Source organism: Panthera pardus, unplaced genomic scaffold, assembly GCF_024362965.1.
Source record: "Panthera pardus isolate Hobbes unplaced genomic scaffold, ASM2436296v1 HiC_scaffold_18, whole genome shotgun sequence".
In the NCBI taxonomy this organism is placed as follows: domain Eukaryota; kingdom Metazoa; phylum Chordata; class Mammalia; order Carnivora; family Felidae; genus Panthera; species Panthera pardus.
In genome coordinates, this window is record NW_026526743.1 from 7,891,038 (window position 1) to 8,179,395 (window position 288,358).

At 39.8% G+C, this 288,358-nt stretch overlaps 4 protein-coding genes across 5 annotated transcripts; 2 read left to right on the forward strand and 2 right to left on the reverse strand.

Moving 5' to 3' along the window:
- Positions 1-69,396: 69,396 nt before the first annotated feature.
- On the forward strand, positions 69,397-172,677 carry LOC109259248 (zinc finger protein 345-like). Of its 2 annotated transcripts, XM_053905809.1 has the most exons (4): positions 69,397-70,971; positions 75,348-75,474; positions 154,264-154,359; positions 168,850-172,677. In XM_053905809.1, exons 1-4 carry the CDS (start codon positions 70,945-70,947, stop codon positions 171,147-171,149), a joined length of 2,550 nt encoding a protein of 849 aa, XP_053761784.1. In that variant the 5' UTR covers positions 69,397-70,944; the 3' UTR covers positions 171,150-172,677. The 2 variants fall into 2 exon arrangements, with proteins under 2 accessions (XP_053761784.1, XP_019292251.2); XM_019436706.2 differs by lacking the exons at positions 154,264-154,359; positions 168,850-172,677 and adding an exon at positions 83,163-86,807 and having other exon boundaries at positions 69,406-70,971.
- A 22,132-nt stretch (positions 172,678-194,809) lies between these two features.
- LOC109259246 (zinc finger protein 678-like) lies at positions 194,810-283,169 on the reverse strand. The gene is given in 5 exon segments (XM_053905807.1): positions 194,810-196,214; positions 196,216-198,586; positions 217,132-217,224; positions 217,725-217,851; positions 282,082-283,169. Coding segments are annotated over 5 exon segments (2,820 nt in total). The 5' UTR covers positions 282,097-283,169; the 3' UTR covers positions 194,810-196,000.
- On the forward strand, positions 230,193-231,454 carry LOC109259288 (phospholipid scramblase 1-like). The gene is given in 2 exon segments (XM_019436803.2): positions 230,193-230,356; positions 230,359-231,454. Coding segments are annotated over 2 exon segments (963 nt in total). The 5' UTR covers positions 230,193-230,232; the 3' UTR covers positions 231,198-231,454.
- Positions 278,234-279,027, reverse strand: LOC128778082 (KRAB domain-containing protein 5-like; the record flags this gene model as incomplete). Its single annotated transcript, XM_053906446.1, has 2 exons — positions 278,234-278,395; positions 278,895-279,027. Coding segments are annotated over 2 exons (243 nt in total), but the record flags the coding sequence as incomplete, so codon positions are not given.
- Positions 283,170-288,358: the final 5,189 nt, after the last annotated feature.

Consider the following 288,358-nt stretch of genomic DNA (forward strand, 5'->3'; position numbering starts at 1 on the left):
GAAAACTCAGTTTTTCCCCATTGAGGATGATATTAGCTGTGGGCCTTTCATGTATGGCTTTTATGATGTTAAGGTATGTTCCTTCTATCCTGACTTTCTTGAGGATCTTTATTTAGAAAGGTTGCTGTATTTTGTCAAATGCTTTTTCTGCATCTATTGACAGGATTATGTGGTTCTTACTCCTTTCTTTTATTAATGTGATGTATCCCGTTGATTGATTTATAAATATTGAGCCAGCCCTGCAGTCTAGGAATGAATCCCTATTGTTGACCTGAAGCCTTACCTAGAACATTGCCAGTGAATCATCGCATTCTTTTCTTTGTTGTCTGTATTATAAATGGTATTGTTATAATTAAGTAAGCTTGAGAAAACAAAAGATTAAGGAACCTATAATGAAAACATATTTACAGTAGTTCATTGGATTTATATTTAAAATAATCTCTGTATAAATGGATGCACACTGTTTAAACCCATGTTCTTGAATGATCAGCTATATTTTGGAGATGCCTGAAAGGATCAAGGGGTAATGGATATCTGGAGAAGGATAATTATTCTTTTCTTCTATCGACCATATCTGAGGGGGTTTTTTTTGCATGGCATATTTTATTATTAAAAAAAATTTTTTTAATGTTTAGTTACTTTTGAGACAGAGACAGAGCGAGAGCAGGGGAGGGACAGAGAGAGAGGGAGACACAGAATTGGAAGCAGGCTCCAGGCTCTGAGCTGTCAGCACAGAGCCAGATGTGGGGCTCCAACTGACAAATGGCAAGATCATGACCTAGGCCAAAGTCGGACGCTCAACCGACTGAGCCACCGAGGCGCCCCTGCATGGCATATTTTATTAGTTTTATTCATAGATCCTCTCATGCTATGGCTTTATTGCTTATGTCATGCAAAATGATTTGACTGTTGTCTCACAGACACAAGGGGCTCTTTTATGATGGGAAATGCATGCTTAGCTACTTTGACTTGGAAGATTAAGGACACTGTTAGGTACTACATGTGAAGGAAGTCTACATGGGGATGCTTTTTGTGATTGATATATAACAATGATATCAGTCACCAAGAAGTATTCAGGGTATCATTCTTTGCATGCAAGTGAGACAGAAACATTCTGAATTTAAATGTTTTTCCAGGGGCGCCTGGGTGGCTCAGTCGGTTGAGCGTCTGACTTCAGCTCAGGTCCCGATCTCGCAGTCCGTGAGTTCGAGCCCCACGTCGGGCTCTGGGCTGATGGCTTGGAGCCTGGAGCCTGCTTCCGATTCTGTGTCTCCCTCTCTCTCTGCCCCTCCCCCATTCATGCTCTGTCTCTCTCTGTCTCAAAAATAAATAAACATTAAAAAAATTAAAAAAAAATAAATGTTTTTCCAGTTAGTGTATAGAAAAAATACAGTAGCAGCTCATAAAGATCTGAGCATATCTTCATAATAGCATTTATTACAAGTGAAGAATATTAGTTATGTAGTTGGAATAAAGAGATTTTCACAGATATCTGAGGAAAGTATAGCTAAGTCTTCTGTAAAGGGGTGAAAGATGATTATCAATCTACTTTTACTCAATAATTAGCCTTAATTCGAACATCATGGAAAGTACAACTCACAAATCAATACATATGGGGAAAAAGAATGGTTCTTGAAAAACTTTATGTGCATTTTGACCAAGGATCATACAGTGATTTTGCAGTGGTTTCTTAAGAGTACATTTGAAATGAATATATGCTCATTAATGAGCCGGAATGGATTTTAATATGTTAACTCTGATTTATAATGAAAGAAGTGGTGTCCTACTGCAACCTTAGCCTGCCCCATCTTCATCAAGGTTGCAGGTAAACAGGAACACAAAGTACACTTGACCCTTGTACAACATGGGTTTGAACTGTGTGAGTCCAACTTACAGGAAGATTTATTTATAGTACAGTAGTATAAATGTATGTACTTTTCCTTTTGATTTCCCTAATATTTTCTTTTGATGAGTTTCCTTGATGGTAGGAAAACCATAATGAACACCTATAAAATGTGAAGTACATTTTAATTGACTACTTTTCTTCTCAGTAGTAGGCTATTAAATTGATGTGTTGAGGAGTCAAACTTGTACATGGATTTTCAACTGCGCGGGTGGTGGGTACACTGAACCCCTGCGTTATTCAAGAGTCACCGTTGTTTAAGCTGTGGGATGCTATCACGAATGATCTCTTTGCCCAGTGGCCTTAAACCTCAAATTATTTGAACTTAATTTTCCCAAAGTTTACATATTATATCTTCCTTTTTGTAAGTGATGGGGCATTAGGAGCTTTTAATAAGGATGATATAGGAGTATTATTGAGAATGTAGCTGAACAATTTCCTGATACTTCTGCCTTGCAATCCATTTTGTATAAACAGGCTGGCTGCAGGGGGTTTGAACTGACTCTAGCTCCACCCAATAGCAAACTCACTAGATAACAGCCCCACAGTCACAAGCAAACAGAAGCTCCTGATAGGAATTCTCTAATCATCATTTGTATAAGAGTGCCCACTCTCAGTCTTTACCTTGTACATCCTTTAGAGAGGACCTCTGCAGAGAGCATCTGCCATTCTCCACTGATTTGGAGGTCAACTGTACATTCTAGACTTAGCCCAGGAGCTCCACAGCCCTCCAACCATGCACCCCCAAAAAGGCATCTGCCCACTTCCTGACATTCTTTCTCCCTGCACTCAACCTTAACCTCTACATCTTGCCCCTCATGACATATTGTACACATCCTCCATGGCCTATGAGTAGTAAATTGTTTCTTTTTTGTTTATTGATCATTGGCTCACAAAATAATGCACAGCGGTTCTACTTAACAACTGCTAATTAACTACAAATTCACTACAAATCTAAGACCTCTATACAGATTCTTAGTCACTATTTGAAGTCTTAACCTATGTGTTTTGTTCTGTTTTTTTTTTTTGTTTTTGTTTTTTTTTTTTTTAGTGTAGTTTTTGTGAGCATATGGAACCCAGATTTTCAGTTTTGAAATGCACAGAATGCAATATATTATGTTAAGCTAAAAATGGATTTTGGAATAACAATACTAATAAGGAAGAAGAATGCATGTGTATGCAAACCAAGATCTTTAGAGGGAATGGGAATATTTGTTGAAATGAGGATATTTTAAATCTCAAAACTGATAATTTCCTGACAACCAAAAGTGTTATGGGTTTATAAAAACAGGAATACTTCTCTACATTGTTTGTATTGAATTTATGTCTCCTAAATCTCTGCGTATCTTGGTTTGAGAATCTCCCCGTGCAAATCCTGTCTTGTCTACCTGGTTAATATTCTTGTAGAATCTATTCTATTTCCACATTCCATGAACTTTTGCTTCTATGAGTGGCGCAGGGATTTTAAGATTCTCTTGCATGAAATGACATGGTGTTCAAATATTTGAACATGGGAGTAATTCTATAGGGAGCATATTAAATTCCATGTAATTTATTTGATACATTTCCTTCCTACTCAATTGGAGAAGAACACTGAATAAGATTTCTTTAGTTACTATTCCTTTCCCTTCTTGGGAGTGACCTCATCCAAGATATTCACTTCAGTGAAAAAATTTGATGAGGTGAAAACTTGGAGATTCATGAATCATGGGTTGTGTTTACCTTTATTTGAAGGAAACAAACATGCACAGTGCTGAGGGCTTAGTAGATGTTCTAAATGTAGGAAGAAAACAGTATTCTGTTAAGAGTGATGATGCAGCCCAAGATAAGAAATTTAATAAACATCTAGGCTGAAGCATTGGCATAAATTCTTCTTATGGGGAAGGACATCTGACCTAGGCTGCACAAGTGACTCTGAATTACAGAAGGATAAATTTTTCTCATTTTCTTGCCAAATGCTCTCCAGTTCGTCTGTCTCCTCATCTCCATTCCAATGATGTAGCCATCACAGTGTTCTTTCCTGTGTTACATTGACTTACCCCCCTGCCATGAAAACTATGCAGGCTCTTCTTGTTTCTTAGTAGCTTATAGTTTTCAAAAATTTTTAAGTTTATTTCATCATCTTAGGGAGACAAAAAGAGAGAATGGAGAAGGGACAGAGTAGGGAAAGAGAGAGAACCCCAAGCAGGATTTGCACTGTCAGCACAGAACCTGATGCAGGGCTCAAACTCACAAACCATGAGATCATGACCTGAGCTGAAGTCAGGTGCTAAACTGACTGAACCACCCAGGCACCTCTAGAATTTTTTTTTTTTTTAAAATTTTTTTTTTTCAACATTTATTTATTTTTGGGACAGAGAGAGACAGAGCATGAACGGGGGAGGGGCAGAGAGAGAGGGAGACACAGAATCGGAAGCAGGCTCCAGGCTCTGAGCCATCAGCCCAGAGCCTGACGCGGGGCTCGAACTCACGGACTGCGAGATCGTGACCTGGCTGAAGTCGGACGCCCAACCGACTGCGCCACCCAGGCGCCCCTAGAATTTTTTAATATAAAGGGAAATCGTTGCTAATTGGATCAATTGAGCCATCTTTAATATTTCAGTACAGTCTTATCACCACTTAAATGGAAGGAACAGGAAAAAACAGGATTACTTCAGGCAACTGGTATGGAGAGAGTTATGAGGACAGGTAAAACATGAGGATAGTATACTTTGAGAGGAAGATAGATCCTACAAAAACAAATATGGAAAGCTCCTGAAATGTGATGAAAGCTCTGACAAGAAGCTCTCTTTGATCACTGCAAGATCATAGGACAATTCTTGTGATGAACAAATGTGACCTAGATGGGAACTTGGGAACCAACGTGGTGGTTTTCTGGGATCGAGGGATGTCAGATCCTTTTCTCATGATTAAACAATTTTCTAGTGGTACTGTGGAGCAGATGCTGTTGGGTGCCATAGATAACTGCACTTTCCCAGGCCCAGTTTTGTGGAGGTTGATGGAGTGGGGAACATTGTGGGCATAGCTTGAAGATGTCACATGACAGAATTGGTGTTAAAGATGCAAAAGGCTAATGGACACTAATAGAACCAGCAAGGCATGTGGGTAGTTCCTCAAAGCACTGGCATCCCAGGTATATAAGCCCAACATAGGTCTCATCCATTGTTGATGGGTGACCTTCCAAGGATCCTGACCCACAGCTGGCAGAGACCTCCCTCACATCGACTTAGCCCTGTGTTAAGTCTAGTCTGTGCTCCAAACTGTGTGCAGAGCACTGATTCCTTGGGAAGCTGGTTACCAGTCACTGGCACTGAGCATATTTCTGCTCTAAACAGCCTACCCAGGTTTTAGGCTAGATGTCCCTATGTTGTTTCATGGCCTAGGCTGACCCATTTGGACCTGAGTGGAAAGAGGATTTTTATCAGTTGTAGAACCCAATAAAATAAAGTAGGGTAGCATGCTCTACACACATTTCACATTGGTTCAATGGAAGGACAAGAATTCCTTTTCAATACCTGTTATTTTGGGGTATTGAGATTTCCCCAGTGATGTCTAATGTGAATAGTTGCCAGTTGAGCTTACTCTGAGAAGTACTTACTCTGAGAAGTATCTACATTGTTACAAACGGTAAGAAAGGACAACAAAAGCAGAAACATCTGGTTACCATGGTGGAAGAGGGAGGGAGGGAGAATGGGCAAAATTAGTAAATGCGATAGGGAAGGACAGGCTTCCAGTTAGGGAATTATATCACCATGACTTATTAAGACACAACACAGGGAATACATTCGATGGTATTATAACAGCACTGTATGGTGACATATGGTAGCTCACTTGTGGTGAGCCTAATTAACCCTGTAGGGTTGTCAAATGACACAGTTGTACATCGAACTGATGTAACATTGTGTGTCAAGTATACTTGAAGAGAAAACAGAGAAAACTAGATACCAATCCACATGTACATGTATAGGTTAAACATTTTGTTAAGAAGTTGCCTGTAACGAAAGCTAGCCTACTCTCTAAATCATGCTCATCCTAGGTGTTCATAGTAAGATGCAGACTTAGGAAAGCTAATTTATCTTTATCAAAATGGAGATAAAGGTAAATTGCTGGAGGACAGGTAGGACATGGGAGAGAGGAGAGTGTGCGCAGCTGAGTGGAAGGGTGAATAGGACCATCTAGAGGAGTCTGGAGTCCTCACTGGCTGATCAGCCCAGGAGATACATGAAGAACAGTCATTTCTGTGAGAGCTTCTCAAACTGCTTGCCCTGACGTGGGCTCTGTCTCATCTCTGCTCTCCTAAAGTGCCTGTAATAATGGGTACATGTCTTCTGAAGGCTTTTCTGTATAAGTGGGTCCTTTTGGGAAAATGCCAAAGAGCAACTAAACTTCATGTCTATGCTCATTTTAGTCAAAGTTAGATTTTGGGAAGAAACCTGAGTTGAAAACACAAGACATCCTGTAGCATGAAGCTGTGGGAGTTACTAAAAGGACAGAGAAAACTTGATATTTTTAAAGGCTATGGAATCGATGGGCTCCAAGCTAAGAAATGCAACATTGCAATCAGAAGCTGTTGTACCTGCACTGCTAGGTACAAGAGGCAACTATTCCCAAGAATATGTTTGGCATGTTGATTAGAAGGAGGAGAAATAAAAGTGGTTGACCAAGTTCTCCATGCAAGGATGGAGGCAGCTTGAATGAAAAGAGGAGAGAGAAGGGCCTTAGGCTCACCTATTTTGTCCTCTTCCCCATGTTTTTTTTTTTTTTTTAACATTTTTATTTATTTTTGAGACAGGGAGAGACAGAGCATGAACAGGGGAGGGTCAGAGAGAGGGAGACACAGAATCCGAAACAGGCTCCAGGCTCTGAGCTGTCAGCACAGAGCCCGACGTGGGGCTCGAACTCACAGACTGTGAGATCGTGACCTGAGCCGAAGTCGGCCGCTTAACCGACTGAGCCACCCAGGCGCCCCCTCTTCCCCATGTTTAAGCATCCTTTGAAACTGTTCATTTCCTGTGATGCAGGCCTGGAATTTTATCTGGGGCTTACGTTCTACAGCCTAGAAGGGGCAGTGTGCTTCTGATTATAGAAGTATTGTGTGGTTTTGTTTCATTTTGTAAACACACTTAGTGCCCATGAATGAACTCAAGCTGGATTTCGTGGACACTTGATTCAACCTGTTGGTTCCCACTTGAGGTGTGCCTCTTCCCTCTCTTTTTCTACCACCTCGAAAGGATTCACGTTTTTATCGTTCTTTGGTTAAACCTGAGAGACAAATGAGGTAAGGGAGCCATAGATTCAGTTGGCATTAAATAAACTCTGCCTTTCCTCTTCTATCTGAGTGGATGAATAACATTTGTATGGAGAGGTATCTTGCTCTGGGCACACTGAGGAAAGAATACAAGAACATCCTGAGATGAAAAAAACATCTCATCCTGAGAGAAAAACATTAGACATCAGTCAGCAGGAGAACTGGCACTCCTGTCAACATGTTTGCATATTCACTTTTAGATTGTGATTGACTTACTTGCTGCTCTGGACATGTGTTTTCCAGCAGTTATTATATGCCCTTTCAAGAATGCTAGGCACCTGACACCTTTGTGAATCATCACGGGTCTCTGCACTTCATTTTCTCTCTGCTCTCAGCAAGATCCCTCCATGATAGGTTAATATTTTTTTCCTATGTAACGTTAAATTCCTTGGGAGGATTTACTGAAAGATGTGCATAAATCACCTCATTGAAGCTGGAAATTCGCTTCTGTGAGTCATGTTGTTTTTAGTCTCTCTAGAAAATGAAGGCTCTCTCTTATGTTTGCTGGAGATACTAGTGTAGGAAGTGGAATTTGTAAATCAGTCAGGCCTTGTTGCTGAAAGTTTCCGTTGGATTCTATACTCATGTCACAGATGGACTGTTCCTTATCACTTCGCTGTTGCTCTAGAAAAAAAAATATGCATCATATATACACAACTGTCTTAAATATGTAAAATATAATTCAGCAGAAAAGATCAATGAGACAGAACTTTGAAAACCCTAGGGAATTCACAAATAATAGCTATGTCCGTTATATCAATGTGAGTGTTGGCCTCTGTGGTGTGTTGGGGGGACACAAAAAGCTTCCACCACAAATAGATCTGTACGTTTTAAGCCCCTGAAAACATTTTTTGGTTTCAGTGACCAAAACAGTTTAATTATATCACATTTTTTTTTATTTGATTTGTAATTTTCGTATTTTGTGTTGTATCCTTGCTCTGCTCTTTTGGTTGATGAGGTCTGTGGTTCAGTCGTGTTTGTGTTACCTCTTTCACTTTGAAACCTACTCTGAACCTTCTTTTAGGGTTTCCTCTGTATAGTGGTCTGTGTGTTCCATTAGACAAATTCAAAGTCAGACATTCTGAGCTAAAACTCAAGCTCCACTAGGACTACAGTTTTTCCAACATATTCTTGTGAAAGATGAAAATCACATCAGATGTTCTCATCGGTCACCATGGATTCCTGGGGGAATTTATGAAAAAGTGTTAGAATGGTTTGTACTGTGTAGGAAATGTTCAAGGAAAATTGTTACTGTTCTTGAGGTTACAATTTGTACTTTCCACAATAATTTTTAATTTCAAAGTCATCATGACGTGTTCCTTTTTTTTTTCCTTTTTTGTTTTCTTTTGGAATTAAAATCATGTCTCTTGAAATGACTGTGTAGCGTCACTCGCAATTTGAGAGAAATATGGAAATTCACACCCCAGTCAGAAATCCAAGTCACAATATGAATTTAATGAGGTCTTCAGTTCATTGTCATAAACATTAACGTGGAGAAGTCAGGTCTAGCTCATCATCACTTGTCCATTATTCTATGCCTGTCATTGTGTCTGAAGGATGTTATGTTGATAACTATGGCTTTGTAATATGGTTTATTTTTTTAATTTTTATTTTTTAGAAGACAGATCCTTTTATTATTTTATTTTTAAATATTAAATCTACTGTCAAACTGGTTTCCATACAACACCCAGTGCTCATCCCAAGTGGCCTCCTCAATGCCCATCACCCACCCTCCCACTTCCATCAACCCTCAGTTTCTCAGTTTTTAAGAGCCTCTTATGGTTTGGCACCCTCCCTCTCTAACTTTTTTTTCTTCCCCTCCCCCATGGTCTTAAGTTTCTCAGGATTCACATAGGAGTGAAAACATATGGAATCTGTCCTTTTCTGTATGACTTATTTCACTTAGCATAACACTCTCCAGTTCCATCCACGTTGCTACAAAAGGCCATATTTCATTCTTTCTCATTGCCAAGTAGCATTCCTTTGTGTATATAAACCACAATTTCTTTATCCATTCATCAGCTGATGGACATTTAGGCTCTTTCCATAATTTAGCTATTGTTTAAAGTGCTGCTATAAACATTGGGGTACAAGTGCCCCTGTGCATCAGCACTCCTGTATCCCTTGGGTGCTATTGCTGGGTCATAGGTAGATCTATTTTTAATTTTTTGAGGAACCTCTACACTGTTTTCCAGAGCGACTGCACCAGTTTGCATTCCCACCAACAGTGCAAGAGGGTTCCCGTTTGTACACATCCTCGCCAGCATCTATAGTCTCCTGATTTGTTCATTTTAGCCACTCTGACTGGCGTGAGGTGGTATCTCAGTGTGGTTTTGATTTGTATTTCCCTGATGAGGAGCAATATTGAGCATCTTTTCATGTGTCTGTTGGCCATCTGGATGTCATCTTTAGAGAAGTGTCTATTCATGTTTTCTGCCCATTTCTTCACTGGATTTTTTGTTTTTCGGGTGTGGAGTGTGGTGAGTTCTTTATAGATTTTGGATACTAGCCCTTTGTCCTATATGTCATTTGCAAATATCTTTTGCCATTCCGTTGGTTGCCTTTTAGTTTTGTTTGTTGTTTCCTTTGCAGTGCAGAAGCTTTTTATCTTGATGATGTACCAATAGTTCATTTTTGTTTTTAATTCCCTTGCCTTTGGGGAGGTGTCAAGTTAAGAAATTGCTGTGGCTGAGGTCAGAGACATTTTTCCCTGCTTTCTCCTCTAGGGTTTTGATGGTTTCCTGTCTCACATTCAGGTCCTTTATCCATTTTTTAGTTTATTTTTGTGAATGGTGTAAGAAAGTGGTCTAGTTTCATTCTTCTGCATGTTGCTATCCAGCAGCAGGTTGCTCTCCCAGCACCATTTGTTAAAGAGACTGTCTTTTTTCCATTGGATATTCTTTCCTGCTTTGTCAAAGATGAGTTGGCCATACATTTGCGGGTCTAGTTCTGGGGTTTCTATTCTATTCCATTGGTCTATGGGTCTGTTTTTGTGACAATATCATGCTGTCTTGATGATTACAACTTTGTATAGAGGCTAAAGTCGCCTCCCGCTTTGGTCATCTTCTTCAAAATTACTTTGGCTATTCAGGGCCTTTTGTGGTTCCATACAAATTTTAGGATTGCTTGTTCTAGCTTGGAGAAGAATGCTGGTGCAATTTTGATTGGGATTGCATTGAATGTGTAGATAGCTCTGGTTAGTATTGACAATTTAACAATATTTTTCCAATCCATGAGCCTGGAATGTTTTCCATTTCTTTATATCTTCTTCAGTTTCCTTCATAAGCTTTCTATAGTTTTCAGCATACAGGTATTTTACATCTTTGGTTAGGTTTATTCCTAGGTATTTTATGCTTATTGGTGCAATTGTGAATGGGTTCAGTTTCTTTGTCTTTCTGTTGCCTCATTATTAGTGTATAAGAATGCAACTGATTTCTGTACATTAATTTTGTATCCTGCGACTGCTGAATTCATGTATCAGTTCTAGCAGACTTTTGGAGTGTATTGGGTTTTCCATGTATAATATCATGTCATTTGCAAAAAGCGAAAGCTTGACTTCATCTTTGCCAATTTTGATGCCTTTGATTTCCTTTTGTTGTCTGATTGCTGATGCTAGCACTTCCAACACTATGTCAAACAAGAGCGGTGAGAGTGGACATCCCTGTCGCGTTCCTGATCTCAGGGGGAAAGCTCTCAGTTTTTCCCCATTGAGGATGATATTAGCTGTGGGATTTTCATAAATGGCTTTTATGATGTTTAAGTATGTTCCTTCTATCCCGACTTTCTCGAGGGTTTTTATTAAGAAACGATGCTGAATTTTGTCAAATGCTTTTTCTGCATCGATTGACAGGATCATATGGTTCTTTTCTTTTATTAATGTGATGTATCACATCGATTGATTTGCAAATGTTGAACGAGGCCTGCAGCCCAGGAATGAATCCCATTTGATCATGGTGAATAATTCTTTTTATATGCTGTTGAATTCGATTTGCTAGTATCTTGTTGAGAATTTTTGCATCCATATTCATCAGGGATATTGGCCTGTAGTTCTCTTTTTTTTACTGCATCTCTGTCTGGTTTGGGAATCACAGTAATGCTGGCTTCATAGAATAAGTCTGGAAGTTTTCTTTCCCTATTTTTTGGAATAGCTTGAGAAGGATAGGTATTACCTCTGCTTTAAATGCCTGGTTGAATTCCCCAGGGGAGCCATCTAGTCCTGGACTCTTATTTGTTGGGAGACTTTTGATAACTGATGGACTTTTTTCGCTGGTTATGGGTCTGTTCAAGTTTTCTGTTTCTTCCTGTTTGAGTTTTGGAAGTGTGTGTGTGCTTAAGAATTTGTCCATTTCTTCCAGGTTGTCTAGTTTGTTGGCATATAACTTTTCATAGTTTTCCCTGATAATTGCTTGTATTTCTGAGGGATTGACTGTAATAATTCCATTTTCATTCATGATTTTATCTGTTTGGGTCTTCCCCCATTTCTTTTTGAGAAGCCTGGCTAGAGGTTTATCAAATTTGTTTATTTTTTCAAAAAACCAACTCTTGGATTCATTGATCTGCTCTGTAGTTTTTTTTAGATTCTATATTGTTTATTTCTGCTCTAATCTTTATTATTTTTCTTTTTCTGGGTTGGGGTGTCTTTACTGTTCTGCTTCTAGTTCCTTTAGGTGTGCTGTTAGATTTTGTATTTGGGATTTTTCTTGTTTCTTGAGATAGGCCTGGATTGCAATGTATTTTCCTCTCAGGACTGCCTTTGCTGCATGCCCAAGCATTTGGATTGTTGTATTTTCATTTTCATTTGTTTCCATATATTTTTTGATTTCTTCTCTAATTGCCTGGTTGACCCATTCATTCTTTAGTAGGGTGTTTTTTAACCTCCATGCTTTTGGAGGTTTTGCAGACTTTTTCCTGTGGTTGATTTCAAGTTTCATAGCATTGTGGTCTGAAAGTTTGCATGGTATGATCTCCATTCTTGTATACTTATGAAGAGCTGTTTTGTGACCCAGTATGTGATCTGTCTTGGAGAATGTTCCATATGCACTCGAGAAGAAAGTATATTCTGTTGCTTTGGGATGCAGAGTTCTAAATATATCTGTCAAGTCCATTTGATCCAATGTATCATTTTGGGCCCTTGTTTCTTTATCGATCCTGTGTCTAGATGATCTATACATTGTTGTAAGTGAGTATTAAAGTCCCCTGCAATGACCACATTCTTATCAACAAGGTTGCTTATGTTTGTGCTTGTTTTATATATTTGGGGGCTCCCGTATTTGGCGCATAGACATTTATAATTGTTAGGTCTTCCTGATGGATAGACCCTGTAATTATTATATAATGCCCTTGTTCATCTCTTATTACAGCATTTAAAGTCTAGTTTGTCTAGATAAAAGCATAGCTATTCCAGCTTTCTTTTGACTTCCAGTAGCATGACAGATAGTTCTCCATCCCCTCACTTTCAATCTGAAGGTGTCCTCAGGTCTAAAATGAGTCTTGTAGACAGCAAATAGATTTTTTTTTTAATCCATTCTGATACCCTATGTCTTTTGGTTGGAGCATTTAGTCCATTTACATTCAGTGTTATTATAGAAAGACATGGGTTTAGAGTCATTGTGATGTCTGTAGGTTTCATGCTTGTAGTGATGTCTCTGGTCCTTTGTGGTCCTTGCAACATTTCACTCACAGAATCCCCCTTAGGATCTCTTGTAGGGCTGGTTTAGTGGTGATGAATTCCTTCAGGTTTTGTTTGGGAAAACCTTTCTTTCTCCTTCTATTCTGAATGACAGGATTGCTGGATGAAGGATTCTTGGCTGCATATTTTTCCTGTTTATCACATTGAAGATTCCCTGCCATTCCCCTCTGGCTTGCCAGGGGACAGTAGATAGGTCTGCTACTACCCCTATGTGTCAACCTTTTTATGTTAAGGCCTGTTTATCCCTAGCTGCTTTCAGAATTCTCTATTTATCCTTGTATTTTGCCAGTTTCACTATGATATGTTGTGCAGAAGATCAAGTTACTTCTGAAAGGAGTTCTCTGTGTCTCCTGGATTTCAATGTCTATTTCCTTCCCCAGACTGGGGAAGTTCTCAGCTATGATTTGTTCAAGTACACCTGTGGCCCCTTTCTCTCTTCTTCTGGAACTCCCGTGATAGGAATTTTGTTCCATTTCATTGAGTCACTTAGTTCTCTAATTCTCTCCTCATGATCCAGAATTTTTTGGTCTTTTTTTTTCTTGGCTTCATCCTTTCCCATAACTTTATCTCTATTTCACCTGTTCTCCCCTCTGCCTCTTCAAGCCATGCTGTGACCACCTCCATTTTATTTTGTACCTTATTTATAGCATTTTTAATTAATCATTACTATTTTTTAATTCCTTGATCTCTGCAGCAATAGATTCTCTGTCTTTTTTCAAGCCCAGCGTTTAATCTTATGACTATTATTCTAAATTCCTGTTCAGTTATATTGCTTATATCTGTTTTAAGCAATTCTTTTGCTGTCATTTCTTCCTGGAGTTTCTTTTGAGGAGGATTCTTCTGTTTCATCACTTTGGGTAGTTTTGTCTCCTTTATGTATTTAAAACCTTGTTATGTGCTCTGCATCTGTGAGCACTGCCCTATTAAAGGGGGGGGGGGCGGTTATACACTGTCCAGGGCCTGGCCCTTTAGGAGCTGTTTTTTGGAGAGTGTTAATTGCTCTCTGTTGTTGTGACTTTGGTTATTTTATTTCCTGACTCGTAGTGATGATTTGGACCCTCCACCAGGTGTGCTTTGATTTGTTCCTTGACGTAGCCCTGGAAAGGAAAACAGACAGCAAACAAAAACACACAAATAATACAAAGGAAGAAGAAAACCCAAAGCAAAAAACCAGAAACACCAGCTACAAGCAAAGAACAGGGTGGTGGTGGTGGTGATGGAAGAGCACATACAAAGAGAGAAGTGACGGGGGCAGGGAGAAATGATGGTTGACATGATGGAATCTTTGCAGGTATCAGAAGGAGAATAGCTAACTCCTTCCTAAAATGACATGCCATTGTATTTTCACTTTCAAGGCCTTTAAGAGTTTTAGTATGCAACATAAGCTGTTGACAACTTAAAACAGGCTCTTGTAAGATGTCTTCATAGAGCCTCATTATAACCACAAAGCAAAAACCTGTAGTAGACACACAAAAGAGAAAAGAACTGGGGCGCCTGGGTGGCTCAGTCGGTTAGGCGGCCGACTTCGGCTCAGGTCACAATCTCGCGGTCTGTGAGTTCGAACCCCGCGTGGGGCTCTGTGCTGACTGCTCAGAGCCTGGAGCCTGCTTCGGATTCTGTGTCTCTCTCTCTCTCTGACCCTCCCCTGTTCATGCTCTGTCTCTCTCTGTCTCAAAAATGAATAAACGTTAAAAAAAATTTTTTTTTTAAAAAAGAAAAGAACTGAGGTTTACCATTCTAGAAAATCATCAAATTACAAAGGTAAAGAGCAAATGAGGAAGAAAGGGGCCAATGATTCTAGAACAGCTGGAAAACAAGGAGGAGAATGACAACAGTAACTCCATACCTGTATCAATACTTAAATGTAAAGGGACTAAATTCTCCAATCAGAAGATATACATTGGCTGGATGGAAAGAAATACAAGACCCAACTGTATGCCTCCTTCAAGAGACTCTAGATTTGGAAACACACTCAGATGTAAGTCTAGGTGGGGAAAAAGATATTTCATACAAATGGAAACCACAAGAAAGTGGGGGTAGCTATGCTTACATCGGACAAAATAGATTTTAAGATTGCTCTAAGACACAGTGAATGTCAGTATAAAATAAAGGGATCACTTTCTGAACATTTTTAGTTATGTGGTTGACAGAATGGCAATAAAGTTTTCCCCAATTTTGGTTTTGAAGGGCACAAATATGTGTGTGTATAACTATATACATGAGTACATATATCTCATGTAGTCTTACCACTTTTAAAACCAACACCTTTTCACATAAATGGTGATGTTTGTCCAGCTACCTCAATTGCAGCTTGTATAATTTTTAAAAATGTTTACTTATTTTTGAGAGAGAGGGAGACAGGATTGAAAGCAGGCTCTCTGCTCACAGCAGAGAGCCTAATGCTGATCTTGACCTAATGAACCATGAGACACGACCTGAGCCAAAGTTGGACACTTAGCTGACTGAGCCACCCAGGCACCCTAGCTTGTGTAGTGTTTATGAACATCTCTATCTTCTGTCTCCCTTGAATGGTTAGTTGAGATTCAAAACCTATTTCTGTGTTTAGAGAGTTGGGGACAAAAAAGAACACTGGATGACAATTTGAGAAAAACGTATTGCTTCCAGAATTTGATGGGTGTGGGGAAATACTGTTGGAAAGAAAATCTTGGTAATTTACTCTACCAAGCAGGCAATTGATCAAAACCAACTTGCACAGGTTAATCTTTTTCACAGTATTTTTTTCTAACATCTTGCTATTATACATTGCATATTTTTTCATATTATTTAATTTACATTGTTATCTGCTTTTGAAAGTTGCCAATAGATTATTTGTCCTTTCAGATAGGTTAGTATAATACCCCCTCAGTAAGATTTCTGATATTAATTTCTGGGAAGTTTGTATACAGGGTCATCTTTGCAATATGGATTTATTTCAGGTTGGGTTCTTTCTGAAATGTAAGGCTTTCTTATGAGAAGATATACATCCTACTTAGTTCACACTTTTTAGACTACATTATATGGAAAAAATGTTTTATACATCATATACATATTCACTAAATATAAAACATTTATTCCTTTAATGTTGGAGAAAGATAGCAACAAACATATACAAACCTACAGCTTTAATGTAACAGAAATGAGAAGTACAATTGTTAGCTTTTTGGTCCTTGAAGTAGATAATAATCTCTTTGTGCATTGGAATATTGTTGCTTTGACCAAAATTTGGATACATGAGTCACTTACTTTTAAAAAAGTAATTTTGTTTGAAGATATATTTATTTGCGCAACAATAAAAGATGACTATATAACTTGCTTTCCCTAATAAAAAGAAAATTAAAAAAATAAAGGAGTCTATAAAGGAGTCCATTCAATAAAAGCATATAAATACTTATGCACCGTTGATAAAATCACCTAAATACATAAAGCAACTATTAGCAGACAAGAAGAAGTGGACAGTAATACAATAGCAGGGGCCTTTGATACTGCACCTTGAATAATGGGTAGATTATTCAGACAGAAAATCCATAAGGAAACATCAGACTTCAGTGACATTAAGCAGATGGAGTTACAAATATCCATCCAATAGCAAAAAACAAACAAAAAAAAACCCCAAACAAACGAAAAAACATTCTCACGTGTATGTGTAACATTATCTGGTACAGATTATATGTTGGTCCACGAAAACAGTTTTTAAGACTGAAATCATGTCAACCATCTTTCCTGACTACAATAGCATGAAATGAAGTCAGTATTCACTAATGTAAAAAATAACATGCAACATTATTCATAACAGCCAAGACATGGAAATAACATGTCCATTGTCAGAGGAGTAATGTGGTATATATATACAATATATGTTGGCTATGATGAACAAGACTGTATTGCCTATTTGAAAATTGGTATAATGGGAAGCGTTAAAAAATTTTTATCACAAAAAATTTATAGTTGTGATGTGAATGGAAAACATTTTAACATAATGTTAAATGTCAATATCTCACTGAAAAAAAGTTAAACAGATGAGTGGTCACTTAGTCATAAGGATAAGAGGGTGGTGATAGCTGAAGAGTATGAGGTTTCTTTAGGAGGTGATGAAATGTCCTAAAATTAACAATGGCTTGCTTGCTTCTACATATGAATATGAATTGGTTAAAAACCCATCAATTGTACACATTAAGTAGGTAAATTATTCAACATGTAAATTATATCCTAATCTGTATAAAAAGAACCTCAAATTTCTGCACAAGACCACCTGGTATTAAGGACAAATATCGAAGACTACATAAATTCAAATATTCATTAAACACATAAGTGTAAAATTTCAAATGGAGTTTAGGATTTAACTTCTGTTTTCATTTTTGTGCTAATACTATGTTTATTTTTGAGAGGGAGGGAGAGTGCGTGCAAACAAGTGTGGGGAGGGGCAGAGTGAGAGAGGAACAGTGGATCCAAAGGAGGCTCTGCACTGACAGCAGGGTGCTTGATGTGAGGCAAACTCCTGAACCATGAGATCATGACCTGATCCGAAGTCAGACACTCAACCAACTGAGCCACTCAGGTGCCCCACAAAAATAATTTTGAAAAGCACATGGGAAGGAAGGTTTTTCAAATTAGACATGACATGTATAATTATTTGCATGAGTCAAGTTCAACAGTTAGATTTTGGATGAAGGAAATGTACATATGCTAAAATCCGTATTAGTTTTCTCCAAAGAAATAATCAATAGAATGGATATCTATATATGTATTTTTGTATCTATATTTCTATAGATCTATATAGAAGTATGGCTTATCATATATAGAAATAGGTATCTATCTGTCATTATATGTCTGCATATATAGAGAAGAGGGGAAGACTTCTTTAATGAATTGGCTAACATGGTTGTGAGAGCTGGAAATTCTAAAGTCTGTAAAGACCAGTAGGCTGGAGACCCAGCAAAGAGCTAATGTTGAAGTTTGAGAATATGGAGACAGTCTGGACACAGACATAGGTGAGTAGCAAAAAGCACCTCTGAAATTTACAGGTAATTACTATGTTCTCTAGAATGGACCATCTAGCAAGTGGTATGTGCTTATTTGGTAAATATAATCTTATAAATTAGAATATTGTGACTGTATGAGAATACACAGCATTTTCAAGTATGCACTAGTGTATATCTTCCACTAAAGACAAAAATCAGGATTATGGTATGATGTATATATTTAACAATATAATCCAGGATGATACAACGTGTGCCCCTGGAAGTAAGCAGCACTGCCACCTTAGGTGGAGATGTGTGGCATGAAAATGAGGAGTGATACAGTGGGGGTAAGAAAGAGGGCACAGAGATAAATGGAGTTGCAAAGACCCTGGATGCTTGGGGTAATAGAGCCACAGGGAAAGAGAAGACGGGACCTGTGTTAGTTTCCTAGGGCTCCTGTCACACAGTACCACAAGTCAGTGTCTAAACACACTGAGAAATTACTCTCTCACAGTTCTGGAGGTTCTTAGAAGTTTGAACTGTTGGCAGGACCATACTTTATCTCAAGAATTGGGTCTTTCTTCTAACTTCTGGGGACTGTCAGCTCTCCTTGGCCTAGCCTGGACAGTAGATGGATCACTCAGTCCCTGCCTTCATCATCACACATCTTTCAGAGTGTCTCTAAATTTTCCTCATAAGGATACCAGTTATTGGGTTAGAGTTGACCTGATTCTAGTATGACCTCATTTTACTTGATTACATCTGCAAAGATCTATTGCCCAATAAGTTTACATTTACAGGAACTTGAGGGTTAGGACTTAAGCATATATATTTGAGGCACACTATGTAATCCATAACAGGGCTAAAAGGGACTAGTTAAATGTTATCAAAGGTTAAAGTGCACTACAGGATTTAAGGTTGGAGGTGGAGTGTATACAGGGACATTAAGTATATGATTGATATGTTTGGAGAGGGAATAAGAGGGTGAAGGAAATCCTAGGAAAGGGATCATGGATGAGGAAAAAATTGGGTCAAAGGCACACAAACCTTTCTGCCTATGAAGGGTTGAAGAACAAGGGGGTAGAAGGAAAATAGTTGCTTGTGAATGGAGTCTTGGGGGTATTCAGTGCTCCAAACCGAGATAAAGGGTGGGAAGGAAAGATGATGTGTGGAGAACATAATGGGCACCATCAGAGTTTGTCCAACAGTGGGCATCAGTAGGCTGAAGGGCCCATGAGAAAGTATCAGGGAGTATAGGGTTGTTGGTATTAGGTGCAGGTTCATGAAGAAACTAAGGACTCCTGATAAGTGATGCCTGGGACATTGAGGGCAGTGGACATAAAAAATGGTCTGAAGTCATTGGAATGGGAGGGAAGATAAATGGCAATGGAAAAAGGAGGATGTTTGGGCTGAGGGTGCTAGGATCAGGCAAATCAGGTTTTACTGGTCTAGAGGTCTAAAATGCACCTATAAATAAGTAAAATTCACCTTATAGATGAACAGTGAAGAAGACTAGGAGGGTCATTTGCAGGGAAAAATTTAGGTTTCATGGAAATCTAATGGTCCCAGGGATGGAGAGATTGAGGTCACAAGAAGGGTAGAGAGGAGGCAGGAGAAGGAGAGATCTGGGGTGATGAAATTTGCAGGTGTTCATGTGGAGGGCACAAATTCATCCTACTCATTAATTCTCTGATTTACATATGACACAATTTATAATTTCAGCACATAAGGCAATAACTTACTTCTATAAAATACCCAGTAATCTTTTCAATTGAATGGACAGTAAAGGACCACAGGCAAAATTTGAGTAAACAGTGAGACTCAACATTTTCGCTTCTTTGAGGATACCATGCGCAAGGTTTGACCATGGAAGAGATTATGTGGAAACCATGAGAAGAAAATGGATTCTGCCAACAATCTCAAAGGTCCTGGGAGTGACTGGTGACCTAAAGGCTCCTGAGAAGATCCAGTACCTCATGAAACTTTGATTTTTAACCATATAGGGCCCTAAACAGAAAGCCCAGCCAAGTCCACTGAAATTCAGACTTGTTAACAACAGAATTACTTTTTTATTACTTCCTACCTATTTGCAACTGGATATGATAGTGATAGAAAACAACTCCACACAGGCATATCATTAACTGTAAAATGAAAATTATAAACTTCAGATCTTGAGACATAACCATTGGTGAGATTGAGTTAAATCATCCCTCTTATGCAATTTCATATATACTCTGAAATTGCATAACAGACACTAAAATATTTTGTACCTGGTTCAATGTTACATAAATATTGTCATATGAAACTTACTGTGGATCAAATTGTTTACCTTAATGCTACACGAAGGGGTCTTTTTCACACTACTAGAAATGGATTTATTGCAACACAAAAACACATCATACCTCACGGTAATTGTAAAGGAGACCTTGTTTCAACATTCATGTTTATGGAATTGTGCAATTGAATATTACCCTTGCAAACTGATATTAAAAAAAAAAACCTATAATATACTACCAACTACATGTCCTCTGTTAAACAGGGAAGCCATTAGAATCAGGTGGCTCAACTGTTTCAGATTCTGTGTCTCTGTCTATGCCCCTCCCCCACTCATGCTCTGTCTCCCTCTGTCTCAAAATAAACATTAAAAAAAAAGAATCAGGTGGCTCAAATGCCTCAGCAGCTTCTGTAGGCAAACCATAACTTAATTTACTGTCAATGCTCTGGTTAGAAGAAAAGAACAATCACAGTCAACAAGGCCTTCCAAAAATAAGGCAACTGCTTAAGGTATATCCAATCAAACACTATCCTTCCTGTTTTCCACAGCCTCTCTATAAAAACCTCACTGCTGGCTTTTGCAGGTGGAGCATGCCTCAACACTTGAATAGACAAATAACTCGTCAAAATAACTCTTGAAAATTTGAATATACATCAGTTCATCTTTTAATACACACAGTATCACCTCATTTTGAGCACTTTCTCATGAGGCATAAACCTCCACCCCACGTTGTAAACGGGCAGCTGACGCAGTGTGACATCTTTCCCTCCCCGCCCACTTTTGCACATGCACATTAGCTACCAATGCGACTCTCCCTTCACTTGCCCAGACTTCACCTTTGTTAATGGCTTCCAACAGTGCCTGCGCAGATAGTTTCCCACCAAGTGCTATACATGCACAGAGAGGACTTCTGGCACACACAGCCCCACTCAGGACCAAAACCTGCAGTCATGTGCTCCTCCCTTCATCAGGCCACGTATCCAGAACCCCAGCATTGAATCCCAACTCAACCGTGCACACACCTGAGTTCACAGTTCAGATGAACTGGGACCAGCATGTATGAACAGACTAGTTCTCCCTCTGATCAGTGTTGTTATTACACGTAGTTTTTGATACCCTGTCCTGCTTCTATCTTTCCTAGTGCCAAAATGCCACATGTGCACAATAAGAATGCAGGTGAGCCCCTCAAAGACCTGAGTCCAGCACCTGCCATAATGCAGAAGACCCCATAAAAATGATGTATCTAAATTGTAGAATACAGCACATAAAATAGAGAAGTTGGGATAAGGGTGACAAAGTGGGTACAGAGGTGGAAGTGACAGGTAGTAGAGTTTTGTAGGCTATTACCAATATCAGGTTAAAATGGTTTGTTACAGCTTTGAGAGATTTTATGTATTCCCATGATCAACAAACAAAGAACAAACTTACAGAACTCATAAAAAGGAAATAAGAATGATATTAAAGAATGTCATTACAAACATAAACAATGGGACACAGTAAGAGGAAAAGTGGGATAAAATAGCCACACGAATTACAGAAAACTGAAACAGCAGCAGCAGTCCTTCCCTCTCAGTAATTATTTTGACTCTAAGTAAATTAAACTCCCTTCATTAAAAGACACAAATTGGCTGAGTGAATAAAACACAATATCCAACAACCTCCTGTCTAAAAGAGAGTCACATTAAATCTAATGGCACACATAAGATGCAAGGAAAAGTATGTAAAAGGATCTCATGCAAATGGAAACCAAAAGAGGGCATGAGTGACCATGCTAATATCAGACAAATACAAATTAAGTTGGAGAGTCAGAAAGGAAAAAAAGGACTTTGTTTTGAAATGAATGAAATTGCCCAGATACTATAACAATTAAAGTGCATCTAATATCGAAGATCCCAAAAATGTGATGCACACAAGATAGAATTGAACCAAGAAATAAACAGCATCATAAAAATAGAGGTTAATACCTCACTTTAACTGGATACAAAGACCACACTCAAGTTCAATAAGGACAGCACTTGAACAATATTACAGGCTAGTTGCATATAATGGACATATACAGACCACTCCACCAAACAAGAGCAGAAATCACACATGGAACATTCTCTACTAGAGACAACCTGTTAGTCTACAAAACAGTTCATAAGAAATTTAAGATTAAAATCATACAGTATCTTTTTGACCACAATGGAATGGAACTAGGAATGAATAGCAGATGGAAAATTGGAAATTCCGCCAATATTTGGAAATTGAACAACATACTCTTGAACAGTGGGTGAAAATGAAATTAAAAAATAACCAGTAATTATGTTGAAACTAATGAAATAAAACACAAAATATTGAAGCATATAGCATTCAGAGAAAATTATTCTAAAGAAACATTCAGTGATAAAAAGTCAACCTGTGTAATAAAAGGACATTTTTTTTGCAAAGCCTCTAGAGCAAAAGGAATTAATATCTATAATATAGAAAGCACTCATGCAACAACAACCATAAAGTAACTAGCATGACAAAGGATTTAATGGATATAATCCAAGGAAAATAGACAAATGGATAGACATATGAAAGATGCTCAAAATCACCATTCATTAAAGAAATACAAATCAAACAGTGAGTTATTACCTCATGCCTCTTTGGATCCCACCGTTAATCAAGAACAACAACAAAAACTACATGTGTAGGAAAGGACGAGGAGAAAATGGAACTTTTTTTTTTTTAATTTTTTTTTTTAACGTTTATTTATTTTTGAGACAGAGAGAGACAGAGTACGAACAGGGGAGGGTCAGAGAGAGAGGGAGACACAGAATCTGAAACAGACTCCAGGCTCTGAGCTGTCAGCACAGAGCCCGACGCGGGGCTCGAACTCACAGACTGTGAGATCATGACCTGAGCCAAAGTCGGACGCTTAACCGACTGAGCCACCCAGGTGCCCCAGAAAATGGAACTCTTATGCACTGCTAGAAGAAATACAAATGGCTCAACCATTATGGAAAACAGAATGGAGGTTTGTTGAAAAATTTCAAATTGTATTATTATATGATCTAGCCATCCCACTTGAAAATATATAACCAAAAGAATTCAAAGTAAGATGTGCAAGACATATTTGCACAGGTAGATTCATAGCAGCATTATTTAGAAAAGCCAATGATAAATGTAAGTGACAGAAATGTGCAAGAATGGATAAAGAAAATGTAGAGTATACATACACTGGAATAATATTAGGCTTTGAAAAAAAGACACATATTCTCACATTATACAACATGGTTAAAGCATGATGATATTATGTTAAGTGAAATAAACAACTCAGAGAAATACACCATGATTTCAGTTAAATGACTAATGTCCCGAACCTGATAAAAAAGGAAGGATGGAAGGAAGGAAGGAAAGGAGATGACAGACTGAAAGAAAGATTGATTGCCAGGGACTTAGAATAGAGACAAATATATAACTTGTTGTTTAACAGGTATTAAGTTTCAGTTTTGCAAGATGAGAACATTTCAGAGATTGGTTTTGCAGTAATGTAAGTACACTTAACACTACAGTTAAAAAAAGGTTGAAATGGTAAATTCTATGGCATATGTTTTTGACTAAAATTATGGATAAATCATGATACCTAAAATTGATAGTGATGAGTTAAGAAAAGTTACCTTCAATTCCAAAACGTGCTTGCTTCACAAAGAGGATATAAATTCATCCACTAATAGATGATGATGATAATGCCATATGACAGCTTATCCAGGATAAAACAGCCATTGACAACTAAGAAAAAAGAAAAGTCATGAACCAACAATGTATGGGTAATATTTACACATACAAATACACATATAAATTTATTGGCAATTGACAGTGGCTGATTCCTATTTGAAGTAAAACCTACACTGTCCAAATGTACTCAACTGAAAATTGTTATCCAAAAATATAAAACATACATTTAAGAAAACAATTACTATTGTGGCAACTATCATTAAAAAGGAAGATTTGTAGAAAGGATAAGGACAATATGATCCTCCCAAGAGATGGAGAAAAAGCATATGAAAAAATACAGGATCCTTTCTTGATAAAAATTCTCAAGAAAGTAGGAATAGGGGCGCCTGGGTGGCTCAGTTAGTTGAGCATCTGAGTGTTGATTTTGGCTCAGGTCATGATACGAGGGTTGTGGGATCAAGCCCTGAATTAGGCGCTATGCTGATAGCACAGAGCCTGCTTGGAATTCTCTCCCCCCACCCCTGCTCTCTGCCCCTCCCCTGCTCATGCTCTTTCTCTCCTGCTCTCTCAAAATAAATAAATAAACTTGAAAAGTTATATACAAATATAAAAAGTAGGGATGCAAGTATACCTCAACAGCATAGAAGTCATATACAGAAGATTCACAACTATCATCCTCAATGGGGGAAAACTGCGATCTTTTCCCTTAAGGTCAGGAACACAACAGGGATGTCCACTCCCACCACAGTTGTTCAACATAGTACTGGAAGTCCTAGCCTCAACAATCAGACAACAAAGAGAAAAGGCATCCAAATTACCAAGGAAGATGTCCAACTTTCACTCTTCGCAGATAACATGATACTCTATGTAGAAAACCTGAAAGACTCCACCAAGACATTGCTAGAAGTGATACATGAATTGACAAAAGTTGCAGAATATAAAATCAACACACAGAAATCTGTTGCATTTCTAGAGGCACCTGTGTGGCTCAGTTGGTTGAGTATCCAACCCTTCATTTGGGTTAGGTCATGATCTCATGGTTCCTGAGTTCGAGCCCTGCATCAGGCTCTGTGCTGTCAGTGTGGAGCCAGCTTAATATTCTCTCTTTCTCTCTCTCTGCCTCTCCCCCTTGCATGCATGTTCTTTCTCTCCCTTAAAATAAACATGAAAAGAAAAGAAAAATCGGTGCATTTCTATACACCAGTAATGAAGCAGCAAAAAGAGGAAGCAAGGAATTGATCCCAGTTGCAATTGCACCAAAAAACATAAGGTGCCTAGGAATAAACCTAACCAAAGTTTGCATTCTGAAAACTGTAGAACACTTATTAATGTAATTGAAAAACACTCAAAGAAATGGAAAAGCATCCCATGCTCATGGTTTACAAGAATAAATGCTGTTAAAATGTCTGTACTATCCAAACAGCCTTATCCCTAATCCCATTCAATGCAATCCCTAACAAAATAATACCAACAAATTTTTCACAGAGCTAGAACAAACCATTCTATATTTGTATGGAACAAGGAAGGACCCCAAATAGTCAAAGTAATGCTGAAAAAGAAAAGTAAAGCGAGAGACATCACAATTTTGAACTTTGGGCTGTATTACAAAGCTGTAATCATCAAGACAGTATGGTACTGCCACAAAAACAGACACGTAAATGGAAGAGAGAAAACACAGAAATTGACCCACAACTATAAAGCCAACTAATCTTTGACAAAGTAGGAATGAATATCCAGTGGAAAAAAGTCTCTTCAATAAATGGTGTTGGGAAAACTGGACAGAGACATGCAGAAGAATGAACCTGGACCACTTTCTGACACCATACACGAAATAAATTCAAAATGGATGAAAGACGGGGCACCTGGGTGGCTCAGTCGGTTAAGCATATGACCTCAGCTCAGGTCATGATCTCAAGGTTCGTGAGTTCAAGCCCCGCATGGAGCTCTGTGCTGAGAGCTCAGAGCCTGGAGCCTGCTTCACATTCTGTGTCTCCTTCTCTCTGCCCCTCCCCAGCTTGAACTGTCTCTCTCTCAAAAATAAATAAACATTAAATAATTTTTAAAAAATGGATGAAAGACCTAAATGTGAGACAGGAAACCATCAAAATCCCACAGGAGAACATAGGTAGCAACTTCTTTGACATGGTCTGCAGCAACTTCTTACTGGACATATTGCCAAAAGCAAGAGAAACAAAAGCAAAAATGAACTACTGGGACCTCATCAGGATAAAAAGCTTCTGCACAGCAAAAGAGATGATCAACAAAACAAAAAGACAACCTACTAAAGAGAAGAAGATATTTGCAAATGACAGAAAACTAGTAATCAAAATATATTTAAAAACTTATCAATCTCAACACCCCCAAAAATAAATAACCCAGTTAAGAAATGGGTAGGAGACATGAACAGACATTTTTCAAAGACATCCAGATAGCCAACAGACATATGAAAAGGTGTTCAACATCGCTCATCATCAGGGAAATACAAATCAAAACCACAATGAGATACCTACCACCTCATGCCTGTCAGAATGGCTAAAATTAACAAGTCAGGAAACAACAGATGTTGGTGAGGAGGCAGAAAAGGGGAACTCTCCTGCACTGTTGGTGGGAATGCAAACTGGTGCAGCAGCTCTGGAAAACAGTATGGAGTTTCCTCAAAAAGTTAAAATTAGATTCAGCAATTGCACTGCTAGGTATGTATCCAAAGGATACAACAATGCTTATTTGAAGGGGCACATGCACCTTAATATATGTAGCAGCACTATCAACAATAACCAAACTATGGAGAGAGCCCAAATGTCCATTGACTGATGAATGGATAAAGAAGACATGGTATGCATACATGGTGGAATATTACTCAGCCATCAAAAAGGATGCAATCTTGCTATTTCCAAGGATGTGGATGGAACTAGAGTGTATCATGCTAGGTGATATAAGTCAGTCAGAGAAAGACAAATACCATATGAATTGCCTCATATGTGGAATTTAAGAAGCAAAACAGATCAATGTGCCAGAAGGGAAGGAAAAATAAACTGAGTTGAAAATAAATAGGTGAATCATAAGAGTCTTTTAACTACAGAGAACAAACTGAGGGTTGGTGGAGGGGAGGGAGTGCAGGGATGGGCTAAATGGATGCTGGGCATAAGGAGGGGACTTGTTGTAATGAGCACTAGGTGTCATATGTAAGTGATGAGTCACTGAATACCACTCCTGAAAACCAATGCTACACTATATGTTAACTAACTTGAATTTATAATTTTTTTTTTTTCAACGTTTTTTATTTATTTTTGGGACAGAGAGAGACAGAGCATGAACGGGGGAGGGGCAGAGAGAGAGGGAGACACAGAATCAGAAACAGGCTCCAGGCTCCGAGCCATCAGCCCAGAGCCCGACGCGGGGCTCGAACTCACAGACCGCGAGATCGTGACCTGGCTGAAGTCGGACGCTCAACCGACTGCGCCACCCAGGCGCCCCAACTAACTTGAATTTAAATAAAACCTTGGAAGAAAAAAAAAAGATGATAATTTAAAATAAAGCTATTTTTGTTTTACAAAAAAAGGAAGTTTGTTATTGAACTGGAATTCAAGAATAAGGGAAATTGTAACCAAAAAACTTCTGAATAAAAGATATTCTATTATAAGAGGATCCTTCCTAATAACTATAATTTTAAACTGACACTATGCACTCAAGAAAAACAAGCATTTGAAGCACTACATGTGTTATGACATAAATTGCCCAGAATGGGGCACCTCGTGGCTCAATCAGTTAGTTTGGCTCAGGACATGATCTCACAGTTTGTGGGATCCAGCTTTGCCTTGGGCTCCTCACTGAGATCAGAGAGCCTCCTTGGGATTCTCTCTGTCTCTGCCTCTCCCCCACTCATATGCATGCATGTGCTCACTCTTTTTCTCAAAATAAATAAACATTAAAAAAATAAATCTCTCAGAAAATTCATTACAGCTAATCATAAAATGCTGTAATAAAATTTTTATAAGCATTTAAATGACAATAAATGATTAAGAGATAATCTCATTTTTACACAGAATGTCAAGGATATTTTTCATCCATTGGAAGCAACAACAAGAAGAAGACGACATTTTTGAATAAGAAATACCATGAGTGTGTAAACTATGCTGAACATCACTGCTATGTATGTGTATATATGTGTATGTATGTACATGTATATATAAACCTTTGGGTATTATACCACCGTTAGGATACATTTTGAGAAAAGTGGATGAAAATGTTGATGATTAATATTTGCCTCAAGGGAAGTGTATATTTATGAACAAACATTGTAATAAATATAAGGTTTTTAGTAATTATTGAGCTCACTTCTTATAAAACATATACACATTCAAGCATGTTAGGATCTAAAATCACAGTTGATAGACAATCTGGAAGAAATGGACAAATTCCTAAACACCCACACACTTCCAAAACTCAAACAGGAAGAAATAGAAAGCTTGAACAGACCCATAACCAGTGAAGAAATTGAATCAGTTATCAAAAATCTCCCAATAAATAAGAGTTCAGGACCAGATGGCTTCCCAGGGGAATTCTACCAGACATTTAAAACAGAGATAATACCTATCCTTCTCAAGCTATTCCAAAAAATAGAAAGGGATGGAAAACTTCCAGACTCATTCTATGAAGCCAGTATTACTTTGATTCCTAAACCAGACACCCCGTAAAAAAAAGAGAACTACAGGCCAATATCCCTGATGAATATGGATGCAAAAATTCTCAATAAGATACTAGCAAATCGAATTCAACAGCATATAAAAAGAATTATTCACCATGATCAAGTGGGATTCATCCCTTGGCTACAGGCCTGGTTCAACATTTGCAAATCAATCAATCAATGTGATACATCACATTAATAAGAGATAAGAGCCATATGATCCTGTCAATCGATGCAGAAAAAGCATTTGACAAAATTCAGCATCGTTTCTTAATAAAAACCCTCGAGAAAGTTGGGATAGAAGGAACATACTTAAACATCATAGAAGCCACTTGTGAAAAGCTAACAGCTAATATCATCCTCAATGGGGAAAAACTGAGAGCTTTCTCCCTGAGATCAGGAACACGACAGGGATGTCCACTCTCACCACTGTTGTTTAACATAGTGTTGGAAGTGCTAGCATCAGCAATCAGACAACAAAAGGAAATCAAGGGCATCAAAATTGGCAAAGATGAAGTCAAGCTTTCACTTTTTGCAGATGACATGATACTATACATGGAAAATCCGATAGACTCCACCAAAAGTCTGCTAGAACTGATACATGAATTCAGCAAAGTTGCAGGATACAAAATCAATGTACAGAAATCAGTTGCATTCTTATACACTAACAATAAAACAACAGAAAGACAAGCCGATCCCATTCACAATTGCACCAAGAAGCATAAAACACCTAGGAATAAACCTAACGAAAGATGTAAAAGATCTGTATGCTGAAAACTGTAGAAAGCTTATGAAGGAAATTGAAGAAGATATAAAGAAATGGAAAAACATTCCATGCTCATGGATTGGAAGAATAAATATTGTTAAAATGTCAATACTACCCAAAGCTAACTACACATTCAATGCAATCCCAATCAAAATTGCACCAGCATTCTTCTCCAAGCTAGAACAAGCAATCCTAAAATTTGTATGGAACCACAAAAGGCCCTGAATAGCCAAAGTAATTTTGAAAAAGACAACCAAAGTAGGAGGCATCACAATCCCAGACTTTAGCCTCTACTACAAAGCTGTAATCATTAAGACAGCATGGTATTGGCACAAAAACAGACACATAGGCCAATGGAATAGAATAGAAACCCCAGAACTAGACCCACAAACGTATGGCCAACTAATCTTTGACAAAGCAGGAAAGAATATCCAATGGAAAAAAGACAGTCTCTTTAACAAATGGTGCTGGGAGAACTGGACAGCAACATGCAGAAGGTTGAAACTAGACCACTTTCTGACACCATTCACAAAAATAAACTCAAAATGGATAAAGGACCTAAATGTGAGACAGGCAACCATCAAAACCCTAAAGGAGAAAGCAGGAAAAGACCTCTCTGACCTCAGCCACAGCAATTTCTTACTTGACACCTCTCCAAAGGCAAGGGAATTAAAAACAAAAATGAACTATTGGGACCTCCTGAAGATAAAAAGCTGCACAGCAAAGGAAACAATCAACAAAACTAAAAGGCAACCAACGGAATGGTAAAAGATATTTGCAAATGACATATCGGACAAAGGGCTAGTATCCAAAATCTATAAAGAGCTCACCAAACTCCACACCCGAAAAACAAATAATCCAGTGAAGAAATGGGCAGAAAACATAAATAGACACTTCTCTAAAGAAGACATCCGGATGGCCAACAGGCACATGAAAAGATGCTCAACGTCGCTCCTCATCAGGGAAATACAAATCAAAACCACACTCAGATATCACCTCACACCAGTCAGAGTGGCTAAAATGAACAAATCAGGAAACTATAGATGCTGGAGAGGATGTGGAGAAACGGGAACCCTCTTGCACTGTTGGTGGGAATGCAAACTGGTGCAACTGCTCTGGAAAACAGTGTGGAGGTTCCTCAAAAAATTAAAAATAGACCTCCCCTATGACCCAGCAATAGCACTGCTAGGAATTTACCCAAGGGATACAGGAGTACTGATGCATAGGGGCACTTGTGCCCCAATGTTCATAGCAGCACTCTCAACAATAGCTAAATTATGGAAAGAGCCTAAATGTCCATCAGCTAATGAATGGATAAAGAAATTATGGTTTATATACACAATGGAATACTACGTGGCAATGACAAAGAATGAAATATGGCCTTTTGTAACAGCATGGATGGAACTGGAGAGTGTTATGCTAAGTGAAGTAAGTCATACAGAGGAAGACAGATACCATATGTTTTCACTCCTATGTGGATCCTGAGAAACTTAACAGAAGACCATGGGGGAATGGAAGGAGAAAAAAATGGTTAGAGAGGGAGGGAGCAAAAACGTAAGAGACTCTTAAAAAGTGAGAACAAACTGAGGGTTTATGGGGGGTGGAAAGGAGGGGTGGCTGGGTGATGGGTATTGAGGAGGCACCTGTTCGGATGAGCACTGGGTGTTGTATGGAAACCAATTTGACAATAACTTTCATTAAAAAAATAAAATCTCAGTTGAATTTCAGAAAACACTAATTAAAAAATGAAAACATAGAGAACACAGTCACAGGATCTTCATATATAAGCAAGACAAAATTAGAAAATCATTCTTATTAAGAAACATAACAATCAACTTCTGTCATGAAGGAAAAATGGAACTTAAAAAATGGCTTAGCATAGAGTTCCTGAGAAAATTGTACAGATTTCCCGAGACCTGCAAAAGCCATAGAAGAGCAGACAGATCATGGAGGCCCTCACAGGTTATGGCAAGTTCTTTGCCCCTCACTGTGAATATGATGGAAGACCAAGGGAGAAGAAGAGAATTTTAGAGGATGTAAAAGCTTGGCGCAAATTAGATAGGATTGTATATCGGTTACAGCAAGATTAATGAACTGAAGCTTCTCAAAAGTTATTTCCATTGGAGCCACATTATAAGGTGTGGTCTCCTCCTTCACCTTTGGACCTGTGTCATCTGCTTAATTTATTCCCACCTAACTGTATGTAAAGCTACTTTCTCTTCACATCCCAGGGCTTCTTCTTTGCTCCAAAAAGGTGACCATGTCTGGCATAAGATATAGCAAGACCCATTTATTTTAAAAATAGGAATATGAGTTTTGTTGGTAATCCTCTAATTTTCAATCCAGTTTGTCCATAGTAGAGAAGACGATGTAGAATTCTAGAAAATTATTTCCCAAAACACTGTTATTTCTTGAGTTTGAATGGAATGATTTTCATGGCAATTGTAAGGTCTACTGGAATACAAAATATGACAACAACATTCATTTTTAAACATTAGTCATTAGATAGCATTATAACAATTTTTATAAGTTAATACAAAGAAAGAGACACCAAAAAATTTGAGACCAACATATTTTTTTTCTCTTTTATGACAGCTAAACAACCAATAAGTGGAAGAAAATAGCTGTTAACCAAGGTTATCTTAGAGTTTATCTAACATGACACACAGCTCTATATGCAAAGACTACGGTAAAGCAATGTTCTGTAGGGGCCAAGGGCAGGCTGTCCCAAGAAGGGACACTTTGGCATGAAAATTTTTTTGGGTTAAAGCAATTGACATACTGTAGGCCCAAGAGAATAAAAAAAAATCTTTTTTATTTACATTTATTTATTTTTTCAGAAACAGAGTGAGACAAAGCATGACCTGGGGAGGGACAGAGAGAGAAGGAGACACAGAATCTGAAGCACGCTTCAGGCTGTGAGCAAGCCGTCAGCCCAGAGCCTGATGTGGGGCTCAGAGCCTGATGCAGGGCTTGAACCCATGAATTGTGAAGATCATGACCTGAGCCAAAGTGGGACGCTCAACCGACTGAGCCACCCAGGCGCCCCAAGAGAATTTTTAAAAAGTAGGTTACATGCTCAGTGTGGAGCCAAATGTGGGGCTTGAACTCAAGACCAGGAGATCAAGACCTGAGCAGAGATCAAGAGTCAGATGTTCAACTGACTGAGCCACCCAGATGCCCCCCACCGCACCCCAAAGAAACTTCTGCCTCTCTCTTAACTATACAGAAGAATAAAACTTGGGGTCGTTCACAGAGTATTACCAGAGACAAATTTTATCTGAGTCACCCATTTGTGTGAAAAGACAAACATCTGATTACCAAAAATCTGCTCTTCTTATTGCCCTGTGAAGGGCATTTCTCCACCTCAAAGCCCCAGACCCTCCTCCTTACTTCAGGATGACATATATACCTCAATTTGCTTGACTCTTTTTGGGATTTCCATGTCTGTGAGGGTTTCTTGTACTTATAAAACTTAATTTGCCCTCCTCCTGTTAATCTGTCTCATTTCAATTGGATTCTTAGTCTAGCTGGAAGGTCCTTGAAGGGGATAGAAATTTGTGCTCCCCAACAGTATTAACACCAAATTGATCTAATGAAGCCAGCATTGATCTTGTCAGTTCAGATGAAAGAATGCACACTTCACGTCATATTGCAGGGCCATACCAGACGAGGAACATGTAGCCCAGACTCAAGATATAGGAAGGTAACCCCACTAGTTTACAAATAGTTATTCAATACAGCACTATAACTACCACATGTACCTAATTAAACCTCTAATATAAAGAAGAAAGATATTTTTCTGACTCAAAGGCTTTTGAGATGGAATACATCTGTGGGGTATCAGGTAAAGTGGCAGCAGAAGTTATCAAGTAACGTATGCTAACATGGCCTCATGGATCTCCAATCAACGACATCCACCTTCTCAGTGATATTGAACCAAACCATGCCCTTGAGCTTTCTAAGCAATAGAAATGGATAATAAACTAAATTAGAGTTTCAGGCAAGGTTTCTTTGGGGATTATGCTTGAGAAAAAGGGAGAAAGCACAAAGGAAATTGTCCTCAGTCAGACTCCCCAAGTAGAGGTCAGGGAGAGTCCATCATGGCAGACCCTGGTTTGGTCCAGTCTTTGCCAGTGTTCATAGTAAGCATCCTCCGAATTACTGCAACACAAACTATTCAATAGGCAGAGAATTTTAGCTTGCTTTCTTTTCTTTTCTTTTATTTTGGCAGCCAAAGAGTGCTGGATTTCGTGGTCAGTGTTGAGGCATGAGTCTAATCTCTGCTGTATCTCGTCAGAAGAAGGCTTGAAGTCAGCTTTCCCCTTATAAACTTTCACTTGCAAGCCACTGGGGACTTTAGGACTTTTGAACATTAATTTCTCCTTCTCCTGGGTGGGGCCACACAAGTAGCTTAAATTGGTTCCCTGCAAGAGCTCAGTGTATGATTTTATTGGCACACTGTGCATGGTGCACAAACTCTCATTTGCTTTGGGTACTATTTTGGTGTGCATAAAGGGAACCCAGTCCCATGTAGATGTTCTGCCCATGATTGTTTGACCCCTGGACAGTGGGAGCATCTCAAGGTCCCATCCAGCAGCTGACCAGATCTTGTTGGCCTATGGCACTTTAATTTTTTTATTTTTGAGAGATCCACTATAATTATCCTTTTTTCTTTTTCCCAGTTTCATCTTAGAAGTGTATGCAATTTCTATTATCTGTAATGAGCTAAGGACAATACATGTGTTCAAATTCACCTTGTTTGAAAAGGCACTGAAGGATGATGGAAGGCTGAATTCTAACTGTAGATATTTTTGTTTTTTATAACATAGCATTTTCTAATCTGCTTAAATCCAGAGAGATTTTTATTACACAATCTTATTTGCATCTCAATAAAATATATATATATAACAATACAGGTGAAGAAACAAGAGCTTAGTACGTAATGGGATAAATATTAGATACACAAAGCACATATAGTGAAAAACGGGTCACAATAAAGTGGATACGTTATTTTGCTCAGCCATTAAAGAAAGCCCTTGACATGTCTAATTTCACACAATCAAAATTTTCAATCTTGCTGATTTAAGCAAAACACAAAACAAGTAAAGATCACAGGGCTGACTTTCAGAGGTACCAGCATAACTTATTACAGCGATCAATTTGGAAAACAGTAGGGACCAGCAAATCACTGCATGAAAGAGTGAATGAAGTCCTTTTTCCTTAGTGTCAGCAGGTAGTTTTATTATGTTTCTTAGATTTTCTTCAAAGGACTTCTCATTTTCTCAGATATTCAAGAGAAATATATTGCACCTCTGAGCCCTGCACAAGGATGTATGTGTTTTGCTCTTGAATATAGAAGACTGATGAGTATCAGAAATTTATTTTATAGGCTTTTACAGTCTGGATAGTATTGGCCTGAAGTGTATAACTGCCCAGCCTGTATAATGCTGGATATTAAAAATGGATTCAAGAGAAACTACTAGAAAATGCTGACATATTATAAATACAGTTGTTATTTTAATATATCCCAGAACCAGAAGTAATGCATTTATAAAGCAAGGAGTTTTTTAGGACTCTAGTATTTGTGACCCTTTTCTGATATTAGACACATCACAAATGTCACCTGCCCAAGACTCTGCATTTGGTTTCAAACAACAAAGCTATACATAAGCAAATATAAGTTGAAAGCAACTGTTACATTTTAGGCACAGAATAACACTTAGAATTAAGCTATCATGAACACACACAACACACACACACAAGAGGAGTTTAAAAATATTGAGCATATCAAAAAGTTAGCTGTAAGACGACTATGACGGAAAATGCGAAATGACTCAAGTATGGTTCTTTCATTTTGCAGTGAGAGAAATTAAGCCTCTTGCTGGGAAAACCTTTCTTGGTAAATAACTTAGGATACACCAGAGAAATTTCTTATTACTTGGCTGCAGTTTCATCATAAACTCATTTTGGTGAGGACTAGTCCTTTTCTGGTTATAAAAGTTTACAGAATCTGAGAGGTCTTATGGTTCTGGATCTGTGATTATATTAAATTTTTTTGTTTTTTGTCTTTTTGTTTTTTTCTGTTTGTTTTGGCTAGCAATGGGAAATGAAATTTCTGATCTAGCTCTCCATGTGTAGTCCATTAGTCTGTATGTTACACAATAAGCTGGTGTTCAGTTAGGACTCTAATAAAGGATGATCATTTTCCTTCGGAATACTGCATGGCCACAATACACTTTAGAGTCAGGAAAGCACAGATTATTAGTCTGTGGCAGAGATGACTTTTCTTCTTAGAATTTAAAAATTCTTCACAGTGTTGTCAATGTAAATGCTTGCTGCATTCTGTACATGAGATTCTGAATGAATCCCAAGACAAAGGACATTAGCTCTTCTCATTAGACAGGGGCAGAGTCAACAGCACCCAGCAGCCATCCCCCAGGGATTCCCATTCACCACACAAATAATTTAGTTGCTCTCTCAGGGAAAGCATCAAAGAATCAGCCACTTAACATGCTGAGCACTTTGAATTTAGGCAGGCTAAGTCCAGAGAAATATACAAAATACACAAAATATAATCAACCAACTCCAGGGCGACATCTGCAGGAGGAAGGTCACTCTAGCAATTCATTCACAGCTGAGACCCCTTAGATTGTGCTGAGCATTTAAACCCACTAGGATGGTGGCACAAAAACAGACACATAGACCAATGGAATAGAATAGAAACCCCAGAACTAGACCCACAAACGTATGCCCAACTCATCTTTGACAAAGCAGGAAAGAACATCCAATGGAAAAAAGACAGTCTCTTTAACAAATGGTGCTGGGAGAACTGGACAGCAACATGCAGAAGGTTGAAACTAGACCACTCTCTCACACCATTCACAAAAATAAACTCAAAATGGATAAAGGACCTAAATGTGAGACAGGAAACCATCAAAACCCTAGAGGAGAAAGCAGGAAAAGACCTCTCTGACCTCAGCCGAAGCAATCTCTTACTCGACACATCCCCAAAGGCAAGGGAATTAAAAGCAAAAATGAATTACTGGGACCTTATGAAGATAAAAAGCTTCTGCACAGCAAAGGAAACAACCAACAAAACTAAAAGGCAACCAACGGAATGGGAAAAGATATTTTCAAATGACATTTCGGACAAAGGGCTAGTATCCAAAATCTATAAAGTGCTCACCAAACTCCACACCCGAAAAACAAAGAACCCAGTGAAGAAATGGGCAGAAATCATGAATTGACACTTCTCTAAAGAAGACATCGGATGGCCAACAGGCACATGAAAAGATGCTCAATGTCGCTCCTCATCAGGGAAATACAAATCAAAACCACACTCAGATATCACCTCACGCCAGTCAGAGTGGCCAAAATGAACAAATCAGGAGACCATAGATGCTGGAGAGGATGTGGAGAAATGGAAACCCTCTTGCACTGTTGGTGGGAATGCAAACTGGTGCAGCCACTCTGGAAAACAGTATGGAGGTTCCTCAAAAAATTAAAAATAGACCTACCCAATGACCCAGCAATAGCACTGCTAGGAATTTACCCAAGGGATACAGGAGTACTGATGCATAGGAGCACTTGTACCCCAATGTTTATAGCAGCACTCTCAACAATAGCCAAATTGTAGAAAGAGCCTAAATGTCCATCAACTGATGAATGGATAAAGAAATTGTGGTTTATATACACAATGGAGTACTACGTGGCAATGAGAAGGAACGAAATATGGCCTTTTGTAGCAACGTGGATGGAACTGGAGAGGGTGATGCTAAGTGAAATAAGCCATACAGAGAAAGACAGATACCATATGTTTTCACTCTTATGTGGATCCTGAGAAACTTAACAGAAACCCATGGGGGAGGGGAAGAAAAAAAAAAAAGAGGTTAGAGTGGGAGAGAGCCAAAGCATAAGAGACTCTTAAAAACTGAGAACAAACTGAGGGTTGATGGGGGGGTGGGAGGGAGGGGAGGGTGGGTGATGGGTATTGAGGAGGGCACCTTTTGGGATGAGCACTGGGTGTTGTATGGAACCCAATTTGACAATAAATTTCATATATTGGATAAAAAAAACCCCACTAGGATGGAAAATAAACCATCACAATGGGGAAAAATGATGGACAACCACTTTCCAACAATCTGGTGGGATCATTTAACACACATGGATGACATATTTGCAAATACCTAAATAAATAGAAAATTATACTAAAGATAATTTTTAAACGTTTCTTTGAAATGTTTTTTGAGTGAGAGAGACAGAGACAGAGGTAGAGAGAGAATCCCAAGTAGGCTCCACACTCAGCACGAAGTGCAACCTAGGCCTTAATTTCTCGCTCATGACATCATGACCTGAACCAAAATCAAGAGTTGGACGCTTAACCGATTGAGCCACCCAGGCACCCCTACACTAAGGATGATTTGAATGGTCAAAGAGAACCCTTGAAATACATAATTTGTGTATTTATACATCCACTTCCAGAGAGCCATCTACTCAACTAAACAAATCGAGTGAGATACATATTTTGATTGCTACTTAGAAGCTTTTAAAGAAAACACTGACAAGATAGTATCCACACAGGAAAAAAATAAGGAACCTTCTGAAATAGTGACAAAAACTGAGCTCAAAAATATCAACTCCTCTAGAAGTATTTCCTACTCGTCCACCATGTTTTTATACTTTTTATACTTGAAATGGGATGCCAGGAATGAGGTATTAAAGTCAAATCCCCTGTCAAGAACAAGGATTCTTGTCACCTCAAAGATCCTTCTAGCTGGACCTGGAATCAAATTGATGTGGCACAGATTGACAGGAGAAAATCAAATTTAATAGGTGTATATACAGGGAATCCACATAAACATGGAAATTCCAAAGTCTGTCAGGCAAGATGAGGTACATATATCAGCCTGAACTAAATAAAAAGGGGTAGAGGCCTGGAGCTTCCTGGAAAGAAATGCATTTCACAGGATGATAAGAAGAGCACAAATTTCATAATTAGATGATTGTCCTACCTCACAGAGGTAGGTCACTGAGATAAACTTTGGCTCTGTTAGTAACTCTTACTCTGGGAAATATACCTCAATTTAGATTCTTCTGTATGGTCAAGGAAGGGATAGTAAGGTTCTCTTGACCCTGCAGGTTCTCAAGTACCTTCATCTCAAATTATCCACAGGACACTGTGGCATATTGTGTCAGTAGGAGGTGGAAAGGCTGTCCTAAACAGCCCTTCCATTCCCCCCATATGGAATTTCCTTGGGAGTTTCATGTAGTAAAAGTTGATGTGATAGATTCTTTCATGTCAATGATCTAGCATTTTAATCATGACAATAGATACGTTAGTCAAACTCATTTTAGGAGGCAACGAGATAGGTATATTTTCCAAGTTAGCCCTGTGGTTCAAGTAATTTTAATAAATGATGCATTTATATGAAAACAAACCAAGAACATTAGATCAACAGTTAACCCAGTTTCTGACTTCTAAGGGTAAGCAATAGAGCAGATATCTAGATGTCAGACCTGAACCATCTTCAGATACAGTGAAGGCAGGCAGGGGCAACCTGACAAATCTTCCTGGTATAGTTCAAATGTCTCTGGCAATATAGACTAAAACTGTCTATATTTGAGCTATTACAGCAATTTCTTTAAAAAATTTTACATGTTTTTGGTTTTTTTTTGTTTTTTGTTTTTGTTTTTTGTTTTTTTTTTGAGAGAGTGAGAGCAAGCCAGGAAGGGCAGAGAGAGGAGGAAACACAGAATCTGAAAAAGGCTTCAGGCTCCAAGCTGTCAGCACAGAGCCCGATGCAGGACTTGAAATCACAAACCATGAGATATGACCTGAGATGAAGTCAGACGCTTAATTGACTGAGCTACCCAGGTGACCCCGTGACAATTTCTTTACATAAAATTACATATATTAAAGTTTTCAGAGCTTCAGGAAAAAAGTTTTAGTTCTCAAATGATTCCAAGTCAGAAAGGTAGGAGACAGGGGTGCCTGGGGGGCTCAGTTGGTTAAGCATCCGACTTTGGCTCAGGTCATGATCTCGTAGTTAGTGAGTTTGAGCCCTGTGTTGGGCTCTGTGCTGACAGCTCAGAGCCTAGAGCCTGCTTCTAATTCTGTCTCTATCTCTCTGCTCCTCCCCTGCTCACACTCTGTCTCTCTCTTAAAAATAAACATTAAAAAAATTAAAAAAAAAAAACACAGGAGACAAATCAAATGTTACTTTGGGGGGTTCCACATGGGTGGCTCAGTTCATTAAGCATCTGACTCTTGTCTTTGGTTCTTGACTTTGGTTCAGGTCATCATCTCACTCTTCCTGGGATGGAGCCCTGCTTTGGGTTCTGTGCTGACAGTGGAGAGCTTGCATGGTAACCCCTCTCTCCCTCTCTCTCTGTCCCTCCCTCACTCCTGTACTCCCTCGAAATAAATAACCAAATATACTTTTTTAAATGTTACTTGGGGATTTGTAGCCAGGCATTGGAGGACACTAGAAGAAATCGGGATCTCATCCAGTTTATGATAAATAGTATTGAAATTATTATCTACAGAGAGGTGTTATTGAAACATTTTTCTGGGTAACAACCCCTATTCTTAACAAACATAGTCAAATAAACAGTAATTTGATTGCAAACTAAATTTAAGAAACAACAACAACAACAACATAGCCTGCTTATTTACGTAAGTGCAGCAGAAACAGATGTTTGACCTATAGAGATTCTTTAAAACCAGCTTTATGGGAACTTTTCATAAGGAATCACTAGGTTGAATTTTTTTTTTAAGTTTGTTTATTTGAGAGAGACAGAGACAGCATGAGTGGGGGAGGGGCAGAGAGAGAGAGAGAGAGAGAGAAAGAGAGAGAGAATCCCAATCAAGCTCAGTGCTGACAGTACAGAGCCTGATGCGGGACTTGAACTGAGGAAACCATGAGATCATGACCTGAGTGAAAACCAAGAGTGCGATGTTTTACTGACTGAGCTACCCAGGTGCCCCTAGACTGAACTTATAATAGCCTCTCAAGGGCAGAAGTCCAGCCAAACACTTGCCATCAGACTTTGCCTGCAACACCTATAGATTTGGGTGAATTCCTGTATTCTTGAGGTTCCAAAATAGCCCAAAGTTAGTGAACCTACTAGGAAATGATGTTCTCGATTCACCTGGTAAGGCTACTGGGAATTCTGTATCATTCTCTGTATCATGAGCAATGTATCATGCTCATACTTCCAAGGGGGCTTTATTAGGTCCATGAAGTCAATCAGAGATCCTTATAGCTGTCTCCTCATAATCTGAGTCTATTCAGGTCTTTCTCAGCTATGATATTCTAGTCAAAGTCTTGGTTACCTAACAGTGTTTCCAACTGCATCTTGTCATAATGAGAACAGATTCATATTGAAATATGGAAATATATATATTGGCATAAAAGTATAAGACTAGTCACTGAGAGGTTTTGAATTCTGGAAGAACCAGGTAGGGAGGAAAGATGAATTTTTCAATTTGTTTACCAAGGTATATTTTTTTCAATTGCAAGTCAGAAAGATACCTTAATCTGTAAAAAACAGAACATTTTAAGGTTCTTATTTAAATTCCAGCTAACATACACTGTTAGTTTCAGGTGTACAGTATAGTGATTCAATATTCCATGGAACACTGAGTGCTCAACAGAAGGGCATCCTGATTCCCCATCACTTATTTAACCCATCTGCATACCCATCTCCACCCTGGTAACCATCACTTTGTTCTCTATAATTAAGCATCTGTGTCTCCGTTTGCCTCTTTTTTCTTTCCCGTTGCTCATTTGTTTTGTTTCTTGAATTCCACATATGAGTGAAATCATAGGTTGTCTTTGTCAGATTTATTTAGCATAACGCTCTGTAGCGCCATCCATTCATTGCACGTGAAAGATTTCATTCCTTTTTTATAGCCTATTAACGTTCCATTATATACACACCAAATTGTCTTTATTAATTCAGAAGTCAAGGAACACTTGTTTGAATCAGAAGGGCTCACTGCCTCTCACCGTGAAACTGCTGCTCCAACAAATCTGAGCCATGGACAGAGCAAGAGTCCAGGACTATACTCATCGTGGAGCTGACTGGTGACAGGAAGGTCCCTCACAGCAATGAATTATCATTCCTGAAAGGTCACCCATCTACCCTGGATCTAACCTTAATTGAGGTTATATGCCAGGGACATTAGTGCTTGGGTACAACCACAGCACAGGTCCTACTAATCCTGCCTATGACAGTGTCCAGAAGTCTTCTTCATCTCCAAAATCTACTCCACCATGTGACATTTTAGAGCTATGCCCAAAACGTTTGCATCATCTAATACCCCTCCTCCATCCACTGCCACTGACCTAGCCTGGGAAAACCAGTAATCCTTGTCATCTGACAGCTTCTGGGCCTCAGTAAGACAAAGGAATTCAGTGCAATCATGAAGATAAAGGAGGACACCCCCAATCTTCAGAAACCCACCACATTTGCCAATTCCCTATCTCCATGACATTTATGCATCCAGTGGCCCAGTGACACCACCAACAGCTGCCTAAGACTTTGGGTGACTAAAGAGAGCCACCTCCAGTTACCTCCCTGCCTTGGAAAGAGTTCTTCATGTTTTCTTTTAAGAGGTCTTGTCTTTCTAAGGATGATGACATCATCACGTTTTACTTATATTCCCATTCCCACATCCCAGTGTTACGTGTCTAAATTCTATTGGCTTTACATCTCTAATCTCAATTAAGCAGTTATTGAGGATGCAGAAGAATGTTTGTGATATCTATGTAGCTGGAACCAAAAGTGAAGAAAAACAGAACTGGAGATCTGGAGATAATTAGGAAATAAAGCAAATAGAAATTATGTTTCGAAATCCAGAGAGTCAGTTGTGCAACCCCAGACAGGTGTCCTCCTCCATATGAAGCATTCATTATGCTAATTCTTCACCTTGTATAGTTTCTATGTCTTACCTGGGCTACAATACAACTACTTCTGGAATATGTTTCTCCTACTGATGGTGTATCTGTTACCCAGCATTGTCAAAACTACAGGCTATACAAAGTAGTTGCCCGATAGAAGTATCAGAGTACTTTAGCTAAAAGGTCAACAGTATCCCCTATATAATCTGTAATGTATCCATAATAATATCACAGTATTCACAAAGAGGAGAAAGTGGTACATAGATAAAACAAAGGGAAAATAATGACACATTATTTGAACCTTAAGGCCCCAGAGAAAATGGGTTACTAGGTATGTTATGCCGTTGCGATACCAAATAAGTAATAGATTCCATCAGTTACTTACAACCTTAAGTAAAAGGAGACAGGTTGACATTAGTGGTGCAATCACACTTCGTTCATTACACATCCATGTTTAACACGTTAAAAACCATTACATTTTATTAATGAAAATTTATTAAGTTCACACATAGACTACTTTATGCATCTCAAATCCACTCTACTGAACAAATTCTTGTTCAACACACAGAATAAAAACATTAAAAAAGCATTCATGTGCTGACATAATGACAAGGGAGTAGTGATTTCCATAAGTGTCAGGCTGGAGGTAATTGTTGAGAGATGTGGATGTACAATTTATGCCATTTGGGGGAAGAGTTAGCTAGGCTCTGGCTGCCATCTGTGAAGATTTCATCATTGCAGACACATCAACTCATGTACTCTATTGCTGTTATAAAGATCTATCAGTTCACTTGACTACCACCTCTTTTGCCTTTAAAACCATTTAGTAAAACATTTTATTTCAATCTTCAGGCAGTTATTTAGTATCAATAAACGGAGAAGAATGGTATTCTGAACACCTATTTCATGATAACTTACATCAATGTTAAAACCAGAAGAGCATCTCCATTTAGGTTTTTTTTTCATAGCTTGTATATCATACTATCCTTTATCCATGGCAAATTAAATATGCATGAGTCCCACCTAATGAAGAAGGGCATCTCACATCTTCTGATGCAGCAACAATCAGCCACAGAGTTTCACACACCCACTAGGAATAAATGAGTATTCTGAGGTGATTTGAGAGTAGATTTGAGAGGTGATTTGAGAGGTGATTTGAGAGTAGAAATACATTAATATTTGCTAGTCACAAATTCCAAATAGGGTTAATGAAAAAAAAGCACTTAGAGAAATTAATTATACCTATGCAAAAATCCATCCACTAAATCTTTTGAAACATTAGAGCATATCTGTTTTCTACGTATTTAACTTTGTGTTATTCAATGTAAGTATTTTGATGTAATGTCTGAATAGAGTGATTAATGTCCTACTTTCTACTTGATCTCTGTCACATTTACTGACATTTGATGCTCCATTAAATACTTTTCTAGATCTATCTTTCCAGTTACTTCCTTTTATGCACTGTCCGGTGTTGCTAAATTGTATATTTAAAATGAGGGTCTTTCCTCATTCGTTACATTTCTAGGGTTTGCATCTAGTGTGCATTTTGGGATATTGAGTAAACACTGAATTCCAGTTAAAGGCGTGGCCACTTTCTTTCCATTTCACAGTTTTGCTCCTGTGTGATAAGTAGAATGTGGAGTTAGTTGTGACTTGCAGGGAGAGCTTGCACATTCTTTGCATTTGTACGGTTACTCTCCAATAGGAATTCTTCGATGTCTGGTAAGGGCTGAGCACAACTTAAAGGCATTGACACATTCGTTTTACAGTTTTAAGGTTTCTCACCTGTATGAATTCTGTGATGTTTAGTAAGGTGTGAGTGCTGGCTAGAGGCCTTGCCACATTCTTTACATTTGTAAGTTTTCTGTCCAGTATGAATTCTGTGATGGCCAATAGGGATTGAGTGCCTGGTAAAGCCTTTGCCACATTCCTTACATTTGTAAGGTTTCTCTGCAGAATGAATTCTGAGATGTAGAGTAAGGTTTGAGTGCCTGGTAAAGGCCTTACCACAATCTTTATATTTGTAAGGTTTCTCTCCAGTGTGAATCCTGTGATGTCGAGTAAGGTTTGAGTGCTGTCTAAAGGCCTTACCGATTCTTTACATTGGTAAGATTTCTCTCCACTGTGAATTCTATGATATTGGGTAAGGTCTGAGTGCCCTTTAAAGGCCTTGCCACATTCCTTATATTGGTAACGTGTCTCTCCAGTGTGGATACTGTGATGTCTAGGAAGGTAGGAGTGCCTGCTAAAGGCTTTGCCACAATGCTGACATTTGTCAAATCTCTAATATGGATTTTCCCATGTCTATTTAGTAATGAGCAGTCCTTAAACGTTTTACCAAATTCTTCACATTTGTATGATTTCTCTCCAGCATGCATTCGCTGATGTTGACATAGTGCTGAGTGCCAAAGAAAGACTATGTCACAGTCCTTGCAAGTGTACCTTTTCTCTCCAGGACCGATTGTCTTATGTATATTTAATCTTGGTGACTGACAAAACATTTGCCCAGGTTTATTACATGAGTATGCATTTTTTCCCTCACAAATCGTCTGATGATCACCAACACTGGAGGACTGCTTCAGATCTTTCCCACATGCATTATATTTATAAGGATTTTCTCTCATATGCGTACTCTTCTGTATAATACGTTTAGATCTTTGAGACAAAACTTCCTCACCTTTATCACATTCAAAATGGTTGTCTGGCAAGTGAGTTAACATTTGTTAACATTTGAGCCCTGGTTAAATTTTTTCTCAGATTCACTGCAAGGGGCAATTCTATGTCCATTGAAAATATTCACGTAGGTTTGTAGGGTTGACTTCTTTGTGATGTGCCCCTCAAATTGACACCCCTTAACACTTTGTTCTTCATTTTTAAATCTATGATTTCCAGAAACAGTTGACTGAAAGGTGAATCCAATCCTATTTTCAAATTGATGCAAATACTTATTTTCCACCTGAATGAGGTAACTTTCCAGATTTTCCAAATTTGCTTTCGACAAATATTTATATGAGTTTTTGGTTACTGAAACACACTGCTTTGTAGAAGTAGCTAACTTAAAGAGGGAGGTTTTGCAAAATGCTTTATACCCTTCACCATATGGGGAAGTGAGATTCTCCTTATGGGCAGTTGTCTCCATTTGGATATGTCCATCAAGGTATGTTTGATGCCCTTCACTCTCCCCATCGTTGTCCCAGTCTATCATTAAGTGTAAACTCTCACGGGTACTATGTTCACCCATTGACACTTTTTGAAGAGAAGGTTCTAAACATGGCTTTAGCCTGAAACTCTGGGTGCATTGTGAAGATACAGCTGAAATATACTAAATAACAGAAAAGTAAAATCATCCTACTTACTACTCTCAGATGAATATACTGAATATTTCTATTATACAACCTTAAAATCAATCAGAAAACGTCAGCCAAATGTTTGAGAAGGAATCATCAGGACTTCATTCCTCCATGGACACATAAACTTGCACACAACACACTGACCATATAGCCTAATCGATAATTCTGTAGTATTGTCAGGCTATAGTGCAAATCATTCTCCTATACCTCAAATAATCAGGAAAAGTACCACATGAGTCCCAAAATTACCACAGAAGGAAAGTTAAACATCAAACTGAAATCAACAAAATAGAATACAGTAAAACTAAGACCCTATCAACCATAGAAAGTGTTGGCTTCGGAAAAGATAAAAAAAAAAAATTGATAGTCCTTTCAATCAAGTAAGAATGAAAGAGAAAAGACCAACTAAAGTCGGAAGTGAAGTGAAAGCAGACACATTATAACTGATACCGTTGAAATAAAAATAAGCATGAGAGGCAAAAATGGATAACTATATGCCCACAAACTGATACCAATAGATGAGAATGAATGCGCAAAAAGGTATAACCACCTACACTCCATCATGAAAAAAATGTAAAAAAATCACTCCTGCCTACGACTAAGTCTACTGAAAAATTAAAAACAAACAAGCAAAAAAAAAAAAAAAAAAAAAAAAGAACTCTAAACAAGGAAAAGTGCTATGTCCAATAAATTCAGTGGATCATTCAAACAAGCATTTCATGAGAAAGTATTTTAAATCTCAAGTATTTCCAAGGAGTGAAGATAAGGGAAAATATGAAAATACTCTCTGTGGTACCAGCATTACCAGGTTACCAAATGAAAGGAATAACTACTATAGAGAAGGCTACAAACTCCTAAAAAAAGTTATCTCTGTTCACAGATGACACGATCTATAGAAAACCCTAAAGGATCCTTATTTTTATTTTGTATCATTTTGGTCATCGCTTGAGTTATTTCTGCTAAGTTTTCTACTGCTTTCGAGTTTTCTATTTTTTAATGCCATAAATACTTCAGTTAAGAAAAACATTGAAATTAACAACATTACACAAAAGGAACTAGAAAAGGAAGACTTAGCTGAAATTTAGTAGAGGAAGAAATTACAAAGCAAAATCTGAAATTATTTTATTTAGAAGGAAAAATCAGAAGAATATAGAGACCAGAATAAAAAATAACATAGCATTCAAAGTAATGCCCAGTTTAATGAGAAAATAACAAAATTTTTAATGCTTCAACTACATGTACAATTATATCCTAACAAATTAAATAACTTAGAAAAGAAATCCACTGGTGTGCCTGGGTGCCTCAGTCACTTAAGCGTCTGACTTTGTCTCAGGTCTTAATCTCAGGGAGAGTGAGTTGGAGCCCTGTGTCTGGCTCTGTGCTAACAGCTCAGAGCCTGGAGCCTGCTGCCAATTCTGTGTCTCCCTCTGTCTCTGCCCCTCCCAGGCTCATGCTCTGTCTGTCTGTCTGTCTGTCTGTCTCTCTCTCTCAGAAATAAACATTGGGGCACCTGGGTGGCTCAGTTGGTTGGACGTCTGACTTCAGCTCAGTTCATGATCTCACGGTTCATGAGTTCAAGCCCTGTGTCAGGCTCTGGGGTGACCGTTCAGAGCCTGGAGCCTGCTTCAGATTCTGTCTCCCTCTCTCTCTGTTCCTCCCCCACTCACACTCTCTCTCTTTCTCAAAAATAAATAAAGATTAAAAGATTAAAAAAAAGGAATAAACATTAAAAATATTTCCACTTAATTGCTAAAAATGCACAAGTTACTAAGATTGAAATAACACCCTTACACCCAAGAATTCAGAAAACTTCTTATACCCAAAGAAGAACGAAGTTGAATTCAAAATCATAAAACTCTCACCACAGAAAAGCGCAAGATCACATGCATTCATTGGTCAATTCTAACTAACATTTAAAAAATAATAAAGATAATCTTTTCAAAATCCTACAAAGGGTGGAAGAGCAGGAACACATTCAAAACTATCCTGTGAGGCCAGCACTACTCTGACACCAAGCAGGTTAAACACAGTAGAAGAACAAAAATGTCTGGTTTGTCTGATACAAGTATTGCCACTCTCACTTACTTTTGACATCTAGTTGTATGGTATGTGTTTCTGCATTTCCCCATTGTCATCCGGCAGGTGTCTTTATGTCTATGAGTCCTTAGAGGTGCATACAGTTTTTTGGTTTTTTGTTTTTGTCTATTTTGATACTCCTGGATCTGGAGGTCTGTTTCCTTCCAGGATTATGGAAGATTTCTGCTAATATTTCTTGAAATAACGGTTCTTCCCTCTTTTCTCTCCCTTTTGCTTCTGAGACTCCTATCATGCAAATATTATTACATTTGATGGAGTCTCTGAGTTCCCCAAGTCAATACTGTTGCCTGATTCTTTTCCTGTCTTTTGCTTAGATTCATTATTTTTCTTTATTATTTTTCTTCTAGGTGACAAAGTCATTCCTCTGGTACTTCCAGCCTGCTCTTCACTGCTAAGTCTGTTTCCAATCTTTTTTTTCTTTATGTAAAACAAAAAACAAAAAACAATTTATTTTCTTAGATACAGAGAGTGAAAGCAGAAGAGAGACAGAGAGAGAGGGACAGAAAATCCCTATCAGGCTCCATGCAGTCACTGCAGAGAACAAGTTGGCACTCTATCTCCCAAACCTGACTTCATGACCTAAGCCAAAATCCAGAGTTGGATGCTTAATCGACTGACCCACCCAGGTGTCCCTCGATCCCCTTCATTGCTTTGTTCATCTCTGTTTGATTCTTTTTTAACTTCGTCAGCTCTCTGGTAAGGTTCTCACTATTCTTTTCTCAACCCAGAGAGTATCCTTATGAATGTTGCCTTCAATTCTCCATCAAGCATGTTACTTATAACCATTTCACTTCAATCTCTCTTCAGGGCCATATCTTGTTGTTTAACTTTGGGTAAGTTCTTTCCTCTTGGCATTTTGTCTAAGACTCTGCCTTCCTCTTTATGTTAGAAAAGACAGTTATGTCTCCTGTAGATCATTTAGGCCAGTGGCCTGCAGATGTTCTCCTTGACTGTTATGCAGTGTAGGGTCCCTAGTCTGAACATGGTAAGCTATAGCTAGGTGTGCTGTGAACTGAGACCTGACATCAACTCCACCAGAACTGAGGCCCTGCAGAACTGTCTGGTCAGCAAATGTGGTGTGGGCAGCAGCTTGTGCAGGTCTCTTGGGGCAGGGGCAGACCTTGCAGGGAATGAGGCAAGCTTGACAGAGAAGGACAGTCCCAACAGAGCATAGGGAGGTGGGAGCTTGGAGTAAGCAAGGCAACATCCAGGGTCTCTACTGAGCTACTTCCCACAGGTGGCTCTGTGTTTATGCTGAGGGGCAGGGGAGAGAAGGGGCTCCAGCTAGGTCTTTAGTTCCTCTACAGGCATCTCAGTGAGCATTGCCTGTCAGGGCACTGCTTCTAGTATAGTGAATAGTCTCCCGCCTTATGTGCTCCAGGCATTCTTAAGATGGCTTTGCCACATTGACTGACCTCAGGTTGTTTGCCTGTCTTGTGTCAAGAAGCAGCACACTACATTCTTGACACTATCCTGGCCAAGTCTGATGATCTTTAAAACTCCAGGCTTTATGACAGGCTAGTTGCCAGAACTCACGAAATTCAGTCCTTCTCATTTTCCCAGCCAGTGGCTTTGGGGAAACTTTCACCATATGCATTCTCATGTGTGCTCCTGTCTCACATGACCTTCTCCTTGACCACTGCTCCCTGTCTTCTGCAGCACTGCAATCCTTCTCTCCTTAAACCATGTCTCTAAACTTTCTACCATTTTCAGTGTGGCCTCTTCTCACCCTTAAATTGGGGATTTTGTTCTGTCAGTGTTCAGGCTCATTTCTGGGATTTTTAGAATGATTTGTCAGTTACCTAGTCGTATTCATGAGATATGAGGAGCCTAGGGTCCTGCTACTCCACTGCCATTTTTCTCCTCTCTGAAGAATGCCTATTATAAAACACACACAGTTCACAAATTTGGAGAATACAAACACAAAACATAAAAACTAGCTGTGTTTCTCTACAAAAAAAATGCTTACAATTCAACATAATGATCGAAGTCAAAACTAGTTTGATTAACACTATGAGATATTGTGCAGGAATTGAAGGAAGAAACAAATGGAGGCTTGTGGACTGGAATACTTATTATTATTGAGTTGTCAATAGTACTCAAAGTGCTCTACTCATTTAATGCACTATCAAAATCCCAATGTCATTTTTGGCAGATATATCAAAATCCATCCACACATTCACATGGATGACACAGGGTAACATATACCCTGAATAATCCCAGAAGGGCACCTTGGTGGCAAACACTTCCTAATTTAAGCATACTACAAATCCATAATTATAAAAATAACATCCTACAGATATAAAGACAGGCATAGAATAATGGACAAGTGATGCTGAGCTAGATGTGTACTTCACCAATGTTAATGTGTAGGACAATGAACTGAAGATCTCATTAAATTCATATTCTGACTTGGATTTCAGGCTGAGGTCTGAGTTTCCACATTTCTCTCAAGTTGCAAGTGATGCTAATACATTTATTTCAAAGACATGCTTTTAAATTCTAAAACAAAACAAAACAAAAGAAACAAACAATAAAAAACAAACAAAAGAAAGAAAACAGAGAAATCATGATGACTTTGAACTTAAAGATTGCTGGGGAAATTACAATTTGTAACCTCAACAACAGTAACAACAAGTGTTCTTGAACATTTACTACACACTACAAACCATTGTAACACTTTTTCATAAATTCCCCAATGAATCCACGGTGACTAATGAGAACGTTAGATGTGATTTTCATCTTTCCCAAGAATGTCTTGGAAAAACTGTAGTCATAGTGGAGCTTGAGTTTTAGCTCAGATTTTCTGACTTTGCATTTGTCTAATGGAACACACTGACCACTATACAGATGAAACCCTAAAAGAAGGTTCAGAGCAGGTCTCAAAGTGAAAAAGGTAATAGAAACACGACCAAATCACACAACTCATCAACTAAAAGAGGGGAGTAAGGAAACACAAAATATGAAAATTACAAATCTAATAAAAAAACAAATGTGATAGAATTAAACTGTTTTGGTCATTGAAACCAAGAAATGTTTTCAGGGGCTTAAAATGTACAGATCTATTTGTGGTGGAAGCTTTTTGTGTTCCCCAAACACACCACAGAGAACAACACTCACATTGATATAACCCACATAGCTATTATTTGTGAATTCCCTAGGGTTTTCAAAGTTCTCGCCCCATTGATCTTTTCTGCTGAATTATATTTTACATATTTAAGACAGTTGCGTATATATGATGCATTTTTTTTCTAGAGCAACAGAGAACTGATAAGGAACAATATATCTGTGACATGAGTATAGAATCAAATGGAAGCTTTCAGCAGCAAGGCCTGATTTACAATTTCCACTTCAAACACTAGTATCTCCATCAAACATAAGAGAGAGCCTTCATTTTCTAAAGAGACTAAAAACAATATGACACATAGAAGCAAATTTCCAGATTAAATGGGGTGATTTATGCACATCTTTCAGTAAATCCTCCCAAGGAATTTAATGTTGTATGGGAAAAAAATATTAACCTATTGTGGAGGGATCTTGCAGATAGCACAGAGAAAATGAAGTGCAGGGACCCGTGATGATTCACAAAGGTGTCAGATGCCTAGCATTCTTGAAAGGACATATAATAACTGCTGGGAAATACATGTCCAGAGCCGCAAGTAAGTAAATCACAATCTAAAAGGAAACATGAAAACATGTTGACAGGAGCCCTAGTCCTCCTGCTGACTGATGTCCTAACTTTTTTTCTTTCAAGGATGATGTTCTTGTATTCCTTCCTGAGAGTGCCCAGAGCAAGGTACCTCTCCATACAAACGTTATTCATCCAGTAAGGTAGAAGAGGGACAGGCAGAGTCCCCTACCCCATTTATCTCTAGGAAAGAATGATAAAAATGTGAATCCTTTCGAGGTGGTAGAAAAAGAGAGGGAAGAGGAGGCACACCTCAAGTGGGAACCAACAGGTTGAATCAAGTGTCCACAAAATCCAGCTTGAGTTCAGTCAGAGGCACTAAGTGTATTTACAAAATGAAACAAAACCACACAATACTTCTATAATCGAAAGCACACTGACCCTTCTAGGCTGTAGAACGTATGCCCCAGGTAAAATTCCAGGCCTGCATCACAGGAAATGAACAGTTTCAAAGGATGCTTAAACACAGGGAAGAGGACAAAATAGGTGAGCCTAAGGCCCTTCTCTCTCCTCTTTTCATTCAAGCTGCCTCCACCCTTGCATGGAGAACTTGGTCAACCACTTTTATTTCTCCTTCTTCTAGTCACCATTCCAAACATATTCTTGGGAATAGTTGCCTCTTTTACCCGTAATGCAGGTACAACTGCTTCTGATTGCAAAGTTGCATTTCTTAGCTCGGCACCCATCGATTCCATAGCCTTTAAAAATATCAAGTTTTCTCTGTCCTTTTAGTAACTCCCACAGCTTCATGCTACAGGATGTCTTGTGTTTTCAACTCAGGTTTCTTCCCAAAATCTGACTTTGACTAAAATGAGCATAGACATGAAGTTTAGTTGCTCTTTGGCATTTTCCCAAAAGGACCCACTTATACAGAAAAGCCTTCAGAAGACATGTACCCATTATTACAGGCACTTTAGGAGAGTAGAGATGAGACAGAGCACACGTCAGGGCAAGCAGTTTGAGAAGCTCTCACAGAAATGACTGTTCTTCATGTATCTCCTGGGCTGATCAGCCAGTGAGGACTCCAGACTCCTCTAGATGGTCCTATTCACCCTTCCACTCAGCTGCGCACACTCTCCTCTCTCCCATGTCCTACCTTTCCTCCAGCAATTTACCTTTATCTCCATTTTGATAAAGATAAATTTGCCTTCCTAAGTCTGCATCTTACTATAAACACCTAGGATGAGCATGATTTGGAGAGGTCAGCTTTCGTTACAGGCAACTTCTTAACAAAATAGTTTAACCTGTACATGTACATGTGGATTGGTATCTAGTTTTTCTCTGTTTTCTCTTCAAGTATACTTGACTCACAATGTTACATCAGTTCAATATACAACTTTGTCATTTGACAGCTCTACAGGGTTAATTATGCTCACCACAAGCGAGCTGCCATCTGTCACCATACACTGCTGTTATAATACCACTGAATGTATTCCCTGTGTTGTATCTTATATCACCATGACTTATTAATTCCCTAACTGGAAACCTGTCCTTCACTGTCCCATTAACCCATTTTGCCCACTCTCCCTCCCTGTTCCACCATGGTAACCAGATGTTTCTGCTTTTGTTGTTCTTTCTTGCTTTTGTAACAATGTAGATAGACTTAGAATGTATTATGCTATGTGACATAAGTCAAAGAATGATAGTATGTGATATCACATAAATGTACTAATAAATAACAAAACAAATGCACAAATAAAAGGAGAAGCCAACCCATGAATATCTACTTTATTTTGATAAAGTCCATGGATACTCTCAAGACCTATAAAAATTGTATGATTCTGCACATTCCATTATGTAACAAGTTGGTGTGTAACATTTTTCCAATCTTGGCTGAAGATAGGAGACTCCTAGATCAATATCCAATGATCTTATGGTTCATGACACGGCAAGTACCAAAACTTCTTGATCACTCTAATATCACTTGTCAGCCCCCATCCCCAACTCCTACAGGTAGATGCTGCACATACAGTGAATTTGTGAGACCCTGGACATAGGAAACCCCAGTATGTTCAAGGAATATCTAGCATATCTGCTCAAACCTTTGCCGACAAAGGAGACACGTGTTTTTGTGTCCAAGAAACCAATCTGTCCTGTAAAAGCAAGATACTATCACTATATTCCAAAGCTTTTTTTATACACAAATATAAGTGGAATGGCATAGAATAAGAACTTTCAATGCTTGTATCCATGACATATGAAAAAACTTAAACCCATAGAGAATCATCTAACAATATTTTCAGCCAATTTGACCCTGGTTTGGCTCCTGCCTAATTTTCCCTTGTGTCCACCACCTCGTCAAAAGCTCATGAATCAGACACAGAAAATGGAATAAAATCAATTCATGTCAGGAAGTATTTCTAAGGCTATGATTGGCATGATTCAATGCAGAAAAATCAGGTGACCTGTAGCATTCACTTCTGCAATGTCCCTGGGGGGGGGGGGGTCTTACACTCAACTGGGTAAAGAAATCCTAATACCCATGATGGTCTACCTTAAATTTTTATAGTGAACTTTCTAAGGGAGATGGGTGAAGACACACCTAAACTGTGCAAAAGCGTATGATATACATGTATTGGAGAGGATTGTGTACTCCCTACCCAGGCAAAGCAGGTCCTGGATGCCATGAAATCACAGCTCATTGTAATGAAAGAGCTGCTAATTGAGAAATGGGTAGGAATTAGCAGGTATTCCAAACCATCAACAAGGCATATTTAAAAGGGCAACCCAGAGATAATAGATGGAGGAGAGTATATAAAATGAAACAGAGGGGTGATCACAAGGACAAAAGTACTTTGGATGGCTCTGAACTTAAGTGAAGGTATGGAGGAAACATTGATCTTATGAATGCATGTGACACACTGCTTGGGCCTGTACTTGATGAAAATCACAGAAATTCTGGTCCAGATCATAAGCTGACACAGTGATCTCAAGAAATAGTAACAATGCTGTGTAAAGCAAATGTATGATTTCGTTTGGATATCCAGAACAGTACCCAAAATATGTGTGCCTTCATGACGTTTTGCTGCTCATTTAGCAATGACATACAGAGGAAAATTAAAAAATGTATCTAGAAGCTTTTAGTTTAAGCTCCTTCCATACAGGGTCCATGGGGCTAATATGAATGGTCTGGAAGTCACCAAAGATGCACATTGTACCACAATGGATATACCCCTGACCATTCTACAAAGAACCCAAAATTTGTGTATCTAAAGTCGTGGCAGAAATCTTTTTACCTAAAAGCTATCACTGTGATGAGACTCCTTTAGAGACAATGACCAGTTAGTTGGCTATACTCATGTGTTTGGCAAAAAAATAAATAAATAAATAAAAAATCTGTAGAACTTAACCTACACTCAGTAAAGTAAAGAGAGAGATAATGGGAAACAGCTATCAGCTTGCCAATATTCTACATATCCTACAGTCTGTAACATGAAATTATTGCTATTGCCAAGACCCTGCAGGCCTTTTTGCTATAGAAATAGAGGAATAAGCATTCATCTGAGCACAGAGGCACCTTGAAGGTTTTTGATATCAAAACTGACATTGAGGGTGTAGTCTTGTGAGATTTCTCAACATCACTAGAGGCAGAAAAAGAGAACTGACATAAGTCTGTTCCAAGATAACAATGAGGTTAATCCATGTGAAGAAATGACTTGTTCAAGCAAATGAAAAGAAAGCATGCTAAAACATTTTCAGAATACACTGCAATTTGTTAGCCATGTTGGGAGAAAGATAAAGAATAGAAATCTCTGTACAGAAACCACACTAGGCAGATTTTTTAAATACATTTCTGATTGGAATTGTAAAGATAATAATATGTTTTGAAAAGAAAAAGTTTTGTGCCTGTGGTCTCAATATAAGAGAAGATTTCTAAAACAGCCATGAAAAGGTAGTATAGAGGACCAGCATTTGTGTTTCGTGATCTCAATGGCTTACCGAGATGTGATCAATTTGTGAAATTCCATTGAGATGTTCCCTTATGACCTGCACATGTGACTTCACTAAACAGAACGAAGTCCTCATAAAAAAAAAACAGCAGTAAATAAGTATCTATGTACATATAGTGACAAATGGAAATTAAATGTAGAAAGTAATGTCATGCCATGACTAGATTTTAAAAGCATGCTTCAAAAAAAAGTATGTTTTAATTTCTACCTAAAGAAATATGTTACTGAGTACACAATGTCCACAGAAATAGAAAGAAATGTACAACTTCTGAATATGAAGACGGAAAAACACAAGAAACAAATAAAAAATAGGTAAGGCATAAGGAAAAAACAAACATGGTAAATCCAAACCCCAATAACTTCATTAGAATATTAAACATAAAGAAAAATTATGTTCCTGGTAACACGAAACTTTGCTTGAAGATAATACTTTGGAATTTTTCTAGAACTCTACCTAAAAGAGGGTGACAAAACTGGAAAAACAAAAAAACAAACAAACACCATGTAGTCATAACCAACCAAGCAAACAGCATGGCAATATATCATATAGAATAATCCTTAAAAGGAAGGACTTAATGTTATTTTTTTCAATATCCAGTTACATTATTTGAAAATTCTACTCCATGGATAACAATTTTACTGTGTGTGAATATTTATACACACACATATATTTGTATATAAGTACCCAAATATAAATACATGTATATAGGGAAAACTTTCTTTTTTAGCTCGTGAGACATAAAAACATTCATCATGGAGGATTGACAGATTGGTATCATAAAGATCAGAACAGAGGTAGTTCCCACTTGGTACTTCAGAGTAAGCTCAACTGGCAACTATTCATATTAGACATCACTGGGCAAATCTCAATACCCCAAAATAACAAGTACTGAAAATGAATTCTTCTCCTTCCATTGAACCAATGTAAAATGTGAGTAGATCATGCCACCCTACTTTATCTTATTGGGTTCTACAACTGATAGAAATCCTCTTCCCACTCAGGTCCAAATGGGTTGAAGGACAGCCTAGGCCATGAAACAACATCGGGACATCTAGCCTAAAAACTGGGCAGGCTGTTTTGAGCAGAAATATGCTCAGGGCCCATGACTGGTGACCAGATTCCCAAGGAATCAGTGCTGTGCACACAGTTCAGAGCAGAGGACTAGACTTATCATAGGGCTGTGTGGATGTGAGGGAGGTCTCTGCCAGCTGTGGAAGGTCACCCATCAATACTGGACCAGACCTATGTTGGGCTTATATTCCTCTGATGCCAGTGCTTTGAGGAACTTCCCATACACCCTGCTCATTCTATCAGTGTCCAACAGCCTTCTTCACCTTCAACCCCAACTCTGTCATGTGACGCCTTCAAACAATGCCCACAATATTCCCCTCCCCATCAACTTCCACAAAACTGGTCCTGGGAAAGTACAGATATCTATGGCATCCAACAGCATCTGGTCCACAGTATCACTAGGGAATTTAATAAATCATGAGAAAAGGATCTGACTTCCCTCGATCCCAGAAAACCACCAGGTTGGTTCCCAAGTCCCCATCTCTGTCACATTTGTTTATCACAAGAAGTTTTCAAAGACCTTGCAGTGACCAAAGGGAGCTTCTTGTCAGAGCTTTCATCACATTTCAGGAGTGTCCCATATTTGCTTTCAGTAAGACCTATCTTCCTCTCAAAGTGAATTATTGGCATGTCTTCACTGACAGTAAAACAGGAAAGTATTCATTAAAATCATCCATAAAAGTGGGAATGCAAGCTGGTGCAGCCACTCTGGAAAATAGTATGGAGGTTCCTCAAAAAACTAAAAAACACTACCCTACAACGTACTAATTACACTACTAGGCATTTATCCAAAGGGTACAGGTGTGCTGTTTTGAAGGGACACATGCACCCCCATGTTTATAGCAGCACTATCAATAATACCCCAAGTATGGAAAGAGCCCAAATGTCCATCTATGGATGAATTGATAAAGAAGATGTGGTGTATATATACAATGGAGTATTACTTTGTAATCAAAAAGAATGAAATCTTGCCATTTGCAGCTACATGGATGGAACTGGAGGGTATTATGCTAAGTGAAATTAGAGAAAGACAAAAGTCCTATGACTTCCTCATAGGAGGACTTTAAGAGAAAACAGATGAACATAGAGAAGGGAAAAAAAATAATATAAAAACAGGGAGGGGGACAAAATATAAGAGATTCAAATAGGGAGAACAGAGCATTACCAGAGGGTTTGTGTGTGTGTGTGGGGATGGGCTAAATAGGTAAGGGGCACTAAGGAATCTACTCCTGAAATCATTGTTGCACTATATGGTAACTAATTTGGATGTAAATTTAAAGAAAATTAATAATACAATTTTAAAAATGTAAAAAAAAAATTAACCATACAAGGCTTTAATGAAAAATTTTACAATAAGCACTTAAAAGATATTAAAAATATATTATTTTCTTAATATATTCCTCCTCTTACACAGAGTGTAAGGGTATAATCCATTCTTTAGAACCAAGCTAACAAAAAGCTTTCCTTTCTGAATAAAAAAACAGTGCCAAAGTAAAATATACTGACAATCACTTTATAAACAAATAAATACTTGGGATGAAATTCAGATACGTTCTAAGGAAAGTAGAATGATCTTATGATTAATTTTTTTCCTGAAGTAAAATTACATTTATGAACAATCCCTTATTATATATATGGAATTTTACTAATTATCTACATTACTTCCTTCTTTTAAAATGTTTATTTATTATTGAGAGCAAGAGAGCACATGGGCAGAGGAAGGACAAAGAGAGGGGACAGATGATCTAAAGCATGGTTCCACCTGACAGCAGAGAGCACTATACTAGGCTCAGATTCACCAACTGTGAGGTCATGAACTGAGCCAGTCCAATGCTCAATTGACCGAGCCACTCAGGTGCCCCTATACCTCATTTCTTATAGGGCACATACACATGTCATATAGAAGTTTTGATTCAAAACAGAGATGCATCTCCTATACAATTAATAGAGAGTGAAACACATATGAAAAAATCACAGGAACTTCCTACAAGATAAAGTTACAAAATGATGCAATTACTAGGAAATAAAGGTAATGATGGAGACTTTATTATAGGTTGTGAAATCTAACTTCTAAAGGTTCTAGCTCCCTTATGGCATTAATATGTAGGAATGCTAGGATACACATAGATACATTAAATTATTTCACCATTGAGCAATGGAACACACGGAGTGGAATTTTCAAATTTTAGTTAATACAAAGACAAATTAACTTTTGATGTGAAAAAAAAAGGATTATATTTTCTCATTTGAGGGACATGTTCTGTGATCTTATGAGATTACTGAGCCTCAATTGTGCACAATTCATATAAAATCCTCTGGAACTTTGGAAATCCTAAACCAGAAAACATGCGATCTCTGTCTCCAGTGTTCCCAGGACTTCTGCATCAAACCCCAATGTGCCCACCACTACCTTGACACAATTGTCACAAGAAGCAAAACGGAATTTAGAAATGACTTAGCATAGAATTCCTCAGAACTACAGAGAGATCCTCTAGGGCTCTCACAGCAATGGAGAAGCTCTCAGATTATGGAGGTCCTCACCGTGGATATGGCGGACCTTCCCTGGAGCTGAGGGAGAATCCTTGAAGAATCAAAAAGCATGATGTGTTAGTTAGCAGATGTCCCTCTGTGAGAGGGAAAGACATAAAACTCGGCTTCACAAATGAATTTCTATTCAAGGAGAGCTACATGAACAACATTTTAAGATCTACCTTCCTCCTTCACATTTGGACCTCACCTGTGTCATGTGCTTCACTTCCACCTACCTGAGTGTGAGGCTACTGTCTCCTTTCTCTTCACACCCCACAGCTCCTTCTCTTGCTCCAAAACGATGACCAGGTCTGGTTTTGATACAATGAGACCTGTTTATCAGAAGAAAGGAATAGAAATACTGCTGGAGAGTCTACCTTTCAACTCAGTATTGTACTCAGCAGACAAGAGAGGACAATGAAGAATTCTAAAAAATGATTTCCCAAACACTGTTGCCCAAGAAAGAGCCCCTTTAGAACATGCAGGAGGAGCTTTAAATATTCACATCGTGACCTGCCTTCCAAGTGCTACCAACAAAATAAGCAGTAAAAGTTGGAGTTTAAGATGTGGGCCATACTGTCTTCTGCCACTCAATGTTTAGAATTGCCATCAATCTATAGAAATGGTGATGGCATCTTAAAAAAGGGAGGCTGAAGCTGAAAAGGAAACATCCTGAAGATATTTCTCTACATCTACAAATCCCTATTTCTCTCCCTTATTACAGGTATATAAATACCAGTCATACAAAGAGGAAGCTTCCAAGAGAGACTCTTCAAGGGAAGGAACAAAACCTGAGCAGGGTTTGGGAAATGTAGAAGGAGATATCCTCACCCACGAAGAGGAGGTGTCCATAGGTCTCTAATATCACATCCCTGAACAGTTCCCTCTGACTGTGATTCAGGCATCCCCACTCCTCCTGAGAGAATTCGATGGCCACGTCCCTGAAGGTCAGCAGTGTCTGCAATAAAAACCACAGTTATGAAGTGGCCATTGGCAGAGTTCATAATGGCACCTAAGAGGCAAGAGGGAGTTAATGTCACCAGCTAGACTCCAAGAGTTGTTCTTCACCGCTTACCTACTTGTACCCACGGACCATACTCCATCATTTTACTTCACCTCTTTTTTCTACCTTATCTTTTACTTCTGGCAAAACACCCTATGGGCACAGTCTCCTGTCATGGAAACAGAAAACATACAACAAAATGTAACGACCGCCCTAAGGAAGAGCTTGGGCAGGCCAACTTTGCGTGTAACCCCCGACTCATACCTATGCAGATGGATGACTGGGTTAACTCATGGAGTGAGGACTGTTACCTTGACCCCCGTGTAATACCAAAATCTACACCCAAGGGGGAGCACAAACCTCATTTACATAACACACAGCCTATGTACGGAAGTGTTTTCTTAAGGCACGTGTGCCACCTTATGCCCAGTTCAGAGAAAATGACATGGCTCCACTTCCTAATTGTCCACCCAAATCTTAAATAAAAGGAAATTATCACGCCCCTCCCTCTTGCTCTGTGCATCTCTCCTTTGGAAGTTATTCCCTCTGATCTGCTTATTGGCTGCAAATCAAGGTTCCTGTATGTGACAACCTCAGGTGCTGCACTTTCTATCTACGACTCTATTATCTTTGAGGATTTTAACACACAAACATGTCAAGTATGTGAATCTTGTTTTCATTTTCTGAAAATATAAAGCAGTAAATAGAAGGGTATTTCTGTGACCAAAGTGTGGAGGTAAATACAAACTTCCTTGGGCTTTCTTTCATTTTTTGTCATTTTATCATGTTTTGCTGTTTTCTCCTTTTTTTCTCCACCTGGTGATGAGACCCTTTCAGTGGCAGAACTTCAAGGGGACAGATGACTCTTTCTAATCACAGAAACTCCCACATGTCATCAACTCTAAAGACAACTGCCTTGCCTTTCCAACTCCTACTAAATTCTCAACTGGCCAACCTTCACTCATCGGTAGGAACCAATTCAGCAGGAAGAAACTACTGAAGAGGAGACCCTCCATCTTTAACAACCTTAAAGATGTAAGGGTGTAATTTGTTCAAGCGGGAAATGTAGCGTCAATTAAATTTCCTTACACCTTGCAGCCAATGATAGGCACCTGAGACATGCAGAATATGCCCTTCCTCAAGGAAATAACTGCATTCATGCCTCAAAGTTTACTTTTTATTAAATACTTGAGACATGCAGAATATGACATTCTTTCATCAATGGGCATCAAGGTAGGTGTAAGGATATTTAATTGATGCTACATTTGTTTTGGCTTTGTTCTCCTCACCAGAAACTACAAGCAAAGAGAAACCCAGAAGAATGAAGTTTCCAGCTAAAATGTGATGGCTTCTGCACATTGCTCAGTAAATCTAAGATCCTTAGCAAAGATAGGGGGGAAAAGGATGAACGTTATAAGGGAGAGATCTGGCAGAGAGAACCAGGCCAGTTAAAGAAGTGAACACGAAGTATAAGGAAACAAAATGCTATCAGTGCCTAAGACACACCAAAGGACACATGATCCCTGGTGTGTTCTGTTGGCCCCCAAACAGTGAATCTGATTGTCAGTCTAATTATGAGAGAATACAGTGGATTTATACAAACTTCAATCACATATACTTTCAGTAGAGGCTGCTTTGAGGCAAACAGGCTTGAGCACCAGGTAGTAGAGGAGTCCACAGGGCCCACCTGGCTGAAGAGAGGCAGGCCCAACAGGTGACCTGCCTTAAAATATCTATAGGCCCTAACGAACTAACAAATGGGTACTTACAACCAGGCAGCATTATCACATGAGGGCAAATTCCAAAAGTCACCATACAAACTCATCTTCCCCCAGCAAAATCAGCCCCAAGTCACTGCCTCAAGGCAGGAGCCTCTCCTCTGCTGTGCTTCCCACCACTCCCTTGAGGTGTATTCATAAATCTAATGTCTTATTCTGCTAGAGGTGAATTCTTTTCACCACTCATGCCCTCAGCTTCCACAGGACCAGTGACCCATATTTGGAAGCCCCCATCTGAATGGGAGAAGCACCACATTTAGACGGCTGTTTCCCTGTCCTGTATGTCTAGTATATTTTAAACAGAGTATCTTTTTCACATTTTACAAACCATACTGCTCCCCCCCATCCTTTTTTAAGTTTCCAAGTTATTCAGGCCTCATATCCATTCTCTGTTTTTTTTGCATTTAGTATTTGGTCCAAAAAGGTAGTTTTATTATAACACAAAGAGAGGACATGTGGGCACCAAGATCCACAGTGGGGTTGTGAAGAGTGACACTGCAGCCAGGGGAGGGAAAGGCAAAAGGAAGGTCTCCAGAAGGATTCCCATATGCTTAAGAGGACTCCTAAGATACTGGGGGCCTTGTATTTTTCATTTTCTTAATCCTGCTCTACAGACAGGTACTAAATGGGGAACTAAAGGGGAACGGTTCTCCTTGAATGAAATCCCACCACCAGACCCCATCAGCAACTGGAATCTTGGACTCAACACCTTCCCCTTTGGATCTGTCCTAAAGGGAATGTTTGCAATACTTGCAGGACTTTACCTCAAAGTGACAAGTGTTGATGTCCTAGTGAAAGCCTGGTTGGAGAATGTAGAGAAGACTCCTGGTTATAGGGGAGAAGAGTTCTAAAGACCTAACCTTGAGTATCGTTCCTGAGAACGTTTTAAAGCTTTGGTGAAAACATAAAGCAGAAACACCAAACACATAAATCAACATTTGCGGTTTCTAAATGCATGGAATTTTAGGGGGAAAAGATGACACGGCCTATGACCTGGAACACCAGGCTTACCTGAGAGCTGGCCATTTCTACTTCTTTCCCCTAGTCCTCTAGACTTCTTTCTCAGAAGGTATCGGTGGAGAAATCACAGCTGCATCAGGAGAAAATGCCCTTAAAGGCACCAACAGAACGTCTTCACCAGAAAAGTGCTCACTGGTAGGCGGGACTTTGAAATGCAGGAGGACCAAACTTCCTAGTTTTTTGTGTCAGGAGTTTTTCAGAAACGGAGACTACGTACTTGGAGCCCAACCTCTGAGTTTTCCTTCTATAGTTTCAGTGGCTTCTACTCCCACAGACACCTACAAATTCTGCTACAGCAGAACTGTAGGAAACTATAGGAACAGTGTGCTGGGTGGACCTAATCCTCCCACACTCATGTAGAGGAGACCTTGTTACCTCTCCTTGAGCAAAAGCCTGCACTCAAATCTCATAAATTAATGGGAAGCCTTGCCGACTGACTCTGGCCTCATGGAGAATCACCTGGAGCACTGAATTAAGTCGACACTGTTGTTTCAATCCACACCAATTGACAGAATCTGAGGAGGGGGGCAACAGCATGGGTGGGTTTTGAAACTCCACACGGAATCCCTTTGGGAACCATTTGGGGAAGTAAGGAAGGCTATGGTTATTATCCAGGTTTAAACCTATTTCTTCTCCAGTGATCAGAGTTTCTGGACCTTGGAAAAAAGAGACTTACAAATTTAAGAGCCAAACACACCTTCAGCTCTTTAGCCAGCCTTTTCCATGTCTTCCTAATTCCCAATGACAGAGCTCCAAGGAACCACAGGCATCTTCCTAGTCCCCCCTGTCAATTGGCTTGGAGAAACTACTCTGTGCCTTGGGCATAAACCTGTCTTTGTCCTTATTGACATTTGGGCTACACTCTTAGTGCTCAAACCCAGTGCTACCAGCAGCCCCTGCCTCAGAGAACTAAAACAGTTAAAAAAAAAACCATGGGTCTCCCATAAATAGCAATGGGTCCCAGTCTATGAACTTATTTTTTGTATCTAGGCCTGTTGAGCATTACACACCCATTTATCCTTAGTTCACTTGCCCCAATTCATTTACTAGACTGAGATTTCTTTGGAAAATGTCATGCCAGAAGTTCTTTTTGCCACCAAGGGAAAATATCTAGAATTTGACAGTAGTAACCATATTTGAAAAGAAGGGGAAATAAATGACATTTCAACATGTTTTCTAAGCTCTGTCTCTGATGGCACTTTAGCTGAGATTAGTGGAACTGATCATTTAGTCCTATTGGATGAGCTACCAACCTTCTTGTGAGGAAGATGTTCAACTGATATTGGCACAATCCACAGTGCATCACTCATCAAGTTTCAAATTGGTCCTTCAAAATCTCTGCCCCGAATTACTCCATGAATATGGAAACCCAACAGGACATCAAGCACATAAGAGAGGAATACAAGGCTTAGGCCCTAGATCAATGGTCACACTCAAGCCATCTTGGGCCAGAGCTGCATCGAAGGCCAGGACTTTGGACCATGGCAGCCATGGGGGGCAGGGGCTGGAGAGCACAGGGTGGAGGTCCTGGGGGATAGGAGGTTCCTGGGAAGGAAAGTCCTGGCAAGGGAAGGGGATACCAGTCCCTGTATGACCCCTATTGTACCTGTGAGAAAACCCAAAGGCTGAGGATGGAAGTTTGATTAGGACCCTTGAGCAATAAATAACATTGATATCTATCTATATCTTTTGTTCCCAACATTCATGCACTAGTGATGTCTATTCCCATTGAAAACCGATTTTTCCTTGAAACACCCATGCAGTCCTTTTCAATATAGTCCATTTGATAAGGAGAGCCAGTATCTTTTTACCTTCTCTTGGGAGGAAAGGCAATACACCTGGTCAGTAATCCTCAGGGTTCCACAGAGGGTCCATCCTGTATGTGACAACCTTAAAGACTATATTGGATGATAGGAAGTTTTCTGCAGTGTCTCCCATGTTATAGTATGTACATAATTTCATTCTCTGCTCCCCTTCTGAAGGTTCTTTGCATGACACCAGTATACACCGGTGAAAACGTGTGGCTTTAAAGAGACATAAAGTGCCCAAAGAAAAATTGCAGTTTGCTCAAAACCAGCCTAGATATTCAAGGCATCTGCTGTCAGAACAAGGACTACATTTCAAGACATCCTGAAAATCAAAAACCTAAAACTAAGTACCAATTTTGAGACTCTCTGGGACTGTTTGGTCATTTCTGAAGTTTGATTCCAAAATTCTCTCATATAGTTGAAAGTGCATATGCTTTATTTAAACAGGACAAACCTTACCCTATTATTTGAAAAGAGGGATGACAGAGTAATTGAGACTTGAATGCAAAGTCTAAATCTATATAAGCTTCTCAAAGTCAACACCCATAAATCAAATAACACAGTTAACAAATGGGCAAAAGACATGAATAGACCGTTTTTGAGAGAAGATAGCCAGAATGCTAACAGATGCATGTAAAGATGATCAACATCTCTCATCATCACAGCAACACAAATCAAAACACTGATGAGGTATCACTTCCCACCTGTCAGAATGGGTAAAATTAACAACACGAGAAACCACAGGTGTTGGTGAGGATGAAGAGAAGGGAAATCCTGTTGCACTGTAGGTGGGAAAGCAAAGTGGTGCATCAGCCATTCAGGAGAACAGTATGAGGTTTTAAAATAACTAAAAATGGAATTAGAGGTGCTTGGGTGCCTCAGTTGGTGGAGGGTCTAACTCTTGATTTTGCTCAGGTCTTGATCTCAGAGGCATGGGTCAAGCCCCACATGGGGCTCCAAAGTGAGTATGGAGCCTCTCTTCCTCTCTCTGCTACTCCCACACTCACACTTGCTCAAAATATCCCTCAAAAAAATAAACATTAAAAACAAAGAAAAACTTTGTGTCAGTCCATGGTGGCCAAAATAGGAAACTTGTATGATTTAACTCTTCCTAAATTTCTTAAGACGTTTTTTTGCAGACTCGGCACATCATCTATACTGAATGATGATCCTTATACGTCAGATGTTTTGCGTTTAGCACTCATTGATGGTTTCAGCTGTGCATGCACAAGCTGAGGGACCAAGCTACTGATAGGAAAAGTATCACAAGTAGATAGTCTCCTGAAATAGCTACCAAACATCCTTGTCCTAGGGAGTGTCCTTTATACCCGGTAACTTTTTATACCCTGTATTCCATCATTACAATTTTTCTCTTTTTCAGTAGGGCACCTGGAAGCAAGTAAACAACTGGGGCTTAATCAAGGCATTTCCCCCAACTGTCAGGACATTTATCTTGAGAGACAATCACTATGTGTTCAGGCTCTTCTCTGTAGCCTGGAGAAATTACAAAACCTCCCCATCTCATGAGGAAAATATAGTCTGTTGTTCTTCCTGTCAGTGATTTATATATTCATGCCTCCAAGAGTGTTATGTTCAATTACACATCAGTGACCTTGTAAGTAATACTGTGAATAAAGTAATCTATTCTAGGGATGCCTGGGTGGCACAAGTCAGTTAAGCCTCAGAGTCTTGATCTTGGCTAAGGTCCTGTTTTCATGGTTTAAGTTCCAGCCCCACATCAGGCTATGTGCTGATGGTGTGGAGCCTGCTTGGGATTCTGTCTTCCCTTCCCTGTCTCCTCCCCCTCTTTGCGCTCTCTCTCTCTCTCTCTCTCTCTCTCTCTCTCACACACACACACTGAATAAATTAATTAAAATAAACAAAAATGTAATCTATTCTAGTAATAAATAATAAATTACAGGCATAAAATAAAACCTTTTATAATTATCCTATAAACAGCTGTTCAATTATGTTGTTAATGGTCCCAGAAATAAGGCCAGAATCTCATCAGTAATATAACAGTTTGTCCTGTAATATTGAAGAAATACTTTAAATTATCTTTGAATGCATAACTTTCAATATGAGAGATTATAGTTGCCCAGCATTTATCTGGGCATGGGGTTTGAAGACTGTTGCACAAAGACACTTTAAGTGTCCTTCAAGAAATACGGTTAAGGGAAACTGTTTCTGAATTTTAATGTGACTGACCACAGGTGAAGGTGTAGGGAAAGCTGGGTTTTAGGGAATGCAGGCATTCAAGACCAAGTGTTGAACATTGTGCCTTGTGTCCTAGGAGAAATGTTGACATCTTGACAGAAGAAATACTTAAGGAAATCCATTAGCATGATTAAGTGTTTTCAGTTATAATTGTAATAGTGAGCTGCCTAGGACAGAAGAAAATGCAGGTGATGTGTCAGCTGATACATATAAAAAGAATGGTGGTAGGTAGTCAGTAATGAATAGACATTTCCAGTCTGAGGAACTGAAATGGATAGATGTGCTGAAGTTCACTTGGTCTGTATTGAGCTTTGATGTCAATTGACTCTTTTGAAAATAAACAGGTTACAAGGATTGTGTTTGCCAGTCTCAGTTTTATTAAAAATGTTCACTTACTTGAGAGAGAGAGAGAAAGAGAGGAAGAGAGAGGGAGCGAGAGAGAGAGAGAGAGAGAGAGAGAGAGAGCAAGTGAGAACCAGGGAGGGGCAGAGAGAGAGGGACAAAGAGAATCCCAAACAGGCTCTGTGCTGTCAGAGCAGAGCCTGATGTGGGACTTGATCTCACAATCCCTGATCTCACAAACAAAATCAAGAGATGCTCAACCAACTGAGCCACCCAGTCTCATGTCAATTTCTTAGTTCAGCCTGAACAACCGGAAAGGGACAGGAATTCTGACACCCCCAAAAGGGGATAGGACATTCTTGCTCCATGGGAGTTTCAGGAGCCAACCCATTCATCACCCTGCTTTCCATTTCTGAACATCTAGAAGTCAGTCAAGTTTTGAAAAGTATAGTATATGTATAGTTATACATAGACTTTGTGAAATGGAAAGAGGACCCAGCAGTGCCTTCAACTGTCTCTCTTTTGACCTTCGTCTGTACTTTCTAGCTGATTCCATTCTTCTTTCTAGGTCAGCATTTAGCTCAGGAAGAAGCCCCAGCAGGTAAAGCATCCCAGGATGGGAAAGGAAACTACCCCCTCCAGCACCAGGCACTGCCCTGAGCCAGCAGGACCCCACATGCCTCACAGCAATGCAGTGATTGGCCTGACCTTCATCACCTGCATGTACCACCACCCATCCTCCTACATTTTCTTTATATAAACCTGGAAGGATTTTCAGCAGGTTGGGGACAGTGTTTGAGATGTTAGTTACCTGTCTTCTCAGTGTTGGCCTCCGTGAAGAAAATCTCGTTTTATCACCATTCATCTTGCCGGTGTTCTTGCTGGCTCCGGGGGTCCCACACAGACCAGGTTTGGCCACTTGCCACTGACGAAATCCAAAGGCAGAGAGATGAGAGGTGGCGAAACACGAGAGGAAGTTATTTCAGGGAGGCTGACACTGCAAAGATGGCTGAATAATATCTCAAGGCCTGTCTCCAAAGTGCTGGATACACTTCCAGGTTTATGGAAGGGAAAAGGGGAGAGGTGGGTGGAGGGGCAAAAGGAGTCAGTATCAGCAGGTAGACAGTGAAGTCTGTCATTGTCCTGGAGTCAATCCAGGGTGGGGTCTTTCTGGCTCAGGGCAGTCCTTGAGGCTTAAGGGGTAGTTCCAGTTCCCCTGAGGGATACTTTGTCCTCAGGGTCTTCCTCCTGGGCCAGGAGACAAGCTGGAAGGAACCCAGTGAGGAAGTTTGAGGTCAAAATTGAGGCAGCAAAAGTCCTCTGTCTTGCCCTTGGATTTGGTCAGCCATGAGTGGCAGAACTGGGTCTGTCTGGGGCCACTGGAACCAGGTGCTCCTGCACCCTTGGGTCTTGCTTACAAAGTCATTACCACAATCTATCCAATAAACATATCCCTCATCTCTCATAGTTAAGATTGTGTGTGTACGTGTCTGTGCCGAGAACACTTACAATAGCCTCTCTTAGCAAATCTTAAGGGTATAATACACTAGTATTAACCATACTCACTGAGCTGTAAACATTCACTGCTTACACATCCTGCATTATTAGTGCTTTTTGCCACTTGACCAACATCTAAACATTTCCCCCATTCTCAGCCCCTGGCAACAAACATGCTAATCTTAATAAATAATTTGCCTTTTTAAAGATTTGCATGTATGTGATTTCATACAGTATATATTTTTGTGTGTGGCTTATTTAACTTAACAAAATATCTTCTAGCAACCTCTAAGTTGCTGGAAATGGAAAAATGTCCTTCTTTTCTGAGGCTGATACATATACCAAGAATAAATTAGATGAGGGACCTCTACTAGGAAGGAGTTAATAGCAGAGACAAACCTTTAATTTTTATTTATTGTAAGTTTTATTGATTTATTTTGAGAGAGAGAGAGAGAGAGAGAGAGAGAGAGAGAGAGAGAGAGAACGAGCAGGGTTGGAGCAGATAGGGAGACAGGGGATCTGAAGTGCGCCCTGTGCTGACAGCAGAGAGCCTGATGTGGGGCTCAAACAAACCAACTGTGAGTTCATGACCGAAGCCAAGGAGGGACACTTAACTGACTGAGCCATTCAGGTGACCCCAGCGATGAACATTTTATAGAGTTATCTGCCTGGCAGGGCAAACATATGTTTGATAAACATTTGCTCTTTCCTTTTTCTTTGAATGCACTTCCTACTTTTTGAGATGTAAATCCCTATCCCCTCCTCCTTAATTCAAAATGGTATATAAGTATCAACTGCCTGACTTTGAGTCTCATCATCTTTAAGTTTCTCATAACTAAGAAATTATTTTTTTTTTTTTGTCTTGTGACCATACCTTATATCAGTTTAATTGATAGGCTGGCCAAAGAATAGAGAACAGATGAAGGAAAATGTTTTATTCTTGTACACATTCATTCTGCTGTTAAAAACGACCTCTGTTCTTCAGAGCTAAAATATAATGGGAAGACAGAGTTTGGGCAAAAGAGGAATAATAGCTTTATTGTTTTGTCAGGCAGAAGAGGCTGAAGTAGGTTAAAGCCTTCAACCTTGCAAGCCCACCCAGAAGAGGCTGGGGTGGGGGGCGTTTATAGGAAAATACACGATCCATAGATTTTGACAGGAATTGTGTTTGTGTTGCCAGCCTTTGTCATCATATTTCCAGTGTGGGCCTTGGTTCCTTAAAGAAAAAAAAAAGGGGGCGGGGCGTAAGAAGGGATAAGGAGGGGTTTCTACAAGAGAAAAAAAAACCCAACAGCAAGGCTTGCTGTTGGTTTCATGCCACCATTTTGTTCAACTTGATGTTTCTAAGGGGCTTCAGTTTCAGGCAACAGGACAAACGAAGTTAGACCACTTTATATTTTACTATGACAAACCAGTCAATATTTTCTAGGATGGCTACAATAAAGACAACAGGATAACACCAAATTTCAGTGAAAATAATGAAAAATTAGAAATCTCATATATTGCTGTAAGGAGTTTGAAAATACATTCACTTGGGAAAACTGTTTGGCAGCGACTTGCAAAAATAAGCTTTGCTACTGAAGGGGAGGGTTTTATCCTTCCAAAATGTGTCTTTTTGGCCTAAGGATTACTTTAAAGGAACAGACAAAGGAAAAGCTGTGGACCCAGTAGAGGTTTGCTTTTGAAAGAGCCATTTGCTTTTATAAAGAAAAGCTTCATTTGTGAGGGTGCCTCCCTCTTTTGCAGGGGAAAGAGGAAGAATGTGTAAATCTCCAGAAACTCTGGTCAGTGGAGAAGGCATGGATTTAAATCTGGAAAACGACCATAGCCATGATACTCTGTCTGGTCACCTCCCCCAAACCTTCCCAATAGGATCACTTGTGGAATTTCAAAAAATGATCAGATCTGGTGCCCTCCCCCTCAGATTCTGTCAATTGGGGTTTGTTGAAACGGTGATGTTTTAGTTAAGTGCTCCAGATGATTCTAAGTGAAGCCAGGAAGAAGCACGAAGATTTCCCATTAATTTAAGAGAGGTGAGTGCACGCTTTGACTCTAGGAGAGGTACCAGAGTCTGCTCTATGGGAGCTGCAGAGGATCAGGTCCATGTAACAAACTGTGCCAATGCTGTAGCAGCATTTGTGGGGGTCTGTGGGAGGAGAAGTCCTGTGACAACAAGGAAGGAAAATTCAGAGATTATTCTCCAAATTGGAGCTCAAAGGTTTTGAATAGCTCCTGATACAAAGAACTAGGAGGTTGGGCCTTTTCTGCATTACAAAGTGCTGCCTGCAGGCGATCAGTTTACAGGTGGAGAGGCTGTGTTCCTGGCTTGGAAGACATTTTCTCCTGATACAGCTGTGAGATCTCCAGCAAAATCTTCGGAGGAGAAATCTAGGGGACCAGATGAAAGAAGAAATGGCCAGTTCACAGGTAAACTGTGCGTCCGAGGTCAGAGCCCGTGCCCTCTTTTTCTCTTGAAAGTCCATGCTAACTGAAATTGCAAGTGTTGGTTTTTCTAGTTCTGAGATTTCTGATCTATTTTTTCACCTAATTTTTAATCTTTTCCGATGATACTCAAGATGAGGTTTGTAGAACACTCTTCCATTGCATCGCTGAGCCTTCTCCCCCTTCTCCAACTCCAAATTAAAGTTATGCAAGTATTGAAAATATTCCCTTTGTGAACCAACTACAGGGGAAGGCGTTGAGTCCAAGATTCCTATTGCTGATGGGTCTGGTCCTGGGTTAGCACTCAAGGAGAATAATTCCCATTAGGTCAGATCTGGATGCTTTATCACCTCTCTGGAGACCAGGAGGAAGAAAGTGCACAAATACACAGGATGGATATGAGGCCCAGATTAACTCCAAAATTGTCTGATAAAAAGAAGACTTTTGCTCTTTAGAATGTAAAAAAGATACCCCATTTTCAGCTTATTTCGTTACAATTGATTTCATTACTGCTGATATGAAATGCTTTAACTTGGCTTTGTGCTCTCTGCTAGATTTCTCCTCTATAACGTTCACATTTCCCTTCTCATTTGTAAGGGTTTTAGGTATATTTCCTGAGTGATGTGCAGAAACCATCCCATTTCAACTGAAAACCTCTTCTGAGTTTCTCTTTGCCTGTAGTTATTGATGAAAGGAACAGAGGCAAAAGAAATACCGATAGGATTAAATTTTCTTACAGCTTGCCACCCATTGATAAACACTAGATATATGCAGAGTATGACATTGCTCAAGGAATTCACAATTGCCTTCATGTGAATGCTTTGCTAGAGGCAGAAGGGAAGCTTAGCTTGAGGAGAGTCAGACTGGCAGTATTCTGTCTTCTTGACTATCTGGAAATGCTTTAGAAACTTCTTTTATCTCTATGCCTCCAACTTAAAGCATATCATCAGTGTCTCCTCACAATCCTACTGCAGCCCTTGGTGCCACAATTCCTCTCCCTGTGCTTTCATGAAAACAGCTTTTTTGACCAAAGAGGGCTCCAGAATCCTTTCTTGACCCTTTCTCCCAACCCACATCCCAGCAGTTTCCACTGGACAATGAAGGCCCTCACCTTTGTGTAATAGAGATATTGACTTCTGGGAATGGAGGTTCTAAATCACTCAGACCTCCATCCTGTAGATTGTTAGTTTACTCCACGCTCTTGATGCAAATCTATTCATCTATTTACTTTGTATTTTCAGAACAAGGAAAGAAGAATCCCATAGTTTACATGCTTGCACCTTAGAATACTGAAGTAGAATAGAACAGAAATGAGGATTGAAACAAAAGCTTTTAGTGAAACAGCATATGGTGAGATCATCAAGCACAATGGTCAAGAAACTATTCAGATGTTGGATGATGCAAGACAGTTTATTGGAGTAGCACAGAGTCTGGACCTGTGGGCAGAGAGAGCTATACTGTGGCTTCATGAAACTTATATGTCCTGGGGAGGAGGGTACATGCACGCAGTATGAGATCACAAATATTCCTTTGAATTTTTTTTAAGTTTATTTACTTATTTTGAGAAGGAGATAGTGCACATGAGGGGGGAATAGGGAAAAATGGGGAGAGAAAGAGAATCCCAAGCAGACTCCACACTGTAGCAGCACGGAGCCCTATTCAGGGTTCGACTCAAACTATGAGATCATGACCTGAGCCAGAACCAAGAGCTGGAGGCTTAACCCATTGAACCACTCAGGTCCCCTTTCCTTTGAATTTCTAACTGTAACACTGTTTCTGGAGGATTTCTCTGGTGATTACCGTTCACTTCAATGTTAGTTATTGAGACGTGTATAGGCAGTCAGGAGACCCCTTCAGAATGTAGCAAGCAGCAGTTACTGGATGCTTATTAAAACCATGCAGGCTGTAGGTCAATCTTCTGGGCTAAAGGTGAACATTTTTCTGTTTGTATCCCTCATCATACTAGACTCAAATAATAGCTGTTTTATGTATATCATTCAACGTGTTGGTGTGAATAAAAGACCTAAGCATCAGTATCCAAAACTAGATTTATGAGTTTAATGTCACTGAAAATGTTTCTTAGTTACCATGACCATTTTCTACTCTTCATTTTTTTTGTTTTGTTTATTTATTTTGTGTATGAGTGAGAGTGAGATCGAGAGAACACAAATGGATAAGGGGAGAGAGAGAGAGAGAGAGAGAGAGAGAGAGAGAGAGAGAGAGAGAGAGACAGACACAATTCAAGCTCCCTGTTATCATTGCCAAGTCCAATGTAGGGCTCAAACTCAGGAGACTTGAGATTACAACCTGAGCCAAAATCGAGAGTCATATGATTAACTACCTGAGCCACCCAGGTGGCCGTCCACTCTATCACTTTTATTGTGTATGTAACTACTTTCTAAATGTATGGATATGTGCATGAAGTGTAAAAAGATCAACTTTGTGGGGACACATTCTTGTTTCCATCATTCTTTTCAGCTTTGACACCTGGTATGAACATTGCTTTAGGATCCCATCTGGATATCAGCCAGTGTGCCATTTTAGATCAACTCTAGGTCAGAGAACCTGGGTTAAAACCTAGTCTCTTCCATGTACTGGATGCTTGACACAATACTCAGAGAAATAGAAGAATAACGTGTTTGCTCTCATAGGTGATAATTCTTTATAATTATCATTTATTTTCCATTAATATATGAAAAATGGGTAGGTGCCTTCTACTAAGTAGGAAATGCTCAGAAAGGCTTGTTGTTGCCTATTTTGCTATTCTAGTAGAACCTGTGTTTGTTATAAAACCCATTTAGTTCCAAGTATTCCAAGAGTTCTTGCCTTTGAGTTCTTGCTCTTTGTTATTTAAAGATCTATTCCCTGGCCAATAGGCTAATACCTTGTTAGAAATGCAGAATCTAGGGACACTTGGATGCCTCAGTCAGTTAAGCATCTGACTCTTGATTTCAGCTCAGGTCATTAGCTCATGATTCCTGAGATGCACCTCCAAGTCAGACTCTGCACTGACAGTGGGGACCCTGCTTGGGATTCTCTCTCTCCCACTCTGTTGACCATCTCCCCTCTCTGTCTGTCTGTCTTTCAAAATAAGTATATAAACTTAAAAAATAAAAAGCTTTCCAATACACCGTTGTGAAATTGTAATTCATATTAGAATATGCTACGTACATTGTAACACACCTTGACTTTCCATCTAAGAAAGAGACACCAGGTATACTATGTGATGTGAATATAGTATTTAAAAACGTGGATGCCTTTGTTGATGCCTTCATTTTATGAATTCGCTTGAATAAACACAATATTCATACTGGTTCTTACCTCAAAGTTAGAAAATATATGAAAGCATATTATTGTGTTGAAAAAGATCTTTCTGCAGAAAGCAGGAAACCCCTCTAAGTCAGAACCAGTTTTCCTAAAGTACCTGAAGAAACAGGAATTCACTTCTTGGTGAGTCACAGATAGATTCTATACCAGCTGGGGTTGTCACACAAAGGAAATGTGAATTTTAACAATTAAGGAGATCACAGGGAATCACTTCCAAAGCAGAGACCCCGGGAAGGGAATGGTTTCATATATAGTCAGGGTGGAGAATTAAAGGGAGAGCCCATCATCTTATGTAAAGGTGGGGATAAGGTTGCACTTGGGCCTGAAGAAAACAGTTGTATACAGGGGCGCCTGGGTGGCTCAGTTGGCTGAGCATCTGACTTCAGCTCAGGTCATGATCTTGCAGGCTGTGTGCTCGAAATCTTGCGGTTTGTGAGTGCGATCCCTGCATTGGGCTTTGTGCTGACAACTCAAAAGCCTGGAGCCTGCTTCTGATTCTGTGTCTCCCTCTCTGTCCCTCCCATGCTCATGCTCTGCCTGTCTCTCTCTCAAAAATAAATACACATTCGAATTTTTTCTTTTTTAAAGCAAACACTTCTTTACATACTCTGAATGTTACATAGTAAATGAGGTTTGTGCTTACCCTTGGGTGGAGAGTTTAGTATTATAATGAGGTCATGGTAACAATCCTATTCCCTTGGTTGACACCACTGTCTACCTGCTTAGGAGTGAGTCAGGGGATGAGCTCAGACAGGGTGGGTATAAGCTCTTTCTCAGAGGACATTACCTTTTGTTGTATACCTTCTGTTTCCATCACAGGAGACGATAGCCCTGGGGTGTTGTTGCCTGAAGTAACAGATAAGGTTGAAAGAAGAAGTGAAATAAAATGAGGGCCTAAGGGCAGTGGGTATCAACAAGTAAGCAGTGAAGGTTAGGTCTTAGGGTCCAGCTGGTGACATTAACTCCCTCTTGCATCTTAGGTACCATTATAAATGCTGCCTATGGCTACTTGGTAACTGTGGCATTTGTTGCAGGGACTGCTGACCTTCAGGGATGTGGCCATAGAATTCTCCCAGGACGAGTGGGGATGCCTGAACCAGAGTCAGCGAGAACTGTACAGGGATGTGATGTTAGAGACCTGTGGACACCTCCTCTTCTTGGGTGAGGATAACTCCTTCCAGACTTCCCAAACCACACTCGCGGGTTTGTTCCTTCCTTTGAAGACTGTCTCTTGGAAACATCCTCTTTGCATGACTGGGATTCAGATCCCGGCAGTCAGGGAAAGAAGTAAGGGTTTGTAGATACAGAGAAATATCTTCATGAGGTGTCCTTTTCAGCTGTAGATTCCCCTTCTTTAAGGTTAGGTAAGAGCATCATCATCTATAGATGAGTGGTAATTGTAAACATTGAGTGGCGTAAATTGGTACTGCCCACGTATGCTCCCAACTGCTACTCATTCCTGTAGTGGTAGTACTTGAAAGTGAGGTCATGATGTGAACACTGGAAATTCCTGTTGAGTGTACTAAAGGGGCTGTTGGGCCACAGCATTTGGGAAATCATTTTCTAGAATTCTGCACTGTCCTCTCTTGTGTACTGAGCACAATATTGGGTTGAAAGGTAGAATCTGAGAAATAGTTACATTCCTTTTTTTTCTGATAACCAAGTGTCACTGTGTCAAATCCAGACCTGGTCATTTTTTTGGAACAAAAGAGGGAGCTCTGGGATGTGAAGAGAAAGAAGACTGTAGCCTCACCCCTAGGTTGCTGGGCATGAATGAAAAAGATGACAAAGGTGAAATGTAAACAGGGTGAAGCTAGACCTTAAAATGTGGTTGGAGTAGCTCTCCTTGAATGGAAATTAGTTTGAGAAGCCTAGTATTATGTCTGTCCCTCTCATGGCAGGACATCAGCTATCCAACACATCATGCTCTTACATTCTCTAAGGATTCTTTCTTCAGTTCCAGTGATGGTCCATCATCTCCACAGTGAGTGCCAGGAGACTCGCCTTGGAGCTTGAGGGTCTCCAAAGTCTGAGAGCTTCACCATTGCGTTGAAGAGCCTGGGGAATTCTCCATATTTCTGAGACATTCTATCCTAAACCATTGCCAATTTCTGTTTTGCCTCCTGTGAGACGGGTGTCAGGGTAGTGGTGGACATACTGTGTTTGGTGCCCACATCGCAGGAACACTGGGGACAGGGATCACGTGATTTCTGGTTTATGCTTTCCAATGCTACTGGGGCTTTAATTCTTTTCTTAAATTTTTATGTTAGTTTATTTTTGAGCGAGAGAGAGAGAGAGAGAGAGGGAGGCAGAGCCATTGTGGGGGAGGGGCAGAGAGAGAGGGGCACAGAATCAGAAGCAGGCTCCAGGCTCTGAGTTGTCACCACAGAGCCTGACGTGGGGTTCAAACTCACAGATCATGAGATCATGACCTGAGCTGAAGTCAGATGCTCAACCAACTGAGCCAGCCAGGCGCCCCACTGAGGCTTTCATCTTCATCGTACAACACTGAGATTGAGTACTTTCATCAGATAAAAAAGCACTTTCTAAAATGAGAAAATCTCATCCTCTGTTTCACTTCAGAAGTTCATTTTTCTTATGAACGATAAGAAATTTCCACTCTATGTGTTCCATTCCTCAATGGTGAACTAGTCTATGTGTATTCTCGCATTCCTACCAACATTAATGCCACAGGGGAACTAGAACATTGAGAACTTAGAACTCACAATCTGTAATGAAGTCTCAATGGTTACATTATTTCTTAGTAACTTCATCATTTCCAACTTTTTTTCTTGTATAATAGCAAATTCCTGTGTCTTTGTCATAAACGTTTTTACTTTCTGAGGGTTCTTCATGAGATTCATTTCTGATTCATTAGATCGAAATTCTGACATGGCATGCACCTCATGAGGTATGAGGTAGATCATTTGGGTTGACCTGTTGGTCGTGCAGAGTTTTCCTGATATCATTTAGTTACGTGTTCCCTCTTCTTCCTCCAGGAGTCTCTCTAAGATGATCATTTGAATTGTTTGCCATGCTTTATTGGCTTGATATTTGAATAAAATGGATATTTTCATGTTGGCATGTAGACACTGATTACATATTTGTTCTGGACGTTTATTTCACAGCTGTCATATGTGGCCTTTGAAGAATGTTAGGCACTTGATCCCAATGTGACCCATTACAGGTTCCTTATTTCCTGTGTGCTCTATGCTGGATCCCTCCACTAGAAGGTGGATATATTTTCTCTGTTATCATTAAGTATCTTTACAGGAAGATGTACATAATCATCTCATTTATTCTGGAAGCTTCCTCCTTCATTTCTCTTTGTTTCTTGTCTGCTTTGGAATGAAGGATTTCTCCTATGTGTGCTGTAGGAATTGCTGTTTGAAGTAGAGATTGTGAATCAGGGCTCAGTCCTGTAAATTTCCATTGTATTCTGCCGGTGTGACCCATATATACTCTTCCTTATCTCTTTTCTGTTGCTCCAGAAAAAGAAAATATGCATCATATATGTTCAAATGCCTTCAAATTGTAAAATGTAATCCAGCACAAAAGAGAATTGAGACCTAGACTTTCAATGCTATAAAAGACTCAAAAACAATACCTATTTCTATTTGTGAGTGTGTATATTTGTGGTGTTAGCAAGTCACCAAACCCTTCTCCACCAATAGATATATAAGCTTTATGTCATTGAAAACATTTCTTAGTTTTAAGGAGAGTAAACATTTTATTCTATCACTTTTATTCTTTTGTATTCAATTTGTAATATTCGTATTTTATGTGGTATCCTCACTTTTCGCTTTATGTTACTTAGTTTGGTGGTTTTATCGTATTTGCATTACCATTGTCATGTTGAAACTTTCTGTGAACCTTCTTATAGGATTATCTCTTTATAATGGTTGGTGTGTTTCTCTTAGATGAATTAAGTCAGATAATCTGGATAAAGACACATACTATACTATTACTGCAATATTGCCACATATTCTTTTGAAAGATGAAAAACAATACTATTGTTCTCATAAGTTACTGGGATCGGTGGGTGAATTTATGCAAAACTGTTAGAATGGTCTGTACTGTGTAGTAAGTGTTCAAGGAGAATGGTTGTTTCTGTTCCATGATATGAGTAGTAATTTGCTCATTATTCTTCAAGTTCAAAGTCCTCCATGATTTCTTCTTCTTTTTTTTTTTTTTTTTTTGTTTCTTCTTGGAATATAGAAGTGTGGCTCTTGAAGTGAGGATGTTGGCATGAGTTTTAGGCTTGTGAGAAATGTAGAAACTCAGGCCCCACCTAAAAATCCAAATCAGAATGTGAGTTTTAAGAAGATGCTCTGTTTGTTTTCATACACATTGACATTGAAGTGCACGTGTAGGTCACCATCACTTTTTCCGTATTCTATGTCTCTGTTTTCTTCTGTAGTACATTATTTTGATAAGTGATTTTATAGTATGTTGTAAATCAGGAAGTGTTGTGCCACCAGAGTACTCTATGTTTCAAGATTATTGTGGGTATATATTATCCTGCAATACCCATGTGAATGTTCCATTTGGTTGTGATCTTTCTGCCAAAAATGTCATTGGGAATTTGATGGAGGTCGCAAGAAATCAGTAGATCACTTAGAGTGTACTGACAGTTGAATAATTTTAAGTATTCCCATGTAAGAACATGGATGTGTTTTCACTTCTTTCGATTCTTCACAATATTTTATAGTTTTCATTTCACTAGTTTTGACCTCTAGCATTATTATAAGTCTTAAGAAGTTTATTCTTTGTGAAAATAATGTAACTGTAATTGTATTTTTGGGGGAATTGTTCTTTGTTGTGTATAAGGAATGAATTTTTGTGTGTTGGGTTTGTAATCTCCAATTTTATAAAATTTGTGTGAGTTTGAATAAGTTTTTCAAAATGAGGAATCTTCAGGGGCACCTGGGTGACTCCATTGGTGGAGTTTCTGACTGCTGATTTTGGCTCAGGTCATGATCCCAAGGTCATGGGATCAAGCCCTGCCTCAGACTTCACACCGCATGGAGCTTGCTTGAGAGTCTTGGCCTCCTTGTGCCCCTCTCCGTAGTTGCACAAACTCTCTTTCTCCAATAAAATAATTAAAAATAAAAAAAAAATAGGGATTCTTCAGAGAAAAAGAAGATAGTATCGTGACAACTAGGAGTACCCTACCCTCATCACATCCCACACACACATCTAGATAACCACCAAGGCATCCTAAGTATCCCAAAAAGCAACCTTAAGACTGAAAGAGGAACTACTCAGCTAATGAGAGATAAGAGGCACATCGAAGATTGTAGGAAGTATAGAGATTTGGTTGGGGGAGCAACAGATTATAGTGCTCCTGAAAGCAGGAGCTGTGGTCCTGGAGTAAGGTAGGAGAGTGGAGCCCAAAGGAGAATGCACAAGGAGAACATTTCCCTAGTGTCATTGTCTTGGAAAATGAGAAGGCCTGCATTTTTTGTGTTCTTGCAAGCAGTGTGGCTTCAAGCCTCGAGTTTTCAAGATCAGCAAGCTTGGCTGAGAAAGATCCTAGAGGGCACTGCACTGCTCCTGAACAGAAGGTAGGCCCACAACCTGAGGGTAGACAGCATGGAAACAGCAATGTGAAGAGCACTTGGGGCACACATGAGTGAGATTATCTGATATCCTAGGGGCCCTTCAATGAGGTGCATGATGGGAACAAATGAGCTGGCTGGTTCTATTTCCTTCCCATTCTCCTCAGCAGGAACACAGAGCACCCTGAGAGAAAGGGCACAGTGGGGACACTGGCTGTCTGCCTTGCTTACAACAAGCCCCAAGCCCCTATCCTCTGGTGGGACTGCCCTTCTCAGTCAAGCCTGACTCAATCCCAGCAAGGCTGTCCCCTCCCCAAGAGATTTGCTTAAGCTGTTTCCCACACCTCATGTGACCACACAGTTCTGTAGAGCCTCAGTTCTGGTGGAGGTGATGTCAGGTCTCATCTCACAAGCAGCCCATAGCATAACTAGTTAAAATTCAATCCATTGAGGACAGGGTCCAAACCCTGGAAAGGAGAGCCTCGGCAGACCACTGGCCAGAACGATAGAGCAGGAGACATAACTGGATGTTTTAACATACAGAGGGTGCCAGAGACTTAGACAAAATGCCAAGATGGAAGATTTTATCCATAATGAAAGAAGAAGTTATGGCCACAGCCAGAGTTCTAAGTGAAACCTTTGTCAGTAACATTCTCAATAGTAAACTGAAGGAACTACATTATGGATGCTCACTGGGCTTGTAAAAGACAACAGCAGTGAGGCTCTTAACACAGAGACAAGAGGCTCAACAAAGGATGAGAGATGCAGAATGCAATAAATGAGATTAGAAACACATTGATTCAATGAACAGCAGGTTGGGGGAATTAGAGCAGCAAATTAGTGACCTTGAAAACAAAATAATGGAAAATAGTGAAGCTTAAGGTGGATAGAGTGACAGACAGACAGAGAGAGGAGACTTAGGCACATGTAATAGACTTAGGAAATCGGGCTCCATCAAAAGTGATAACATTTATATTACAGGGGTCACAGAAGACGATGAGAAAGGGGGTTAGAGAAGTTATTTAAGGGAATAATAGCAGAAAGCATCCCTAATCAGTTGAAGGAAACAGACCTGCAGACTCAGGAGGCACAGAACTCCATTGAAATCACCAAAAGGAGGCCAGCACCAAGACATCTTGGAATCAAGTTTGCAAACGATGAGAATGACAAAATCTTAAAAGCAGCAACGTGGATGAAGTATTTCACCTACCATGAACAAACCATAAGGTCAGCTCAAGATTTCTCAATAGAAACTTGGCAAGCCTGATGGGGGGACAAGGTAGATTCAAAATGCTGAATGGGGAAAATATGCAGCTAGGAATACTGTATCCCGGAAGACTATCATCCAGACTAAAGGGGAGAGAAAGCGATTTCTAGTCAAACAGAAACTAAAGGAGTTTGTGGCCACTGGAAAAGCCCTCCAAAACATGTTCAAGGATAGTCTTGAAATGCAGAGGAGTCAAAGGGGCTCAGACTCACAAAGTGTCAGATCAGGAGCCACTTGAAAACCAAGAGTCAGACAATTAACCGACTGAGCCAACCAAGCGCCCCCAATTTGGTCTCCTTTTATGTATTTTTTCTTGCCTAATTGTGAAGAGTCCCAGTACTGTGTGGAATGAAAGTGGGAGAGTGACTTCATTACCTTGTTTCTGATCCTATAGGAGGAGCTTTTGGTCTCTGCATTGAGTATGTTAGATTTCAGCTTTTCACACATACATGATCTCTATTAGGTTGAGTAAGTTTCCTTTGATTTCTCCTTTATTGAGTATCTTTAATCGTGAAGTGGTGTCCAATATGCTCACTTCCTATCCTGTATCAATTGAGATTATCCTCTCTTTGTGATCTTTAGTCTGTAATGTGCAGTCCCAACTCAATAGTTTGCCATATGGTGAAACGTCCTTGAATTTCAGGAAGAATTCCCACTTGATTATGTTGTAAAATGGTAAAATGTGATTTTGATTCAGTTTGTTTTTTGTTTATTTGTTTTGAGAGGGAGAAGGAGGAAGAGGAGAATGGGAGGGGCAGAGAGTGAGGAGGAAAGAGGATCCCAAACAGGTTTCACAGTCTGCAATGAGCTGGACATGGGGCCTGATCTCCCAACTGAGATCATGACGTGAGCTGAGGTCAAGAGTTGGGTGCTTAACTGACTTAGGCACCTAGGCTCCCCTATTTGCTTATTTTTATGGTGGACTTTGCATGAATATTCCCCACAGATAGTAATTCATATTCTTGTATACTTGTCACATCTTCCTTTGGCTTTGATAACCTGTTAATGCTCATATGATCAAGTGGTTTCATAATCTCCCTTCTCTTCCCTCCCTGGAAATGTTTGGGGAGATTTCTAGTACGTTGTCATGTGTGTCTATGAATGATCCTGTGATCATTCATGTGGCACAGGACTTCCTTGTTGGGAGTTTATTTATTACAGTTTTAATCTACTTAGTAGTTGTAGATCTGTTGACTTTATTCTTTTTTTCTTTTTTTTGAGTGTGAGAGAGTCAGTGAGTGGGGGAGCATCAGAGGGAGAGAGAGAGAGAATCTTAAGCAGACTTCTTGCTTAGGGCAGAGCCTGATATGGGGGTCCATCACATGACCCTAAGATCATGACCTGAGTCAAAATCAAGAGTTGGACACTCAACCAATTAAGCCAACCAGGTTTCCCTTTCATCATGTTTTTTAATCCATGATGATGTCACGTAGGTTATACCTTTTTTGAAATAGGTACTTTTATATATTTTTTGGATACATATTTTTTAGCATGTTATTATCCTTTTTCCCAATTATAATTACTTTTATTTTGTGATATCACATGTACTGTGTCTTGTTTTACTTCTTCACTTCTGATTTTAGGTGAACTTCAATTTTTCATCCTTAGTTGATGGTGGTATAGGTCTGTAAAATTTTTGGGTTATTTGTAAAAACAAACTCGTCCTGTTGTTTTATTCCTACTTTTTCTATATCGTATTTTCATCATTTCTGTTTGAGTTTTAAATTAAATGTCCTTCTAAATTTTGGATCATAAAGTACTTTCCTGATTCTTGTGGCATAGGAATGTGATTTGTGCTACACCATTAAACAACTACAGAAGGATCTATTAGGCTATGTCTTCAGCATGTTGTGTGTAAGTTTCTGTGTCAAGGAAGAATGAAGTCCTGATGAATCCTTCTCAACCATCTTCCTGACATTCTCTGACTGATTTGAAGGTTGTATATTAGAAGTTGTCAGTACATTCATGTGAGAGTAGTAATTGGAATGATGTTCCTTTTTTTGTTATTTGCTATCTTTCAGCTATATCTTCACATGGCACCCAGAACCTCCTGCCAAAACCATGCATAGAAACCTCTTCACAAAATATGTCACTGGGTACAGGGAAACATCATGCCTTTGAGAATTTACACTTAATGATAAACTGGGACAGTAGTAGAAAGAATGAAGTGCATCAGAAATTTCATGAAGGACGTGGTCCAATTGAGAGGACTGCCCATAACAAGAACTTCACGGCCACAATCAGTGAAGGACATAAAACATCTTGGAAAACCGCCCTTTTTACATCCACTATTTGTGCAAAGCAGTGTGCATCTGTAAGCAGAAGTTCCAATCAAACATGCAAACATACATATTTGTGCAACGAAAATTTGGAACATTTGGAAAGTTACCTTGTCCACGCTGAAAACAATGCTTTGAACCATTGTGAAAGTGGGATTGGATTGACCTTTCAGTCAAATAGTTCTAAAACTCAAAGATTCAAAAATGAAGATGAAAGGCCTAGGACGTCTCAATTTGGGAGGTGCTTCACAGAGGAGGTGACCCTACAACATTACCAGTGCGTTTTCATTGGAGATACACTGGCTCAATACAGTGGATCTGAGACACAGTCTAACCAGGGATCCCATGTTATCAAATGTCTGAGGACTCCTCTGCAAGAAAACCATTTTGAATCTAATAAAGATGAGGAAGTCTTTTACCCAAACTCCAAATGTACCAATAGTAATAGTACACAGAGGGGAGAAATTACTTCTAAATATGATGAATGTGGGAAAGCACTGAAGCAGTCCTTCAGTATTGCTGATCATCAAAGGATTCATGTGGGGGAGAACCCATACACAGGTAACGAATCTGGAAACATGTTTAGTCAATCATTAAGTCTAAATACCTGTAAGACAAGTGGTACTGGAGAGAAAAGGTACATTTGCAAGGAATGTGGCAAAACCTTTGACAGGCACTCAACACTATCTCAACATCAGCAAACACATACTGCAAAGAAAATTGACAAATGTGAAGAAGGTGGTCAAACCATTAAGGATGGGTCATCACTTCACGCACACAGTCAAATCCATACTGCACAGAAACCTTACAAATGTCAAGAATGTGGCAAGGCCTTTAACCAGCAATCATCCCTTACTCAGCATCACAGAATCCACACTGGAGAGAAACCTCACAAATGTCAAGAATGTGGCAAGGTCTTTAGCCAGCAATCATCCCTTAGTCAACATCACAGAACGCATACTGGAAAGAAACCTCACAAATGTCAAGAATGTGGTAAGTCCTTTAAATGGCACTCATACCTTAATCAACATCACAGAATTCATACTGGAGAGAAACCTTACCAATGTCAAGAATGTGGCAAGGCCTTTAGCCAGCAATCATCCCTTACTCAGCATCACAGAATGCATACTGGAGAGAAACCTTACAAATGTCAAGAATGTGGCAAGGCCTTTAGCCGGCAGTCATCCCTGAGTAAGCATCATAGAGTGCATACTGGAGAGAAACCTTACCAATGTCAAGAATGTGGCAAGGTCTTTAGCCAGCAATCGTGCCTTAGACAGCATCACAGAATGCATACTGGAGAGAAACCTCACAAATGTCAAGAGTGTGGCAAGGCCTTTAGCCAGCAATCATCCCTTATTCAACATCATAGAATGCATACTGGACAGAAACCTTACCAATGTCAAGAATGTGGAAAAGCCTTTACCCGTTCCTCACTACTCACTCAACATCACAGAATTCATACCGGAGAGAAACCTCACAAATGTCAAGACTGTGGCAAGGCCTTTAGTGAATACTCAACCCTGACTCGGCATCACAGAATCCATACCGGGGAGAAACCTTACCAATGTCAAGAATGTGGCAAGTCCTTTATCCAAAACTCACACCTTAGTAAACATCACAGAACTCATACTGGAGAAAAACCTTACAAATGTCAAATGTGGCTAGGCCTTTAAGGTGTATTCACAGTTTACTTGACATGAGAGAATTCATGCCAGAGAGAAACCATACAAATGTCAAGAATGTGGCAAGGCCTTGAGTGAATACTCAATAATTACTCGACATCACAGAATTCATACCAGACAGAAATCTTACCAATGTAACAAATGCAGCAAAACCTTGTTTTCTGTTCTAGCCTTATTCTGCATCACAGAATCCATACCTGAGGGAAACCTTACAAATGTCAATAATGTGGCAAGGCCTTTAGGTTGCAGTCACCCTTATTGACCATCACAGAATTCATACTGGAGAGAAAGCTTACCATATAAGGCATGTGGCAAGGCCTTTACCAAACACTCAAAACTTACTCGACATGACAAAATTCATACTTGAGAGATCCTTACCAATGCAACAAATGTGCAAAAGGTTTTAATCACCAATCACCCTTTATTCAATATCACACAAATCATCTTGGAGCAAACGTTTAAGACAGAGTTTAAGACTGTGAGAGAACTTCTTTTTATTTTTAAAAAAAAATTTTCTTAGAATGAGTAGGAGGGAGCAGAGAGAGAGACACACAGTATCAAAAGTAGGTTCCAGGCTTCGAGCTGTCGGCACAGATAGCTTGGAGCCTGAGGCAGTGTTCGAACCCACAAGTCGCGATATCATGACCTGAGGTGAAGTTGGATGCTTCACCGACTGAGCTACCCAGGAGCCCCAAGACTGTGAGAGAACTTTTAAGGACTGCTCAATGCTACTCCACATCACAGAATCCACATTGAAGATTAACGATTCACAAGTAAACTATGTGGCAAGAGTTTAACCAATGCTGATCCCTGATTTCTTGTCAGAGAATGTGTTATAGAGGCGATTTTACACATAGAATCTGGGAAGCCCTTTAATGGTGCTTAAGCCTCATTGCACACCACCAACTTCATACTTGAGAGAAACTTTAGAATTGTAGAGAATGTGGTGAAACGTTTCACATGGCTCAAGCCTTACTCACCATCACATTGTTCATACATAGGAGGAACATTGCAAATGTGATGAATGTGGCAAACCCCTAGGTGGAAGTCCTAGCTTATTCAACATCATAGTTCCCATATCAGAGGGAATCTCTAAAATGTAAAGAGAATGACAAAGCTTTCATCTGGAATTCAAATGTTTAGTCAATATCTCCAAATGCATGTTGAGTTGAAACCATACAAACCTAATGCATGAGGAAAGCCCTGCTTCATAAATACGCCATTTGGAAAACAGCAGAGAGTACCAAAAGGAAAGTAAGTTGAAAGAAGTATTTAAAAATATATTTAACTGAACATAACATGTCAACACGTGTTACCGGATTCACAGCAGAAAGCAATAAGTCAGTGTGCTCAGACATTATATCAAAATACTTATTATGAGGAATAATACAAAGTTAAACATTTAGATAATGTATACGCTATTATGCTTTAAATGATAAAAGGGATGGAGTTTTGCATAGGTATAATCTCAATGTTTTTACATTAACCTTTTTAAGATTTGTGACTAGTAAACATCAATATACTTCTTATTCTCAAATCACTTCAGGAAATTCATTTATTCCTAGTGGGTGTTTGAATGTATGTGGCTGAGTGTTGCTACATCAGTGATATGAGTTCCCTTCTTTCTTAGGTGGGACTCATACATATGTAATTTTCCATGGAAGGTGAAGGAGAAGAGTTGAATAAAATCTAAATGGAGATACTTTCTGTGCCTCTAACCTTGCTGTAATTATCATGAAAGAGGTGTTCAGGACACCATTGTCCATTTATTTCAACTAAAAGTGTGTATTACAAATAACATGTTGTACTAATTGGTCTTTAAGGAAAAAGAGGGTCAGTCCACTCAAAAACGTGAAGCAGCTTCATGATAGCAATAGCTACAAGTACAGAATATCGACTGATATGATTGAAAGGAAGAAATCTTCACAGATATAAGAAAGAGAATAGCAAAACCTTCCTAAAATGGCTAGGATTCTACATTCACATTTTTGAAGAGTCAACTCAGGCCTGGAATAAGTTCAGTAGGCAAAATTACGCTGTACATAACTTAAAATAGACTGTCATGTCTTCTGAATCCTCATGGTAACCACTGAGCAAAACTGGTAATTGATACCCAAAAGATAAAGAGGAAAGAATCAGGGTTTACTATTCTTGAAACTCATCAGATCACAAAGGTAAAGAGAAAATGGATAAGGATGGGAGGAAGAATTCTAAAGTAGCAAGAAAACCATGAAAAGAATGACAACAGAAACTCCTTGCCTGTATCAATACTTCCTTTAAATATAAAGGGATTAAATTCCCCAATCAAAAGATAGACATTGGCTGAATGGAAAGGAATCCAAGATTCAGTGCTATGCTGCCTTCATGAGACTCACATCAGCTCTCAGAACGCACTCAGCCTGAAAGGGCAGATATTCAAAACGATATTGCATACAATCGGAAACCAAACAAAATGGGGTACCTATGCTTCAGACAAAATAGACTTGAGTGCAAGGACTATAATAAGACATGGCAAGGGTCAGTATTAAACAAAGGGGTCAGTTTGTGCAGGGTTTTTAGTTAATGTTTGGCATTTAGTTTTGTTTGGCAGAAGGCAATAAAGTTTGCTCCCGTTTTGGTTTTGGAGGGCAATAATAGTATGGTTTTTTAACTCATGTACTGACCACATTGAAAAGAAACACCTTTTCCCATAAGTGTTGGTGATGTTTGTGCAGATGCCTGAATTGTAGTTGGTGTAATGTTTCTGAACATCTGTATCTTATGACTCCTTGAAATGGCTACTTGTTTTTCAAAAACCGATTGCTCTGTTTAGAGGGTTGTGGAAAAAAAAAAAAAGAAGGCTAAATGACAAGTTGGAAAGGCTAATACTTCAAGATTTTGATGTGTGTGGGAAAATACTGTTGCAATGAAAATCTTGGTAATTTACTGCAAAAGCAGCCAATAGTTGATCGAAACCAACTTGTACAGGCTAATACATCCTTCCCAGAGTATTCACTTTTTGAACATTGTATTATTATACCTTGCAATTATTTTCACTCACATATTATTTAATTTTCGTTGTTATCTGCTCTTTTAGGCCATCAAGCAAGTTATTTTTTGTTTCAGGCAGGGTACCATAATACCTCACAGTAAGATTTCAGATATTTCTGGGCAGTTGTTTGTGTACATTTGCAATGATGGGTTTTTTATGGATCACTGTGTCAATATAGTGGATTTATTTAAGTTGAGTTCTTTCTGAAATGTGCATCTTCCCATAAGGTAACCTTGCATTTAATTCACTTTGTTCACACTTGGTTCACACTTTTTAGACTACCCTATATGTGACTAAAGTTTTTATACATTCTATGTCTATTTACTACATAGAAGACATTCAGTCCTTTAATGTAGGAGAAAGGTAGCTATCCCATGTACTTAGGATTTGTTTGTGTTGCATTACAGCTGTAGGTTTGTATATGTGTGTAGAATTTGTATTGACAAAACATTTAGTTGTGTGTTGCTTTTTGTTCCACGAGTTACATAATACTCTTATTGTGCAGTGAATTGTTGTGTTGATTTGGTCACATTTGGATACATACGCATCACTTTTTAAAATCATTTTCTTTTATAGAGATATAGTAAACGTTTATAGTTTTTTGAAATAAATATAAGCTGCTTTTGCTAAGAACAAAACTGAAAAAATAAAGGAGTCAATTCCACCAAAGGAAAGAACTTGTATAAATATTTATCCTCCCCCCCCCCCCCCCCATAAAAGCAGCTATGTATGTATACAGCATGTATTAAGATGTGCAGGACTTCAGCACTGCACTTTCAATAATGGATTGAGTATTCAGACACAACATCAATATAGAAACATCAGACTTCAAGGACATTCAGCAGACGGACTTACAACGTTGCATCCAACAGCAGCAGAAAACACATTCTTCACACATGCACATGGAACATTCTCCAGTATAGATTATATGTTGGCACACAAAACAAGTCTTAATAAATTTATGAGTGAAATCCTATCAAGCATCTTTTCAACCACAATGGCATGAAACTAGAGGTCAGGTAACAGGACAAAACTAGAAAATTCACAAATATGCAAAAACTAAGCAACATACCCCATTATTCATAATAACTAAGACATGAAAATAACTTGTGTCCATAGTTGCGTAGATAATATGCTGTATATATACAATATAGACTGGCTAAAATGAGCAATGCTGCAGTGGTCTCTTATTCTAAGCACACTGAGGAATTACTGTCTCACAGTTCTGGAGGTTCTTAGAAGTCTGAAGGGAGCTGTTGGCAGCTCAAGAATTGAGTCTTTGTTCTTTCTAACTCCCGGGGACTGTCAGCTGTCCTTGGCCTGGCTTGGCTTGTCGATGTATCTCCATCATTGCCTTCATCATCACACCTTGTTCTGCGTGTGTCTTCATTTTTCTTTTCTTATAAGGATACCAGTCATTGGAGTAAAATTGACCCATATCTAGCATGACCTCATTTTAAGGTAAAGACATCTGCCAAGAGCTTACTGCCAATAAGGGTACAATTACAGGTACTGAGGGTTAGCACTCAGGCATATTTATTTGACGCACACTATGTAACCCACACTAAGGCTAAAAGGCACTAAGTTGTGAAATGTGACTGAGGGGTTAAGGTGCACTACTGGTTTTAGGTTGGGAGTGGAGTGTAGGCAGGGAGAGTAAGGCTGGGCTATATGTGTTGCAAGAATAAGATGGTAAAAGAAGTCCTAGGAAGGAGGGGAATAATGGATGACAAATTAATGGGCAAATGGAGTGAAGTGACAAGGTTGGGTAGAGAGCATAGAAACTTTTTGCCAATGAAGGATTAAAGAAGATAGGGATGGAAGGGAGATAGTTGCCTGTGACTGGAGTACTGGGAGTATTCAGTGCTCCAACCAGAGAGAAAGAGTGGAAAGAAAAGATGATGCCTAGGAAACATCATGGGCACAGGGAGTTAGCATGGGTGGGTGGGGACCTTGAGAGCTGGGAGAACGGTGGGCATCAGGAGGCTAGAGGGCTCACGAGAAAGAGTCAGGAAGTGTAGAGTTGGGGATAATAAGTGCAGGGTCATGAGGAAACTAAGGACTCCTGATAAATGTTGGCTGGCATACGAGAGCAGTGGACATAAAAGACACAAGAAGTGGGCTGACGTATTGGAATGGGGAAGGAAGAAAGAATGGAGAATATAGTATTTAGGGGCAGTGGAAGGGGAGGAAATTCGGGATGAGGGCTCTGGGATCACGTGAAACGTGCTTTGTTGGTATAGAGGTCTAAATACACCTGATGGCATAGGGCTCCCTGCTGTCATGCAGAGCCAGCTTCGGATCCCCTGCCACTCTCTCCTTTTGCCTCTCCCTTGCTCATGCTCTCCCAAAAGCAAACAAACATGCTATTTTATTTTTTAAAAGAGAAAGAAATACATGTGTCGGGGTTCCTCAGTAGGTGGAGTGTCCAATATCGACACAGGTTTTGATCTAATGGTTGACGGGTTTGAACCCCACATCAGGCTTGCTGCTGTCATGCTGAACCCACTTTAGATCCTCTGTCCCTCTCGCTTTCTTCCCCTCCTCTGCTCACACTTTCTCAAAATTAAATAAACATATACCAATTAAAAGAAATTTCACCTGGAGGTCTGAGAATAGCAATGAAGAAGACTAGAAGTGTCATTTGCAGGGAAAGAGTCAGGTTACATGGATATCTAGACACTCCAGGAGTGGAGAGATTGAGGTCACAATGTGGGACACAGAGGAGAAGAGGGGTGGAGCTGGGGGAGATGACAATTGCAGGGTCCCTTTGTACATCATGGATTCATTCTCATTAAGTCTGATTTGCACTTGATTCACAATTGTGAACGGTTTCTAAGTTCAGCCCATGAGACAAAAACCTTACTTCTATAAAACACCCAGTAATCCTTTCAACTGAATAGACAGTAAAGGACCACAGTTGAAATCTTGAGTAAACAGTGAGACTCAACACTTTTTCTCTTCTTCGGACATAATACGCATAAGGTGTGGCCATGGAGATCATGTGGAAACCATGGTAACAAAATGGATTCTGCCAACAACCTGAATGGTCTTGGAAGTGACTGCGCTTGTAGAGGTTCCCAAATAGATCCAATGCCTCATGAACCTTGATTTTATTTTGTATATTTTTATTTTTATTTTTTTAATATATGAGATTTATTGTCAAACTGGTTTCCATACAACACCCAGTGCTCATCCTAAAAGATGCCCTCTTCAGTACCCATCACCCACCCTCTCCTCCCTCCCACCCCCCATCAACCCTCAGTTTTGAACCTTGATTTTAACATCAGAGTGCCCTCCACAGAAAGGTGAGCCAAGTCCACTGAATTTCAGACTTATTAACGACAGAATTATGTTTTTATAGTCCCTAAATGCATGCAATTGATTGTGGTAGTGGTAGAACACAACTACACCTAGGCATGCCATTAATTGTAAAATGAAAATGATAAAATCATAAAATATTTAAATCAAGTAAAAATCTCCATTAATTACCTACATCAATAATAGATCGATCTTCAAACATAACAATTTCAGGTTGAGGTGGATCCTGCCTACTATGCAGTTTCACAGTGTATGTAAATTGCATTTGCAATTGTATAACACAAAGACACTAAAATAGTTTGCACGTGGTTCAATGTTTACATAAGTATTGTCACATCGACTTAATCCAATGCTTTCCTTAACCATGCTACATGAAGGTGACATTTTCACACAGGTAAAAATGGATCTACTGCAACACAGAAACACCTCATATCCCAAGGTAATTGTAAAGACAACCTCCATGTGGAAACATTCTTTTTTATACAACTGCATGGTTGAATGTATCTGTCTTCTGTTATCACACACATCTTGAAATGTGGATGTTTGGTTTGTATATATGTGAATTAATTGGGTGGTTCTGGGACATGGGATTGTTGTACCATAAGAACCATTCTTATAATGGGTGGACAATTGCTAAATCACACTGGCAAATGGATTTAAAAACAAACAAACAAACAAACAAACAAACAAGGTGCCCTAGTGTTTCAGTCAGATGAAAAACTCATTGGAATTTGGAGCCCAGCTCATATTCCCAGGGTTGTGGGATCCAGCCGTGTGTTGGGCCCCACTCTGAGCATGGTGCCTGTTAAGACTTTCTCTATCCTCTACCACTCTTCCACTGCTTGCACTATCTCTCTCAAAAAACAAAAACAAAAACAAAAAAAAAAAAAACGAAAAAAGAAAAAAGAACAAAAAGAAAAGAAAAACAAAAACCACAATGACAGCAACAACAAAAAACATAAATCTGGTAGTATCCTACCAAATGTGTTTCCACTGTGAAGTAAATTACATAGGGAGGCCATAACCTGAGGAGGCTCTAATGCCATGGCAGCCTCTGTAATGAAACCACAACTTAATTCTCAGTTATTGCACTTGAATGGAAAAAAAAATATGAGCAAATAATTGCAGTCAGTTAGGACTCCCAAAAAGAAGGGAAATGCCTAAGATATATCCAATCAACCACTGCCCTTGCTTTGTTTCCACATGGTCTCTGTAAAAACCTTACTACCATTTCCTACAGATGGAGCATGTCTATTTGCATACAAATAAGAAAGACAAATTAAATGGTCAAATTAAGTCTTGAAAATTGGAATGTACATCAGTTCATCTTTTAACCCTACACAATACCCCTTTTCATTTTGATCGCTTTCCCCACATGGCTTGAACACCTTGCCCCCTTGCAACTTGGGCAGAAGACTCAGCATGACACCTTTCCTAGCCTCTCACCATCGTCTTTGCACGTGCACCTAGGACACCAGTGTGACTCTGCCCTCCCTTGCCCAGATTTCACCCTTGGGTACCTCCTGCACAGACACAGTTTCCCCAACAAATGATGCACACGCGCACAGAGGATGGTTGGCACCAATAGATCCTCCAGGGCCAAAACCTGCATTCATGTGCTCCTTTTCCCACCATCCCAGGTCTCCAGGCACTAGCCTTGAATCCCATCTCAACCAAGCCCACACACCTGAGTTCACATTTTTGATAAACTGACACCAGAGTCTGTCCAGACCAGTCCTCCCTCTGAACAATGTTGTAACCACATCCAGATTTTTTCTTTTTCTTCTTTTTAATGTTTATTTATTTTAGAGACAGACAAAGACAGAGTGCACGTGGGTTAGGGGCAGAGAGACAAGGAGACACAGAATCTGAATCAGGCTCCAGACTCTGAGCTGTCAGCACAGAGCCCCAAGCAGCGCCCAAAGCCACAAACTGCTAAATCATGACTTGAGTCAAAGACGGATACTCAACTGACTGAGTCACCCAGACCCCCTTATCACACCAAGAGTTTTTGATGCCCTCTCCCAATTCTGTCTTTCCTGTTGCCAAAACTTCCCACATGTTCACAGAGAGAATGCAGGTGAAGCCCTCCAGGACCCGGATGAGGCCCTTCCCGCAATGCACAGGACCACAGAGAAGGATGGGGAGTGGAATCTGGTTACCCAGGACCACATTGTGTAGTAGAAACTCATGAGCCAACCGTCAGTCCCACCTCTCCAGTGGAACTTCTCACGTCCCCAGTTGCCGGTTTCATACTTCAGGCTTAATGTTGTGGGTACACAGCTCAGCTGCCCCAGATTATGAATTGGGAATAGTACCTCTGCCTACATGGGGCCTGAAGACCCTAACAGAGACTTGTCCCTTCAGATTCTGTCAAAAATTACCTCTTACGCCACAAAATTGTTCTCCACAGCTCCACTGCTAGTCTCTGATCCTCCCTTTTGAGAACAGAGTTCCTGACTTTTCTACCTGCTGGGCCGCCCAAGTTGGCATTCATACTTTCCTGACATTCAGACTCACATAGAGGAGAGAAAGGACTTACAGTTTGGGGAGTCAGTTTCACCTTTCTGGTTCAAACTGTGCCTCCAAGGTAATATGTCACATCTCATCTTCCAGTTCTGGGATGTGCATTGACAGTCACACATTCAAATTGACCAAATACACAAATGCAAATGATTGACCCATCAGATTTTCCTCAGAGCCTCTATTTCAGCCTTCTTTACTATCTCCCACTCTGCTGTGTATACTTGTGCCCTCACCTCCAATATTATTCTTAATATTATTTTTAAGATAATGCAAAAGAAGAGAAACAATCTCTACTCCCAGGAAGGCTCACCCAGCAACCAAACCCTCCTCGATAAATGAACATACCATACTCATTTCCCAGGGTTTTAGAAGGAAGAACTCACATAAAATACGATTACCAACCCAAGGTAAAAAAAATTACCTTAAATTCAAAAACCTGTTTGCTTCTCAAAGAGAATATAAACTCACCCACAAATAGGTAAAGACAAGAATACCATATGACAGCCTACCCAGGATGAAACAACCTTTGACAAATTACCATGAAAAGAAACAAACAGGGTATGTCATATACCAAAAATGTACATTTAATATTGACACAACAAATACACATATAATGTTATTGACAATTGAAATCTGACTGATTCCTATTTGGATTAAAACTGATACAGTCTTCTGGGTGCCTGGGTGACTCAGTTGGTTAAGCATCCCAAGTCAGCTCAGGTCATGATCTTAGAGTGTGTGCGTTTCAGATCCACACCTGCATGCGTGCTGAGAGCTCAGAGCCTGGATCCTGCTTTGGATTCTGTGTCTCCCTCTCTCTCTCAAAAGTAAATAAACAACAACAGAAAAAAACCCTACAGTTTCTTCAAAAGCACTTAGTTGGAAATTGTTATCCAAAAGCATAAAAAATAGTTGAAATCTAAAAATACAATTAATTAGTGTAGTGGCTACTATCATTAAAAAGGAAGGTTTATAGAGAGCATTTGACAAATATAGCATCCTTTCTTGATAAAAACCTTCAAGAAAGTAGGGATAAAAGGAACATACTTTAACAATCAGAGAGGCCATATATGAAAGGCCCGCAGATAACATCATCCTTACTGCAGAAAATCTGAGAGCTCTCCCCCTAAGGTCAGGAACACAACAGGGATGTCCACTCTCACCACTTGTTCAACATAGTACTGGAAGTCCTAGCCTCAGAAATCAGACCACAAAAAGAAATACAAGCCATCCAAATTGGCATGAAAGAAGTACAACTATCACTCTTCACAGAAGACATGATATTCTATGTAGAAACCCCAAAGACTCCACCAAAAAACTGCTAGAACAGATACATGAATTCATCAAAGTTGTAAGATATAAAGTCAAAACACAGAAATCATTTGCATGACTATACACCAGTAATGAAGCAGCAGAAGGAGAAACCGAGAAATCGATTCTAGAGCCCAAATGTCCATTGATGGATGAATGGATAAAGAAGATGTGAGGTGTGTACACACACACACACACACACACACACACACACAGTGATGTATTACTCGTCAATCAAAAAGAATGAAATCTTGCCATCTGCAACTACATGGATGGAACTAGAGGGTATTATGCTCAGCGAAATTAGCCAGTCCGAGAAAGGCAAATATCATATGACTTCACTCATATGAGGCATTTAAGATACGAAACAGATGAGCTTAAGGGAAGGGAAGCAAAAATAATATCAAAACAAGGAGGGGGAAAACTTAAGAGACTCTTAAATGCAGAGAACAAACTGAGGATTACTGGAGGGGTCGGGTGGGGGCATGGGCTAAAATGGGTAATGTGCATTAGGAAGGACAATTGTTGGGATGAGAACTGGGTTTATCATAGAGTATGAATCACTTGAATCTATTCCTGAAATCATTAGAGCACTATGTGCTAAACTGGATGTAAAATAAAAAATGAACTTAAAAATAAAGAGATAAATTCTATTTAGAAGTACACCAAAAACCGCAATAAACCTAGGAATACACTTAACCAAAGAGGTAAAATATTTGTACTCTAAAACTATAGAAAACTTCTGAATGAATCTGAAAATGACACAAAGAAATGGAAAAGCATTCCATGCTCATAGCTTGGAAGAAAAACTATTCTTCAAATGTCTATACTCTGCAAAGCAATCTACGCATTCAATGCAATCCCGAACATAACCACACTGATATTTTTTTCAGAGCTGAAAGAAACCATTCTAAATGTGTATGGAACCAGAAGAAAACATAAATAGCCAAAGTGTTGTTGAAAAAGTAAAGGAAAGCAGGAAGCACCACAATTCTGGACTTCAAGCTATGTTATAAAGCTGTAATCAGCAAGACAGTATGGTATTGGCACAGAAACAGACAAGTAGATGAATGGAACAGAATAGAAAACCCAGAAGGGGACCCACAGCTATATGGTCAACAAATCTTTGACAATGCAGGAAAGAATACTCAAGGCAACAAGACAGTCTCTTCAATAAATGGTGTTGGGAAAACTGGAGAGTGACATGCAGAGAAATGAAAGTAGACCATCTTCTGGGGTACCTGGGTGGCTCTGTTGGTTGGGCATCTGAGTCTGGATTTCAGCTCAGGTCATGATCTCGTCTTTCACGGGTTGTAGCCTGGTAGCCCTGTGTCAGGCTCTGTGATGTTGGCGTGGATGATTCGTTTGGAATCCTGTCTCTCTCCTTCTCACTTTCTTTCCCTCTCACTGCTTCCCCGCTCATGCTCCCTCTCGCTCAAAGTAAATAAATAAACTTAAAGACTGGACCCCTTTCTTATACCATACACAAAGATAAATTCAATACAGAAGAAAGACCTAAATGTGACACAGGAAATAATCAAAGTCCTACAGGAGAACACAGGCAGCAACCTCTTTGACCTCAGCCACAAAACTTACTAGACATGCTGGCAAAGGGAAGGAAGACAAAAGCAAAAATGAAGTATTATGACCTCATCAAGATAAAAAGCTTCTGCACAGTGAAGGAAACAATCAGCAAAACTGAAAGACAACCTAGAGATTAGAAGAAGATACTTGGAAACGACAGCTCAGATAGTGGGCTAGTAACCCAAACCTATACACGTTATCAAAACCAACACTCCAAAAATAAATAACCCAGATAAGAAATGAGAAGACACGAACAGACATTTTTCCAAAGAACCCATCCATAAGGCCAGCAGACAAATGAAAAGATGCTCAACATCACTCATCATCAAGGAAATACAAGTCAAAACCACAGTGAGTTGCCACCTCACACCTGTCAGAATGGCTAAAGTTAACAATTCAGGAAACAACAGATGATGGTGAAGATGCTAAGAAAGGGGAACCCTCTTTCACTGTTGGTATGAATGCATTTGGTGCAGCCAGTTTGGAAACAATATGGAGTTTCCTCAAAAAGGGGAAAATAGAACCCCCCTATGACCCAGCCATTACACTGCTAGGATATACCCAAAGAATACAAAAATAGAGATTCGAAGGAGCACATGCACCCCCATATTTATAGCAGCACTATCAACAATAGCCAAATTATAGAAAGAGCCCAAATATCCATGGAGGGTTGAATGGGTAAACCAGATGTAGTATATATACATAGTGGAATATTACACAGCCATCCAAAAGAAGGACATCTTGCCATCTGCAATGTTGTGCATGGAACTAGAATTAATTAGGATAAGTGAATTCGGTCAGCCAGAGAAAGACAAATGAATTCCCTCATATGTGGAATTTAAGAAACAAAACAGATGAACATAGAGGAAGGAAAAGAAAAGTAAAATACAGTAAGAGCAGAAAAAGAGGCAAATCTTAAAAGGTTCTTAAGTATAGAGAACTGAGAGGTGCTGGGAGGTGGTAGCGGGCTGGGCCAAATGGATAATGGCATTAAGGAAAGGACCTGTAATGAGCACTGGGTGTTGTATGTAAGTGAGGAACCACTGAATCCAACTCCTGAAACCAATACTATACTATATGTTATGTAACTTGAATTTAAATAAAAACATGGAGTAAAAAAAAGATATTTTAAAATAAAGCTATTTTCCATTCCCAAAAAAGGAAGCTTTCTTATTGAATCACAAAGCAAGAATAAGGGGAATTGTAACAAAAAATCTGAATAAAACATATACTATTTTAAAAGTATCCTTTCATATAAGTATAGACTGAGACTGTACACTCAAAAAACCCATGCATTTGAGGCACTAGCATATGTTATATGACACGAATTGCTCAGAATGGGGCGCCTGTGTGGCTCATTAGGTAAAGTGTCCAACTCTTGATTTCTGCTCAGGACATGACCTTGTGGTTCTGGGGATTAAGCCCCACAGCAGGCTCCTCACTGAGAGGCTGGAGTCTTCTTGGGATTCTCTCTCCAACACCCTCTCTACCCCTCCCTGCCCTCTCTCTTAAAACAAAGAAACAATAAAGAAATAAATTTCTCAGACAATCCATTATTACTGAGCAATGGGTTGTAATAACTGAGACTGAAATTGGAAGTAAAGAAATGGGTGGTAAGAAAATTTTTATGATAAGCCTTTAAATGACATTAGAGAATTTTTTATTAAGAGATAATCTCACTGTTACACAAAATGCCAAGTGTGTTATTCATACTTTGCAAGCAACAGCAACAACAGTAAGAAATTTCTGCATAAAGAAACACTATGATTGTTGTTAAATATGCTGAGTAATATATATAGAAGACAGTCACAGGAACTTCACGAAATAAAACTAGAATATACTACTTGTTAAGAAATACGGTAAAGAGCAACTTCTGTCGCTTTTGCTGAGGGCAAAATGGAACTTAGAAAATGGCTAGTGTAGAGTTCCTCAGAAAATTGCACAAATTTCCCCAGACCCCCAAGAGCCATAGAAAAGTAGACAGATCCTGCCAGAGGCCCTCACTGGTTGTGGAAAGTTCTTTGCCCCTCACTTTGAATATGATGGAAAAGCAGGGGAGAAGAACGAGAATCTCATAGGATGTAAAAGCTAGGTGAGTGTTAGGATTGTCTGTTGGTGACAGAAAGATCAATGAACTGAAGCTTCTTGAAAATCATTTCCATTCAAACCACATGGCAAGGTGCAGTCTCCTCCTTTGGACTGAACCTGTGTCATCTGCTGATTCATTCCCACCAATCTGGATGTAAAACACTTTGTCTTTACATCCCAGGGCTCCATCTTTGCTCCAAAATGGTGACCAAGTATGGTTTAGATAGAACAAAATCCATTTATTTTAAAAATAGGAATATGAGTTGTGTTGGAGAATCTTAAATTTCCAGCCCAGCATTACCCTCGGTAGATAGAGGAGAGAGGGCAATGTAGAATTCTGGAAAATTATTTCCTAAAAAAACTATTACTTGAAGAATTTGAATTGAATGCTTTCATGGCAAGTGCAAGTTCTACTGGTATCTGAATTATGACAACAATCCATTTTAAACATTAAGTAGTCACTAGACAGCCTTGTAATAATTCTTTATAAGTTAATGCAAAACAATAAATACGAAAATAATTTGAGACCAAATATATAATTCCTTTGGCTTTTATGACAGTATTTTGCCAAACAACCAACAAATGGAAAACAAGCATTTACCAAGGTTATCTGACCTAGAGTTTATTTAACATGATACACAGCTCTGTATGCAGAGAATACCTTAAAGCAATGTTCCCTAGGGGCCGAGGATAGGTTGCCCCAAGATGAGTAACTTTGGCATAAAGGTTTTTTGGGCCAAAGACAACTGATACACTGTAGGCCCAAGAGAATTTTTTTTTTTTTTTTTTGGTGTTTAAGTAGATGCCCAATGTGTGGCTTGAACTCACCACCCAGAGACCAGGACCGGAGCAGAGAATGCACACTACAGGTCATATGTGGCCCCAGTCCCAGCTGTGTCAGCCAAAGAATATGCAGCTGAAGCTCAAGAGATAGCAATGTAACCCCACTAGCTTACAAGCAGTTAATCAGCACTACCCTACAGATTGAGCTACCAGATGCACCTAATAAGTCCTTAAAGAAAAAGAAGAGAGATAGGTTTGTAATTCAAAGTCTTTTGAGATGGAATACACCTCTGGGGTATCAGGTAAAGTGGCAGCAGAAGTTATCAAGTAACATCTGCTAACATGGCCTCACGGGTCTCCAATCAAGGACATCCAGTTTCTCAGTGATCCTCAACCAAACCATACCCTTGAGCCCTCTAAGCAACAGAAATTACTAAGAAACAAAATCAAAGTTTCAGGCAGGTTTTTTTTCCTTAGTGTCAGCAGGCTAGGATTATTCTGTTTCTTAGATGTTCTTGAAAAGACTTCATGTTTTCCCAAATATTCAAGAGAAATGTATTGCACCTCTGAGCTCTACACAAGCATGTATGTGCTTTGCTCTTGAATGAAGAATGGTCAGAGTTGAAGATTTATTTTACATATTTATGCCATCTGGACAGCAATGGCCTGAAGAGAAGTCACCAACCTAAACAATATTTGGTATTAAAAATGGACTCAACAAAATTTACTAGGAAATGCTGACATGCTTTATATATACAGATTGTTTTTTAAATATATCCCATTATATAGAGAACCAGAAATAATGCATTTATAATGCAAGGAGTTTTTAGGACCCTAATAATTGTGACTCTTTTACATTTGTTGTGATATAGACACATCACAAATGTCACCTGTCAAAAACTTTACGCATCTGGTTTCAACCTACAAATATATATGTCAGGAAAATTGATGTGAAAACAATTGTTCTATATTAAAGGCACACAAAAAAATTTAGAATTAGGTTGTTATGAACACACACAAGGGTAGTTTATTTTTATTTTTATAATTTTTCTAAGTTTGTTTCTTTATTTTGAGAGAGACAAACAGTGCAAGATGGGGAGGGTTTGAGAGGGAGAGAGAGAATCCTAAGCAGGCTCTGTGCTGCCAGTGCCAAGCCCAACTGGGGCTCAAATGCATGAAACTGTGAGTACACGACCAGAAATGAAACCAAGACTCAGACTCTTAACTGACTGAGCCACCCAGCTGCCCCACAAAAGGTTAGCTTAAAATGACAGAACCTATCAAAAAGTTACCTTTGAGAAGACTATGAAGGAAAATGTGAAATGTGTCTTGACTATGGTGCTTTCATTTTGGAGTGAGAGAAATAAGGAATCTGGCTGGAAGGACTGTCTTGGTAAAGAACTTTTTTAATTACTTGGTTGTTGTTTCATCATCAACTCATTTTCCTGAGGACTAGTCCTCTTCTGTTTATAGCAGGTTTAAGAATCTGAGATGTTTTCTCCTTCTGGTTCTCTCTGTGTGATGTTTCAGTTGCTTCTTGGCTAGCAATGGGGAAGTGTTGCTGATCTAGCTCTCCTTGTGCAGCCTGTGAGGCTGCATATTACACAATTGACTGGTGTTCAATTAAGACCCTACTAAAAGAAAGATGATTTTCCTTTGTAATAGTCCATGGCCACAATACACTTTACAATCAGGAAAAGCAAAGATTGCAGGTCTGTGGCAGAAATGACTTTTCCTCCTAGAAACTTAACATTCTTCACAGTGTTTCCAACATAAATGCTTGATGCATTCTGTAGATGAGATTCTGACTGAATCCAAAGACAAAGGGCATTAGCTCCATCATTAGACGGGGGCAGAGTCAACACTACCCAATAGCCATCCCACAAGAATTCCCATTCACAACACAAATAATTTAGTTGCACTCTCACAGGAAGGAGAGACGAAAGAGCCCTTTAACATACATAACACTGTGAATTTAGGCTGGCTAAGTCCAGAGAAAACCAAGACACAAAATACAATCAACCGACTCCAGAAAGATACCTGAGGGAACAAGATAATTCACAGGTGAAAATCCTTAAGTAGTGCTGAACATCTAATTGCACTAGGATTCAAAATAAACCATCACAATGGGGAAAAAGGATGGGGAACCACCTTCCAACAATCTGGTGGGACTCGTGTTTAACACACACCGAGGACATGTTTGCAAAAACTAAATAAATAGAAAAGGATCCTAAGGATGATTTCAATGCTCAAGTGGCCTAAGTGAGGTCCCTTGAAATACTTAATCTGTGTACTTATGCAACCCACCTTCAGAGAGCCATCTAATCAGCTAGACAAATGGAGCCGGATACATATTTTGAGTGCTCCTTAGAAGCTTTTAAGGAAAACACTGACAAGATAGTATCCACACAGGTATTAAATAAGGAATCTGCTGAAATAGTGACAAAAACTTTCCTCAAAAATATCAACCCCTGTGGAAGTACTTTCTACTGCCCCAGCATCTTTTTATATGTGAAATGGAATGACAGGAAATGAGGCACTAACGTCAAACCCTGTGTCAGAGAACAAGCATTCTTGTCTCCCCAAAGGTCCTTCTAGCTGGATGAGAAATCAAATGGACATGAGACAGATTGACAGGAGAAAATCAAATTTAATACACATATGTACAGGAAATCCACACAAACATGGAAATTCCAAAGACTGTCTAGCAACATGAGGTCCAAATATCATGGGGAACTAAGGAAAAAGGGGTGGGGGCCTGAGGCTTCAGAGGAAAGCAGTGCACTTCACGGGGCGATCAGAAGAGCACATACTGGGTAATTAGATGTTTGTCCCACCTTACAGATGGGTCACTGAGGTAACTTTGGCTCTGTTAATAACTCTTTTTCTGGGAAGACTCCCCAATTTAGACTCTTCTGGGTGGTTAAGGGGGAAAAGCTTCTCCTGAACCAGCAGGCTCTCAAGTACCTTCATGTCAAAGTATCTGCATGACAAAGTGGCCATCCTGGGGGTGAGGGGACTGGAAAGGCTGTCCTAAACCCCTTCCATTCCCCCATATGAAACTTCCCTGGAAGCTGCACATATTAAAATTGGCCTACATTGTTTCACGTCACTCATCTAGCATTTTAGTCCTGACGATGGATCTGTTTAGTCAAACTCGTTTTAGGAAGCCACGATGAAGGTGCCTTTTCAAAGTCAGCCCTGTGGTTCATGTAATGTTATTCAATGAGCCATTTCTATGAAAACCAAAGAAGACAACCATGCTTCATGATGAGATCAACTCTTAAGCCAGTTTCTGACTTCTCAGAGTAGCCAGAGGCACAGATGTCTAGATGTCAGACTTGAATCATCTTCAGATACAGTGAGGGCAAGTAGGAGCAACCCGAAGGATCTTCCTGGTTTATAGTTCGAATGCCTCTGGTAATCTTTTCAGTGGCTCATACAGCCACAGCACAAAGATTCTCTATACATGAGCTATTATGACGATTTCTTTCCATCAAGTACTTATCTGAAGTTTCCAGAGCTTCAGGACAGAAGGCAGTTTTGTCCTCAAATGATTCCAAGACAGAAAGGTAGGAGAAAATAAAAATGTTACTTTAGGGGGTGGCGGGCGCATGGGTGGCCAAGTCCATTAAGTGCCCGAATCTTGATTTTGACTTGGGTCATCACTGCACAGTTGCAGGGATTGAGCCAGCTTTGGGCTTTGCCCTGACTGACAGCAGGGAGACTGCTTGGGATTCTCCCTCTCGCTCTCTCTCTGCCCCTCCCTCACTTGTGCACCCTAACTCTCTCTCTCTCTCTCTAATTCAACACAGATTTAATAAAACGTTCTTCTCAGTATTTGTAGCCAGGCATTGGAGGACACAAGAAGAAGTCTGGATCTGGTACAATTTATGATGAATACTATTAAAGTCTAAATCTACAAAGATGTGTTATTGAAACATTTTTGTCTATAATCATTCTCAGTTTACCAAGTAGAGCCAAATTAACAGTAATGGGATTGCAAACTCAGTGTATTTGGAGAAAAAAACTTGACCTCCTTATTTATATAAGTGCAGCCACAATAGAGGTTTGACCGATAGATTCTTTAAAACCAGCTTTCCTGGAATTTTTCATAGGAAGTCACTACATTAAACTTTTAATAGCCTCTCAAGGGCAGAAACGAAGCCAAATACTTGCCATCGGTTTTGCCTGCAACACTTATAGATTTGGGTGACTACTATATTCTTGAGGTCTCCAAAACATCCCAAGACGATTGAACCTATTAGGGAATAAAGTTCTTGATTCACCTGGGAAGGCTTCCAGGGATTCTGTAAGCAAGGAATCATGCTCATACTTCCAAGGGGGCTTGATTGGGTCCATGGAGTCCATCAGAGATCCTTATAGCCATCTCCTCATTTCTGAATCGATTTCGGATTTTCTCAGCTATGACATTCTAGTCAAAGTCTTGGTTACCTAACAGTGTTTCCAACTGCGTCTTGTCATACGTAGAAAAAGATACTTATTGAAATTACGCAAACACATGTATTGGAATAAACATATAAGAATAGGCACCGAGAGTTTCTGAGATCTGAAAGAACCAGGTAGGGAGAAAAGATTAATGTTTCCATTTGTTTACCAAGTCATATTCTGTGCACTTGCTGAAGTCAGTTAACCTAAGAGGAAAAGTTTCCTCAATCAATAAACAACAAAACACTTCCCAGAGGTTTTTCTTTAACTTCCAGGTAGTTAACATAGAGTGTAACATTAGCTTCATGTGGACTATATACTGACTCAACAATTCCATAGAACACCCAGGTCTCAACTCACAAAGGACCTCATTATTCCCCATCGCTTATTTAACCCATCTGCCTACCCATCTCCACTCTGGTAACCATCAGTTTCCTGTCTATAGTTAAGTGTCTTTTTCTTGGTCTGTCTCTCCCTTTTGTTATTTTTCTTTCCCATTGCTCACTTGTTTTGTTTCTTGATTTCCACATGTGAGTGAAATCATATAGGATTTGTCTTTCTCTGACTCTTTTCAATTAGCATAACACTCTGTAACACCACCCACTCATACAAAAGGCAAGATTTCTGGGGTGCCTGGGTGGCTCAGTTGGCTGAGCTTCAGACTTCAGCTCGGGTCATGGTTTTGCACTTCATGAGTTCATGCCCCGTGTTGGGCTCTGTGCTAACAAACAGCTCAGAGCCTGGAACTTGCTTCAGATTCTTTCTCTCTCTCTCTCTCCCCCTCCCCTACTCATGTTCTCTCAAAAATAAACAAATGTTAAAAAATGTCAAGGTTTCATACCTTTTTATGCCTACTAACATTCACATACACACTAAACATTTATTCATTTAGTCAGTGAACAGTTGTGCTAGACTGTTGGAATCAGAAAAGCTCACTGCCTGTCACTGTTGAACTGCTGCTCCAACAAATCTGGGCCATGGACAGAGCAAGAGTACAGGACTATACTCATCATGGGGCTGACTGATGACAGGAAGGTCCCTCACAACAATGAATCGTCTTTCTTGAAAGGTCACCCATCTACACTGGATCTCACTTTCATTGGAGTTATATCCTGGGATATTAGTGCTTGAACAACCACAGCACACGTCCCACTGATCCCATTACAGCATCTAGAAATCTTCTTCATCTCCAAAATCTACTGTGCCATGTGACATTTTAAAGCTACGCCCCCCCAAAAAAAAATAAAATAAAATAAAAAAAAAATAAAGCTACGCTCAAAACGTTTGCATCATCTAATACCCCTCCTCCATCCACTGCCTCTGATCTAGGCCTGGGCAAACCAGTAATCATTGTCATCTGACAGCTTCTGGGCCTCAGTAAGACAAAGGAATTCAGAGCAATCATGGAGATAAAGGAGGACATCCCCAGTCTTCAGAAATCTACCACTTTTGCCAATTCCTTATCTCTGTGACACTTATTCATCCAATGACACCAGCAAGAGCTTCCTGGGACCCTGGGTGACTAAAGGGAAACACCTCCAGGTACTTCCCTGCATTGGAAAGAGTCCTTCACATTTTCTTTTCATAGGTCTTATCTTTCTCTCTGAGGATGATGGCTTCATCATGTTTTACTTCTATTCCCATCCCACATTCCAGCGCTACAGGTCTGAATATCCACAGCCTTACATCTCTCTCATCTCAACTAAGCAGCTAGTGAGGACACTCTCACCACAACACAGGCACAGAAGAATGTTTGTGATGTCTACAAATCTGGCACCAAAAATGAACAAACATAGCACAGGAGATATGGAGACAACTGGAAAATAAAACAAGTAGAAATTATGTTTCTATATGCATTCTCAGTTGTGCAACCTGGGACAGGTGTTTCCACCACACGCAGAATCCACTATGCTAACTCTTTACCTTGTATATTTTCTATGTCTCATCTGGGGCTACATTATCACTACTATTGGAATTTGTTTCTCCTACTTATGGGGTATCTATTACACACCCAGTACTAGCATATGTGCATGTTTGCTTCATATGTACGTCAAAACAACACCCCCCCCCCCCATGACGGGGGCACATAGCTGTCTTAGCTGTCACGGAGGCATGCTTTAGACCCCCTCCCTAAGCCCAGATTTCACCATTCAGACTAAAACAGGTTTAAGCAACCTCTGTGCCTTCTGTAGGGGACACAGAGGGGAAAGCACTGGAAGAAATTAGACCCGGTTGCTCACAAAGGCAGATTAAAAACATCTTATCAAAAGTTACATTATCTTGTGAGTCTGTAGGGTGTTGTCTAGGGAATGTACTAGTGAGAGGGGCTGGTGTCAGTCAAGGCCCTGTAAAACTCCTGGCTAGGGGCACCTGGCTGGCTCAGTAGGTTAAGCATGTGGCTCTTGATTCCATAGTTAATGGGTCTGAAGCCTGTGTCTGCCCGTGGGCTGACAGCACAGCCTGCTTGGGATTCCCTCCCTACTACATTGCCCCTCCCATGCTTATACTCTCTGTCTTTCGGAATAAATAAATAAACTTAAAAACATATGTACTGGCTGTGCAAAATGAATGCCAAATAGGGTTTCATGGAGTACCTTGAGTAAAACGTCAACAGTAACCCTGTAGAATCTATGATATATCCATAATAATATCACAATATTCACAAAGAGGAGTAATACTCAAAGATGAGTATCATGGATAAACGAGGGGAAAAATAATGACACATTATGTAAATCCTAAGGCCGCGGAGAAAACGGATTACTGGGTATGTTATGCCGTTGTGTTAGGAAATGAGTTATAGATTCTATCAGTTACCTACAAGCTCAAATACAAGAGGATGGGCTAACATTGCTGGGGAGATCCCAGTTCATTCACTACACATCCATGTTAACACATTAAAAACCATTATGTTTTATTAATTAAAATATATTAAGTTCACACAGACCAATTTATGCATTTCAAATCCACTCAACAAATCGTTGTTCAAAATATAGAATACAAGTGCTAAAAAAGCATTCATTTGTTGACGTAATGACATGGAAATAGTGATTTCCATAAGTGTCAGGCCAGAGACAAGTGTTGAGAGATGTGGATGTACAATTTATGCCATTTGGGGGAAGAGTTAGCTAGGCTCTGGCTGCCATCTATGAAGATGTCTTCATTGCAGCCACATCAACTCATGTGCTCTAACTATTGCTGTTATAAAGATCTATCAGTTCACTGGACTGCCACCTCTTTTGCCTTTAAGACCTTATCGTAAAACATTTTCTTTCTAATATTCAGGAAGATTTTAGAGTTAATAAATGGACAATGGTGTTCTCAACACCTGTCTCATGACAACTTACATCAGTGGTATAACCACAAACAGCATCTCCATTTAGATTTGTTTCAGATGTGCATCATACTGTCCTTTATCACTGTGGAAAATTAGACATGCCCGCGTCCCGTCTAATGAAGAAGGGCATCTCATACCTTTGATGCGACAACAGTCAGCCACATGGTTTCACACACCCACTAGGAATAAATGAATATTCTGAAGTGATTTGAGAGTAGGAATACATTAATACTTGCTACTTACAAATCCCAAATAGGGTCAATGTAAAAAAAACCCACACATTTTGAAATTAAGTATACCTATGCAAAAACCTATCCCCTAGATCTTTTGAACCAGAATAGCATATATGTTTTCCAAGTGTCTAACTCTGTATTATTCCTTAAGTATTTTGAAGCAATGTCTGAATAGAGTGACTGGTGTACTCCTTTCTACTTGATTTCTGTGACATTGACATTTGATGTTCAATGAAATAGTTTTGTAAATCTACCTTTCCAGTGACTTTCTTATATGCATCTCTTGTGTTTCCTAAAGTGTATATTTAAAGTGAGGGTCTTTGTTCATTCATTAAATTTCTAGGGTTTGCATCTAGGGTGCCTTTTGTGATATGGAGCACAGATTGAATTCCAGGTAAAGGCATGGCCACTTTCCATTTCACACTTTGGCTCCTATGTGATAACTAGAATGTGGAGTAAGTTGTGACTTGCAGGGAGAGCTTGCACATTCTTTACATTTGCATGGCTACTCTCCAATAGGAATTCTCTGATGTCCTGTAAGGTCTGGGCACCACTTATAGGCACTGATTTACATTCTTTTTACATTATCAGGTTTCTCTCCAGTGTGAATTCTGTGATGTTGAGTAAGGATTTAGGGCTGGGTAAAGGCCTTGCCACATTCCTTACATTGGTAAGGTTTCTCTCCAGTATGAATTCTGAGATGGAGAGTAAGGATTGAGTGCCTGGTAAAGACCTTGCCACATTCCTTACATTGGTAAGGTTTCTCTCCAGTATGAATTCTGAGATGGCGAATTAGAATTGAATGCCTGGTAAAGACCTTGCCACATTGTTGACATTTATCAAGTCTTTCTCTAATATGGATTTGCCCAGGTCTATGTAGCGATGAGCAGTCCTCAAAGGCTTTACCACATTCTTTACATTTGTATGATTTTTTTCCAGCATGCATTTGTTGATGTTGAGTTGGTGTTGACTGCCAATGAAAGACTATGCCACAGTCCTTACAAGTGTACGCTTTCTCTCCAGTACCAATTGTCTCATGTGTATTTAGTCTTGGTGACTGACTAAACACACTTCCAGATTTATAACATGTGTATGGGTTTTTCTCCTCACAAATCATCTGATGATCACCATCAGAGGACTGCTTGAGATCTTTCCCACATTCATTATATTTATAAGGATTTCCTCTCATATGTGTACTCTTCTGTATAATACGTTTATCTCTTTGAGAAAGACTTCCTTACCTCTATTACATTCAAAATGGTTGTCTGGCAAATGAGTACGCAGACATTTGTTAACATTTGAGCCCTGGTTAAATGTTTTCTCAGATTCACTGCAAGGAGCAATTCTATGTCCATTGAAAATACTCTCATAGTTTTGTAGGGTTGTTTTCTTTGTGACGTGCCCCTCAAATTGACACCCCTTAACACTTTCTTCTTTATCTTTAAATCTATGGTTTTCAGAAACAGTTGACTGAAAGGTCATTCCAATCCTATTTTCAAATTGGTTCAAATACTTATTTTCTACCTGAATGAGGTAACTTTCCAGATTTTCCAAATTTTCTATCAACAAATATTTATGTTTGAATTTTTGACTTGAGTGTTTGGTTACTGAAACACACTGCTTTGTAGAAGTAGCTAACTTACAAGGGGAGGTTTTGCAAAATGTTTTATATCCTTCACCATATGGGGCAGTGAGATTCTTCTCATGGGCAGATGTCTCCATTTGGAAATGCCCGTCATGATATGTTTGATGCCCTTCATTCTCCCCATCGTTGTCCCAGTCTATCATTAAGTGTAAATTCTCATAGGTACTATGTTCACCCACTGACACTTTTTGGAGAAAAGGTTCTAAGCATGGCTTTGGCAGGAAATTCTGGGTGCATTGTGAAGATACAGCTGAAAGATATCAAATAACAGAAGAGTAAAATCATCCCACTTACTACTCTTAGATGAATATACTGAGGACTTCTATTATGCAACCTTAGAATCAATCAGAAAACGTCAGCCAAATGTTTGAGAATGAATCATCAGGACTTCATTCCTCCATGGACACATAAACTTGCACACAAGACACTGACCATATAGCCTAATAGATAATTCTGTAGTATTGTCATGCTATCGTGCAAATCATTTTCCTATACCTCGAATAATCAAGAAAAGTACCACATGAGCCCAAAATCACCACAGAAGGAAACTTAAACATAAAACTGAAATCCTTAAGACAGGATACAGTAAAACTAAGACCATATCAACCATAGGAAGTGTTGGCATTCAGAAAAGATGAACAAAATTGATAGACCTTTCAATCAAGTCAGAATGAAAGAGAAAAGACTAACTAAAGGCAGCAGTGAAGTGAAAGCAGACACATTATAACTGATACGACTGAAATAGAAATAATTATGAGTGGCAATAGAGGATACTTATATGCCCACAAATATATACCAAGAGATGAATAAATTTTTGAATAAATTCACAAAATGGTAGAAGTACCTGTACTCCATCCTGAAAAAAAAAAATCACTACTGCTGACAACTATGTAGACTTAAAGAGTAATAAAAAACATGCAAAGCAAATGAAAAACAAAAAAATCAAACTAACTCCAAATAAGGAAAAGTCCTATGTCCGATGAATTCATTGGAGAATTCAAACAAACAGCTCATGAGAAAGTACTTTAAATCTCTTCAAGTATTTCCAAGGAGTGAAAAGAGAAAATATGAAAATACTCTGTGGTACCAGCATTGCCAGGTTACCGAATCAAAGGAATACACTACTGTAAAGAAGGCTACAAACTCCTAAGGAAAAAAATAATCTCTGTTCACAGATGATATGATCTTTAGAAAACTCTAAAGAATCCTTATTTTTATTTTATATTATTTTGGTCATTGCTTGTTTTATTTCTGGTAAGTTTTTCACTACTTTTGATTTTCCTATTTTTTAAAGTTTTAAATTTTAAAAATTTATTTTTTAAATAAATGCTTCAAATAATGAAAACATTGAAGTCAACAACATTACACCAAAAGGATCGAGAAAAGGAAGACTCTTAGCTGAAATTTAGTAGGAGAAGAAATAACAAATGGAAATCTGAAATCATTTTATTCAGAAAGATAAATCAGAACTAAATAAAATAGAGACCAGAATAAAAAAAAAAAAAACATAACCTTGAAAGTAATGTCCAGTTTAACCAGAAAAATAACAAATTGATAATGCTTCAACTATATAAGCAATTGTATCCTAACAAGTAACTTAGAAAAGAAATCCTCTGGGGCTCTTGGGTGACTCAGTCAGTTGGGCATCCAACTTCTGCTCCGGTCCTGATCACAGGGTTAGTGAGTTTGACCCATGGGTCAGGCACTGTGTTCAGAGCTCAGAGTCTAGAGCCTGCTTCTGATTCTGTGTCTCCCTCTTTCTCTGCACCTTCTCTGCTTTCTCTACTCTCTCTTTCTCTCAGAAATAAATGAACATTAAAAAAAAATCCACTTAATTCCTAAAAATGTTACTAAGATTAAATTGTGAACCTTAAACCCACAAATTTAGAAATCTTCTTATAGGTAAAAGAAGAATGAAAGTTGAATTCAGAATCAAAAATCTCTCAGCATGGAAAAGCCCAAGATCACATGCATTCCATGGTTGATTCTAACTGACATTTAAAAAAATAATAACTAAAGGTAATCTTTTCAAAATCCTATAAAGCATGGAAGATCAGGAACACATTCAAAACTATCCTGTGAGGCCAGCATTACTATGACACCAAGCAGGATAAACACAATAGAAGAACAAAAAAGTCTTGTTTGTCTGATAGAAGTATTGCCACTCTGACTTTCTTTTGACATCCGTTGCATGCTATGTGTTTCTTCATTTCCTCATTGTCAATCTGCAGGTTAGTTATGTCTGAATGAGTCTCCTAGAGGAAGCATATATTTTTTTGTTTTTATCCATTTTGCTACTCCTGGATCTGGAAGTCTGTTTCCTTCCAGGATTACCAAGATTTCTGCTATTATTTCTAGAAAGTAAGATTCTTCCCCCTTTTCTCTTTTTCTTCTGACTGCCATAATACAAATATCATAACATTTGATGGTGTCTCTGAGTTCCCCAAGTCAATACTGTTGCATGATTCTTCTCCTGTCTTTTGCTTAGAGTCATTATTTTTCTTTATTATTTTTCTTCTAGGTGACATAGTCATCCCTCTGTTACTTCTAGCCTGCTGCTCACTGCTAAGCCTGTTTCCAGTCCTTTTTTTTTACTGAAAAAAAAAAAAACCTGTTTATTTTTTTGAGAAAGATACAGAGAATGAGAGCAAAGAGAGGGAGGGAGAGAGGGAGAGAAAAATCCCTCTCAGCCTCCATGCAGTCAATGCAGAGAACAGGTTGGGGATCTGTCTCCCAAACCGTGACCTCATGACCTAAGCCAAAATCAAGATTTGGATGCTTAATTGAATGACCCACCCAAGTGTCCCTCAATCTTATTCATTGCACTGTTCTTCTCTGATTCTTTTTTAGTTGTTTTAGCTCCCTGGTAAGGTTCTCACTATTCTTTTTTCAACCCAGAGAGTATCCTTATGAATTTGCCTTCAATTCTCCATCAAGCATGTTACTTATAACTGTCTCACTTAAGTCTCTCTTCACGGCCATATCTTATTCTTTGACTTTGGACAAATTCTTCCATCTTGGCATTTTGTCTAAGGCTCTGCCTTCCTCTGTATGTTAGAAAAGACAGTTAAGTCTCCCATAGATCATTTAGGCCAGTGGCCTGCAGATGCTCTTCTTGACTGCTATGGACAGTGTAGGGTCCCTGGCCTGAACATGGTAAGTCATAGCTAGATGCGCTGTGGTCTTCTTGTGAATTGAGACCTGACATCAACTTCACCAGAACTGAGGCCCTGCAGAACTGTTTGGTCAGGAAATGTGGTGTGGGCAGCAACTTGTGCAGGTCTCTTGGAGCAGGGACTGACCTCACTGAGAATGAAGCAAGCTTGGCAGAGAAGGGCAGTCCCACCAGAGCATAGGGAGGTGGGGGCTTAGTGTAAGGAAGGCAGACATTCAGTGTCCCTAATGAGCAACTTCCTACAGGTTGCTCTGTGTTTATGCTGAGGGGTAGGGGAGAGAAGGAGCTCCAGCTAGGTCTTTAGTTCCTCTACAGATATCTCAGTGAATGTTGTGTGTCCAGGAAGTGCTTCTAGTGCAGTGAATAATCTCCCGCCCTGTGGGCTCCAGGCATTCTTCAGATGGTTTTGCAACATTGATTGATCCCAAGATGTTTGCCTGCCTTCTTTCCAGAAAAATAACAATACCCTCTAGGCTCTATCCCAGCCAAGCTGATGATCTTTAAAACTCCAGACTTTAAGACAGTTAGCTGCCAGAGCTCATGAAATTCAGCCCTTCTCATTTTCCCAGCCAATGGTTCTGTGGAAATGTTCTCCTTACGCTTTCACGTGTGTGTTTCTGTCTCACATGACCTCCTTGACCATGGCTCCCTGCTCTGTGCAGCACTGCAATCTTATTCCCCCTAAACCATGCCTTTAAACTTTCTACTGTCTTCAATGTGGCCTCTTCTCTCCCTTAAGTTGGGGGCTTTGTTCTGTCAGTGTTCAGACACACATCTGGGAATTCTGGAATCATTTGTCAGTTATCTAGTCATGTTCATGATATGTGAAGAGCCTAGGGTCCTGCTACTCCGCTGCCATTTTTCTCCACTCTGAACAATCCCTATATATGAAATTCATACACCGTTTACAAATTTGGAGAAGACAAACACAAACATAAAACATAGTTGTGTTTCTACACAACAAAGAACAATCCCTAAAATATGGATATAATACATTTATAGTAGCATCGCCAAATATAAAATGCTTACAATTTGACATAATGAAAGAAGTCAAACCTAGTTTACACTATAAAATATTGTGTAGGAATAGAAACAACAAATGGAATCACATCCATGTTCTTGGACTGGAATACTTAATGTTATTGAGTTGTCAATAGTACTCAAAGTGCTCTACTCATTTAATGCAATCTCTATCAAAATCCCAAAGTCATTCTTGGCATATCTATTAAAATCCACCCAAACATTCATATGGATATCACAGTGTAATATTTACCCAGAATAAACCCAGAAATGAAAGGCACCTTGGTGGCAAATGCTTCCTAATTTAAACCATATTATGGAAGATGGGGACATAGGAGGGCACTGGGCTCACCTCATCCCACTGATCACTTAGATTCCACCCACACCTGCCTAAATAACCCAGAAAGCCACCAGAAGACTAGCAGAATGGCCTCTCCAGAGCCAAGCATAGACAAGAGGCCCAAAGAAGAGGAGAAGAAGGGTGGAGAGGCGGTGCACATTACACGGACTGGCAAGAGGGAGCCTGGGCAGTCAAGGGGCAGCCCACCGGACAAGGCAGAGCCCCCAAAGTCTGGCTTGCAAAAGCAGAGGGGCTGGACTCCATGAGTTCTGACAGCCAATGGGACTTAACATCTGGAATGTTAAAAGTCAACAGCTCTGCTCTCGGCGAGCAGTAGGGCGAGAGGACACCGGAAAGGAGTGTTGTTGAGCCCCAGAAGACAGAGCTCAGCTCGGCAGGGGAACAAAGGCACTGGCAAGAGCCATCTCCCTCTCCCATCCCACAGTAAAATTCCAAAAGGAACCACTTCCCCTCACAGAACTTGCTTGCACTGTGCAAACACCCAATGCTGTGCTTGTGTGGGTCCATGCTCCTAGGGTCCTGCCTCCCTCTGGTGCTTCAGGACCCCTCCCGCAGGGGACCACCCAAGGCAAAGTGAGCTAAGCCTGCCCCTCCCGCCCCTGTGCACCTTGCAGATCCACCCCAGCTAATATGCCAGATCCCATCAAAGCAGCACCACAAGCCTGACAGTGTGCAAGTAGCCCAGACAGGGTCACACCACTCCACAGTGAGTCCTACCCCTGGGAGAGGGGAAGATAAGGTACACACCAGTCTGACTGTGGCCCCAGCAGTGGGCTGGGGACACACATCATGTCTGATTATGGCCCTGCCCACCAACACAAGTTACTCTGGACAGCACAGGGGAAGTGCCCTGCAGTTTGGAGCTACCACACGGACTACCCAAAATGATGAAACGAAAGAATTCCCCTCAAAAGAAACTCCAGGAAGTAGCGACAGGTAACGAATTGATCAAACACTAAGCAATATGATGGAACAAGAATTTAGAATAATAGTCATAAAATTAATCACTGGACTTGAAAAAAGCATAGAAGACAGCAAGAATCTATTGCTACAGAGATCAAGGGACTAAGAAATAGTCATGAGGAGCTAAAAAATGCTATAAATGAGGTGCAAAAGAAAATGGAGGTGGCCGTAGCACAGATTGAAGAGGCAGAGGAGAGAACAGGTGAATTAGAAGACAAAATTATGGGAAAAGAGGAAACTGAGAAAAAGAGAGAGAGAGAGAGAGCACGAGCAATTTCTTACTTGAGGAAGCTGAGAAAAAGACAGAGAGGGAGACAGGGAGAGAGAGGGAGAGGGAGAGAGAGAGAGAGAGCGAGCACAATTTCTTACTTAACACATCCCCAAAGGCAAGGGAATTAAAAGCAAAAATGAACTATTGGGACCTCATGAAGATAAAAAGCTTCTGCACCGCAAAGGAAACAATCAACAAAACTAAAAGGCAACCAACGGAATGGGAAAAGATATTTGCAAATGACATAATCAGACAAAGGCTAGTATCCAAAATCTATAAAGAACTCACCAAGCTCCATGCCTGAAAAACAAAAAAAAAATCCACTGAAGAAATGGGCAGAAAACATGAATAGATAGTTCTCTAAAGAAGACATCCAGATGGCCAACAGGCACATGAAAAGATGCTCAATGTCGTTCCTCATCAGGGAAATACAAATCAAAACCACACTCAGATATCACCTCACACCAGTCAGAGTGGCCAAAATGAACAAATCAGGAGACTATAGATGCTGGAGAGGATGTGGAGAAACGGGAACCCTCTTGCACTGTTGGTGGGAATGCAAACTGGTGCATCCGCTCTGGAATACAGTGTGGAGGTTCCTTAAAAAATTAAAAATAGCGCTACCCTATGACCCAGCAATAGAACTGCCTGGAATTTACCCAAGGGATACAGGAGTGCTGATGCATAGGGGCACTTGCACCCCAATGTTTATAGCAGCACTTTCAACAATGGCCAAATTATGGAAAGAGCCTAAATGTCCATCAACTGATGAATGGATAAAGAAATTGGGGTATATATAAACAATGGAATACTATGTGGCAATGAGAAAGAATGAAATCTGGCCTTTTGTAGCAACGTGGATGGAACTGGAGAGTGTTATGCTATGTGAAATAAGTCATACGGAGAAAGACAGATACCATATGTTTTCACTCTTATGTGGATCCTGAGAAAATTAACAGAAGTCCATGGGGGAGGGGAAGAAAAAAAAAAGAGGTTAGAGAGGGAGACAGCCAAGGTATAAGAGACTGTTAAAAACTGAGAACAAACTGAGAGTTGAGGGGTGGTGGGTATTGAGGAGGCACCTTTTGGGACGAGCACTGAGTGTTGTATGGAAACGAATTTGACAATAAATTTAATAATAAAAAATAAAATAATAAAAGGATCGGTCTTCTAAAAAATAAAAATTAAAAAAATAAACCATATTACGAAGCCATAGTTATCAACATAACATCCTTCAGACATAATGACAGGCATAGAATAACGGACAAGGGTTGGTGAGCTAGACCTGACTTCTCCAATGTTAATGTTTATGACAATGAACTGAAGATCTCATTAAATTCATATTGTGACTTGGATTTCTGGCTGAGGTGTGAGTTTCCATATTTCACTCAAATTGCGAGTGACGCTAACATAGTCATTTCAAGAGACATGATTTTAATTCCAAAAGAAAACAAAAAGGGAAAAAAGAAAAAAAAAAAAGGAACAAATCATGATGACTTTGAAATTTAAGATTATTGTGCAAAGTACAAATTGTAACCTTGGGAACAATAACCACAATTTTTCTTGGACATTTCTTACATAGTACAAACCATTCTAACACTTTTTCATAAATTCCCCCATGAATCCACGGTGACCGATGAGAACATTAGATGTGATTTTCATCTTTCACAAGAATATGTTGGAAAAACTGTAGTCCTAGTGGAGCTTGAGTTTTAGCTCAGAATGTCTGACTTTGAATTTGTCTAATGGAACACACAGACCACTATACAGAGGAAACCCTAAAAGAAGGTTCAGAGTAGGTTCCAAAGTGAAAGAGGTAACACAAACACGACTGAACCACAGACCTCATCAACCACAAGAGCAGAGTAAGGATACAACACAAAATATGAAAATTACAAATCAAATTAAAAAAAAAACAAATTTGATAGAATTAAACTGTTTTGGTCACTGAAACCAAAAAATGTTTTCAGGGGCTTAAAACGTACAGATCTATTTGTGGTGGAAGCTTTTTGTGTTCCCCCAACACACCACAGAGACCAACACTCACATTGATATAACCCACAGTTATTGTTTGTGAATTCCCTAGGGTTTTCAAAGTTCTTGCCCCATTGATCTTTTCTGCTGAATCATATTTTACATATTTAAGACAGTTGCGTATATATGATGCATATTTTTTTTTCTAGAGCAACAGAAAGGTGATAAGGAGCAGTCCATCTGTGACATGAGTATAGAATCCAATGGAAAGTTTCAGCAGCAAGGCCTGACTGATTTACAATTTCCACTTCCTACACTAGTATCTCCAGCAAACATAAGAGCCTTCATTTTCTAAAGAGACTAAAAACAACATGACTCACAGAAGCGAATTTCCAGCTTCAATGAGGTAATTTATGCACATCTTTCAGTAAATCCTCCCAAGGAATTTAACGTTACATGGGAAAAAAATATTAACCTATCATGGAGGGATCTTGCAGAGAGCACAGAGAAAATGAAATACAGAGACCCATAATGATTCACAGTTGTGTCAGGTACCTAGCATTCTTGAAAGGACATATAATAACTGCTGGAAAACACATGTCCAGAGCAGCAAGTAAGTAAATCACAATCTAAAAGGAAACATGAAAACATGTTGACAGGAACCCCAGTCCTCCTGCTGACTGACGTCCTAACTTTTTTTCTTTCAAGGATGATGTTCTTGTATTCCTTCCCGAGAGTACCCAGAGCAAGGTACCTCTCCATACAAACGTTATTCATCCAGTAAGGTAGAAGAGGAACAGGCAGAGCCCCCTACCTCATTTATCTCTAGGAAAGAACAATAAAAACGTGAATCCTTTCGAGGTGGTAGAAAAAGAGAGGGAAGAGGCACACCTCAAGTGGGAACCAACAGGTTGAATCAAGTGTCCACGAAATCCAGCTTGAGTTCATTCATGGGCACTAAGTGTGTTTACAAAATGAAACAAAACCACACAGTACTTCTATAATCAGAAGCACACTGCCCCTTCTAGGCTGTAGAACATAAGCCCCAGATAAAATTCCAGGCCTGCATCACAGGAAATGAACAGTTTCAAAGGATGCTTAAACATGGGGAAGAGGGGGCGCCTGGGTGGCTCAGTCGGTTAAGCAGCCGACTTCGGCTCAGGTCATGATCTCACGGTCTGTGAGTTCGAGCCCCGCGTCGGGCTCTGTGCTGACGGCTCAGAGCCTGGAGCCTGTTTCGGATTCTGTGTCTCCCTCTCTCTGACCCTCCCCTGTTCATGCTCTGTCTCTCCCTGTCTCAAAAATAAATAAAAATGTTAAAAAAAAATTTAAAAAAAAAAACACGGGGAAGAGGACAAAATAGGTGAGCCTAAGGCTCTTCTCTCTCTTCTCTTTTCATTCAAGCTGCCTCCACCCTTGCATGGAGAATTTGGTCATCCACTTTTATTTCTCCTCCTTCTAGTCACCATGCCAAACATATTCTTGGAAATAGTTGCCTCTTTTACCTAGCAGTGCAGGTACAACAGCTTCTGATTGCAATGTTGCATTTCTTAGCTTGGAGCCCATCGATTCCATAACTTTTAAAAATATCAAGTTTTCCCTGTCCTTTTAATAATTCCCACAGCTTCATGCTACAGGATGTCTTGTGTTTTCAACTCAGGTTTCTTCCCAAAATCTGACTAAAACGAGCTTGGACATAAAGTTTAGTTGCATTTTGGTATTTTCCCAAAAGAATTCACTTATACAGAACAGCCTTCAGAAGACATGTGCCCATTATTACAGGCACTTTAGGAGAGGAGAGATGAGACAGAGCACATGTCAGGGCAAGCAGTTTGAGAAGCTCTCACAGAAATTACTGTTCTTCATTTATCTCCTGGGATGCTCAGTCAGTGAGGACTCCAGACTCCTCTAGATGCTCATATTCACTTTTCCACTCAGCTACGCACACTCTCCTCTCTCCCATGTCCTACCTGTCCTCCAGCAATTTACCTTTATCTCCATTTTGATAAAGAGAAATTAGTCTTCCTAAGTCTGCATGAACACCTAGGAGGAGCATGATTTGGAGAGTAAGTTAGCTTTCATTATAGACAACTTCTTAACAAAATGGTTTAACCTATACATGTACATGTGGATTGGTATCTACTTTTTCTCTCTTTTTCTCTTCAAGTATACTTGACGCACAATGTTACATCAGTTCGATGTACAACTGTGTCATTTGACAACTCTACAGGGTTAATTATGCTCACCACAAGCGAGCTACCATCTGTCACCATACACTGCCGTTATAATACCACTGAATGTATCCCCTGTGTTGTATCTGTTATCACCACGACTTATTGATTCCCTAACTGGAAGCCTATCCTTCGCTATCCCATTTACCCATTTTGCCCATTCTCCCTCCCTGTTCCACCATGGTAACGAGATGTTTCTGCTTTTGTTGTCCTTTCTTGCCATTTGTAACAATGTACATAGACCTAGAATGTATTCTGCTATGAAACATAAGTCAAAGAATGAATAGTATGTGATATCACATAAATGTACTAATAAATAACAAAACAAATGCACAAACAAGAGGAGAAGCCAACACACGAATATCTACTTTGTTTGATAAAGACCATGGATACTCTCAAGACCTATAAAAATTGCATGATTCCACACATTCCATAAGGTAACAAGCTGGTCTGTAACTATTTTCCAATCCTGGCTGAAGATAGGAGACTCCTAGATCAAGATCTAAGAATTGTATGGCTCATGACAGCAAACACCATAAACATCTTGATCACTCTAATATCACCTGTCAGCCCCCCACCCCCAACTCCTACAGGTAGATGCTGCACATACCATGGGTTTGTGAGACCCTGGGCATAGGAAAACCCGGTATCTTCAAGGAATATCTAGCTCCTTCTAACCAGGTACCATAGAGCTAATCTGAATGATCTGGAAATCACCCAAAATGCACATTGTAGCACAAGGGATACACTCCTAACCACTCTATAAACATACCAAAATTTGTGCATCCAAAATCATGGCAGACATCTTTTTATCCAAAAGCTATCACTGTGGTTTAGATTCCTTTAGAGACAGTGATGAATTAGTTGTCTATACTCGTGTTTGGCACTAAAGTCTGTAGAACTTAACCTACACTCAGTAAAGAGAGAGATAATGGGAAACAGCTATCAGCTTGCCAACATTTTACATATGCTATATTCTGTAACATGAAATTATTGCTATTGCCAAGACCCTGCAGGCCATTCTGCTATGGAAATAGAGAAATAAGCATTCATGTCAGCAAGGAGGCACCTTGTACGTTTTTGAGTTCAAAACTGATATTGAGAATGTAGTCTCGTGAGATTTGTAATCACTACTAGAGGCAGAAAAAGATAGAGAACTAACAGAAGTCTCTTCCAAGACGACACTGATGTTAATCCATGTAAAGAAACGACTTGTTCAAGCAAATGAAGACAGCACGCTAGAATATTTTCAGAATACACTGCAATTTGTTAGCCACGTTGGAGGAAAAACAAAATAAAGATAGAAAATCTCTGTCCGTACACAAACCACCTAACACGGTTATTTTGAATACATTTCTGATTGAAATTGGAAAGATAATGATATGCTTTGAAAAAGAAAAATATTTGTGCCTGTGGTCTCTACATGAGAGGATTTCTAAAAAAGATTTAAAAAAACCCACTAGCCATCAAAAGGAATTATAGAGGACCAACATTTATGTTTCTTGATCTCAGTGGCTTACAGATATGTGATCAGTTTGTGAAATTCCATTGAGATGTTCCTTTATGATCTGCACATGTGACTTCATTGAAAACAACAAACTCCTCATCAAAAAATAGAAGTCAATAGATAAGTATCAATGTACACACAGTGACACATTGAAATTAAATGTAGAAAGTAATGTCACACCGTGATTAGATTTTAAAAGCTTGCTTCAAAAAAGGGATGTTTTTATTTCTACCTAAAGCAATATGTTGCTGAGTATACCATGCCCACAGAAATAGAATGATACGTAGATCTATTTTCTGAATATGAATACAGGAAAACACAACAAATAATAAGAAGTAGATAAGGTGTAAGGAAAAAACAAACATGGTAAATCCAAACCCCAATATCTTCAGTAGAATATGAAAGATAAATAAACAATATGTTCCTGGTAACACAAAACTTTGCTTGAAGATACTACATTGAAAATTTCCTAGAACTATACCTAAAAGAGGATGATAAAATTGGAAAAATAAACAAAAAACAAAACAAAACATGTAGTCATAACCAATCAAACAAGCAGCAAGGCAATATATCATATAGAATAATCTTTAAAAGGAAGGAGTTTGTCCCTGTAGTATTACTGTTATTTTTCAATATCAAGTTACACTCTTTCAATATTCTATTACATGGATAACAAACAATTTTCGTGTATGTGTGCATATTTATACACACACATACATTTGCATTAAGCATACAAATATAAATACATGTATATAGGGAAACCTTTCTTTTCTTAGCTCATAAGACATAAAAACATTCATCACAAAGGAGTGACATCACAAAAACGGTGACAGAGCTAGTTCCCACTCAGTACCTCTCAGAGTAAGTTCAGCTGCCAACTATTCACATTAGACATCACTGGGGAAATCTCAATACCCCAAAATAACAGGTGTTGAAAAGGAATTCTTGTCCTTCCATTGAACCAATGCGAAATGTGAGTAGAACATGCTACCCTACTTTATTTTATTGGTTTCTACAACTGATAGATATCCTCTTCCTACTCAGGTCCAAATGGGTGTAAGGACAGCCCAGGCTGTGAAACATCATAGGGACATCGAGCCTAAAAACTGGGTAGGCTGTTTAGAGCAGAAATATGCTCAGTGCCGGTGACTGGTAACCAGCTTCCCTAGGAATCAGTGCTCTGAACATGGTTCGGAGCATAGACTAGACTCAACACAGGGCTGAGTGGATGTGAGGAAGGTCTCTGCCAGCTGTGGGTCAGGATCCTTGGAAGGTCACCCATCAACAATGGATGAGACCTATGTTGGGCTTATATACCTCGGATGCCCGTGCTTTGAGGAACTACCCACATGCCTTGCTGGTTCTGACTATTAGTGTCCAGTAGCCTTTGCATCTTTAACACCAACTCTGTCATGTGACATCTTCAAGCAATGCCCACAATGTTCCCCTCTCCATCAACCTCCACAAAACTGGGCCTGGGAAAGTGCAGTTATCTATGGCATCCAACAGCATCTGCTCCACAGTACCACTAGAAAATTGTTTAATCATGAGTAAAGAACCTGACATCCCTCAATCCCAGAAAACCACCAGGCTGGTTCCCAAGTTCCCTTCTAGGTCACATTTGTTCATCACAAGAATTGTCCTATGATCTTGCAGTGATCAAAGGGAGCTTCTTGTCAGAGCTTTCATCACATTTCAGGGGTTTTCCATATTTGTTTTTGTAGGATCTATCTTCCTCTCAAAGCATACTATCCTAATGTTTAATCTGTCCTCATAACTCTCTCCATACCAATTGCCTGAAGAAATCCTGTAGACAATTGATTGTTTTCCTGTTCCTTCCATTTAAGTGGTGATAAGATTGTACTGAAATATTAGAGATGGGTCAACTGATCCAATTAGCAACCATTTCCCATTATATTAAAAAATTCTAGAGGTGCCTGGGTGGTTCAGTCAGTTTAGCACCTGACTTCAGCTCAGGTCATGATCTCATGGTTTGTGAGTTTGAGCCCTGCATCAGGTTCTGTGCTGACAGTGAAAATCCTGCTTAGGGTTCTCTCTCTTTCCCTACTCTGTCCCTTCTCCATTCTCTCTTTTTGTCTCCCTAAGATGACGAAATAAACTTAAATTTTTTTGAAAACTATAAGCTACTAAGAAACAAGAAGAGCCTGCATGGATTTCATGTCAGGGAGAGAATCTATCTAACACAGGAAAGAAAAGTTGTGATGGCTACATCATTGGAATGGAGACGAGGAGACAGACAAACCAGAGCAGATTTGGAAAGAAAATGAGTAAAATTTATCCTTCTATAATTCAGAGTCACTTGTGCAGCCTAGGTTAGATGTCCTTCCCCATAAGAAGAATTTATGCCAATGCTTCAGCCTAGATGTTTTTTTTAACCTCTTATCTTGGGCTGCATCATCACTCTTAACAGAATACTGTTTTCTTCCTATATTTAGAACATCTACTAAGCCCTCAGCACTGTGCATATTTGTTTCCTTCAAATAAAGGTGAACACAATCCATGACTCATGAATCTCCAAGTTTTCACCTCATCAAATTTTTTCACAAAAGTGAATATCTTGGATGAGGTCACTCCCAAGAAGGGAAAGGAATAGTAACTAAAGAAATCTTATTCAGTGTTCCTCTCCCATTGAGTAGGAAGGAAATGTATCAAATAAATTACATGGAATTTAATATACTCCCTGTAGAATTACTCCATATTCAAGTTAACATTTGAACACCACGTCATTTCATGCAAGAGAATCTTAAAATCCCTGAGCTACTCATAGAAGCAAAAGTTCATGAACATTGGAACGTGGAAATAGAATACATTCTACAAGAATATTAACCAGGTAGACAAGAGAGGATTTGCATGGGGAGATTCTCAAACCAAGATATGCAGAGATTTAGGAGACATAAATTCATCACCAAAAATGTAGAGAAGTATTCCTGTTTTTATAAATCCATAACATTTTTGGTTGTCAGGAAATTATCAGTTTTGAGATTTAAATAATCCTCATTTCAACAAATATTCCCATTCCTTCTGAAGATCTTGGTTTGCATACATACACATTCTTCTTCCTTATTAGTACTGTTATTCCAAAATCCATCTTTAGCTTAACATAATATATTGCATTCTGTGCATTTCAAAACTGTGAAAATCTGGGTTCAATATGCTCACAAAAACTACACTGAAAAAAAAAAAAACAAAACAGAACAAAACACATAGGTTAAGACTTCAAATAGTGACTAAGAATCTGTAGAGAGGTCTTAGATTTGTAGTGAATTTGTTTAATCAGCAGTTGTTAAGTAGAACCGCTGAGCATTATTTTGTGAGCCAAGGATCAATAAACAAAAAAGAAACAATTTACTACTCATAGGCCATGGTGAATGTGTACAATGTCATGAGGGGCAAGATGTAGAGGTTAAGGTTGAGTGCAGGCAGAGAGAATGTCAGGAACTGGGCAGATGCCTTTTTGGGGGTGCATGGTTGGAGGACAGTGGAGCTCCTGGGCTAAGTCTAGAATGTACAGTTAACCTCAAAATCAGTGGAGAATGGCAGATGCTTTCTGCAGGGGTCCTCTCCAAAGGATGTGCAAGGTGAATGAATATACTCAGAGTGGACACTCATACAAATGATTAGAGAATTCCTATCAGGAGCTTCTGTTTGCTTGTGACTGTGGGGCTCTTATCTAGTGAGTTTGCTACTGGGTGGAGCTAGAGTCAGTTCAAACCCATCTCCTGCAGCCAGCCTGTTTATACAAAATGGATTGCAAGGCAGAAGTATCAGGAAATTGTTCAGCTACATTCTCAATAATACTCTTATATGATCGTTATTAAAAGCTCCTAATGCCCCATCACTTACAAAAAGGAAGGTAGAATATGTAAACTTTGGGAAAATTAAGTTCAAATAACTTGAGGTTTAAGGCCACTGGGCAAAGAGATCATTCGTGATAGCATCCCACTGCTTAAACAAGTACCAGTGACTCTTGAATAATGCAGGGGTTCAGTGTACCCACCACCCATGCAGTTGAAAATCCGTGTACAAGTTTGACTCCCCAACACATCAATTTTAATAGCTTACTACTGAGAAGAAAAGTAGTCAATTAAAATATACTTCACATTTTATAGGTGTTCATTATGGTATTCCTACCATCAAGGAAACTCATCAAAAGAAAATATTAAGGAAATCAAAAGGAAGAGTACATACATTTACACTACTGTACTATAAATAAATCTTCCTGTAAGTTGGACTCACACAGTTCAGACCCATGTTGTACAAGGGTCAAGTGTACTTTGTGTTCCTGTTTACCTGCAACCTTGATGAAGATGGGGCAGGCTAAGGTTGCAGCAGGACACCACTTCTTTCATTATAAATCAGAGTTAACATATTAAAATCCATTCTGGCTTATTAATGAACAGATATTAATTTCAAATGTACTCTTAAGAAACCACTGCAAAATCACTGTATGATCCTTGGTCAAAATGCACATTAAAGTCTTTCAAGAACCATTCTTTTTCCCCATATGTATTGATTTGTGAGTTGTACTTTCCATGATGTTCGAATTAAGGCTAATTATTGAGTAAAAGTAGATTGATAATCATCTTTCATCCCTTTACAGAAGACTTAGCTATACTTTCCTCAGATATCTGAAAATCTCTTTATTTGAACTACATAACTAATATTCTTCATTTATAATAAACGCTATTATGAAGATACACTCAGATATTTATGAGCTGCTACTGTATTTTTTCTATACACTGACTGGCAAAACATTTAAATTCAGAATGTTTCTGTCTCACTTGAATGTAAAGAACAATGCCCTGAACACTTCTTGGTGACTGATATCATTGTTATATATCAATCCCAAAAAGCATCCCCATGTAGACATCCTTCACATGTAGTACCTAACAGTGTTCTTTTTCTTTTATTTTTTTTCTTTTGTTACCATTTGCTTCAGGTACCTTTTTTTTAAAATAAAGTTTATTGTCAAATTGGTTTCCATACAACACCCAGTGCTCATTCCAAAAGATGCCTTCCTCAATACCCATCACCCACCCTACCACTCCCCATCAACCCTCAGTTTGTTCTCAGTTTTTAAGAGTCTCTTATGCTTTGGCTCTCTCCCACTCTAATCTCTTTTTTTTTTCCTTCCCATCCCCCATGGACTTCTGTTAAGTTTCTCAGGATCCACATAAGAGTGAAACCATATGGTATCTGTCTTTCTCTGTATGGCTTATTTCACTTAGCATCACCCTCTCCAGTTCCATCCACGTTGCTACAAAAGGCCATATTTCATTCTTTCTCACTGCCACGTAGTACTCCATTGTGTATATAAACCATAATTTCTTTATCCATTCATCAGTTGATGGACATTTAGGCTCTTTCCATAATTTGGCTATTGTTGAGAGTGCTGCTATAAACATTGGGGTACAAGTGCCCCTATGCATCAGTACTCCTGTATCCCTTGGGTAAATTCCAGGCAGTGCTATTGCTGGGTTATAGGGTAGGTCTATTTATAATTTTTTTAGGAAACTCCACACTGTATTCCAGTGTGGCTGCACCAATTTGCATTCCCACCAACAGTGCAAGAGGGTTTCCATTTCTCCACATCCTCTCCAGCATCTATAGTCTCCTGATTTGTTCATTTTGGCCACTCTGACTGGTGTGAGGTGATATCTCTGTGTGGTTTTGATTTGTATTTCCCTGATGAGGAGCGACGTTGAGCATCTTTTCATGTGCCTGTTGGCCATCCGGATGTCTTCTTTAGAGAAGTGTCTATTCATGTTTTCTGCCCATTTACTCACTGGATTATTTGTTTTTTGGGTGTGGAGTTTGGTGAGCACTTTATAGATTTTGGATACTAGCCCTTTGTGCGATATGTCATTTGTAAATATCTTTTCCCATTCTGTTGGTTGCCTTTTAGTTTTGTTGGTTGTTTCCTTTGCTATGCAGAAGCTTCTTATCTTCATAAGGTCCCAGTAGTTCATTTTAGCTTTTAATTCCCTTGCCTTTGGGGATGTGTCAAGTAAGTAATTGCTACAGCTGAGGTCAGAGAGGTCTTTTCCTGCTTTCTCCTCTAGGGTTTTGATGGTTGCCTGTCTCACATTCAGGTCCTTTATCCATTTTGAGTTTATTTTTGTGAATGGTGTGAGAAAGTGGTCTAGTTTCAATCTTCTGCATGTTGTTGTCCAGTTCTCCCAGCACCATTTGTTAAAGAGACTGTCTTTTTTCCATTGGATATTCTTTCCTGCTTTGTCAAAGATGAGTTGGCCATACGTTTGTGGGTCTAGTTCTGGGGTTTCTATTCTATTCCATTGGTCTATGTGTCTGTTTTTGTGCCAATACCATGCTGTCTTGATGATGACAGCTTTGTAGTAGAGGCTAAAGTCTGGGATTGTGATGCCTCCTGCTTTGGTCTTCTTCTTCAAAATTACTTTGGCTATTTGGGGCCTTTTGTGGTTCCATATGAATTTTAGGATTGCTTGTTCTAGCTTCGAGAAGAATGCTGGTGCAATTTTGATTGGGAGTGCATTGAATGTGTAGATAGCTTTGGGTAGTATTGACATTTTGACAATATTTATTCTTCCAATCCATGAGCAGGGAATGTCTTTCCATTTCTTTATATCTTCTTCAATTACCTTCATAAGCTTTCTATAGTTTTCAGCATACAGATCTTTTACATCTTTGGTTAGATTTATTCCTAGGTATTTTATGCTTCTTGGTGCAATTGTGAATGGGATCAGTTTCTTTATTTGTCTTTCTGTTGCTTCATTGTTAGTGTATAAGAATGCAACTGATTTCTGTACATTGATTTTGTATCCTGCAACTTTGCTAAATTCATGGAGTCTATCGGATTTTCCATGTATACTATCATGTCATCTGCAAAAAGTGAAAGGTTAACTTCATCTTTGCCAATTTTGATGCCTTTGATTTCCTTTTGTTGTCTGATTGCTGATGCTAGAACTTCCAACACTATGTTAAACAACAGCGGTGAGAGTGGACATCCCTGTCGTGTTCCTGATCTCAGGGGGAAAGCTCTCAGTTTTTCCCCATTGAGGATGATGTTAGCTGTGGGCTTTTCATAAATGGCTTTTATGATTTTAAGTATGTTCCTTCTATCCCGACTTTCTTGAGGGTTTTTATTAAGAAAGGGTGCTAAATTTTGTCAAAGGCCTTTTCTTCATCTATTGACAGGAACATATGGTTCTTTTCTTTTATTAATGTGATGTATCATGTTTATTGATTTGTGAATGTTGAACCAGCCCTGCAGCCCAGGAATGAATTCGGCTTGACCATGGTGAATAATTCTTTTTATATGCTGTTGAATTCGATTTGCTAGTATCTTATTGAGAATTTTTGCATCCATATTCATCAGGGATATTGGCCTGTAGTTCTCTTTTTTTACTGGGTCTCTGTCTGGTTTAGGAATCAAAGTAACACTGGCTTCATAGAATGAGTCTGGAAGTTTTCCTTCCCTTTCTATTTTTTGGAATAGCTGAGAAGGATAGGTATTATCTCTGCTTTAAACCTCTGGTAGAACTCCCCTGGGAAGCCATCTGGTCCTGGACTCTTACTTGTTGGGAGATTTTGGTGACTGATTCAATTTCTTTGCTGGTTATGGGTCTGTTCAAGCTTTCTATTTCTTCCTGTTTGAGTTTTGGAAGTGTGTGGGTGCTTAGGAATTTGTCCATTTCTTCCAGGTTGTCCAGTTTGTTGGCATATAATTTTTCATAGTATTCCCTGATAATTGTTTGTATCTCTGAGGGGTTGGTTGTAATAATTCCATTTTCATTCATGATTTTATCTATTTGGGTCATCTCCCTTTTCTTTTTGAGAAGCCTGGCTAGAGGTTTATCAATTTTGTTTATTTTTTCAAAAAACCAATTCTTGGATTCATTGATCTGCTCTACAGTTTTTTTAGATTCTATATTGTTTATTTCTGCTCTGATCTTGAATATTTCTCTTCTTCTGCTGGATTTAGGCTGTCTTTGCTGTTCTCCTTCTATTTCCTTTAGGTGTGCTGTTAGATTTTGTATTTGGGATTTTTCTTGTTTCTTGAGATAGGCCTGGATTGCAATGTATTTTCCTCTCAGGACTGCCTTCGCTGCATCCCAAAGCATTTGGATTGTTGTAGTTTCATTCTCATGTATTTGTTTCATGTTCACATATGTTTCCATATATTTTTAAATTTCTTCTCTAATTTCCTGGTTGACCCATTCATTCTTTAGTAGGGTGTTCTTTAAAATCCATGCTTTTGGAGGTTTTCCAGACTTTTTCCTGTGGTTGATTTCAAGCTTCATAGCATTGGGGTCTGAGAGTATGCATGGTATGATTTCAATTCTTGTATACTTATGAAGGGCTGTTTTGTGACCCAGTATGTGATCTATCTTGGAGAATGTTCCATGTGCACTCGAGAAAAAAGTATATTCTGTTGCTTTGGGATGCAGAGTTCTAAATATATCTGTCAAGTCCCTCTGATCCTATGTATCATTCAGGGCCCTTGTTTCTTTATTGACTATGTGTCTAGATGATCTATTCATTTCTGTAAGTGGAGTGTTAAAGTCCCCTACAATTACCACATTCTTATCAATAAGGTTGCTTATGTTTGTAATTGTTTTCTATATACGGGGGCTCCTGTATTCGGCGCTTAGACATTTATAATTGTTAGCTCTTCCTGATGGGTAGACCCTGTGATTATTATATAATGCCCTTCTTCATCTCTTGTTACAGCCTTTAACTTAATGTCTAGTTTGTCTGATATAAGTATGGCTAGTGGCATGATAAATAGTTCTCCATCCCCTCACTCTCAATCTAAAGGTGTCCTCAGGTCTAAAATGAGTCTCTTGTAGACAGCAAATAGATGGGTCTTGTTTTTTTATCCATTCTGATATCCTATGTCTTTTGGTTGGCACATTTAGTCCATTTACATTCAGTGTTATTATAGAAAGATATGGGTTTAGAGTCATTGTGATGTCCATAGGTTTCATGCTTGTAGCAATGTCTCTGGTACTTTGTCTCACAGGATCCCCCTTAGGATCTCTTGTAGGGCTGGTTTAGTGGTGACGAATTCCTTCAGTTTTTGTTTGTTTGGTAAGACCTTTATCTCTCCTATTCTCAATGACAGACTTGCCGGATAAAGGATTCTCGGCTGCATATTTTTTTCTGTTCATCACATTGAAGATTTCCTGCCATTCCTTTCTGGCCTGCCAAGTTTCAGTAGAGAGATCAGTCACGAGTCTTATAGGTCTCCCTTTATATGTTAGAGCACGTTTATCCCTAGCTGCTTTCAGAATTTTCTCTTTAACCTTGTATTTTGCCAGTTTCACTATGATATGTAGTGCAGAAGATCGATTCAAGTTACGTCTAAAGGGAGTTCTCTGTTCCTCTTGGATTTCAATGCCTTTTTCCTTCCCAAGATCAGGGAAGTTCTCAGCTATTATTTCTTCAAGTACACCTTCAGCACCTTTCCCTCTCTCTTCCTCCTCTGGAATACCAATTATGCATATATTATTTCTCTTTAGTGCATCACTTAGTTCTCTGATTTTCCCCTCATACTCCTGGATTTTCATCTCTCTTTTTCTCAGCTTCTTCTTTTTCCATAATTTTATCTTCTAGTTCACCTGTTCTCTCCTCTGCCTCTTCAATCTGAGCCGTAGTTGTCTCCGTTTTATTTTGCAGCTCATTGATAGCATTTTTTAGCTCCTCCTGGCTGTTCCTTAGTACCTAGATCTCTGTAGCAATAGATTCTCTGCTGTCCTTTATACTGTTTTCAAGCCCAGTGATTAATTTTATGACTATTATTCTAGATTCACTTTGTTATATTGTTTAAATCATTTTTGATCAGTTCGTTAGCTGTTGTTATTTCCTGGACGTTTTTCTGAGGGGAATTCTTCCATTTCGTCATTTTGGATAGTCCCTGTAGTGGTGCAGGACTGCAGGGCACTTCCCCTGTGCTGTCTTGAATAACTTGCATTGGTGGGCGGGGCCGCAGTCATACCTGATGTCTGCCCCCAGCCCACCACTGGGGCCACAGTCAGACTGGTGTGTGCCTTCTCTTCCCCTCTCCTAGGGGTGGGATTCACTGTGGGGTGGCATGGCCCGTCTGGGCTACTTGTACGCACATTGCCAGGCTTGTGGTGCTGGGGATCTGGCGTGTTAACTGGGGTGGATCGGCAAGGTGCACAGGGGCGGGAGGGGCAGGCTCAGCTCGCTTTTCCTTCGGAGTTCTGCTTCGGGAGGGGTCCTGTGGCACCGGGAGGGAGTCAGACCCGCTGGAGGGATGGATCTGCAGAAGCACAGCATTGGGTGTTTGCGAGGTGTAAGCAAGTTCCCTGGCAGGAACTGGTTCCCTTGGGGATTTTGGCTGGGGGATGGGCGAGGGAGATGGTGCTGGCGAGCGCCTTTGTTCCCCACCAAGCTGAGCTCTGTCATCTGGGGCTCAACAACTCTCCCTCCCGTTGTCCTCCAGCCCTCCCGTTCTCTCAGCAGAGCTGTTAGCTTATAACCTTCCAGATGTCAAGTCCCGCTTGCTGTCAGAACACACTCCGTCCAGCCCCTCCGCTTTTGCAAGCCAGACTTGGGGGCTCTGCTTGGCCGGTGGGCCGCCCCTCCGCCCCGGCTCCGTTCTGATAGTCTGTGGAGCGCGCACTGCCTTTCCGCCCTTCCTACCCTCTTCCCTCGGCCTCTTGTCTGCGCTTGGCTCCGGAGACTCCATTCTGCTAGTTTTCTGGCAGTTTTCTGGTTATTTAGGCAGGTGTAGGTGGAATCTAAGTGATCAGCAGGACGCGCGGTGAGCCCAGCATCCTCCTACGCTGCCATCTTCTCGGGTCCCTAACAGTGTTCTTAATCTTCCAAGTAAGTATAGGTCAGCATGAATTTCCCATCATAAAAGAGCCCCTCGTGTCTGTGAGACAACAGTCAAATCAGTTTGCATGACATAAACAATAAAGCCATAGCATGAGATGATCTATGAGTAAAACTAATAAAATATGCCATGCAGGGGCGCCTGGGTGGCTCAGTCAGTTGAGCCTCCGACTTCGGCCTCGGTCATGATCTTGCCATTTGTGAGTTCAAGCCCTGCATCTGGCTCTGTGCTGACAGCTCCGAGCCTGGAGCCTGCTTCAGATTCTGTGCCTCCCTTTCTCTCTCTGCCCCTCCCCTGCTCACGCTCTGTTTCTCTCTGTCTCAAAAGTAAATAAACATTAAAAAATTTTTTTAAAAAATTAATAAAATATGACATGCAAAAAAAAAAAAAAAAACACCTCAGATATGGTCAATAGAAAAAAAGAGAATAATTATCCTTCTCCAGATATCCATTACCCCTTGATCCTTTCAGGCATCTTCAAAATATAGCTGAACATTCAAGAACATGGGTCTAAACAGTGTGCATCCGTTTAGACAGAGATTATTTTAAATATAAATCCAATGAACTACTGTAAATATGTTTTCATTATAGGTTCCTTAATCTTTTGTTTTCTCAAGCTTACTTAATTATAACAATACCATTTATAATATGGACAACAAAGAAATGAATGGGATGATTCACTGGCAATGTTCTAGCTATTTTCATGGAAAAGTAGGTATGGTTTTAAGCTCTGGAGACTCAAGAGGTACCCACAGATTTTCCATCGCGGGGCGGGGGGGGGGGGTTGGTTAGGGCCCCATACGCTCACACTGATGTAAGTGTTCTTGGTGTTTAAACTTTGGGTTTTCCTCTAAATAAACACTCTGATTTAGGATCATGTGTGAAAAGTAGTATTGACTTATTGCTTCCTGCTGTGAATTCTGACTTTCTTAGATTTGCCTTTTCATTCCATAGTTTGCCAAACGTCTACATCTGTAAAGTGTTTACGCTTTATAAAGACACTGGTATTTACTGAAGTGTATGTTAAAACCAAACATCCTTCCTCATTCATTACATTTCTAGGGTTCCCGTCCAGTATATTTTCTCTGATGTTAAGTAAGGGTTCAATTCAGGTCAAGACTGCCAATATTCTTGACATTTGTAAGTCATCTCCCCAGGACGTATTATCTCATGTTGAATAGTTTTGCTTACAAACTAAACGCTTCACCACATCCTTTGTATTTGTAGGGTTTCATTCAGTGTGCTCTCCCTGAGGTTCAGAAAGTTTGTAGTTGGGCTTAACAATTTTGCTCATATTTAAATATTTTTATTTAGCCTTCTCCCCAATATGTATCTCCTTAGGTTGTAAGTTTTGAGTGGTAAGGACTTTGCCTCATTGTATAAATTTGTTAGATTTCTTCCCATTATGAAATCTCTGCTGTTGAGTGAGTTTTGAAGACTAGATAAAAGCGGTCCCAGAGTTACTACATTTTTAAAAATTCTTTTTGCAGTGTTTTAATCCATGTAGGCATGCAACTATCATAATTTAAAGGATACTGCTTAGTGCTTAGTAATTAATTAGACTGTAAGAAAAAACTCTACCACAAAATTACATCTCTAAGTGATCAGGGTCCTCAGGATCTCTACATTTTTAAGTCTTCTCTCTAGTCCGGATACAATGATGTACAAGAAGATTCGAGCTTACATAGAAGACTTTCTCACATTTCTTACTTTTATACTGGTTCTCTGGAGATGGAGTTCTCTCATGCTTATTAGCATTTCACCCTCAATTCATGTTTTCCCCCACTCTTTGCTTTTGTAACTTCTGTCTCCACTATAAACACCTCAGTAATTACGGAAGCTAGAGTCCTCAACAAAAGGCCTTTGTAACAACACACACATAAATAGTTGCTCCAAATCAAGTGTTGTATTATAACTATTGAACAGTGATGTTTGGATAAAACCCTCCTGTGTTTATCAAAATCAGAGCCTTGGGAACAGCGGGATTACGTGTTGGTGGAAAAATAATGAGACCTCCAAGCAGGACTTCTCAAATCAATCACATTTAGAATTTTTATCTCCCTTTTCAAATGTCTAACTCACAGAATTGTTTCAGTGAGTGGTTAATCCAATATTATATTTGGAATACTTTCAGTATGGGCTAGGTGACTTTTCAGAATTTCCAAATGTCCTTCCAGACAATATGTATCTTTAAAAACTGGATTTTTACTTTTGCTCCAAAGACATTGTTCTCCAAATATAATGAGTTAAGGTGAGGTTTTCCCCAGAAGGTTTTTTATCCTTGATCTCTTCTACCAGTAGCATTTCATTACCAGTAATTGTGCCCGTTTGGTTATATCCATCATAGTAAACATTCTGCATTTCCCTACACCCCATCACCTTCCCCATCATCCCTTAAGTTTAAATACTCAGGGCCACAGTGTCTACTTTTTCCCATATCACTGTACCAAAGGACTCTTCTTGGTTGTTGGCCAACAAGCCTAGGGTGTTACGGGAAGACACAACTAAAAGATACAAAAGAAGTCATCACACTTACTACATTGCATATATGTAAGTATGCTAATGTGCAAAAGTAATATCCATGATAGGACATCAGTAGAATGAAGAAATAGGAAGCACCAGAACTTTGCTCCTTCTTGGAGACACAAATAGACCAAAGGAATTTTTCAGGACTCCAGAAGCACATCAGGAGAATACAGCACACCCAGGCAAGTACAAAGGAAGAAGAGTCACAGTGAAAAGACAAAGAACGTTTAGGACACTTGCCTACAACAGATGCCCACTCTCCCTGACACTCCATGGCAACACAGTGACAAAAGTCTTCCCTCTGTCGAGGAGAGAAACAAATGTATGTTCAACGATCTGGTTTCTTTGCTGTCTTGAGGGACTTGTTTCTGTCATGCACGGCATGGGAAGCAGAAGGAATGAGAGCACCTCTGGATACACTATGGTGGGTGCTCAGACAAAAGGTGAGCATTTGTTCAAACACTGGAGAGACTACAGAGCTGAAGAACAAGAGGGGAAGGCATCACGGTCTCCAAAGAGTAACTACACTTTTTAACTTTAGCAGTTACAGAAATTCAGACATGACAAATGCCAAGAACATGTGTCACTGTACCTAGAATTACTGTATTTTTGTGTTCCTCTGTACAAACCAAGTCCATAATCCTGGGCCCAGAGGCTGTTATTTTCACTTTTGGGTTTTGTTTCCATTGTTTTTTCGGGTTTTTGTTTCTTTGCTTTTTAATTCCCAAATGTCAACCAAAGGTATAAAAGGATACAAAGAAATAGGATTTTGTGTTCCAATTGGAGGAACAAAATACATCTCCAAAAGTGGCCCTAAATTAATCAAGCACTATTAATTGACTGACAAGGAATTCAAAATAACCATCATAAAGATGCTCATGGAGGAAGAAGAAAAATAGGTAGGTATCTAAATGATAGCAGGAAAACTATTCATGACCAAAATGTAAAGCCAAGGAAACAGAACATATCACCAACAATGAACAAGAAATTGGGAGATAAAGAGTACAATTCCTGTATTTAAAAATACACTAAGGGGCCAACAACAGACTTGATCAAGTAGAAGAAAGAATCAGACAACCTAAAGTACTCTTGTGTTCAATTACCTGCTAAGAATCAAAGGACAGGGTCTAGGGCCTCATGGGACACCAACAAGCGATCCAATATGTATATTAAGGGAACCCCTGAGGAGAGGGGAGGGAAAGGGGGCAGAGCATCGATATGAAGAGCTCAAGTCTTATACGTGGAAAGAAGAGACAAATGTAAGAAGCACAGTAAATTCATAGCAGGATAAATGTCAAGACATGAACAGGGTGACACCTTATAATTAACCCATCAAAACTCACAGGCAAGAAGAGAAATTTGAACCAGCATGGCAGAAGCCACTCATCTCTTCCAAGAGAGCTCCTGTAAGCTTAGTGGAATGATTAGTAGATCTTATAGGAAGAAGCGCACAGGCCCATGTATTCAGGTATTGAAAGTTCAAAACATATTCACTAAGAATACCCTACCTGGCCAAACTGTTTTTCATGAATGTAGAAATGGAGACTTTCCCAAGTAAGAACCCCTCTACGTTTCCAAGTAGACCTCTCCTACAAGAAACATTAAAGGAGGTCCTTCTGGTTGAAATAATAGGATTCTAAACAATAACTGAAACCACATGAGAACAAAAAGCCCTCTGCTTAATGTAAAAATTTATACAATTGGGGAGCCTGGGCGACTCAGTTGGTTAAGTGACTGACTTTGGCTCAGGTCAGGATCTCAAGGTCCATGAGTTTACCCCCACATTGGGTTCTGTGCTGACATTCAGAGCCTGCAGTCTGCTTCAGATTCTGTGTCTCTGTGTCTCTACCTCTCCCCCATTTGCAATCTCTGTCTTTGTCTCAAAAATAAAAACTCATTAAAAATTTATAAAAAATACACAAATCTGTCATGTTGTAATGAGGTAGCACAAGTCACTTTAGTTTCTGCTACAGTATCTTTTTCAATGAGAGTATAAAAAAATCAGCCCTACCTGGGTGGTTCAGTATGGTAAGCAACAGACTTCAGCTCAGGTCATAATCTCACAGGTTATGAGTTTGAGCCCACATCAGGTTCTGTTTTGTCAGGACAGAGCCTACTTCTGATCCTCTATCCCCACCTCTCTCTGCCCCTTCCCTGCCGATTGTCTCTAAATAAACAAATTAAAAAAAAAAGAGTACAATAATCATAAATCGAGGTAAGTACATATTCAAAGACAGAAATTGTATTATCAGTAATTTAAGGTGGGTGCAGGGGTGGAGGTGATATGTAGAATAATTTTGTATGCAATTGAAAATATCAGTTTAAAATGTGTTTGTATACCTTTAAGATGTTTTATGTAATCTCTATGTAAACCACAGAGAAAACACTGCAGAAGATGGAAAAGTTGAAGAGAAAGGTACCAAAGCATGTCATGGGTATAAGACCACAAATAAGGATTAAAAAAAAAATCTAAATTTGATACTGAGGTACAGAATATGTGTGTGTGTAAATATACACACATACATACATGAGAGAGAGGGAGAGCAGGGGAAGAGCAGGAGAGAGAGAGGGAGGGAGGGAGGAAGGGAGGAAGCGTGCGCGCGCGCCCGAGAGAATCCCAAGGACGTTCCATTCTCAGCTCATAGCCTAACATGGGGCTCAATCTCATGACCCTGAGTTCATGACCTAAGCCAAAATCAAGACTCAGATCCTTAACAGATTGAGTCACCCAGGCACCCTGCAGGTATAGAATGTTGAAAAATGACTTTCAATGCACAAAAGTAATCCTCTCACACAAGAAGAATATAAGGTCACCAATAAATACATGATGAAATTATTTATCTGTTATGATGACTCACCAAGACATTAGTTGTCTATTATTATGACAATTCACCTAGACATGATAAAACATTTACTGACCACTAACCAAGGAAGGAAAGAAGATGAGTCCCAAAGTATGTATGGGTCATATTTATACCAAGAAATACATACATAAATTTATTGGTAAGGGGCCTGGTTGATTCATAATTGACTTAAACTCACATTGTCTTAAAATGCACTAGATGAACATTGTCATCCTGTAACAAGATACACAGGTAAATGAAACCACAACCACCTCGTGGGGAAAGTCCCATACAAAAGAAAGTACATTATTATAGAATGCAAAACCAGAATAAGACAAAATTTAACCACAGTCTACATAAAAAAAAAAAAAATAGATTAAGCCTTTCAAAGGAAACCTACCATATAACTATAATTTTAAACTGCGACTATGTACCCATGAAAAAGGAGCATTTGGATTGTTGGCATGTCTTCATTGACAGTAAAACAGGAAAGGTATTTTTTTTTTATATCAAGCATAAAATGCTCTAATGAAAAATTTTACAAATAAGCACTTAAAACATATTAAAAATGTATTATTTTCTTAATATATTCCTCCTCTTACACAGAGTGTAAGGGTATAATCCATTGTTTAGAACCAAGCTGACTAGCACAAAACTTTCCTTTCTAAATCAACAAACACTGCCAAAGTTGGAAAATATCCTGACAATCACTTTATAAACAAATAAATATTTGGGATGAAATTCAGATACATTCTGAGAAAGTAGAAGAATAATCTTGTGATTAATTTTTTCTGAAGTAAAATAACATTTATGAACAATCCTTTTTTTGTGAACAATCCTTTTTTTATATGGAATTTCTTCTTTAAATGTTTATTTATTATTGAGAGAGAGAGCGAGAGCACACGGGCAAAGGAGGGGCAAAGGGAGAAGGGACAGGTGATCTAGAGCAGCCTCACACGGACAGCAGACAGCCCCATGCTAGGCTCTAATTCCCCAACTGTGAGATCATGAACTGAGCCAAAGTCCAATGCTCAATCGACTGAGCCATTCAGGCACCCACTAACTCATTTCTTATATGGCACATATCCATATCATATAGAACATTTTTTTTTTTTAATTTTTTTTCAACGTTTTTTATTTATTTTTGGGACAGAGAGAGACAGAGCATGAACGGGGGAGGGGCAGAGAGAGAGGGAGACACAGAATCGGAAACAGGCTCCAGGCTCCGAGCCATCAGCCCAGAGCCTGACGCGGGGCTCGAACTCACGGACCGCGAGATCGTGACCTGGCTGAAGCCGGACGCTTAACCGACTGCGCCACCCAGGCGCCCCTCATATAGAACTTTTGATTCAAAAAATTTCGAGATGTGTCTCATATACAAATTATTTGAAAGTACAAACACCTATGAAAAAGTCACAGGAACTTCCTGCTAAAAGTATAAAATGATGCAATTACTAGGAAATAAGGTAACCATTGAGACTTTATTATAGGCTGCGAGAAACAAACCTTATGTAACACGCAGCGTATGTATGGAAGTGTCCTCTCAAGGCACGTGTGCCACCTTATGCCCAGTTCAGGTAATATGACAAGGCTCCTCTTCCTAATTGTCCACCCGAATCTTAAATAAAAGGAAATCATCGCCCCACCCCCCTTACTCTGTGAGTCTCTCCTTTGGAGGTTATTCCCTCTGATCTCCTTATTGGCTGAAATCAAGCTTCCTGTGTGTGACAACCCCAGCTGCTGCACTATGACTCTATTATATTTGAGGATCAAGACACACAAATATGTCAACTTTTGTGTTATTGTTTTCATTTTCTGAAAATATAAGGCAGTAATTAAAAGGGTATTTCTGTGACAAGACTGTGGAGGAAAATAAAAATTTATTTTGGCATTTTTTTTCTTTTTGTACTTTATCATGTTTTGCTATTTTCTTTTCCTCTCCACCTGGTGATGAGACTCTTTCAGTGACACAACTTCAAGGGGACAGATGATTCATTCTCCTCAAGGAAACTCCCACATTTTATCAAGTCTAAAGACAGCTGCCTTAACCTTCCTAACTCCTACTAAATTCCCAACTGACTAATCTTCACTCATAGGTAGGAACCGATTCATCAGGAAGAAGTTACAGAAGCGGAGACCTTCCACTTTAACAACCTTAAAGATGTAAGGGTCTACGTTGTTCAAGGGGGGCAATGATGAGGGACACAAAGTCAAGAGTCGTGTAGCTTCAATTAAATTTCTTTATACTTTGCAACTCAATGACAGGATATGCCCTTCCTCAAGTAAATCATAGCTGCTATCATACCTTAATGTTTAATTTTTATTAAATACTTGAGACAGGCAGAGTATGACATTCCTTTATCAATGGGCTCCAAAGTGTAAGGAAATTTAATTGAAGCTACACTTCTTTTGCCTTAGTTCTCCCCACCAGAAACTACAAGCAAAGAGAAACTCAGAAGAAAGAAGTTTCCAGCTGAAATGTGATGGCTTCTGCACATCGCTCAGTAAATCTAAGATCCTTAGCAAAGATGGGGGAGGGGGGAGGATGAACGTTATAAGGGAGAGATCTGGCAGAGAGAACCAGGCCAGTTAAAGAAGTGAACACGAAGTGTAAGGAAACAAATTTCTATCAGTGCCTAAGACACACCAAAGGACACACGATCCCTGGTGTGTTCTGTTGGCCCCCAAACAGTGAATCTGATAGTCTAATTATGAGAGAATACAGTGGATTTATACAAACTTCAATCACATATACTTTTAGTAGAGCCTGCTTTGAGGCAGTTTCAAGCAACGGATTGTAGAGGAGTCCACAGGGCCCACCTGGCTGAAGAGAGGCAGGTCCAGCAGGTGACCTGCCTCAAAATATCTATAGGCCCTAACTAACTAACAAATGGGTACTTACAACCAGGCAGAATTACCACATGAGGGCAAATTCCATAAGTCACCATACATACTCATCTTCCTCCAGCAAAACCAGCCCCAAGTCACTGCCTCAAGGCAGGAGCCTCTCCTCTGCTGTGCTTCCCACCACTCCCTTGAGGTATATTCATAAATCTAATGTCTTATTCTGCTAGAGGTGAGTTCTTTTCACCACTCATGCCCTCGGCTTCCACAGGATCAGTGACCCATATTTGGGAGCCCCCATCTGAATGGGAGAAGCACCACATTTAGACGGCTGTTTCCCTGTCCTGTATGTCTAGTATATTTTAAACAGAGTATCTTTTTCACATTTTACAAACCATACTGCTCCCCCCCATCCTTTTTTAAGTTTCCAAGTTATTCAGGCCTCATATCCATTCTCTGTTTTTTTTGCATTTAGTATTTGGTCCAAAAAGGTAGTTTTATTATAACACAAAGAGAGGACATGTGGGCACCAAGATCCACAGTGGGGTTGTGAAGAGTGACACTGCAGCCAGGGGAGGGAAAGGCAAAAGGAAGGTCTCCAGAAGGATTCCCATATGCTTAAGAGGACTCCTAAGATACTGGGGGCCTTGTATTTTTCATTTTCTTAATCCTGCTCTACAGACAGGTACTAAACAGGGAACTAAGGGGGAACGGTTCTCCTTGACTGAAATCCCACCACCAGACCCCATCAGCAACTGGAATCTTGGACTCAACACCTTCCCCTTTGGATCTGTCCTAAAGGGAATGTTTGCAATACTTGCAGGACTTTACCTCAAAGTGACAAGTGTTGATGTCCTAGTGAAAGCCTGGTTGGAGAATGTAGAGAAGACTCCCGGTTATAGGGGAGAAGAGTTCTAAAGACCTAACCTTGAGTATTGTTCCTGAGAAGGTTGTAAAGCTTTAGTGAAAACATAAGGCAGAAACACCAAACACAGAGAAATCAACATTTGCGGTTTCTAAATGCATGGAATTTTAGGGGGGAAAAGATGACAGCCTCCGACCTGAAACACCAGGCTTACCTGAGAGCTGGCCATTTCTTCTTCTTTCCCCTCATCCTCTAGATTTCTTTTTCAGAAGGTATTTCTGGAGAAATCACATCTGAATCAGGAGAAAATGTCCTCAAAGGCACCAACAGAACATCTTCACCAGAAAAGTGCTCACTGGCAGGCGGAACTTTGAAATGCAGGAGGACCAAACTTGCTAGTTTTTTGTGTCAGAACTTTTCAGAAACGGAGACTACGTACTTGGAGCCCAACCTCTGAGTTTTCCTTGTATAGTTTCAGTGGCTCACTCCCACAGACACCCATAAATTCTTCTACAGCATAGGAACAGTGTGCTGCGCAGACCTAATCCTCCCACACTCATGTAGACGAGACTACATTACCTCTTCTTGAGCAAAAGCCTGCACTCAAATCTCATAAATTAATGGGAAGCCTTGCCGACTGACTCTGGCCTCAGGGAGAATCACCTGGAGCACTTAATTAATTCGACACTGTTGTTTCCAACCACAACAATTGACAGAACCTGAGGAGGGGGGCAACAGCAAGGGTCGGTTTTGAAACTCCACACGGGATGCCTTTGGGAACCATTTAGACCAGTAAGGAAGGCTTTGGTTATTATCCAGGTTTAAACCCATTTCTTCCCCAGTGATCAGAGTTTCTGGACATTGGAAAAAAGAGAGTTACAAATTTAAGAGCCAAACACACCTTCAGCTCTTTAGCCAACCTTTTCCATGTCTTCCTACTTCCCAAACACAGGGCTCCAAGGAACCACAGGTGTCTTCCTAGTCCTCCCTGTCAATTGGCTTGGAGAAACTACTCTGTGCCTTGGGGATAAATCTCCCTTTGTCCTTATTGATACCTGAGCTACACTCTTAGTGCTCAAACCCAGTGCTACCAGCAGCCCCTGCCTCAGAGACCTTAAATCAGTTAAAAAAACACGGGTCTCCCATAAATAGCAACGGGTCCCAGTCTATGAACTTATTCCTTTGTATCTAGGCCTTTTGAGCATTACACACCCATTTCTCCTTAGTTTACCTGCCCCAATTCATTTACTGGACTGAGATTTCTTTGAAAAATGTCATGCCAGAATTTCTTTTTCCCAAAAAGGGGGAAGGAAAATCTAGATTTGACAGCAGTAACCACATTTGGAAACAAGGGGAGATAAATGACATTTCAACGTGTTGTCTATGCTCTGTCTCTGATGGCACTTTAGCTGAGGTTAGTGGTACTGATCAAATGATCAGTCCTATTCAATGAGCTACCAATGTTCTTGTGAGGAAAATGTTCAACTGATACTGGCACACTCCACAGTGCATCACTCATCAAGCTTCAAATAGATCCGTCAAAATCTCTGCCCTGAATTAATCATTGCCCCATAAATAAGGAAACCCAACAGTGCAGCAAGCACATAATAGAGGAATACAAGGCTTAGGCCGTAGATCAATGGTCATGCTCAAGCCATCTTGGGCCACAGCTGCATCGAAGGCCAGGACTTCAGCCCATGGCAGCCATGGGGGGCAGGGCCTGGAGAGCATGGGGTGGAGGTTCCAGGGGATAGGAGGTTCCTGGGAAGGAGAGTCCTGGCAAGGGAAGCAGATACTAGTCCCTGTATGACCCCTATTGTACCTGAGAGAAGACCCAAAGGCTGAGGATGGAAGTTTGATTAGGACCCCTGAGCAAAAAATAACATTGCTATCTGTCTTTATCTTTTGTTCCCAACGTTCATCCACTAGTGATGTCGATTCCCACTGAAAACTGATTGTTCTCTGAAACACCCATGCAGTCCTTTTCAAAATAGTCCAGTTGATAAGGATAGCCAGTACTTTTTACCTTCAGTTGGGAGGAATGGCAATACACCTGTTGAGTAACGCCTCAGGGTTCCACAGAGGGTCCATTCTATATGTGACAACCTTAAATGTTATACTACATGACAGTAAGTTTTCTGCAGGCTCTCCTTTGTTATAGTATGACATAATTTCATTCTCTGCTCCCCTTCTCAAGGTTCTTTGCATGACACCAGCATACACCTGTGAAAACTTGTGGCTTTAAAGAGACATCAGGTGCCCAAAGAAAAATTGCAGTTTGCTCAAAACCAGCTTAGATATTTAAGTCACCTGCTGTGAGAACAAGGACTAGATTTCAAGACATCCTGGGAATCAAAAACCTGAAACTAAGTACCAATTCTGAAACTCTCTGGGACTGTTTGTTCATTTCTGAAGTTTGATTCCAAACTTCTCTCTTACAGTTGAAAGTGCATATGCTTTACTAAAACAGGACAAACCTTACCCAATTATTTGAAAAGAGGGGGATGACACAGTAATTGAGACTTGAATGAAAAGTCTAAATCTATACAAGCTTCTCAAAGTCAACACCCACAAATCAAGCAACCCAGATAAGAAATGGGCAAAAGACATGAATAGACACTTTTTGAGAGAAGATAGCCAGAATGCTAACAGACACATGTAAAGATGATCAACATCCCTCATCATCATGGCAACACAAATCAAAACACGGATGAGATACCACTTCCCACCTGCCAAAATGGGTAAAATTAACAACACAAGAAACCATGGGTGTTGGTGAGGATGAAGAGAAGGGGAACCCTGTTGCACTGTAGGTGGGAAAACAATGTGGTGCAGCAGCCATTCAGGAGAACAGTATGAGGTTTTAAAATAACTAAAAAGGGAATTAGAGGTGCTTGGGTGCCTCAGTTGGTGGAGGGTCTAACTCTTGATTTTTCTCAGGTCTTGATCTCATGGGCATGGGTCAAGCCCCACATGGGGCTCCAAAGTGAGCATGGAGCCTCTCTTCCTTTCTCTGCTACTCCCCCATTCACACTTGCTCACAATCTCCCTCAAATAAATAAACATTAAAAGGAACAACTTAGTTTCAATCCATGGTGGCCAAAGTAAGATATTTGTATGATTTAACTCTTCCTACATTTCTTAAGACTTTTTTTTTTTTTTTTTTTTTTTTTTGCAGGCTTGCACATCATCTATACTGGATGATGATCCTTATACCTCATATATTTTGTGTTTAGGACTCATTTATGGTTTTCATGCTTTGTTCATGCACAAGCTGAGGGGCCAACCTATTGATAGGAAGTAATCACAAGTAGATAGTGTCCTGAGATAACAGCTACCCCAAACATCCTTGTCCTAGGGAGCATCTTTGCAACTTTTTATACCCTGTCTTCCATCATTACAATTTTTCTCTTTTTCAGTAGGCCACCTGGAAGCAAGTAAACAACTGGGGCTTAATAAAGGCATTTTTCCCCACTGTCAGGACATTTATCCTGAGTGACAATCACTACGTGTTCACGCTCTTCTCTGTAGCCTGGAGAAATTACAAAACCTCCCCATCTCATAAGAAATATGTAGTCTGTTGTTCTTCCTGTCAACCATTTATATATTTATGCCTCCAAGAGTGTTATGTTCAATTATGCATCAGTGACCTTGTAAGTAAAATTGTGACTAAAGTAATCTATTCTAGGGATGCTTGGGTGGCACAAGTCAGTTCAGCCTCAGAGTCTTGATCTTGGCTAAGGTCCTGTTTTCATGGTTTGAGTTCCAGCCCCACATCAGGCTCTGTGCTAAAGGCATGGGATTCTGTCTGCACTTCCCTGCCTCCTCCCCTTTTTGTGCTCTCTCTTTCACATACACACACACAAAATAAATTAATAAACTAACCAAAATATAAGTATTCTAGTAATAAATAATAAATTACAGGCATAAAATGGACCCTTTTATAATTATCATATAAATAGCTGTTCGAATATGTTAACGGCCCCAGCAATAAGGCCAGAATCTTATCAGTAATATAACAGTTTGTCCTGTAATATTGAAGAAATACTTTAAATTATCTTTGAATGTGTATCTTTCAATATGAGAGATTATAGTTGTCCAATATTCATCTGGGCATGGGGTTTGAAGACTGTTGCACAAAGATAGTTCAAAGTTCCTTCAAGAAATACGGGTAAGGGCAATTGTTTCTGAATTTTAATGTGACTGACCACAGTTGAAGGTGTAGGGAAAGCTATGTTTTAGGGAATGCAGGCATTCGAGACCAAGTGTTGAACATTGTGCCTTGTGTCCTAGGAGAAATGTTGACGTCTTGATATATGAAATGCTCAAGGAAATCCATTAGCATATTTAAGTGTTTTCAGTCATAAGTGTAATAGTGAACTGCCTGGGACAGAAGAAAATGCAGGCGGATGTGTCAGCTGATACATATAAAAAGAAAGCTGGTGGTAGTCAATAATGAATAGACATTTCCAGGCTGAGGACCTGAAGTGGATAGGTGTGCTGAAGTTCACTTGGTCTATATTGAGCTTTAATGTCAATTGACTCTTTTGAAAAGAAACAGGTTACAAGGATAGTCTTTGCTAGTCTCAATTTTCTTAAAAACGTTAGTTTATTGATTTTGAGAGAGAGAGAATGGGAGACTGAGAGAGAGAGAGAGAGAGCAAGTGAGAACCAGGGAGGGGCAGAGAGAGAGGGACAAAGAGAATCCCAAACAGGCTCTGCGCTGTCAGAGCAGAGCCTGATGTGGGGCTTGATCTCACAATCCCTGATCTCACAAACAAAATCAAGAGACCCTTAACCAACTGAAGTCACCCAGTCTCATGTCAATTTCTTAGTTCAGCCTGAACAACTGGAAAGGGACAGGAATTCTGACACCCCCAAAAGGGGATAGGACATTCTTGCTCCATGGGAGTTTCAGGAGCCAACCCATTCATCACCCTGTTTCCCATTTCTGAACATCTAGAGGTCAGTCAAGTGTTAAAAAGTAAATATACATAGATTTTATGAAATGGAAAGAGGACCCAGCAGTGCCTTCAACTGTCTCTCTTTAGACCTTTGTCTGTACTTTCCAACTGATTCCATTCTTTTTCCAGATCAGCATTTAGCTCAGGAAGAAGTCCCAGCAGGCAAAGCATCCCAGGATGGGGAAGGAAACTACCCCCTCCAGCAATAGGGACTGCCCTGAGCCAGCAGGACCCTACCTGCCTGATAGCAATGCAATGATTGGCCTGGCCTTCACCACCTGCATGTACCACCACCCTTCATCCTACATTTTCTTTATATAAACCTGGAAGGATTTTCAGCAGGCTGGGCACAGTGTTTGAGTTGTTGGTCACCTCTCTTCTCAGTGTTGGCCTCCGTGAAAAAAATCTCCTTCTTGTTTTATCACCAATCATCCCACTGTTGTTCTTGCCTTCTCTGGGGGACCCACACAGACCAGGTTTGGCCACTTACCACAGACAAAATCCAAAGGCAGAGAGATGAGAGGTGGCAAAACACGAGAGGAAGTTATTTCAGGGAGGCTGACACTGCAAAGATGGCTGAATAATGTCTCAAGGACTGTCTCCAAAGTGCTGGATACACTTCCAGGTGTATGGAAGGGAAAAGGGGAGAGGTGGGTGGAGGGGCAAAAGGAGTCAGGACCTGCAGGTAGACAGTGAAGTCTGTCATTGTCCTGGAGTCAATCCAGGGTGGGGTCTTTCTGCTCAGGGCAGTCCTTGAGGCTTGAGGGGTAGTTCCAGTTCCCCTGAGGGATACTTTGTCCTCAGGGTCTTCCTCCTGAGCCAGAAGACAAGCTGGAAGGAACCTAGTGAGGAAGTCTGAGGTCAAAATTCAGGCAGCAAAAGTCCTCTGTCTTGCCCTTGGATTTGGTCAGCCATGAGTGGCAGAACTGGGTCTGTCTGGGGCCACTGGAACCAGGTGCTCCTGTACCCTTGGGTCCTGCTTACAAAGTCATTACCACAATCTATCCAATAAACATATCCCTCATCTCCCATTGTTAATACATGTGTGTGTGTACGTGTGTGTGTTGAGAACACTTCCGATAGCCTCTCTTAGCAAATCTCAAGGGTGCAATACACTAGTACTAACTATACACACTGAGGTGTAACATTCACTGCTCACACATCCCTCATTAGTAGTGCTTTTTGCCACTTGACCAACATCTAAACATTTCTCCCATCCTCAGCCCCTGGCAACAAACATGCTGATCTTTAATAATTTTGTCGTTTTTAAGATTTGCATGTATGTGATTTCATACAGTATATATTTTTCTGTATGTGGTTTATTTAACTTAACAAAATATCCTCTAGCAACCTCTAAGTTGCTGGCAATGGAAAAATGTCCTTTTCTGAGGCTGATACATATACCAAGAATAAATTAGATGAGGGACCTCTACTAGGAAAGAGTTAATAGCAGAGATGAACATTTAATTTTTATTTTATTTTTTTATAGTTTATTGATTTATTCTAGAGAGAGACAGAGAGAGAACGAGCAGGGTTGGAGCAGATAGGGAGACAGAGGATCTGAAGCAGGCTCTGTGCTGAGAGCAGAGAGCCCGATGTGGGACTCAAACTAACCAACTGCTAGCTCATGACCTAAGCCAAGGAGCGACACTTAACTGAGCCATTCAGGTGGCCCCAGCGATGAACCATTTATAAAGAGTTATCTGCGCGGCAGTGCAAATATGTTTTATAAACATTTGTCTTTCCTTGCTCATTGAATGTAGATGTTGTTCCTCCTTCTTGAGATGTAGATCCCTACCCCCTTCTCCTTCATTCCAAATGGCATATGAGCATCAATTGCCTGTCTTTGAGCCTCATATCTTTGAGGTTGCCATAATTAAGAAATTATTTTTTTTCTCTTTTGAAACTGCCTGATGTCAGTTTAATTGTTAGACTGGCCAAAGAATAGAGAACAGATGAAGGAAAATGTTTTCTTCTCGTACACATTCATTCTGTGGTTAAAAACTGACCTCTGTTCTTCAGAGCTAAAATATAATGTGAAGACAGAGTTTGGTCAAAAGAGGAATAAGAGCTTTATTGTTTTCCCAGGCAGAAGAGGCTGAAGCAGGTTAAGACCTTCAAAACTGCAAGCCCACCCAGAGGAAGGGGCTGGGGGTTTTTATAGGGAAAAACAGGATCCATCCTGTTTCAACAGGAAATGTGTTTGTGTTGCCAGCCTTTGTCATCATATTTCCAGTGTGGTACTTGGTTAAAAAAAAAAGGGGGGGGGTTAAGAAGGAATAATGGGAGGTTGCCCCAGGAGAAAAAAAGTTACTAAGTTCAATAGCCAGCCTTGTTGATGTTTTAATGCCTCCATTTTCAATTGTTCAATTTTATGCTTTTAAGTGGTTTCAGTTTCAGGCAGCAGCACAACTGTCTTAGATCACTCCATGTTTTACTGTGAGAAACCACTCAATATTTTCTAGAATGGCTACAATAAGGAAAAGATGATAACACCAAATTTCAGTGAAAATAATGAGGAATTAGAAATGTCAAATGAATTAAAGAATGCATTCAGTTGGGAAAACTGTTTAGTGGTGACTTAGGAAAAACTTTGCTACTGAAGGGGAGCATTTTACCATTCTAAAATGTGTGTCTTTGGCACAAGGATTACTTTAAAGGAGCAGACAAAGGAAAAGCTCTGAAACCCTTTGAAAGAGGCATTTGCATGTACAAGGGAAAGCTCCCTGTGGAAGGGTGTCTACCACTGCAAAGAAGAAAGAGGGGGGGGGGGGTGTAAATCTCCAGAAACTCTGATCAGTGGAGAAGGCATGGATTTAAATCTGGACAATAACCATAGCTATGATGGTGCTTTTTGCATGGTCACCTTCCCAAATGCTTCCCAACAGGATCACTTGTGGAATTTCAAAAAATGATCATATCGCCCCCCCCCCCCATATTCTGTCAATCAATGTTTGTTGAAACAATGGTGTTGTTTTAATTAAGTGCTCCATGTGATTCTAAGGGAATCCAGGATGAAGCACAAAGGTTTCCCAATAATTTAGGAGAGGTGAGTGCAGGCTTTGGCTCTAGGAGAGGTACCAGGTTCTCCTCTACAGGAGTTGGAGAGGATCAGGGCCGTGTAACAAAGTGTGCCTATGATGTAGTAGCATTTGTGGGGGTAGTGGCATCTGTGGGCAGAGAAGCCTCCAGAAGCCAGAGGATGAAAACTCATAAGTTGGCATCCAGTTAGGAGCTCAAAAGGTTCTGAATAGCTTTTTACGCAAAGGAGTAGGAAGTTGGGTCTTTTCTACTTTTCAAAGTCTGGCCTGCAGGTGATCAGTTTACAGTGGAAGAGGCTGTGTTAGTGGCTTGGAAGATAGTTTTTCCTTCTGCAGCTGTGATATCTCTAGCAAAATCTTTGGAGAAGAAATCTAGCGGACCAGGTGAAAGAAGGAATGGCCAGTTCTCAGGTAAGCTGTGCTTTCGAGGGCAGAGCCCATTCCCTCTTTTTCTCTTGACAGTCCATGCTAACTGAAATTACAAGTGTTGGTTTTTCTAGTTCTGAGATTTCTGATCTATTTTTTCACCTAATTTTTAACCTTTTCCGATGATACTCAAGATTAGGTTTGTAGAACACTCTTGCATTGTATCGCTGAGCCTTCTCCCCCTTCTCCAACTCCAAATTAAAGTTATGCAAGTATTGAAAATATTCCCTTTGTGAACGATCCACAGGGGAAGGCGTTGAGTCCAAGATTCCTATTGCTGATTGGGGTCTGGTACTGGGATAGCACTCAAGGAAAACCGTTCCCATTTAGGTCAGATCTGGATGCTTAATCTCCTCTTTAGAGACCAGGAGGAAGAAAGTGCACAAATACACAGGATGGATAATGAGGCCCGGATTAACTCCAAAGTTGTCTGATAAAAAGAAGACTTTTGCTCTTTAGAATGTAAAAAAGATACCCCATTTTCAGCTTATTTCATTACAATTGATTTCATTACTGCTGATATGAAATGCTTTAACTTGGCTTTGTGCTCTCTGCTAGATTTCTCCTCTATAACGTTCACATTTCCCTTCTCATTTGTAAGGGTTTTAGGTATATTTCCTGAGTGATGTGCAGAAACCATCCCATTTCAACTGAAAACCTCTTCTGAGTTTCTCTTTGCCTGTAGTTATTGATGAAAGGAACAGAGGCAAAAGAAATACCGATAGGATTAAATTTTCTTACAGCTTGCCACCCATTGATAAACACTAGATATATGCAGAGTATGACATTGCTCAAGGAATTCACAATTGCCTTCATGTGAATGCTTTGCTAGAGGCAGAAGGGAAGCTTAGCATGATGAGAGTCAGACTGCCAGTATTCTGTGTCTTCTTGACTATCTGGAAATGCTTTAGAAACTTCTTTTATCTCTATGCCTCCAACTTAAAGCATATCATCAGTGTCTCCTCACAATCCTACTGCAGCCCTTGGTGCCACAATTCCTCTCCCTGTGCTTTCATGAAAACAGCTTTTTTGACCAAAGAGGGCTCCAGAATCCTTTCTTGACCCTTTCTCCCAACCCACATCCCAGCAGTTTCCACTGGACAATGAAGGCCCTCACCTTTGTGTAATAGAGATATTGACTTCTGGGAATGGAGATTCTAAATCACTCAGACCTCCATCCTGTAGATTGCTAGTTTACTCCACACTCTTGATGCAAATCTATTCATCTATTTACTTTGTCTTTTCAGAACAAGAAAAGAAGAATCCCATAGTTTACATGCTTGCACCTTAGAATCCTGAAATAGAATAGAGTAGAAATGAGGATTGAAACAAAAGCTTTCAATGCAACAGTATATGGTGGGATCATCAAGCACAATGGTCGAGAAGCTATTCTTGAGATGTTGGATGATGCAAGATAGTTTATTGGAGTAGCACAGAGACTGGACCTGTGGTCAGAGCGATACTGTGGCTTCACGAAGCTTATATGTCCTGGGGGGGAGGAGAGTTGCACACAGTATAAGATCACAAATGTTCCTTTTATTTTTTTTTTTAAGTTTATTTACTTATTTTGAGAAGGAGACAGAGCACGTGTGGGGGGAACGGGGAAAAATGGGGAGAGAAAGAGAATCGCAAGCAGGCTCCACATACTTGGCAGCATGGAGCCCTACTGGGGGCTCAAACTCATGAACTGTGAGATCATGACCTAAACTGCAACCAAGAGACAGAGGCTTAACCCACTGAGCAACTCAGGAGCCCCTTCGTTTGAATTTCTGAGTGTAAAACTGCTTCTGCAGGATTTCTCTGGTGATTACCATTCAGTTCAACATTACTTATTGAGACATGTATAGGCAGTCAGGAGACCCCTTAAGAATGTAGCAACCAGCACTTACTTGATGCTTCTTAAAACTCTGCAGGCTCTAGGTCAGCCTTCTCTGGTGAAGGTGCACATTTTCCTGTTTGTATCCCCCATCATACTAGATTCAGAAATAATAGCTGGTTTATGTATATCTTTCAATGTGTTTGTGTTGACAGTGTGAATAAAAGACCTAAGCATCATTATCTAAACCTAGATTTATGAGTGTAACGTCATTGAGGATGTTTCTTAGTTTCCACGACCATTTCCTGCTCTTCACTTGTTTCCTGTAGTTTGTGTGAGAGACGGGAATATCGAGAGAACAAGTGGAGAAGGGGTAGAGAGAGAGAGGAAGAGAAAGACAGTTTAAAAACAGGCTCCCTGTTATCATCGTAGAGCCCAACGTAGGGCGCAAACTCAGGAGCCTTGAGATCACAATCTCAGTCAATATCAAAAGTCAGATGCTTAACCAACTGAGCCACCCAGGTGGCCTTCCACTCTATCACTTTTAATATGTATATAACTGCTTTCTAAATGTATGGATGTGTGCATGAAGTGTAAAACAGGAGATCAATTTTGTGTGGACACTTTCTTCTTTCCATCATTCTTTTTAGCTTTCACACGTGTTACGAACATTGCTTTAGGGTCCCGTCTGGATATTGACCACTGTGACATTTTAGATCAACTCTAGGTCACATAACCTGGGTTAAAACGGAATCTCTTCCATGTACTGGATGCTTGACAAGATATTGACAGAGAAACAGAAGAATAACCTGTTTGCTCTCATAGATGATAATTGTTTATAATTATGATTATTCATTTTCCATTAATTTATGAAAAATGAGTAGATGCTATGTACTAAGTAGGAAATGCTCAGAAGTCTCCTTGTTGCCTTTTTTGCTATTCTAATAGAACCTGTGGTTGTTATAAAACCCATTTAGTTCCAAGTACTCCATGAGTTCCTGCCTTTGAATTCTTGCTCTTTGTTATTCAAATATCTATTCCCTGGCCAATAGGCTAATGTCTTGTCAGCAATGCAGAATCTGGGGGCACTTGGGTGGCTCAGTCAGTTAAGCATCTGACTCTTGATTTCAGCTTAGGTCAGTAGCTCATGGTTCCTGAGATGGAGCCCCAAGTCAGGCTCTGCACTGTCAGTGGGGAGCCTCCTTGGGATTCTCTCTCTCTCCCTCTCTCCCCTCCCCCACTTGCTCTCTCTCTCACTCTCTCAAAATAAGCATATAAACTTAAAAAAAATAAAGCTCTTCAATGCACCATTGTGAAATTGTAATTCATATTAGAATATGCTATGTACATTGTAACACACCCAGACTTTCTATCCAAGAAAGAGACACCAGGTATACTATGTGATGTGAATATAGTATTTAAAAACGTGGATGTCTTTGTTGATGCCTTCATTTTATAAATTCACTTGAATAAACACAATATTTACACTAGTTCTTACCTCAAAGTTAGAAAATACATGAAAGCATATTACTGTGTTGAAAAAGGTCTTCCTGCAGAAAGCAGGAACCTCCTCTACGTCAGAACCAGTTTTCCTAATGTACCTGAACAAACAAACAAATTCACTTCTTGGTGAGTCACAGATAGAATCTATACCAGCTGGGGTTGTCACACAAGGAAAATGTGAATTTCAACAATTAAGGAGATCACAGGGAATCATTTCCAAAGCAGAAACCCCGGGAAGGGAATGGTTTCATATATAGTCAGGGTGGAGAATTAGAGGGAGAGCCCATCATCTTATGTGAAGGTAGGGATAAGGTTGCACTTGGGCCTGAAGAAAACAGTTGTATACAGGAGGGGCCTGGGTGGCTCAGTTGGCTGAGCATCCAACTTCAGCTCAGGTCATGATCATGCAGTCTGTGTGCTCGAGATCTTGTGCTCGATCCCCGCATTTGGCTCTGTGCTGGCAGCTCAGAGCCTGGAGCCTGCTTCCAATTCTGTGTCTCCATCTCTGTCCTTCCCCTGCTCCTGCTCTGTCTCTCTCTCAAAAATAAATACACATTAGAATGTTTACTTTTTGAAAGCAACTTCCATACCTACTATGGATGTTACATAGTAAATGAGGTTTGTGCTCGCTCTTAGGTGGAGAGTTTAGCATTATAATGAGGTCATGGTAACAATCCTTTTCCGGTGGTTGGCACCCCTGTTCACCTGCTTAGGAGTGAGTCAGGGGATAAGCTCAGACTGGGTGGGTATAAACTCTTTCTCAGATGACATACCTTTTGTTGTATACGTTCTGTTTCCATCACAAGGGACTATGGCCCTGGGGTGTTGTTGCCTGAAGTAACAGATAAGGTTGAAAGAAGAATTAAAATAAAATGAGGGACTGAGGGCAGTGGGTATCAACAAGTAAGCAGTGAAGATCAGGTCTTGGGGTCCAGCTGGTGACATTAACTCCCTCTTGCATCTTAGGTACCATTATGAATGCTGCCTATGGCTACTTGGTAACTGTGGCATCTGTTGCAGGGACTGCTGACCTTCAGGGATGTGGCCATAGAATTCTCTCAGGAGGAATGGGGATGCCTGAACCAGAGTCAGCGAGAACTGTACAGGGATGTGATGTTAGAGACCTATGGACACCTCCTCTTCTTGGGTGAGGATAACTCCTTCCAGACTTCCCAAACCACACTCGCGGGTTTGTTCCTTCCTTGGAAGACTGTCTCTTGGAAGCTTCCTCTTGCATGACTGGGATTCAGATCCCTGCAGTCAGAGAAAGAAGTCGAGTTTGTAGATATAGAGAAATATCTTCATGAGGTTTCCTTTCCAGCTGTAGATTCCCCTTCTTTACGGTGAGGTAAGAGCATCATCATCTGTAGATAAGTGGTAATTGTAAACATTGAGTGGCATAAAATGGTACTGCCCACTTAAGCTCCCAACTGCTACTCATTCCTGTCGTGGTAGTACTTGGACGTGAGGTCACGATGTGAACGTTGGAAATTCCTGTCAAGTATACTAAAGGGGCTTGTGGGCAACAATATTCAGAAATCATTTTCTGGAATTCTACAATGTCCTCCCTCGTGTACTGAGCACAGTATTGGGGTGAAAGAATCTGAGAAACAGGCATGTTCTTTTTTTTTTTTTTTTTTTTTTTCTGATAATCAGGCCTCATTGTGTCAAAACCTCACCTGGTCATTTTTTTGGAAAAAAAGAGGGAGCTCTGGGATGTGAAGAGAAAGAAGACGGTAGCCTCACCAGCAGGTAGGTGGGCATGAACAAAACAGATGACAGTGGTGATATGCAAATATTTAAAGTATGGCTCAAGTAGCTCTCCTTGAATGGAAATTAGTTTGGAAGCCCAGTTTTATGTCTGTCCCACTCATAGCGGGACATCAGCTTTCCAACCCGTCATACTCTTACATTCTCGAAGGATTCTTTGTTCTGCTCCAGTGATGGTCCATCACATCCACAGTGAGTGCCAGGAGACTCCCCTTGTGCTTTGAGTATCTCCAAAGTCTGAAAGCTTCTCCTTTGCTTTGAAGGCCCTGGAGAATTCTCCATATTCTGAGAAACTCTATTGTAGGTCATTCCCAGTTTCTGTTTTCGTGAGAAATGTGTCATAGTAGTGGTGGACAGAGTGGGTTTTGGTGTCCAAATCCCAGGAGCACTGGAGACAGGGATCACGTGATTTCCGGTTTATGCTTTCCATTGTTCCTGAGGCTATAATCTTTGTTTTTATTTCAATGTTTGTTTTTGAGAGAGAGACAGAGAGAGGCAGACAGACAGAGCAATTGTGGGGGAGGGGCAGAGAGAGACAGAGACATAGAATTTGAAGGAGCCTCAGGCTTTGAGCAGTCAGCACAGAGCTTGATGTGGGGTTCGAACTCACAGACCACAAGATCATGACCTGAGCTGAAGTTGGATGGTCAACCAACTGAGCCACCCAGGCGCCCCACTGATGCTTGAGGCTTAATCATACAACACTGAGATTCAGTAATTCCCTCAGATAAAAAAGCATTTTCTAAAATGAGAAAATCTCATGCTCTATTTCACTTCAGAAGCTTATTTTTCTTATGAATGATAATAAGAAATTTCCAATTTATGTCTTCCATTCCTCAATGGTGAAATAATTTGTCCATGTGTATTCTAATATTCCTACCAACATTAATGCCACAGGGGAACTAGAACACTGAGAACTTAGAACTCACGGCCTGCCATAAAGACTCAATGGGTACGTTATTTCTCAGTAACATCATAATTTTCATCTTTTTTCTTGTATAATAGAAACTTCCTGTGCCTTTGTCATAAATGTTTTCACTTTCTGTGTGGCTCTTTATGAGATTCATTTCTGATTTATTAGATCAAAATTCTGACATGGCATGTGCATCATGAGGTATGAGGTAGATCATTTGGGTTGACCTGTTGGTCTTGCAGAGTTTTCCTGATATCATTTAGTTACCTGTTCTCTCTTCTTCCTCCATGAGTCTCTCTAAGATGACCATTTGAATTGTTTACCATGGAATAGTGGCTTGATATTTGAATAAAATGGTTATTTTCCTTTTGGCTGTTAGACCGTGATTTACATATTTGTCCTGGACATTTATTTCACAGCTGTCGTTCTGTGTCCTTTAAGAACATTAGCCACCTGATCCCAGTGTCACCCATTACAGGTTCCTTACTTCCTGTGTGCTCTCTGCTGGATCCCTCCACTAGAAGGTTGATATTTTTTCTCTGTTATCATTAAGTATCTTTATGGGAAGATGTGCACTAATCATCTCATTTATTCTGGAAGCTTCCTCCTTCATTTCACCTTGTTTGTTGTCTGCTTTGGAAAATGAAGGATTCCTCCTATGATTGCTGTAGGAATTGGCTGTTGAAAGTAGAGATTGTGAATGAGAGCTCTGTCCTGTAAACTTCCATTTTATTCTGCCCTCATGTCCCATAGATACTCTTCCTTATCTCTTTTCTGTTGCTGCAAATAAAGAAAATGTGTATCACATTAGTTCAAATGCCTTAAAATTGTGAATGTAATCCAGCACAAAACATAAAGGAGACCTAGACTTTTAATGCTATAGAAGACTCAAAAACAATACCTATTGGTATTTCTTTTTTTTTTAATATGAAATTTATTGTCAAATTGGTTTCCATATAACACCGAGTGCTCATCCCAACAGGGGCCCTCCTCAATACCCATCGCCCACCCTCCCCTCCCTCCCAACACCCATCAACCCTCACTTTGTCCTCAGATTTAAGAGTCTCTTATGGTTTGCCTCCCTCCTTCTCTAACCTGTTTTTTATTTTCTTTCCCTCCCCCATGGTCCTGAGTTTCTCAGGATCCACATAAGAGTGAAAATACATGGTATCTGTCTTTCTCTGTATGACTTATTTCACTTAGCATAACACTCTCCAGTTCCATCCACGTTGCAACAAAAGGCCATATTTCATTCTTTCTCATTGCCAAGTAGTATTCCATTGTGTATATAAGCCACAATTTCTTTATCCATTCGTCAGTTGATGGACATTTAGGCTCTTTCCATAATTTGGCTATTGTTGAGAGTGCTGCTATAAACATTGGGGTACAAGTGCCCCTATGCATCAGCACTCCTGCATCCCTTGGGTAAATTCCTAACAGTGCTATTGCTGGGTCATAGGGTAGCGCTATTTTTAATTTTATCAGGAATTTCCACACTGTTTTCCAGAGAGACTGCACCAGTTTGCATTCCCACCAACAGTGCAAGAGGGTTCCCGTTTCTCCACATCCTCGCCAGCATCTATAGTCTCCTGATTTGTTCATTTTAGCCACTATGACTGGCGTGCAGTGGTATCTGAGTGTGGTTTTGATTTGTATTTCCCTGATGAGGAGCGACGTTGAGCATCTTTCAAGTGCCTGTTGGCCATCTGGATGTCTTCTTTAGAGAAGAGTCTATTCATGTTTTCTGTCCATTTCTTCACTGGATTTTTTGTTTTTCAGGTGTGGAGTTTGGGGTGTTCTTTATAGATTTTGGATACTAGCCCTTTGTCCGATATGTCATTTGCAAATATCTTTTGCCATTCCGTTGGTTGCCTTTTCGTTTTGTTGATTGTTTCCTTTGCTGTGCAGAAGCTTTTTATCTTCATGAGGTCCCAATATTTCATTTTTGCTTTTAATTCCCTGGCCTTTGGGGATGTGTCAAGTAAGAAATTGCTGCGGCTGAGGTCAGAGAGGTTTTTCCCTGCTTTCTCCTGTAGGGTTTTGATGGTTTCCTGTCTCACGTTCAGGTCCTTTATCCATTTTGAGTTTATTTTTGTGAATGGTGTAAGAGAGTGGTCTAGTTTCAACCTTCTGCATGTTGCTGTCCAGTTCTCCCAGCACCATTTGTTAAAGAGACTGTCTTTTTTTCCATTGGATGTTCTTTCCTGCTTTGTCAAAGATGAGTTGGCCATACGTTTGTGGGTCTAGTTCTGGGGTTTCTATTCTATTCCATTGGTCTATGTGTCTGTTTTTGTGCCAATACCATGCTGTCTTGATGATGACAGCTTTGTAGTAGAAGCTAAAGTCTGGGATTGTGATGCCTCCCGCTTTGGTCTTCTTCTTCATTACTTTGGCTATTCGGGGCCTTTTGTGGTTCCATACAAATGTTAGGATTGCTTGTTCTAGTTTCGAGAAGAATGTTGGTGCAATTTTGATTGGGATTGCATTGAATGTGTAGATAGCTTTGGGTAGTATTGACATTTTGACAATATTTATTCTTCCAATCCATGAGCACAGAATGTTTTTCCATTTCTTTATATCTTCTTCAATTTCCTTCATAAGCTTTTTATAGTTTTCAGCATACAGGTATTTTACATCTTTGGTTAGGTTTATTCCTAGGTATTTTATGCCTCTTGGTGCAATTGTGAATGGGATCAGTTTCTTTATTTGTCTTTCTGTTGCTTCAATATTAGTGTATAAGAATGCAACTGATTTCTGTACATTGATTTTGTATCCTGCGAGTTTGCTAAATTCACGTATCAGGTCTAGCGGACTTTTGGTGGAGTGTATCACGGGTTTTCCATGTTTGGTATCATGACATCTGCAAAAAGTGAAAGCTTAACTTCATCTTTGCCAACTCTGATGCCTTTGATTTCCTTTTGTTGTCTGATTGCTGATGCTACCACTTCCAACACTATGTTAAACAACAGTGGTGAGAGTGGATATCCCTGTCGTGTTCCTGATCTCAGGGAGAAAGCTCTCAGTTTTTCCCTATTGAGCATGATACTAGCTGTGGGCTTTTCATAAATGGCTTTTATGATTTTAAGTGTGTTCCTTCTATCCCGACTTTCTCGAGGGTTTTTATTAAGAAAGGATGCTGATTTTTGTCAAATGCTTTTTCTGCATCGACTGACAGTCTCATATGGTTCTTATCTTTTCTTTTATTAATGTGATGTATCATGTTTATTGATTTGCGAATGTTGAACCAGCCCTGCAGCCCAGGAGTGAATCCCACTTGATCATGGTGAATAATTCTTTTTATATGTTGTTGAATTAGATTTGCTAGTATCTTATTGAGAATTTTTCATTCATATCCATCAGGGATATTGGCCTGTAGTTCTCTTTTTTTACTGGGTCTCTGTCTGGTTTAGGAATCAAAGTAATGCTGGCTCTATAGAATGAGTTTTGAAGTTTTCCTTCCCTTTTTACTTTTTGGAATAGCTTGAGGACAGGTATTACCTCTGCTTTAAATGTTTGGTAGAATTCCCCTGGGAAGCCATCTGGTCTGGACTCTTATTTGTTGGGAGGTTTTTGATAAATGATTCCATTATTCGCCGGTTATGGGTCTGTTCAAGCTTTCAATTTCTTCCTGTTTGAGTTTGGAAGTGTGTGGGTGTTTAGGAATTTGTCCATTTCTTCCAGGTTCCCCAGTTTGTTGGCATATAGTTTTTCATAGTATTCCCTGATACCTGCTTGTATTTCTGAGGGATTGGTTGTAATAAATCCATTTTCATTCATGATTTTATCTATTTGGGTCATCTCCCTTTTCTTTTTGAGAAGCCTGGCTAGAGGTTTATCAATTTTGTTGATTTTTTCAAAAAACCAACTCTTGGTGTCATTGATCTGCTCTACTGTTTTTTTAGATTCTATATTGTTTATTTCTGCTCTGATCTTTATTATTTCTCTTCTTCTGCTGGGTTTGGGGTGTCTTTGCTGTTCTGCTTCTAATTCCTTTAGGTGTGCTGTTAGATTTTGTATTTGGGATTTTTCGTGTTTCTTCAGATAGGCTTGGATTGCAATGTATTTTCCTCTCAGCACTGCCTTCACTGCATTCCAAAGCCTTTGGATTGTTGTATTTTCATTTGTTTCCATATATTTCTTAATTTCTCCTCTAATTGCCTGGTTGACCCACTCATTCTTTAGTAGGGTGTTCTTTAACTTCCATGCTTTTGGAGGTTTTCCAGACTTTTTCCTGTGGTTGATTTCAAGCTTCATAGCATTGTGGTCTGAAAGTATGCATGGTATGATCTCAATTCTTATATACTTATGAAGGGTATAGCCTTTAATTTAAAGTCTAGTTTGTCTGATATAAGTATGGCTACTCCAGCTTTCTTTTGAGTTGCAGTAGCATGATAGATAGTTCTCCATCCCCTCACTTTCAGTCTAAAGGTGTCCTCAGGTCTAAAATGAGTCTCTTGTAGACAGCAAATAGATGGGTCTTGTTTTTTTTTTTTTTTTTTTTCAATTCTGATACCCTATGCCTTTGGTTGGCGCATTTATTCCATTTACTTTCAGTGTTATTATAGAAAGATATTGGTTTAGAGTCACTGTGATGTCTGTAGGTTTCATGCTTGTAGTGATGTCTCTGTTACTTTGTCTCACAGGATCCCCCTTAGGATCTCTTGTAGGGCTGGTTTAGTGGTGGTGATTTCCTTCAGTTTTTGTTTGTTTGGGAAGAACTTTATCTCCCCTTGTATTTTAAATGACAGACATGCTGGATAAAGGATTTTCGGCTGCATATTTTTTTCTGTTCACCACATTGAAGATTTCCTGCCATTCCTTTCTCGCCTGCCAAGTTTCAGTAGACAGATCCGTCACGAGTCTTATCGGTCTCCATTTATATGTTAGAGCATGGTTATTCCTAGCTGCTTTCAGAATTCTCTCTTTATCCTTTCACTATGATATGTCATGCAGAAGAGTGATTTAAGTTACGTCTGAAGGGAGTTCTCTGTGCCTCTTGGATTTCAATGCCTTTTTCCTTCCCCAGATCAGGGAAGTTCTCAGCTATGATTTCTTCAAGTACACCTTCAGCACCTTTCTCTCTCTCTTCCTCCTCTGGAATACCAATTATGCCTATATTATTGCGTTTCATCGCATCACTTAGTTCTCTAATTCTCCCCTCATGCTACTGGATTTTTTTAATCTTTTTTCTCAGCTTCCTCTTTTTCTATAATCTTATCTTCTAATTCACCTATTCTCTCCTCTGCCTCTTCATTCCGAGCTGTGGTCGCCTCCATTTTATTTTGCACCTCATTTATAGCATTTTCTAGCTCCTCCTGACTGTTTCTTAGTCCCTTGATCTCTGTAGCAATAGATTCTCTGCTGTCCTCTATACTTTTTTCAAGCCCAGTGATTAATTTTATGACTACTATATTAAATTCATTTTCTGTTATATTGGTTAAATCGTTTTTGATCATTTCGTTAGCTGTCACTACATCCTGGAGTTTCTTTTGAGGAGAATTCTTCCATTTTGTCATTTTGGATAGTCCCTGGAATGGTGCAGAACTGCAGGGCTCCTCCCCTGTGCTGTCTGAGGTAACTTGTGTTGGTGGCCGGGGCCGCAGTCAGACATGATATCTGCCCCCAGCCCACAGCTGGGGCCACAGTCAGACTGGTGTGTACCTTATCTTCCCCTCTCCCAGGGGCAGGATTCACTGTGGAGTGGTGTGGCCCATGTCTGGACTACCTGCACACTGCCAGGCTTGTGGTGCTGCTTCTATGGGATCTGGTGTATTAGCCAGGGTGGATCCACAAGGTGCACAGGGGCGGGAGGGGCAGAATCAGCTCACTTTGCCTTCGGTGGTTCGTGGTCCACTTCAGGAGGGGCCCTGTGGCACTGGGACAGAGGCAGACCCGTTGGAGGGATGGTTCCACAGAAGCACAGCGTTGGGTGTTTGTGCGGTGCAAGCAAGTTCCCTCATGGGAACTGGTTCCCTTTGGGATTTTGGCTGGAGGATGGGAGAGGGAGATGGCGCTGGCCAGCGCCTTTGTTCCCCACTGAGCTGAGCTCTGTCCTCCAGGGCTCAACAACTCTCCCTCCCATTGTCCTCTAGCCCTCACACTCTTGGAGCAGAGCTGTTGACTTATAACATTCCAGATGTTAAGTCCCGCTGGCTGTCAGAACACACTCCGTCTGGCCCCTCCTCTTTTGCTAGTGAGACTAGGGGCTCTACCTTGCTGGGCAGGCTGCCCCTCCACTCCCCGGGCTCCCTCCCATCAGTCTGTGTAGTGCATACCGCCTCTCCCCCCTTCCTACCCTCTTCCGTGGGCCTCTTGTCTACGCTTGGCTCCAGAGAGTCCATTCTGCTAGTCTTCTGGCAGTTTTCTGGGTTATTTAGGCAGATGTGGGTGGAATCTAAGTGATCAGCAGGACACAGTGAGCCCAGCATCTCCTACACTGCCATCTTCTCCTCCTTTTGTCCTCATCTGTATTTCTGAGTGTGTGTGTTTGTGGTATATTTGCAAGTCAAAAAACCTTTTTCCACAAATAGATGTATAATCTGTATGTCACTGAAAACACTTCTTAGTTTCAGGGAGAGTAAACATTTTTTATTCTATCACTTTTATTCTTTTGTATTCAATTGGTAATTTTTGTATTTTACGTGGAATCTTCACTTTTCTTTTTATGTTACTCAGTTTCATGGTTTTAATATATTTGCATTATCATCACCAGGTTGAAACTTTCTGTAAACTTACTTTTAGGATTGTCTCTGTATAATGGTTGGTGTGTTCCTCTTAGATGAATTCAAAGTCAGATAATCTGGATAAAGACACATTTATACTATTATTGCAATTTTGCCAGATATTCTTTTGAAAGATGAAAACAATAGTATTGTTCTCATAGGTTACTGGGATCGGTGGGTAAATTTATGGAAAACTGTTAGAATGGTCTATACTGTGTCGTAAGTGTTCAAGGAGAATGGTTGTTTCTGTTCATGATATGAGGATTAGTAATTTCCTCATTTTTCTTCAAGTTCAAAGTCCTCCATGATTTCTTCTTGTGTTTTTTTATTTCTTGGAATATAGAAGTGTGGCTCTTGAAGTGAAGATGTTTGCATCAGGGTCAGGCTTGTGAGAAATGTCAAAATAGACCCCACATAAAAATTGAAATCAGAATGTGAGTTTTAAGAAGATGCTCTGTTCGTTTTCATATGTCACATTGAGAATATCACATTGACATTGATGTGCACATGTAGCTCACCATCACTTTTTCATTATTCTATGTCTGTTTTCTTCTGTAATCCATTAGTTTGACAACTGATTTTATAGTATGTTGTAAATTAGAAAGTGTGGTGCCACCAGAGTAGTCTTTATGTTTCAAGATTATTGTGAGTATATATTATCCTGCGATACCCATGTGAATGTTCCATTTGGTTGTGATCTTTCTGCCAAAAATGTCACTGGGAATTTGATGGAGATTGCATGAAATCAGTAGATCACTTTGAGTATACTGACAGTTGGATAATTTGAAGTATTCCAATGTAAGAACATGGATGTGGTTTCACTTACTTCTTTCAATTCCTTCACAATACTTATAGTTTTCTCTGCACCAGTTTTGACCTCTAACATTATATTAATTCTTCGGCAATTTATTCTTTGTGATGCTACTGTAACTGTAATTGTATTTTGGGGGATTTGTTCTTTGTTGTGTATAAACCATGAGTTCTTATGTGTTGGGTTTGTAATCTCCAATTTTGTAAAATTTGCTTGAGTGTTAACAGGTTTTCCGAAATGAGGATTCTTTAGGGGCACTCGTGGCTCATTTTGGTGGTGTGTCTGACTGTTGATTTTTGCTCAGGTCATTATCCCAGGGTCATGGCATCAAGCCCTGCCTCAGGCTCCACACCTAACATGGAGCTTGCTTGAGAGTCTCTGTCTCCCTGTGCAAGTACCCTACTTGCACACACACTCTGTCTCAAAAAATAATAACTTAAAATATAAAAAAATAGGGATTCGTCAGGGAAGAAGAAGATAGTATTGTGACAGACTAGGAGTACCCTACCCTCCTCACATCCCACAAACACATCTAGATAACCACTAAACCGTCCTAAGTATCCCAACAAGCAACCTTAAGACTGACAGAGGAATTACCCAGCTAATGTGAGAGAAGAGGCACATCAAAGATTGTAGGAAGTATAGAGATTTGGCTGGGGGAGCAACAGATTATAGTGCTGCTGAAAGCAGGGAGCTGTGGTGGAGAAGGATGAGAGAGAGTGGAGCTCAAAGAAGAATGCACAAGGAGAACATTTCCCTAATGTCATTGTCTTGGAAAATGAGAAGACCTGCATTTGTGCATTCTTACAGTGTGGCTTCAAGCCTCGAGTTTTCAAGGTCGACAGGCTTAGCTGGGAAAGATCCAGGAGGGTACTGCCCTGTCTTGGACAGAAGGTAGGCTCACAACCTGGGGGTAGACAGCATGGAAACAGCAATGTGAAGAGCATTTGGGACACAGATGAGTGAGATTATTTGATATTCTAGGGGCCCTTCAATGAGGTGCATGATGGGGAACAAAGGAGCTGACTGGTTCCATTTCCTTCCCATGTTCCTCAGCATGAACACAGAGCACCCTGAGAGAAAGGACTCAGCAGGGACAATGGCTGCCTGCCTTGCTTACAACAAGCCCCAAGCCCCTATGCTCTGGTGGAACTGCCCTTCTCAGTCAAGCCTGACTCAATCCCAGCAAGGTTGGCCCCTACCTCAGGGGACCTGCATAATCTGCTGCCCACACCACATGTGACCACACAGTTCTGCATGGCTTCAGTTCTGGTGGAGTTGATGTCTGGTCTCATCTCACAAGCAGACCACAGCATAACCAGTCAAAACTCGCCCCATTGAGGACAGGGTCCAAACACTGGCAGGAGAGCTTCTGCACAGCACTGGCATCAAAGATAGAGCAGGAGACATAACTGGCTATTTTAACATACAGAGGGTGGTGGAGATGTAGACAAAATGCCAAGATGGAAGAATTTATCCGAAATGATACAAGTTGTGGCCATGGCCAGAGATCTCAGTGAAACACTGTATCAGTAACATTCCAAATGGAAAATTGAAGGCAACTATCATAAGGATACTCACTGGGCTTGTGAAAAGAAGACAGCAGTGAGGCTCTTACTACAGAGATAAGAGGCTTAGCAAAGGAAGAGTGATGTAAAATGCAATAAATGAGATTTGAAATGCACTTGATTCAATGAACAGCATGTTGGAAGAATGAGAGCAGCAAATTGGTGGCCTTAAAGACAAAATAATGGAAAATACTGAAACTTAAGGAAGAGAGAGAGAGAGAGAGACAGAGAGTAGAACTATGCAACATGAAATAGCCTTAGGAAACCAGGGACTCCCTCAAAAGTGATAAGATTTATATTACAGGGGTCACAGAAGAAGATGAGAAAGTGGGTCAGAAAAATTATTTCAGGGAATAATAGAAGAAAGCATCCTTAATCAGTTGAAGGAAACAGACCTGCAGATTCAGGAGGCACAGAAATCACCAAAAGGAGGCCAACACCAAGACATCTTGGAATCCAATTAGCAAACTATGGTGATAATGACAAAATCTTAAAAGCAGCAACACAGAGGAAGTATTTCACCCACCCTGAAAAGCATAAGGCCAGCTCAAGATTTCTCAACAGAAACTTGGCAAGCCTGAGGGAGGGACATGACAGATTCAAAATGCTGAATGGGGAAAATAGGCAGCCAAGAACAGTCTCTCCAGGAAGACTATCATTCAGACTAGAGGAGAGAGAGAGATTTCCAGTCAAACAGAAACTAAAGGAGTTTGTGACCACTGGAACAGCCCTCCAAGACATGTTTAAGGATAGTCTTTGACTTCAGAGGAGAGACCAAAAGTGAGAAAGACAAGAAAGTATCAGAAAAAAATCTCCAGAAACAATGCCAAAAGTAATAATAAAATGGCAGCAAATAGGTATCTAGTCAATGATTCCTTTGAAGGGAAATGTACTATGCACTCCAATCAAAACACATAGGGTGTCTGAATGGATTTAAAAAAACCCAAACCGATTAATCTGCTGCCTACAAAAGACTCAATTTAGACCTGAAGCCGTCTGCCAATTGAACGTGAGGGGCTAGAGAAGTTATCATGCAAATGGATGTCAAAAGAAGGCCAGTGTAGCAATATTTATATTCGACAAACTAGCCTTTTTTTGTTCTTGTATTGTGGTTATGTCCTCTTTGGTATCAGGGTAATGCCTGCTACCTAGAATGATTTTCAATGGGTTTCCTCTATTCTACTATTTGTAGAATTTTGATGAATTTTATCATAATTGCTTTTTAAAAAAAATATAATGTTCTCCATTACCTTTTTAATAATTATTTATTTTGAGAGACAGGAGATAAGAGGGAAGAGGTAAGGAGAGAGGGAAATAGAGAGAATCCCAAAAAGGATGCCCACTGTCAGTGCAGAGCCCAGTGTGGGCCTGGAATTCACAAAGTGAGATCATGACCTGAGCCCAAACCAACAGTTGGATGCTTAACCAACTGAGCCACCGGAGCATCCAAGGAGTTACTTGTTTAAATGTTTGGTCAATTGACCAGTGAAGGCATGTGGTCTTGGTCTTTTCCAAAATCTAATATGTTAGTGTATGATTGCTTTAGGAATCTTTTATCACACTATATGTTTCTGTGGGTAACTGTTGCCTCGTTTTCTTTTCCATTTTTCGTTTGTGGGTTTTTTTTTCATTGTAAATGTATTTAAGGTATTGCCAATTTTGTGTGTTGTATTGGAGAAATGGAATTACTTCCAATGTTATGTTATTGTTTATTGGGGTCTTCATTTTACTTCTTTCTTATTTTTCTTTAGTGTTTCCTTTTACAGAATTTTATCTAAATTTCTTTTCTTTTGTTCATTGAGTGTAATAAAAGAAAAAAGGTGAAATACAGTAATTAACTCAATCATTTATAGCATAAAAAATTGAAAGTGGAGGGTCTAGTAGAAAAATTAGCAAAAATGAATAATAATGGTTACCAAAAAAAAAGTTCCCTAGGATTTTATATAGATAATTTCATCCTCTAACAACGATAATTTTGCTTTTTCTTTTCCAATTTGTTTCGATTTTAGAATTGTTTTAATTTTATTTATTTTGAGAGAGTGGGAGTGGGGGAGAAGCAGAGAGAGAGGGAGAGAGACAGAGAGAGAAAACCCCAACAGGCTCTGTGCTATCATCATGGAGCCTGATGTGGGGCTCAAATTCACAAAGTGCCAGATTGAAAACCAACAGTCAGACAATTAACTGAGCCAACCAAGCGCCCCCAATTTGGTTTCCTTTTATGTATTTTTTTCTTGCCTAATTGTTCTGAATAGTGCCAGTACTGTGTGGAATGGACATGGGAAAGTCGCTTTCAATACCTTATTTCTGATCCTATAGGAGGAGCTTTCAGTCTTCTCATCGATTATGTTGGATTTCAGCCTTTCACACATACATGATCTTTATTAGGATGAAGTAGTTTCCTTTGATTCTTCCTTTAGTGAGTACCTTTAATCATGAAATGGTGTACAATATGCTCACTTCCTGTCCTTTATCAATTAATCCTCTCTTTGTGATCTTTAGTCTGTAATGTGCAGTCCCAACTTGATAGTTTGCCATATGGTGAAACACCCTTGAATTTCAGGAGGAATTCCCAGCTGATTATGTCGTAAAATGGTAAAACGTTCTTTTGATTCAGTTTGTTTTTCATTTGTTTATTTGTTTTGAGAGGGAGAGGGAAGAAGAGGACAATGGGAGGGGCAGAGAGTGAGGCGGACAGGGGATCCCAAGCAGGTTTTTCAGTTTGCAATGAGCTGGACATGGGGCCTGATCTCACGACTGAGGTCATGACCTGAGCTGAAGTCAAGAGTCAGATGTTTCAACAACTTAGGCTCTCACGCTCCCCTATTTGCTTAGTTTTATGGCGGACGTTGCATGAATATTCCCCACAGATGGTAATTCATAGTCTTCTATACTTGTAGCATCTTCCTTCAGCTTTGATAACCTGTTAAGGCTGGTATGATCAAGGGTTTTCACAATCTCCCTTCTCTTCACTCCCTAGAAATGTCTGGGGAGATTTCAAGTACTTTATCATGTGTGTCTATGAATTATCCTGTGAATTCATCTGGCATAAGGATTTTCCTTGTTGGAAATTTTTTTTTAAATTTTTTTAATGTTTATTTATTTTTGAGACAGAGAGAGACAGAGCATAAATGGGGGAGGGTCAGAGAGAGGGAGACACAGAATCTGAAACAGGCTCCAGGCTCCGAGCTGTCAGCACAGAGCCCGACGAGGGGCTCGAACTCACGGACCATGAGATCATGACCTGAGCCGAAGTCGGCTGCCCAACTGACTGAGCCACCCAGGCGCCCCGGAAATTTATCTTTATATTTATTTTTAATTTAAAATTTTTTTTTAATGTTTTCATTTATTTTTGAGACAGAGACAGACAGAAAGAGACAGAGCATGAGCAGGGGAGGGGAGGAGAGAGAGGGAGGCACAGAATCCGAAGCAGGCTCAAGTCTCTGAGCTGTCAGCACAGAGCCCGATGTGGAGCTCAAACTCATGGATTGTGAGATCCTGACCTGAGTTGAAGTCAGATGCTTACCCAAGTGAGCCACCCAGGCGCCCCATTGGGAGTTTATTTATTACAGTTTTAATCTACTTAGTAGTTGTAGATCCGTTGATATTTTTCTTTTTTTCTTTTTCTTTTTTTTCTTTCTTTCTTTCTTTTTTTTTTTTGAGTGTGAGAGAGTCAGTAAGTGGGGGAGAAGGCAGAGGTATATATAGAGAGAATCTTAAGCAGGCTTCTTGCTTAGGGTAGAGCCTGATACGGGGGTCCATCACATGACCCTAAGATCATGACCTGAGCCAAAATCAAGAGTTGGACGCTCAACCAACTAAGCCACCCAGGCTCCTCTTTCATTATGTTCTTTTCTCCATGATGATGTCAGGTAGGTTATACCTTTTCTTGAAATAGGTACTTTTTTTTTTTGATACCTATTTGTTAGCGTGTAATTATACTTTGTGCCAATTATAATTATTTTTATATCTATATCACATGTACTGTGTCACGTTACTTCTTCACTTCTGATTTTAGGAGAACTTCAATTATTCATCCTTACTTGATGGTGTTATAGATCTGTAAAATTTTTGGGTTATTTCTGAAAACAAACTCGTCCTGTTGTTTTATTCCTACTTTTGCTATATCGTATTTTCATCATTTCTGTTTGACTTTTAAATTAAATGTCCTTCCTTCTAAATTTTGGCTCATAGGATACTTTCCTGATTCTTTGTGACACAGGAATGTGATTTGTGCTACACCATTAAACAACTGCAGGATGATCTATAAGGCTATGTGTTCAACACGTTGTATGTAAATTTCTGTGTCAAGGAAGAATGACGTCCCGATGAATCCTTCTCAACCATCTTCCTGGCATTCTCTGACTGATTTGAAGGTTGTATATTAGAAGTTGTCAGTACCTTCATGTGAGAGTAGTAATTGGAATGATGTTCCTTTTTTTGTTATTTGCTATCTTTCAGCTATATCTTCACATGGCACCCAGAATTTCCTGCCAAAGCCATGCATAGAAGCCTCTTTGCAAAATGTGTCACTGAGTACATGGAAACATCATGCCCTTGAGAATTTACACTTGATAAACTGCGACAGTGATAGAAAGAATGAAGCACATCAGAAGTTTTATGAAGGACGTGGTCCAATTGAGACGAGTGCCCATAATAAGAACCTCACGGCCGCAAGTGGTGAAGGACATAAAACATCTTGGAAAACCGCCCTTTGTACATCCACTATTTGTGCAAAGGAGTGTGCATCTGTAAGAAGTTCCAATCAAATACGCAAGCATACATATTTGTGCAATGAAAATTTGGAACATTTGGAAAGTTACCCCATCCACAATGAAAACAATGCTTTGAGCCATTGTGAAAGTGGGATTGGATTGACCTTTCAGTCAAATAGTTCTAAAACTCAGAGATTCAAAAATGAAGACAAAAGGCCTAGGACGTGTCAATTTGGGAGGCGCTTCATAGAGGAGGTGGCCCTGCAACATTACCAGAGCATTTTCAGTGGAGATACACTGGCTCAATACAGTGAATCTGAGACACAGTCTAACCAGGGCTCCCATGTTAGCAAACATCTGAGGACTCCGCAAGAAAACCATTTTGAATCTAATAAAGATGAGGAAGTCTTTTACCCAAACTCCAAACGTACCAAGAGTAAGAGAACGCAGAGGGGAGAAAATACTTCTAAATATGATGAATGTGGGAAAGCTCTGAAGCAGTCCTCCAGTATTGCTGACCATCAGAGGATTCGTGTGGGGGAAAACCCATTCACAGGTAATGAATCTGGGAACATGTTTAGTCAATCGTTAAGTCTAAATACATATAAGACAAGTGGTACTGGAGAGAAAAGGTACATTTGCAAGGAATGTGGCAAAACCTTTGACAGGCACTCAACACTATCTCAACATCAGCAAATGCATACTGCAAAGAAAATTGACAAGTGTGAAGAAGGTGGTCAAACCTTTAAGGATGGGTCATCACTCCATACACACAGGCAAATCCATACTGCACCTCACAAATGTCAAACATGTGGCAAGGCCTTTAGCAAGCAATCATCCCTTATTCAACATCACAGAATGCATACTGGAGAGAAACCTTATGAATGTCAAGAATGTGGCAGGGCCTTTAGTCAGCAATCATTGCTTATTCAGCATCACAGAATCCACACTGGAGAGAAACCTCACAAATGTCAAGAATGTGGCAAGGCCTTTAGGCAGCAATCATCCCTTATTCGACATCACAGAATTCATACTGGAGAGAAACCTCACAAATGTCAAGAATGTGGCAAGGCCTTTAGCCAGCCAGCATCCCTTACTAAGCATCACAGAATGCATACTGGAGAGAAACCTTACAAATGTCAAGAATGTGGCAAAGCCTTTAGCCATCCAACATCAATTAGTCGACATCACAGAATTCATACTGGAGAGAAACCTTACAAATGTCAAGAATGTGGGAAGGCCTTTAGCCAGCAATCATCCCTTAGTGGACATCACAGAATCCATACTGGAGAGAAACCTCACAAATGTCAAGAATGTGGCAAGGCCTTTAGACAGCAATCATCCCTTACTCAGCATCACAAAATCCATACTGGCGAGAAACCTTACCAATGTCAAGAATGTGGAAAAGCCTTTAGCTATTCCTCACGACTTACTGAACATCACAGAATTCATACTGGAGAGAAACCCCACAAATGTAAAGAATGTGGCAAGGCCTTTAGTGAATACTCAGCCCTTACTCGACATCACAGAATTCATACCGGACAGAAACATTACCAATGTAACAAATGCAGCAAAACCTTTAATTTGTTTTCTAGCCTTACTAAGCATCACAGAATCCATACTGGAGAGAAACCTTACCAATGTCAAGAATGTGGCAGAGCCTTTATCCAGCAATCATCCCTTACTCAGCATTACAGAATGCATACGGGAGAGAAACCTTACAAATGTCAAGAATGTGGTAAGGTCTTTCGTCAGCAAACAACCCTTACTCAGCATCACAGAATTCATACTGGAGAGAAACCTTACAAATGTCAAGTATGTGGCAAGGTCTTTAGCCAGCAATCATCCCTTAGTCAGCATCAGAGAATTCATACTGGAGAGAAACCTTACAAATGTCAAGAATGTGGCAAGGCCTTTAGGTTGCAGTCAGACCGTAATGGCCATCACAGAATTCATACTGGAGAGAAACCTTACCAATGTAAGACATGTGGCAAGGGCTTTACCAAATGCTCAGGACTTCGTCAACATCACAGAATTCATACTTGAGCCAACCTTACCAATATAACGTGTGCAAAAGGCTTTAATCACCAATCATCCTTTATTCAAGATTACAGAAATCATCTTGGAGCAAATGTTACAGAGTTTAAGATTGTGAGGGATTTTTTTCCCCACTTTTTAAAAAGTTTTTCTTCGATAGAATGAGTAGGAGGGTGCAGAGGCAGACACACACACAGAATGAAAAGCAGGTTCCAGGCTCCAAGGTTTTGGCACAGACAGCTCAGAGCCTGATGCAGGGCTTGAACCCATAAACTGCTATATAATGACATGAGGTGAAGTTGGATGCTTCACTGACTAAGTCACCCAGGCACCCCAAGACTGTGAGAGAACTTTTAAGGACAGCTCAACGCTACTCCACACCACAGAATCCACATTGAGGATTAACGATACCCAAGTAAACAATGTGGCAAGACTTTAACCAATGCTGATCCCTGATTTGGTGTCAGAGAATGTGTTATAGAGATGATTTTTCACATAGAAAGATTCTGGAAAGCCCTTTAATGGTGCTCAAGCCTCATTCCACACCACCAAATTCATACTTGAGAGATCCTTACAATTGAAGAGAATGTGGCAAAACATTTCACTCGGCTCAAGCCTTACTCACCATCACATTGTTCATACATAGGAGGAACATTGCAAATGTGATGACTGTGGCACACCCTTAGGTGGAAGTCCTACCCTATTCAACATCATAATTCCCATATGAGAGGAAAACTCTAAAATGTAAAGAGAATGACAAAGCTTTCATCTGGAACTCAATCCTTATTCAATATGTCCAAATGCATGTGAGTTCAAACCATTCAAACTTAATGCATGAGGAAAGCCCTTTTTCATAAATATACCATTTGGAAAACATCAGAGAGTACCAAAAGGAAAGTAAGTTGAAAGATTGAAGTATTTAAAAATATATTTAACGGAACATAAAATGTCAACACGTGTCACAGGATTCACAGCAGAAAGCAGTAAGTCTGTGTATTCAGACATTACATCAAAATACTTATTAGCAGAAATAATACAAAGGTAAACATTTAGATAATGTATATGCTCATGCTTTAAATGATAAAAGGGATGGCGTTTTGCATACGTATACTCTCAATATTTTTACATTAACCTATTTAAGATTTGTGACTAGTAAACATTAGTATACTTCTTATTCTCAAATCACTTCAGAAAATTCATTTATTCCTAGTGGACGTGTGAATGTATGTGGCTGAGTATTGCTACATCAATGATATGAGTTCCCTTCTTTCTTAGGTGGGACTCATACATATGTAATTTTCCATGGAAGGTGAAGAAGAGTTGAATAAAATCTAAATGGAGATAATTTCTGTGCCTCTAACCTTGCTGTAATTATCATGAAAGAGGTGTTCAGGACACCATTGTCCATTTATTTCAACTAAAAGTGTATATCACAAATAAAATGTTGTACTAAATGATCTTTAAGGGAAAGAGGGTCAGTCCACTGAAAAACGTGATGCGGGTTCATCATAGCAATAGTTACAAGTACAGAATATCAATATCAGTATCCTGTGTAATTGAAAGGAAGAAATATTCACAGATATCAGAAAGAGAATAGCAAAACCTTCCTAAAATGGTTAGGATACTACATTCACATTTTTGAACAATCACCCCAGGCCTGAAAGAATTTCAGTAGGCAAACTTAAGCTGTACATAACTTAAAATAGACTGTCATGTCTTCTTGAATCTTCATGGTAACCATGGAGCAAACTGGTAATTGATACCCAAAAGATAAAGAGAAAAGAATCAGGGTTTACCATTCTTGAAAATCATCAGATCACAAAGGAAAGAGAAAATGGATAAGAAAGGGAGCAAGAATTCTAAAGTAGCCAGAAAACCATGAAAAGAATGACAACAGTAACTCCATTCCTGTATCAATACTTCCTTTAAATATAAAAGGACTAAATTCCCGATCAAAAGATAGAGATTGGCTGAATGGAAAGAAATCCAAGACCCAATCCTATGTTGTGTTCATAAGACTCACATCTGCTTTCAGAACACACTCAGCCTGAAAGTGCAGATATTCAAAACGATATTGCATGCAATCGGAAACCAAAAGAAATGGGGTAGCTATGCTTCAGACAAAATAGACTTGAATGCAAGGACTATAATAAGACACGGCAAGGTCAGTATTAAACAAATGGGTCACTTTGTACACAGTTTTTAGTTAATGCACTATTTGGCAGAATGGCAATAAAGTCTCCCCCTGTTTTGGTTTTGGAGGACAATAATAGTTTGGTTCTTTAACTCGTACTGACACATTGAAAAGAAACACCTTTTTCCGTAAGTGTGGGTGGTGTTTGTGCAGATGCCTGAATTGTAGTTTGTGTAATGTTTCTCCACATGTGTATCTTATGACGCCTTGAAATGGCTACTTGATATTCAACAACCGATTGCTACCTTGAGAGAACTGGGGAAAATAAAAAACAATAAATGACAATGTGAGAAAGACTATTGCTTCCAGATTTTGAAGTGTGGGAAAATACTGTTGCAATGAAAATCTTGGCAATTTACTGCAAAAGCAGCCAATAGTTGATCAAAACCAAATTGTACAGGCTAATACATCTTTCCCAGAGTATTCACTTCTCGAACACCATGCTATTGTACCTCGCAATTTTTTTCACTCACATGTTATTTACTTTTCATTGTTATCTACTCTTTTAAACACATCAAGCAAGTTATTTTTTATTTCAGACATGGTACCATAATATACCTGTCAGTAAGATTTCCGGTATTTCTGGGCAGTTCTTTGTATACATTTGCAATGATCAGTTTTTTATGGGTCATCATGTCAATATAGCAGATTTATTTCAAGTTGAGTTCTTTCTGAAATATTCATCTTCCCATAAGCTAACCTTACATTCCACTTGGGTCCCACATTTTGGATTACATTACATGTGACCAAAGTTTTTATACATTCTATGTCTATTTACTACATAGAAGACATTCACTCCTTTAATGTAGGAGAAAGGTAGCTATACCAAGTACTTAGCATTTGTTTGTGTTGCACTAAGCTGTAGGTTTGTACATGTGTATAGCATTTGTATTGACAAAACATTTAGTTGTGTCTTGCTTTTTGTTCCATGAATTACATAATACACTTATTGTGCATTGAATTGTTGTGTTGATTTGGTCACATTTGGATACATGTGCATCACTTAATTTTGAAATCATTTTCTTTTATAGATATAAAGTAATGTTTTATAGTTTTTAGCTGCTTTTGCTAAGAACAGAACTGAAAAAATAAAGGAGTCAATTCCACCAAAGGATAGAACTTGTATAAATATTTATCCCCCCCCCCACATAAAAGCACCTATGTATGTATACAGTAGGATTTCAGCACTGCACTTTCAATAATGGATTGAGTATTCAGACATGACGTCAATATGAAAACATCGGACTTCAAAGAAATTCAGCAGACGGACTTACAACATTGCATGCAACAGCAGCAGAAAACTCATTCTTCCCACACGGACACAGAACACTCTTCAGTATAGATTATATGTTGGCACACAAAAAAAGTCTTAATAAATTTATGAGTGAAACTCTATCAAGCATCTTTTCAACCACAATGGCATGCACCTAGAATCAGGTAAATGGACAAAACTAGAAAACTCACAAATATGCAAAAACTAAGCAACATGCCCCATTATTCATAATAACCAAGACATGAAAATAACTTGTGTCCATAGTCAGTTGCGTAGATAATATGCTGCATATATACAATATAGGCTGGCTAAAATGAGCAATGGTGCATTGGTCTCTTAGTCTAAGCACACTGTGGAATTACTGTCTCACAGTTCTGGAGGTTCTTGAAGTCTGAAGTGAGCTGTTGGCAGGGCCACACTGTACCTAAAGAATTGAGACTTTGCTCTTTCTAACTCCTGGGACTGTCAGCTGTCCCTGGCCTGGCTTGGCTTGTCAATGTATCTCACTCCACCATTGCCTTCATCATCACACCTTGTTCTGTGTGTGTCTTCATTTTTCTTTTCTTATAAGGATACCAGTCATTGGAGTAAAATTGACTCAAATCTAGCATGACCTCATTTTAACGTAAAGACATCTGCCAAGAGCTTACTGCCAATAAGGGTACAATTACAGGTAATGAGGGTTAGCACTCAGGCATATTTATTTGACGCACACTATGTAACCCACACTAAGGCTAAAAGGCACTAGGTTGTGAAATGTGACTGAAGGGATAAGGCAAACTACTCATTTTAGGTTGGGAGTGGAGTGTAGGCAGGGACATTAAGGCTGGGCTACATGTGTTGACAGAATAAGAGGGTAAAAGAAGTCCTAGGAAGGAGGGGAATAATGGATGACAAATTAATTCGCAAAAGGGAGTGAAGTGACAAGGTTGGGTAGAGAGCATAGAAACCTTTTTGCCAATGAAGGATTAAAGAAGATAGGGATGGAAGGGAGATAGTTGCCTGCGACTGGAGTCGTGGGAGTACTCAGTGCTCCAACCAGAGAGAAAGAGTAGAAAGAAAAGATGATGCCTAGGAAACATGGGCACAGGGAGTTAGTGTGGGTGGACAGAGACCTTCAGAGATGGGAGAACAGTTGGCATCAGGAGGCTAGAGGGATCATGAGAAAGAGTCAGGAAGTGTGGAGTTGGGGGTAATAAGTGTAGGGACATGGGGAAACTAAGGACTCCTGATAAATGTTGGCTGGCACACGAGGACAGTGGACATAAAAGACACAAGAAGTGGGCTGACGTATTGGAATGGGGAAGGAGGAATGAATGGAGAATGGAGTATTTAGGGGCAGCGGAAGGGGAGGAAATTCGGGATGAGGGCTGTGGGATCACGTGAAACATGCTTGTTGGTATAGAGGTCTAAATACACCTGATGGCATAGGGCTCGCTGCTGTCATGCAGAGCCAGCTTCGGATCCCCTGCCACTCTCTCCTTTTGCCTCTCCCTTGCTCATTCTCTCCCAAAAGCAAGCAAACATGTTATTTTATGTTTTAAAAGAGAAAGAAATACATGTGTCGGGGTTCCTCAGTAGGTGGAGTGTCTAACATCGACACAGGTTTTGGTCTAACGGTTCATGGGTTTGAACCCCACATCAGGCTTGGTGCTGTCGTGCTGAGCCCGCCTCACATCCTCAGTCCCCCTCGCTCTCTGACCCTCCTCTGCTCAAACTTTCTCAAAATTAAACAAACATATACAAATTAAAAAAAAAATGCACCTGCAGGACTGAGAAGAGCAATGAAGAAGACTAGAAGTGTCATTTTCAGGGAAAGAGTCAGGTTTCATGGATATCTAGAGGCACCAGGAGTGGAGATTGAGGTCACAATGTGGGACACAGAGAAGAGGGGTTGAGATGGGGGAGATGACAATTGCAGGGTCCCTTTGTACATCATGGATTCATTCTCATTAAGTCTCTGATTTGCACTTGATTCACAATTGTGAGTGGTGTAAGTTCAACCACAAGGCAAAAAACTTACTTCCATAAAACACCCAGTAATCCTTTCAAATGAATAGACAATAAAGGACCACAGTTGAAATCTTGAGTAAACAGTGAGACTCAACACTTTTTCTCTTCTTCGGACATAACCATGCACAAGGTGTGGCCATGGAGATCATGTGGAAACCATGGTAACAAAATGGATTCTGCCAACAACCTGAATGGTCCTGGAAGTGAATGCGCTTGTAGAGGTTCCCAAGTAGATCCAATGCCTCATGAATTTTTATTTTATTTTTTTTTAATTTTTATTTTGTTAATATATGAGATTTATTGTCAAGTTGGTTTCCATACAAAACCCAGTGCTCATCCCAAAAGATGCCCTCTTCACTACCCATCACCCGCCCTCCCCTCCCTCCCACCCCCCCCATCAACCCTCAGTTTTGAACCTTGGTTTTAACATCAGAGTGCCCTCCACAGAAAGCTGAGCCAAGTCCACTGAATTTCAGACTTATTAACGACAGAATTATGTTTTTATAGTTCCTAAATGCATGCAATTGATTGTGGTAGTGGTAGAACACAACTACACCTAGGCATGTCATTAATTGTAAAATGAAAATGATAAACTCATAAAATATTTAAATCAAGTAAAAATCTCTATTAATTACCTACATCAATAATAGATCGATCTTCAAACATAACAGTCTGTCAAGTTGAGGTGGCTCCTGCCTACTATGCAGTTTCACAGTGTATGTAAATTGCATTTGTAATTGTTTAACACAAAGACACTAAAATATTTTGTACTTGGTTCAATGTTTACATAAGTATTGTCACATCGAACTTATCAAATGCTTCCCTTAACCATGCTACATGAAGGTGATATTTTCACACAGGTAGAAACGGATCTACTGCAACACAGAAACACCTCATATCCCAAGGTAATTGTAAGGAAAACCTCCATGTGGAAACACTCTTTTTTAATACAACTGCATGGTTGAATGTATCTGTCTTCTGTTATCACACACATCTTGAAATGTGGATGTTTCCCTTGTACATATGTGACTTAATTGGGTGGTTCTGGGACATGGGATTGTTGTACCATAAGAACCATTCTTATAATGGGTGGACAATTGCTAAACACACTGACAAATGGATTAAAACACAAACAAACAAACAAGGTGCCCTAGTGTTTCAGTCAGATGAAAAACTCATTGGAATTTGGAGCCCAGCTCATATTCCTAGAGTTGTGAGATACAGCCGTGAGTTGGACCCCACTCTGAGTATGGTGCCTGTTAAGACTTTCTCTATCCTCTGCCACTCTTCCCCTGCTTGCACTATCTCTCTCAAATAAATAAATAAATAAATAAATAAATAAACAAAAAGAAAAGAAAAACAAAAAAAACACAATGACAACAGCAACAACAAAAAACATAAATCTGGTAGTATCCTACCAAATGTGCTTCCACTGTGAAGTAAATTAAATAGGGAAGCCATAACCTGAGGAGGCTCTCATGCCATGGCAGCCTCTGTAATGAAACCAGAACTTAATTCTCAGTCATTGCACTTGAATGGAAAAAAAAAAAAATATGAGCAAATAATTGCAGTCAATTAGGACTCCCAAAAAGAAGGGAAATGCTTAAGATATATCCAATCAACCACTGCCCTTGTTTTGTTTCCACATGGTCTCTGTAAAAACCTTACTACCATTTCCTACAGATGGAGCATGTCTATCTATTTGCATACAAATAAGAAAGACAAATTAAATGGTCAAATTAAGTCTTGAAAACTGGAATGTACGTCAGTTCATCTTTTAACTCTACACAGTACCCCTTTTCATTTTGATTGCTTTCCCACATGGCTTGAACACCTTGCCCACTTGAAACTTGGGCAGAAGACTCAGCGTGACACCTTTCACAGCCTCTCACCATCCTCTTTGCACATGCACCTAGGACACCAGTGTGACTCTGCCCTCCCTTGCCCAGACTTCAACTTTGGCAAAGGCTCTCCATAGCTCTTGCACAGTTTCCCCAAGAAATGTTGTACATGACTGCAGAGGACGGGTTGAACCTATAGCTCCTCCAGGGCTAAAACCTGCATTCATGTGCTCCTTTTCTCACCATCCCAGGTCTCCAGGGCACTAGCTTTGAATCCCATCTCAACCAAGCCCACACACCTGAATTCACATTTTTGATAAACTGATACCAGAGTCTATGTCCAGACCAGTCCTCCCTCTGAACAATGTTGTAACCACACCCAGAGTTTTTCTTCTTCTTCTGTTTAATGTTTATTTATTTTTGAGAGAGACAAAGACAGTGCACGTGGGTTAGGGGCAGAAAGACAAGGAGACACAGAATCTGAATCAGGCTCCAGATCTGAGCTGTCAGCACAGAGCCCCAAGCAGCGCCCAAAGCCACAAACTGCTAAATCATGACTTGAGTCAAAGACGGATACTCAACTGACTGAGTCACCCAGACCCCCTTATCATACCAAGAGTTTTTGATGCCCTCTCCCAATTCTGTCTTTCCTGTTGCCAAAACTTCCCACATGTTCACAGAGAGAATGCAGGTGAAGCCCTCCAGGACCCGGATGAGGCCCTTCCCGCAATGCACAGGACCACAGAGAAGAATGGGGAGTGGAATCTGGTTACTCAGCACCACACTGTGTAGTAGAAACTCATGAGCCAACCGTCAGTCCCACCTCTCCAGTGGAACTTCTCACGTTCCCAGTTGCCGGTTTCATATTTCAGGCCTAATATTGTGGGTACACAGCTCAGCTGCCCCAGAATATGAATTGGGAATAGTACCTCTGCCTACATGGAGCTTGCATACCCTAACAGAGACTTGTCCCTTCAGATTCTGTCAAAAATTACCTCTTACGCCACAAAATTGTTCTCCACAGCTCCACTGCTAGTCTCTGATCCTCCCTTCTGAGAACAGAGTTCCTGACTTTTCTACCTGCTGGGCCGCCCAAGTTGACATTCATACTTTCCTGACATTCAGACTCACATAGAGGAGAGAAAGGACTTACAGTTTGGGGAGGCAGTTTCACCTTTCTGGTTCAAACTGTGCTTCCAAGATAATACGTCGCGTCTCATCTTCCAGTTCTGGGATGTGCATTGACATTCACACATTCAAATTGACCAAATACACAAATGCAAATGATTGACCCATCAAATTTTCCTCAGAGCCTCTATTTCAGCCTTCTTTACTATCTCCCACTCTGCTGTGTATACTTGTGCCCTCACCTCCAATATTATTCTTAATATTATTTTTGAGATAATGCAAAAGAAGAGAAACAATCTCTACTCCCAGGAAGGCTCACCCAGCAACCAAACCCTCCTCGATAAATGAACATACCATACTCATTTCCCAGGGTTTTAGAAGGAAGAACTCACATAAAATAAGATTACCAACCCAAGGTAAAAAAAAAAATTACCTTAAATTCAAAAACCTGTTTGCTTCTCAAAGAGAATATAAATTCACCCACAAATAGGTGATGACAAGAATACCATATGACAGCCTACCCAGGATGAAACAACCTTTGACAAGTTACCATGAAAAGAAACAAACAGGGTACGTCATATACCAAAAATGTACGTTTAATATTGACACAAAAAATACACATATAACAATATTGACAACTGATATCTGACTGATTCCTATTTGGATTAAAACTGATACAGTCTTCTGGGTGCCTGGGTGGCTCAGTTGGTTAAGCATCCCAAGTCAGCTCAGGTCATGATCTTAGAGTGTGTGCGTTTCAGATCCACACCTGCATGCGTGCTGAGAGCTCAGCTATATGGTCAACAAATCTTTGACAATGCAGGAAAGGATATTCAAGGCAAGACAGTCTCTTCAATAAATGGTGTTGGGAAAACTGGAGAGTGACATGCAGAGAAATGAAAGTAGGCCATCTTCTGGGGTACCTGGGTGGCTCTGTTGGTTGGGCATCTGAGTCTGGATTTCAGCTCAGGTCATGATCTCGTCATTCATGGGTTGTAGCCCTGTGTCAGGCTCTGTGATGTTGGTGTGGATGATTCGTTTGGAATCCTGTCTCTCTCCTTCTCACTTTCTTTCCCTCTCACCGCTCCCCCACTCATGCTCCCTCTCTCAGAGTAAATAATTAAACTTAAAAAACAAAGACATTGGATCCTTTTCTTATACCATACACAAAAATAAATTCAATACAGATGAAAGACCTAAATGTGACAGAGGAAACCATCAAAGTCCTACAGGAGACCACAGGCAGCAACCTCTTTGACCTCGGCTGCAAAAACTTCTTACTAGACATGCTGGCAAAGGCAAGGAAAACAAAAGCAAAAATGAAGTATTATGACCTCATCAAGATAAAAAGCGTCTGCACAGCGAAAGAAACAATCAGCAAAACTGAAAGACAACCTAGAGATTAGAAGAAGATACTTGGAAATGACAACTCAGATAGTGGGCTAGTAACCCAAACCTATACACATGTTATCAAAACCAACACTCCAAAAATAAATAACCCAGATAAGAAATGAGAAGACACGAGCAGACATTTTTCCAAAGAAACCATCCAGATGGCCAACAGATATATGAAAAGATGCTTAACATCACTCATCATCAAGGAAATACAAATCAAAACCACGGTGAGCTGCCACCTCACACGTGTCAGAGTGGCTAAAGTTAACAATTCAGGAAACAACAGATGTTGGTGAAGATGCCAAGAAAGGGGAACCCTCTTTCACTGATGGGATGAATGCATTTGGTGCAGCCAGTTTTGAAACAATATGGAGGGAGAGAGGGAAGATGGTGGCGTAAGAGGACGCTGGGCTCACCGCGCGTCCTGCTGATCACTTAGATTCCACCTACACCTGCCTAAATAACCCAGAAAACTGCCAGAGGATTAGCAGAACGGAGCCTCCGGAGCCAAGCGCAGACGAGAGGCCCACGGAAGAGGGTAGGAAGGGCTGCGAGGCAGTGAGTGCTCCACGGACTGGTGGGAGGGAGCCGGGGCGGAGGGGCGGCTCACAGGCCAAGCAGAGCCCCCGAGTCTGGCTGGCAAAAGCAGAGGGGCCGGACGGACTGTGTTCCGACAGCAAGCGCGACTTAGCGTCTGGGAGGTCATAAGTTAACAGCTCTGCTCAGAAAGCGGGAAGGTTGGAGGACAAAGGGAGGGAGAGTTGCCGAGCCCGCGGATGACAGAGCTCAGTTAGGTGGGGAACAAAGGCGCTCGCCAGCGCCATCTCCCCCGCCCAGCCCCCAGCCAAAATACCAAAGGGAACCAGTTCCTGCCAGGGAACTTGCTCGCTCCGCGCAAACACCCAACTCTGTGCTTCTGCGGAGCCAAACCTCTGACAGCGGATCTGACCCCCTCCCGCTGCCACAGGGCCCCTCCTGAAGTGGATCACCTAAGGAGAAGCAAGCTAAGCCTGCCCCTCCTGCCCACGTGCACCTTGCCTACTCACCCCAGCTAATACACTAGATCCCTAGCACCACAAGCCTGGCAGTGTGTAAGTAGCCCAGATGGGCCACACCACCCCACCATGAATCCCGCCCCTAGGAGAGGGGAAGAGAAGGCACACACCAGTCTGACTGTGGCCCCAGAGGTGGGCTGGGGGCAGACATCAGGTCTGACTGCGGCCCCGCCCACCAACTCCAGTTATACACCACAGCACAGGGGAAGTGCCCTGCAGGTCCTCACCACTCCAGGGACTATCCAAAATGATCAAACGGAAGAATTCCCCTCAGAAGAATCTCCAGGAAATAACAACAGCTAATGAACTGATCAAAAAGGATTTAAATAATATAACAGAAAGTGAATTTAGAATAATAGTCATAAAATTAATCGCTGGGCTTGAAAACAGTATACAGGACAGCAGAGAATCTCTTGCTACAGAGATCAAGGGACTAAGGAACAGTCACGAGGAGCTGAAAAGCGCTTTAAACGAAATGCAAAACAAAATGGAAATGACGACAGCTCGGATTGAAGAGGCAGAGGAGAGAATAGGTGAAATAGAAGATAAAGTTATGGAAAAAGAGGAAGCTGAGAGAGAGATAAAAAAATCCAGGAGTATGAGGGGAAAATTAGAGAACTAAGTGATACACTAAAAAGAAATAATATACGCATAATTGGTATCCCAGAGGAGGAAGAGAGAGGGAAAGGTGCTGAAGGGGTACTTGAAGAAATAATAGCTGAGAACTTCCCTGAACTGGGGAAGGAAAAAGGCATTGAAATCCAAGAGGCACAGAGAACTCCCTTCAGACGTAACTTGAATCGATCTTCTGCACGACATATCATAGTGAAACTGGCAAAATACAAGGATAAAGAGAAAATTCTGAAAGCAGCAAGGGATAAACGTGCCCTCACATATAAAGGGAGACCTATAAGACTCGTGACTGATCTCTCTTTTGAAACTTGGCAGGCCAGAAAGGATTGGCACGATATCTTCAGTGTGCTAAACAGAAAAAATATGCAGCCGAGAATCCTTTATCCAGCAAGTCTGTCATTTAGAATCGAAGAAGAGATAAAGGTCTTCCCAAACAAACAAAAACTGAAGGAATTCGTCACCACTAAACCAGCCCTACAAGAGATCCTAAGGGGGATCCTGTGAGACAAAGTACCAGAGACATCACTACAAGCATAAAACATACAGATATCACAATGACTCTAAACCCGTATCTTTCTATAATAACACTGAATGTAAATGGATTAAATGCGCCAACCAAAAGACATAGGGTATCAGAATGGATAAAAAAACAAGACCCATCTATTTGCTGTCTACAAAAGACTCATTTTAGATTGGAGGACACCTTCAGATTGAGAGTGAGGGGATGGAGAACTATTTATCATGCTACTGGAACCCAAAGAAAGCTGGAGTAGCCATACTTATATCAGACAAACTAGACTTTAAATTAAAGGCTGTAACAAGAGATGAAGAAGGGCATTATATAATAATTACAGGGTCTATCCATCAGGAAGAGCTAACAATTATAAATGTCTATGCGCTGAATACCGGAGCCCCCAGATATATAAAACAATTACTCATAAACATAAGCAACCTTATTGATAAGAATGTGGTAATTGCAGGGGACTTTAACACCCCACTTACAGAAATGGATAGATCATCTAGACACACGGTCAATAAAGAAACAAGGGCCCTGAATGATACATTGGATCAGATGGACTTGACAGATATATTTAGAACTCTGCATCCCAAAGCAACAGAATATACTTTCTTCTCGAGTGCATATGGAACATTCTCCAAGATAGATCATATACTGGGTCACAAAACAGCCCTTCAGAAGTTTACAAGAATTGAAATTATACCAAGCATACTTTCAGACCACAATGCTATGAAGCTTGAAATCAACCACAGGAAAAAGTCTGGAAAACCTCCAAAAGCATGGAGGTTAAAGAACACCCTACTAACGAATGAGTGGGTCAACCAGGCAATTAGAGAAGAAATTAAAAAATATATGGAAAAAAAACGAAAATGAAAATACAACAATCCAAACGCTTTGGGACGCAGCGAAGGCAGTCCTGAGAGGAAAATACATTGCAATCCAGGCCTATCTCAAGAAACAAGAAAAATCCCAAATACAAAATCTAACAGCACACCTAAAGGAAATAGAAGCAAGACAGCAAAGGCAGCCTAAACCCAGCAGAAGAAGAGAAATAATAAAGATCAGAGCAGAAATAAACAATATAGAATCTAAAAAAAACTGTAGAGCAGATCAACGAAACGAAGAGTTGGTTTTTTGAAAAAATAAACAAAATTGACAAACCTCTAGCCAGGCTTCTCAAAAAGAAAAGGGAGATGACCCAAATAGATAAAATCATGAATGAAAATGGAATTATTACAACCAATCCCTCAGAGATACAAACAATTATCAGGGAATACTAAGAAAAATTATATGCCAACAAACTGGACAACCTGGAAGAAATGGACAAATTCCTAAACACCCACACGCTTCCAAAACTCAATCAGGAGGAAATAGAAAGCTTGAACAGACCCATAACCAGCGAAGAAATTGAAGTGGTTATCAAAAATCTCCCAACAAATAAGAGTCCAGGACCAGATGGCTTCCCAGGGGAGTTCTACCAGACGTTTAAAGCAGAGATAATACCTATCCTTCTCAAGCTATTCCAAGAAAAAAAAAGGGAAGGAACACTTCCAGACTCATTCTATGAAGCCAGTATTACTTTGATTCCTAAACCAGACAGAGACCCAGTAAAAAAAGAGAACTACAGGCCAATATCCCTGATGAATATGGATGCAAAAATTCTCAATAAGATACTAGCAAATCGAATTCAACGGCATATAAAAAGAATTATTCACCATGATCAAGTGGGGTTCATTCCTGGGATGCAGGGCTGGTTCAACATTCGCAAATAAATCAACGTGATACATCACATTAACAAAAAAAAAAGAGAAGAACCATATGATCCTGTCAATCGATGCAGAAAAGGCCTTTCACAAATTCCAGCACCCTTTCTTAATAAAAACCCTTGAGAAAGTCGGGATAGAAGGAACATACTAAAAGATCATAAAAGCCATTTATGAAAAGCCCACAACTAACATCATCCTCAATGGGGAAAAACTGAGAGCTTTTTCCCTGAGATCAGGAACACGACAGGGATGCCCACTCTCACCGCTGTTGTTTAACATAGTGCTGGAAGTTCTAGCATCAGCAATCAGACAACAAAAGGAAATCAAAGGCATCAAAATTGGCAAAGATGAAGTCAAGCTTTCGCTTTTTGCAGATGACATGATATTATACATGGAAAATCCGATAGAACCCACCAAAAGTCTGCTAGAACTGATACATGAATTCAGCAAAGTTGCAGGATACAAAATCAATGTACAGAAATCAGTTGCATTCTTATACACTAACAATGAAGCAACAGAAAGACAAATAAGGAAACTGATCCCATTCACAATTGCACCAAGAAGCATAAAATACCTAGGAATAAATCTAACCAAAGATGTAAAAGATCTGTATGCTGAAAACTATAGAAAGCTTATGAAGGTAATTGAAGAAGATATAAAGAAATGGAAAGACATTCTGTGCTCATGGATTGGAAGAATAAATATTGTCAAAATGTCAATACTACCCAAAGCTATCTACACATTCAATGCAATCCCAATCAAAATTGCACCAGCATTCTTCTCGAAACTAGAACAAGCAATCCTAAAATTCATATGGAACCACAAAAGGCCCCGAATAGCCAAAGTAATTTTGAAGAAGAAGACCAAAGCAGGAGGCATCACAATCCCAGACTTTAGCCTCTACTACAAAGCTGTCATCATCAAGACAGCATGGTATTGGCACAAAAACAGACACATAGACCAATGGAATAGAATAGAAACCCCAGAACTAGACCCACAAACGTATGGCCAACTCATCTTTGACAAAGCAGGAAAGAACATCCAATGGAAAAAAGACAGTCTCTTTAACAAATGGTGCTGGGAGAACTGGACAGCAACATGCAGAAGATTGAAACTAGACCACTTTCTCACACCATTCACAAAAATAAACTCAAAATGGATAAAGGACCTGAATGTGAGACAGGAAACCATCAAAACCCTAGAGGAGAAAGCAGGAAAAGACCTCTCTGACCTCAGCCATAGCAATCTCTTACTCGACACATCGCCAAAGGCAAGGGAATTAAAAGCAAAAGTGAATTACTGGGACCTTATGAAGATAAAAAGCTTCTGCACAGCAAAGGAAACAACCAACAAAACTAAAAGGCAACCAACGGAATGGGAAAAGATATTTGCAAATGACATATCGGACAAAGGGCTAGTATCCAAAATCTATAAAGAGCTCACCAAACTCCACACCCGAAAATCAAATAACCCAGTGAAGAAATGGGCAGAAAACATGAACAGACACTTCTCTAAAGAAGACATCCGGATGGCCAACAGGCACATGAAAAGATGTTCAATGTCGGTCCTCATCAGGGAAATACAAATCAAAACCACACTCAGATATCACCTCACGCCAGTCAGAGTGGCCAAAATGAACAAATCAGGAGACCATAGATGCTGGAGAGGATGTGGAGAAACGGAAACCCTCTTGCACTGTTGGTGGGAATGCAAATTGGTGCAGCCACTCTGGAAAACAGTGTGGAGGTTCCTCAGAAAATTAAAAATAGACCTACCCTATGACCCAGCAATAGCACTGCTAGGAATTTATCCAAGGGATACAGGAGTACTGATGCATAGGGGCACTTGTACCCCAATGTTTATAGCAGCACTCTCAACAATAGCCAAATTATGGAAAGAGCCCAAATGTCCATCAACTGATGAATGGATAAAGAAATTGTGGTTTATATACACAATGGAATACTACGTGGCAATGAGAAAGAATGAAATATGGCCTTTTGTAGCAACGTGGATGGAACTGGAGAGTGTGATGCTAAGTGAAAAAAGCCATACAGAGAAACACAGATACCATATGTTTTCACTCTTATGTGGATCCTGAGAAACTTAACAGAAACCCATGGGGGAGGGGAAGGAAAAAAAAAAAGTGGTTAGAGTGGGACAGAGCCAAAGCATAAGAGATGAACACAGGGGAAGGAAAAGAAAAGCAAAATACAGTAAGAGCAGAGAAAGAGGCAAATCTTAAAAGGCTCTTAAGTATAGACCACTGAGGGGTGCTAGAAGGGAGGTTGTAGTGGGCTGGGCCAAATGGGTGATAGGCATTAAGGAAAGCACCTGTAATGAGCACTGGGTGTTGTATGTAAGTGAGGAACCACTGAATCCAACTCCTGAAACCAATACTATACTATATGTTATGTAACCTGAATTTAAATAAAAACGTGGAGAAAAAAAAGATATTTTAAAATAAAGCTATTTTCCATTCCCCAAAAAGGAAGCTTTTTTATTGAATCGCAAAACAAGAATAAGAGGATAGTAACAAGAAATCTGAATAAAACATTTACTATTTTAAAAGGATCCTTTCATATAAGTATAAACTGAGACTGTACACTCAACTATCCCATGCATTTGAGGCACTAGCATATGTTATATGACACGAATTGCTCAGAATGGGGTGCCTGTGTGGCTCATTAGGTAAAGTGTCCCACTCTTGATTTCTGCTCAGGACATGACCTCGTGGTTGTGGGAATTAAGCCCCACAGCAGCCTCCTCGCTGAGAGGCTGGAGTCTTCTTGGAATTCTCTCTCCCCCACCCTCTCTACCCCTCCCTGCCCTCTCTCTTAAAACAAAGAAACATTAAAGAAATAAATTTCTCAGACAATCCATTATTACTGAGCAATGGGTTGTAATAACTGAGACCGAAATTGGAAGTAAAGAAATGAGTAGTAAGAAAAATTTTATGATAAGCCTTTAAATGACATTAGAGAATTTTTTATTAAGAGATAATCTCACTGTTACAGAAAATGCCAAGGGTGTTATTCGTCCTTTGCAAGCAACAGCAACAACAGTAAGAAATTTCTGCATAAAGAAACACTATGATTGTTGTTAAATATGCTGAGTAATATACATAGAAGACAGTCACAGGAACTTCACATAAATAAAACTAGAATATGCTACTTGTTAAGAAATACGGTAAAAAGCGACTTCTGCCATGAAGGCAAAATGGAACTTAGAAAATGGCTTAGTGTCGAGTTCCTTAGAAAATTGCACAAATTTCCCCAGACCGCCAAGAGACATAGAAAAGTAGACAGATCTTGCAGGCCCTCACTGGTTATGCAAAGCTCTTTGCCCCCCACTTTGAATATGATGGAAGAGCAGGGGAGAAGAACAAGAATCTCACAGGATGTAAAAGCTTGGTGTTAGGATTGTCTATTGGTGACAGCAAGATCAATGAACTGAGGCTTCTCAAAATCATTTCCATTCAAACCACATGGCAAGGTGCAGTCTCCTCCTTCGCCTTTGGACCAAACCTGTGTCATCTGCTGATTCATTCCCACCAATCTGGATGTAAAACACTTTGTCTTTACATCCCAGGGCTCCTTCTTTGCTCCAAAATGGTGACCAGGTATGGTTTAGATAGAACAAAATCCATTTATTTTAAAAATAGGAATATGAGTTGTGTTGGAGAATCTTAAATTTCCAGCCCAGCATTACTCTCAGTAGAGAGAGGAGAGAGGGCAATGTAGAATTCTGGAAAATTATTTCCTAAAAAACTATTACTTGAAGAATTTGAATTGAATGCTTTCATGGCAAGTACAAGTTCTCCTGGTATCTGAATTAGGACAACAATCCATTTTAAACATTAAGTAGTCACTAGACAGCCTTGTAACAATTCTTTGTAAGTTAATGCAAAACAATAAATACAAAAATAATTTGAGACCAAATATATAATTCCTTTGGCTTTTATGACAGTATTTTGCCAAACAACCAACAAATGGAAAACAAGCTTTTATCAAGGTTATCTGACCTAGAGTTTATCTAACATGATGCACAGCTCTGTATGCAGAGAATACCTTAAAGCAATGCTCCCTAGGGGCCGAGGATAGGTTGACCCAAGATGAGTAACTTTGGCATAAAGGATTTTGGGGCCAAAGACAACTGATACACTGTAGGCCCAAGAGAATTTTTTTTTTTTTTTTTTTTTTTTTTGGTGTTTAAGTAGAGGCCCAATGTGTGGCTTGAACTCACCACCCAGAGACCAGGACCTGAGCTGAGGATGCACACTACAGGTCATATTGGCCCCAGTCCCAGCTGTGTCAGCCAAAGAATATGCAGCTGAAGCTCAAGTGATAGCAATGTAACCCCACTAGCTTACAAGCAGTTAATCAGCACTACCCTACAGATTGAGCTACCATATGCACTTAATAAATCCTTTAAGAAAAAGAAGAAGATATTTTTGTAACTCAAAGTCTTTTGAGATGGAATACACCTCTGGGGTATCAGGAAAAGTGGCAGCAGAATTTATCCAGTAACAGTTGCTAACATGGCCTCACGGGTCTCCAATCAAGGACCTCCAGTTTCTCAGTGATCCTCAACCAAACCATACCCTTGAGCGCTCTAAGCAACAGAAATTGCTAAGAAACAAAATCAAAGTTTCAGGCAGGTTTTTTTCCCTTAGTGTCAGCAGGCTAGGATTATTCTGTTTCTTAGATGTTCTTGAAAAGACTTCATGTTTTCCCAAATATTCAAGAGAAATGTATTGCACCTCTGAGCTCTACACAAGCATGTATGTGCTTTGCTCTTGAATGCAGAAGAATGGTCAGTTTTGAAAATTTATTTTACATATTTATGCCATCTGGACAGTAATGGCCTGAAGAGAATCACCAACCTAAACAATATTTGGTATTAAAAATGGACTCAAGAAAAGTAACTACGAAATTCTGATAACTCTGTACACATTGTTTTTTAGTATATCCCGTTATATCGAGAACCAGAAGTAATGCATTTATAATGCAAGGAGTTTTTAGCACGCTAATATTTGTGACCCTGTTACATTTGTTGTGATACAGACACATCACAAATGTCACATGTCCAAAGCTGTATGCCTCTGGTTTCAACCTACAAATATATACATCAGGAAAATTCATGTCAAAACAATTGTTCTATATTAAAGGCACACAAAAAAATTTAGAATTAGGTTGTCAAACACACACACAGATACACATACACACACACACACACACACACACACACACACACAAAGCAAAGCAGAGGTAATTTTTATTTTTACCATTTTTTTAAAGTTTGTTTCTTTGAGGGAGACAGAGACAGTGCAAGTTGGGGAGGGTTTGAGAGGGAGAGAGAGAATCCTAAGCAGGCTCTGTGCTGCCACTGCCAAGCCCAGTTGGGGCTCAAATGCATGAAACTGTGACATGATGACCAGAGATGAAACCAAGACTCAGACTCATAACTGACTGAGCCACCGAGGTGCCCCACAAAAGGTTAGCTTAAAATGACGGAGCCTATCAAAAATTTACCTTTGAGAAGACTATGAAGGAAAATGTGAAATGTCTCTTGACTATGGTGCTTTCATTTTGCAGTAAGAGAAATAAGGAATCTGGCTGGAAGGACTGTCTTGGTAAAGAACTTTCTTAATTACTTGGTTGGTGTTTCATCATCAACTCATTTTCCTGAGGACTGGTCCTCTTCTGTTTATAGCAGGTTTCAGCATCTGAGATGCTCTCTGGTTCTAGTTCCCTGTGTGTCATGTTTCAGTTGCTTCTTGGCTAGCAATGGGCAAGTGTTGCTGATTTGGCTCCCCACGTGCAGCCTGTGTGGCTGCATGTTACACAGTCAGTTGGTGTTCCCTTGGGACTCTACTAAAAGAAAGACAAATTTGTTGTTAATACTGCACGACCACAATAAACCACAGATTGCAGTTCTGTGGCAGAAATGACTCTTTGTCTTAGAAACTTAAACTTCTTCACAGTGTTTCCAATGTTAATGATCGATTTCTTAACATCAAGTGCTTATATGAAGTTTCCAGAACTTCAGGACAGAAGGAAGTTTTGTCCTCAAATGATTCCAAGACAGAAAGGAGAAAAATAAAAATGTTATTTTAGGGGGTGGTGGGCGCATGGGTGGCTGAGTCCATTAAGTGCCCGAATCTTGATTTTGACTTGGGTCATCACTGCACAGTTGCAGGGATTGAGCCAGCTTTGGGCTTTGCCCTGACTGACAGCAGGGAGACTGCTTGGGATTCTCCCTTTCTCTCTGCCCCTCCCTTGTTTGTGCGCCCTTTCTCTTTCTCTCAAATTCAACACAGATTTAATAAAACATTCTTCTCAGGATTTCTAGCCAGGCATTGGAGGACACAAGAAGAAATCAGGATCTGGTACAATTTATGATTAATATTATTAAAGTCTAAATCTACAAAGATATGTTATTGAAACATTTTTGTCTATAATCATTCTCACTTTACCAAGTAAAGCCAAATTAACAGTAATGGGATTGCAAACTCAGTGTATTTGGAGAAAAAAAAAACTTGACCTCCTTATTTACATAAGTGCAATCACAATAGAGGTTTGACCGATAGACTCTTTAAAACCGGCTTTGCTGTAATTTTTCATAAGAAGTCACTACATTAAACTTTTAATAGCCTCTCAAGGACAGAAACGAAGCCAAATACTTGCCATCAGGTGTTGCCTGCAACACTTATAGATTTGGGTGAATTTCTATATTCTTGAGGTCTCCAAAACATGCCAAGATTATTGAAACTATTAGGAAATAAAGTTCTTGATTCACCTGGGAAGGCTTCCAGGGACTCTGTAAGCAAGGAATCATGCTCATACTTCCAAGGGGGCTTGATTGGGTCCATGAAGTCCATCAGAGATCCTTATAGCTGTCTCCTCATTTATGAATTGATTTCGGTCTTTCTCAGCTATGATATTCTAGTCAAAGTCTTAGTTACCTAAGTGTTTCCAAGTATGTCTTGTCACACGGAGGAAAGACTCTTATTGAAATTATGCAAGCTATGTATTAGAATAAACCTTAAGAATAGGCACCAAGATTTTCTGAGATCTGGAAGAACCAGGTAGGAAGAAGAGATAAATGTTTCCATTTGTTTGCCAAGTTATATTCTGTGCACTTGCTGAAGTCAGTTAACCTAAGAGGAAAATGTTCCTCAATCAGTAAACAACAAAACACTTCCCAGAGGGTTTTCTTTATCTTCCAGGTGGTTAACATACAGTGTAACATTAGTTTCCTGTGGACAATATACTGACTCAACAATTCCATAGAACACCCAGGTCTCAACTCACAAGGGACCTCATTATTCCCCATCACTTATTTAACCCATCTGCCTACCCATTTCCACTCTGGTAACCATCAGTTTGCTCTCTATAGTTAAGCATCTTTTTCTTGGTTTGCCTCTCCCTTTTGTTATTTTTCTTTCCCATTGCTCTCTTGTTTTGTTTCTTGATTTCCACATGTGAATGAAATCATATAGGATTTGTCTTTCTCTGACTGTTTCACTTAGCATAACACTCTGTAACACCACCCATTCATACAAAAGGCAAGATTTCTGGGGTGCCTGGGTGGCTCAGTTGGTTGAGCTTCCGACTTCAGCTCAGGCCATGGTCTCACAGTTCGTGAGTTCGAGCCCCATGTCAGGCTCTGTGCTAACAAACAGCTCAGAGCCTGTAGCTTTTTTCGGATTCTGTATCTCTCTCTCTCTCTCTGCCCCTCCCCTGCTCATGCTCTGCCTCTCTGTGTCTCTCAAAAATAAATAAATGTTAAAAAAATGGCAAGATTTCATACCTTTTTATGCCTACTAACATTCACATACACATCAAATATTTGTTCATTTAGTCAGTGAACAGTTTTGCTAGACTGTTGGAATCAGAGACGCTCACTGCCTGTCACTGTTGAACTGCTGCTCCAAAAAATCTGGGCCATGGACAGAGCAAGAGTACAGGCCTATACTCATCTAGGCCTGACTGACAACAGGAAGGTCCCTCACAACAATGAATTGTCTTTCCTGAAAGGTCACCCATCTACACTGGATCTCACTTTCATTGGAGTTATATCCTGGGATATTAGTGCTTGAACAACCACAGCACATGTCCTGCTGATTCCATTACAATGTCCAGAAGTCTTCTTCATCTCCAAAATCGACTCTGCCATGTGACATTTTAAAGCTATGCCCAAAACGTTTGCATCATCTAATACCCCTCCTTCATCCACTGCCTCTGATCTAGGCTTGGGCAAACCAGTAATCATTGTCATCTGACAGCTTCTGGGCCTCAGTAAGACAAAGGAATTCAGTGCAATCATGGAGACAAAGGAGGACACCCCCAATCTTCAGAAACCCACCACTTTTGCCAATTCCTTATCTCCATGACATTTATTCATCCAATGACACCAGCAAGAGCTGCCTAGGACCCTGGGTGACTAAAGGGAACTACCTCCAGGTACTTCCCTGCGTTGGAAAGAGTCCTTCACATTTTCTTTTCATAGGTCTTATAGTTCTCTCTGAGGATGATGGCTTCATCATGTTTTACTTATATTCCCATCCCACATTCCAGCGCTACAGGTCTGAATATCCACGGCCTTACATCTCTCTCATCTCAACTAAGCAGCTAGTGAGGACACTCTCACCACAACACAGGCACAGAAGAATGTTTGTGATGTCTACAAATCTGGCACCAAAGATGAACAAACACAGCAGTGGAGATATGGAGACAACTGGGAAATAAAACAAGTAGAAGTTATGTTTCTATACGCATTCTCAGTTATGCAACCTGGGACAGGTGTTTCCTCCACGCACAGAATCCACTATGCTAAATCTTTACCTTGTCTCATCTGGGGCTTCATTATCACTACTATTGGTATTTGTTTCTCCTACTTATGGGGTATTTATTACACACCCAGTACTAGCATATGTGCATGTTTGCTTCATATGCACATGAAAACAACACCCACCCCCCAATGACTGGGGGCACATAGCTGTCTTAGCTGCCATGATGGCATGCTTTAGATCCTCTGGCTAAGTCCAGATTTCGCCATTCAAACTATAGCAGGTTTAAGCAAGCTCTGACCTTCTGTAAGGGACACAGAGGGGAAAGCACTGGGAGAAAGGAGACCCTGTTTGTCACAGGGGAAGATTAAAACTGTCTTATCAAAAGTTACATTATCTTGTGAGCCTGTAGGGTGTTGTCTAGGGAAAGTACTAGTGAGAGGGGCTGGTGTCAGTCAAGACCCAGTAAAACTCCTGGCTAGGGGCACCTGGATGCCTCAGTAGGTTAAGCATGTAGCTCTTGATCCCATAGTTAATGGGTCTGAAGCCTGTGTCTGGCTGTGTGCTGACAGCAGAGTTGCTTGGGATTCTCTCCCCACTACTTCGCCCCTCCCATGCTTATGCTCTGTCTCAGAATAAACTTAAAAACAAATGGACTGGCTGTGCAAAATGAATGCCAAATAGCGTTTCACAGGGGACCTTAGGTAAAAGGTCAGCAGTACCCCTCTAGACTCCATAATATATCCATAATAATATCACAGTATTCACAAAGAGGAGAAAATGGTATCATGGATAAACGAGGGGAAAAATAATGGCATATTATGTAAATCCTAAGGCCGCAGAGAAAACGGATTACTGGGTATGTTATGCCGTTGTGTTAGGAAAAGAGTTATAGATTCCATCAGTTACCTACAACCTTAAATACAAGAGGATGTGGTAACATTGTTGGTTGGATCACACTTCATTCATTACACATCCATGTTAACACATTAAGAACAATTATGTTTTATTAATTAAAATATATTAAGTTCACACAGACCGATTTATGCATTTCAAATCCACTCAACAAATCGTTCAAAATATAGAATACAAGTGGTAAAAAAGCATTCATGTGTTGATGTAATGACAGGGGAGTAGTGATTTCCATAAATATCAGGCCGGAGGTAATTGTTGAGAGATGTGGATGTACAATTTATGCCATTTGGGGGAAGAGTTAGCTAGGCTCTGGCTGCCATCTGTGAAGATGTCTTCATTGCAGCCACATCAACTCATGTGCTCTGACTATTGCTGTTATAAAGATCTATCAGTGCACTGGACTGCCACCTCTTTTGCCTTTAAGACCTTATCGTAAAACATTTTCTTTCTAATATTCAGGAAGTTTTTAGAATTAATAAATGGACAATGGTGTTCTCAACACCTGTCTCATGACAACTTACATCAGTGGTATAACCACAAACAGCATCTCCATTTAGATTTGCTTCAGATGTTGTGCATCAAACTATCCTTTATCTTCTGTGGAAAATTAGACATGCCTGGGTCCCATCTAATAAAGAAGGGCATCTCATACTTTTGATTCAACAAGTCATCCACATGGTTTCACACATCCACCAGGAATAAATGAATCTTCCGAAGGGATTTGAGAGTAGGAAACATTAATATTTGCTAGTCACAAATCCCAAAGAGGGTCAATGTAAGCAAAAAAACCCAAAAAACAAAAAACAAAACAAAGCACATTTTGATATTAATTATACCTATTCAAAAACCGATCCACTAGATCTTTAGGACCAGAATAGCATATTTGTTTTCTAAGTGTCTAACTCTGTGTTATTCCTTATAAGTATTTTGAAGGAATGTCTGAATGAAATGACTGATATACTCCTTTCTACTTGATTTCTGTAACATGATTCACATTTGATGTTCAATGAAATACTTTTGTAAATCTATCTTTCCAGTTACTTTCTTATATGCATCTCTTGTGTTTCCTAAAGTGTATATTTAAAATGAGGGTCTTCATTCATTACATTTCTAGGGTTTGCATCTAGGGTGCATTTTGTGATATCGAGCAAAGATTGAATTCCAGGTAAAGGCATGGCCACTTTCCATTTCACACTTTGGCTCCTATGTGATAACTAGAATGTGGAGTAAGTTGTGACTTGCAGGGAGAGCTTGCACATTCTTTACATTTGTACAGTTACTCTCTAATAGGAATTCTCTGATGTCCCGTAAGGGCTGGGCACCACTTACAGGCACTGACTTACATTCTTTTTACATTATCAGGTTTCTCTCCAGTGTGAATTCTGTGATGTCGAGTAAGGATTGAGGGCTGGGTAAAGAACTTGCCACATTCTTTACATTGGTAATGTTTCTCTCCAGCATGAATTCTGAGATGTTGAATAAGGTTTGAGCGCCTGGTAAAGGCCTTGCCACATTCTTTACATTGGTAATGTTTCTCTCCAGCATGATCTGAGATGTTGAATAAGGCATGAATGCAAGCTAAAGGCCTTGCCACATTCTTTACACTGGTGAGGTTTCTCTCCAGTGTGAATTCTCAGATGTTGAAAAAGGTGCAAGTGCCTGGTAAAGGCCTTGCCACATTCCTTACATTGGTGAGGTTTCTCTCCACTATGAATTCTGAGATGTCGAATAAGATTTGAGTACCTGGTAAAGGCCTTGCCACATTCCTTGCATTTGTAGGGTTTCTCTCCAGTATGAATTCTGAGATGGCGAGTAAGGTTTGAGTGCTGGGTAAAGGCCTTGCCACATTCCTTACATTTGTAAGGTTTCTCTCCAGTATGAATTCTCAGATGGCGAGTAAGGTTTGAGTGCTCGGTAAAGGTCTTGCCACATTCTTTACATTGGTGAGGTTTCTCTCTAGTGTGAATTCTGTGATGGTGAATAAGGACTGAGTGGTAGCTAAAGGCCTTGCCACACTCTTTACACTGGTGAGGTTTCTCTGCAGTGTGAATTCTGAGATGTTGAATAAGGTGCGAGTGCCTGGTAAAGGCCTTGCCACATTCCTTACATTGGTGAGGTTTCTCTCCACTATGAATTCTGTAATGTCGAGTGAGGTCTGAGGGTCCTTTAAAGGCCTTGCCACATTCCTTACATTTGTAAGGTTTCTCTCCACTATGAATTCTGAGATGTCGAATAAGATTTGAGTACCTGGTAAAGGCCTTGCCACATTCCTTGCATTTGTAAGGTTTCTCTCCAGTATGAATTCTGAGATGTCGAGTAAGGATTGAGTGCTGGGTAAAGGCCTTGCCACATTCCTTACATTTGTAAGGTTTCTCTCCAGTATGAATTCTCAGATGACGAGTAAGGTTTGAGTGCTCGGTAAAGGTCTTGCCACATTCTTTACATTGGTGAGGTTTTTCTCCAGTGTGAATTCTGTGATGGTGAATAAGGACTGAGTGGTAGCTAAAGGCCTTGCCACATTCTTTACATTGGTAAGGTTTCTCTCCACTATGAATTCTGTGGTGTTGAGTAAGGTGTGAGTGCTGGCCAAAGACCTTGCCACATTCTCCACATTGGTAAGGTTTCTCTCCAGTATGAACTCTATGATGTCGAATAAGGTTTGAGTGCTGGCTAAAGGCCTTATCACAATATTTACATTGGTAAGGTTTCTCCCCAGTGTGAATTCGTAGATGTTGAGTAAGGGTTGAGCGCTGGGTAAAGGCCTTGCCACATTCTTTACATTGGTAAGGGGTCTCTCCAGTATGGATGCTCTGATGTCTAGGAAGGTAGGAGTGCCTCCTAAAAGCTTTGCCACATTGTTGACATTTGTGATGTCCCACTCTGATACGGATTTGCCTGTGTTTATTTAGTGATGAGTAGTCCTTAAAGGTTTTACCACATTCTTCACATTTGTACAATTTCGTTCCAGCATGCATTCGCTGATGTTGAGATAGTGCCGAGTGCCAATGAAAGACTATGACACATTCCCTACAAGTGTACCTTTTCTCTCCAGGACCAATTGTCCTATGTGCATTTAGTCTTTGTGACTGACTCAACACACTTCCAGATTTATTACAAATGTATGTGTTTTTTCCCACACAAATTGTCTGATGATCACCAACACTGGAGGACTCCTTCAGATCTTTCCCACATGCATTATATTTATAAAGATTTTCTTTTATAGGCATACTCTTCTGTATAATATGTTTAGATCTTTGAGGCAAAACTTCCTTACCTTTATCACATTCAAAATGGTTATCTGGCAAATGAGTACGTAGACATTTGTTAACAATTGAGCCCTGGTTAAATGTTTTCTCAGATGCAGTGCAAGGAACAATTCTATGTCCATTGAAAATACTCTCGTAGGTTTGTAGGGTTGACTTCTTTGTGACGTGCCCCTCAAATTGACACCCCTTAACAATTTCTTCTTCATTTTTAAATTTATGATTTTCAGAAACAGTTGTCTGAAAGGTCAATCCGATCCTATTTTCAAATTGGTTCAAATACTTATTTTCCACCCGAATGAGGTAACTTTCCACATTTTCCAAATTTTCTTTCGACAAATATTTATGTTTGAATCTTTGACTTGAGTTTTTGGTGACGGAAACACACTGCTTTGTAGAAGTAGCTAACTTAAAAGGGGAGGGTTTGCAAAATACTCTATATCCTTCAGCATATGGGTCAGTGAGATTCTTCCTATGGGCAGATGTCTCCGTTTGGAAATGTCCGTCATATGTTTGATGCCCTTCACTCTCCCCATCGTTGTCACAATCTATTATTAAGTGTAAATTCTCAAGGGTACTATGTTCACCCATTGACACTTTTTGGAGAGAAGGTTCTAAGCACGGCTTTGGCAGGAAATTCTGGGTGCATTGTGAAGATACAGCTGAAAGAGATCAAATAACAGAAGAGTAAAATCATCCCACTTACTACTCTCAGATGACTTCTATTATGTAACCTTAGAATCAATCAGAAAACATCGACTAAATGTTTGAGAAGGAATCATCAGGACTTCATTCCTTCACGGACACATAAAGTTGCATGCAACATACTGACCATATGTCCTAATAGATAATTCTGTAGTACTGTCATGCTATCGTAGAAATCATTTTCTTATACCTTGAATGATCAGGAAAACTACCACATGAGCCCAAAATCACCACAGAAGGAAACTTAAACATAAAACTGAAATCAACAAAATAGCATACAGTAAAACTAAGACCATAGCAACCAGAGGAAGCATTGGCTTTGAGAAAAAATGAACAAAATTGATAGACCTTTCAATCAAGTCAGAATGAAAGAGAAACGACCAACTAAAGCAGCAGTGAAGTGAAAGCAGACATGTTATCACTGATACTGTTGAAATAAAATGAATAAAAGAGGCAACAATGGATAATTATATGCCCACAAACTGATACCAACAGAGGATAATGAATTCAAATAAGGTATAACCACCTATACTCCATCATGAAAACAACAAAAAAAAATCACTACTGCTGAGTAGTAAGTAGATTCAAAGAGTAATTTAAACAAATACAAACAAAAAAACAAACTAACTCTAAACAAGGAAAGCTGTTATGTCCGATAAATTCAGTGGATCATTTAAACAGGCATTTCACGAGAAAGTACTTAAAATCTCCTCTAGTATTTCCAAGGAGTGAAGATAAGGGAAAATATGAAAATACTCTCTGTGGTACCAGCATTACCAGGTTACAAATGAAAGGAATAACTATTTTAAAGAAGGCTACAAACTCCTAAAAATCTTATCTCTGTTCACAGATGACACGATCTATAGAAAACCCTAAAGGATCCTTATTTTTATTTTGTATTATTTTGGTCATCGCTTGAGTTATTTCTGCTAGGTTTTCTACTGCTTTCGAGTTTTCTATTTTTTAATGCCATAAATGCTTCAGTTAAGGAAAACATTGAAATTAACAACATTACACCAAAAGGAACTAGAAAAGGAAGTCTGTTAGCTGAAATTTAGTAGAGGAAGAAGTTACAAAGCAAAATCTGAAAATATTTTATTTAGAAAGAAAAATCAGAAATAAATGAAATAGAGACCAGAATAAAAAATAACATAACATTGAAAGTAATGCCCAGTGTAACAAGAAAAATAACAAAATTGGTAATGCTTCAACTAGATATACAATGATATCCTAACAAATCAAATAACTTAGAAAAGAAATCCACTGGGGAGCAGTGGAAAACAACCTGTTTCTTTTCTAAGAAAACAACCTGCAGGTGTCTCTATGTCTAAATGAGTCCTTAGAGGCAGCATATAGTTTTTTATTTTTTTGTTTTTATCTATTTTGATATTCCTGGATCTGGAGGTCTGTTTTCTTCCAGGATTATGGAAGATTTCTGCTAATATTTCTTAAAATAAAGTACTTCCCCCCCCTTTTCTCTCCCTTTTGCTTCTGAGACTCCTATCATGCAAATATTATTACATTTGATGGAGTCTCTGAGTTCCCCGATTCAATACTGTTGCATGATTCTTCTCCTGTCTTTTGCTTAGAGTCATTATTTTTCTTCATTTTTTTCTTCTTCTAGGTGACAAAGTCATTCCTCTGGTACTTCCAGCCTGCTGTTCACTGCTAAGCCTGTTTCCAATCTTTTCCTTTTCTTTATTTAAAAAAAAAACTGTTTATTTTTTCCGAGAGATACAGAGACTGAAGGCACAAGAGAGGCAGAGCAAGAGGGAGAGAAAATCCCTATCAGACTCCAGAGGCAGTCACTGCAGAGAACAAGTTGGGGTTCTGTCTCTCAAACCGTGACATCATGACCTAAGCCAAAATCAAGAGTTGGATGCTTAATTCAAGGACCCACCCAAGTGTCCCTCAATCTCATTCATTGCACTGTTCTTCTCTGTTTGATTCTTTTTTAGCTGTTTTAGCTCCCTGGTAAGGTTCTCACTATTCTTTTTTCAACCCAGAGAGTATCCTTATGAATATTGCCTTCAATTCTCCATCATGCATGTTACTTACAACCATTTCACTTAAATCTCTCTTCATGGCCATATCTTCTTCTTTGACTTTGGATAAATTCTTTCACTTTGGCATTTTGTCTAAGGCCCTGCCTTCCTCTGTATGTTAGAAAAGACAGTTATGTCTCCCATAGACCATTTAGACAGCGGCCTGTAGATGCTCTCCTTGATTGCTATGGACAGTGTAGGGTCCCTGGCCTGAACATGGTAAGTCATAGCTAGATGCACTGCAGTCTGCTTGTGAATTGAGACCTGACATCAACTCCACCAGAACTGAGGCCCTCCAGAACTGTTTGGTCAGGAAATGAGGTGTGGGCAGCAACTTGTCCAGGTCTCTTGGGGCAGGGACCGACCTTGCTGAGAATGAGGCAGGCTTGACAGAGAAGGGCAGGCCCACCAGAGCATAGGGAGGTGGGAGCTTGGAGTAAGGTAGGCAGACATCCAGAGTCTCTACTGAGTTACTTCCCTCGGGTGGCTCTGTGTTTATGCTGAGGGGCAGGGGAGAGAAGGGGCTCCAGATAGAACGTTTTTGACCTCAAAACTGACATTGAGGGTGTAGTTTTGTGAGATTTCTCAACATCACTAGAGGCAGAAAAAGACAGAGAACTGACAGAAGTCTGTTCCAAGATAATAATGAGGTTAGTCCATGTGAAGAAATGATTTGTTCAAGCCAATGAAAAGAAAGCATGCTCAAACATTTTCAGAATACACTGAAATTTGTAGCCATGTTGGGGAAAGACAAAGAATAGAAATCTATGTCTGTACGCAAACCACACAACAGGTATTTTTAATACATTTCTGATTGGAATCGTAAAGATAATGATATGTTTGGAAAAAGAAAAAGATTTGTGCCTGTGGTTTCAATATTAGAGAAGATTTCTAAAACATATTAAAAAAACCCACTAGCCATGAAAAAGAATTATAGAGGACCAACATTTATGTTTCTTGTTCTCAGTGGATCATAGAGATGTGATCCGTTTGTGAAATTCTACTGAAGTGTTCCCTTATGATCTGTACATGTGATTTCACTTAAAAAGAAAAAACTCATCAAAAAATAGTAGTCAATAGATAAGTATCAGTGTACATATAGTAACAAATTGAAATTAAATGTAGAAAGTAATGTCACACAGTGACTAGATTTTAAAAGCATGCTTCAAAAAAAAAGTATGTTTTAATTTCTACCTAAAGTAATATGTTACTGAGTATACAATGTCCAGAGAAATAGAATGAAATTTAGAACTATTTTCTGAATATGAATACAGGGAAACACAGGAAACAAAAAATAGGTAAGGTATCTGGAAAAAACAAACGTGGTAAATCCAAACCACAATATCTTCATTAGAATTCTAAACGTAAGTAAACAATATGTTCCTGGCAGCTAAAATTTGCTTGAAGATAGTCCATTGAAATTTTCCTAGAACTATACCTACAAGAAGACGATAACAATAGGAAAAGAAGCAAAAGACAACAACCATGCAGTCATAACCAATCAAACAAGCAACAAAGCAATATATCATATAGAATAATCTTTAAAAGGAAGGGTTTTGGTGGCTCCTGGGTGGCTCAGTCGGTTGAGCGTCCGAATTCAGCTCAGGTCATAACCTCATGGTTTGTGGGTTCAAGCCCCGCGTTGGGCTCTGTGCTGACAGCTTGGAGCCTTGAGCCTGCTTCGGATTCTGTGTCTCCTTCTCTCTCTGCCCCTCCTCCACTTATGCTCTATCTCTCACTGTCTCTCAGAAATAAATAAATGTAAAAAAAAAATTTAATGAAAAAAAAAGGAAGGACTTTGTCACTGTATTAATAGTGTTATTTTTCAATATCAAGTTACACTATTTTAATATTCTACTCCATGGATAAACAATCTTAGTGTGTGTGTGTGCATATTTATACACACATGTACACTTGTATTAAGCATACAAATATAAATACATGTATATAGGGAAACCTTTCTTAGCTCATGAGACATAAAAACATTCATCATAAAGGAGTGACATCACAAAAATAGTGACAGAGGTAATTTCCACTCAGTACTTCTCAGAGTAAGCTCAACTGGCAACTATTCACATGAGACATCACTGGGGAAATCTCAATACCCCCAAATAACAGGTATTGAAAAGGAATTCTTGTCCTTCTGTTGAGCCAATGTGAAATGTGGGTAGAACATGCTACCCTACTTTATCTTATTGGTTTCTACAATTGATAGATATCCTCTTCCCACTCAGGTCCGAATGGGTGTAAGGACAGCCCAGGCTGTGAAACATCATAGCGTCATCTAGCCTAAAAACTGGGTAGGCTGTTTAGAGCAGAAATATGCTCAGTGCTGGTGACTGGTGACCAGCTTCCCAAGCAATCAGTGCTCTGCACACAGTTCGGAGCACAGACTTGACTCACAACAGGGCTGAGTGGATGTGAGGAAGGTCTCTGCCAGCTGTGGGTCAGGATCCCTGGAAGAACACCCATCAACACTGGATCAGACCTATGTTGGGCTTATATTCCTGTGATGCCAGTGCTTTGAGGAACTACCCACATGCCTTGTTGGTTCTAACTGTTAGTGTCCAGCAGCCTTCTTCCTCTTCAACACCATCTCTGGCATGTGACATCTTCAAGCTATGCCCACAACGTTCTCCTCTCCATCAACCTCCACAAAACTGGGCCTGGGAAAGGACAGACACCTATGGCATCCAACATCATCTTGTCCACAGTACCACTAGACAATTTAATCAATCATGAGAAAAGGATCTGACTCAATCCCAGAAAACCACCACGTTGATTCACAAGTCCCCATCTCTGTCACATTTGTTCATCACAAGAAGTTTTCAAAGACCTTGCAGTGACCACAGGGAGCTTCTTGTCAGAGCTTTCATCACATTTCAGGAGTTTCTCATACTTGCTTTTAGTAGGAACTATCTTCCTCTCAAAGTATATTATGCTCATGTTTTATCTGTCCTCATAATTCTCTCCATTCTAAGTGCCTGAAGGAATCCTGTGTACAATTGATGTTTTTTTTTTCCTGTTCCTTCCATTGAAGTGGTGTCAACAATGTATTGCGATATTAGAAATGGCTCAGTTGATTCAACTACCAACCATTTCTTTTATATTAAAAAATTCTAGGAACGCCTGGATGGTACAGTCAGTTTAGCATCTGACTTCAGCTCAAGTCACGATCTCATGGTTTATGAGCTTGAGCCCCGTGCATCAGGCTCTGTGCTGACAGTGCAGATCCTGCTTGGGGTTCTCTCACTTTCCCTCTCTGTCCCTTCACCATTCTCTCTCTCTCTCTCTCTCTCTGATAATTAAGCATATTTTTTAAAAATTTAAAAATTCTAAGCTACTAAAACCCAAGAAGAGCCAGCATGGCTTTTGTGGGAGGGGGCAGTCTCCCTAACTGAGGAAAGAACAATCGTGATGGCTACATCACTGGAATGGAGATGAGGAGACAGAAGAACTGGAGAGGATTTGGAAAGAAAACGAGTAAAATTTACCCTTCTATAATTCAGAGTCACTCGTGGAGCCTAGAACAGATGTCCTTCCCCACATGAAGAATTCATGCCAATGCTTCAGCCTGGATGTTTTTTATCTCTTATCTTGAGCTGCATCATCACTCTTAATAGAATACTGTTTTCTTCCTACAGTTAGAACATCTACTAAACTCTCAGCACTGTCCATGTTCCTTTCAAATAAATTTGAAAACAACCCATGACTCACGGTTCTCCAAGTTTTCACCTCAGCAAATTCTTCCACTAAAGGGAGTAACTTGGATGAGGTCACTCTTGAGAAGGGAAAAGAATAGTATCTAAAGAAGTTTTACTCAGTGTTCTTCTCCAATCGAGAAGGAAGGAAATGTATCAAATAAACTACATGGAATTTAATATACTCCCTGTAGAATTACTGCCATATTCAAATAACATTTGAACACCATGTCATTTCATGCAAACTAATCTTAAAATCACTGCACAAGTCATAGAAGCAACAGTTTATAAACTTTGGAACATGGCAACAGAGTACATCCTACATGAGTGATAGCCAGGCAGGCACGACAGGATTTGCATGGGGAGATTCTCACACCAAGATGCACAGAGATATAGGACACATACAGCCAATACAAACAATGTAGAGAAGTATTCCCTTTTTTTTTTTAAATTCGTAACATTTTTGGTTGTAAGGAAATCATCAATTTTGAGATTTTGAATATCCTCATTTGAACAAATATTCCCATTCCTTCTTAAGATCTATATTTGGGTACACACATATGCACACGTCTACTTCCTCCTAATTAGTACTGTTATTCCAAAATCATTCTTTAACTTAATATAACATATTGCATTCTGTGCCTATCAAAACCATAAAAATCTGTGTTCCACATGGTCACAGAAACCGCAGAAGGAAAAAAAACTAAACTAAACACATAGGTTAAGACTTTAAATAGTGATTGAGTTCGGTAGAGAGGTCTTATATTTGTAGTAACTTTGTTCGGTTAGTAGGTGTTAGGTAGAACCAGTGTGCATCATTCCGTGGGCCAAGGATCAATAAAGAGAAATAAATGACTACTCATAGGCCATGGAGTATGCATATAACATGTCATGGGGGGCAAGATGTAGAGGTCAAGGATGAGCCCAGGCAGAGGGAATGGCAGGAATTGGGACATGTGTCTTTTTTGGAGTGCGTGGTTGGACAGCTGTGGAGCTCCTGGGCTAAGTCTAGAATGCACAATTCACATCAAAATGAGTGGAGAATGGCAGACGCTCTCTGCAGGGGCCTTCTCTAAAGGATGTGACAGGCAAATATACTGAGAGTGGGCACTCTTACACAAATGATGATTGGGGAACTCCTATCAGGAACCTCTGTTTGCTTGTGACTGTGGGGCTATTATTTACTGAGTTTGCTATTGGGTGAAGCTAGAGTCAGTTGAAATCCCTGTAGTCAGTCTGTTTATACAAAATGGACTGCAAGGCAGCAGTATCAGGAAATTGTTCAGCTACATTCTCAATAATACTCCTATAGCATCCTTATTAAAAGCACCTAATGCCCCAGCACTTAAAAAAGGAAGAAAAGATATAATATGTAAACTTTGGGAAAATAGAGTTCAACGAATTTGAGGTTTAAGTCCACTGGAAAAAAAAATTATTAGTGATAGCACCGCACTGCTTAAACAAGTACAAGTGACCCATAAATAAGGCAGGGGTTTGGTGTACCCACCACCCATGCAGTTGAAAATCTGTGTACAAGTTTGACTCCCCAACACGTCATTTTAATAGCCTACTACTGACAAGAAAAGCAGTCAATTAAAATATACTTTGTATGTTATAGGTGTTTATTATGGTATTCTTACCACCAAGGAAGCCCAAGAAAAGAAAACATTAAGACAATTCAAAGGAAGAGAAGTTATATTTACAGTACTGTACTATAAATAAATCTGCCTATAAGTTGGACCCACACAGCTCAAACTCATCTTGTACAAGAGTCAAGCGTACTTTGTGTTCCTGTTTACCTGCAACCTTGATGAAGATGGGGCAGGCTAAGGTTGCATTAGGATACCACTTCTTTCAGTATAAATCCGTGTTAACATATTCAAATCCATTCAGGATGATTAATGAATATATATTAATTTCAAATAGACTCTTAACAAACCACTACAAAATCACTGTGTGATCCTTGGTCAAAATACACATTGAAATCTTTCAAGAACCACTATGTTTTTCTCTAATGTATTGATTTGTGAGTTGTACTTTCCATGTTGTTCAAACTAAGGCTAATTATTGAGTAAAAGTAGATCGACAATCATCTTTCACCCCTTTAGAGAAGAGTTAGCTATACTTTCCTCAGATATCCGTGAAAATATCTTGATTTCGGATACATAACTAATATTCTTGACTTGTAACAATTGCTATTATGACGATATACTCAGGTATTTATGAGCTACCACTGTATTTTTTCTACACACGAATTGGCAAAATATTTAAATTCAGAACGTTTCTCTGTCAAGCATTTTTTTGCAAAACATGATGCCTTGAACACTTCTTGGTGGCTGATGTCACTCTTATATATCCATCACAAACAGCATCCGCATGTAAGATTCCTTCCTACGTAGGACATACCAGAGTCCTTAATCTTCCCAGGAAAAAATAGGTAAACATGAATTTCCTATCATAAAAGAGTCCCTCATGTCTGTGAGACAACACAAATCAAATCATTTTCCATGCACAGAAGCACTAAAGCCATAGCATGAGATGATTTATGGGTAAAATTAGTAATATATGCCATGTTAAATAAACCCTCAAATATGGACAATAGAAAAAAGGAGACAGACTGAGAATAATTGTCCTTCTGCAGACATCCATTCTGCCTTGATCCTTTCAGACATCTTAAAAATACACCTGACCATTCAATAGCATGCATGTAAACTGGGTGTGTCCATTTATACACAGGTTTTTAAAAATATAAACCCATTCACTACTGTAAATGTGTTTTCATTATAGTTTTCTTAATCTTTTGTTTTCTCAAGCTTCCTTAATTCTAACAATACCATTTATACCACAGACAACTAAGAATGGGATGATTGACTGGTAATGTTGTAGGTAAGCCTTGGGGTCAACAATAGGCTATTTCCATGGAATAGTAGGTATGGTTTTAAGTTCCGAGGACTCAAGAGATACTCAGATTTTCCATGATGGAGGGGTTAGTGCCCCTTATGCCTACACTGATGGAAGTGATATCCAGGTTTCAACTTTGGATTTTCCTTTCCATAAACTGATTTAGAATCATGTCTGAAAAGTGGTATTGACTTACTGCTTCCTGGGGTGAATTCTCTCATTTTATTTAGATTTGCCTTTTCATTCCATACTTTGCCAAATGTCTACATCTTAGTAAAGTTTTTATCCTTTATAAAGGCTTTGGTTTTTCCTGAAGTGTATATTAAAACCCAAAATACTTCCTCATTCATTATATTTCTAAGGTTTCTATCCCGTATGTTTTCTCTGATGCTGAGGAAGGGTTCAGTTCCATGGAAAGAGGTTGTCAATATTCTTGACATTTGTAAGTTACCTCCCCAGGATGTATTATCTCATTTTGAACAGTTTTGCTTACAAACTAAATGCTTCACCACATTCTTTACATTTGTAGGGTTTCACTCAGTGTACTCTTGCTGATGTTCAGAAATTTTGTATTTGGGCTTAACAACTTTGCCGGGCGTGTGTGTGTGTTTATATATACTTAAATACATTTATTTAGCGTTCTCCCCAGTATGTACCTCCTTAGGTAGAAGCGTATTGAGTGGTAAAGACTTTGCCTCATTGTATAAATTTGTTAGATTTCTTCCCATTATGAAATACATCTCTGCTGTTGAGTGAGTTTTGAAGACTAGCTAAAAGCTGTCCAGAGTGATTATATTTGTAAGTCTTCTCTCCAGTGTGGATACAATCATGTACAAGCAGATTTAAGCTTACATAGAAGACTTTTCCACATTTCTTAATCTTATACTGGTTTTCTGGAGATGGAATTCTCTCCTGTGTACTAACATTTCACCCTGGATTCATGTTTCTCCCACACTCAGTGCCTTGGTACCTTCTATCTCCACTATAAACACACAGTAATTACAGAAGCTAGAGGGCTCAACTCAAGGCCTTCCTAAGATCACAGCACATAAATACCTGTTCCAAATTAAGTCTTACATTGTAACTATTGAACGGTGATGTGTGGATTAAACCCTCCTGTGTTTATCAAAATCAGAGCCTTGGGAACAGGGGGATTACGTGTTGGTGGAAGTATAATGAACCCTCCAAACGGGGCTTCTCAAATCAATCACATTTAGAATTTTTATCTTCCTTTCCAAATGCCTAACTCTCAGAATATTTCAGGGAATGGCTAATCCAACTTTATATTTGAAATACTTCCAGTGACTATTTTCAGTATGGACGAGATGACTTTCCGGCATTTCGAAACGTCCTTCCAGAGAATATGTTTGTTTAAAAATGGATTTTTGACTACTGCTTCAAAGACACTGTTCTGCAAATAACTGACTTAAGGTGGGGTTTTCCCCAGAAGGTTTTCTATCCTTGATCTCTTCTAGCAGTAGCATTTCATTACGGATAATTTTTCCTGTTTGGTTATACCCATCATAGTAAACACTCTGCACTTCCCTGCACCCCATCACCTTGCCCATCATCCCTTAAGTATAAATAGTCAGGACCACAGTGTCCACTTCTTCCCATATCACTCTACCAAAGGACTCTTGTTGGTTTGTCTACCAACAAGCCTAGGGTGTTATGGAAAGATACAACTAAGAGATACAAAAGCAGTCATCACAGTTAGTACACTGACATGCATATATGTAAGTACGCTAATGTGCAAAAATACCCATGATAGGATACGACCAGCATGGAGAAATAGGAAGCACCAGGACTTTGCTCCTCCATGGAGACAAAAATAGACCAAAGGACCTTTTTGAGGGCTCCAGAAGCCCATTAGGAGAGTACAGCACACACAGTCAAGTACAAATGAAGAAGAGTCACATGGACACTTGCCTACAACAGCTGCTCACCCTCCCTGACACTCTATGACAATACAGTGAGAAAAGTGTTCCCTCTGTTGAGGACAGAAACAAATGTATGTTCGACGATCTGGCTTCTTCGCTGTCCTGAGGGGTTCCCTTCTGTTATTCATGACATGGAAATCAGAAGGAATGAGAGCATCCTCTGGATACTCTGTGTTGGCTGCTCAGACAGAAGGTGAGCATTTGTTCAAACACGGGAGAGACTACAGAGCTGAAGACAAACCGAGACAGGAAGGTATCACGGGCTCTAAAAAGTAACCGCATTTCTAAACTTGGCAGTTACAGAAATTCAGACATGACAAATGCCCAGAACGTGTGTCACTGCCCCAACAATTACTCTATTTTGTGTTCCTCTTTACAAATCAAGTCCATCATCCAGGGCCCGGAGGCTTTTCTTTGTTTTGTTTTATGTTTTTATGGTTTGTTTGCGTTGTTTTTGTTTGTTTGTTAATTACCAATTGTCACCCAAAGATATCAAGGGATGCAAAGAAAGAGGAAATCACGTTCCAATTACAGGAACAAAATATATCTCCAAAACTGGTCCTAAGTTAATAAAGTAGTATTAATTGCCTGACAAGGAATTCAAAATAACCACCATAAAGATGCTCATGGAGGAAGAAGAAAAATAGGTAACTAAATGATAGCACGAAAACTATTCATGACCAAAATGTAAAGCCAAGGAAACAGAACATATCACCAACAATGAACAAGAAATTGGGAGATGAAGAGTACAATTGCTGAATTTAAAAATACACTAAGGGGCCAACAACAGACTTGATCAAGTAGAATAAAGAATCAGACAAACTAAAGTACTCTTGTGTTCAATACCTGCTAAGAATCAAAGGACAGGGTCTATGGACTCATGGAACACCAACAAGTGATCCAATATGTACCTTATGGGAACCCCTTAAGAGAGGGGAGGGAAAGGGGGCAGAGCATTGATATGAAGAGCTCAAGTCTTGTATGTGGAAAGAGGAGACAATTGCAACAAGCTCAGTCAATTCACAGTAGGATAAATATCAAGACGTGAACACAGTGACACCTTATAATTAACCTATCAAAACTCACAGGCAAGAAGAGAAATTTGACCCAGTATGGCAAAAGCAACTCGTCTCGTCCAAGAGAGCTCCTGTAAGATTAGTTGTGGGATGATTAGTAGATCTTATAGGAAAAAGTGCCAGTGTATTTAAGTATTGAAAGTTCAAAACATATCCACTAAGAATACCCTACCTAGCATAACTGTTTTCCATGAATGTAGAAATGGAGACTTTCCGAAGTAAAAACCAGTCTAAGTTTCCAAGTAGACCTGTCCTACAGGAAATATTAAGCAAATCCTTCTGGTTGAAATAAGAGGATTGTAACCAGTAACTAAAACCACATGAGAACATAAAGCTCTCTGCTAAATATAAAAAATACACAATTGGAGTGCCTGGGTGACTCAGTTGATTAAGTGACTGACTTCTGCTCAGGTCATGATCTCAAGGTCCATGAGTTCTACCCCCATGTCGGGCTCTGTGCTGCAGTCAGAACCTGGAGTCTTCTTCAGATTCTGTGTGTCTGTCTCTCTCTACGTTTCCCCCATTTGCACTCTCTGTCTCTCTCTCAAAAATAAAAACACATTACGAAATCTAAAAAAACTACACAATTATAGAAACCTGTCACCTTGTAATGAGGTAGAACAAGTCATTTTAATTTCTGCTACAATACTTTTTTCAGTAAGAGCATAAAAAAATCAGGGGTGCCTGGGTGGCTCAGTCAGTTAAGCATCAAACTGCAGCTCAGATCATGATCTCGCCGCTCATGAGTTTGAGCCCCATGTCGGGCTCTGTGCTATCAGAGCCTTCTTTCAATCCTCTGTCCCACTCTCTCTCTGACCCTTCCCTGATCCTTTGCTCTAAATAAATAAAAAAAGAAACAAACTTAAAAAAAAGAGTATAAAAAATCATAAATGTAGGTAATAAAGTACTTATGAAAAGATAGAAATTGTGACATCAGTAAGTTAAGGTGGGCACAGGGGTGGAGATGAAAAGTAGAATGATTGTGTATGCAACTGAGAGTATCAGTTTAAAATGAGTTTTTATACCTTGAAGTTGCTTTAAGTAATCTTTATTAAGCCACAAATACTACAGAGGACACACAAGTTAATGAGAATGGTACCAAATCATGTCATGGGAATAGCACCACAATTAAGGATAAAAATTCTAAATTTGATCCAAATCAACCACAAGAAAACATTTGGAAAGGTAACAAATACTTGGAGACTGAAGAACATCCTACTAAAGAATGAATGGGCTAACCAAGAAGTTAAGGAGGAAATTAAAAAGTATATGGGAGCCAATGAAAATGATAACACCACAACCCAAACCTCTGGGACACAGCAAAGGTGGTCATAAGAGGAAAGTTTATAGCAATCCAGGCCTTCCTAAAGAAGGAAGAAAGATCTCAGATACACAACGTAGCCTTATGCCTTAAGGAGATGGAAAAAGAACAGCAAATAAAACCCCAAACCAGCAGAAGACAGGAAATAATAAAGATTAGAGCAGAAATTAATGCTACCAGAACCAAAAAACAAGTAGAACAGGTCAATGAAACCAGAAGCTGGTTCTTGGAAAAAATTAACAAAATTGATAAATTAGCCAGTTTGATCAAAAAAGAAAAAGGAAGGGACCCCAATAAATAAAATCAAGAATGAAAGAGGAGAGATCTCAACACAGCAGAAATAGAAACAATCATAAGGGAATATTATGGGCAATTATATGCCAATAAAATGGCAACGTGGAAGAAATGGACAAATTCCTAGAAACATATACACTACCAAAACTGAAACAGGAAGAAATAGAAAATTTGAACCACACACATAACTACTAAGGGAATCAAATAGTAATCAAAAATCTTCCCAAAACCAACATTCCAGGGCCAGATGGTTTTCCAGGGGAATTCTACCAAACATTTAAGCAAGAGTTAACACCTATTCTCTTGAAGCTGCTCCAAAAGATAGATATGGAAGGAAAACTTCCAAACTCATTCTATGAAGCCAGCATTACCTTGATTCCAAAATCAGAGAGAGACCCTACTAAAAAGAACTATAGACCAATTTCCCTGATGAACATGGATGCAAAAATCCTCAAGAAGTTATTAGCCATCCAGTTCCAACAATAAATTAGAAAAATTATTCACCACAACCAAGTGGGATTTACACCTGGGATGCAGGGCTGGTTCAAATCTGCAAAACAAATAACGTGATTCATCACATCAATAAAAGAAAGGACAAGAACCATACGATCCTTTCAATAGATGCAGAAAAAGCATTTGACAAAATACAGCATCCTTTCTTGATAAAAAAAAAAAACCCTCAGGTAAGTAGGGATAGAAGGATCACATCTCAAGATCATAAAAGCCATATATGAATGACCCAATGCTAATATTATCCTCAATGGGGAAAAACTGAGAGCTTTCCCCCAAAGGTCAGGAATGAGACAGAGATGTCCACTCTCACCACTGTTATTCAACATAGTATTGGAAGACTTAGCCTCTGCAATCAGACAACAGAAAGAAATAAAAGGCATCAAAATCGGCCAGGAGGAGGTCAAACTTTCACTCTTTGCAGATGACATGACACTCTATATGGAAAACCCTAAAGATTCCACTAAAAATTGTTAGAACTGGTTCATGAATTCAACAAAGTTTCAGGATATAAAATCAATGCACAGAAATCGGTTGCATTTTTATACACCAACAATGAAGCAACAGGAAGAGTAATCAAGGAATTTATCTCAATTACATTTGCACCAAAAATCATAAAATACTTAGGAATAAATCTAACCAAAGAGGTGAAAAAGTTGTACACTGAAAATCACTATAGCAAGTTTATGAAAAAAATTGAAGACACACAAAAAATGGAAAAAGATTTATGCTCCTGGATGGAAGAACAAATATTGTTAAAATGTCAATAGTACCCAAAGCAACCTACATATTCAATGCAATCTGTATCAAAATAACACCAGCATTCTTCACAGAGCTAGAAGAAATAATCCTAAAATCTGTGTGGAACCAGAAAAGACCCCAAAGAGCTAAAGCAATCTTGAAAAGTAAACCAAAGGAGGAGGCATCAGAATCCCAGAGCTACAAGCTACACTACAAAGCTGTAATCCTGAAGACAGTTTGGTACTGGCACAAGAACAGACACGCAGGTCAGTGGAACAGAATAGAGAACCCAGAAATGGACCCAGAAATGTGTGGCCAACTAATCTTTGACAAAGCAGGAAAGAACATGCAATGGAATAAAGACTTTCTCTTCAGCAAGTGGTGCTGGGAAAACTGGACAGCGACATGCAGAAGAATCAACCTGGACCACTTTCTTACACCATACCCAAAAATAAACTCAAATGGATGAAAGACCTCAATGTAAGACAGGAAGCCATCAAAATCCTCAAGAAGAAAGCAGGCAAAAACCTCTTTGATCTTGGCCGCAATAACTTCTTACTCAACAAGTCTCCGGAGGTAAGGGAAACAAAAGCAAGAATGAACTACCGGGACCTTGTCAAAATAAAAAGCTTCTGCACAGCCAAAGAAACAGTCAACAAAACTAAAATGCAACAGACAGAATGGGAGACGATATTTGCAAATGACATATCAGATAAAGGGTTAGTATCCAAAATCTACAAAGAACTTACCAACTCAACACCAAAAAAACAAATAATCCAGTGAAGAAATGGGCAAAGACATGAATAGACACTTCTCCAAAGAAGACATCCAGATGGCCAATGGACACATGAAAAAATGCTCAACATCACTGATCATCAGGGAAATATGAATGAAAACCACCATGAGATACCACCTTACACCTGTCAGAATGGCTAATATTAACAACTCAGGCAACATCAGATGTTGGCAAGGATGCAGAGAAAGAGGATCTCTTTTGCATTGTTGGTGGGAATGCAAGCTGGTGCAGCCATTCTGGAAAACAGCATGGAGGTTCCTCAAAAAACTAAAAATAGAACTACCCTATGACCCACCAATTGCACTACTAGGTATTTATCCAAGGGATACAGGTGTGCTGTTCGAAGGGACACACGCACCCCAATGTTTACAGCAGCACTATCAACAATAGCCAAAGTATGGAAAGAGCCCAATGTCCATTGATGGATGAATGGATAAAGAAGAAGTGGTACATCTATACAATGGAGTATTACTCGGCAATCAAAAAGAATGAAATCTTGCCATTTGCAACTATGTGGATAAAACTGGAGGGTATTACACTAAGCGAAATGAGTCAGAGAAAGACAAATATCAAATGACGTCACTCATATAAGGACTTTAAGAGACAAAACAGATAAACATAAAGGAAGGGAAACAAAAATAGTATAAAAACAGGGAGGGGGACAAAGCATAAGAGACTCATAAATATGGAGAACAGACAGAGGGTTACTGGAGGGAGTGTTGAGGGGGGTGGGCTAAATGGGTAAGGGGCATTAAGGAATCTACTCATGAAATCATTGTTGCAATATACACTAACTAATTTGGATGTAAACTAAAAAAAGAAAATTCAGATAAACTATAAGAAAAAAATCCTCATAATAAAATTTATGGAAAAGAGTATAATAAAAAAATTCTAAACTTGATACAGTGGTAGAGAATTATTGTTATTTATTTATTTATTTATTTATTTATTTATTTATTTATTTTGAGAGAGAACAGGGGGAGGGCAGAAGGAGAAGGAGAGAGAATCCCAGCAGGTTCCATTCTCACCTCATAGCCTGACATGGACTCAATCTGATGACCCTGAGCTCATGACCTGAACCCAAATCAAGACTTGGATGTTTAACATACTGAATCACCCAGGTACTCTGGAAATATAGAATGTTGGACAATTACTTTCAATTCATAAAAGAGATTCTCTCATGCAAGGAGAATATAAAGTCACCAATAAATACAAGATGAAATTAATGGTCTATTATGACAACTAACCAAGACATTAGTTGTCTATTATTATGACAATTCACTGAGGCATGATAAAACATTCACTGACCACTAACCAAGGAAAGAGAAAAATAAGATGAGTCCCAAATTATGTATGGGTCATATTTATACAAAGAAATACATACATAACCTTACTGGTAAGGGGCATGGCTGATTCATACTTGACTCCAACTCACATGTTCTTAAAATGTACTCGATGAACACTGACATCCTGTAACAAGATACACAGGTAAATGAAACTACAACTAACTCATGTGTGGAACGTCCCATACAAAAGAAAGTACATTATTATAGAATGCAAAACCAGAATCAGACAAAATTTAACTCCAACCAGTCTACATAAAAGAAATAGATTAATCCTTTCAAAGGAAATGTACTATGTAACTATAATTTTAAACTGCAACTATGGACCCATGAAAAAGAAGCTTTTGAATTGTCATGTCTTCATTGGCAATTCACAGGAAAGATATCCATTAAAATCAACTACTGAAAAATTTTACAAATAAGCACGTAAAAGACATTACAAAGGTATTATTTTCTTAAGATATTCCTCTTCTTACACAGAGTGTAAGGGTATAATCCATTCTTTAGAACCAAGCTGACTAAAAAAAACCTTTCCTTTTATATCAACAAACACTGCCAAAGTTGGAATATACAGTGACAATCACTTCATAATCAAATAAATATTTGGGATGAAATTCAGATACATGCTGAGGAAAGTGAGAGAATAATCTTGTGATTAATTTTTCATGAGGTAAGATTACATTTATAAACAATCCTTTTCTTTTTTTAATATGGATTTTAGTAATTATCTACTTCAATTCCTTTTGTTTTTAAAGTTTATTTATTACTGAGAGAGAGATCATGCAAACGGTGGAGGGGCAAAGGGAGAGGGGACAGATAATCTAAGCAGGCTCCACATGGACAGCAGACAGCCCCATGCTAGGTTCCAATTCCCCAACTGTGAGATCATGAACTGAGCCCAAGTCCAATGTTCAATTGACTGAGCCACTCAGTCACCCTCTATTTCCTACAAGGCACATACCCAGGTCATAGAGAACTTTTGATTTAAAAAATCAGAGATGCGTCTCATATACAAGTTTTTAGAAAGTGAAGACACATATGAAAAAGTCACAGGAACTTCCAACTATACAAAATTATAAAATGATGCAATTACTAGGAAATAAAGGTAATGATGGAAACTTTATTATAGACTGTGGGTTCTAACTTGTAAATGTTCTAGCTCCCTTATGGCATTAATGTATAGTTAATTATGAAACACATAGATACATTAAATTATTTCACCATTGAGCAGTAGAACACAGAGTGGATTTTTCAAATTTTAATTACTACAAAGACACATAAATTTTGAGGTGAAATAAAGGATTAGATTTTCTCATTTGAAGGATGTGTTCTGTGATCTTATGAAATTACTGAGCCTCAATTTTGTACACTTAAGATTAAATCCTCTGTAACTTTGGAAATCCTGAACCAGAAAACATGAGATCTCTGTCTCCAGTGTTCTCAAGGCTTCTGCCTCAAACCCCAATGGGCCCACCACTACCCTCACACACTTATCACAAGCAGCAAAACAGAATTTAGAAATGACTTAGCATAGAGTTCCTCAGAAATACAGAGAGATCTTCTAGGGCTCTCACAGCAATGGAGAAGCTCTCAGATTATGGAGGTCCTCACCATGGATATGGTGGACCTTCCCTGGAGCTGAAGGAGACTCTTCGGAGAATCAAAGACATGATGTGTTAGAGAGCAGATGTCCCTCTGTAAGAGGGAAAGACATAAAACTCGGCTTTGCAAATGAATTTCCATTCAAGGAGAGCTACCTGAACAACATTGTAAGATCCATCTTCCTCCTTCACATTTGGACCTCACCTGTGTCGTGTGCTTCACTCCCACCTACCTGGGTGTGAGGCTACTGTCTCTTTTCTCTTCACACCCCACAGTTCCTTCTTTTGCTCCAAAACGATGACCAGGTCTGGTTTTGACACAAGACCTGTTTATCAGAACGAAGGAATATAATTATTGCTGGAGTTTCTACCTTTCAACGTGGTAATGTACTCAGCAGACAACAAGGGACATGGGAGAATTCTAAAAAATTATTTCCCAAACACTGTTGCACAAGAAAAAGTCCCTTTACAACATGCAGGAGGACTTTCAAACATTCAATCATGACCTGCCTTCCAAGTGCTACCAATACAATAAGGAGTAAAAGTTGGAGTTTAAGATGTGGGCCATACCGTCTTATGCCACTCAATGTTTAGAATTGCCATTTATCTACAAAAATGATGATGGTACCTTTAAAAGATAGGAGGCTAAAGCTGAAAGGGAAATATCATGAAGATATTTCTCTATGTCTACAAATCCCCATTTCTTTCCCTTGCTGCAGGCATCTGAGTCCCAGTCATATAAAGGGGAAGCTTCCAAGAGAGACTCTTCAAGGGAAGGAACAAAACCCGAGCGGGGTTTGGGAAATCTAGAAGGAGATGTCCTCACCCAAGAAGAGGAGGTGTCCATAGGTCTCTAACATCACATCTCTGTACAGTTCCCTCTGACTGTGATTCAGGCATCCCCACTCCTCCTGAGAGAATTCAATGGCCACATCCCTGAAGGTCAGCAGTGTCTGCAATAAAAACCACAGTTATGAAGTGGCCATTGGCAGAGTTCATAATGGCACCTAAGAGGCAAGAGGGAGTTAATGTCACCAGCTAGACTCCAAGAGTTGTTCTTCACCGCTTACCTACTTGTACCCACAGACCATACTCCATCATTTTACTTCACCTCTTTTTTCTACCTTGTCTTTTACTTCTGGCAAACACCCTATGGGCACAGTCTCCTGTCATGGAAACAGAAAACATACAACAACATGTAACAACCGCCATAAGGAAGAGCTTGGGCATCGCAACTTTGCGCTTAACCCCTGACTCATACCTATGCAGATGGACGACTGGGTTAACTCATGGAGTGAGGACTGTTACCTTGACCCCCGTGTAATACCAAAATCTCCACCCGAGGGGGAGTACAAACCTCATTTGCATAACACATGCGTATGTACAGAAGTGTTCTCTTAAGGCACGTGTGCCGCCCTATGCCCAGTTCAGAGAAAATGACATGGCTCCACTTCCTAATTGTCCATCAAAACTTAAATAAAAGGAAGTGATCATGCCCCTCCCTCTTGCTCTGTGCATCTCTCCTTTGGAAGTTATTCCCTCTGATCTGCTTATTGGCTGCAAATCAAGGTTCCTGTGTGTGACAACCTCACGTGCTGCACTTTCTATCTACGACTCTATTACATTTGAGGATTTTAACACACAAACATGTCAAGTATGTGAATCTTGTTTTCATTTTCTGAAAATATAAAGCAGTAAATAGAAGGGTGTTTCTGTGACCAGAGTGTGGAGGTAAATACAAACTTTCTTGGCTTTCTTTCATTTTTGTCATTTTATCATGTTTTGCTGTTTTCTCCTTTTTCTCTCCACCTGGTGACAAGACCCTTTCAGTGGCAGGACTTCAAGGGGACAGATGACTCTTTCTGTTCACGGAAACTCCCACATGTTATCAACTCTAAAGACAACTGCCTTGCCTTTCCAACTCCTACTAAATTCTCAACTGGCCAACCTCCACTCATCGGTAGGAACCGATTCAGCAGGAAGAAGCTACTGAAGAGGAGACCTTCCATCTTTAACAACCTTAAGGATGTAAGGCTGTAATTCGTTCAAGCGGGGAAATGTAGCTTCAATTAAATTTCCTTACACCTTGCAGCCAATGATAGGCACCTAAGACATGCAGGATATGCCCTACCTCAAGGAAATCATAGCTGCTTTCATGCCTCAATGTTTAATTTTTATTAAATACTTGAGACAGGCAGGGTATAACGTTCCTTTATTAATGGGCTTCAAGGTGTAAGGAAATTTAATGGAAGCTACATTTGTTTTGGCTTCGTTCTCCTCACCAGAAACTACAAGCAAAGAGAAACCCAGAAGAAAGAAGTTTCCAGCTGAAATGTGATGCTTCTGCACATCACTCAGTAAATCTAAGATCCTTAGCAAAGATGGGGGGAAAGATCAACGTTATAGAGGAGAAATCTGGCAGAGTGAACCAGGCCAGTTAAAGAAGTGAACACGAAGTGTAAGGAGACGAATTGCTATCAGTGCCTAAGACACACCAAAGAACACATGATCCCTGGTGTGTTCTGTTGGCCCCCAAACAGTAAATCTGATTGTCAGTCTAATTATGAGAGAATACAGTGGATTTATACAAACTTCAATCACATATACTTTCAGTAGAGGCTGCTTTGAGGCAAACAGGCTTGAGCACCAGATTGTAAAGGAGTTCACAGGGCCCACCTGGCTGAAGAGAGGCAGGCCCAACAGGTGACCTGCCTTAAAATATCTATAGGCCCTAACGAACTAACAAATGGGTACTTACAACCCATTTGTAACCCATTACAACCCAGGCAGAATTACCACATGAGGGCAAATTCCGTAAATTAGCATACATACGCATCTTCCCCCTGCAAAATTAGCCCCAAGTCACTGCCTCAAGGCAGGAGCCTCTCCTCTGCTGTCCTGCCCACCACTCCCTTGAGGTGTATTCACAAATCTATCACCTTTTCTGCCATAGGTGAATTCTTTTCACTGCTCATGCCCTCAGCTTCCACAGGATCATTGACCTGCATTTGGAAGCCCCCATCTGAATGAACAGCCACATTTAGATGGCTGTTTCCCTGTCCTGTAATGTCTAGTATATTTAAACGGAGTATCTTTTTCACATTTTACAAACCAAGACTACCCCCCCCCCGCTTTTTTTTTAAATTTTTATTTATTTATTTATTTATTTTTATTATTTTTTTTTTTCAATATACGAAGTTTCTGGTCAAATTGGTTTCCATAAAACACCCAGTGCTCATCCCAAAAGGTGCCCTCCTCAATACCCATCCCCCACCCTCCCCTCCCTCCCACACCCCATCAACCCTCAGTTTGTTCTCAGTTTTTAACAGTCTCTTATGCTTTGGCTCTCTCCCACTCTAACCTCTTTTTTTTTTTTTCCTTCCCCTCCCCCATGGGTTTCTGTTAAGTTTCTCAGGATCCACATAAGAGTGAAACCATATGGTATTTGTCTTTCTCTGTATGGCTTATTTCACTTAGCATCACACTCTCCAGTTCCATCCACTTTGCTACAAAAGGCCATATTTCATTCTTTCTCATTGCCACGTAGTATTCCATTGTGTATATAAACCACAATTTCTTTATCCATTCATCAGTTGATGGACATTTAGACTCTTTCCATAATTTGGCTATTGTTGAGAGTGCTGCTATAAACATTCTCCCCCCCACTTTTTTAACTTTCCAAGTTGTTCTGGACCTTATATCAAGGCTGTGTATATTTGTATTAATTTTTTTACTGCGAAAAAGTGGCTTTATTATGGCACAAGGAGAGGACCTGTGGGCACCATGTGCCACAGTGGGGTTGTGAAGAGTGACTGGTTATATACTATACAGGTGTGGGAGGGAAAAACAAAAGGGTGGTCTCCAGAAGGACTCTCATATGCTAAAGAGGACTCCTAAGATACTGGGGGCCTTGTATTTTTCATTTTCTTAATCCTGCTCTACAGACAGGTACTAAATGGGGAACTAAAGGGGAACAGTTCTCCTCGACTGAAATCCCAGCACCAGACCCCATCAGCAACTGGAATCTTGGACTCAACAACTTCCCCTTTGGATCTGTCCTAAAGGGAATGTGTGCAATACTTGCAGGACTTTACTTCAAAGTGACAAGTGTTGATGTCCTAGTGAAAGCCTTGTTTGAGAATGTAGAGAAGATCCATGCTTATACGGGGGAAGAGTTCTAAAGACCTAACCTTGAATATCTTTCCTGAGAAAGTTTTAAAGCTTTGGTGAAAACATACAGCAGAAACACCAAACACAGAGAAATCAACATTTGTGATTTCTAAATGCATGGAATTTTAGGGGGAAAAGGTGACACAGCCTCTGACCTGGGCACCAAGCTTACCTGAGAGCTGGCCATTTCTTATTTCCCCTTGTCCTCTAGATTTCTTTCTCAGAAGGTATTTGTGGAAAAATCTCAGCTACATCAGGAGAAAATGCCTTTAAAGGCACCAATAGAACGTCTTCACCAGAAAAGTGCTCACTGGCAGGGAGGACTTTGAAGTGCAGGTGGGCCAAACTTCCGAGTTTTTTGTGTCAGGAGCTTTTCAGAAATGGAGACTACGTACTTGGAGCCCAATCTCTTGAGTTTTCCTTGTATACTTTCAGTGGCTTCCACTCCCACAGACACCCACAAATTCTGCTACAGCATAGGAACAGTGTGCTGCACAGACCTAATCCTCCCACACTCACGTAGAGGAGATCCTGTTACCTCTCCTTGAGCAAAAGCCTGCACTCAAATCTCATAAATTAATGGGAAGCCTTGCCGACTGACTCTGGCCTTAGGTAGCATCACCTGGAGCACTTAATTAAGCCAACACTGTTGTTTCCCACTACAACAATCGACAGAATCTGAGGAGGGGGCCAACAGCAAGGGTCGGTTTTGAAACTCCACACGCGATCCCATTGGGAACCATTGGGAGCAGTAAGGAAGGCTTTGGTTATTATCCAGGTTTAAACCCATTTCTTCCCCAGTGATCAGAGTTTCTGGACATTGGAAAAAAGAGAGTTACAAAATTAAGAGCCAAACACACCTTCAGCTCTTTAGCCAGCCTTTTCCATGTCTTCCTAATTCCCAAAGACAGGGCTCCAAGGAACCACAGGTGTCTTCCTAGACCTCCCTGTCAGTTGGCTTGGAGAAACTACTCTGTGCCCTGGGAATAAACCTGTCTTTGTCCTTACTGACACCTGAGCTACACTCTTAATGCTCCAACCCAATGCTACCAGCAGCCCCTGCCTCAGAGAACTAAAACAATTCAAAGAATACAGGTCTTCAATAAATACCAATGGGTCCCTGTCTATGAACTTACTCCTTTGTGTCTAGGCCTTTGGAGCATTACACACCCATTTCTCCTTATTCACTTGCTGCAGTTCTTTTACTGGACTGAGATTTCTTTGGAAAATGTCATGCCAAAATTTCTTTTTCCCAAAAAGGGGGAAAATCTAGGATTTGACAGTAGTAACCACATTTGGAAACAAGGGGAGATAAATGACATTTCAACGTGTTTTCTATGCTCTGTCTCTGATGGCACTTGAGGTGAGGTTAGTGGAACTGATCATTTAGTCCTATTGGATGAGCTACCAACCTTCTTGTGAGGAAAATGTTCAACGGATATTGGCACAGTCCACAGGGCATCACTCATTGAGTTTCAAATAGATCCCTCAAAATCTATGCTTGGAATTATTACCCTATAAATAAAGAAACAGAACAAGGCATCAAGCACATTATAGTGGATTACAAGGCTTAGGCCCTAGATCAATGGTCATGCTCAAGCCATATTGGGCCACTGCTGCTATGAAGGCCAGGACCTGGGACCATGGTAGCCTTGGGTGAGGGGGCAGAGAGCAGGGGGTGGAGGAGCTCCTTTGGGGAAGAGGAGGGGTCCTGGGGGAAAGGGGGTTCCTGGGAAGGAGAGTCCTGGCAAGGGAAGGGTATATCAGGAGGGGAGTTGTTCCAGTCCTGTGTCACCCCTATTGTAACTGTGAGAAAACCCGAAGGCTGAGGATGGAAGTTTGATTAGGACTCCTGAGCAATAAATAACACTCGTATCTGTCTGTGTCCTGTTTTTCCCAACATTCATGCCCTAATGACATTGATTCCTACTGAAAACCAATTTTTACCTGAAACTGGCCCATGTAGTCCTTTTAAAAATAGTCCATTTGACAGGGATATCCAGTATCTTTTTACCTTTACTTGGGAGGAAAGTCAATACACCTGGGCAGTAATGCCTCAGGGTCCCACAGAGGGTCCATCCTATGGATGACAATCTTAAGGCTATATTGGATGATAGTAAGTTTTCTGCAGGCTCTCCTTTGTTATAGTATGTACATAATTTTGTTCTCTGCTCCCCTTCTCAAGATTCTTTGCATGACACCAGCATACACCTGTGAAAACTTCTGGTTTTTAAAGAGATATCAAGTGTCCAAAGAAAAATTGCAGTTTGCTCAAAACCAGCATGGGTATTTAAGGCACTTGCTGTCAGAACAAGGACTAGGTTTCAAGGCATCCTGAAAATCAAAAACCTACCACTAAGTACCAATTCTGAGGCTTTTTGTGACTGTTTGGTTTTTGCCGAAATTCGATTCCAAAATTCTCTCTTATAGCTCAAAGTGTATGTACTTTACCAAAAAAGGACAAACTTAACCCTATCATTTGGAAAGATGGGGATGACATAGTAATTGAGACTTGAATGAAAAGTCTAAATCTATAAAAAACTTCTCAACGTCAACACCCAAAAAAACAAGCAACCCAGTTAAGAAATGGGCAGAAGACATGAATAGACACTTTTGGGAGAAAGATAGGCAGATGGCTAACAGACACATGAAAAGATGCTCAACATCACTCATCACCAGGGAAACACAAATGAGATATCACTTTCCACTGATGAGATATGTCAGAATGGGTAAAATTGACAACACAAGAAACCACAGGTGTTGGAGAGGATGAAGAGAAGGGGAACCCTGTTGCACTGTAGGTGGGAATGCAAAGTGGTGCAGGAGCCATTCAGGAGAACAGTAGATGAGGTTTTAAAATAACTAAAAATGGAACTGGAGATGTTTGGGAGCCTCACTTGGTGAGGTGTCTAACTCTTGATTTTGCTCAGGTCTTGATCTCATGGGCATGGGTCAAGCTCCACATGGGGCTCCACAGTGAGTATGGAGCCTCTCTCCCCCTCCACCACTCACACTTGTTCACTCTCTATCGCTCAAATAAATACACATTAAAAGCAAAGAATAACTTAGTTTCTGTCCATGGTGGCCAAAATAAGATACTTGTATGATTTTACTCTTCCTAAATTTCCTAAGACTTCTTTTGCAGACTCTCACATCCTCTAGACAGGATGATGTTCCTCACACCTCAGATATTTTGTGTTTAGGACTCATTTATGGTTTTCCTGCTTTGCATGTGCAAGCTGAGGGGCCAACCTATTGATAGGAGTAGTACCACAAGTAGATCGTCTCCTGAAATAACAGCTACCCCAAGCATCCTTGTCCTAGGGAGCATCTTTGTAACCTTTATACCCAAACTCCCCCATCTCATGAGAAAAATGTAGTCTGTTGTTCTTCCTGTCAGTCATTTATATATTCATGCCTCCCAGAATGTTATGCCAATTACATGTCAGTGATGTTGTAAGTAAAATTGTGAATAAAGTAATGTATTCTAGGGAATCCTGGGTGACCCAAGCGGTTAAGCCTCTGAGTTTTGATCTTGGCTAAGGTGATTTCACGGTTTGAGGTTCAGCCCCAATCAGGCTGTGCACTGATGACGTGAAGCCTGCTTGGGATTCAGTCTTCCCTTCCCTGTCCCCTCCCCTTCTTGTGCTGGAAGTCTCTCTCTCTCAAAATAAATTAATTAAAATAAACTAAGAAAAAATGTAATCTATCTAGTAAAAAATAATAAATTACAGGCATAAAATGAAACCTTTCATAATTATCATATAAGCAGCTTGTTATTAACAATTATGTTGTTAATGGTTCCAGCAATAAGGCCAGAGTCTTAGCAGTAATATAACAGTTTTCCCTGTAATAATGAAGAAACACTTGAAATTATCTTTGAATGTGTATCTTCAATATGAGACATTATAGTTTCCCAATTTATCTGGGTGCGGAGTTTGAAGACTGTTGCACAAAGACAGTTTAAAGGTTAGAAGGTCCTTCAAGAAACAGGGGTAAGGGAAATTTTCTGAACTGTAATGCAACTGACTACAGGTGAAGCTGTAGGGAAAGCTAGGATTTAGGGAATGCAGGCATTAGAGACCAAGTGGTGAACATTGTGTCTTGTATCCTAGGAGAAATGTTGATGTCTTGACAGATGAAATACTCAAGGAAATCCGTTAGCATGTTTAAGTATTTTCAGTTATAATTGTAATAGTGAACTGCCTGGGACAGAAGAAAATGCAGGTGGATGTGTCAGCTGATACATATAAAAAGAAAGCTGGTGGTAGTCAATAATGAATAGACATTTCCAGGCTGAGGAACTGAAATGGATAGATGTGCTGAAGTTCACTTGGTCTATATTGAGCTTTGATGTCAATTGACTCTTTTGAAAAGAAACAGGTTACAAGGATAGTCTTTGCCAGTCTCAATTTTCTTAAAAATGTTAGTTTATTGATTTTGAGAGAGAGACAATGGGAGACAGAGAGAGAGAGCAAGTGAGAACCAGGGAGGGGCAGAGAGAGAGGGACAAAGAGAATCCCAAACAGGCTCTGTGCTGTCAGAGCAGAGCCTGATGTGGGGCTTGATCTCACAAACCCTGATCTCATAAACAAAATCAAGAGACCCTCAACCAACTGAGCCACCCAGTCTCATGTCAATTTCTTAGTTCAGCCTGAACAACCGGAAAGGGACAGGAATTCTGACACCCCCAAAAGGGGATATGACATTCTTGCTCCATGGGAGTTTCAGGAGCCAACCCATTCATCACCCTGTTTCCCATTTGTGAACATCTAGAGGTCAGTCAAGTTTTAAAAAGTAAATATATACATAGACTTTGTAAAATGGAAAGAAGACCCAGCAGTGCCTTCAACTGTCTCTCTTTTGACCTTGTCTGTACTTTCTAACTGATTCCATTCTTCTTTCCAGGTCAGCATTTAGCTCAGGAAGAAGCCCCAGCAGGCAAAGCATCCCAGGATGGGGAAGGAAACTACCTCCTCCAGCAATAGGGACTGCCCTGAGCCAGCAGGACCCTACCTGCCTGACAGCAATGCAATGATTGGCCTGGCCTTCCCCACCTGCCTGTACCACCACCCTTCGTCCTACATTTTCTTTATATAAACCTGGAAGGATTTTCAGCAGGTTGGGGACAGTGTTTGAGATGTTGGTCACCTCTCTTCTCAGTGTTGGCCTCCGTGAAATCTCTTTCTTGTTTTATCACCACTCATCCCACTGCTGTTCTTGCCTTCTCTGGGGGACCCACACAGACCAGGTTTGGCCACTTGCCACTGACAAAATCCAAAGGCAGAGAGATGAGAGGTGGTGAAACACGAGAGGTAGTTATTTCAGGGAGGCTGACACTGCAAAGATGGCTGAATAACGTCTCAAGGACTGTCTCCAAAGTGCTGGATACACTTCCAGGTGTATGGAAGGGAAAAGGGGAGAGGTGGGTGGAGGGGCAAAAGGAGTCAGGACCTGCAGGTAGACAGTGAAGTCTGTCATTGTCTAGGAGTCAGTCTAGGGTAGGGTCTTTCTGGCTCAGGACAGTCTTTGAGGCTTGAGGGGTAGTTCCATTTCCCCTGAGGGATACTTTGTCCTCAGGGTCTTCCTCCTGAGCCAGGAGACAAGCTGGAAGGAACCCAGTGAACAAGTTTGAGGTCAAAATTGAGGCAGCAAAAGTCCTCTGTCTTGCCCTTGGATTTGGTCAGCCATGAGTGGCAGAACTGGGTCTGTCTGGGGCCACTGGAACCAGGTGCTCCTGTACCCTTGGGTCCTGCTTACAAAGTCATTACCACAATCTAGCCAATAAACATATCCTTCATCTCCCATTGTTAATATGTGTTTGTGTACGCGTGTGTCTTGAGAACACTTCCGATAGCCTCTCTTAGCAAATCTCAAGGGTACAATACACTAGTATTAAGCACACTCACCGAGGTGTAAACATTCACTGCTCACACATCCTGCATTAGTAGTGCCTTTTGCCAGTTGTCCAACATCTAAACATTTCCCCCATCCTCAGCCCCTGGCAACAAACTTGCTAATCTTTAATACTTTTGCCGTTTTTAAGATTTGCGTTTATGTGATTTCATATAGTATATATTTTTCTGTATGTGGTTTATTTAACTTAACAAAATATCCTCTAGCAACCTCTAAGTTGCTGGCAATGGAAAAATGTCCTTCTTTTCTGAGGCTGATACATATACCAAGAATAAATTAGATGAAGGATCTCTACCAGGAAGGAGCTAACAGCAAAGATGAAACTTTAATTTTTATTTATTGTAAAGTTTATTGATTTATTTTGAGAGAGAGACAGAGAGAACGAGCAGGGTTGGAGCAGATAGGGAGACAGAGGATCTGAAGTGGGCCCTTTGCTGACAGCAGAGAGCCCCATGTGGGGCTCAAACTAACCAACTTAGTTCATGACGTAAGCCAAGGAGGGACACTTAACTGACTGAGCCATTCAGGTGCACCCACGATGAACATTTTAGAGTTACCTGTCTGGCAGGGCAAACATATGTTGGATAACATTTGCTCTTTCCTTTCTCTTTGAATGTACTTCCTACTTTTTGAGATGTAAATCCCTATCCCCTTCTCCTTAATTCAAAATGGTATATAAGTATCAACTGCCTGACTTTGAGTCTCATCATCTTTCAGTTTTTCATAACTAAGAAATTATTTTTTTTTCTCTTGTGACCATGTCTTATGTCAGTTTAATTGATAGGCTGGCCAAAGAACAGAGAACAGATGAAGAAAAATATTGTCTTCTCGTACACATTCTTTCTGCTGTTAAAAACTGATTTCTGTTCTTCAGAGCTAAAATATAACATGAAGACAGAGTTTGGGAAAAGAGGAATAAGAGCTTTATTGTTTTCCCAGGCAGAAGAGGCTGAAGCAGGTTAAAGCCTTCAACCTTGCAAACCCACCCAGAAGAAGGGGCTGGGGGTGGGGGTGGGGGGTTATAGGGAAATACACGATCCATAGGTTTCAACAGGAATTGTGTTTGTGTTGCCAGCCTTTGTCATCATATTTCCAGTGTGGGACTTGGTTCCTTAAAGACAAAAAAAAAAAAAAAAAAAAAAAAAAAAAAAGGAGGGGGTAAGAAGGGATAAGGAGAGGTTTCCCCAATAGAAAAAAAGCTTACTTAGTTTAATAGCAAGACTTGCTGTTGGTTTCATGTCACCATTTTGGCCTGAAGAAAACAGTTGTATACAGGGGTGCCTGGGTGGCTCAGTTGGCTGAGCATCCGACTTCAGCTCAGGTCATGATCTTGCAGGCTGTGTGCTCAAAATCTTGCGGTTTGTGAGTTCGATCCCTGCATTGGGCTTTGTGCTGACAACTCAAAAGACTTGAGCCTGCTTCTGATTCTATGTCTCCCTCTCTGTCCTTCCCCTGCTCATGCTCTGTCTGTCTCTCTCTCAAAAATAAATACACATTCGATTTTTTTCTTTTTTAAAGAAAACCCTTCTATACATACTCTGGATATTACATAGTAAATGAAGTTTGTGCTTACCCTTGGCTGGAGAGTTCAGTATTATAATGAGGTCATGGTAACAATCTTATTCCCTTGGTTGGCACCACTGTCCACGTGCTTAGGAGTGAGTCAGGGGATGAGCTCAGACAAGGTGGGTATAAGCTCTTTCTCAGAAGACATTACCTTTTGTTGTAAACCTTCTGTTTCCATCACAGGAGACGATAGCCCTGGGGTGTTGTTGCCTGAAGTAACAGATAAGGTTGAAAGAAGAATTAAAATAAAATGAGGGCCTAAGGGCAGTGGGTATCAACAAGTAAGCAGTGAAGGTCAGGTCTTGGGGTCCAGCTGGTGACATTAACTCCCTCTTGCATCTTAGGTACCATTATGAATGCTGCCTATGGCTACTTGGTAACTGTGGCATTTGTCACAGGGACTGCTGACCTTCAGGGATGTGGCCATAGAATTCTCCCAGGACGAGTGGGGATGCCTGAACCAGAGTCAGTGAGAAATGTACAGGGATGTGATGTTAGGGACCTATGGACACCTCCTCTTCTTGGGTGAGGATAACTCCTTCCAGACTTCCCAAACCACACTCAGGGGTTTGTTCCTTCCTTTGAAGACTGTCTCTTGGAAACATCCTCTTTGCATGACTGGGATTCAGATCCCTGCAGTCAGGGAAAGAAGTAGGGGTTTGTAGATACAGAGAAATATCTTCCTGAGGTGTCCTTTTCAGCTGTAGATTCCCCTTCTCTAAGGTTTGGTAAGAGCATCATCATCTATAGATGAGTGGTAATTGTAAACATTGAGTGGCATAAATTGGTACTGCCCACGTATGCTCCCAACTGCTACTCATTCCTGTAGTGGTAGTACTTGAAAGTGAGGTCATGATGTGAACACTGGAAATTCCTGTTGAGTGTACTAAAGGGGCTGTTGGGCCACAGCATTTGGGAAATCATTTTCTAGAATTCTGCACTGTCCTCTCTTGTGTACTGAGCACAATATTGGGTTGAAAGGTAGGATCTGAGAAATAGTTACATTCCTTTTTTTTCTGATAACCAAGTGTCACTGTGTCAAATCCAGACCTGGTCATTTTTTTGGAACAAAAGAGGGAGCTCTGGGATGTGAAGAGAAAGAAGACTGTAGCCTCACCCCTAGGTTGCTGGGCATGAATGAAAAAGATGACAAAGGTGAAATGTAAACAGGGTGAAGCTAGACCTTAAAATGTGGTTGGAGTAGCTCTCCTTGAATGGAAATTAGTTTGAGAAGCCTAGTATTATGTCTGTCCCTCTCATGGCAGGACATCAGCTATCCAACACATCATGCTCTTACATTCTCTAAGGATTCTTTCTTCTGTTCTAGTGATGGTCCATCATCTCCACAGTGAGTGCCAGGAGACCCCCCTTTGGAGTTTGATGGTCTCCAAAGTCTTAGAGCTTCTCCATTGCGTTGAGGGGCCTGGGGAATTCTCCATATTTCTGAGATATTCTATCCTAAGCCATTGCCAATTTCTGTTTTGCCTCCTGTGAGACGGGTGTCAGGGTAGTGGTGGACATACTGTGTTTGGTGCCCAAATCGCAAGAACACTGGGGACAGGGATCATGTGATTTCTGGTTTATGCTTTCCAATGCTACTGAGGCTTTAATTCTTTTCTTAAATTTTTATGTTAGAGTTCTCGGCAGTGTAGAGCACCTGTAGCCCCAGAACTCTATAAATCATGGAAAAGCAAAACAGACAACTGAATGCTCCTCACCCAGGAATGAATTTACCATCTGACTATCCCCCTCAATATCCTTCAGCAACACTCCAAGGACCTCCAGGACATACTGGCTGCCCTGGCCCCAGGTTGGCTACCCTGGCCCCCAGGCTGGCTATCCTGGCCCCCAGGCTGGCTACTCAATTCCACCAGCTGGTTATTCAGGTGCTGGCCCAGTAGGGTTTCCTGTCCAACACCAGCCTGTGTATAATCAGCCAGGTGGACCTGCAGGGGTACCCTGGATGCCAGCACCACCACCTCCATCAGGCTGTCCACCCAGATTGGAATATTTAAGTCAGACAGATCAGATACTGGTTCATCAGCAAATTGAGCTTCTGGAAGTCATAACAGGTTTTGAAACAAATAACAAATATGAAATTAAGAACAGCTTTGGACAGAAGATTTACTTTGCAGTAGAGGATACAGACTGCTGTACCCGGAATTGCTGTGGGGCTTCTCGGCCTTTTACCATGAGGATTATTGATAATATGGGCCAAGAAGTTATAACTCTGGAGAGACCACTAAGGTGTGACAGCTGTTGTTGCCCTTGCTGCCTTCAGAAGATTGAAGTCCATGCTCCTCCTGGTGTACCTGTAGGTTATGTTACTCAGACCTGGCATCCATGCCTGCCAAGGTTTACAATTCAAAATGAGAGGAGAGAGGATGTACTAAAAATTATTGGTCCATGTGTTGTGTGCAGCTGTTGTGCAGATGTTGATTTTGAGATTAAATCTCTTGATGAAGAAACTATAGTTGGCAAGATTTCCAAGCAGTGGACTGGTTTTGTGAGAGAGGCATTTACGGATGCTGATAACTTTGGTATCCAGTTCCCTTTAGACCTTGATGTGAAAATGAAAGCTGTAATGCTTGGTGCATGTTTCCGCATTGATTTCTTGTTTTTTGAAAGGAGTGGAAACACAGAATAAAAAGAAGGAGTGTGGTAGGGGATCAACGAAAACCTCAGAAAGTGTGAAGTCTGTATACTTACTGGGACTTTGCCAAGGAAAAACTAATTGGTTTTCTTTTCTTTATTGAAATGACTTCTAGCATTTGTGAATTCTACTGTGATGCCTGGTATATGTGATGACTTTTCAAATTATAGAGTTTATTTTCTATATCACTTACCTATAAATGTTTTTATGCATTTTGTTTTGTTTTATACATTTTCTTTTTCATTGTGTATTTTAGAGAAAGGATATGTTAATTTTTTTATATTTAATCATGAAACTTCCTGTGGCAAATTGTTCTGAACTACAATCTGTTTTATTTTCAAATTTTACACCAAATTAAGTCCTTATTAATTTTAAAATATAAATGTGCATTTTATTAAATATGGTTCCAATTTATTTCACACGTAACAATTGTTATTTTCCAAATAATGTCTGTTCAAAAAAGTTAAAAATGAATATAATTTGTTTCCTTTACAATTATGTTAAACTAATACTTAATATTCATATTACCAAAGAAAAATAAAACATGTATTTGTCTTTTGTTCAGCAAGTCACAGTATATTAAACTTCTTTTGTAAGCTAATCTGCTACTATAAAAAAATTTTCATTATTGATAAGAAAATAAATTACAGATTTTTTAAATGATTTTCTGAAAAAGACATGCCCTAAAGAAGGATGCATTTAAAAATTCATTTAGAACTGGACGATTGTTATAATTTTTGAAGTAATTATTTACACGTGGAATGTTTAGCTCCAGTATTCATTCTGTCTTTCACAGAGCATGATAGTTAGGAGAGCACTCAGGTGTTCAATAGAACATATATATTCCATCTGAGTAGAAAGTGCAGTAACTGTCTGTTATTTACATGAACAAACAACTGAATTAAAAATTATGGATATAAAAAATTTTTATGTTAATTTATTTTTGAGCAAGAGAGAGAGGGAGACAGAGCCATTGTGGGGGAGGGACAGAGAGAGAGGGGCACAGAATCAGAAGCAGGCTCCAGGCTCTGAGCTGTCACCACAGAGCCTGACGTGGGGTTCAAACTCACAGATCATGAGATCATGACCTGAGCTGAAGTCGGATGCTCAACAAACTGAGCCAGCCAGGCGCCCCACTGAGGCTTCCATCTTCATCGTACAACACTGAGATTGAGTACTTTCATCAGATAAAAAAGCACTTTCTAAAATGAGAAAATCTCATCCTCTGTTTCACTTCAGAAGTTCATTTTTCTTATGAACGATAAGAAATTTCCACTCTATGTGTTCCATTCCTCAATGGTGAACTAGTCTATGTGTATTCTCGCATTCCTACCAACATTAATGCCACAGGGGAACTAGAACATTGAGAACTTAGAACTCACAATCTGTAATGAAGTCTCAATGGTTACATTATTTCTTAGTAACTTCATCATTTCCAACTTTTTTTCTTGTATAATAGCAAATTCCTGTGTCTTTGTCATAAACGTTTTTACTTTCTGAGGGTTCTTCATGAGATTCATTTCTGATTCATTTGATCGAAATTCTGACATGGCATGCACCTCATGAGGTATGAGGTAGATCATTTGGGTTGACCTGTTGGTCGTGCAGAGTTTTCCTGATATCATTTAGTTACGTGTTCCCTCTTCTTCCTCCAGGAGTCTCTCTAAGATGATCATTTGAATTGTTTGCCATGCTTTATTGGCTTGATATTTGAATAAAATGGATATTTTCATGTTGGCATGTAGACACTGATTACATATTTGTTCTGGACGTTTATTTCACAGCTGTCATATGTGGCCTTTGAAGAATGTTAGGCACGTGATCCCAATGTGACCCATTACAGGTTCCTTATTTCCTGTGTGCTCTATGCTGGATCCCTCCACTAGAAGGTGGATATATTTTCTCTGTTATCATTAAGTATCTTTATGGGAAGATATGCATAATCATCTCATTTATTCTGGAAGCTTCCTCCTTCATTTCTCTTTGTTTCTTGTCTGCTTTGGAATGAAGGATTTCTCCTATGTGTGCTGTAGGAATTGCTGTTTGAAGTAGAGATTGTGAATCAGGGCTCAGTCCTGTAAATTTCCATTGTATTCTGCCGGTGTGACCCATATATACTCTTCCTTATCTCTTTTCTGTTGCTCCAGAAAAAGAAAATATGCATCATATATGTTCAAATGCCTTCAAATTGTAAAATGTAATCCAGCACAAAAGAGAATTGAGACCTAGACTTTCAATGCTATAAAAGACTCAAAAACAATACCTATTTCTATTTGTGAGTGTGTATATTTGTGGTGTTAGCAAGTCACCAAACCCTTCTCCACCAATAGATATATAAGCTTTATGTCATTGAAAACATTTCTTAGTTTTAAGGAGAGTAAACATTTTATTCTATCACTTTTATTCTTTTGTATTCAATTTGTAATATTCGTAATTTATGTGATATCCTCACTTTTCGTTTTATGTTACTCAGTTTTGTGGTTTTATCATATTTGCATTACCATTGTCATATTGAAACTTTCTGTGAACCTTCTTATAGGATGATCTCTGTATAATGGTTGGTGTGTTTCTCTTAGGTGAATTAAGTCAGATCATCTGGATAAAGACACATACTATACTATTACTGCAATTGTGCCACATATTCTTTTGAAAGATGAAAAACAATACTAGTGTTCTTATAAGTTACTGGGATTGGTGGGTGAATTTATGCAAAACTGTTAGAATGGTCTGTACTGTGTAGTAAGTGTTCAAGGAGAATGGTTGTTTCTGTTCATGATATGAGGAGTAGTAATTTGCTCATTATTCTTCAAGTTCAAAGTCCTCCGTGATTTCTTCTTCTTCTTTTTTTTTTTCTTGGAATATAGAAGTGTGGCTCTTGAAGTGAAGATGTTGGCATGAGTTTCAGGCTTGTGAGAAATGTAGAAACTCAGGCCCCACCTAAAAATCCAAATCAAAATGTGAGTTTTAAGAAGATGCTCTGTTTGTTTTCATACACATTGACATTGAAGTGCACGTGTAGGTCACCATCACTTTTTCATTATTGCATGCCTCTGTTTTCTTCTGTAGTATATTATTTTGATAAATGATTTTCTAGTATGCTGCAAATCAGGAAGTTTGGTGCCACCAGAGTACTCTTTATGTTTCAAGATTATTGTGGTTATATATTATCCTGTAATATCCATGTGAATGTTCCATTTGGTTGTGATCTTTCTGCCAAAAATGTCATTGGGAATTTGATGGAGGGGGCAAGGAATCAGTAGATCATTTAGAGTATACTGACAGTTGGATAATTTGATGTATTCCAATGTAAGAACATGGATGTGTTTTCACTTACTTCTTTCGATTCTTCACAATATTTTATAGTTTTCTTTTCACTAGTTTTGACCTCTAACATTATTTTAAGTCTTAAGCAGTTTATTCTTTGTGACGATAATGTAACTGTTAATTATATCTTTGGGGGAATTGTTCTTTGTTGTGTATAAAGAATGAATTTTTGTGTGTTGGTTTTGTAATCTCCAATTTTGTAAAATTTGTTTGAGTTTTAATAAGTTTTTCAAAATGAGGATTCTTCAGGGGCACCTGGCTGATTCGTTGGTGGAGTGTCTGACTGCTGATTTTGGCTCAGGTCATGATCCCAAGGTCATGGAATCAAGCCCTGCCTCAGACTCCACACCGCATGGAGCTTGCTTGAGAGTCTCTGCCTCCTTGTGCCCCTCTCCCTAGTTGCACAAACTCTCTTTCTCCAATAAAATAATTTAAAATAAAAAAAAAATAGGGATTCTTCAGAGAAAAAGAAAATAGTATCGTGACAGACTAGGAGTATCCTACCCTCATCACATCCCACCCACACACATGTAGATAACCACCAAGCTATCCTAAGTATCCCAAAAAGCAACCTTAAGACTGACAGAGGAACTACTCAGCTAATGAGAGAGAAGAGGCACATCGAAGATTGTAGGAAGTATAGAGATTTGGCTGGGGAAGCAACAGATTATAGTGCTGCTGAAAGCAGGGAGCAGTGGTTGTGGAGAAGGGTAGGAGAGTGGAGCCCAAAGAAGAATGCACAAGGAGAATATTTCCCTAGTGTCATTGTCTTGGAAAATGAGAAGGCCTGCATTTTTTGTGTTCTTGCAAGCAGTGTGGCTTCAAGCCTCGAGTTTTCAAGATCAGCAAGCTTGGCTGGGAAAGATTCTAGAGGGCTCTGCACTGCTCCTGAACAGAAGGTAGGCCCACAACCTGAGGGTAGACAGCATGGAAACAGCAATGTGAAGAGCACTTGGGGCACACATGAGTGAGATTATTTGATATCCTAGTGGCCCTTCAATGAGGTGCATGATGGGAACAAATGAGCTGGCTCGTTCCATTTCCTTCCCATCCTCCTCAGCAGGAACACAGAGCACCCTGAGAGAAAGGGCACAGCGGGGACACTGGCTGTCTGCCTTACTTACAACAAGCCCCAAGCCCCTATCCTCTGGTGGGACTGCCCATCTCAGTCAAGCCTGACTCAATCCCAGCAAGGCTGCCCCTCCCCAAGAGATTTGCTTAAGCTGTTTCCCACACCTCACATGACCACACAGTTCTGTAGGGCCTCAGTTCTGGTGGAGGTGATGTCAGGTCTCATCTCACAAGCAGCCCACAGCATAACTAGTTAAAACTCAATCTATTGAGGACAGGGTCCAAACCCTGGAAGGAGAGCCTCAGCAGACCACTGGCCACAACGAAAGAGCAGGAGACATAACTGAATGTTTTAACATACAGAGGGTGCCAGAGACTTAGACAAAATGCCAAGATGGAAGATTTTATCCATAATGAAAGAACAAGTTATGGCCACAGCCAGAGTTCTAAGTGAAACCTTTGTCAGTAACATTCTCAATAGTAAACTGAAGGAACTACATTATGGATACTCACTGGGCTTGTGAAAAGACAACAACAGTGAGACTCTTAACACAGAGACAAGAGGCTTAACAAAGGATGAGAGATGCAGAATGCAATAAATGAGATGAGAAACACATTGATTCAATGAACAGCAGGTTGGGGGAATTAGAGCAGCAAATTAGTGACCTTGAAAACAAAATAATGGAAAATAGTGAAGCTTAAGGTGGAGAGAGTGAGACAGACAGACAGACAGAGAGAGGAGACTTAGGCAACATGTAATAGACTTAGGAAATCAGGGGCTCCATCAAAAGTGATAACATTTATATTACAGGGGTCACAGAAGACGATGAGAAAGGGGGTTTAGAGAAGTTATTTCAGGGAACAGTAGCAGAAGGCATCCCTAATCAGTTGAAGGAAACAGACCTACAGACTCAGGAGGCACAGAACTCCATTGAAATCACCAAAAGGAGACCAGCACCAAGACATCTTGGAATCAAGTTTGCAAACGATGATGAGAATGACAAAATCTTAAAAGCAGCAATGTGGAAGAAGTATTTCACCTACCATGAACAAACCATAAGACCAGCTCAAGATTTCTCAACGGAAACTTGGCAAGCCTGATGGGAGGAAAGGTAGATTCAAAATGCTGAATGGGGAAAATATGCAGCTAGGAATACTGTATCCAGGAAGACTATCATCCAGACTAAAGGGGAGAGAAAGCGATTTCCAGTCAAACAGAAACTAAAGGAGTTTGTGACCACTGGAACAGCACTCCAAGGCATGTTCAAGGATAGTCTTTGAATGCAGAGGAGTCCAAAGGGGCTCAGACTCACAAAGTGTCAGATCAGGAGCCACTTGAAAACCAAGAGTCAGACAATTAACTGACTGAGCCAACCAAGCGCCCCCAATTTGGTCTCCTTTTATGTATTTTTTCTTGCCTAATTGTTGTGAAGAGTCCCAGTACTGTGTGGAATGAGAGTGGGATAGTCGCTTCATTACCTTGTTTCTGATCCTATAAGAGGAGCTTTTGGTCTTCTCATTGGTTATGTTAGATTTCAGCTTTTCACACATACATGATCTTTATTAGGTTGACTAAGTTTCCTTTGATTTCTCCTTTATTGAGTATCTTTAATCGTAAAATGGTGTCCAATATGCTCACTTCCTGTCCTGTATCAATTGAGATTATCCTCTCTTTGTGATCTTTAGTCTGTAATGTGCAGTCCCAACTCAGTCCCAACTCGATAGTTTGCCATATGGTGAAACACCCTTGAATTTCAAGAAGAATTCCCAGTTGATTATGTTGTAAAATGGTAAAATGTGCTTTTGATTCAGTTTGGTTTTTGTTTTTTTGAGAAGGAGAAGGAGGAAGAGGAGAATGGGAGGGGTAGAGAGTGAGGAGGAAAGAGGATCCCAAGCAGGTTTCACAGTCTGCAATGAGCTGGACATGGGGTCTGATCTCCCGACTGAGATCATGATGTGAGCTGAAGTCAAGAGTTGGGTGCTTAACTGACTTAGGTACCCAGGCTCCCCTATTTGCTTAGTTTTATGGTGGACTTTGCATGAATATTCCCCACAGGTAGTAATTCATATTCTTGTATACTTGTCGCACCTTCCTTTGGCTTTGATAACCTGTTAATGCTCATATGATCAAGTGGTTTCATAATCTCCCTTCTCTTCCCTCCCTGGAAATGTTTGGGGAGATTTCTAGTACTTTGTCGTGTGTGTCTATGAATGATCCTGTGAATTCATGTGGTACAGGACTTCCTTGTTGGGAGTTTATTTGTTACAGTTTTAATATACTTAGTGGTTGTAAATCAGTTGACTTTATTCTTTTTCTTTTTCTTTTTTTTTGAATGTGAGAGATTCAGTGAGTGGGAGTAGAGGGAGAGAGAGAGAGAGAGAGAGAATCTTAAGCAGACTTCATGCTTAGGGCAGAGCCTGATATTGGGGTCCATCACATGACCCTAAGATCATGACCTGAGTCAAAATCAAGAGTTGGACACTCAACCGACTAAGCCACCCAGGCTCCCCTTTCATTATGTTCTTTTCTCCATGATGATGTCAGGTAGGTTATACCTTTTTTTTTTTTTTTTTTTTTTTTTTTTTTAAATTTGTTTTCAACGTTTTTTATTTATTTTTGGGACAGAGAGAGACAGAGCATGAACGGGGGAGGGGCAGAGAGAGAGGGAGACACAGAATCGGAAACAGGCTCCAGGCTCCGAGCCATCAGCCCAGAGCCTGACGCGGGGCTCGAACTCACAGACCGCGAGATCGTGACCTGGCTGAAGTCGGACTCTTAACCGACTGCGCCACCCAGGCGCCCCGGTTATACCTTTTTTGAAATACGTAGTTTTTTTTTTTTTTTTGGATACATATTTGTTAGCATGTTATTATCCTTTTTCCCAATTATAATTACTTTTATTTCTATGATATCACTTGCACTGTGTCTTGTTTTATTTCTTCACTTCAGATTTTAGGTGAACTTCAATTTTTCATCCTTACTTGATGGCGTTATAGATCTGTGAAATTTTTGGGTTATTTCTGAAAACAAACTCGTCCTGTTGTTTTATTCCTACTTTTGCTATATCGTATTTGCATAATTTCTGTTTGACTTTTCAGTTAAATGTCCTTCTAAATTTTGGCTCATAAAGTACTTTCCTGATTCTTGTGGCACAGGAATGTGATTTGTGCTACACTGTTAAACAACTACAGAATGATCTATTAGGCTATATCTTCAGCACGTTGTGTTTAAGTTTCTGTGTCAAGGAAGAATGAATTCCCGATGAATCCTTCTCAACATCTTCCTGACATTCTCTGACTGATTTGAAGGTTGTATATTAGAAGTTGTCAGTACCTTCATGTGAGAGTAGTAATTGGAATGATGTTCCTTTTTTTGTTATTTGCTATCTTTCAGCTATATCTTCACATGGCACCCAGAGCTTCCTGCCAAAGCCATGCATAGAAGCCTCTTCCCAAAATGTGTCACTGGGTACATGGAAACATCATGCCCTTGAGAATTTACACTTAATGATAAACTGGGACAGTGGAAGAAAGAATGAAGCACATCAGAAGTTTCATGAAGGACGTGGTCCAATTGAGACGACCGCCCATAACAAGAACTTCACAGCTGCAGGTGGCCAAGGACATAAAACTTCTCGGAAAACTGCCCTTTTTACATCCACTATTTGTGCAAAGCACTGTTCACCTGTAAGCAGAAGTTCCATTCAAATATGCAAACATACATATTTGTACAACGAAAATTTGGAACATTTGGAAAGTTACCTCGTCCACGCTGAAAACAATGCTTTGAACCGTTGTGAAAGTGGGATTGGATTGGCCTTTCAGTCAAATATTTCTAAAACTCAGAGATTCAAAAATGAAGATAAAAGGCCTAGGACGTCTCAATTTGGGAGGTGCTTCACAGAGGAGGTGACCCTGCAACATTACCAGAGCATTTTCAATGGAGATACACTGGCTCAATACAGTGAATCTGAGACACAGTCTAACCAGGGCTCCCATGTTAGCAAACGTCTGAGGACTCCTCTGCAAGAAAACCATTTTGAATCTAATAAAGATGAGGAAGTCTTTTATCCAAACTCCAAATGTACCAAGAGAAAGAGTATGCAGAGGGGAGAAAATACTTCTAAGTATGATGAATGTGGGAAAGCTCTGAAGCAGTCCTCCAGTATTGCTGATCATCAGAGGATTCATGGGGGTGGAAACCCATACACATATAATGAATCTGGGAACATGTTTAATCAATCATTAAGCCTAAATACCTATAAGACAAGTGGTACTGGAGAGAAAAGGTACATTTGCAAGGAATGTGGCAAAACCTTTGACAGGCACTCGACACTACCTCAACATCAGCAAATGCATACTGCAAAAAAATTGACAAATGTGAAGAAGGTGGTCAAACCATTAAGCATGGGTCATCACTCCATGCACACAGGCAAATCCATACTGCACAGAAACCTTACAAATGTCAAGAATGCAGCAAGGCCTTTAGCCAGCAAACATCCCTTAGTCAACATCACAGAATCCACACTGGAGAGAAACCTCACAAATGTCAAGAATGTGGCAAGGCCATTAGCTAGCAATTATCCCTTAGTCAACATCACAGAATCCACACTGGAGAGAAATCTCACAAATGTCAAGACTGTGGCAAGGACTTTAGTGAATACTCAACCCTGACTCGGCATCACAGAATCCACACTGGTGAGAAACCTTACCAATGTCCAGAATGTGACAAAGCCTTTATCCAGCACTCACACCTTAGTAAACATCACAGAACTCATACTGGAGAGAAATCTTACACATGTCAAATGTGGCTAGGCCTTTAAGGTGTACTCACAGCTTACTCGACATGAGAGAATTCATGCCAGAGAGAAACCATACAAATGTCAAGAATGTGGCAAGGCCTTTAGTGAGTACTCAATCCTTACTCGACATCACAGAATTCATACCAGACAGAAACCTTACCAATGTAACAAATGCAGCAAACTCTTAATTTCTGTTCTAGCGTTATTCAGCATCACAGAATCCATGTTGGAGAGAAACCTTACCAATGTCAAGAATGTGGCAAGGCCTTTAGGTTGCAGTCAAACCTTACTGATCATCACAGAATTCATACTGGACAGAAACCTTAACAATGTAAGACATGTGGCAAGGCCTTTACCAAACACTCAAAACTTACTCGACATGACAAAATTCACAGTTGAGAACCTTACCAATGTAACGAGTGTGCAAAAGGCTTTAATCACCATTCACCCTTTATTCAATATCACACAAACCATTTTGGAGCAAACGTTTAAGACAGAGTTTAAGACGTTGAGAGAACTTTTTTTTATTAAAAATTTTTTTTCTTAGACAGAATGAGTAGGAGGGTGGAGAGAAAGAGACACACAATATCAAAAGTAGGTTCCAGGGTCTGAGCTGTCGGACTAGATACCTCCGAGCCTGAGGCAGAGTTCGAACCCACAAGTCGTGATATCATGACCTGAGGTAAAGTTGGATGCCTCAGTGACTGAGCCACCTAGGCTCCCAAAGACTCTAAGAGAACTTTTAAGGACTGTTCAATGCTACTCCACATCACAGACTCCACATGGAAGATTAACGATACACAAGTAAACAATGTGGCAAGACTTTGCTCAATGCTGATCCCTGATTTCTTGTCAAAGAATGTGTTATAGAAATGATTTTCCACATAGAAAGAATCTAGGAAGCCCTTTAATGGTGCTCAATCTTCATTCCACACCACCAAATTCATACTTGAGAGAACCCTCATAATTGTAGAGAATGTGGTGAAACGTTTCACATGGCTCAAGCCTTAGTCACTATCACATGGTTCATACATAGGAGGAACATTGCAAATGTGATGAATGTGGCAAACCCCTAGGTGGAAGTCCTACCTTATTCAAAATCATAGTTCTCATATAAGAGGAAATCTCTAAAATGTAAAGAGAATGACAAAGCTTTCATCTGGAATTCAATCCTTATTCAATATCTCCAAATGCATGTGAGTTCAAACCATACAAACCTAATGAATGAAGAAAGCCCTTCTTCATAAATATACCATTTGGAAAACAGCAGAGAGTACCAAAAATAACGTAATTTGAATTGAAGAAGATATAAAGAAATGGAAAAAATTTCCGTGCTCATGGATTGGAAGAATAAATATTGTCAAAATGTCAATACTACCCAAAGCTATCTACACATTCAATGCAATCCCAATCAAAATTGTACCAGCATTCTTCTCGAAACTAGAACAAGCAATCCTAAAATTCATATGGAACCACAAAAGGCCCCGAATAGCCAAAGTAATTTTGAAGAAGAAGACCAAAGCAGGAGGCATCACAATCCCAGACTTTAGCCTCTACTACAAAGCTGTCATCATCAAGACAGCATGGTATTGGCACAAAAACAGACACATAGACCAGTGGAATAGAATAGAAACCCCAGAACTAGACCCACAAACGTATGGCCAACTCATCTTTGACAAAGCAGGAAAGAACATCCAATGGAAAAAAGACAGTCTCTTTAACAAATGGTGCTGGGAGAACTGGACAACAACATGCAGAAAATTGAAACTAGACCACTTTCCCACACCATTCACAAAAATAAACTCAAAATGGATAAAGGACCTGAATGTGAAACAGGAAACCATCAACGCCCTAGAGGAGAAAGCAGGAAAAGACCTCTCTGACCTCAGTCGTAACAATTTCTTACTTGACATATCCCCAAAGACAAGGGAATTAAAAGCAAAAATGAACTACTGGAACCTTACGAAGATAAAAAGCTTCCGCACAGCAAAGGAAACAACCAACAAAACTAAAGGGCAACCAACGGAATGGGAAAAGATATTTGCAAATGACATATCGGACAAAGGGCTAGTATCCAAAATCTATAAAGAGCTCACCAAACTCCACACCTGAAAAACAAATAACCCAGTGAAGAAATGGGCAGAAAACATGAATAGACACTTCTCTAAAGAAGACATCCAGATGGCCAACAGGCACATGAAAAGATGCTCAACGTCGCTCCTCATCAGGGAAATACAAATCAAAACCACACTCAGATATCACCTCATGCCAGTCAGAGTGGCCAAAATGAACAAATCAGGAGACTATAGATGCTGGAGAGGATGTGGAGAAACGGAAACCCTCTTGCACTGTTGGTGGGAATGCAAATTGGTGCAGCCACTCTGGAAAACAGTGTGGAGGTTCCTCAAAAAATTAAAAATAGACCTACCCTATGACCCAGCAATAGCACTGTTAGGAATTTACCCAAGGGATACAGGAGTACTGATGCATAGGGGCACTTGTACCCCAATGTTTATAGCAGCACTCTCAACAATAGCCAAATTATGGAAAGAGCCTAAATGTCCATCAACTGATGAATGGATAAAGAAATTATGGTTTATATACACAATGGAGTACTACGTGGCAATGAGAAAGAATGAAATATGGCCCTTTGTAGCAACGTGGATGGAACTGAAGAGGGTGATGCTAAGTGAAATAAGCCATACAGAGAAAGACAGATACCATATGGTTTCACTCTTATGTGGATCCTGAGAAACTTAACAGAAACCCATGGGGGAGGGGAAGGAAAAAAAAAAAGAGGTTAGAGTGGGAGAGAGCCAAAGCATAAGAGACTCTTAAAAACTGAGAACAAACTGAGGGTTGATGGGGGGTGGGAGGGAGGAGAGGGTGGGTGATGGGTAGTGAGGAGGGCACCTTTTGGGATGAGCACTGGGTGTTGTATGGAAACCAACTTGACAATAAATTTCATATATTGAAAAAAAATAAATAAAATAAAATTTTTTCTATTCAGTTAAAAAAAAAAAGAACGTAAGTTGAAAGAAGTATTTAAAAACATATGTAACTGAACATAAAATGTCAACACGTGTCACAGGATTCACAGCAGAAAGCAGTAAGTCAGTGTATTCAGACATTACATCAAAACACTTATTAGAAGGAATAATACAAAGTTAAACATTTAGATAATGTATACGTTATTATGCTTTAAATGATAAAAGGGATGGAGTTTTGCATAGGTACAATCTCAATGTTTTTACATTAACCTTATTTAGGATTTGTGACTAGTAAACCTTAATATACTCCTTATTCTCAAATCACTTCAGAAAATTCATTTATTCCTACTGGGTGTGTGAAAGTATGTGCCTGAGTGTTGCTACATCGATGATATGAGTTCCCTTCTTCTTTAGGTCGGACTTATACGTATGTAATTCTCCAAGGAATGTGAAGAAGAGTTGAATACAATCTAAATGGAGATACTTTCTGTGCTTCTAACCTTGCTATAATTATCATGAAAGAGGTGTTCAGGACACCATTGTCCATTTATTTCAACTAAACGTGTCTATTACAAATAAAATGTTGTAGTAAATGGTCTTTAAGGAAAAGAGGGTCAGTCCACTCAAAAACGTAATGCGGCTTATCATAGCAATAGTTACAAGTACAGAATATCAACTGATGTGATTGAAAGGAAAAAAAACATTCACAGATATCAGAAAGAGAATAGCAAAACCTTCCTAAAATGGCTAGGATTCTACATTCACATTTTTGAAGAATCACCTCAGGCCTGAAGGAATTTCAGTAGGCAAATCTAAGGTGTATATAACTTAAAATAGACTGTCATGTCTTCTGAATCCTCATGGTAACCACCAAGCCAAAGTGGCAATCGATACCCAAAAGGTAAAGAGAGAAGAATCAAGGTTTACTATTCTTGAAAATCATCAGATCACAAAGGTAAAGAGAAAATGGATAAGAAAGGGAGCAAGAATTCTAAAGTAGCCAGAAAACCAAGAAAAGAATGACAACAGTAACTCCATGCCTGTATCAATGCTTCCTTTAAATATAATGGGGCTAAATTCCCCAATCAAAAGATAGAGATTGGCTGAATGGAAAGAAATCCAAGACCCAATACTATGCTGCCTTCACAAGACTCACAACACACTCAGCCTGAAAGTGCAGATATTCAAAACGATATTGCATGCAATCAGAAACCAAAAGAAATGGGGTAGCTATGCTTCAGACAAAATAGAATTGAGTGCAAGGACTATAATAAGACACGGCAAAGGTCAGTATTAAACAAACAGGTCAGTTTGTGCAGGGTTTCTAGTTAATGTGCTGTTTGGCAGAATTACAATAAAGTTTGTCCCCATTTTGTTTTTGGAGGACAGTAATAGTGTGGTTCTTTAACTCACGTACTGACCACATTGAAAAGAAACACCTTTTTCCATAAGTGTTGGTGGTTTTTGTGCAGGTGCCTGAGTTGTAGTTTGTGTAATGTTTCTGAACATCTGTATCTTATGACTCCTCGCAATGGCAACTTGATATTCAAAAACCGATTGCTCTGTTTAGAGGGTTGGGAAAAAAAAAAAAAAAAAGAACGCTAAATGACAATGTTGGAAAGACTAATGCTTCCAGATTTTGAAGTGTGGGGGAAAATACTGTTGCAATGAAAATCTTGGTAATTTACTGCAAAAGCAGCCAAGAGTTCATCAAAACCAACCTGTACAGGCTAATACATCTTTCCCAGATTATTCACTTTTGAAACATCGTGCTATTATACCTTGCAATTTTTTTCACTCACATGGTATTTAATTTTCATTGTTATCTATGCTTATAAACACATCAAGCAAGTTATTTTTTATTTCAGGCAGGGTACCATAATACCTCTCAGTAATGTTTCTGATATTTCTGGGCAGTTCTTTGTATACATTTGCAATGATGGTTTTTTTATGGATCACTGTGTCAATATAGCAGATTTATTTCAAGTTGAGTTATTTCTGAAATGTGTATCTTTCCATAAGCTAACCTTACATTCCACTTGGGTCCCACATTTTAGATTACATTACATGTGACTAAAGTTTTTATACATTATATGCCTATTTACTACATAGAAGACATTCACTCCTTTAATGTAGGAGAAAGGTAGCTATCCCATGTACTTAGGATTTGTTTGTGTTGCATTACAGCTGTAGGTTTGTAAATGTGTGTAGCATTTGTATTGACAAACCATTTAGTTGTGTCTTGCTTTTTGTTCCATGAGTTACATAATACTCTTATTGTGCATTGAATTGTTGTGTTGATTTGGTCACATTTGGATACATACACATCACTTATTTTTAAAATCACTTTCTTTTATAGATATATAGTAAACTTTTACAGTTTTTTGGAATAAATATAAGCTGCTTTTGCTAAGAAGAAAACTGCAAAAATAAAGGAGTCAACTCCACCAAAGGATAGAACTTGTATATTTACTGCCCCCCCCCCCCCACATAAAAGCACCTATATAAGTATACAGCAGGACTTCAGCACTGCGCTTTCCATAATGTATTGAGTATTCAGACACAACATCAATATGGAAACATCGGACTTCAAGGACATTCAGCAGACGGACTTACAACATTGCATCCAACAGCAACAGAAAACACATTCTTCTCACACGGACACAGAACATTCTCCAGTATAGATTATATGTTGGCACACAAAGCAAGTCTTAATAAACTTATGAGTGAAATCCCATCAAGCAGCTTTTCAACCATAATGGCATGAAACTAGAGTCAGTTACAAGGACAAAACTAGAAAACTCACAAATATGTAAAAACTAAACAACATGCCCCATTATTCATAATAACCAAGACATGAAAATAACTTGTGTCCATAGTCAGTTGCGTAGATAATATGCTGCATATATACAATATAGGCTGGCTAAAATGAGCAATGCTGCATTGGTCTCTTAGTCTAAGCACACTGAGGAATTACTATCTCACAGTTCTGGATGTTCTTGAAGTCAGAAGTGAGCAGTTGGCAGAGCCACACTGTACCTCAAGAATTGAGACTTTGCTCTTTCTAACTCCGGGGACTGTCAGCTGTCCCTGGTCTGGCTTGGCTTGTCGGTGTATCTCACTCCATCATTGCCTTCATCATCACATCTTGTTCTGTGTGTCTTCATTTTTCTTTTCTTATAAGGATACTAGTCATTGGAGTAAAATTGACCCAAATCTAGCATGACCTCATTTTAATGTAAAGACATCTGCCAAGAGCTTACTGCCCAATAAGGGTACAATTACAGGTACTGAGGGTTAGCACTCGGGCATATTTATTTGATGCACACTATGTAACCCACACTAAGGCTAAAAGACACTAGGTTGTGAAATGTGACTGAGGGGTTAAGGTGCACTACCGGTTTGAGGTTGGGAGTGGAGTGTAGGCAGGGACAGTAAGGCTGGCCTATATGTGTGGAGAGAATAAGAGGGTAAAAAAAAAATCCTAGGAAGGAGGGGAATAATGGATGACAAATTAATTCGCGAAAGGGAGTGAAGTGGCAAGGTTGGGTTGAGAGCATACAAACGTTTTCTGCCTATGAACGGTTAGAGAACATAGGGATGGAAGGGAGATAGTTGCCTGTGAATGGAGTCCAGAGAGAATTCAGTGCTCCAACCAGAGAGAAAGCGTGGAAAGAAAAGATGATTAGCGTGGGTGTTCGGGGACATTGACAGCTGGGAGAACGGCGGGAATCAGTAAGCTACAGAGCCCATGAGAAACAGTCAGGAAGTGTAGGGGTGGGGATAATAAGTTCTGGGTCATGAGGAAGTAAAGACTCCTGATAAATGTTGGCTGGCACACGAGAGCAGTGGACATAAAAGACACAGGAAGTGGGCTGACGTACTGGAATGGGGAAGGAGGAAAGAATGGAGAATGGAGTATTTAGGGGCAGTGGAAGGGAAGGAAATTCGGGATGAGGGCTCTGGGATCACATGAAATGTGCTTTGTTTGTATAGAGGTCTAAATACACCTGATGGCATAGGGCTCGCTGCTGTCATGCAGAGCCAGCTTCAGATCCCCTGCCGCTCTCTCCTTTTACCTGTCCCTTGCTCATGCTTTCTCAAAAGCAAATGAACATGTTATTTTATTTTTTAAATGAGAAAGAAACATAGATGCCGGATGCCTCAGTAGGTGGAGTGTCCAACATTGGCGCAGGTTTGATCTAACGGTTCATGGGTTTGAACCCCACATCAGGCTTGCTGCTGTCGTGCTTAGCCCACTTCAGAGCCTCTGTCCCCTTCACTCTGTGCCCCTCCTCTGCTCAAACTCTCTCAAAATTAAATAAACATATAGAAATAAAAAAAATTGCACCTGATGGACTGAGAACAGCAATGAAGACGACCAGAAGTGTCATTTGCAGGGAAAGAGTCAGGTTTCATGGATATCTAGAGGCTCCAGGAGTGAAGAGATTGAGGTCACAATGTGGGACACAGAGGAGAAGAGGGGTGCAGCTGGGGGAGATGACAATTGCAGGGTCCATTTGTCTGTCATGAATTCATTCTACCCATTAATTCTCTGATTTCACAATTGTGAACGGTTTTGAATTTCAGCCCATGAGGCAAAAACCTTACTTCTATAAAACACCCAGTAAGCCTTTCAACTGAATAGACAATGAAGGACCACAGTTGAAATCTTGAGTAAACAGTGAGACTCAACACTTTTTCTCTTCTTTGGACATACCACGCACAAGGTGTGCCCATGGAGATCATGTGGAAACCATGGTAACAAAAAATGGATTCTGCCAACAACCTGAATGGTCCTGGAAGTGACTGCTCTTGTAGAGGTTCCCAAGTAGATCCAATGCCTCATGAGCCTTGATTTTAACATTAGAGTGTCCTCCACAGAAAGCTCAGCCAAGTCCACTGAATTTCAGGCTTATTAACAACAGATTTATGTTTTTATAGCTCCTCAATGCATGCAATTGATTGTGGTAGTGGTAGAAAACGACACATTGGCATGTCATTAAAAGTAAAATGAAGGGGCGCCTGGGTGGCTCAGTCGGTTGAGCATCTGACTTCGGCTCAGGTCACGATCTCGCCGTTGGTGAGTTCGAGCCCCGCGTCAGGCTCTGGGCTGATGGCTCAGAGACTGGAGCCTGCTTCCGATTCTGTGTCTCCCTCTCTCTTTGCCCCTCCCCCGTTCATGCTCTGTCTCTCTCTGTCCCAAAAATAAATAAACGTTAAAAAAAAATTAAAAATAAATAAATAAATAAATAAAATAAAATGAAATCGATAAACTCATAAAATATTTAAATCAAGTAAAAATCTCCATTAATTACCTATATCAATAATAGATCGATCTTCAAACATAACAGTCTGTGAGGTTGAGGTGGATCCTGCCTACTATGCAGTTTCACAGTGTATGTAAATTGCATTTGCAATTGTATAACACAAAGACACTAAAATAGTTTGCACTTGGTTCAACGTTTACATAAGTATTGTCACATTGAACTTAATCAAATGCTTTCCTTAACCATGTTACATGAAGGTGATATTTTCACACAGGTAGAAACGGATCTACTGCAACACAGAAACACCTCATATCCCAAGGTAATTGTAAGGAAAACCTCCATGTGGAAACACTCTTTTTTATACAACTGCATGGTTGAATGTATCTGTCTTCTGTTATCACACACATGTTGAAATGTGGATCTTTGTTTTGTATACATGTGACTTAATTGGGTGGTTCTGGGACAGGGATTTTTGTACCATAAGAACCATTCTTACAATGGGTGGACAATTGCTAAATCACACTGGCAAATGGATAAACAAACCAACCAACCAAAAGGGTGCCCTAGTGGTTCAGTCAGCTGAGAAACCAATAGTGATTAGAGCCCAGCTCATATTCCCAGTGTTGTGGGATCCAGCCCTGAGTTGGGCCCCACTCTGAGCATGGTGCCTGCTTAAGACTCTTTCTCTGTCCTCTGCCCCTCTCCCCCTGCTGGAACTCTCTCTCTCAAAATAGAAAAAAAAAGGAATGAAAGAAAAAAGGAAAAGAAGAAAAACAAATGAAAAACAACAAGAACAACAGACAATAAAACATATGAATCCGGTAATGTCCTACCAAATGTGTTTCCACTGTTAAATAAATAGTGAAGCCAAAACCTGAAGAGGCTCTAATGCCTTGGTAGACTCTATAAGGAAACCATAACTTAATTCTCAGTATTGCACTTGAATGGAAAAAAAATATGAGCAAATAATTGCAGTCAATTAGGACTCCCAAAAAGAAGGGAAATGCTTAAGATATATCCAATCAAACCCTGCATTTGCTTTGTTTCCACATCGTCTCTATAAAAACCTTACCACAACTTCCTACAGATAGACCATGCCTATTTGAATGGACAAATCAAAGAGCCAAATGAAGTCTTGAAAATTGGAATGTACATCAGTTCATCTTTTAACCCTGCACAGTACCCCTTTTTATTTTGCTCGCTTTTCCCACTTGGTCTGAACACCTCGCCCACTTGCACCTTGGACAGAAGACTCAGTATGACACCATTACCAGCATCTCACCATTCCCTTTGCACTGGCACCTAGGACACCAGTGTGATTCTGCCCTCCCTCGCCTAGACCTCACTTTTGGCAAAGGCTCTCCACAGCTCCTGCACAGGTAGAGTTTCTCCAACAAATGTACATGTGCACAGAGGATGGGTGGCACCAACAGCTCCTCCAGCGCCAAAACCTGCATTCATGTGCTCCTTTTCCCACCATCCCAGGTCTCCAGGGCACAAGTCTTGAATCCATTTCAACCAAGCCCACACACCTGAGTTCACATTTTTGATAAACTGACACCAGAGCCTATGTCCAGACCAGTCCTCCCTCTGAACAATGTTGTAACCACACCCAGAGTTTTTCTTCTTCTTCTTTTTAATGTTTATTTTTGAGAGAGACAAAGACAGAGTGCGAGTGGGTTAGGGACAGAGAGACAAGGAGACACAGAATCTGAAGCAGGCTCCAGGCTCTGGGCTGACAACACAGAGCCCCAAGCAGCACCCAAAACCACAAACTGCTAAATCATGACTTGAGTCAAAGATGGACACTCAACTGACTGAGTCACCTAGACACCCTTATCATACCAAGAGTTTTTGATATCCTCTCCCAATTCTGTCTTTCCTGTTGCCAAAACTTCCCACATGTGCACAAGGTGAATGCAGGTGAAGCCCTCCAGGACCTAGATGAGGACCTTCTCGCAATGCACAGGACCACAGAGAAGGATGGGGAGTGGGGTCTGGCTCCCCAGGACTACCTGTGTAGTAGAAACTCATAAGCCAACCATCAGTTCCACCTCTCCAGTGGAACTTCTCACGTCCCCAGTTGCTGGTTTCATACTTCAGGCTTAATGTTGTGGGTACACAGCTCAGCTGCCCCAGAATATGAATCGGGAATAGTACCTCTGCCTACATGGAGCTTGCAGACCCTAACAGAGACTTCTCCCTTCAGATTCTGTCAAAAATTACCTCTTACACCAGAAATTGTTCTCCACAGCTCCACTGCTAGTCTCTGATCCCCCCCTCTCAAAACAGCTCTGAGAACAGAGTTCCTGACTACTATACCTGCTGGGCGGCCCAAGTTGGCATTCATACTTTTCTGACATTCAGACTAGAGGAGAGAAAGGACTTACAGTTTGGGGAGGCAGTTTCACCTTTCTGGTTCAAACTGTGCCTCCAAGGTAATATGTCACATCTCATCTTCCAGTTCTGGGATGTGCATTGACAGTCACACATTCAAATTGACCAAATACACAAATGCAAATGATTGGCCCATCAAATTTTCCTCAGAGCCTCTATTTCAGCCTTCTTTACTATCTCCCACTCTGCTGTGTATACTTGTGCCCTCACCTCCAATATTATTCTTAATATTATTTTTAAGATAATGCAAAAGAAGAGAAACAATCTCTACTCCCAGGAAGGCTCACCCAGCAACCAAACCCTCATTTGATAAATGAACATCTCATACTCATTTCCCAGGGTTTTAGAAGGAAGAATTCACATAAAATAAGATTACCAACCCAAGGTAAAAAAGATTACTTTCAATTCCAAAACCTGTTTGCTTCTCAAAGAGAATATAAATTCACCCACAAATAGGTGATGACAAGAATACCATATGACAGCCTACCCAGGGTGAAACAACCTTTGACAAGTTACCATGAAAAGAAACAAACAAGTTAAGTCATACCGAAAATGTACATTTAATATTGACACAACAAATACACATATAATGTTATTGACAATTGAAATCTGACTGATTCCTATTTGGATTAAAACTGATACAGTCTTCTGCGTGCCTGGGTGGCTCAGTTGGTTAAGCGTCCGAAGTCAGCTCAGGTCATGATGTTTGGGTGTGTGAGTTTAAGATCCACACCTGCATGCGTGCTGAGAGCTCAGAGCCTGGATCCTGCTTTGGATTCTGTGTCTCCCTCTCTCTCCCAAAAGTAAATAAACAACAATAAAAAAAAAAAAAAACAACTCTACAGTCTCTTCAAAAGTACTCAGGTGAAAATTGTTATCCAAAAGTATAAAAAATAGGTGAAAATCCAAAAATACAATTAATTAATGTAGTGGCTACTATCTTTACAAAGAAGGTTTATAGAGAGCAGTTGACAAAATATAGCATCCTTTCTTGATAAAAACCCTCAAAAAGGAGGGGTAAAAGGAACATACTTCACAACCACAAAGGCCATATATGAAAGACCCGCAGCTAATATCATCCTTACTGTGGAAAATATGAGAGATTTTCCCCTAAGGTCAGGAACACAACAGGGATGTCCACTCTCACCACTTGTTCAACATAGTACTGGAAGCCCTAGCCTCGGAAATCAAACCACAAAGAGAAATACAAGCCATCCAAATTGGCGTGAAAGATGTATAACTATCACTCTTCACAGACGACATGATATTCTATGTAGAAACCCCAAAGACTCCACCAAAAAACTGCTGGAACAGATACACGAATTCATCAAAGTTGTAAGATATAAAGTCAAAACACAGAAATCATTTGCATGACTATACTCCAGTAATGAAGCAGGAGAAGGAGAAACCAAGACATCGATTCCAGAGCCCAAATGTCCATTGACGGATGAATGGACAAAGAAGTTGTGCGGTGTGTACACACACACACACAATGGAGTATTACTCAGCAGTCAAAAAGAATGAAATCTTGCCATCTGCAACTACATGGATGGAACTAGAGGGTATTATACCCAGCGAAATTTGTCAGTCCGAGAAAGGCAAATATCATATGACTTCACTCATAGGAGACATTTAAGATACAAGACAGATGAACTTAAGGGAAGGGAAGCAAAAATAATATCAAAACAAGGAGGTGGGAAACATAAGAGACTCTTAAGTTCAGAGAACAAATTGAGGATTGCTGGAGGGATTGGAGTGTGGGCATGGACAAAATGGGTAATGAGCATTATGGAGGACACTTGCTGGGAGGAGAACTGGGTTTATCATAGGGGATGAAACACTAGAATCTACTCCTCAAATCATTAGAGCACTATATGCTAACTAACCTGGATGTAAATTAAAAAAAGAATTTAAAAATAAAGAAAGAGATCAATTCTATTTATAATAGCACCAAAAACCGCAAGATATTTACAATTGCACCAAAACCCGCAAAAAAAAAAAACTAGGAATACACTTAACCAAAGAGGTAGAATATTTGTACTCTAAAAACTATAGAAAACTTCTGAATGAAGCTGAAAATGACACAAAGAAATGGAAAAGCATTCCATGCTCATGGCTTAGAAGAACAAATATTCTTCAAATGTCTATACTCTGCAAAGCAATCTACGCATTCTATGCAATCCCGAACATAACACTGATATTTTTTTCAGAGCTGGAATAAACCATTCTAAATGTGTATGGAACCACAAGAAAACATAAATAGCCAAGTGTTGTTGAAAAAGTAAAGGAAAGCAGGAAGCGCCACAATTCTGGACTTCAAGCTATGTTACAAAGCTGTAATCAGCAAGACAGTATGGTATAGGCACAGAAACAGACAAGTAGATCAATGGAACAGAATAGAAAACCTAGAAGGGGACCCATAGCTATATGGTCAACAAATCTTTGACAATGCAGGAAAGAACATTCAAGGCAACAAGACAGTCTCTTCAATAAATGGTGTTGGGAAAACTGGAGAGTGACATGCAGAGAAATGAAAGTAGGCCATCTTCTGGGGTACCTGGGTGGCTCTGTTGGTTGGGCATCTGAGTCTGGATTTCAGCTCAGGTCATGATCTCGTCGTTCATGGGTTGTAGCCCTGTGTCAGGCTCTGTGCTGTTGGCGTGGATGATTCCTTTTGGAATCTTCTCTCTCTCCTTCTCACTTTCCCTCCCTCTCACCACTCCCCTGCTTATGCTCTCTCTCTCTCTCAAAATAAATAATTAAACTTAAAAAACAAAGAAACTGGACCCATTTCTTATACCATACACAAAAATAAATTCAATACAGATGAAAGACCTAAATGTGACACAGGAAACCATCAAAATCTTACAGGAGAACACAGGGAACAACCTCTTTGACCTTGGCCACAAAAAACTTCTTACTATACATGCTGGCAAAGGCAAGGAAAACAAAAGCAAAAATGAAGTATTAAGATAAAAACTTCTGCACAGCGTAAGAAACAATCAGCAAAACTGAAAGACAACCTAGAGATTAGAAGAAGATACTTGGAAATGACAGCTCAATTAGTGGGCAAGTAAACCAAGGCTATACACAGGTTATCAAAACCAACTCTCCAAAAATAAATAACCCAGATAAGAAATGAGAAGACACGAGTAGACATTTTTCCAAAGAACGCATCCAGATAGCCAACAGACATATGAAAAGATGTTCAACATTACTCATCATCAAGGAAATACAAGTCAAAACCACAGTGAGCTGCCACCTCACACCTGTCAGAATGGCTAAAGTTAACAATTCAGGAAACAACAGATGTTGGTGAAGATGCCAAGAAAGGGGAACACTGTTTCACTGTTGGTATGAATGCATTCTGGTGTAGCCAGTTTGGAAGACAATATGGAGTTTCCTCAAAAAGGGAAAAATAGAACCCCCCTATGACCCAGCCATTACACTGCTAGGATTTACCCAAAGAATACAAAAATATAGATTCGAGGGGCACATATACCCCCATATTTATAGTAGCCTTATCAACAATAGCCAAATTATGGAAAGAGCCCACATGTCCATGGAGGGTTGAATGGATAAAGAAGATGTGGTATATATACACAATGGAATATTATACAGCCATCCAAAAGAAGGAAATCTTGCCATTTGCAATGGTGTGGATGGAACTAGAGTGTATTAGGATAAGTGAATTCAGTCAGCCAGAGAAAGACAATTGAATTCCCTCATATGTGGAATTTAGGAAACAAAACAGATGAACATAGGGGAAGGAAAAGAAAAGTAAAATACAATAAGAACAGAGAAAGAGGCAAATCTTAAAAGACTCTTGAGTATAGAGAACAAACTGAGGGGTGCCAGAAGGGAGGTGGTAGTGGGCTGGGCCATATGGATGACAAGCATTAAGGAGAGGACCTGTAATGAGCACTGGATGTTGTATGTAAGTGAGGAACCACTGAATTCAATGCCTGAAACCAATACTATACTATATGTTAAGTAATTGAATTTAAATAAAAACTTGGAGAAAAAAAAAGATATTTTAAAATAAAGCTATTTTCCTTTCACAAAAAAGGAAGCTTTTTTATTGAAATACAAAACAACAATAAGAGTAGTTGTAACAAAAAAATCTGAATAAAACATTTATTATTTTAAAAGGATCCTTTCATATCAGTATAAACTGAGACTGTACACTCAAAAATCCCATGCATTTGAGGCACTAGCATATGTTATATGACATGAATTGCTCAGAATGGGGTGCCTGTGTGGCTCATTAGGTAAAGTGTCCAACTCTTAATTTCTGGCTGGACACGATCGCATGGTTCCGGGGATTAAGCCCCACAGCACGCTCCTCACTGAGAGCCAGGAGTCTTCTTGGGATTCTCTCTCCACCACTCCGTCTACCCCTCCCTGCCCTCTCTCTTAAAACAAAGAAACATTAAAGAAATAAATTTCTCAGACAATCCATTATTACTGAGCATGGGTTGTAATAACTGAGACTGAAATTGGAAGTAAAGAAATGGGTGGTAAGAAAAATTTTATGATAAGCTTTTAAATGACATTAGAGAATTTTTTATTAAGAGATAATCTCACTGTTACAGAAAATGCCAAGGGTGTTATTCGTCCTTTGCAAGCAACAGCAACAACAGTAAGAAATTTCTGCATAAAGAAACACTATGATTGTTGTTAAATATGCTGAGTAATATATATAGAACACAGTCACAGGAACTTCACATAAATAAAACTAGAATATCCTACTTGTTAAGAAATACGGTAAAAAGCAACTTCTGTCATGAGGGCAAAATGGAACTTAGAAAATGGCTAGTGTAGAGTTCCTCAGAAAATTGCACAAATTTCCCCAGACCCGCAAAAACCATAGAAAAGTAGACAGATCCTGCAGACCCTAACTGCTTATGGAAAGTTCTTTGCCCCTCACTTTGAATATGATGGAAGAGCAGGGGAGAAGAACAAGAATCTCACAGGATGTAAAAGCTTGGTGAGTGTTAGGATTGTCTGTTGGTGACAGCAAGATCAATGAACGGAAGCTTCTTGAAAATCATTTCCATTCAAACTACATGGCAAGGTGCAGTCTCCTCCTTTGCCTTTGGACCGAACCTGTGTCATCTGCTGATTCATTCCCACCAATCTGGATGTAAAACACTTTTTCTTTACATCCCAGGGCTCCATCTTTGCTCCAAAATGGTGACCAAGTATGGTTTAGATAGAACAAAATCCATTTATTTTAAAAATAGGAATATGAGTTGTGTTGGAGATTCTCAAATTTCCAGCCCAACATTGCCCTCGGTAGATAGAGGAGAGAGGGCAATGTAGAATTCTCGAAAATCATTTCCTAAAAAAGCTAATACTTGAAGGATTTGAATCGAATGCTCTTATGGCAAGTACAAGTTCTCCTGGTATCTGAATTATGACAGCAATCCATTTTAAACATTAAGTAGTCACTAGACAGCCTTGTAACAATTCTTTGTAAGTTAATGCAAAACAATAAATACAAAAATAATTTGAGACCAAATATATAATTCCTTTGGCTTTTATGACAGTATTTTGCCAAACAACCAACAAATGGAAAACAAGCTTTTACCAAGGTTATCTGACCTAGAGTTTATCTAACATGATACACAGCTCTGTATGCAGAGAATACCTTAAAGCAATGTTCCCTAGGGGCCGAGGATAGGTTGCCCCAAGATGAGTAACTTTGGCATAAAGGATTTTGGGGCCAAAGACAACTGATACACTGTAGGCCCAAGAGAATTTTTTTTTTTTTTTTTTTTTTGGTGTTTAAGTAGAGGCCCAATATGTCGCTTGAATTCACCACCCAGAGACCAGGACCTGAGCAGAGAATGCACACTACAGGCCATATTGGCCCCAGTCCCAGCTGTGCCAGCCAAAGATCATGCAGCCGAAGCTCAAGAGATAGTAATGTAACCCCACTAGCTTACAAGCAGTTAATCAGCACTACCCTACAGATTGAGCTACCATATGCACCTAATAAATCCTTTAAGAAAAAGAAGAAGATATTTTTGTAACTCAAAGTCTTTTGAGATGGAATACACCTCTGGGGTATCAGGCAAAGTGGCAGCAGAAGTTATCAAGTAACATCTGCTAACATGGCCTCACAGGTCTCCAATCAAGGACACCCAGTTTCTTAGTGATCCTCAACTAAACCATGCCCTTGAGCTCTCTAAGCAACAGAAATTGCTAAGAAAGAAAATCAGAGTTTCAGGCAAGTTTTTTTCCTTAGTGTCAGCAGGCTAGGATTATTCTGTTTCTCAGATGTTCTTGAAAAGACTTCATGTTTTCCCAAATGTTCAAGAGAAATGTATTGCACCTCTGAGCTCTACACAAGCATGTATGTGCTTTGCTCTTGAATGCAGAAGAATGGTCAGTTTTGAAGATTTATTTTACAAATTTATACCATCTGGACAGTATTGGCCTGAAGAGAGGTCACCAACCTAAACAATATTTGGTATTAAAAATGGACTTAAGAAAACTAACTACGAACCAGAAGTAATGCATTTATAATGCAAGGAGTTTTTAGCAGACTAATATTTGTGACATTTTTACATTTGTTGTGATACAGAAACACCACAAATGTCACCTGTCCCAAACTTTATGCATCTGCTTTCAACCTAAAAATATATACATCAGGAAAATTCATGTCAAAACAATTGTTCTATATTAAAGGCACACAAAAAAATTTAGAATTAGGTTGTCAGGAACACACACACACACACACACACACACACACAAAGGGTAGTTCATTTTTATTTTTATCATTTTTTTAAGTTTATTTCTTTGAGGGATATAGAGACAGTGAAAGTTGGAGAGGGTTTGAGAGGGAGAGAGAGGATCCTAAGCAGGCTCTGTGCTGCCAGTGCCGAGCCCAACTGGGGCTCAGATGCATGAAACTGTGAGATCACGACCAGAGATGAAACCAAGACTCAGACTCTTAACTGACTGAGCCACCCAGGTGCCCCACAAAGGGTTAGTTTAAAATGACTGAGCAAATAAAAAAGTTACCTTTGAGAAGACTATGAAGGAAAATGTGAAATGTCTCTTGACTATGGTGCTTTCATTTTGCAGTGAGAGAAATAAGGAATCTGGCTGGAGAGAAATAAGGAATTAAGAAAGTAAAGAACTTTCTTAATTACTTGGTTGGTGTTTCATCATCAACTCATTTTCCTGAGGACTGGTTCTCTTCTGTTTATAGCAGGTTTCAGCATCTGAGATGCTCTCTCATTCTAGTTTTCTGTGTGTGATGTTTCAGTTGCTTCTTGGCTAGCAATGGGCAAGTGTTGCTGATTTGGCTCCCCACGTGCAGCCTGTGAGGCTGCATGTTACACAATCAATTGGTGTTCCCTTGGGACTCTACTAAAAGAAAGACAAATTTGTTGGTAACACTGCACGACCACAATAAACTTTATGGTCAGGAAACCACAGATTGCAGGTGTGTGGCAGAAATGACTCTTTGTCTTAGAAACTTAAACTTCTTCACAGTGTTTCCAATGTAAATGCTTGATACATTCTGTAGATGAGATTCTGAATGAATCCAAAGACAAAGGGCATTAGCTCCATCATTAGACAGGGGCAGAGTCAATAGCACCCAAAAGCCATCCTACAAGGATTCCCATTCACAACACAAATAATTTAGTTGCACTCTCACATCAAGAATAGACAAATGAGACCCGTAACATTTGTAGCACTGTGAATTTAGGCAGGCTAAGTCCAGAGAAAACCAAGACACAAAATACAATCAACCAACTCCAGAATGATGCCTGAGGAAGCAAGATCATTCACAGCTGAAACTCCTAAAGTAGTGCTGAGCATCTAATCCCACTAGGAATCAGAATAAACCATCACAATGAGGAAAAAGGATGGAGAACCACCTTCCAACAATCTGGTGGGACTCGTGTTTAACACACACGGAGGACATGTTTGCAAAAACCTAAATAAATAGAAAATGATCCTAAGGATGATTTCAATGCTCAAGTGGCTTAAGTGAGGTCCCTTGAAACATTTAATCTGTGTGCTTAATCACCCACCTTCAGAGAGCCATCTAATCGGCTAGACAAATTGAGCGGGATACATATTTTGAGTGCTCCTTAGAAGCTTTTAAGGAAAACACTGACAAGCTAGTGTCCACACTGATAATAAATAAGGAATCTGCTGAAATAGTGACAAACACTGTGCTCAAAAAGATGAACTCCTGTGGAAGTACTTTCTACTGCCCCAGCATCTTTTTATACGTGAAATGGAATGACAGGAAATGAGGCATTAAAGTCAAACCCTCTGTCAGAGAACAAGAATTCTTGTCTCCCCAAAGGTCCTTCTAGCTGGATGAGAAATCCAATGGACATGAGACAGATTGACAGGCGAAAATCAAATTTAATACACATATGTACAGGAAATCCACACAAACATGGAAATTCCAAAGACTGTCCAGCAGCATCAGGGCCAAATATCATGGTGAACTAAGGAAAAAGGGGTAGGGGCCTGAAGCTTCAGAGGAAAGCAATGCACTTCACGGGGTGATCAGAAGAGCACATTCTTGGTAATTAGATGTTTGTCCTACCTTACAGATGGGTCACTGAGGTAACTTTGGCTCTGTTAATAACTCTTTTTCTGGGAAGACTCCCCAATTTAGACTCTTCTGGGTGGTTAAGGGGGAAAAGCTTCTCCTGAACCAGCAGGTTCTCAAGTACCTTCATGTCAAAGTATCTGCATGACAAAGTGGCCATCCTGGGGGTGAGGGGACTGGAAAGGCTGTCCTAAACCCCTTCCATTCCCCCATATGAAACTTCCCTGGAAGCTGCACATATTAAAATTGGCCTACATTGTTTCGCGTCACTCATCTAGCATTTTAGTCCTGACGATAGAACTGTTTAGTCAAACTTGTTTTAGGAGGCCACGATGAAGGTGCCTTTTCAAAGTTAGCCCTGTGGTTCATGTAATGTTATTCAATGAGCCATTTCTATGAAAACCAAAGAAAACAACTATGCTTCATGATGAGATCAACTCTTATGCCAGTCTCTGACTTCTCAGGGTAGCCAGAGGCACAGACGTGTAGATGTCAGACTTGAATCATCTTCAGATACAGTGAGGGCAAGTAGGAGCAACCTGAAGGATCTTCCTGGTTTATAGTTCAAATGCCTCTGGTAATCTTTTCAGTGGCCTATACAGCCACAGAACTAAGATTGTCTGTACATGAGCTATTATGACGATTTCTTTCCATCAAGTACTTATATAAAGTTTCCAGAGCTTCAGGAAAGAAGGCAGTTTTAGTTCTCAAATGATTCCAAGACAGAAAGGTAGGAGAAAAATCAAAATATTCCTTTATGGGGGTGGTGGGCCCATGGGTGGCCGAGTCCATTAAGTGTCCGAATCTTGATTGTGGCTTGGGTCATCACTGCACAGTTGCTGGCATTGAGCCAGCCTTGGGCTGTGCCCTGACTGACAGCACGGAGACTTCTTGGGATTCTCCCTCTCACTCTCTCTCTCTGCCCCTCCCTCACTGGTGCACTCTTTCTCCCTCTCTCTCTCTCTCAAATTTAATGCAGATTTAATAGAAATTTTCTTCTCAGGATTTCTAGCCACTCATTGGAGGACACAAGAAGAAAACAGGATCTGGTACAATTTATGATGAATACTATTAAAGTCTAAATCTACAAAGATGTGTTATTGAAACATTTTTGTCTATAATCATCCTCAGTTTACCAAGTAGAGCCAAATTAACAGTAATGGGATTGCAAACTCAGTGTATTTGGAGAAAAAAATTTGACCTCCTTATTTACATAAGTGCAGCCACAATAGAGATTTGACCAATAGACTCTTTAAAATCAGCTTTGCTGGAATTTTTCATAAGACGTCACTAGATTAAACTTTTAGTAGCCTCTCAAGGGCAGAAACGAAGCCAAATACTTGCCATCAGGTTTCACTTGCAACATCCATAGTTTTGGGTGAATTTCTATATTCTTGAGGTCTCTAAAACATGCCAAGATTATTGAACCTATTAGGAAATAAAGTTCTTGATTCACCTGGGAAGGCTTCCAGGGACTCTGTAAGCAAGGAATCATGCTCATACTTCCAAGGGGGCTTGATTGGGTCCATGAAGTCCATCAGAGATCCTTATAGCCGTCTCCTCATTTCTGAATCGATTTCGGTCTTTCTCAGCTATGACATTCTAGTCAAAGTCTTGGTTACCTAACAGTGTTTTCCACTGCGTCTTGTCACACGGAGAAATGATTCTTATGGAAATTACGCAAATACATGTATTAGAATAAACATATAAGAATAGAGAGTTTCTGAGATCTGGAAGAACCAGGTAGGAAGAAGAGATAAATGTTTCCATTTGTTCACCAAGTTATATTCTGTGCACTTGCTGAAGTCAGTTAACCTAAGAGGAAAAGGTTCCTCAATCAGTAAACAACAAAACACTTCCCAGAGGTTTTTTCTTTAACTTCCAGGTAGTTAACATACAGTGTAACATTAGTTTCCTGTGGACAATATACTGACTCAACAATTCCATAGAACACCCAGGTCTCAACTCACAAGGGACCTCATTATTCCCCATCACTTATTTAACCCATCTGCCTACCCATTTCCACTCTGGTAACCATCAGTTTGCTCTCTATAGTTAAGCATCTTTTTCTTGGTTTGCCTCTCCCTTTTGCTATTTTTCTTTCTCTTTGCTCACTTGTTTTGTTTCTTGATTTCCACATGTGAATGAAATCATATAGGATTTGTCTTTCTCTGACTGTTTTCACTTAGCATAACACTCTCTAACACCACCCATTGATACAAATGCCAAGATTTTAGGGATGCCTACGTGGCTCAGTTGGTTGAGCTTCTGACTCCAACTCAGGTCATGGTTTCCCACTTCATGAGTTCAAGCCCCACATTGGGCTCTGTGCTAACAAACACCTCAGAGCCTGTAGCTGGCTTCAGATTCTCTATCCCTCTCTCCCCCCCTCTCCTACTCATGCTCTGTCTCTCACAAATAAATGTTAAAAAATGGCAAGGTTTCATACCTTTTTGTGTCTACTAACATTCACATACACACCAAATCTTTATTCTTTCAGGAGTCAGTGAACACTTGTGCTGGACTGTTGGAATCAGGAAAACTCACTGCCTGTCACAGTTGAACTGCTGCTCCAACAAATCTGGGCCCTGGACAGAGCAAGAGGACAGGAATATACTCATCTTGAGGCTGACTGATGACAGGAATATCCCTCACAACAATGAATTGTCTTCACCCATCTACACTGGATCTCACTTTCATTGGAGTTATATCTTGGGGTATTAGTGCTTGAACAACCACAGCACACGTCCTGCTGATCCCATTACAGTGTCCAGAAATCTTCATCTCCAAAATTGACTCTACCATGTGATATTTTAAAGCTATGCCCAAAATGTTTGCATCATCTAATACCCCTCCTCCATCCACTGCCTCTAATCTAGGCTTGGGCAAACCAGTAATCATTGTCATCTGACAGCTTCTGGGCCTCAGTAAGACAAAGGAATTCAGTGCAATCATGGAGATAAAGGAGGACATCCCCAATCTTCAGAAACCCACCATATTTGCCAATTCCTTATCTCCATGACACTTATTCATCCAATGACACCACCAAGAACTGCCTAGGACCCTGGGTGACTAAAGGGTACCACCTCCAGGTACCTTCCTGCATTGGAAAGAGTTCTTCAATTTTATTTTCATAGGTCTTATCTTTCTCTCTGAGGATGATGGCTTCATCATGTTTTACTTATATTCCCACCCATCATCCCAACACTACAGGTCTGAATACCTACAGCCTTACATCTCTCTCATCTCAACTAAGCAGCTAGTGAGGACACTCTCACCACAACACAGGCACAGAAGAATGTTTGTGATGTCTACAAATCTGGCACCAAAGATGAACAAACACAGCAGTGGAGATATGGAGACAACTGGGAAATAAAACAAGTAGAAGTTATGTTTCTATATGCATTCTCAGTTGTGCAACCTGGGACAGGTGTTTCCTCCACACGCAGAATCCACTATGCTAATTCTTTACCTTGTATATTTTCTATGTCTCATCTGGGGCTACATTATCACTACTATTGGAATTTGTTTCTCCTACTTATGGGGTATCTATTACACACCCAGTACTAGCATATGTGCATGTTTGCTTCATATGCACATGAAAACAACACCCACCCCCCAATGACTGGCAGCTAGCTGTCTTAGCTGCCATGATGGCATGCTTTAGAGCCCCGGCTAAGTCCAGATTTTGCCAAACTAAAGCAGGTTTAAGCATGCTTTGTGCCTTCTGTAGGGGACACAGAGGGGAAAGCACTGGGAGAAAGCAGACCCGGTTGGTCACAGGGGCAGATTAAAACTGTCTTATCAAAAGTTACATTATCTTGTGAGTCTGTAGGGTGTTGTCTAGGGAATGTACTAGTGAGAGGGGCTGGTGTCAGTCAAGACCCTGTAAAACTCCTGGCTAGGGGCACCTGGATGCCTCAGCAGGTTAAGCATGTGGCTCTTGATCCCACAGTTAATGGGTCTGAAGCTTGTGTCTGGCTGTGTGCTGACAGCAGAGTTGCTTGGGATTCTCTCCCCACTACTTCGCCCCTCCCATGCTTATGCTCTGTCTCAGAATAAATAAACTTAAAAACAAATGGACTGGCTGTGCAAAATGAATGCCAAATAGCGTTTCACGGGGGACCTTAGGTAAAAGGTCAGCAGTACCCCTCTAGACTCCATAATATATCCATAATAATATTACAGTATTCTCAAGGAGGAGAAAATGGTATCACGGATAAATGAGAGGAAAAATAATGGCACATTATGTAAATCCTAAGGCCGCGGAGAAAACGGATTACTGGGTATGTTATGCCGTTGTGTTAGGAAAAGAGTTATAGATTCCATCAGTTACCTACAGCCTTAAATACAAGAGGATGTGGTAACATTGCTGGTTGGATCACACTTCATTCATTACACATCCATGTTAACACATTAAATACAATTATGTTTTATTAATTAAAATATATTAAGTTCACACAGACCAATTTATGCCTTTCAAATCCACTCGACTCAACAAATCGTTCAAAATATAGAATACAAGTGGTAAAAAAGCATTCATGTGTTGGCACAATGACATGGGAGTAGTGATTTCCATAAATATCAGGCAGGACGTAATTGTTGAGAGATGTGGATGTACAATTTATGCCATTTGGGGGAAGAGTTAGCTAGGCTCTGGCTGCCATCTGTGAAGATGTCTTCAATGCAGCCACATCAACTCATGTGCTCTGACTACTGCTCTTAAAGATCTATCAGTTCACTGGACTGCCACCTCTTTGCCTTTAAGACCTTATCATAAAACATTTCCTTTCTAATATGCAGGAAGTGTTTAGAGTTAATAAATGGACAATGGTGTTCTCAACACCTGTCTCATGACAACTTACATCAATGGTATAACCACAAACAGCATCTCCATTTAGATTTGTTTCAGATGTTGTGCATCATACTGTCCTTTATCATCTGTGGAAAATTAGACATGCCTGGGTCCCACCTAATGAAGAAGGGCATCTCATACCTTTGATGCAACAACAGTCAGCCACATGGTTTCACACACCCACTAGGAATAAATGAATATTCTGAAGTCATTTGAGAGTAGGAATACATTAATACTTGCTACTTACAAATCCCAAATAGGGTCAATGTAAAAAAAAAAAAAAAAGCACATTTTGAAATTAAGTATACCTATGCAAAAACCTATCCCCTAGATCTTTTGAACCAGAATAGCATATATGTTTTCCAAGTGTCTAACTCTGTATTATTCCTTAAGTATTTTGAAGCAATGTCTGAATAGAGTGACTGGTGTACTCCTTTCTACTTGATTTCTGTAACATTGACATTTGATGTTCAATGAAATACTTTTGTAAATCTACCTTTCCAGTTACTTTCTTATATGCAGTCTCTTGTGTTTCCTAAAGTGTACATTTAAAATGAGGGTCTTTGTTCATTCATGACATTTCTAGGGTTTGCATGTAGGGTGCATTTTGTGATAGTGAGTGAAGATTGAATTGCAGGTAAGGTGTGGCCACTTTCCATTTCACAGTTTGGCTCCATTGTGATAGCTAGAAGGTGGAGTAAGATGTGACTTGCAGGGAGAGCTTGCACATTCTTTACATTTGCATGGCTACTCTCCAATAGGAATTCTCTGATGTCCTGTAAGGGCTGGGCACCACTTATAGGGACTGACTTACATTCTTTTTACATTATCAGGTTTCTCTCCAATGTGAATTCTGTGACGTGGAGTAAGGATTGAGGGCTGGCTAAAGGCCTTGCCACATTCCTTCCATTGGTAAGGTTTCTCTCCAATATGAGTTCTGAGATGGTGAGTAAGGATTGAGTGCCTGGTAAAGGCCTTGCCACATTCTGTACATTGGTAAGGTTTCTCTCCAGTATGAATTCTGAGATGTTGAGTAAGGATTGAGTGCCCGTAAAGGTCTTGCCACATTCCTTACATTTGTAAGGTTTGTCTCCAGTATGAATTCTGTGATGTCGAATAAGGTTTGAGTGCTGGCTAAAGGCCTTGCCACATTCCTTATGTTTGTAAAGTTTCTCTCCAGTATGAATTCTGAGATGGCGAATAAGAATTGAGTGCCTTGTAAAGACCTTGCCACGTTGTTGACATTTGTCAAGTCTTTATTATGGATTTGCCTGGTTCTATTTAGTGATGAGCAGTCCTTAAAGGCTTTACCACACTCTTTACATTTGTATGATTTTTCTCCAGCATGCATTTGTTGATGTTGAGATCGTGTTGACTGTCAATGAAAGACTATGCCACAGTCCTTACACATGTACCTTTTCTCTCCAGTACCAATTGTCTCATGTGTATTTAGTCTTGGTGACTGACTAAACACACTTCCAGATTTATAACATGTGTATGGGTGTTTCCCCTCACACATCGTCTGATGATCACCATCAGAAGACTGCTTGAGATCTTTTCCACATTCATTATATTTATAAGGATTTTCTCTCATATGTGTACTCTTCTGTATAATACATTTAGATCTTTGAGAAAAGACTTCCTTACCTCTATTACATTCAAAATGGTTGTCTGGCAAATGAGTACGCAGACATTTGTTAACATTTGAGCCCTGGTTAAATGTTTTCTCAGATTCACTGCAAGGAGCAATTCTATGTCCATTGAAAATACTCTCATAGTTTTGTAGGGTTGACTTCTTTGTGTCTTGCCCCTCAAATTGACACCCCTTAACACTTTCTTCTTTATTTTTAAATCTATAGTTTTCAGAAAGGTCATTCCAATCCTATTTTCAAATTGGTTCAAGTACTTATTTTCCACCTGAATGAGGTAACTTCCCAGATTTTCCAAGTTTTCTTTCGACAAATAAATATGTTTGAATCTTTGACGTGAGTTTTTGGTGACGGAAACACACTGGTTTGTAGAAGTAGCTAACTTACAAGGGGAGGTTTTGCAAAATGCTTTATATCCTTCACCATATGGGGCAGTGAGATTCTTCTCATGGGCAGATGTCTCCATTTGGAAATGTCCGTCATGATATGTTTGATGTCCTTCACTCTCCCCATCGTTGTCCCAGTCTATCATTAAGTGTAAATTCTCATGGGTACTATGTTCACCCATTGACACTTTTTGGAGAGAAGGTTCTAAGCACGGCTTTGGCGGGAAATTCTGGGCGCATTGTGAAGATACAGCTGAAAGATATCAAATAACAGAAAAGTAAAATCATCCCACTTACTACTCTCAGATGAATATACTGAAGACTTCTATTGTGCAACCTTAGAATCAATCAGAAAACGTCAGCCAAATGTTTGAGAATGAATCATCAGGACTTCATTTCTCCATGGACACATAACCTTGCACACAAGACACTGACCATATAGCCGAATAGATAATTCTGTAGTATTGTCATGCTATCGTGCAAATCATTTTCCTATACCTTGAATAATCAAGAAAAGTACCACATGAGCCCAAAATCACCACAGAAGGAAACTTAAACATAAAAGTGAAATCCTTAAGACAGGATACAGTAAAACTAAGACCATATCAACCATAGGAAGTGTTGGCATTCAGAAAAGATGAACAAAATTGATAGACCTTTCAATCAAGTCAGAATGAAAGAGAAAAGACCAACTAAATGCAGCAGTGAAGTGAAAGTAGACACATTATAACTGACATGACTGAAATAAAAATAATTATGAGAGGCAATAGAGGATACTTATATGCCCACAAATATATACCAAGAGATGAGAATGAATTCAAAAAATGGTAGAAGGACCTGTACTCGATCCTGAAAAAAAAAAATCACTACCGCTGACAACTATGTAGACTTAAAGAGTAATAAAAAACATGCAAAACAAATGAAAAACAAAAAAATCAAACTAACTCCAAATAAGGAAAAGTCCTATGTCCGATGAATTCATTGGAGAATTCAAACAAACAGCTCATGAGAAAGTACTTTAAATCTCTTCAAGTATTTCCAAGGAATGAAAAGAGAAAATATGAAAATACTCTGTGGTACCAGCATTGCCAGGTTACCTAATCAAAGGAATACACTACTCTAAAGAAGGCTACAACCTCAAAAAAAAAAAAAAAAAAAAAAATCTCTGTTCACAGATGATATGATCTTTAGAAAACTCTAAAGAATCCTTATTTTTATTTTATATTATTTTGGTCATTGCTTGTTTCATTTCTGGTAGGTTTTTCACTACTTTCGATTTTCCTATTTTTTAAAGTTTTAAATTTTAAAAATTTATTTTTTAAATAAATGCTTCAAATAATGAAAACATTGAAGTCAACAACATTACACCAAAAGGATCGAGAATAGGAAGACTCTTAGCTGAAATTTAGTAGGAGAAGAAATAACAAATGGAAATCTGAAATCATTTTATTTAGAAAGATAAATCAGAACTAAATAAAATAGAGACCAGAATAAAAAATAACATAACCTTGAAAGTAATGTCCAGTTTAACCAGAAAAATAACAAATTGATAATGCTTCAACTATATAAACAATTGTATCCTAACAAGTAACTTAGAAAAGAAATCCTCTGGGGCTCTTGGGTGGCTCAGTCAGTTGGTCATCCAACTTCTGCTCAGGTCCTGATCACAGGGTTAGTGAGTTTGACCCATGGGTCAGGCACTGTGTTCAGAGCTCAGAGTCTAGAGCCTGCTTCTGATTCTGTGTCTCCCTCTTTCTCTGCACCTTCTCTGCCTGCTCTACTCTCTCTTTCTCTCAGAAATAAATGAACATTAAAAAAAAAATCCACTTAATTCCTAAAAATGTTACTAAGATTAAATTGTGAACCTTAAACCCACAAATTTAGAAATCTTCTTATAGGTAAAAGAAGAATGAAAGTTGAATTCAGAATCAAAAATCTCTCAGCACAGAAAAGCCCAAGATCACATGCATTCCATGGTCAATTCTAACTGACATTTAAAAAAATAATAACTAAAGGTAATCTTTTCAAAATCCTATAAAGCGTGGAAGATCAGGAACACATTCCAAACTATCCTGTGAGGCCAGCATTACTATGACACCAAGCAGGATAAACACAATAGAAGAACAAAAAAGTCTTGTTTGTCTGATAGAAGTATTGCCACTCTGACTTTCTTTTGACATCCGTTGCATGCTATGTGTTTCTTCATTTCCTCATTGTCAATCTGCAGGTGAGTTATGTCTGAATGAGTCTCCTAGAGGAAACATATATTTTTTTGTTTTTATCCATTTTGCTACTCCTGGATCTGGAAGTCTGTTTCCTTCCAGGATTACCAAGATTTCTGCTATTATTTCTTTTTTTTTTTCAATATATGAAATTTATTGTCAAATTGGTTTCCATACAACACCCAGTGCTCATCCCAAAAGGTGCCCTCCTCAATACCCATCACCCACCCTCCCCTCCCTCCCACCCCCCATCAACCCTCAGTTTGTTCTCAGTTTTTAAGAATCTCTTACGCTTTGGCTCTCTCCCACTCTAACCTCTTTTTTTTTTTTTTTTTCCTTCCCCTCCCCCATGGGTTTCTGTTACGTTTCTCAGGATCCACATAAGAGTGAAAACATATGGTATCTGTCTTTCTCTGTATGGCTTATTTCACTTAGCATCACACTCTCTAGTTCCATCCACGTTGCTACAAAGGGCCATATTTTGTTCTTTCTCATTGCCATGTAGTACTCCATTGTGTATATAAACCACAATTTCTTTATCCATTCATCAGTTGATGGACATTTAGGCTCTTTGCACAATTTGGCTATTGTTGAGAGTGCTGCTATAAACATTGAGGTACAAGTGCCCCTATGCATCAGTACTCCTGTATCCCTTGGGTAAATTCCTAGCAGTGCTATTGCTGGGTCATAGGGTAGGTCTATTTTTAATTTTCTGAGGAACCTCCACAGTGTTTCCCAGAGTGGCTGCACCAGTTTGCATTCCCACCAACAGTGCAATAGGGTTCCCGTTTCTCCACATCCTCTCCAGCACCTATAGTCTCCTGATTTGTTCATTTTGGCCACTCTGACTGGCGTGAGGTGATATCTGAGTGTGGTTTTGATTTGTATTTCCCTGATAAGGAGCGATGTTGAGCATCTTTTCATGTGCCTGTTGGGCATCTGGATGTCTCCTTAAAGAAGTGTCTATTCATGTTTTCTGCCCATTTCTTCACTGGGTTATTTGTTTTTCAGGTGTGGAGTTTGGTGAGCTCTTTATAGATTTTGGATACTAGCCCTTTGTCCGATATGCCATTTGCAAATATCTTTGTCCCATTTTGTTGGTTGCCTTTTAGTTTTGTTGGTTGTTTCCTTTGCTGTGCAGAAGCTTTTTATCTTCATAAGGTCCCAGTAGTTCATTTTTGCTTTTAATTCCCTTGCCTTTGGGGATGTGTCGAGTAAGAGATTGCTTCGGCTGAGGTCAGAGAGGTCTTTTCCTGCTTTCTCCTCTAGGGTTTTGATGGTTGCCTGTCTCACATTCAGGTCCTTTATCCATTTTGAGTTTATTTTTGTGAATGGTGTGAGAAAGTGGTCTAGTTTCAACCTTCTGCATGTTGCTGTCCAGTTCTCCCAGCACCATTTGTTAAAGAGACTGCCTTTTTTCCATTGGATGTTCTTTCCTGCTTTGTCAAAGATGAGTTGGCCATACGTTTGTGGGTCTAGTTCTGGGGTTTCTATTCTATTCCATTGGTCTATGTGTCTGTTTTTGTGCCAATACCATGCTGTCTTGATGAAGACAGCTTTGTAGTAGAGGCTAAAGTCTGGGATTGTGATGCCTCCTGCTTTGGTCTTCTTCTTCAAAATTACTTTGGCTATTCGGGGCCTTTTGTGGTTCCATATGAATTTTAGGATTGCTTGTTCTCGTTTTGAAAAGAATGCTGGTGCAATTTTGATTGGGATTGCATTGAATGTGTAGATAGCTTTGGGTAGTATTGACATTTTGACAATATTTATTCTTCCAATCCATGAGCAGGGAATGTCTTTCCATTTCTTTAAATCTTCTTCAATTACCTTCATAAGCTTTCTATAGTTTTCAGCATACAGATCTTTTACATCTTTGGTTAGATTTATTCCTAGGTATTTTATGCTTCTTGGTGCAATTGTGAATGGGATCAGTTTCTTTATTTGTCTTTCTGTTGCTTCATTGTTAGTGTATAAGAATGCAACTGATTTCTGTACATTGATTTTGTATCCTGCAACTTTGCTGAATTCATGTATCAGTTCTAGCAGTCTTTTGGTGGAGTCTATCGGATTTTCCATGTATAGTATCATGTCATCTGAAAAAAGTGAAAGCTTAACTTCATCTTTGCCAATTTTGATGCCTTTGATTTCCTTTTGTTGTCTGATTGCTGATGCTAGAACTTCCAACACTATGTAGGTCAGCATGAATTTCCCATCATAAAAGAGACCCTCGTGTCTGTGAGACAATAGTCAAAACATTTTGCATGACATAAGCAATAAAGCCATAGCATGAGATGATCTATGAGTAAAACTAATAAAATATGGCATGCAGGGGCGCCTGGGTGGCTCAGTCGATTGAGCATCCGACTTTGGCCTAGGTCATGACCTCGCCATTTGTGAGTTTGAGCCCCGCATCTGGCTCTGTGGTGACAGCTCCGAGCCTGGAACCTGCTTCACATTCTGTGCCTCACTCTCTCTCTGCCTCTCCCCTGCTCACGCTCTGTCTCAAAAGTAAATAAACATTAAAAAAAATTAAAAAAATAATAGAATGTGCCATGCAAAAAAAAAAAAACCCTCAGATATGGTCAATAGAAACAGAGAGAATAATTATCCTTCCCAGATATCCATTACCCCTTGATCCTTTCAGGCATCTCCAAAATATAGCTGACCATTCAAGAATATGGGTCTAAACAGTGTGCATCCATTTATACAGAGATTATTTTAAATATAAATCCAATGAACTACTGTAAATATGTTTTCATTATAGGTTCCTTAATCTTTTGTTTTCTCAAGCTTACTTAATTGTAACAATACCACTTATAATACAGACAACAAAGAAAAGAATGGGATGATTCACCAGCAATGTTCTATGTAAGGCTTCAGGTCAACACTAAGCTATTTCCATGGAAAAGTAGGTATGGTTTTAAGCTCTGGAGACTCAAGAGATACCCATATATTTTCCATTGGGGGGAGGGAGGTTAGGGCCCAATACGCCCACACTGATGTAAGTGTTCTCGGTGTTTAAACTTTGGGTTTTACTCTAAATAAACACTCTGATTTAGAATCATATGTGAAAAGTGGTATTGACTTATTGCTTCCTGCTGTGAATTCTCTGACTTTCTTAGATTTACCTTTTCATTCCATAGTTTGCCAAATGTCTACATCTGTAACGTGTTTACCCTTTATAAAGACACTGGTATTTACTGAAGTGTATGTTAAAACCAAAAGTCCTTCCTCATTCATTACATTTCCAGAGTTTCCGTCCAGTATGTCTTCTCTGATGTTACGTAAGGGTTCAGTTCAGGTCAAGACTGCCAATATTCTTGACATTTATAAGTCATCTCCCCAGGACGTATTATCTCATGTTGAATAGTTTTGCTTACAAACTAAACGCTTCACCACATCCTTTGTATTTGTAGGGTTTCATTCAGTGTGCTCTCCCTGAGGTTCAGAAAGTTTGTAGTTGGGCTTAACAATTTTGCTCATATTTAAATATTTTTATTTAGCCTTCTCCCCAATATGTATTTCCTTAGGTTGATAAGTTTTGAGTGGTAAGGACTTCGCCTCCTTGTATAAATTTGTTACATTTCTTCCCATTATGAAATCTCTGCTGTTGAGTGAGTTTTGAAGACTAGTTAAAAGCTGTCCCAGAGTTACTACATTTTTTAAAATTCTTTTTTCAGTGTTTCAATCCATGTAGGCATGCAACTATCGTAATTTAAATGATACTGCTTAGTGCTTAGTAATTAATTAGACTGTAAGAAAAAACTCTACCACAAAATTACATCTCTAAGTGATCAGGGTCCTCAGAATCTCTACATTTTTAAGTCTTCTCTCTAGTCAGGATACAATGATGTACAAGAAGATTCGAGCTTACATAGAAGACTTTCTCACATTTCTTACTTTTATACTGGTTCTCTGGAGATGGAGTTCTCTCATGCTTATTAGCATTTCACCCTCAATTCATGTTTTCCCCACACTCATTGCTTTTGTAACTTCTGTCTCCACTATAAACACCTCAGTAATTACAGAAGCTAGAGCCCTCAACTAAAGGCCTTTGTAACAACACACACACAAATAGTTGCTCCAAATCAAATGTTGTATTGTAACTATTGAACAGTGATGTTTGGATAAAACCCTCCTGTGTTTATCAAAATCAGAGCCTTGGGAACAGGGGGATTACGTGTTGGTGGAAGAATAATGAGACCTCCAAGCAGGACTTCTCAAATCAATCACATTTAAAATTTTTATCTCCCTTTTCAAATGTGTAACTCACAGAATTGTTTCAGTCAGTGGTTAATCCAATTTTATATTTGGAATACTTTCAGTATGGGCTAGGTGACTTTTCAGAATTTCCAAATGTCCTTCCAGAGAATATGTCTCTTTAAAAACTGGATTTTTGACTTTTGCTCCAAAGACATTATTCTCCAAATATAATGAGTTAAGGTGAGGTTTTCCCCAGAAGGTTTTTTATCCTTGATCTCTTCTAGCAGTAGCATTTCATTACCAGTAATTGTGCCTGTTTGGTTATATCCCTCATAATAAACATTCTGCATTTCCCTACACCCCATCACCTTCCCCATCATCCCTTAAGTTTAAATACTCAGGGCCACAGTGTCTACTTTTTCCCATATCACTGTACCAAAGGACTCTTCTTGGTTGTCGACCAACAAGCCTAGGGTGTTATGGGAAGACACAACTAAAAGATACAAAAGAAGTCATCACACTTACTACATTGCATATATGTAAGTATGCTAATGTGTAAAAGTAATATCCATGATAGGACATCAGCAGAATGAAGAAATAGGAAGCACCAGGACTTTGCTCCTCCTTGGAGACACAAATAGACCAAAGGAGTTTTTGAGGGCTCCAGAAGTCCATTAGGAGAATACACACACCCAGACAAGTACAAAGGAAGAAGAGTCACAGTGAAAAGACAAAGAACGTTTAGGACACTTGCCTACAACAGCTGCCCACTCTCCATGAGAGCTGCCTGACACTCCATGACAACACAGTGACAAAAGTCTTCCCTCTGTCGAGGAGAGAAACAAATGTATGTTCAACGATCTGGTTTCTTTGCTGTCTTGAGGGACTTGTTTCTGTCATGCACGGCATGGGAAGCAGAAGGAATGAGAGCACCCTCTGGATACACTATGGTGGGTGCTCAGACAAAAGGTGAGCATTTGTTCAAACACTGGGGAGACTACAGAGCTGAAGAATGAGAGAGGAAGGTATCATGGTCTCCAAAGAGTAACTACACTTTTTACCTTAGCAGTTACAGAAACTCAGACGTGACAAATGCCCAGAACATGTGTCACTGTACCTAGAATTACTGTACTTTGTGTTCCTCTGTACAAACCAAGTCCATAATCCTGGGCCCAGAGGCTGTTATTTTCACTTTTCTGTTTTGTTTTGTTTTCATTGTTTTCGTGGGTTTTTGTTTGTTTGCTTTTTAATTCCCAAATGTCAACCAAAGATATAAAAGGATACAAAGAAATAGGATTTTGTGTTCCAATTGGAGGAAGAAAATACATCTCCAAAAGTGGCCCTAAATTACAAGCACTATTAATTGACTGACAAGGCATTCAAAATAACCGTCATAAAGATGCTCATGGGGGAAGAATAAAAATAGGTAGGTAACTAAATGATAGCAGGAAAACTATTCATGACCAAAATGTAAAGCCAAGGAAACAGAACATATCACCAACAATGAACAAGAAATTGAGAGATGAAGAGTACAATTGCTGAATTTAAAAATACACTAAGGGGTCAACAACAGACTTCATCAAGTAAAAGAAAGAATCAGACAACCTAAAGCACTCTTGTGTTCAATTACCTGCTAAGAATCAAAGGACAGGGTCTAGGGACTCATGGGACACCAAGAGCCATCCAATATGTATATTAAGGGAACCCCTGAGGAGAGGGGAGGGAAAGGGGAAGAGCATTGATATGAAGAGCTCAAGTCTTGTATGTGGAAAGAAGAGACAAATGTAACAAGCGCAGTGAATTCATAGTAGGGTAAATGTCAAGACGTGAACACGGTGACACCTTATAATTAGCCTATCAAAACTCACAGGCGAGAAGAGAAATTTGAACCAGCATGGCAAAAGCCACTCATCTCGTCCAAGAGAGCTCCTGTAAGCTCAGTGGGATGATTAGCAGATCTTATAGGAAGAAGCGCACAGGCCCGTGTATTCAGGTATTGAAAGTTCAAAACATATCCACTAAGAATACCCTACGTGTCCAAACTGTTTTTCATGAATGTAGAAATGGAGACTTTCCCAAGTAAGAACCCCTCTACGTTTCCAAGTAGACCTCTCCTACAAGACACATTAAAGGAGGTCCTTCAGGTTGAAATAATAGGATTCTAAACAATAACTAAAAACACATGAGAACATAAAGCCCTCTGCTAAATGTAAAAATTTATACAATTGGGGAGCCTGGGCGACTCAGTTGGTTAAGTGACTGACTTTGGCTCAGGTCAGGATCTCAAGGTCCATGAGTTTTGCCCCCACTTTGGGTTCTGTGCTGACAGAGCGTGGAGTCTGCTTCGGATTCTGTGTCTCTGTCTCTCTGCCTCTCCCCCATTTGCAATGTCTTTGTCTCAAAAATAAAAACTCATTAAAAATTTATAAAAAATACACAAATCTGTCATGTTGTAATGAGCGAGCACAAGTCACTTTAGTTTCTGCTACAGTATCTTTTTCAATGAGAGTATAAAAAATCAGCGGTGCCTGGGTGGTTCAGTATGGTAAGCAACAGACTTCAGCTCAGGTCATGATCTCACAGGTTGAGTTTGAGCCCCACATCAGGTTCTGTTTTGTCAGCACAGAGCCTACTTCTGATCCTCTATCCCCACCTATCTCTGCCCCTTCCCTGCCGATTGTCTCTAAATAAACAAATTAAAAAAAAAAAGAGTACAAAAATCATCAATCTAGGTAAGTACATATTAAAAGACAGAAATTGTATTATCAGTATTTTAAGGTGGGTGCAGGGGTGGAGGTGATATGTAGAATAATTTTGTATGCAATTGAGAATATCAGTTTAAAATGTGTTTGTATACATGTTTTATGTAATCTCTATGTAACCACAGAGAAAATACTACAGAAGTTGGAAAAGTTGAAGAGAATGGTACCAAAGCATGTCATGAGTATAAGACCACAAATAAGGATAAAAAATCTAAATTTGATACAAAGGTACAGAATATGTGTGTGTGTGTAATATACACACATACATACATGAGAGAGAGAGATAGAGAGAGCAGGGGAAGGGCAGAACGAGAGAGGGAGGGAGGAAGCGAGAGAGAGAGAGAGAGAGAGAGAGAGAGAGAGAGAGAATCCGAAGCACGTTCCATTCTTAGCTCATAGCCTAACATGGGACTCAATCTCATGACCCTGAGTTCATGACCTGAGCCAAAATCAAGACTCAGATCCTTAATAGATTGAGTCACCCAGGCACCCTGCAGGTATAGAATGTTGAAAAATGACTTTCAATGCACAAAAGTAATCCTCTCACGCAAGAAGAATATAAGGTCACCAATAAATACATGATGAAATTATTTATCTGTTATGATGACTCACCAAGACATTAGTTGTCTATTATTATGACAATTCACCTAGACATGATAAAACATTTACTGACCACTAACCAAGGAAGGAAAGAAGATGAGTCCCAAAGTATGTATGGGTCATATTTATACCAAGAAATACATACATAAATTTATTGGTAAGGGGCCTGGTTGATTCATAATTGACTTAAACTCACATTGTCTTAAAATGCACTAGATGAACATTGTCATCCTGTAACAAGATACACAGGTAAATGAAACCACAACCACCTCGTGGGGAAAGTCCCATACAAAAGAAAGTACATTATTATAGAATGCAAAACCAGAATAAGACAAAATTTAACCACAGTCTACATAAAAAAAAATAGATTAAGCCTTTCAAAGGAAACCTACCATATAACTATAATTTTAAACTGCGACTATGTACCCATGAAAAAGGAGCATTTGGATTGTTGGCATGTCTTCATTGACCGTAAAACAGGAAAGGTATTTTTTTTTATATCAAGCATAAAATGCTCTAATGAAAAATTTTACAAATAAGCACTTAAAACATATTAAAAATGTATTATTTTCTTAATATATTCCTCCTCTTACACAGAGTGTAAGGGTATAATCCATTGTTTAGAACCAAGCTGACTAGCACAAAACTTTCTAAATCAACAAACACTGCCAAAGTTGGAAAATATCCTGACAATCACTTTATAAACAAATAAATATCTGGGATGAAATTCAGATACATTCTGAGAAAGTAGAAGAATAATCTTGTGATTAATTTTTTCTGAAGTAAAATAACATTTATGAACAATCCTTTTTTTGGTGAACAATCCTTTTTTTATATGGAATTTCTTCTTTAAATGTTTATTTATTATTGAGAGAGAGAGCGAGAGCACACGGGCAAAGGAGGGGCAAAGGGAGAAGGGACAGGTGATCTAGAGCAGGCTCCACAAGGACAGCAGACAGCCCATTCTAGGCTCTAATTCCCCAACTGTGAGATCATGAACTGAGCCAAATTCCAATGCCCAATTGACTGAGCCATTCAGGCACCCACTAACTCATGTCTTATATGGCACATACCCATATCATATAGAACTTTTGATTCAAAAAATTTCGAGATGTGTCTCATATACAAATTATTTCAAAGTACAAACACTTATGAAAAAGTCACAGGAACTTCCTACTAAAGTATAAAGTATTTAGTATACCTACTAAAAGTATAAAATGATGCAATTACTAGGAAATAAGGTAACCATTGAGACTTTATTATAGGCTGTGAGATCTAACTTCTAAATGTTATAGCTGCTTTATGGCATTAACATGGAAACATGCTAGGAGACACAGAGATGTGTTAAATTATTTCATCATTGAGCAATAGAACACACAGAGTGCAAATTTCAAATGTTGGTTAATACAAAGACAAGTGAAATTTTGGTGTGAAATAAAGGATTAGATTTTCTCATTTGAGGGAGGTGTTCTGTGATCTCATGAAATTACTGAGCCTCAATTGTGTACAATTAAGATAAAATCCTCTGGAACTTTGGAAAGCATAAGCCAGAAAACATGTGATCTCTGTCTCCAATGTTCCCCACATTTCTGCATCAAAACCCAATATGCCCACTACTACCTTGACACACTTGTCACAAGAAGCAAAACAGAATTCAGAAATGGCTTAGCATAGAGTTCCTCAGAAATACAGAGAGATCCTCTAGGGCTCTCACAGCAATGGAGAAGCTCTCAGATTATGGAGATCCTCACCGGGGATGTGGTAGACCTTCACTGGAGCTGAAGGAGAATCCTTGGAGAATCAAGGAGCATGATGTGTTAGAGAGCAGATGTCCCTCTGTGAGAGGGAAAGACATCAAACTAGGCTTCACAAATGAAACTCCATTCAAGGAGAGCTACCTGAACAACATTTTAAGATCTATCTTCCTCCTTCACATTTGGACCTCACGTGTGTCATGTGCTTCACTCCCACCTACCTGAGTGTGAGGCTACTGTCTCCTTTCTCTTCACACCCCACAGCTCCTCCTCTTGCTCCAAAACGATGACCAGGTCTGGTTTTGACACAATGAGACCTGTTTATCAGAAGAAAGGAATAGCAATACTGCTGGAGATTCTACCTTTCAACTCAGTATTGTACTCAGCCGACAAGAGAGGACATTGAAGAATTCTAAAAAATGATTTCTCAAACACTCTTGTGCAAGAAAGAGCCCCTTTAGAACATGCAGGAGGAGTTTCAAATATTCACATCATGACCAGCCTTCCAAATACTACCAATACAATAAGCAGTAAAAGTTGGAGTTTAAGATGTGGGCCATACTGTCTTTTGCCACTCAATGTTTAGAATTGCCATCAATCTGCAGAAATGGTGATGGCATCTTAAAAAAGGGAGGCTGAAGCTGAAAAGGAAACATCATGAAGATATTTCTCTACATCTACAAATCCCCATTTCCTTCCCTTGCTGCAGGGATCTGAATCCCAGTCATACAAAGAAGAAGCTTCCAAGAGACAGTCTTCAAAGGAACGAACAAAACCCTTGCTGGGTTTGGGAAATCTAGAAGGAGATATCCTCACCCAAGAAGAGGAGGTGTCCATAGGTCTCTAACATCACATCCCTGTGCAGCTCCCGCTGACTGTGGTTCAAGCATCCCCATTCCTCCTGAGAGAATTCTATGGCCACATCCCTGAAGGTCAGGAGTCCCTGAAATAAATACAACAGTCATCCAGTGGCCATTGGCAGTGTTCACAATGGTACCTAAGATGAAAGGGAAATGAATGTCATCAGCTAGACTATAAGAACTGACGTTCACCGCTTACCTGCTTGTACCCAATGACCGTACTCCCTCATTTTACTTAACCTCTTTCTTCTACTTCTGGCAAAACACCCTGTGGACACAGTCTCCTGTCATGGAAACAGAAAACATTCAACAAAATGGAATGACCGCCCCAAGGAAGAGCTTGGGCAGGCCACGTTGAGCTTAACCCCTATGCAGATGGATGATGGAGTGAACTCAGGGAGGACAGTTCCCTTGACCTCCTTGTAATAGCAAAATCTCCACCCAAGGGGGAAAACAAACCTTGCGTAACACACAACGTATGTATGGAAGTGTCCTCTTAAGGTACGTGTGCCACCTTATGCCCAGTTCAGGTAAAATGACAAGGCTCTACTTCCTAATTGTCCACCCGAATCTTAAATAAAAGGAAATCAGGGGCGCCTGGGTGGCTCAGTCGGTTGAGCGTCCGAATTTGGCTCAGGTCATGATCTCTTGGGCCGTGGGTTCGAGCCCCGCGTCAGGCTCTGTGTTGACAGCTCAGAGCCTGGAGCCCGCTTCGGATTCTGTGTGTCCCTCTCTCCCTGCCCCTCCCCTGCTCATGCTCTGTCTCTCTCTGTCTCAAAAAAAAAAATTAAAAAAAAATTAAAAAACAAATAAATAAATAAATAAATAAATAAATAAAAGCAAATCATCGCCCCAACCCCCTTACTCTGTGAGTCTCTCCTTTGGAGGTTATTCCCTCTGATCTCCTTATTGGCTGAAATCAAGCTTCCTGTGTGTGACAACCCCAGCTGCTGCACTATGACTCTATTATATTTGAGGATTAAAACACACAAATATGTCAACTTTTGTGTTATTGTTTTCATTTTCTGAAAATATAAGGCAGTAATTAAAAGGGTATTTCTGTGACAAGACTGTGGAGGAAAATAAAAATTTATTTTGGCATTTTTTTTCTTTTTGTACTTTATCATGTTTTGCTATTTTCTTTTCCTCTCCACCTGGTGATGAGACTCTTTCAGTGACACAACTTCAAGGGGACAGATGATTCATTCTCCTCAAGGAAACTCCCACATTTTGTCAAGTCTAAAGACAGCTGCCTTAACCTTCCTAACTCCTACTAAATTCCCAACTGACTAATCTTCACTCATAGGTAGGAACTGATTCATCAGGAAGAAGTTACAGAAGCGGAGACCTTCCACTTTAACAACCTTAAAGATGTAAGGGTCTACGTTGTTCAAGGGGGGCAATGATGAGGGACACAAAGTCAAGAGTCGTGTAGCTTCAATTAAATTTCTTTATACTTTGCAACTCAATGACAGGATATGCCCTTCCTCAAGTAAATCATAGCTGCTATCATACCTTAATGTTTAATTTTTATTAAATACTTGAGACAGGCAGAGTATGACATTCCTTTATCAATGGGCTCCAAAGTGTAAGGAAATTTAATTGAAGCTACACTTCTTTTGCCTTAGTTCTCCCCACCAGAAACTACAAGCAAAGAGAAACTCAGAAGAAAGAAGTTTCCAGCTGAAATGTGATGGCTTCTGCACATCGCTCAGTAAATCTAAGATCCTTAGCAAAGATGGGGGAGGGGGGGAGGATGAACGTTATAAGGGAGAGATCTGGCAGAGTGAACCAGGCCAGTTAAAGAAGTGAACACGAAGTGTAAGGAAACAAATTGCTATCAGTGCCTAAGACACACCAAAGGACACACGATCCCTGGTGTGTTCTGTTGGCCCCCAAACAGTGAATCTGATAGTCTAATTATGAGAGAATACAGTGGATTTATACAAACTTCAATCACATATACTTTTAGTAGAGCCTGCTTTGAGGCAGTTTCAAGCAACGGATTGTAGAGGAGTCCACAGGGCCCACCTGGCTGAAGAGAGGCAGGTCCAGCAGGTGACCTGCCTCAAAATATCTATAGGCCCTAACTAACTAACATATGGGTACTTACAACCAGGCAGAATTACCACATGAGGGCAAATTCCATAAGTCACCATACATACTCATCTTCCTCCAGCAAAACCAGCCCCAAGTCACTGCCTCAAGGCAGGAGCCTCTCCTCTGCTGTGCTTCCCACCACTCCCTTGAGGTGTATTCATGTATTCATAAATCTAATGTCTTATTCTGCTAGAGGTGAGTTCTTTTCACCACTCATGCCCTCGGCTTCCACAGGATCAGTGACCCATATTTGGGAGCCCCCATCTGAATGGGAGAAGCACCACATTTAGACGGCTGTTTCCCTGTCCTGTATGTCTAATATATTTTAAACAGAGTATCTTTTTCACATTTTACAAACCATACTGCTCCCCCCCATCCTTTTTTAAGTTTCCAAGTTATTCAGGCCTCATATCCATTCTCTGTTTTTTTTGCATTTAGTATTTGGTCCAAAAAGGTAGTTTTATTATAACACAAAGAGAGGACATGTGGGCACCAAGATCCACAGTGGGGTTGTGAAGAGTGACACTGCAGCCAGGGGAGGGAAAGGCAAAAGGAAGGTCTCCAGAAGGATTCCCATATGCTTAAGAGGACTCCTAAGATACTGGGGGCCTTGTATTTTTCATTTTCTTCATCCTGCTCTACAGAGAGGTACTAAATGGGGGACCTAAAGGGGAACGGTTCTCCTTGAATGAAATCCCACCACCAGACCCCATCATCAACTGGAATCTTGGACTCAACAACTTCCCTTTTGGATCTGTCCTAAAGGGAATGTTTGCAATACTTGCAGGACTTTACCTCAAAGTGACAAGTGTTGATGTCCTAGTGAAAGCCTGGTTGGAGAATGTAGAGAAGACTCCCGGTTATGGGGGAGAAGAGTTCTAAAGACCTAACCTTGAGTATTGTTCCTGAGAAGGTTGTAAAGCTTTAGTGAAAACATAAGGCAGAAACACCAAACACAGAGAAATCAACATTTGCGGTTTCTAAACGCATGGAATTTTAGGGGGGAAAAGATGACAGCCTCCGACCTGAAACACCAGGCTTACCTGAGAGCTGGCCATTTCTTCTTCTTTCCCCTCATCCTCTAGATTTCTTTTTCAGAAGGTATTTCTGGAGAAATCACATCTGAATCAGGAGAAAATGTCCTCAAAGGCACCAACAGAACATCTTCACCAGAAAAGTGCTCACTGGCAGGCGGAACTTTGAAATGCAGGAGGACCAAACTTGCTAGTTTTTTGTGTCAGAACTTTTCAGAAACGGAGACTACGTACTTGGAGCCCAACCTCTGAGTTTTCCTTGTATAGTTTCAGTGGCTCACTCCCACAGACACCCATAAATTCTTCTACAGCATAGGAACAGTGTGCTGCGCAGACCTAATCCTCCCACACTCATGTAGACGAGACTACATTACCTCTTCTTGAGCAAAAGCCTGCACTCAAATCTCATAAATTAATGGGAAGCCTTGCCGACTGACTCTGGCCTCAGGGAGAATCACCTGGAGCACTTAATTAATTCGACACTGTTGTTTCCAACCACAACAATTGACAGAACCTGAGGAGGGGGGCAACAGCAAGGGTGGGTTTTGAAACTCCACACGGGATGCCTTTGGGAACCATTTAGAGCAGTAAGGAAGGCTTTGGTTATTATCCAGGTTTAAACCCATTTCTTCCCCAGTGATCAGAGTTTCTGGACATTGGAAAAAAGAGAGTTACAAATTTAAGAGCCAAACACACCTTCAGCTCTTTAGCCAACCTTTTCCATGTCTTCCTACTTCCCAAACACAGGGCTCCAAGGAACCACAGGTGTCTTCCTAGTCCTCCCTGTCAATTGGCTTGGAGAAACTACTCTGTGCCTTGGGGATAAATCTCCCTTTGTCCTTATTGATACCTGAGCTACACTCTTAGTGCTCAAACCCAGTGCTACCAGCAGCCCCTGCCTCAGAGACCTTAAATCAGTTAAAAAAACACGGGTCTCCCATAAATAGCAACGGGTCCCAGTCTATGAACTTATTCCTTTGTATCTAGGCCTTTTGAGCATTACACACCCATTTCTCCTTAGTTTACCTGCCCCAATTCATTTACTGGACTGAGATTTCTTTGAAAAATGTCATGCCAGAATTTCTTTTTCCCAAAAAGGGGGAAGGAAAATCTAGATTTGACAGCAGTAACCACATTTGGAAACAAGGGGAGATAAATGACATTTCAACGTGTTGTCTATGCTCTGTCTCTGATGGCGCTTTAGCTGAGGTTAGTGGTACTGATCAAATGATCAGTCCTATTCAATGAGCTACCAATGTTCTTGTGAGGAAAATGTTCAACTGATACTGGCACACTCCACAGTGCATCACTCATCAAGCTTCAAATAGATCCGTCAAAATCTCTGCCCTGAATTAATCATTGCCCCATAAATAAGGAAACCCAACAGTGCAGCAAGCACATAATAGAGGAATACAAGGCTTAGGCTGTAGATCAATGGTCATGCTCAAGCCATCTTGGGCCACAGCTGCATCGAAGGCCAGGACTTCAGCCCATGGCAGCCATGGGGGGCAGGGCCTGGAGAGCATGGGGTGGAGGTTCCAGGGGATAGGAGGTTCCTGGGAAGGAGAGTCCTGGCAAGGGAAGCAGATACTAGTCCCTGTATGACCCCTATTGTACCTGAGAGAAAACCCAAAGGCTGAGGATGGAAGTTTGATTAGGACCCCTGAGCAAAAAATAACATTGCTATCTGTCTTTATCTTTTGTTCCCAACGTTCATCCACTAGTGATGTCGATTCCCACTGAAAACTGATTGTTCTCTGAAACACCAATGCAGTCCTTTTCAAAATAGTCCAGTTGATAAGGATAGCCAGTACTTTTTACCTTCAGTTGGGAGGAATGGCAATACACCTGTTGAGTAACGCCTCAGGGTTCCACAGAGGGTCCATTCTATATGTGACAACCTTAAATGTTATACTACATGACAGTAAGTTTTATGCAGGCTCTCCTTTGTTATAGTATGACATAATTTCATTCTCTGCTCCCCTTCTCAAGGTTCTTTGCATGACACCAGCATACACCTGTGAAAACTTGTGGCTTTAAAGAGACATCAGGTGCCCAAAGAAAAATTGCAGTTTGCTCAAAACCAGCTTAGATATTTAAGTCACCTGCTGTGAGAACAAGGACTAGATTTCAAGACATCCTGGAAATCAAAAACCTGAAACTAAGTACCAATTCTGAAACTCTCTGGGACTGTTTGTTCATTTCTGAAGTTTGATTCCAAACTTCTCTCTTACAGTTGAAAGTGCATATGCTTTACTAAAACAGGACAAACCTTACCCAATTATTTGAAAAGAGGGGGATAACACAGTAATTGAGACATGAATGAAAAGTCTAAATCTATAAAACTTCTCAAAGTCAACACCCACAAATCAAGCAACCCAGGTAAGAAATGGGCAAAAGACATGAATAGACACTTTTTGAGAGAAGATAGCCAGAATACTAACAGACACATGTAAAGATGATCAACATCCCTCATCATCATGGCAACACAAATCAAAACACGGATGAGATACCACTTCCCACCTGCCAAAATGGTTAAAATTAACAACACAAGAAACCATGGGTGTTGGTGAGGATGAAGAGAAGGGGAACCCTGTTGCACTGTAGGTGGGAAAACAATGTGGTGCAGCAGCCATTCAGGAGAACAGTATGAGGTTTTAAAATAACTAAAAAGGGAATTAGAGGTGCTTGGGTGCCTCAGTTGGTGGAGGGTCTAACTCTTGATTTTTCTCAGGTCTTGATCTCATGGGCATGGGTCAAGCCCCACATGGGGCTCCAAAGTGAGCATGGAGCCTCTCTTCCTTTCTCTGCTACTCCCCCATTCACACTTGCTCACAATCTCCCTCAAATAAATAAACATTAAAAGGAACAACTTAGTTTCAATCCATGGTGGCCAAAGTAAGATATTTGTATGATTTAACTCTTCCTACATTTCTTAAGACTTTTTTTTTTTTTTTTTTTTTTTTTTTTGCAGGCTTGCACATCATCTATACTGGATGATGATCCTTATACCTCATATATTTTGTGTTTAGGACTCATTTATGGTTTTCATGCTTTGTTCATGCACAAGCTGAGGGGCCAACCTATTGATAGGAAGTAATCACAAGTAGATAGTGTCCTGAGATAACAGCTACCCCAAACATCCTTGTCCTAGGGAGCATCTTTGCAACTTTTTATACCCTGTCTTCCATGATTACAATTTTTCTCTTTTTCAGTAGGCCACCTGGAAGCAAGTAAACAACTGGGGCTTAATAAAGGCATTTTTCCCCACTGTCAGGACATTTATCCTGAGTGACAATCACTACGTGTTCACGCTCTTCTCTGTAGCCTGGAGAAATTACAAAACCTCCCCATCTCATAAGAAATATGTAGTCTGTTGTTCTTCCTGTCAACCATTTATATATTTATGCCTCCAAGAGTGTTATGTTCAATTATGCATCAGTGACCTTGTAAGTAAAATTGTGACTAAAGTAATCTATTCTAGGGATGCTTGGGTGGCACAAGTCAGTTCAGCCTCAGAGTCTTGATCTTGGCTAAGGTCCTGTTTTCATGGTTTGAGTTCCAGCCCCACATCAGGCTCTGTGCTAAAGGCATGGGATTCTGTCTGCACTTCCCTGCCTCCTCCCCTTTTTGTGCTCTCTCTTTCACATACACACACACAAAATAAATTAATAAACTAACCAAAATATAAGTATTCTAGTAATAAATAATAAATTACAGGCATAAAATGGACCCTTTTATAATTATCATATAAATAGCTGTTCGAATATGTTAACGGCCCCAGCAATAAGGCCAGAATCTTATCAGTAATATAACAGTTTGTCCTGTAATATTGAAGAAATACTTTAAATTATCTTTGAATGTGTATCTTTCAATATGAGAGATTATAGTTGTCCAACATTCATCTGGGCATGGGGTTTGAAGACTGTTGCACAAAGATAGTTCAAAGTTCCTTCAAGAAATACGGGTAAGGGCAATTGTTTCTGAATTTTAATGTGACTGATCACAGGTGAAGGTGTAGGGAAAGCTATGTTTTAGGGAATGCAGGCATTCGAGACCAAGTGTTGAACATTGTGCCTTGTGTCCTAGGAGAAATGTTGACGTCTTGATATATGAAATGCTCAAGGAAATCCATTAGCATATTTAAGTGTTTTCAGTCATAAGTGTAATAGTGAACTGCCTGGGACAGAAGAAAATGCAGGCGGATGTGTCAGCTGATACATATAAAAAGAAAGCTGGTGGTAGTCAATAATGAATAGACATTTCCAGGCTGAGGACCTGAAGTGGATAGGTGTGCTGAAGTTCACTTGGTCTATATTGAGCTTTAATGTCAATTGACTCTTTTGAAAAGAAACAGGTTACAAGGATAGTCTTTGCTAGTCTCAATTTTCTTAAAAACGTTAGTTTATTGATTTTGAGAGAGAGAGAATGGGAGACTGAGAGAGAGAGAGAGAGCAAGTGAGAACCAGGGAGGGGCAGAGAGAGAGGGACAAAGAGAATCCCAAACAGGCTCTGCGCTGTCAGAGCAGAGCCTGATGTGGGGCTTGATCTCACAATCCCTGATCTCACAAACAAAATCAAGAGACCCTTAACCAACTGAAGTCACCCAGTCTCATGTCAATTTCTTAGTTCAGCCTGAACAACTGGAAAGGGACAGGAATTCTGACACCCCCAAAAGGGGATAGGACATTCTTGCTCCATGGGAGTTTCAGGAGCCAACCCATTCATCACCCTGTTTCCCATTTCTGAACATCTAGAGGTCAGTCAAGTGTTAAAAAGTAAATATACATAGATTTTATGAAATGGAAAGAGGACCCAGCAGTGCCTTCAACTGTCTCTCTTTAGACCTTTGTCTGTACTTTCCAACTGATTCCATTCTTTTTCCAGATCAGCATTTAGCTCAGGAAGAAGTCCCAGCAGGCAAAGCATCCCAGGATGGGGAAGGAAACTACCCCCTCCAGCAATAGGGACTGCCCTGAGCCAGCAGGACCCTACCTGCCTGATAGCAATGCAATGATTGGCCTGGCCTTCACCACCTGCCTGTACCACCACCCTTCATCCTACATTTTCTTTATATAAACCTGGAAGGATTTTCAGCAGGTTGGGCACAGTGTTTGAGTTGTTGGTCACCTCTCTTCTCAGTGTTGGCCTCCGTGAAAAAAATCTCCTTCTTGTTTTATCACCAATCATCCCACTGTTGTTCTTGCCTTCTCTGGGGGACCCACACAGACCAGGTTTGGCCACTTACCACAGACAAAATCCAAAGGCAGAGAGATGAGAGGTGGCAAAACACGAGAGGAAGTTATTTCAGGGAGGCTGACACTGCAAAGATGGCTGAATAATGTCTCAAGGACTGTCTCCAAAGTGCTGGATACACTTCCAGGTGTATGGAAGGGAAAAGGGGAGAGGTGGGTGGAGGGGCAAAAGGAGTCAGGACCTGCAGGTAGACAGTGAAGTCTGTCATTGTCCTGGAGTCAATCCAGGGTGGGGTCTTTCTGCTCAGGGCAGTCCTTGAGGCTTGAGGGGTAGTTCCAGTTCCCCTGAGGGATACTTTGTCCTCAGGGTCTTCCTCCTGAGCCAGAAGACAAGCTGGAAGGAACCTAGTGAGGAAGTCTGAGGTCAAAATTGAGGCAGCAAAAGTCCTCTGTCTTGCCCTTGGATTTGGTCAGCCATGAGTGGCAGAACTGGGTCTGTCTGGGGCCACTGGAACCAGGTGCTCCTGTACCCTTGGGTCCTGCTTACAAAGTCATTACCACAATCTATCCAATAAACATATCCCTCATCTCCCATTGTTAATACATGTGTGTGTGTACGTGTGTGTGTTGAGAACACTTCCGATAGCCTCTCTTAGCAAATCTCAAGGGTGCAATACACTAGTACTAACTATACACACTGAGGTGTAACATTCACTGCTCACACATCCCTCATTAGTAGTGCTTTTTGCCACTTGACCAACATCTAAACATTTCTCCCATCCTCAGCCCCTGGCAACAAACATGCTGATCTTTAATAATTTTGTCGTTTTTAAGATTTGCATGTATGTGATTTCATACAGTATATATTTTTCTGTATGTGGTTTATTTAACTTAACAAAATATCCTCTAGCAACCTCTAAGTTGCTGGCAATGGAAAAATGTCCTTTTCTGAGGCTGATACATATACCAAGAATAAATTAGATGAGGGACCTCTACTAGGAAAGAGTTAATAGCAGAGATGAACATTTAATTTTTATTTTATTTTTTTATAGTTTATTGATTTATTCTAGAGAGAGACAGAGAGAGAACGA

Excerpts from the sequence above, each read along its gene's own strand:
- LOC109259248 (XM_053905809.1), top strand. The coding sequence starts at position 70,945 with ATGAAAGAAGAAATGGCCAGTTCACAG. Across the intron at positions 70,972-75,347 it reads AAGAAATGGCCAGTTCACAG|GGACTGCTGACCTTCAGGGA; the intron begins GTAAACTGTGCG and ends CATTTGTTGCAG. Across the intron at positions 75,475-154,263 it reads TGGACACCTCCTCTTCTTGG|GCCTCATTGTGTCAAAACCT; the intron begins GTGAGGATAACT and ends TCTGATAATCAG.